This window comes from Populus alba, chromosome 8 (genome assembly GCF_005239225.2).
Source record: "Populus alba chromosome 8, ASM523922v2, whole genome shotgun sequence".
NCBI lineage: Eukaryota > Viridiplantae > Streptophyta > Magnoliopsida > Malpighiales > Salicaceae > Populus > Populus alba.
The window spans coordinates 7,587,736-7,853,547 of record NC_133291.1 but is presented as its reverse complement, the minus strand read 5'-3'; the positions used below and the strand labels follow the sequence as shown (position 1 = coordinate 7,853,547).

Sequence of the window (265,812 nt, the reverse complement as noted above, 5' to 3'; positions counted from 1 at the left end):
TAATTAAAAAATATAATTTATATCTCAAGTTAACATAAATTTTTTAATTGGATAAAAAAACCAAACTATATAATATAACAAAAACTGAAACTCCAAAAGCAATTTGATATGTTTTTTCAAAAGCCATGAAAAAACCCCAAATTGAAACTCAGGAAGAATCCTAATTTTTTCAATCATCCACTTGATTCTTCATGAATCCACATAAAATCTCTAAATGCTGGGTCGAAATCGAATCACCACCACTGTTCTGATGACATCAATGATGATTACGTTAGAGGTGATGCTGGAGTTTTCAAAGAATGCCAAGGCTGAGGAGAAGAAAATGAAGCCTAAGAAACCTTAAATTTGCTTTCCTTAGATGTCCTAGTTATTTTTGCTCGTCTTCTCATTTCACAGCTCATAAGCGAAAAGTATTCTACATCATCTAAAGTATTGGAGAATGTTGTATTACATATTTATAAAAAAAAACAAGAACATGTATAAATTAGGAATGCATTTCTTTGAGGAGAGTACATGCAGTGTATGCTAGTAATCTTGATTTGGGATTTCTATATATATGATTTAATAATCAGACTTTCTTTCAAGCATTTTGAACACAATCTCCCATCAATTAGTAAAAGATGACTAAAAGCTCATAGATCAGCTAATTGTCCTGAACCACTTTACTTCATCTCTTGCCTAGGACACCTGACCTTCTAAGAAGACAAGCATTAAAATCACGTCATCATGTACTCCAAGGACATTCATCCTCGTCAGCCTCGAAGAAGAGTTAATTTCATCTTCATTAAAGGGTCTTTAACCTCATCATCTCTAATTTGTAAAATACGTACAATTCCTATTTTTTACTAAATGGTTTTAGAAACTTATGCAAATGCTTTTATTAATTAAAAATATGGATTTTTTTTAATTGTATGTTTACTTTTTCTCTAGATTTCTAGAAAGTAAGAGAAATTCTAAAAATGTTTTTTTTTCTCAACTCTAAACTTAAAAAACAGGATTTACGTGTTTTGATTTAGTTAAAATTATAACTCAATTTCTTTATTATTTAAAAGCAAGCCAAAGGAAATCCAATTTTTTATTTTGAAACAATCATGTCTAGTAAACATGTTTTTCTATTATTTTATGAAGGTAATATTAAAGTAAATAAGAGGTGGAAATTAACTAGAAAAATTAAGATTTTCTAAAGTAAACATAACCTTAATCTTAAGGTTGTTTATAATATAATATTTGGTTGTATATATATGATACTTTTAATAAATCCTTAAATAAATGCTCGAGAAGCCATAAATGTTTTTTTAATATAAAATGTAGGAATGAGATATTTAATTTTTGAAATTCATAAGAACTAATTAACTAATGTCATTAAATTACAATGACACAATTATAATTAACTATACACTTGATTGTAACTATACTAGACTGAGCAATGATAATCTCGGAATGCTAAAACTGACTAAAAACAAATCCAGACCATTAAAAGAAAAAAAAAGGTGTTGAAAATGCCAGCACAAACAGATTTTTTACAAGTAATTCGATGGAAACTTTTTGTGATGGGAAAGCTGCTACGTAATACCAAAACACAAGTCAGCAGATGTGGGGGTTGAGGCATTGTTTCGTCGACCAGTGGCTCGCCCCCAATTGAAAACTTCAACTACCATATACACCAACAAACGTTATAGGTAATTCGTGTCTCAGCTGGCCATTTTTTCCTATAAATAGAACCTACAAATCTGACAAGAAATCATGAGCTTCTTACAATTCCATCTTAACCCTTAGGAAGTTCATCTTGTACATTGTCTTATGGAAATAGCCGAACTCGAAGAAGATGATAAAGGAACCAGCCCGCACTCTTTGAATGAGGTACGTACTTATACTCCATGAAAATTTCGATTTTTGTAGCTATTACCCATAGAGCTAGGGCAACTCATGAAGAAGTACGAGTATATATTAATTTGAAACAAAGCCAAATAATTCCATACCCTGATACATTATTGTTGTTTTTGTTACTGTTGTTTTAAGATGGATAAACCCAGAAAAAAAGAGCATAGTATATACCCGTAATTAAGTCGAATTATATATATATATATATGTTCTTACCGATGATTTTGTTTTAATTAACTTTTGACGATGGTTTGTAAGGCTGCTTGGTGATAAAGGTCACTTGCTTAAAAATCACCGAATCGATGAAAGTTTTGATCACGAATAATAATCACTCTCTTATTTCGTTTTCTGTTATGCAACACGTCGACCAGTTCTACTTGATTAATTCTGGCAGAATTGATACATAACATGCATGCACAAGAAAATGAGAAATACTGCGCTGAGCACTATATCTGGAACAACCTTTTCCAATGTATCAAAATATATAAAACGACAAGGTTTTAATTAATTCATCTTCCACCTCAACTTCACTTGTAACGGTGTGCATGGATCATGACTATATCTCTTAGACTTGGTCTAGTGGTTGTGCATGTACTCCATAATTCTTTTAAAAAAAAAAAATAAAGCATGTTTTAATCTTATAGATTACGTTTCTTTTTCTGTTATGCAGCTGGAGGTATCGCATTATATATTTTAAGATCATTTGAACCTCTCCGATTAAAAATATATACACACACACGCATCCTTCCATTATATGGCCTTTTCCAATATCCATTCCTGCATATTCTCTATATATTCCTTGATTTATCAGGAGAGAGAGAGAGAGTCTTTTTGTTTTTGTTTTCATGTCATCCTTAAATTCAGTGATGCATAGACCATATATATTCTTACGAATGCCGTCTATATATTTGCAGGAAAGAACTAAATAGGTTCCTTTGGAATCTTCATTTGAGCAAGATTTATAACTCTATTGTTTTACTGAGGACGCCACGGTCGAGCACTGAAAAGAAGCCTCGACCTCGAAACTTCATGGGAGGCTGTGTCGTGAGTTGGATTCCTTTATTAACTACAAGTTGACTGATTGTGTTTCTCTAGTGTCCATTTAAGAAGAAGAAGAAGAAAAAAAGGGACAATTTAGTTGCTGCTTTATTTCAATTTCCTCACTTTGTCACAAAACTGCCTTGAGGATAAAATGTTGAGCTGCTAGGCAGCAGGTGAGCAACCTGAAAACGCTACAATCTGGCAATGTACTCTGTATAAATAGCTAGTGTGCTAAGCAATATCAATAAAGAGATCTTCTTCCACATGTATCTGCTACACTCGAGTAATTGCTGGCAACATTGCATCTATCCAGGGATGCACCCCAGCTGTCAAAAATTGAATTTTTACTTGGAGTTCCCAACCACTAATATTTAGTGGAACTTAAGAATTAGAAAGGGACATATATTATATACATTTCATCCTTCTATTCTTGACATTTTCTTAATGAGGTCTCTCTATTCTTGTTTAAATTGATTGGGTCCCTTTACTGAAAAACATTAATTAATGAGGTCCTTCTATCATGGTTCCATCGAGTTTTCTTTTAAATATTGACACAGGTGATAAAAAATATATATATAGAATTTTACACTCAGAATCTTTAAAATAAGAAATTAATATCAATGGAAAGTATGAAAAATATTAGAAAAAAAATAAAAGCCTTTAGAAAAAAAGGAGTGTATTTTAAATATTTTAAAAAATATATAAACAATTTGAAAATATAAAAGTCGCCATTTTTAATAAATCAAAACTTTATATTTAAGAAACTTAAAAGCTACCCTTCATTGAAAATCTTTTAAAAAAATTGAAATAAATAAATAAGGGTGACTTAACATATTTTTATTTCTCTTTTTGTACAAAAGAATATCTGAAATACTCCATTTTTTTCTAACAGCTTCTAAATTTTATTTTTCCATTTCTCAATCTAACATTTTGTTTTTAAATTTTGGAGCTTGGTTTTCTTTCTAATATTTCTCAAAAAAGATTATTTTTTATTTTTATATTTCTCTTTTATTTTTCAAAATTTTATTGCAAAATGCTATCTTTTCTACGCATCTCCATATTTAACTAAAAATCTGAAAAGGTCATGATGAAGGGATCACATTAAAAAATTATGAGTAAAAGAACTCAATCAATTCAAAAAACAGTAAAAGGATCACATTAAGACAATTGAAGAAATAAAGGGACTAAACTCGCGGTTAGCCGGCGGTAAATATGTTTATCGATGGAGTACAGCTGTGAAAGTAAGCTAACCTATTGTTCACTAACGATCCATTTTCCATTCGATGCCCACAATTAAGGCCCGTAAGCTTCGAACCAAATAATATATAATGGGCCGAGGAGTTAATAAAGGCAGGCCCATATCATATTGACTGCCCAACTTTGATTATGCGTTCAATGGACTGGAGTGGCCACTTGATTTTAGATTTATTTATTTATTTATAGATTTGGAGTGGCCACTTCCCTAATATTTTCTAATCGTAAATTATGCTTGGACAAGTGTAACCAGACATTTATTTAGCTCACATCCTCTTTTCCAATTTTCACTCCACGTCACTCATTTGAAAATACAGTACAGAGTTTCTTTTTTAAATAAATTTTCACTTAAAATAAATTTTTATTTTTAACATCAACATATCAAAAATCATTAAAAAACACTTAAATTTTTTTTAATAACTTTTCAAATCAAACCATCAATAAATATAAATATAAATAAAAAGAAACACAGCTTCTTTTACATCTCGTGGTCCGTTCCATTTTTGTCCAAATACAATGTGCCTTCATCCCTAAGATTTCTTTCCTTTTCCTCTCTTCTTCGTTGACCAACATGTGTAGCAGATGGGTTATACGTGAATATCGTTTTGCAGCACTAAAACCATTGAATTTTGCATCATATAAAATTGAGAATTAATTTCCTTGGTTACCTAAATAAAATTCTGAGTATATATAGTGCTTGAGAGAGGGGATCATATTCCACTTATGAAGTCCTTGATTTGTGACATCATTTCCAATGTTCGAGTTTGTGAGAGCTGGGACTTGCTTAGAATCTGAAATGCATGCCCTACCCCTTTATGAACCACATGCTCCACCATTTTACCAGCTCTCTCCAAAGAAGCAACAAACTCCAAGCTCCTGTCTTTCAAGATATCCATCTCTGATATGCACACCATTATTGGAAATCTCAACAAATCCTCCAATTCCACGTCTAACCCCTTGGCTAGAGGGTTGCACCATGGATGGTCCCGGTTAGATCCATAAGGCAAAGCTAGTCGCCAATATGTATCAGAGGCTGCCAAGCTAAGCGCCGAGCGAGGTGATTGTACTTGATATTTTTCTGAACTAGTGCGTGCCTCTCCTCCGAAAAATGGCTGTATCAAGACAATGCCTCTGAGACTTAATGGCTTCATGGCTGCAGCGGCTTGTCCTGAATTAAAGGAACCGGGTCTCGTGATGACGTTATAGGCTATGTTGGCGCCAGCACTATCTCCAGTTAGAAAGATGTTAGAGAAATTGCACTGACTGGTCCACCAATTATCAGCACCAACACTTAGAGCTTGCTGTTCTAACCACATCAGAGCCTTTATTCCATCGTCATAGGCTGCCGGGAGAGGATTCTCAGGCGCTAAACGATAATTAACCGACACGATTATGGAACTGGTCTCAGCAGCTAGCCTTGCTAGGAAGTCATGGTAGCAACTCCAAGCAGCTGAGCCTACACAGAACCCACCTCCATGGAAATATACAAGTAAAGGCAGCTTACCATGGCATTTTATTGGGACATAAAAACGTGCCCAAATGTTTGTGAACTTGTCAATGACTACGTCCCGTGAAGTCACACCGAGCTCGTGAGGTAAATCACTTGTGACACACGGAACGATCTTTGGTCTCTCCACATGCTCATCTTTGTACACTTTGATTAGCCCATCAATTTCCTCGGTCACTGCTCCATGTTGGTGACAATCTTTATCGATTTGCAGGCTTAAATTTAAACCATCTTTAACATTTCTGGTTCCCATTAGAGGTGAGAAATCAAAATGAAGAGCAAAAGCCTAACGAATTTCAGTGGTTATACAAGTGCTCTGTCCCTGGCACTTCCTTGTGTGTGTGTGTCTATATATTAATAGATGAGGCAAAAAAGACAAGGGCTGAGTTATCCTGTTATTTCTAGGCAAGTGGGAATTGGAACTGGACACGTTCTTCACGGGATCCAGGTACGGGGTGGGTTGGGGACTGTGCTCTAAGGTTCCTCGTTCTCAGGTTAAGATTGAGCTCCTAATCTTAATTAATAAGTTTGATTACGTTAATCACAATATCATGTTGTCTTGCACCTTCGTATCAGTGATCATTTGGTGTGTATGGAAGCATAAGAAAATGCCATTTCATGCTGTGATATTACAATATTTATATTTATATTTTATAGTTATATAACACATGTTTTGTACATGAACACATCTAAACTTAAGGTTGTAAATGTCTATTGAACTATAAATAGTTCTCATCGCACGTGTACCAGACAAAATGTGATTTTAAACCAGAGTTGACCTAAAAATCAGCATGTGTTTATCATGGTAAGCGAAATAGAATAGTGGATGGAAGTTTGGGTATGCAAGCATTTTCACAAGGTTAGCACTTCGAAAGATCCCCTGGTGCGTGGCGTGACATTGTTGACGTTTTGAGAAACAAGGGCAAACTGGATGTGTAGTGTCATGACCATCAATAACTTCTGGCAGCCTTCATTAACAAAGAAATGTTTGGGACAAGTTTCTCATATAATTCCAACGCGGTTAGATAAGATTTTTTGAGAAAGCAACGAAGGCTATAAAAATAATACAATTTAAAAATTATTGCTATTGAAAATAGTGGTTCAACATGATCACCATTAGAAATAACAAAATCATATCTGTCTAGATTTAATTAACATTATAAAAGGTCAATTTAAAAAGAAAAATTGACAATACAACTCTAACCATACCTTAAAAGACCTCTAAACATTATTATAGTTTGTTAGGAGTTTTGTTCAAGATTAACTTAGAATTACTTACGATCTCATTTGGTGTTTTTTTAATGTGCTGTTAAAATTGTTTTGTCGAGATCATTTTAACAGTATTGGATGTGTAAAAAATAAAGTCCTGAGGTATCCCAGGTGACCTATACTTTCTTTTACCTTTTTAATTTTTTTATTTTTCTCTCATGTCATATCATATTATCCTTTCTTTTTTTCTTAACCGTTAAATTTGGAATCATATTTTTTTGATCATTGGGTATTCATAAAAGAATTTAAGTTGACTTTTTTTAAAAATTAATTAATTTGCAAAAAGAACATGCCTTGAAACATGTCTAAACAACCGCTATTTGAAATTACAGTTGTGTACAAAATTAATTTTTTTTTTTTTTTTTAAATGCAGTTGTGTTGGAACTATGCTATTTTTCAAATACTTTTTAGATCCATAATGCATTGCCACTCAAAATTAAGATATTGGATTGGAATTGTCAGCCATTTCATCAACTTTCAAGTTGAAAATATATATATAAAAAAAAATTATATTTTTTCTATATGAGATAATAAATTTTTTTAATTTAAATACTTCAACTTAAAAAAATGAGATAATATCTTTTCAAGTTAGAATAAAAAACTTTTTAAATTTCATTATTTACAATAAATATATATATAATATATATTCACATGAATTGTTTAATAACTTTTTATATATAAAATATTAAAATCTCATATTTTTTTTTTTTTATGTTAATCTATTTAACCTGAGTTCCAATCGTTTATCCGGTCTGCTCAAGCCAGTTTTAATAACTATAAAGAGGAGTATTCTGGTTTTTGTCGCCCACCGAAACAAGAGTAAGTGTCAGGTTTGGCCTTGGATGGGGAATGTCGACTATAAAGTTGCCTTTGAACCTAACTTTTTGAAAGAAGCCCCTCCCTCTTCTTAGGACGGCCACGGAACATGCTTTCATATTTCGGGCCCGTAACCATACTTATTTGGTCAAAGGCATTGGTTTGTCGATTTTTAAATCATTCACATTCAATGCATAATGCATAGGTTTGAGGGTAATATTGGACGAAAGCTTGGCACGCACAGGTGTAAACTGTTATTTATCAGCGCGTGTATTTGTTTTTTATAAAAACGTATTTTTTTATATTAATAACATGTTTTTTTAATAAAAAGATAGAAAATTTTAAAAAAATTTTAATCATTTGAAATAAGTGAAATAATATATTTCTTCAATATAAAATTTATTTTTTAATTGATACATTTTTTGTTTAAAGAAGAATATTTTTAATGACTAGTTTTTCTAATAAAACATTATAATGATTTAAAAGCGAGTTTTAATAAAATCACGTAAAAAATATATTAAAAACCATAAAGAAGAAATCTTCTTTTCATTAAATATTCATGAAAACATTCTTAACTTTTTCTTTTTTGAATATTTGATATATAATAATTAAAAAAAAATTATCAATATTACCATAAAAACTTATAATATTATTTAAAAATCATGGCATAATTGAATAATAATTTAAATATCATTATAACTGGAGTGCATTTTTAAATCAAAACCTAAAAAAAAATAACAAAAAAACTATATAAAAAGAGTTAATCAAATAAGCCTAAGAGGTTGGGCTTGTCTACTTGGTCTCATGATCTCATAGAAATAAGGTCATGCCATGTGGGCTTTTAAATTTAGATTTGTACTTGGTCCATAGAAATAAATCTCTTTTTTTTTACACTTTTTATTAGGCTTGGTCTTTAACATCTGAATTTAAATCAATTCCTTGTTTAGTTTAATTTCAAAAATGATTTGAATTAAATTTTGAATTATTAATTTTTAGATCAATCTATCAAATCATATACAAGTTTGAAATTATGAATTTTATTCAATAAATAACTTTATAAATATTTAATAAAGAACACGTGTTTTGGTGTGTACATATATAAAATAAATTTAACACAATAAAAACATTATAAATAGATATGGACGCCCATTTTTTATTCTAGTATTAGTAGAGTTAAAATTTGAGGTTATCATTTTTCAAACATAACATATGATATTGTCTATATTTACACCTAATAAAAACAATACGAATAAATACAGAGAACAAGTATTATAGAGTAGTAATCTAGTAAGATTATTGATATGTAAAATCACTAAAACCCTTTTAATTTACAATTAACCCAACAGTTAAAACTGGAGCATCCACGCCACTAAACTAGAGATGGTAAATGTAGATTATAAACTGACAATTCTCGCTTAAGACGACCAGGACGACGAACAACAGGATAAATAATTGAAAATTGACAGATTATTTCTAATTATGAAATTGTGTTTGTTTATATGTTTTTTAAAAAAATTAAATTTTTTATTTTAAATGAATTTTTTAAAAATATTTTAGATTGTTTTGATTTACTAATATTAAAAATTAAATAAAAAATTAAAAAATATTATTTTAATATATTTTCAAATAAAAAATTCCTAAAAAACCAACACAATCATCTTCCTAAAAAGACCTTTATGCCTTTTGATTTTTTAACCTCCCAAGTAACAACACGCGTCTAAGAATCATGGTCTGAACATATGACTGCTAAAGTACTACTAGCTGCCATGGTCACCAAGCCTTTCGATTTCTCAACTAAAAAAAAAAAAAAACCAGCCTTTTGATTCGTCACCAAAAGTCCTTTTGATTCCTCTAATCGAGTTTACATATCCCCTGATACTGGACCCCAGAGGCGTACACACTCATTCACATGGCCTACACTAACAGGGGTGTTAAAAATACCGGCTAATATTTGTATCATCTATTAAATTAAAATCAGATAATATAAATATTACAAAAAATAAAAAATCTAAAAATCAAATATCGCGGTTGAATAGTAAATAAAGATTTTTAAAACCCGGTCCTATACCGTTATATGCCCTGTTATTTTTTTTTTTGGCAATTGATTCTTCCATTCTAGATTTTGCTTGGCAGATGACGATGGAGAATTTCCCCCCATTCGAGGCTGGTAATATTCGAAGCAAACAGGAGTTGAGCAGCTTAACCAGCAGATTTCCTACAACATTGCATCCAGGAAGCTACTTCAACTGGTGGGAGAGGCAGAAAACTGATTCAGTACCACCTTGGCTGGAGAACTCATGGAGAAATGCGAACGTAAATGGGGTGTTCATCCCTCAAATTGTGATATCTAGAAGATACAAGCATGTTATGTCTTTTGCGTGATATATTCTAAAGTCTAAACAGCCAAGTGGATGGCCCTGTTTCAAAGTAATTCCTTTCTTCTCGAATAATGACTTTGTGTGGATTGAAAGAAGAATGAGCGACGGGAAGGGACAGTTATACAAAGCCAGTGGAGCACTGCAGATAGCTAAATTTGACTCTTTCAAAATCCTAATCATACTATGGATAGCAGTTTTGTGGTGGACTGTTATGTCTGAAGAATCAATAGCTGTAACAGTCGGTTAACCATAAGAGATGAGCTTTGCCAACATATGTGTGCAAATTGATAGAAAACTTGTGACAATGATGCCATGTGAATTCCTAACATTACCCCAGCTTCGCGGGCATCATACCCAAAAGATGGATTTCTGGCTGTCAATTATACAACAGAGTCTTCTATCAGTAGCTATATTTTATCGCTACAATGGCAATTCGCAACATTAGGTGACAATTTTGTCCATCATGGCTAGAAGGCTTGCCTAGTTACACATGTAAGATAAATCTACTCGCAACCACTCGACCTAATCAGTATTGTATGTACTTCTCAATACCGATACTTCTACATCAGGGGAAAAAAAAAAACAGAAAATTGTACTGACTTGGCACAACGTGCAAAACGCTTCCTCAACTTCACAGTCCAAACATATCCGATGGGCACACCACGTTGGAAGTGACATATAGCATGCTTTTTTACAGCACCATTGTGAACGGGTTTGTGTCAATCTCTGGGGCGTGCTAACCATAAAGAGCTGAGTGCCCGGAGACGTGAAGTGTAGTCACTGATAACAAGAAGGGCACGGGCAGCCTGACGAGTCGTCAAAATTCGATGCATTTGTTGCAAAGTTTGCTGTCTTAATAGGTCTGCCTAACAAAAATAACAAGGCATAACCACCCAAGTCAATATACAATGTTAGCAATGCCAAAGATTTTCAAGGGAGGGACAGGTACTCATAATTAGACTAGAAATTATATTACCTGGTGAAGGAAGTTCTCTAGTGTTGCGAGCTTCCCCATGGCAATTGCCATTTGGCCCATGTAGTCAGCAACATTTCCAGAGCCAGCAGGGCCCAGAGAGGTGGATGATAGTGTGTCTACGAGTGATTGTTGCAAAGCTTCCATTCCTTGAGACAAGGCATCTTCAGCTTGTTGGGATGATTGCTGCAGATTGCATATGCCCATCAACTGTTGATCTGTCAAGGGTTCAAGGTGGTTCCCGAGAATCTATATTACAATGATAAAGAAAATGCCATTAACTGAAACCATCAGCCATTTTCTTAGAAGAGGAAATAATGTGCATGACCAAAACCATCAATGGTCATCTACCTTGAGAAGTTCAGAAGATTTAAACCCACCCAACCACATGAAGCATCTTTCTGCAGGCGTCTTCCACATGCCTGAAAGCATATGAAATACATCTGCTTTTGCACCAATGCTCTTCAGTCGGAATATTTCATCATAGTGTGCCATTATACCATCAACAAGAAGCCGTAACTCGTCATCACTCATATGAGAATTCATGGCTGATCTTAGGTCGTTGATCAGTCGATGATGTTCATCCAGCCAGCGTGAATAGTCCAAGTCAAACGCAAAGGCCTCTAAAGTATAATAAATCACATGAATCAAAACCATCAGGCGATTAACTTGTAGGTTATGAAGTTCTTTCAAAAGTTGTATTTAATAGAATACAAAATAAAAGAACCAATACTATCAGCATATTAAATTAAAATTTAGACTATAAGGATTTTCCATGTGTTGCATCTAATAGTCCACAAAATAATCTTCGATCGAATACTCCACTGAATACCAAGAAAGATTACCAAAACGTGTAGGTGACCAGAAAATGGTTAGGACAGTATGAAAAACATAAAGGCAGGCCATTCTACTGTTCACAATGATCATTAACAGTGCTTTTACTTAGACTTCTATCCCATTCTATCGAGCCTTCATCTACAGTCACCTTGCTGAGCATTTCACTAACCAAATAAAAGAAATAGTCGATGCCATGAAAGCTTGTCCTAGCAGCAATTTTCTGCCAGTTCTCTACAGATTGTCTTCCACAAACCTCTTAAACTGAGTCCAGGATTCTAGGATACAGAAATTCTGGAACTCAGATTGAAAACACTACTCCTAAACTTCACAAATCAAACCTTCATGGAAACTGGTCAAGGTTAACCCGAACTTTCTCATCAAGTTTCCAACCTCTCACCCATCTTTAATGATTTCATCCTATATGACTCCATCGCTTAGCTCTTCACCAGAAACAATCAAAGAGATCAAGGAGAAACAATGTGACATGCTTAGTTTAATGATGTCATGTTTTAAGGTAGGCGTGACCTTAGAATTTACTGCTGGAATGATGTCACTTGGTCCGTAAAGTAACTTCTTCACAAGTAAAACGCAAAACTAACTTCAAACTACAAGATCCACGCATCCAGTGTCAATCGACATTAAATACAGCTGTTCAGAATATCAATAGTGTATTGAAGACAATTCAATACTGATGCTTTATGCATACACGAAAATCTAATTGACTTATAACTAATTTGTTAAACCATTTCACAATCTATTTAAAACCTTTGGAGGAATAGACACTCAGCTGTGCTTAACACTAGGACCTGAATCTATTATGGCATATCCAAAATCCCTTACCATTTCCAGCTATTGAATGGCCATGATCCCCAGAAAATCCAGATGCAATAAAAAATCCCTGCGGAAAAATTTGCAAAACACAGAATGAAAGAAACTTAGTCTTCTATGCAATCAAGTAGACAAGGCACACTTTCTAACATATTGCATTAGAGAATAAAAAAAAACTTCCTTGTACCTGCTGGCGTGCTCGTTGAAGCTCTTGCTCTAGTTGTGTAAGCCTGAGTCGACTACTCTCGAGCTGCTGGACATATGCCTATCCAAAACCAAAACCTATAAATGATCCAAATATGTTTCATTCATCAACTTAAGACATCGAAATTGATATAGCAAGCCAACTAGATGGCAATGCTAATTAATTTCAGGCACAAAACTAGATGTCTCCAAATCCCAGGGTAAACTGTTGTTCATGGCAGAAGAAATATGGAGAACTTTTAACCGATCCACAACAAGATATAATTTAAGGGACACCTTAATCACAATATGGACAGGTAAGATGGCATGGATGAACAGAAAAATCTTTCTAATAAAAACGCTCTCACACTAGCTTTTTTGGGTGTCTGGTCATATATTCACGAGTTTCAACCATGTTTTCCTACAAGGCGGAAACTCAAAGGGGAATTGAAAGATAGAGAACTAAGAGTTGGGAAAACCAGATTCTGAAAATAGATTAAGAATCCCAATCATCCATGTGAAGAAACAATATAACATAACTAGAAAAGACATTACTTTCTTCCTAAGCCGACTTTTCCTTGCAGCCTCACGGTTCTGAGCCAGCCTTCGAAGGGTCTGCAAGGAGTAAACAAAGAACTTGAAAACTTAACCATCAAAAATCATACTAAACAGCAACACAATTACTAAAGCAACATCATGTCAAAAACCTTTTGGTCACCAGGTTTTCCCTTTGATTGATCCACAGATTCTACAACCACAACTGTACCATGCTGAACTCCATAAAGCTACATAATTATAACAAACCACAATCAGAAGCTGACATCTATCGAAAAGTCAGGTAGAATGTAATTTACTAGTTACCAAATAATGTAGCTAGCCATGTCCAAATTGTTAACTGAGCATACAAAGTAACAATTTTAATGTTCAATGGAATTAACCACAAGAGGGGGCTCGATGGTAAAACTTAGGATCTTATATTCATGAGCTCTCAGCTTCAACACTCCTCAGCGCCCTCCTGTGGCCAACACAAGGGCAGAGGCCCACTTCCCCAGCTATCTAGTTTAGGTTTAGAGCAATATCAACCAAAGGTGGTTGAGGTACGGACTGGTTACTTGTTTATCAAAGCAAAAGAAATATGTTTGATATGATTGGAAAGTTCAAGCATCATGAGATAGTTAAACAGAATGTAAGTTAACCCTGCAGTAAAAATTAAAGTCACAATCACGAAGATCTAACTAAAGCATATTATTCTACAAAATCAAGCAAAAGTATAACACGAAATACGATGCAAGTACACAGTGTCCGATTCCTCAATTCCCAAGCAGACCCACCATTAAGCACCCACACAAAAGATTCCTATTGTAGCAAACCAAATAAATAAATAAAAACATAGCATAACATTAAGAGAAAAAAAAACAGTGCGTATTATCAGAGAAAGATGCACAAAAACCTGGTTTTTGTCATCAGCATCTACATCTGTTGAAGTGTCAGTCTGTTGGCTATTATCTGCCATCCCTGAGTCTCCCCAAGTCTCAATACTCTGCCAGTTTCCCAACGAGGAACCAAACCCTGTTCCCTTCTGGTACATGTATTGCCCTGTGTCCAAACACCCTGCTCCAGTAGTTGCTATCTCTACCGGCCCAATACTCTTAACAATTGTTGAAACAAAAACATGATACATCAGCAGCATTAGTCAATAAATACCAATAAGTCAGGTATTTAACAAAAGAAAGAGGCGGGTGAGGAAGGTGGAGATGTACCGTACCGTGTTCAAGGCATTAGCATAAGGTAAGTTATGGGACACAACAGTGACATTGCCTGATTTTAGACTGAACATGGAGCCTACGAAGTTGGTATTTTTTAAAAGAAAAAAAATCACTAGTTGTTACAGAAGCTGAATTCTATATGGACAAAGAACACATGCTTTTATAATTAATATACCAAGACAGCAAGAGAAAGAAAGAGAAGGTAATGGATACTTGAGCTTAAATCAACAGCATCGTCGTGAGGAAAAACAGGAGCTGGTTGATGAAGCTCTCCAAGATCCGCAAAACGCGTCTGGTTTCTGCTACTAATATCTTCTCCTCTGTTTTTTTTCCCACCCAACATAAAAACAAACAGAAAAGGAGAAACAAAACAACAAATGCATAAATAAACTTACGTATGATTATCTTTTACCACACAAATCATTCCTTAAAAACCCAGTAAGCAACAGAATACAAGACCTGAAAATAAGGAGATAAGAAGAAAGTGAGTACCGAGGAAGGAAGGAAGAGTGGCAGTACATTTCAGGGTGAGGAACAGAAGAACTAAGAGGAGCTGCTGCTTTGAAGCTTTGTATGCGTTGCTAACTTTTAATACTGCCACTCCAGATAAGTTTCTTTCCCTATTAAAGTACTGTGTAGCTATGAGAGTAAGAAAGCTAAAAGCAACTACTAGGTAAGGATCATAAAAAGGGTACTGTAAGGTTCGAGAATAGAGGGGGGGAAGAAGAAGGAAATGCTCAAGGAGAAAATCTTGTCGTGATCTTAATGAAGAGGACAGCGTATCAGTACGGCTCCTTTTCTTCTGAGTTTAGTAATAGAAAAAAAAAAAGGAAATACTAGTATTATCATGCTTTTGATTGTTGCCTTCTGACTTGGGATTTTAGTTTCCCAACACTCCCACCCATTTCTAAACCTTTCTCACTCGCCTTCAAGAGCACTTTCATATCACCGCCCCTAATATGAAAATATTTTAATTATATTCTGTAAAAATAGAAAAAATGAGTTTTAATATAAAGCTTGTCTTTTAAATTTATGTGCATGGTAAAAGAAAAGGGATATTTAAGAGAGAAAAAAATTGAGTAATTGCTAAGAATGGTGATTTGTTATATGTAAAAGACAAAGTACTTCGTAGGGCATCAAATTTGTTTGCGTACTTGGGTAATTTTAGAGTTTTAAGAATATAGGTGTTTTAGGGTTGATTGAAATTGTGATGAAGGAAAATTTTTAAAATATTTTTTTTCTTTAAAATATATTAAAATATTATTTTTACAGAAAAAAATAATTTAACATTTTTTAAAAATCAAAAATATTTTTACAAAATATATAAAAATAAAAACTAAGACTGTGCCAAACACAACATTGCATTTTATTACGAGATTATTGTCATGCACGATAAGAAAGGCGCGTGGGACTATAGAGTCCACTCCCCAAGACAAAAAAACGCCCTTCTTTCTCTTACCTCAGTTGATTCTTTGTTTGTTTTTGTTTCCACAACCTTTCTCACTCTAGACTGTCTCTTGCAACTTGCTGATCTTTCTTTGTTTCTCTCTCCACAGGTATCCTCTAGAACTAGTGCCAAGGCTCGATCCTCTCCCTCTCTCTAGATTAAAATCAGAGAAAACTTTTGCTAGGAAAGAGTGTCCTGCAACTCCAGAGATGATGTGATGGTGATGAGATGTGATGAAATGAAACCCTAAGAGAAAAACAAGAAACAGTAGTGATTCTTTATTATCCCACTGTTTTTATTTATTTTTAAGTAGTTTTAAACAAATTCCTCGTACTTCTGATTGTTAGATTTTAATTATTGCGTTATTTTTCCCGGTGAGAATATATTCGAGTATCTAGGTTCGAACTCATGTATCCCCCACACGCACACACCCAAAAAAACAAAAAACTCTTGTTTTTGGAATCTGGATGATAATGTAGGAAGCATATCTATCTTAATATTAATTCTTTAATTGAATAAGTAAATTATGAGGAATTTCTCAGTTTAATATTCATGGATGTTTTGGCCTGTTTTTGTTTCTGTAAACTGAGACTAGAATATCTCTCAGGTTGTGGGAGATCTACCATTTCATTTCTTATTTCGATGGTTAACGAGAAATCACACATCTCTTAATTATAACAATAGCAAGAACAATTCCTAAAATGGCAAGGAAAATAACAGAGCGGCATTGGACAGAATCTTTATATAATATTCAGATTTGTAAGGGTCAGGAGGGTTCATTTAAAAGAGTGCTTTGCTTGAAAGAAACAACTTGGGTTTGATTGCAAAGAAGCTAAGCTGCTACAATGGGGATGTGAGCTTGCTTTTCCTTTAGGCCACCGTGTCGCAGGAGCTCTGGATTGCATTTATCGATAAAAAGGGCAAAAAATATTATGACGCGTCTGATACGGCAATTCGTACATTTATAGTTGATGACGTGTCACTTTCCTTCTGGTTGTCTCTGACGTTTATGTGGGATTGGCTCCTTGTGTTTCTTCTGTCTCTAGCTTTGCTTATCCTGCCTCGATGATGTCACGTGAACTCTTTTGCAAGGCCCCCCCTCTCATCAGTTGATGATTTCTTAAAAACATGTATTTGTTTTGGCTCTTGAAGTTCGAGGTTTGTAGAAAAGGATTGCTCTTCTTCATTCGTCTTATAATTCGATCCAGGGAAGGCAAGAGGGAGCCTTGATCTGGTAGTATTGATGTTCACGTGTTCGTCTTGTAATAGAAGTTTGTTGATGATTGTTTCATAACCTCTGAGGAGACCAGGCCCACAAGAGATTAACTGTCTTTTTAAAAAAAAAAAAAAATTATAATGAATCATTGAGGTTTACAATGGTTTTAAAATATTTATACCACGATTCTAAGGTATTTTAAGATGAAAATGGCGTGCAGATTGGGTGCGTGGAGCCAAAACCAACACCTCTTGATTTTCCAACAGTAAAATGGAGAACGAAACGATCGCCTCTCTATTACATGTTTATTTTTATTTTCATTTATCAAAATCAAATATATTCATAAAATGCATTTAAACTAACAAGACACGTGATATTAATTACTATAGAACATATATTAAATTACAAAAATCTCGACATATATGTTAATTAATTACGATTTGGCTCGCCTAGATTTATTAAAATATTAGAAGTGATTTTATAAGACTATCCTAGTGCATTCCGAAAACAAAACAAAAATCATTCTAAAGCACATTGGTTGAGCCGAGACCGAGAGGGTTCCGTTAACGAACAACTGTCTAACATGTCTTGAAAACGACATAAACAACCAAAAATGCGCTTTCGAATATTGGATTGCATATCTTCAATTCTATACAAGAAAATATCAATGAGGAAATTGGTATTTTTAGCAATCTGCCAGCAAAATCAGATCAGGAAATGATGATGCAAGCGACCTCCACTTCTTGTATCCCATAAGCAATGCTTTGAAGAAATGGCGATTTACGTTAGTAAATGCCCACAGGAGAGCTTGCAGTTTATCTGCCCACCAAGTTTTTAACTCTAGAATATGAACAGATACCTAAAAAACAAAGAAATTATACCGTTCCTCGCTAGACAACCAATCCAGTTCCTCAAACCTAAAGAATCATTTAACTGTGACCACATGGGGAATCTACACAACTGTTTTCCTGCGATGCAGCTGAACGTCATTCCATGCACCAAAAATAAACAAAAAGAGAGAAGCTATGTCTGAATTAACGCAGCTTCCGAACAGATTTTTGACCTATGCTCTTCATTTCCGTGTAATCAATCAACGTCCCAAACTAAACTAAAAGCAAATTAAAAAACAAGGATCAATAAAATACAGCACAATGAATTACAGCGCCTATTCCGGGCAAAGTTTGTCAGACGGGGACGGTTTCCTGTACGCCAGCATTGAATCGATTGTGGGTCAATACTTCCCTTGCCCGGGAACTTCTATGTTGAAGACGCTGGTGTAGTGCCTCGGACAATTGGTTGAAGAATTCAGCATCCCATCTATGTATTAACAAGGGGTCTTCAGCATAACAGATATATATGGATGTCACGGCGCTTTCCACAGCCACCATAGCCAGTCCAACCTGGAGCAAACAATAGTTTTAACCTCCAACGGAAAAATATGGCATTTCACTACAGATGTACTTGCACTGTTGCACACCATCAAAATGAAACAAATGCCAGTCATGGAGGATTGAGAGCATGTTTAATGGTTCGTGATTCAGATTAAAAGCAATTCATTGTTGATCAACAGTGTTTTTGCAGAAGCACCACCACCCAGTGTTGCGGTTGACAAATGGTTGGCTTTCATTCACATGTTTCCAGCATAACATGGAACTGAAGCCAGCCTTTAATTGATGCAACCCAACAACCGCAGAGGAGTGTTTGCTGTGTAGCGATAATGGAAATTACTGTGTAATATATACATAATGAAATAAAAGAGGGGAAAGCTAGTGGGATACTACTTAAAATGTAGGTGCCACCTCCCCTCTACTTTTAATTCATTTGAGATTTTTTGGGTTTGACTTCCCCAAACTATATTTCATTCATAATCAAGTACTCCCATTAGTTTTTGCACAATTTCATCCATAAGTTAACGAATCCTGTATTTAAAAAGCATGGGCTTGCTAAGAAAATGCTATTTTATCCAATAAAGAATGAATAATAGCAAAAATACATATAATAAAGGGCAAAAATTCTGGTGTTGGCTTGACTTTCTCACATACAACAATTTGCTATCTTATAGACGGAACTCCACAAAAAACTAACAGAAAGAATTGGTTTCAAATGAAACATAATTCACAGAGATCAAATCTGAAATTGGATGTTAAGGAATTGATTCTCAAATGAGTTAAATTAGGGGAGGCGGCACCCATTTTGCCAAGCATGTGCTTATCTAGCTGAAATATCCACAAACTGACTAAACACTTTGCTTTATAAAAGAGATGAATGCTTGGTTTCATGAGAGAGAGAGAGAGAGAGAGAGAGAAGCTCTACATTGATACTTTCATGTGATGGAAACGTTTTACGATATCAAAATTGGAAAGAAATACATGTGCAAAATCAGTGATATACTCTAAGTAGAGGTGAACTAGATAGGACAAGTTGCCACATTATAATTCTGAAACCCAACTTCTTAAATAACCAAGAAGGTAAAAATCTCCCAACTCCACATCCATTAAACGACACAAGCAGTTTTAGATCATAAATAGGTTATCAATTCCAAAAGAGAAAAGTCACTGAAAGACGGAACTTACCAAGACCATTCCCATCAACATTGCAGTGGATCCCACCATGGTCACTCTATCATCATTCCATTTGATATGAGTCCAAACACCCGAGCAAGTTCCACTGATGAGCCCTCCCAAAATTGTTACCATCAGTAGAACTGCACCTGAACAATCATAGGCGACTAGTGCTTCAACTCCAGTTGATTGAAATAGTTCCCAGGCATCCCTAGCTGAACGGTTAAAACTTTTCCCATGAACAGCTATCTAGAGGGAGCACAACAAATACGTGAATTGTTGTATAAATATGCAAGAATTGGCTCGTGAATGATGACAAATCAACAAAGTTTTAATGAAAAAGGTAATAATAAAATTCCAGAAAAACAAAACGCTTTTATATTGAATGATGTGTCATCCAACACTGAAGCCATAAAAATAGAAACTTATGCCACCTTGAATGCTCAGGGCATGCTTGTAAGCAATGAAAATTTATCACATAAGTTTAGGACAATAAAACAGGACATAGATCAGTCATCGGTCAATCCGTAACACAACATGCCAGTCACCCTCCCTCCCCTCTAGACCAGAGAAGAAATGAAAGAAAAGGAATATGAAGGCCATCAAATGCCCTTGAAAGATAACAGGTCTGCATGTATGTTTAGTATTGTGGTGCAAGGTGCTTTTCGTTTGGAAATGCATCTAAAAAAAATTCAGATTTTTTTTTTTTTTCGATATCAACACATCAAAATCATCAGAAAACACTAAAAACAACATTAATTTGATGCTTTTTCAAACCAAATGCACTTTTGAAATGCATCCAAACACAGTTTCAAACAAAAAAATAAATGGTGCCTTCAACAGGTAAATAGAAGTAAAATTCATTGACCGAGACATCATGAATCCCACATGTTAAAAAGCAATCTACTGCTTCCTTACTATTTATCATCTTCCCAGACTTTTCTTCTATGACTTGCAATTGAAACTAGTTCTGAGATATTGACACAATTCCAATACAATGCTTACCCCTTTTATTTTCATGTACACCAAATCTATTCTGCTCCCGTGGGAAAATCAATTAGTGATGATATAACCATTGCTAGTCTCACCCAAACCAAGTAGGGTCTTATAAGGCTGTTCATGTAATATTTTCACGTGTCTCCATTCTCAACACTAAAACCTGCATAATAGCTTTTGGGTGGTCTAAGTCCTCCTTCACTTTCCACTACTTTCATCAATAAAACAAACTGCCAAAGTCCAAACAGCTAAAGCCTGCACTTTTTTTTTATTCCATTCACAGTGACTCTTCTTTTGACTTTTTGATGTGGTCTTCACTAATGAAGCCTTAAGCCTTCATTCAACAAGCACCAATTTTTTTTCTTTTTCTAGTGAAAATTCATGATTTCTTTATGATCACCAGGGAGGTCACCAAGATGCTCATCACGTCTAAATTTCCATACCCTGTCTACCCTCCTCTGAACAGCCTAATATTCCGCTCCAAAAACCATTATAGCAGAGATCTGGTACTAAACATTTTGATATTTGGTTTGGATGAAGGATTTTACTTGGAACTTTTATATTATTTCCTACTAGGATTTAGTTTTCAAGTTTGTTGGGCATAAAGCGGAAATCAATTAAGAATTTCATTTTATTTCCTATCTATTACTTCACTAAGATGTCTCAGTGTAATTCACCATCCTCTTTTAATAACTCATATCTCCTCTATCCTTCCTTGTCCCTGATCATTCTCTTTTAAAATTCATGACTTCAGCCTTCAGTTCCTGGTCCTAAAATTTCCAAGTAATTCTTTTTCTTCCATAGAGTATAATTTAGAGGCACCAATGTCGAAAAAATTCACTGGAACACAACTGAAAAAATTGAGAATGTTTCAGTTTTCAAAAAATTTCTCTGTGCTGGCAAAGGTCATGATTAATGTACCACAAGATCATCATAAATGAAAGGTTATGAAGAATAATAGACAGTTAATTTGATAATAAAATTATGTACAGGTGAAAAATCATTGGCAGAAAGTACCTGGACATATGCATACTTGTTGAAAAAGCGAACAAGAGTCTCTACAAGATGGAATAGAAAATCAACACAGCAAAGCAAGCACTCGTTCTTGCCTATCTTTGACCGCAATCCCCTGATCTAAAATGTACTTTGAAGTTAAAAAAATGGACAAACAGAAACAAGATCAACGTTGGAAACAAGCTAGTTAACCAGTTAGAGAAAAGAAAATGTTGGCGTCCCGACCTCCCACCGTAGTGTCCTAATTGCAGCAGTGAAGAGTGATCCATAACAAATGCTGCCAAAAGATTTCGTCACAGAATACCTAAGAGACTTCATCAAAGGGTTGGCAGGCATTGACGCTGCTTCTCGACCGCCATGGATAAGAACAAGGAACACCATCCCAGACACTATAACATGTACAGTATTACAGAGTACTGCACCCGTCCAAAATAAGCTCAGTGACAGAACCTGGGTGTGCAATTAACAAAATTAAAAAGATATACCTATAGATAAGGGATGTTTTAGTAGAACATTGTCGCAGTTCTCATCCCAGTAGCAGAAGATGGAATAAAGCGCAAAACTTGCCAGCTCACCACAAGAAGCCACCAGCGTCCACTGAGATTAATGGTTGAAGCCACAACACCAGCTGCTCCAAAAGACCACAATCCCATCCACAAAAGCATGACTAGCATGAATGCATATGAAACTCTCATGACTTCAGGAAGGCTCCATACCATTTTCACAGCTTTTTGAAGCACCAGCATGGTAAATGGGAGTCTGAAAATCAGCAAATGGTCAGAGGGAGATCTTGATATCCAATTTTTCAATTAGAAAAAGAACCCTTAAATGATACTAAATATTGCATCTACTTTGGCATTAAGGAAAAGTTCATGTACTGTATAACTGCACATACATAGTTTTCTAAATTGTCACTCCAGGACAGTCCTATCGGTTGTTTAATTACAAAATCACAAATTGAAAAGGAAATTGGGAGAAAAAAATTAAGAGAAACAACCTTAGTGAAACTCTATGTAAATATACAAGTTAAAAAGAGCACGAAAAAAAATAAAGAGCTTTGATTCTGGACACTTGTGATCCACGCCAACACGCTTGACTCCAGACACTTATGATCCACACCACCACCTAAGATGCATATGCTATAATCATTAAAACTACAATGCATGATATGGATGGTGAAGTATAAACTTGACACTGTAAATTGACATGTTCCAGACCTAAACTCTATCTTAGCTCTCACAGGATAAATTTAACAGAGGCTGACCAAAACTATTTTTCATATGGCTATGCTTCTTTTTACAGCCCAAGCCTCCTAGTAACCATTTTATGAGAATTGAAAACCAAAATATGTAGAGCTATGGATAAAAACTAAATGGAAAGGACGAAAAGAGTAAGTAAAATTTTAGCCTGTTTCGGCTATAAAATCATTCTTCTAGAGATCACACCTTCTAAAGCTATGGATAATCAACTGCATTTCAAATTTACTAAGGATTACAATAAAGTAAAATCTTTTGATCTGACTAAATTAGAAGATTTAAAGTTTTTCATATAATGATTCGCATGCAATGCGCATTATAAAAGACTAGTACAACAAAATGTTCAATCATAAAAAAGAGAGCACGGTGACCAGAAGTAAAAGGAACACTTCAAACTCAAACTTAAGTGCTCAACTTATAGGATGCACTCTCTCTTCTAGATTTTTTCAACCTTGTTCACTAAACTAATGAAATTGTGAGCCAGAAGAAACTCCTTTACAAGCACCAGACACTTGCCACAATTACATTTAAATGCAAAACCATACCATTTCAAGCTCGTACCTGTCTATAACAGATATGACATACAAAAACTGCAAAGCGGCGCCAGTTGCAAAAGTGACACCCCAAAAAATCTGCTCGCTCCAGAAACACAAAACACTAACCACGGCAAGATAAGTAGTCAAAATATGCACCGAGATCTTCATCATATGATTCGCCTGCGAACCAAGCAGCAACAACCAAGCCCACCCAAGTAGAGTCCCAACTCCACCACCAAGACCATACATTGGCCAATAATCCTCCGTAAGTCCATGACCATTTTCCACCGTGATGGTCGTGTTACTAGTGTATCTATCAAAATTAAATCTATCCGATTTCGTAAACCTATTGAGCCCAAGAACTGCAAGAGCAAGTGCTAATCCCATCAAATGAAATAAAAAGACTCCTAACCAGAAAATATCATGCCAGTGGCGTGGTATATCGGTCGCCAATGTTTGATCACCGCTCCCACTTCTTCGACTCCTCCCTACATTCTAAAACCACAATAAAACATAGAAAAAGAACTTCCGAATTCAGCATACTCAATCACTGCGACGGTAAAAATGATGATAAAAAAAATATATATATATTGTCCGGCAAGCAACTGTGAAATTAAATCAACGTAACAAGAAATATATATATATATATATATATATATATATATATATATATATTATATATATATATATATGTTCCTTAATCCAAACATTTGTGTCGGCATATACTAAAAATGACCACTAAACTGAAAAACTCCCGGTGTACAGATACGTGGCGGTCCCACGCTAGTGGTTATGGGACCCACACAAGTACAGAAATGACTCGAAACCAAAACATAAACATTGGAAGATTTCTAAATTTGAAATGAAAAAACATAAGAAACATCGAAGATCAGTTAAACATGAACTTTGAAATCACTGCCTCGTAATTTGAAATAAAAAAATTGAAAAGATTAGCGAATAATTAAACTGTTGTAGAGCGACTGGAAATTGAAGAGTTGGATAAAAGGAGAACCTGATCGATGGCAGCCATGGAGGCAGAATCAGAGGAGGAACTATGAGAGTCGTTCATGGGGGTTGCTGATAGAGAGATTGGTTTGAAGGAGGAATTGTATTAGTTGAATGATTAAAGCATTTTTAACTAGCGGTCAAATTGAATACAAAATTTTCAAAGTAAATGGAGAGAGAGAAACTGGAAACGTGAAGAAAGGGGGAGGGAAGGGTCAATGGAGAGGGTATGAGATTAAATAATGGCAGTGTGTTGATTTTGAGGAACGTTGCGCGAAAGGGAGGAGAAACTGAAACTCAACGGCTAGAGTGAGAGAAAGTTTTGAAGAGAGAGCAGAGATGTTGAAGTATAGCTTTGATTCGCCAACGTGGGCTTATTGTGTGTCGTGGACCGTCTTCCGAAAAGGAAATGAACTGCACTGTACTGCCGCCACGCGCTGTTCTTTTCTCTTTCTTTGTTTTTTTTTGAAAAAACTCTTTTCATTTTTAACCATGATTATACCATATGCTTACATGTCCAATCCGTTTTGCTTTATGGAGATAAGTCAAGAAAAATAATTGCGGTATGTTTGGAAGCTTGTTTTAACTTTGCTTTTTATAAGTTATTAAATTTTTTTATTTCAAATTATTGTTTATATTTTTAAATTATTTTGATATGTGGATATAAAAAAATTAAAATTATATATTATTTTTAATATATTTTTAACAAAAAATATCTTAAAAAACAAAACTCCACTACACTTCCTTTTACATATATTTCATCGCTTGTTCATAAACGATTTAAATAAAAAAAAATCAACTTTCATTTAATTTGTCTTGCCATTTACCTTAAAAAAATTCCTGTGTGTAGATTGATTAGATGATCAACGATATTTTAAATTTAATTTTAATTATGAAATGTGTAATTAAGTAGGGTGGAAAATCAATTTAAACTAGATCTTCTTTCAGGATTGGAATGCATCTTTGGTATCGGCTCCCTGTGTATTCGAATGGACAAATTTCATCGAATATTATTTCTAATGTTCGAAGTTCGAACTCGTAAAGTCGAGAGAGGGAATAAATTTCCTGGGTCACACTAAACTCGTCATTGAATTTTGAAATTAAAAAAACCATGAATTATACTCCTTTATTTACGTAAATGAAAAATAATTTCTAGATAAAATATTTGTGGCTATGTCTAGGATTCTATATTGAGATTAAACTATACATATCGTTTGGAATTTCTGTAATGCATCGGAATGAACGATCTGACCTTATCCTTTGTTTTAAAATGATTCGTGGTATGGTAGTAGTTCTGACCTTGTCGATAAAATCATCCAGACAAAACAATGACTGCACGACCATATAAATGGTGATGTCACGCACTATACATGGAACCAGTAAGATAAGACGCCGTGCTATGCCGCTGTCAGGTAAATGTTTTTTCAACATAAGAAATTATTCATGCCGACGACAATGTTTTTAAAAAAACAATAAAAGTTTTAGAATTAATTTATCGATTTAATAATTTTAATGAATATAATTAAAAAAATATTAACAATAAATAAAGTGAATATAAAAAACTGTCAATAAATAACTGTAAAAAAACAATTTGAAAAAAAGAAGAAAACAAACCAAACCATGTCCCTAGTCCAACGTTTAACATCCTCTTTCATCAAATAATTAGGTTATCTGAGATTCTCTTGCATCACTGACAGGATTACTTGCAATGAAACAAATCGATACTCACAGTATAACCATGGATCATAAGAGATGATTGGATGACAAAATCTAGGACTTCCTTTTCATAAAATCCTAGTCTACGAACACTTTTGATGGCCAGTACATAGCCAACAAGGGAAAAGAAAAGGAAAAAAGATTGATGCTCTGCAGGTGTCATGAACTCGTTGAACGCTCCCTTGTGATAGATGGAATTAAATTCACATCTTTCTCGGAAGTAATTGATTTGAAAATAAAAACTGCAGGTTCGCCCCATTCTGGAAATTTACGATTCTGCCTGCAGATTGTGGATTCTTCGTTTTTCCTTTTTTTATATAATTAATCTTTCATCCATATCCACGGGATTCTCCATTTTACCCGGTCCTCACCTGCCGCTTTACCGAGAGGGGCTTTTATTTAATTCAAAGAAAAGAAAAGCTATTATTTGATGCAACCATCCGAATTGATTAAAATCAATTAAAGATAATCACCTTGCTGTCACCAACAGAACCTCCATCTTTCAGCATTTTTGCCTCGTGTCATGAACTGGCTGATCTGTGCCAAGGACATTCAAAGGATGGACCAATCGGGCTAGGCAAGATTAATTAAATGTTTGTTTTCGCTGTGTTTGTTTTGAGTGATGAGATTTATTATTAAAAGAAAGAAAAAACAGTAGTAAAAACATAAATTTACTGTTTTTATTTTATATTTTTTACTGTGAAAAATTATACCCTGCAATAAAAAAAAAACAAAAAACAAAAACAAAGAATCCACGTTCGTGTATTCTTTACAGACAATTTGAATTGTAATGAAAGACCTGGTTAAGTTAAGCCTCAACTGTGCTGGGCTCGACAAGTCGATAAAGTGACAGCAAATTGCCAACTGACAACAAACCTAGCCCACTAAATTGTCTCGTTAGCATACTGCCTGGCAGCCGCTCCGAGTCAAGGCATGATAGGGGTAGTTATCATGTATCAATCGCGCGTGTTGGAGTATATTGCTGCATGATCATCAATTAACTTTTTTTTTAAAAAAAAAAACATAAATTAAAGAGTGTAAGCCTCATCTTCAGTGTTCTTAACGGTTAAAATCAAATGACTTATCCATGCTGGCTTTAGATTTGACTTGGCTAATAATTTTAAATTGAATATTTTTTAAAATATTTTTTATATTAAAATAATATTTTTTTAACTTTTTAAAAAAATATTTTTAAAATTAACACATTAAAATAATCTAAAAACATCAAAAAAATATTAATTTGAAGGAAAATAAAATAAAATTTTTTTAATTTAATTTAAAAATGTTTTTAAAACACAAAAACAAGTATAATTTTAGAAAAATATGATATTAAATTTATACAAACCATTGATATTAATTTGAATTTTCTTGTATAAAAAGACAATAATTAGTTTTTTTCTTAAATATATAATAACCCATTTATGAGGTAAAATTAACTCCTGATCATTGAAATTCAAAATCAATAATCCATATTTCAAACGTAACACCTTGACTTCAAAGTTTCTATATTTCAAAAGTACATGACGACATGACGGGAATCTTCAAGTGACAGCGTGTCCAACAACTCAGCAAACATATATTTCTTATTTTGTTTAAAGCTAAATCGTATATTTTGAATTAAAAGAGCATGCCTTGGAATATTATGGACTGGCTATATGTCAATACTGGTTGAACGGGCCCTGGTTCTTTCTAAGGACACCGATGAGATTCTGAGAAGAAATCCAGGTCTGCTCGGTCAACCATGCACGAAATGCTTCAAGCAATAAGACTTGAATAAACTTTAGCTGTGATCAACTCTTGATCTTGACATGAAAAGACTGGATCAACCGTCAAACTTGCCCTTTTCGTGAGGAAAAGAGTGTCATCTAATTACACGCAAGAAAAAACCTCCCATTCCCAAGGTCAAAGACTCAAAATTCTGTGTCATCCAAGGGACAAATACCATGGCGTGGACCGTTCCCCGCCCATGTAATACTCGTTACCAAGTAAAGGAGCACTGCAGCACTATACTATTTTTTGAAAAATTTTCAAAACTTTTTTTTTTTTTTTTGCTAAAATTGAGTGCGGTTTGTATTTTTTATATCGTTTTGATGTGCTGATATCAAAAATAATTTTTAAAAAATAAAAAAAATATTATTGGCATGTTTTTTTATACAAAAAACTATTTGAAAAGCAATCGCTACCACACTCTCAAACACCTTCGTATAAACAATCCCTGAAAGCTGAGAAGAAACGGAAACATCTCCTGCGCCAAAAGAAAAGGGCAAATACAAGTGGAACAACATCTTTCAATGAAACACATATCCCAGACCTAATTGTAAATTAAACAATCTTCTTGCAACACAATAAAAAAATATTCAGACTTTTTCAATATATTTTTTTATATGTAAACAAACCTAATTGTAAATTAAAAAGTGTGAGCATACATTTAATTAAGTAAATTAAGAATTATTTATGTCTATGAATAAATAAATAAATCGTTAATAATAATTAAAAACCATACTAAAAAATCAAGTTATTGATATAAATCAAAATATTTGATCCCGTAACACGGGTTATGTATTCATTTGTGTTTAATAATTTTATTTATAATAATCAATTTTTATTTAGTTAATTAATAATATAAATAGATACACACATACAAAAATAGTTGAATAAAATCAGATAACGAAAATATCATGCAAGGTTACATATATTAAAACAAAACACTATCATTTTTCATGAAAACCAAGTAAAACTAAACAATATTTAACCAAGGAAAAAATTAGAAAATTAAGAGATAGATTTAGATATAGATATTTGATATTGAAACAAGAATTATTATCTCTATTGTATTTATTAACTTTGTTTCTCGAAACTAATATTTTTTTTTCAATATATTTTTTTATATGTAAACAAACCTAATTGTAAATTAAAAGTGTGAGCATACATTTAATTAAGTGAATTAAGAATTATTTATGTCTATGAATAAATAAATAAATCGTTAATAATAATTAAAAACCATACTAAAAAATCAAGTTATTGATATAAATCAAAATATTTGATCCCGTGACACAGGTTATGTATTCATTTGTGTTTAATAATTTTATTTATAATAATAAATTTTTTATTTAGTTAATTAGTAATATAAATAGATACACACATACAAAAATGCTTGAATAAAATCAGATAACGAAAATATCATGCAAGGTTACATATATTAAAACAAAACACTATCATTTTTCATGAAAACCAAGTAAAACTAAACAATATTTAACCAAGGACAGAATTAGAAAATTAAGAGATAGATTTAGATATAGATATTTGATATTGAAACAATAGTTATTATCTCTATTGTATTTATTAACTTTGTTTCTCGAAACTAATATTTTATTTAATAAAACAATAATAAAAAGATACACATTTAAAAAATAATGAGAAGATTAAAGAAAAAAAATCATGGCTACACGATAAAAAACTCTTAATGTAAAAAAAAATATTGAGATAAAACTCATAACCCAAATAAAAATTATATTATATTACATTAAAAAAAAAACATCATAAAAATCTATTGAAATGAAAAGAAAAACAATAAAAAAATTAAAAATTAAAGAATAAATTATAAAAGTATAAAAGGATTGAAAAAAAAAAAAAAAAAAAGCATAGTTATCAAACCTGACCCAGAGATTGACTCGGTCAAGAGGTCGGGTTTCATGGGTTTCATGGATCAACCCAGGTCAACTCGGATTAACCCAGAAAAATTAAAAAATAATATTTCATATTTCATATAAAAAAATAAAAAAAATCAATGGAATATAAGCTATGCATATTGTAAATAATAAAGTTTAAAATAATATTTTTTAAAATTTTTTTATCACATATTGAAAAAATATTTTGTTATCCTTTTAAATTAAAGTATTTAAACCAAAAAAATAATCACACATTTAAAAAACATAAACTTTTTTACATTGAAAGTGTGAAAGAACTCTTATGTTTTAGCTTATTTCTTTTTATTATAAACTGTAAAATAAACTTTATGCATTTATAAATTTTTCAATAAAAAAACTAAAATAATTATTTTAATGGATTGAAATAAAAACCCTGCACGTAGCTTAGAAAATTAATCAAGTTATTGACTATAAATTCTACGGAATGGATGGGCGTATAAAAAAAGAAAATATATACACTTATTATATATATTTATTCATATTGCTTTGGACATGAATAATTAAAATAAACCATTACTATCTCTTCACTCCCCCCGCTCTCTCTCTCTATCTGAAAGGAAAAAAAAAAATCAGAGCTAAGCGACATAATTCATCTGTTTTTGAAAAAAAAATTTACAAGAAAAAATCAATTTGATTTGATTTCACTGATCAAATCTGGACCATCAAATCCCACCTTCACTAGCGATCGTCATGTCCTCAGCAACCACTGCTTGATGCCTTGATCCCTTCCTCTCCTTGCCTTCATTTCCCTCCTTCTCTTTTCTCCTTCTCTTGCCTTCTATGCAGATCACAGGGTAAATGGAAGATTTGATAGCTCAAACTGCTCTGTTTTGTTTCGTTTTGACTCAGATCTATTAGTTTTTGTGGGATTTAGATGTTAGGTTGATTGGTGTTCATGGATCGAGTTTTGATTTCGCAAATGGTAGTTTATGCGTTACAAATGCTAGGTCTTGTTCGGTTTATCCGGGTCATGGGTCAATTCATCGTATTGATTGGGTCTTTTTGGTTTTTTATATTTATAGGTTTTTTTTCTAGTCAGGATCGATCTAGTAACCGGATCGATTAATTCCCGAATCAATCTGCCAAACCAGTTCGGATTTAATAACTATATTAAAAAAAAAAAAAAGCTAAAACACACGAAACTTACCTATATAGCCAAGCACACTTATGATAACTTTTATTTTTTAAAGAGTTCGCCTCATTTGTTTTTAGAAAATAAATATGCAGGCAACGCTCACCTGCTTCCCTTCATAATCTAGCCATTAATAGTGGTTGAGAAATCTAGAAATGTTGATTTTTGAACTAGAAATATATTTTTCAACCTAAATTCAACTAAAAAATCTTAATAAATATCTATAGAACCACCCAGAACTAATATAACAACCCTAAAAACTTAAAAAATGGCTAAAAACACAAAATCGAAAAAAAAAATTACCTTTTCTTTAAGTAAAATTAAAGTTTTGAATGACGACAATTAAACTTTTTTTATCTCACGAAACCTATGACTACTAATAATAAAGAGTTTTATCATTGAATGGTTACTAAAATGACTACTTTTTCTTCCATTTTCATTCTCAATCACTTTATTATTTCTCTAATTTAGAGATTAAAATAACTACTTTAAAATTAAAATTTCAAACAAACCAAAATCTAACCCTTTTCATTTCATGAAACCTGTGAATATTGATAACAAAGAGTTTATCATTGAAATGTTATTAAACTAACTTTTTTTTCCTCCTATTTTCATTCTGAATCACTTTATCATTTCTCTAATTTAAAAATTAAAATATAAAGAAAATAATATTTTAGACAAAAAATAAAAATATTTAAAGGCTACAAGGACATTAAAAGAAAAAAATGAAAAGTACAAAGACAACAACAACTGATCTTCTTAATTTTAGACCAGCCATTAATTTTCTACTTGTCCTGCCCCTTTTGTTTCAAATCTGCCTCTCCTGAAATAATTTTTGATAAATTAGTTATTAATTTAATATATATATATATATATATATATATATATATATATATAAAAAACTAAATCCTGCGATTCTGTGAATTACTAGACTAACTACCCCATATATATGAACTTTTCCCTTATCTTCAAAGTGGTAAAACTTCGCTTTTCATTTCTTACTTAACATGAGTAAACTAAAACAGTTTTTTTTTTTTTAAAAAAAAAACTGAACGATAAAAACTGTTCAGCACATACATTATCATGACCACCTTCATTCAATTCAACCTTCCCTAGCGGTTAATTACATGGTTCCGCTTGACTCGGAACCCAACAAAAGGGTCCACGAGATCATAAACGACACGTGTTCCCCGCTGCTGGATGTTCCCAATAACGGACAAAGATCGTGAGCGTTTAGAAACGCATGGCGTTTTTGAAAAATTCATGTTTGTTTTTAAGTTTTAAAAATATTTTTAAAAAATTTTATTTTTTTAAATTTTTTTATTAACTATAAATTAATATATTTTTAGTATTTTTAAATTATTTTAATACATTAATATTAAAAATAATTTTTAAAAAATAAAAAAATACTATTAACATGTATTTTTATATAAAAAAATTATTTAAAAAGCAAAATTTTCTCATTAAAATTTTTAATTTTTATATATTTTAAAATTATTTTAATATAATAATTTTAAAAATTAAAAAATATAATTTAATATATTTTTAAATAAAAATATACTTTAAAAATCAATTCCAACTATAATCTTAATCAAACTCAACGCTGCAGAAGCAAAACAAAACGTTACTTCCGAGTCGAGCGGAACCATGTAATTTTTCGCTTGTAACGGTAACAACTTCCCATCAGGAAAGTGAAACGACACCGTTGGCACCTCCACATTTCCTCCAGAAGACAAATTATAACACTTGTCAAACAACGATATCCCGTTAGTTGACGGCTAGTCCTTCGTTCCCTTAGCAAATGCATCACTCAGGGAGCTATAAACGTCCGTTTGCAGCTGAGTAATGGCCGTTCCCGAGTCAACTATTACCCCTCCATTTCCTGATTCATAGATTTGAAACGCCAACTCGGGAATCGATACCAGCTCACTCAGTCCCGTTAATCCAACGTAATAAAAGTTATCGAGCTGGTGGTTCCTGATTAACGGAGCAGTGACGGTGTTGGGAGGGAGAGTTGAGTTAAACTCGAGAGTTGAAGCCGACTCGGAGCCACGATCCACGAGGCAATAAGAAAATGACGTCGTAATGATCTGAGAAGGGAAAGACAACGAGCCTCCTCCGAGTCCAAGCAAGCCAGCAGCTCCAATAAACAAACCTTCATTAATCATTATTATGTCCACAGCCGATACCCATATTATCAACTGAAGCCGAGCCGAGAGTGATAGTCCCAGTAACAAAATCACCAACGGTATAAGACCCATCCCCGTACGAAACCTCGTAGAGACACGTGTCGTTCCGGCATTCTGACACGTCGAGGGACCTGCATTGCTAGGTGTTGCAGGTTAAAGGAGAGAAGGAAGCCGGCGCAGGTGCGCACTGTACCTGGTTAACGTCACTGCCAGTGTCGAGTATAAGATAGGCTTGACTAGCTGGTTTTCCGATTCCAACTCGGGAGAAGTACTCACCACTTGTAGAGCCTTGACTCGTACCAGATATAACCGGGCTTTGTAGAGCCTCAGATTTGAATTCCGAATCAGTCTCAAGTGATTTAAGATCTGAAGTGGAAACAGAATTGATGGCTAGATCTAAACGAGTTAAGAGAGACTTGACTCGGGCTGAGTCACACTGGAGCCGAGATAAGGTTAGTGATTTGTAGTCAGTGTGCGTGGTTTTTGAAGGGAAGTTCTAGAATGCAGCTCTACCGTTAGTTCTGACGAGGTGGTTTCGTTCCCTTGTTGGTTAAACATTGACGTTTTAGTGTTAGAAGAGAAAATGTTTTTGGTTTTTTGGATGGAAGAAGCGACGTCAAGGACTGTCGTTTTGGAGGGCTGGTGTTAGAGTTCGAGAGGAGGAAACAAATGGAGAAATGAAAAGCAGGGAGAAGAGAGTGTAAATGAGAAGCCCCATTTTAGCCAATGAGAGAGAAAGGGAGGGCAAGACAGGGTGAAAGTGAGAGGAAGGGAATGCTTGTGCTTGTGTAATGTATAAAAGGGAAGTAGAAAGAGAGAAGTCCTGACTGAGTGGGGCTTTTAACAGCCTATTTGTTTATTATGCATTTTAAGAATTTTATTTTTTTAAAAATTAATTTTTTATATATTTTCAAATTTAATTTTTTATGTGTTAATGTTAAAAATAAATAAAAAAATTATTTTAATATATATTTTTTAAAATATTTTAAAAAATAATTAATACAACGTTATCAAGTTTGCTTTAAAGGATAAATTTTAAAGAATCTTTGTTGCATGTTATGTTGATCTTTGTGGGTTTAGTGAAAGAAACATGTCTTTAAATCCTGTCCGAGTGCGAGTGAGTTTTTAATTAATTAGTGTTGCATGATTAGTTATTGTCTGTGACTAATCTATATAATGATGGTGCTTTCTGTGGAGTCCACTCTTTCACTGCTAATGAGCTCTATGATTTCGAGCATATTTGAAACTTGAAAGTGTATATTAAAATAATATTTTTTATTTTTTAAAAGTTATTTTTAATATTAATATATTAAAATTATCTCAAAAAAATATTTAAAAAAATATTTTTTAAACACAAGAAGAATAAACAGAGCTTTTATTTGTTGGATCGGACTATTTGCTTCCTTGGTAGGACTATTAGCTGAAAGCTTTAATGCTAGAAGGGAAACGTTTTGGGCCCACGTTGTAACTTTTGTGGATCAAAAGATTGTCTTCAAGTCGTCTCTCTCCAAAAGCATGTCCTGAAGTTTTGCGCTACTTTAACATCATCATTACAAGCGTACCGGTGAGAGTAGGATGCATATCGGTTCAATCATTCTGTCTCACTTAATTATTCTTTAGTAAACTGCTGATGATTCGATGTTTGAAAGTAAATTGTTATTTTTAAAAAATATATTAAAATAATAATTTTTATTTTTTAAAAATAATCTTTTTATATTTCTTTTATTTTATTAAAAAAATTACCTTGATTTTTTTAACATTTAAAAAATGGTAATACTTTGTCTTCTTTTTTTTAAAAAAAAATATATATAATTTACATATAGCGCAAGATTTAAATTCTCATAAAAATATCTCTAGACTTTCTCGTTTCTTTCCTTTTCTCTCCTCCTGCCTCTTTCTCCTCTCTTTTTTTCTCTCTTAACCTTGGGCTGACCAAACAAAGGTGAATGCAGCCCCATCCATCTTCTCCTTTCTCTTTTTTCCTTTTTTTTAATTACCAAGACCATCAAACCCACATTGTTAAAATTAAAATCAAACCACAAACCCTCATTTAAAATTAAAATCTCTAATTTATTAATTAACTACTTTTTGGTGCCTCTTCTTCTTCATTTTTATATGTCATTTTTCTTTGGTTACCTAGTTCCGTGAGATTTAGATTTGAGGAGGGCCGGGCCCTGATGAGATAATTTTTTTTGTTGAAATTTTATAATTAAGTATAATTAAGTAAGAGGAAGTGTTAGACTTATTTTAAAAAAGTGCGCCTTTCTTTTTCTTTGAGGTTATTCTTAACGTACATGAAAAGAAAATAATATAAAAATATTATTTTGTGAAATAAAAAAAAAATCACCAATTTAATTTAATATAAATCATGCAACGATAAAAAAACAAAAACAAAAACAAAAACTATATAAAAAAAATTTCTATAAAAATATTAAAGCAAACCCATCAATTAATTTATCTTTTATCAAACAAAACAAGGTAATTTAAATTTTAAATCTATTTTTGTTTTGTTTTGAAATGTTTGTTAATAATTTGATGAGATTTTTTTAATAGTTCTACCATTTTTGCTCTTTTCCCCCCCTCAAATATGCTAATTCTACCAATTGTTTTTTAATTTTTGTTATAGTAATTTTTTTTCTAATTAATTATATATATTTTATTGTTTTATTTTGATTATAATTGAATTTTTTTTATGTTGTTTTTAGAAGAGCCACTAAAATTATTAATTTTTTCTTACAATATATATTTTGATTTTAGGTTGAACCATGAACAAAATAAGAAGAATTGATAAGATAATCGATGATTTTTTATTTATAAAAAGAACAACAAGCATAATTAAAATAAATATATAAGAATCATTTTTATTATTATTTTTTATTTCAAAGTTTATCAAACATAAATAATGCTTCACTTTAAATAATGTTTCTTATATACTTTGTATATTTATATTTAATAGGTATAATTACCAACAACATTAAAGTAATGAATGAACTATGAAGATGAAATTAAATTTATTGCTTTGACTCAATTTAGTATTTCTCCAAACCTTTTACCTTATACAAAGATCATTATATATAGTAAATTATTTAAATAAATTAAACTAAATTATGTAAGTTCTGATTTATAACTCATGTACAATAAATTACAACAAATATTATATCTTCTTATATTAATTCAGGCCCTCCTAAAAAATATTTCTAGCTAGCACCCCTTGGAATTGCAGTGTCTTGAATTGTCTATATGTCACTGGTTCAACAGCTAGTTAAAAGCATGATCGGGGAAGAAGCAGATGTAAAAATTATAATGATACTTTGGGTATTAAATCAATTATAATAACAAAACTATAATATTTCAGATTTCTTTTTTCAAGTATTATTAACTATATAAAAAAATAAGATATAAAGTGCAGTATTTAAAAATACGAAGATAAAGTATAATGTATTGAAATATATATAAAAAATAAGGGTGATTTTCTCATTTTTATATTATTACTTGCTTTGCTTAAGCTATACACAATATTCTCTAAAGTGATCACAAAATGACTTGGCTTAATTCACAGATTCACAATAATTCTTGCTGATTATAACACGATAATTCCCGAAAGTTATAACTACCTTTCAGGGGTAAAAAGAAAAGTTACGACAATCCAAATATAATAGTTAAGATTTATGACGATGTTAACATGAAATCAGTCTGTTTGCTGAATATGACAACACAAAGCAGAACAGGATTATGCTGGACTGTTCTATTTAAATAGTTGCTTGCTTAATATAACAACAGAGGCATATCACTAAAAAAGAAGTCTTGCAAACTCGATCAGATACATTTTGCCATTATTATGTGTAGAACCTATACGAGGAGGCATCGGTAACGATATTCCGGAACCCGCCAATGGTGGATGCCATCATGATGAACACTCCAACGAATATGCAGGCCTGAAAGAAAAAAATAGATACTGTTATTCATAAGTAATTCACTGGTCAAAATTGTTGCTTTAAATAGGAAAGGCATGGTCGTTAGATTTTTCTGTTTACCCAGTTTATAAACCATTTGGTACTGAATCTTTTAGGTTTCTTGATTATTAGCCACATTATGCAAGGGAGCTGCAAGAAAACCCAACATGGATCAATTAGCTTGATCGATCCAGTAAGTCATTTACCGACTACGTACTGTAGACACCATATGAGAGGCTTACGAAGTATGAAGTGGGGGCAAAACCAAACCCGCCAAAGAAACCAAGAAGATCTCCGAAGAATGGGAAGGTGACTCCAACGAAAAGGGTAAATGCTGCAAGGTTTCAGGGACATAAATAACTTGTAATTCAACAGTTAACAAGATTAAGAGTCGAGCAGCTGCAGACTTGATGTTAGAAGACGTTTAATGACGAAGAGAATAATCTCACCAACATAAGTAGAGCGAGTCACGAGCCTGAGTGCAAGTCCTGGTGGAAAACTGAATCTTTTCATCATCATCCTCTCTAGCATGTCAAAAACAGGCATAGCATAGACCTACAAAGGTTCCTGTTAGGTCCGGTAGAAAAAACATATGTATATGGCTAAATATTGCATGAATAATGTAGTCTCTTGTTATACCTGGTAGCTACCAATGACATGAACTACCACCATTAAATTAGCAGAGGCAATGAGCCACGCGGGTCTTCTCAGCTCCATAAGGACATTATCATCAACATCTTGTCCAAATGCCCAATACCCTATAAGGGCAACGGGGAAATAGCAAATTGCATTGATAAAGTAAGCACCCAGTGCACCTTTCCACATTGGGATTTTGGAAGGCTTCTCAGTAGTTGATGGGATTGTAGCCTGAATCTCAAGAACAACTGCATGGCCAGCGAACGCGAAAGAAATTTCTCCCAGTGCATTGAAGACACGAAACATGTAGTCAGCTGCGCTGGTGTTTTTGTAAGCATAGCTCACGTTATCAATCTGGCCATGAGCCAAGGAACCTGCCCAGGCTATGGTTGAATAACTGCAACCAGAAACTCATCAATGGAGTTAGACAACACTGCACGATGTTATATCAATCAGGCACCTTCTAGCTTTTGCATGGCTGAGCAGAAAATAAAACCGTCCAAATTCAACATAAGAATAACAGGAATGAAAAGGTATACAAAGTTAATGTCTTGATGTCTTTAAGCATGTTTGGGTTCACCTTTTGATTTGGAACGATTTATATTTACAAGGCTAAATCTTGAGTGACTTAGCCATTTATAACATTCACTTTAAAGTGTCTACTTCACTAAAATCATGATGAATTAGCTTGGCTCCCCTTTGCCATTTTTTAGTTTCACCAAAAGCATAAAGAAGCGGCCTCCAAGTCTAAAGTCTCATCCCATTTTCTTCCACAAGATTAATTTAACTTATCCCATAATGGCTGCGCGCCACTCATAGTGTAATGGGTGATCAGGATATATTCGGTCTAAGACAGTAACCCGAATCACCCTCGCAAAAGCAATAGCTTTTAAGCAACGACCCGTTTGGATGATAAAGACCGGGATTCTTTCTGCTAGTCATCGGTCCATAGTAAATCTGTAAACTCTGATACAATCGCGAGTGCTTTACGAGTTCCATAATACGATGCAAGTGGGTTTGATAAAGCATGACCAGAATCGCGTCACAATTGTTCAAACTTCGAAGTCATGTTTTGCGAGTAAACCATGCAAGGAATAATGGATCTCCTAGTCCTATCTTGTGTATGGTTTACAACGGAAGTGTATCAAAAGTTTTAATCTAAAAGAAACTAGAACAAAAATAATTTTTAATACGATTATTAAATACATCCCATTTTACGTACTTTTTTTTTAGTAGTTTGTTGGCTATAACCAACTAATTAAAATCGAGAACATATGCTCAAATTAGATCTAAAATATGTTCTTCAAGATAAAATTGCACCAAAATGTTCACCAAAAGACGACAGGGTGGGTTAGCATGGCTACTGTGCACCAAAATGTTCTATTAGTCGTGATAAAATTGCAGCTTGATGTCAAAGTACCTTACCAGGCATATTCTCATTTGGGACACAAACCACCACAACTAATCAAGTACTTAATCATAAGTAACTGGGCATAACGAGGTTAAAAGTATAAAACCAAGTACCTGAGTGACATGACTGCTGCAGCTAGGGAAACGCCAGCAACAGAATTGAAATTCGGAAGCTGAGACAAGAAGAAATGGATGCCACCGAAGATCAAAATCCAGTAAGACTGCCTTATTGGGGTGCAAGAGGCGCAAGTCATCTCCATGAACTTCTTTAAACTCTTTCCACCTGTAACCATGTACACGATATCACAACCAACTTGAACAATCAGCTGCTGAGGTAGGACAATCCATGGTCCCAATTTCTGGCCGAAAGCATGTCGACCTAGGTCGATGTAGCGATCAAACCGAGTCCCAGGAACACATTCATGGAGTTGGATCATTTGCCACATTGTGTTCAGAGTCATGCACCAAGACAACACCAGAACCGTTATCCCTGGACCCCTGAAGAGAATAAACTGTTATTTTCTAGTAGTTTTGGTCCTAATTCATTCACATCACATACATATAGAATACGAATTTGTTGAGCTGTGTTGCAGTGCTGACTAACATACCAGCCTAAGTAAGCCATGGCATAGGGCAGACTTAGAACACCTGCACCGATCATGGCTGTGACGGTGTGGAAAGTTGAGTACCACCATTTGGCTCGGCGAGCGGGATCGCCTTCGGTCCATTTGCCAATGGACTGGTCTTCCTGTTTAGATTTCAAGAATAGAAAAGAACAACGGTTACATTTGTTCGTAGCAATAGGCATGCAAGTATAAATGTAAAATTAACAAGGGTATAGCTGGCTAGCTGTGCTGCTCACCTTAGAAGGAGAAGTTGGAACCATTGTCACAGCCAAGGACAGGAACCCCTTCAGTGTGGGAGATGAGTGATCATAATCATCAGCTATATGTAGTTGTTTGGTGTCTCAGTTTTTTGTTTTCGGTTTTATATGATTAAAGCATTTTTATATCAGCTTATATTTCAATTAAAACAAAATTTTTTAGATGATTTTAAAAATACATCCCTTATCAATTTAGCGATCAGCATGTTAAACTCACAAAATATTGATTTTAAAATTTTAAAGTCATAATATTAAGAGATAGAGTAAATATTTTTAATCATCAAACTATAGGTTTGGAAAAGAATCTGTTTGTATATTTAAAGTGACGTTGGAGCCCACCACCTAATGATTAAAGTTTTAGTGCCATCTTCGAAAGTAACATGCCTCATTAACACATTGAGTTCGTAATCATGAAGAGACTTTTTTTTTTTTTTTTTTCCTGAGTACATCAAGTGCCGAAATGTATAGTATTGTAGTGAAGTTTATATATATATATATATATATATATATATATATATATACACATTAAAAAAATATTAATTTGATTTTTTTTCAAGCTAAATATATTTTTAAAATATATATACCTGTAGTTCCAAACACATTAGTACTCCAGAAATAAGAGAAGTTAATTATATTTGCACACACCAGTAACTTTTCTCATCTCTTTGAAAAGTTAATTATAAATTTTTGGTCCATCTCAAGGATTGTGGGATTTGTGGACTTGGAGCCAACAAGAGGAAGTTTTTGTTGGTTGGTAATTCAGATCTATCCAAAAATCACTGCCTTTGAAGCAGTTCTTTGTGAGAGGGCCATAGTTTCAGATGCAATGATTAAAGGGAGAGGGCTACTTGTTATGTAAAGGCGGTCCGGTATCATGTTCTTCCCCTGTGAACTGTCCCCGTTGGGGGTTAAGGAGTGTTTGACGTCGTCGTCAAAATATTATTTACTTAAAATTTTAAAAAAATATTTGTTTACATTTTTTTTATTATTTTAATATACTAATATCAATAATACAATTTTAAAAGTAAAAATTATTTTAATTTATTTTCAAGAAAAAACTATTTTAAAACCTAACATTTACCATTCTCAAATATATCTTTAGAGATTGAACAATACTTTGCATATTATTTATTAAGACTGATTTGTTTTTGCATCTTAAAAGAATATTTTAAAAATAAAAAAGTATTTTAAATTAATTTTTATTGGTGTGTTTTCAGATTATTTTAATATGATAATGTCATATTTAATTTTTTAAAAATAAAAAAATTATTTTAATATATTTTCAAGTAAAAAATACTTTAAAAAATAATAACTACCACATTTTTAAATACTTTCTTGAATTAAAAAAAATTAAGATGAAAGAACCCTTTATCTAAAGAAAGTGTTTTTTTCATTTGGGTCTTGTGTTTGTTGTTTTTTTTAGCAGAACACAGTAGAAATTAGTTCTCATCGGTTAACAATGGGCCTGAGGAGGAGTACAGATAAAGATTCTAATCACTAGCTAAGGCCCAAAGTGAATAGTTAACTGAACCCAATTAAAAGCCGATCATTAAAAGAGATATCGGCTATTACATTTCGAGTTATGTCATTGGTACTGTGATACTAAATTACTAATTATTTTATAAATTATTTTTTATTTAAAAATATATTAAGATTATATTTTTTAAAAAATAAATATTTTTAATATTAAAATGATTTATAAAACTTAAAAAAAAATAAAAAATATGATTTGACCGTAAAAACAACATTATCTCAATCCCTCATCATCAGCTACCTTTTATATTTCCTTTTGATTTTAGAGGAAACACAGCATGTCTTGAAACAGAATATTTATTATAATATCGAACAAGCCATTTAGCGGCTCACTCTGGAGCTTAGCCGGCGAGGTTTCTTTATTGTTCGGCAATATTTATTATTTAGCGATGGATGAGACAATATTTTGTGATTAAAAGTGACTCGGAGGTCCCTCTTCCATAATTTTTTTTTTTTTAGTTTAATGTGGGTGTTCGGGTCAGTTTACGAGCATCGACCTGAGTTTTAAAGTTAATGACCATATAAGTCTCTAGTGGCCATGATATAAGCAATCTAGAACTCAAACCTGAGATGATAGAAAAAATAAAATTTTCAATTTTAAGCTTGCCACCACCTAGAAGGTTCCTTTTCCATAAACATTAGGGGTTGGATTTTTCCAAGAAATCTCTGGTATAGGCTGCGGACACCACAAATACTGGAAACGATCAACGCTAGAGATGCTCTGTAATGGGCCTCGTCTCGTAGTACAAGGTAGAAATTTTAGGTTGCCGATCTATCTCGCTTGAAACTAATATTCCATGCCGAACCGATTTATTAGTTGACTATTTATTAACAAGACACCATGGAACAAGGTGAGCTTTTACTGTTTGTCAATTTTTCTTTATGTTCTGTACTTCCCATTTCTTTTGGCCTCGATTGCGACTGACAGCAACAAAATTAACGCGATGGAGAAAAATGTAATTGAAAACTCGATTAAATTAGCATATTACTGTTTGATTGGTCTGGTTTAAGGCTATGGACTGTTGATCCAATTGATTGTATAGGAATCAACTTGGACCGACTAAGAACTACTTTAATTATTGATTCAACCAGTTTTGGATAGATACAACTCATCATCATCAATGAATTATGAAATTAAAAAATAAATAATTTAAAAACATGACACAATAAAATGATTCTCTAATAGTTTTGGATATATCTTTCATTTTCATATTTCTATAATATAAAAATATGATTTTTTTCATTCCTGATTCTCTATCATTGTTTTAGGATCTTAACACAGTACTTGTTAGTGGAATTTTGAATGGTTGGAAATGAAAGATTTGTAAGCTAATACTTACGTCTCGTCAAATCTTGAAAGTTTAAAAACCTTTTATATATATATATTAAAAAAAATCAGCTCAATTTATACTTATATTTTATACAAAATCTTTATAATGTGTCCCAATAAAAATTAACTGCTGTTGATTTGTTTCTAAAAAAAAATTCTTGACACTAAATTATAATTTGTCTTAAAAATTTTTTGTTAGATATATTAGGTGGGCTTTGAGTTTTTTTAAGTAGAGATATTTTCATTATCTTGAATGAAAATATCTATCAGAATAATTAAAAATTATTATATATACCGAGAGTTGTACTCCTCCATCTCACAAAAACATGATACTTGTCTCGAAAATAATTCACGTGTCTCGTCTTTATATGAGAAGAAGGGATACAACTTTAAACGTGAGAAAATGATCTAGAGATGGAGACAAATTGAAAATAATTAAATTTTATAAAAATAAATTGAAAACTAAACTAAAATACGATGGCAGGTTGACTTAATTACTCGGAAAGTGAAACAAACTTTTAATTCGCAAACATCGTCGTAGCGTCTGCAATCATACTGCATCTGGCACTTGTTTTTTATAATTTAGAGAAGTTGATGGAAATGTTGACTTTTTATACATTGACAGCAAGAACATATTTATAATGTTGACTTTAAACATCTCTTTTGATTCTATTACAAACAGCCACTATATCTATTTGTCCGGACAATTATGCTTGTTTGGCTATATATATATATATAAAAAGAAGATGTTTTGTCGGGCTTTAGACTACAAGAACATATTTAATATTATCTTGCAATGATGATCGAGTCGTTAGATAACAATGCTCGATGAAAGTGATGTCCCTCAATCACGGGCATCGCAATATTTGTTAAGAGCTGTTATGGTACCTAAAATTCAGAAGGAACGATTGTGTGCTGTACCTATCAAATTTATTTGCCTCCTCCTGGGTTGATTTGATTGGATGATTGATCGAACTCGGGGAGGAACTTACTAGTTGGGTGTGATTCATTAGTTTTCTGACATGATAGAACATTCTGCCGACGAGGTAACGACCGTCGTGTCTTGGGTGCAATGACTATTTCACTTGAAATTACAAAAACTTACATGTTTTGTAAATTTTATGATTTTTGCCAGGTATAAGTTTTTTTTTTTTTATTATTCACAGCCAGTAGCTTTAAAATAGTTAATATATATAGATATTGAATTCAGTATCTTGATTATATTGTTTTATTGATACAGAGTGTATTTAAAAATATAATAACAGCTACAGTTTAATATATTTTTCGTGCATTAAAATAATAATAAAAATTAAAAAAATATAAATTCTTTAGAAATACAGTTTTAAACATGTTTTTATTCACATTTCCATACCTAAAAAATTAATTTTTAATATTTTAATATATGGTACAGCGATGAACAGTAGGTGTGTCTGGAACAATATACCTTGCTTTCATGGCCAAAAGTTGGTCACTGAATAAAATATTCGAATCGGGGGAACAAAGAAATAAAAAGACTTGAGGTTTTCACTATTAAGCTTTGCAGCCTCTCGGCATCAAATTACAATATAGTCCTTTAATTTTATAATTTTTGCATTTACTTGGTCATTATAGTTTTAGATATTTACATTTTTATCATAAATTTATTTTTATTATCTTCTAGTTTCTAAATATCAAAAGGGAAGAGACAAACTGGCAAAAAAAAAAAAAAAAAGGAGGGGAAGAGATCCTGTATATTGAGAGGGTAGAGAAAACCTTGTCTTAAAATAAAGAGACGAGGTAAATGTTTAAACTGACACCACACCAAAACAATTTTGGTCCTATCGGGTTCATCTTTAAAATGAAAGTTCAATGGAGATTATATTATCCTTTAATTATACAATAAAAGGTAGATTGATATTCATCAATTTTTTGTTTAGTTTGGTTTTGAATTTTGAAGTTTATCATAAGGTGTTTTGGAAGTAAAGATATATTTATTTGGGCTCATGTAATGTTTTAAGGGTATTTTTAGATGAAAAAATGTTTGAGATTTAGATTTTTTAGGTCCAAGTTACCTAGATCCCAAGTTTCAAGCATTAATTGTACATGGAGTTTGCTAACAGTTGACAATACGTTGTTCGGCCGAATTTTTTTAAAAAAATTAATGGCAAACCCATGCTTACAAGTGTGATCTTCGAACCATTTTTTTAAATTAATTCTCTGGTCTCATATGATGTTTTAATGGTATTTTTTTTATTTAATTGTTTTTTATAGTAATATTTTAAAAAAATATCCGGTCAATTAAACCATGTTTTTCAAGTAAGATCAGGTTTCCATGGTAACATAATTAACAATTATTTTATGAGCAATTATATATTAACATAATATGTATTTTTTTTTTAAATGCTCAAGATATTCAATGTGAATATAAATGTTTTTTTTTGTCAGCTTTCATGTTATTATAAATGTTTTATATTTTAAACTAAATTAACTCAAGTTTTTTTTTTCTTTTCAATTTCATCATTAAATGTTGAATTAATTGGGAATTGAGTTTCATAATTTATTTTAATTTTTTTTTTATAAAGTTATCTCAGTCTCATAATCAAGTTTTGACATGTTAATCTGAATTGACTTTTTTATTTTTTATTTAATTTCATTTATTAACATTTAATTGACTGAAAATTAAATTTCAACATGATTTTTTATTTTTCTTGTACGAGGTTATCATGGTATCATGACTTGAGACGTGAATTTTGCATGTTAACATGAGTTGACTCGGGTTGATATAATATATTGTCATTTCAATACTTTTTTAAAAAGATAGTCTTATTTTTTTTTTAGTAAAGTTATGTTTTTTTTTTTTCTAGTTGTTCAGATTGCTTTGAAATTTGTTAAGTCAACCAGGTCAAATTAAATTAACCTCTACTCAATTTATTATTTTTTAAAAAATAATCCAGGATAAATAATCTAATGGTAGTTAAAACTTCTCATGCCACATTCAATGTTATCACACGACTAGCAGGTGGCCTGATACGTGCACAATTTAATTGCCAAGAAAGGCATAATAAAGAAGTTTTGATAGCTATATAAACAAACCAAAAAAAATATTGATAAAGAGTTTGAGAAAGTTCTAAAACTGAAAATCACCTCGTAAATAACGAAAATACAAAAAAAGAAGAAGAAGACGAAGGAAGAGGAAGAAAAACACCGTTTAATCAATACAAAGATTCCAAAATGTTTCGGAAGCCAAGCGTCGTAGCGTACTTGTTATTGAACGTTATTATCGTTGAAGCCACGCCCTTATTTCCGCAACTATAAACTGCAACCCTAACATCCTGAAACAACAGATGTCTAGCGTGTGATGTCCCAAACCAAAAGCATCATTCCTTTTCAACAGGCACTGAACTTAAAGCTTTAAAGTCTTCTAGAAGGTGGTTGTATTTGTTTTTTAAAATAATATTTTTTAATTTTTTAAAAAATTATTTTTGATATTATTATATTAAATAATCTAAAAATATATAAAAAATATTAATTTAATTTTTTTTATATAAAAAAAAAACTTTTAAAACGTAAAAAGAAAGGATACTTTACTCAGAATTAACTCAATCAAACTCCAACACACGAAAAATACCTTACTCAGAATTAACCCAAACAAACTCCAACACACAAAGAATACCTTACACAGAATAAAAACCAAACAAACTCCAACACTCACTCTCACTCTGTGTTTGTCGAAAAGTTGCTTCGACTTGACAACTTCAACGAAGTCTCCGAAAGAAATTTCCCACAGCAGCTTAATTTTCTTTTTCTGACAGCATATCATCCTCTCTTTCAATGGAAAATATGACCTCAGTCGCTCAGGTAATTAGCTTGTCTAGTTAATCTCTCTTTATTTTGTTCTACTCTGGATTTAAAATTTGTTAATTACAGTGTTCCTTTTCCATTTGTTTTTTTTTTTCTCAATCAAGGGATTCACTAAGTCGCTTGCGATGACAGTGCTATCGGAGATCGGCGATAAGACTTTTTTCGCTGCCGCGGTTTAGTTTTTTTACTCTCTAAAGAATTTGGTTTATTGTTTAATTTAGTTGATTTATTGCTTAAATTAATTTTGGAACTGGATTTTGTTGAAGGATGTAAATTACGAATTTTTTTTTTCCTTTATGGTCAAATAGAATTGAGAGAGAAAGAGTGAGAGTGAGAGTGAGAGAGGAATTGATTAGTTTTTGGAAAAGTTTTATGAGTTGAATTTCATAATGCGTGGAAAGTTACAAAAAAAAGGCGAAGAATAGATACGACAATTTTAAACTTAACAAAGCGTTAAATTCTCTTATGGTTGATGGTTCGTGTTGCACACAGGGCCCTTAGGCAGGAATTGATTCTTGTTTTGTTGTTTAGATTATCATTACCATATCTTTCCCCTTCCTTTTTTGCTATACTTGCTTTATGGGATTTGGTGGATATTGTTTTCTCCAGAAAATACCTGCCTGGGTTGTATGGCCATGTTGAATTTGCTGAGACTGTATTTGTAAGATGGAGTAGTGGCAACTTATTTATGTTCGCTTCCGGTGACCCTCTTCTGTTGAAAAACCGATCAATATTGCATCTTTTGTTTTCTTCATAACTCTTGCCAATACCCTCTTACCTGCTTCTTCCTTGTCTCAGTTAAACTTGGTAACCTTTAGTAGCATTCAGCCATTGGGATGGTCTTTTCGCAGTTATGGTCATGGAATTTTGGAAAAGACAAAAAATGATGATGGTAGTAAAGAATTTTTTAAAATAATTAATGATTATGTGATCAGCTAACAAATGTCCAAACACATCGTGGATAAAAGCTTGCCTTTGCAACTAGTCATGATTGTGCTCTTTCGGGAGATCAAATATTAAAATGCATGCACAATGGTGGTACCAAAAGTAAAGTAACAGTCAATGTTAAATCAAATCCACTAGTTAGTTTTACTTTTATGCTGTTTAGATTAATTAATATATAGAACCAGGCATCATCTGTTCTGTATGCTTTCTCCAGAAAACCGTTTTGCATGGTCTTCTGATTAAAACTTGGAATTTCTACTACAATCCCCCTATAATTATTTATTCAGAATTCTCCTATTTTCTACATGTGCTTGCCTGACTTCTGCTTCTTGTTTCAAGATCTTGGCCATGCGTCACCCAAGAAGACTTGTTTTGTCAGGTTGCCTATCGGCTTTGATAGTAAGTGTTTTCTTGTGTTTTTGGTGCATGACTGTAGACTTGACAAAATTACCCTTTCTGAGCGCCAAATTGTTGATTATAATATTTTCTGATTTCTAGGTTATGACTATCCTTTCTGCTTCTGTTGGCTGGGCTGCTCCAAATCTGGTAAGCGGTCTACTGGAGGCCTATATAGTTTTGCGTGTCAGTAAATTTTGTGATTCTGCCTTTTTTGATGTTATGGTGGAGTAATTACATTTCTAGTAGATGCAATAAAACTTATTCGAGTAATTGATAGATTTTGCAAAACTGTCTTGTTACTTCCCTTTACTTTCGTCAATCAAGTTTTCTTCATTGTTTACCTATCTAGATCTCTCCTGCGTGGACTCATCACATATCAACAATATTGTTTTTTGGATTTGGGCTCTGGTCCTTGTGGGATGGATTCAATGACAAAGGGTATTGTTCCTGATCTTCTTGCTTTGTTAGCTTTCCTTTGCACTCTTCTCCTGGCATGACAGTTTGTTCTCATTGGAGTTTATTTCTGTTTTATCAAACAGGGAGGCTGAAGAATTGGCAGAAGTTGAAGCAAAATTGGTTTGTTTCTTCCCTGTAATAACATGTACATTCAAGTGGAATCATAGTTCACGTTGCCTTTATTTTATCATCAGGATGCTGATTGGAAAGCTAACACAGGAACGGCCAAAGCTGGTAGCAAGGTATAATAACCGCTGTATTTTCTGGAAATGCAACACTTTCTGCCTGCTTATTTGATCACGAAAGCATTTATTCTTCTGCATTAATCTTTCTCATTCTTCTCCTTTGTTGGGTTTAATCTTCTTCTTTTTTGGGTTGCCTCACTTTGAAAAGAATTTAGTCAAACAATCATTTTAGTCAAACAATCATTATACTTCTTTCCTCAAAAAATAAACAGAAAAATGTGCTGGCAGTAAGAGAATATAAGCCTTTTCCTGCGTTAGGTATATTATTTTATAAAAGCGGATTGGATTTATGTATATTTAGCTGGAGGATGTTTGATAACTTTTTTTCTCTAATTAATTTGAGTAATTGTCCATTGTGTGGCATCTCTAAACATGGACCACAGAGCTGCTTATATCCAAATTTCAAAGAATAGGTTAGCCAGGGCCAGGTTCATGATCTGTGCGCTCAGTCATTCTTACAAGAATGTAGCATGTCTAATGTACACATGCATTAACATTCAAATACTTGGATTTGTCATAGATGGATTCATTAACTGGACTTTTCCTGTATTTCTCGAGAAAAAAAACGCAATTATGGTTAAATTGGTTGTGCAAATGAGCAATCTAGTCTCATATTTGAATACCTTTAACTGTGTTTCCTGAATACGCTACGCTTGTTGGTTTTTATAGTTTAACTGTTTTATTCTTCCAGGACAGTGACGAATTGAAAAAGCAGAGGCGGACATTTCTTTCACAGTTCTTCTCACCTATACTCTTGAAAGTAATGCTTCTATATATTATATATATATGTTGAAGAATTAGATTTGGAACTCTGCATTAATACTGCTGGTCCAGGAAAAAAACCCTGATTTGACCTTGAGGCTGACCAGTTTTATCTTGCGTCTTCTGCAGGCATTTTCCATTACATTCTTTGGTGAATGGGGTGACAAGAGCCAGGTAAGGGTCACCTCTAGGACTCACACAGCCTCCTATTAATTTATCCTCGTGGTGATGGCCTTATTTTGCACTATGTATGGTTGCCATTTCAGATAGCCACCATTGGCTTGGCTGCTGATGAGAACCCGTTTGGTGTTGTTATGGGTGGAATTGTGTAAGTTATAGTGTTTTCTCCATGCATTCATTTGAGTCATGCTATGTTTTGTTTTCTTTGTTTGAACTTACTATATGTATCGCCATGGTTATTGTGTTTGATTGCTTTTCCTCTTCTTCAGAGGGCATGCACTGTGTACTACTGCCGCTGTCATTGGTGGAAAGACTTTGGCATCTCAAATATCCGAGAAAATAGTAATTAAAGCTCCTTGCACTTTTCTTCATGGCATATTTGGAATGTTTTTTCTACATTATGTAAGCCAGTCAATCTTTGATGTCAATGTTGTACCTTTTGCCATTCAGGTTGCGTTGTCAGGTGGAGCTCTTTTTATTGTTTTTGGAATCCAATCCTTCCTTTCAACAGTTGAGTAGACCCGTCATCTGACACGTAGTAAGTACTTATATTCATTATGATGTGGGGGAGTATAGGGGAACTAGGGTGCATGGGTGAGTGCTGTCAATTTATTATTGGAAAAAGAAAGGAAATGCTGGAAATATGTAGTCCAGCAGAATATTCAGAATTGGTTGAGCGTTAATAATTTCACTGGTGTGAGATAGCTACGGTTGAAGCGCAGTGATCATACATCTGTAATATTTATGTCTGTAATATATTATATGTCCATAATTTCTATTTAAATATATGTTAATATATAATATGTTAATATGTCATTTTTCATCTTTCTTGTACACGGTTATTAGAGGGGGAGTTTCCCTAATTTACCTATCTCAATAAAATACGTGATTGGATCGAAGAACGTTTCGAGATTCAGTCGATTGCAGATAATATAACTAGTATTTGTATCAATTCCTCCTCATGTCAACATATTTTATTGTTTAGGAGGACTTACGCTTACTTGTTTTTAAATACAAGTGTAAAATGCCCTCTACCGTGAGTTATTAACCCATTTTTAATACTGAAATGGGTTCTTTACAAGAAAGAAATACACATACAATTATACTCAATTCAATATAATTGATTGATCTTAAAAATGATTCTTTATAATTTCACTCATGAGGGGCTATTTCTTGGTTTTGTCCAGTCATTAATCACCCACTAACAGAGATGTGCAGGCCACTTGCTTGCTTGCGCATGCTCACTAATGCACACGCGCCATAATGAAGAAGACGGCAGCAAAACATAGATGCAAAAGTTGCCTTTCAGAACAGCATGCAAGAACTGGTTTATAAAAAAGATGGCTTTGTCATCAAATTGGCCGGATTTTTTTATTAATTAACAAATGGAACTCTTGAGAACAATGGCTGCAGGCGGCTACACATGCATGGTACTGGTTAGGCAAGATAGAGATTTGCATTTAAAATTGTGCCTATCAGGACTCTTAACACTGGTTATGTTTGACTGCTTGCATTCAGGCTGGTTAGGTGTATTGGTGACTTTCATACATTAAGAAGGTGATCATTCCCCGAAGGACGCAGCAAGATATGGTTATTTACAAGAGCAACTCTTCAACTCATAAATTTCTTGATTCAAAGAGCAGTAGCATGTTCGATTATCAAAACCAAGAGCGTGTTATATGCTATTTAAATGATATTCTGTTGGATCTTGATATATCTTAAATTGAATGAAGCATTCTGAGGCACCGAATTTGCCCTACACGCGGTTGATTTTATGCATGCAATTTGAAGGCTTCCTGTTGATTTGTGAAAGCAGATCATGTTGGGAAATTTTTTACACAACTAAGGATGATGATAACACAGCAACGAGCCTGTAGTTCGTGCTGTAACTAGTAGTGAAATAATGCCATGGCGATTGGGGCTGTGGTTTTCTTCCAGAAATCCAGGGTGTTCACTGATCAGATTTATCTGGGATTCCAAGGTGCCTTGATCGAAAGGTTCAGCCACATCACTGCCATGATGGCCATATTAATAAAGACTTTAGTTGGATTTTTGTGTGGAAAAATAAAAAATACAAAGGGATCCAAAAAAGGAATCAGGTGATTTATTGTGAATGCTCGTTTGGTAACAATCAGGTTATCAAATGAAACGAGTCATTACATCTTGAAAATAAAACATTACTGCTATAGTTAAACATACTTCGAGAAAATCAATGGTGATAAGCTTGGGGTTCGAGCGTGTTTGGCAGTGTGATAGCGGTTGCTTTTCAAATAGTTTTTCGTGCCGAAATACATGCCAATGATGTTTTTTCATTTTTTAAAAATCATTTTTGACATCAGCACATCAAAACGATCTAAAAAGTACAAACCGCACTCAATTTTAACAAAAAAAAAAATAAATTAAAATTTGATGAAACACCGTTTGAAACGCAATGTCAAACGGTGTCGAAATCTACGTTTAAGCACAATATCCTGTTTAGAAGATGAGTAACAATCACAGATTATAATCCACGTAACATTTGCAGACTCGTCCTTTTTTTTTAATTATTCAAAATTAGCAAATCCTGCCATTTGCATCTGACCATCGATGACCAAGACATAAAAACATGGGCACTGCTAGGTTATATACATCTTTTAACAGGAAAGCATAGTGATTTCATCAAAGACTGTCCTCAGCATCCATCACTTGCAGGTTCAATTGAACTCAGAAGTCCATTACCTCTCAGCTGCATGCAGTGCTCTTCAGCATCAGCCTGAGCGCAAATAATCACCACCGACAGGCCATTGTAGTGTGCTTCTTGCATTATATTAACAGCATTGTCAAGGGTCATCCCGGGGATAACTTTCATCAGAACTTGTACAACATATTCACGTTTATTGTAGTTGTCATTGTGCAACATCACTCGATACGGTGGTGCCATTTTCTTTGATTTCCTGAAGAAAATTCAAGGAGCAACGATATCACCCAGGTAAATGACAGTAGAACGTTAGATGGTACAAAAAAGAATTAAATCAACACCACTGTGTTCATTCGTGCGAAAAATGTTCAACAAAGAAATAACCCTGATTTATAATTAAACTTGGGATGACAAGAAGAAGAAGAAAGTTCTCCCTCCCAACTTCCGTCAATCTGAATCCGAACTACTATATGCTCATAAAAGGAAGCTAGAGTTGTTTGATTTAGATCTCATAAAATATAAAACAGCAAGAAAAGCGGTGCCGGCACGTACCTCAAATCAAACTCAGATTCGCGACCAGGAGTGGTTCTCTCGATAACCGGCTTCTCCAATAACCCTCCTCCTTTGCCTGAGCATGTTGTTGATATAGCCATGAGAATCCCACGGTTGGCACATGGTCCTCTACAAACAGAGTTCTTGTCTCCTGGTCAAGATTTTAACAAAATCATAAATACCGGTGACCAATTTTACGTGCTAATGACACCCATGACTCAACTCATACTCCGCTCAGTCTCCACGGGTAGAACATGAATTCAAAAAACCAGGATTTTAAATGTGGTCTTTTTACACCACCATGTCTTAATCCCCACCAAAACTAAGAAATTCGAGCATCCTCTCCTCCATGATTAATCAAGCAAAACATACAAGAAAGAGATAAAAAACAAAAAAAAAATCCAAAGCAAGAAAATACAACCACCCGCAACTTAGCAGCTACAGCATGATGCTTGTTTGTGTATAAATAAATAAATAAATAAAGTAGACAAAAGTAATAACTGATGGTCGTTATAAAATTGAATCAGACAAGAGAATTTAGAGAAATTGGGTAAAATAATAATAATAATTAAGGGAAGAAAGAGCAATAAGCACCGGGTTTAGGGTTAAAGACGTGATTAGGTGAGAGAGCTATTCTCCCACAAATTGCAGTCTCCATTGTCGCCGCCTTCGCTCTCCCTCCCCGAACTGAGAAATCGACACTGTTTTCTTTTTTTCTTTTTCCCTTTTCTTTCTTAAGAAAAAAAAATAGTAATTGTAAGAGATTTTTTTTCGTTTTTTAAAAAAAATGGAAAAAAACTGGTGGTTGAGTTGGGTTGTGACGTGGACAGACAAAACAAAACATATCAGGAAAAAAAAATAAAAACAAAAATAAAAGAAAAATTACATACGGAAACTATAACATGAAAACACGTCGTTTTGGCATCCTGATGACCGAAAGTTCTGGTACCAATATGTCAACATCTAAAAATAAAAAATTCTTCTGATATTTATTTCCAGATAACAACATGTTTTATTAAGGGATTTTTTTTTCCTGGGTTCTTTACCATTTCTTCCAGGATTCGCTGTTTAAAGTATTTTTTTCTCTCATGTTTTAATTGTTAGAATACCGTTTAACAGACCTATGCAATCTCTATTTTGTTCTTTATGGCTTTTTCCTAAATTTGAACCCCGAGGCTATAATCTGTGAAGTTAAAACCACTTACAGCCTGAGTAAGCACCACACCAGGGGCTGAGAAGTAAAATTTCTATGATATACGAGTGCTGTTGTAAAGAGAGAGGTCCAAAGCTGTTGTAGAGAGAGAGGTCCAAACAGTACTAACAATTAAATTCGGAAGTGTTTGTGACCATCCGACGAGGCATAATTCGCTTAACAATATGAAATAATAAGGAAGGTGAATAAACAAAACAGGAAATACGAGCTCCGAGTTAAGATCTTATATAGCAAGGATTACATTCTCGAATAGTAGAAATGACTGCAAAGAAACCTAAGAAAAGGCAACGCCTCTAGCACTGAAAAGTATCTCTAGCGCAAGTGTGAAAACTTGCATCATTACGTCAAGTGGAAGCTAAGCAAGTCTGACCACGAACATTATCAAGTAATTATTACAAGATATAAATGCGCAGAGCATCTATGTGAGTGTTAGAATCGTTCTCAATTACAAAGCTGCATTCTGCTCCCCACAGAATCGGAGTTCTTATTGACTCATAAAGCCTCCTCCAGACATGTTTGCTTGCCCTTGTGAAGAAACTTGTCCTTGAGAAACTAATTGTGAACGACCTGGACCTTGAACATAAGTTTGACCCATTCCTGTTCCAACCATTTGCTGCTGCTGCTGCTGCTGCATTTGCTGAAGCTGCTGCTGCTGCTGCTGCAAGTGCTGCTGCTGCTGCAATTGCTGCTGCTGCTGCTGCATTTGCTGCTGCTGCTGTTGCATTTGCTGCTGCTGCTGCTGCTGCTGCATTTGTGGAAGCTGCTGCTGTTGAAGCTGTGAAAGCTGCTGCTGCTGCAATTGAGGTAGCTGCTGTGGCTGCTGCTGTTGAAGCTGTGAGAGCTGCTGCTGTGGCTGCTGCTGTTGAAGCTGTGAGAGCTGCTGCTGCTGCTGTAGCTGTGAGAGCTGTTGCTGCTGTTGTAGTTGTGGAAGCTGCTGCTGATGTTGAAGCTGCTGTAGTTGTGGATGTTGTTGTTGTTGCATCTGTTGGTGATGCTGCTGTTGCATTTGTTGCTGCTGACTGGATATTTGTGGCTTAAACACAACCATATCCTGGTTCCACACAGTTTTCAACAATTTATAGTGCAAAGGATATGATAAGTAGTTCATTCGTCTCTTATTTTGATGGCTTAATCAAGTCTTCACAACAATTAAAAAGGAAAAAGCACATCGATGTGCAAGCCCTCAAAACAAAAGGAAACTTGGTTATGCTACTAATTTTCATAACTGATAGGTCTAAAACATCTTACCCCAGGAAAAAGCATCCCTATCAAGCGGCAAGCTTTGTCAGAAACAGAGAGTAGCAATGTCTGAGATGGTAACTGAATTACTGCACACTAGGAAAATGAAGAACAACAAATTCAACATCAGAAAAGCCTATCAAATAATAGACATATTTTCCACGACTAAAAGAGCATAATCCTGAGCTAATTAAATCTGCAGTAAAATAGTAATAAGAGAATTTGTACGGCTAGGATTTGAGCAATAACTGCCTGAGGGTCTTTTTCATTTCTCATTCTTTCTTTCCTCCTTTTTTTTTTTTTTTAAGAATTAGAGTCATCATCCTCTTAGATTCGTTTACATGAAAGTTTTAGAAGAGTTTACAAAACTTCATTGAAAGAGCTTCATAAGGGTTTCGATTATTTCAGACTTCAGACTAAGAAAAAAAGTTTAAATTATTTGAACATTAATAAACTGCAAAAACCCATGCCTATCAAACAACCACACTGGCAGGATTAAAGAACTTCCAAACATGTGTGACCGAGGGAAAAGGTCCATACACCCCTGCGATTCAATTTGTTCTACAGTAGCAACTTTCACCAATGGACATTTACTCATGATTGACCCTCAAAGTAGTGAGTGTTAAATCTCACTCAGTGAAGAGATCAGGTTGAGAACACTTCAATTATGTGAACTTCCTAAGCTTGACTTGATAGCCTCTGCGCAAACACTATCATACCCCTGATATGACTTAACAAAATCAGAGTGCCTAAGCAGACAACTTTAAAAGAACAAAATGAAAGGGGAGAAACGGGCAAGGGTAGAGGAATGAGGGAAGGTTGTTATCAACATTACATGAAGTATGGCATTGATGTGCTACTTGTTTCTCATTAACTAATTTGGCAACACTGCTTAACAAGGCAACTTCTGATTCTGCAATTCTACTCTCTTAACTTTCTTCTTAGAAATAAAATAATATACAGAGTGTCTCCATTATATTTTTATCTTCAGATCCAATTCACTTTAAATCAAGCAAATTTCAACCAGGAAAGTAATATGTAGTGAATTACGAGCATTAAGATCCATACAAAAACATCATATCACTGAAGTTAACACAGAATGCAGTAGGGATAACTGATGACTGGAATGAGAATTGACAGTGACGTTTCAAGAAAATATTAAATTGGAAAGCCTTAAGCTACTTTTTTTGTAAGCATCCAGAAAACTTACAAGCTTCTTCTCTTGGAGTTGTCCAAGAAATCCATGCTGATTCATAGCCCGAAATACTAGAAAATCAGCCTTTCCAACATATTGCCTTTATCAAATAAAGCAACAACAAAAAACACAAATATAACAAATTCAGGAAGATACGTGAGTGAACAAATAAATGCAAAACAGACATGCTGAAAATCTCAAATAAGCAGCAATTACTTGTTATTCATGTGATCCTGAGATATAAGCCGAACTATTTGCATTGTTGGCGGCCAGTTTGCTGCAAGCCTGAGAAGCACACGAAAAACTGAACCAGTTGAATTCATCTTGACAAATATGTGTGCTAACAGGGGAAACTAAAAATATTAAACAAAGAGAAAAAAAGATGAGAAGAGCCCACAAAAACACAAAAAAAGTCCAGCTCAAAAGTTCTGAAGTTGGAGTAGTCTTAAACAATCAAATGAAATCTAAAATATTTTGCCTGCTATAAGGGGTATTTGCAAATAAATAAAATGGTCATTTTTCATACAGTTTATCCAACTATAAATGTTACTTGGAATAGAGTTTTGATTTTCATATCAAAGCCTAATTCCCAGCCCTTGAGCAATCCATACCCTGATCAATGAGGCTGAGATTTCGGTAATTCTCAAAACTAAACCTGTCCCATTGCCATCAGTGTTTTTTAACCATGGTTGGATGATAAGATGGACAAAATACAAAGCTCTCTGAGGTAACAAAATAGAATAATGTCCTTTGAGAAACAAAATGATTAAATCCAGCCCTTTCCAAAACATTTGCCAGATGCAGAATAATCCCATTCCAATGATTGTGGGGGTTGATGTAATCATAAAACCTAAATCAACCAGCCTGCCCTTCATTTTTAAATTCAGCCCTAGGCAAAACAGTGCCTGACACTTGAGGGCATGGGTGCTGAAAACCCTAACGTATTAGAAACCTTTATGTTAGGACATATAGCTACTAGGAATGGGTATGAAGGACCATCTACCTCAAAGTAAAGCTCGCTGTTCCAAACTAATCATCTGATGACCATATGATGATTTTCTCGAATATAAACCTGTATTGAAGTATAGTCTCACCATGTTTTTGTAATTCTTTTTAGTCAGTTAATACAATTTTCTTTTATCTAAGAAATGTATTGTTGTCCCAACAATCTCCTGTCAAACAGTTAATCCTTGACTTGTATAGAGCCAACAAATATAAAATAAACACATCTTTTGGGACAACCAACGATAATCTAAAAATTTGTTCCCAGAAAATGTAAATTTATGATGTAAAAGACTTTAGGAAACATATAGTGTAGATTGGTTTTCAGCACAAACTATGTTACTATGCCTGAACTTACGTCTCAGAGGCTGAAGCACTTCTATAACCCTGTATCAAAATACAAGGTATAAGTTCCATGTGTAAAACTAAAACATGTCAAATGTACTAAGATTAATTACTATCAAAAGAAGACTGAAACAGCAGTTTGCATTGAGTGGAGATTTATGAGCCATTTCAAACATACTTCTAGTCTAGTGATAAAGACAGGCTGCCCTTGCCGTTGCCCGGACAAGTTTCCCTGTGTGCAGTTCAAATGTTCAAAATAAGTTAGTGAGTTCATAAAGACACATGTTCAACAGTTCCAGAAATCTACATTGATATTGAAAAAAACTTTTCAAGGGAGTTATACAATAATTAATGATAACAATAATAAATAAATAAATAAATAAATAAAAAGGAACTAAGCAAAATCAATCGATTACTTTAATCATCCAAAGGAGATTTTTGTTATTTAATTTTTACTATTCCATACATAAATGAATGCTCCCGCTTCATTTTGGATTATTTGACCTTTGTCTCATTACTACTCAGGGGTGTTAGCAAGCTATTATCAAGTCTAAAAAGATGAGACTCGGGTAGTTGTGATTCATTAGAAACTATCAATAGATTTTAATTTGAGGAGGTGTTCTGCAAGAAAGAATGTGCAAGTCTTCTCAACTGATGACAGAGGTTATATTATCCCCATCGATGGCATGGCACTATTTTTCAACTGGCTTTGGGGTATTAAGGTTAGGGTGATTTGACTTTTCAAAATCAATGAGTCGGCAAAAAGGGAAATGAAGAGTTTCAAGAGTTCTCCATATCCTAAAAGGATGATATAGTTTCATTTTTATTTCACACAGAACAAAAAGGAGTTAGGTCTCTAAAGATTTTTCACTCATACCAGGAAAAAAAAAGGAAAAAAGAAAAGATACAAAGGATGACATAAGTTGTCATCAGATTAGTGAGTTCTGAGCATAGGTTCCATCCCAACCCCACCCATGACCACCTGATTCAAGGATCATGACATATTTGCCCATCCTTTCATTATTTGGTGAAAATTGGTGAAAAATTGCTAGACGCCAATGCACATATTATGAACCAGGCATGCCAAAAGTCCATATGTTTAGTACAAACAACTTTTTGAAAAAAGGAAATAAAAATCTGTTCTTTACTTGAAAATGAAAGTGAAAATTTCCATCACTGGCTAGCAAATCGACTCTAATCTTGAACAATGCACACACACTTAGTTAACCCACAAAAGCAATCAGACTTACCTCCCAAACTTTGACATATTTCGATTGAGCTGGTTGCAAGCCCCCTGCTGTCTGTTGTGACAGTGGCAAATTAGCTGCTGAGTTATTGTTTGCACCAAGAGGCTGCATCCCAGATTGTACTTGTTGAGACATTCCTGGTGTAGGAATCATTGTGTTCGAACCAGAAGAGACACCTGAAGCACCCAGACCACTCATTGTGTTGGGGTTTGCACCCATTCCACTTTGTACCATTTGTGCTCCTGAACCACTCATTGTGTTTGGGTTTGCACCCAGACCACTCATTGCTGATTGGCTGATGCTAACACCTGCGTGAAGATTACCCATTGGTTGTGAAATCCCCCCAAGGTTTGAGTTTCCAGGCATGTTAGAGGTTGCGGAAGTGAATGAGCCCAGACCAGAGTTTGGTGTGATTTGTGTTGTCCCAGTAAGATTCCCTGAACCTGTTATTGAAGAAACACCTGGTTGCCCAGATGAAAATACAGTTTGAGCAGCAGGCACGGAAGACGTCATTCCACTTGAAATCATACTTGACATATGCATAGCCACAGAAGTTTGACTTATTGATGGGAGACCGATTGAAGTTCCTCCACTTAGGGCTGCAGAGTTCATCACTTGCCTTGCTTGAGAAAGATTGTTCAGAATGTTCACGTTAGCTGCAGCAGGAGGCGCAGAACGTGCAGACTGTGTCGTCACACTGACATTAGGTTTCAAGTCCTGTGCATTTTCACTGTTTGTTGCCATGTCTTGAGTAGTCGTAGATGGTGATGAAGTCTGCATGCTTGGAACTCCTTGAGATGAAGGGCGTGGAACAGAAGTAATATGGGGAAAAGCAGATCCATTTGCCATGGAAGTTATTGTACTTGGTTCCTGCGAATATAAAATCACAAAAGCTCTTAACTATGTCCATAATGCACAGAAGCAGTGCTATCATAGAAACAACTTTATTTCCTATTATTATGAGAACAAGAACAGAACTAAAGGATTCACTAGACTTACGACTTTCACAGTTGCAGTTGGAAGATTTCCAACTGAAATTGGCGGCCGATTTGTGATAGATCCATTCACTGAAGTTTTGAAAGAAAGTAAGTCTTCCACCAGGCAGAACATCAAAAAGATGAATTTAATGTTGGAAGTAAACTAAGCCTAAAACAAGAGGTCAATACCTAAATGCCTCCTGGAAACCTGACCAATTTTTTTTATGGTTTATCTTTAATTTCAAGTACAATAAAAGTCAACACATTAGCACTAAGATATCATCTTCCACAACAAACTTAAAGGAAACAGCAGATACAGATGCTTGAATCTTGCTGAAATCCTTAAGACCTGTGAAAGGAGGTGTACTTGAAGCCTCACATCACATCAATGTATCTGTAGATTTTTGCAGATGAAAATTATGAAGGATAACAAGCTAAGAGCTTCTACAACTGTACACTCTGTAGAAAATGTTGATTGATCCGGTTATTATGTCTCTCCCTCGTGCAAAAATCATGTTAGGTAATTTTCTTCAGAAGAGAGAGCCAGCAAGCAAAAGAAATTAACAAGCCGTGCCAAAATATCCAATCACACTCAACAATAAAGTAGATTAGATGGCTTGAACAACCTGAAGGAATTGAGGCTGGAGGTGGCCCAGTTACTGAAGTAACTGAAGCAATATCCACTTTAACAGGTGTTTGATTAGAAGGCAAACTTGTAGCTCCAGGACGACTTAATGCAGCACGAGCCTCCATAAAGTTCTCTGAGATCAGCACAAGAAAATGAGGATTTTTTATGTTGTCAACAGGTGGATCTGCTGCTCGGCTGTTGCGCTTCCCCTACATTGTAAAGTGGTGCATTAAGTAGCCTACTCCAGGCATATATCCATGATTTCCACGAATTTCAGAAGAACAAAATATGCTGCGCACTCGTATTTCAAACACTCTCACCCTCCCCACCCACACCCCCACATGATTTTATTTTTTTCCCTCTAAGCAAGAAGCACAGTGCCATATACAAATGCTTTTGCAAGCATCAACACAAGAAAAGAAAAGGAAACCAACTAAAAGTCTCATCCTTACTGCATTGTAGATTGATCTAAGTTTTGGAAGCTGTTTTGGACAGATGACTGAAAGAGAAACCGAGCACTGCAATGAAACTAGGAGTCAGTTTTCACATGGCCGGTAATGCTCATAAACAAGAGAACAATAGTAGATTAGGTAAGAAAACAACATCAATGTACCTGAGGAAATGATTTAGCAACTGTCTCTGCATCAGATAGACGACTTTCATTCTGTGCATCGATGTTTTCAGACTGCTCCAAATTTTGTATTTGTGGACGATAGACTGGAGTGGGCAACGGGTGAGGGTTACTTGCAGCAATAAGAATACAATTTCTTTGCCCATCTATATTTGGTTGAGTTTGGTTTCCATTTGGAGCAATAGGGAACATCTGAATAACACAAAAAGGCACAAGCCCAAGGAACAATTTCAAGAAACGTTTTTCCTTGGTGAGACTAACAAAATAAACAAGTCTTGAATCTAAACTTGTCACTGACTCCTTGCAAACCAACCCATGTGATGTTGCAGTTGAGGATTAACAGCAATAAGAAACAGAACTCTTGCAAGTTGCAACAACTATACAATATGTATCCAAGTATGTCATCAAATGCAACAGGCAGGAAACAAGCAAGGGTAACAATAGATGGTCAAGCATATCCTACTTTGCTTAAGAATCTGGCAAATGGTCATTTAGGAATATTCTTCACCAAGCAACAAGACATGCATATAGTTACTTGGTAGCTAAGTTTAAGAGTCATTGATGGGCACGGTTACCAACCTCCTTGCACGTTACAAGGGGCTCAAGACCTGCTTTTAAGCCCAGACAGGAACAAGACTTGGGTCAGGTCTGCCCCATTTCATAGACTAGCCATTGCCCAACGCAATAAAAAATCAGCCAGAGCCACAAATTTGGGTTTATAACCAATACTCTAAAGGCATAGGGACAAAGTATGACTGTCGTACTTCTTTAAACATTTGAATCAAGGAAGGGTACTTGTGAGATGATCTAGAGCAGAGCCTAGTGGTCCTCTTGGATCTTTTATAAAAACATTCCATTGAAGAGAGTATAAATCATATTACTGCCATTGAAGCTGGTTGTATATACACTAATCACCCTTTTGTTTCCTCTTTTTACAATAGCCACCGTTATTTCATGCTATCTGATTGCAAGGCAATCTTTTGATTTTAAATTTCATGGCCAGTGTCTGTAGGTGTGGTTACATGGGATGTTAGTTTGAAGGAGAAAAAAAACAATGGGATTTCTCCAAGCAAAAGAGCACCATATTAAACGAGATGATAGTTTGACTTGAAGATGCAACAACCAAAAGAAGTCAAAAAGGAAAACTGGTTGAGATCATGAAAACCATAAAAGTAAATCTTTTATAAAAAAAAATGGCAGCATAAGAATGAATAGTACAAGTAAAATAAGACAACATCCTCAAAATACAAAATGAAAATCAAGAAAAGAGCATTCCGATTCCATTAACAGTTACAAAGAGACTATTCTAAGAGTTCCTGCAGCTGTACCCCACAATATAAAAAAGCAGCGACTTGACAAATAATGAAAAAATGAAAATCAATAATGAAATTCTATTAGAAGGAAAAGAAAGAATAATTCAAGAGGGACAGAAGGATATCCCCCTCAAAAGGAAATAACAATAAGACAAGCATTCCAATTCCAATCCCATTAGATGTCATCTAGAGAAACTGCTCTAGGAGCCACTTCATCCATGTTCCATAATACATTGCAGCAATTAATTAACAGATGATATTTTCTTTTTCGAGAAAGAACTTGAAAAAATTGTAGATATAGCAAAACCATGTTTTTTTTCCCAGCCCTAGATATATTGATGAAAATTCTCAGCAAACCCAATCCATGTATATGCTTGTTAGATTGTTGGCCATGCATGACACTTCCCATCCATGTCAATCTCCCCACACCATGGCTTACATGTTTATTCATCGTTAGGTAAAATAGTAAATAACTCGAGTTTCTAATGAAAGGGACCTTAAGCTTCTTCCATGCTTTCCCTCTTAGAGGGAAGGAAAAGAAAAGCGGAATTGTTATAATGATAAGCTAATGTTCAGGGAAGACCATGATATACTACTAACCATTAACTAGAAACTGAAAATGTTAAACTCAATAACCTAAAAAAAATAGAATACAAGAACGGTGTACCATTAGAGCTTCAGAAAGCCCTTCTGCAATTGCAGCATCATTGAAACCGCCACCAGCAAAAGGAATGGCTGATAGCCACTGTAAGAAGATGTCAACATCTCTTGTCCAGCCACAACGTTGTACCAGGCAAGCTTCACAAGAAGGGTAGAAATGAAACGGATACTCTGTTAGTTTGCCAATTATAGTAGAATAGCAGAAGAAAATCATGTTTCAGAATTAATGCAGCCATGGTACAGACAAGAGACAATCCCTGTCATGCATATAGCGATATTAATACAATTCAAACTTTGAATATTTTGCAATAGATAACAGTAATACAAGAATCTCACTGGCTAGCTAAATTTCCCAAATTAAACACATCTCCAACAGTTTTTATGACTTTTTAGATATGGCATAAATGAAAATATAAATGTGTGTATTAAATTAAGGCAACAAGTAAAATTAAGTGCAGAGTGAAACTTGAAGGACGTTTGGTATACAAACAACAGGTACATGCATATGAATCTCTTCAGAAAGTGACTTTCAAGTTTCAACTGTAACTCCAGCTCACAGAATGAAATCAGTTTGCAGATTTCTAATTACTTCAAATTCAAATCAACAAACCCTCATGTGACCTTCAGCTAGCCAAAAAATCCTCATCGAAGATCGGAAGAAGATGCCAACAACAAAAAAAAAAAAACATAAAAATCACGTCTTGTCCCTCAAAAAAGTAGTCCAACATTAACATGTAATAACACATAGATCATGAAAAAATGCCACAAAATATGAATTAATCAAGCAAAACACATACCAGAATATGATCCATGAGAATTAAATGTGACAAGAGAGAGCTCAGCACTGGAAGTAGGGGGCTTCTATATTTGAACAAAAGAAATCACAGAATAAATGTCAATAAAATATGAAATTTACAGAAAAAAGAAAAAATAACCAAACAAGTACCAACAAGAAACACAAGTTCAAAGAAAGCATTCCCATTGCTCATAACGAAAAGTAACCTTCTAAAATGCATTCAAGACAAAGTAAGCGGAGCAAGATAACCAGATCTAAAACTAGAAAAACACCTTTTCTATCTTTCGGAATTGAATCAGTAAAAAAACTCGTAATATTCTTTCAATAATCTAACTATAATCCAGTTTTTACAGTCAATTTAATTATATGGCAAGCATTTATCACTATCCAAATTAATGCAGTTAAAATTTGACAATATAAGATTTTTACTTACTTGCCCTGACGTTTCATTACCACAATAACACCTGCACAGATTGATGAATCCATTGATTAAAAAAACCAAAAAGAAAACCCTGGTTCACAATTTCAAACTATTGTTTTCAATCAAAGTGCCTACATACCTGATAATCTTTTCAAGATAATCAGAAACGATGATCGACCAGAAAGGGCCCATGGCGGCCGTGCCTTCAACGGCCACGATCAGCTGTTTGTCCGCCATGCTGACGGTTGCGTATGAGAGAATCGGAGGTCAGGTCGTTTCCGTTACTTAGCTGACTGGAGACTAGGTTGAGTCATTAATGAATTGAAACGAGAAAATAATAATTAAAGACCTGGATTATTCATTAATAATTTGATTCATTGCTTGTTTTTTTTTTCTTTTTAATTTTTGGTTTCCCACCAATGATTTAAATAAAATTAGTATTTTGTTAGTTTGTTTTTGTATTTTAAAAATATTTATAAAAAAATGAATTTTTTTTATTATTTATTTTAAATTAATTATTTATTTTAAAATTGTTTTGATATATTAAAATAATTTTTAAAAAATAAAATTTATATATTATTTTCATATATTTTTAAATAAAAAATAGTTATAAAAAAACTGATATTATAACCCCAAGTATGATCGTGACTGCTGAAGTGGTGCCTGTGGTGATCTATTATACTTTTCGTGTATAGGAGAGACGATTGTATGCTAAAACAGAATACGACGTGGTTTTGGTTCTTGTTGTGTACAAGAAGCAGGGGTGATTACTATTTAAAAAAACATTATCCGAATTTTCCCAGTTTTTAAAGATTTTCAAAAAATAAAAAATTCGAGGAATTTTGAGAAAATAATTTTAAAGAAATTTTTATAGGAGGATAAAAAATCTCGGAATTCCCCAATTTTTTTTGAAATTCTTACATATAAAAAATAGTTTTTAATTCATGTATGTATTAATTAATTATTAATTATTAACCAAAAATAAAGAAGGAGAAGTTATTGTGCCCAAGACTAGTGACACTATTCATCAGAGTAGTGTTACGATGACTTTGCCGCTCAGAATAGCTAGGGTAGATTATTCTTTTTAATTTTTTAAAAACAGTTAAGTTACTTAAATGCTCCGGAACAATATCTCAATGCCCCTTACATGATGGGGTGACGTGTGAGCCGAACATACTTTTGGTCTGGCATTAATGGCCATTTTTTTTCTTCTTCATTCTATCATCCGCAAATAGTGCGCATGCACTTCAAAATTCCAAACCAACCATTTCAATTTTCTTTCCTCAACATTTGGTCATCGTCCTTTTAATTACTGTTTTTTATTTTAAATTTTTTAAAAAATTAATTTCATCTCTTTTATTTTTTTAATCTTTCAAATTTTATATTCATTCTATTGATTGTTGTTTATTTTATTTTGTATCAATTATTAAATTGTTTTTTATTTTTACAATTTCATCATTCTTTTAATTTTTTTCTTATTAAATTTAATCCTTGTTTTTTTAACTGTTATTTTCTTTACTCATACAAGTTTTTTAAATTGATATTTTTAAAATAGTTAGGAATGAAGCTTTTTAATTGAACCTAGATCAAATATTTCACAAGTTGCAAGTTTTAAAGATTCAACCAGGTTTACATGGATTGTTGATTTTTTTTTTCAAATGTTAATTTTTTTTTAATTCATCATTTAACATTTATTTAATTGCAGATTGAGTTTATTTTTTTAGTTGTTTCTTGTACAAGTTTTTATTGGTCTTGAAAATGACCCTCATTATCTTGGATCTTTTTATTTATTGTTATTTGTTGTTGTTTTTTTTTAATGATTCTTTAAATTGATATTATTTATTTATTCCATCCTTTAATTTTTGGAATAGTTTTTTTAAAACAATGTACAAGATTATAACTATTTTTCTATTCCCTCCCCTTGAATTTTTCAATATTTGATTTTAATCCACATTCTTTTAATTGCTATTTGTTCTATTTTATTAATTTTAAAATTTATTTTTTACATTTTCACTCATTTTCTATCAAATTTGATTTTCGTTCTTTTCATTGTTTTTTTTTCCATGAGCTTCTTGATTGAACCCAAGTTTGAGATTTTATGGGTTGCATGTTTTAATAATTATCTGAGGTTTGGAAGGTTTGGAAGGTTTGTCAGGGTTTGCTTGTTGTGCTTTTCTTTTTTAAGATCTTGTTTTTTAAGTTCCATAATTCAATGTTTATTAAACCAAAGACTGAGCTCCATTATTATTTTTATTTCCTACTTGTAATTTTTTACCTGAATTTTCTCAGGTTTACTTTGGCTAATAAATATTGAATTAGTTGGGAATTGAGATTATCGATCATGTCCGATCCTTGACTAAGTTTAGAAGGTTCTCCTAATTTACTTGGTTCATTTTTGTTTTTGTTTTCTTAAATTGATAATTTTCTAATCTCATCACTCAACATTTATATCATTAATGATCAAGTTATGTTTTTCTTATTTGTCTTCTATATGATTTTTTTGTCAGTTTTAAAGTGACCCAAATTGTCTTTGGTCTTTTTAATTCTCATTTTTTGTTGGGTTTACCTTGATAATTTTATTTTTTAATTTCATCATTTAATATTATATCTGTTAGACATTACTTTTTTTTTTGGTTCCATCCTTCAAAGATTAAGGTTTTTCTACACTAGACTTCGTGATTTTTTTATGATTTCCTTTCTATTTGTCTATTATGATCTCATCATTTGGATTGTAAGTTTGACGGTTTCGTTTGGGTTGGCTTTAATTTTTTTTTCAAGGTCACTCTTTTTTAATTTAATATTTTTTTGCATTCCATCATTTAGCATTGTGTTTTTTTAGAATTGAGTTGCGTTATGTTTTTCAATTTGCATTTTATTTAGTTATCTCGTTCATATAATTTGGATCGCAGAGTTTGATTTATTGAATGTTTTTTTGTTTTTTTTAATAACATTTCTTTTAATTTTATCATCCAATACTAGATTTGTTTGGGATTCAACCTTGGCTTTTTTTTTTTTTTCTTATCTCGCTCTTATGACATTACTTACATAGTTATCATACTTGATTAGGTTGACCCAAGTCACTTTTTACTTTTTTTTCCTTTGCATTAGATTGATTGAAATATTAACTTTGTTGTTTTTTTTAATTGTTATTTTGTTGCAAGTTCTCATGTTTTTTTTAACTTTTTTTTTTTAGAAATTGGTCTGCATGCTAGCTTTCTTTCTTGATTGGGTCTATACCCCTGGCCACCTTCCATGACAGCATTTGAATGGTACTGACATCCCCGACTTGATGAGGTGGTGTGTGTGCAACCATTCACGGTAGTTTGGCGCCCACAGCTATTTCTTCCCCCCTTCCTCTCTCCTCTCCCCACCTAGATTTTCATGCTAACCCCTCAAAAATTCAAGAACAACCCTTTAATTTGTTGGCTCTTCAGATTTGGTCAATTTGCTTTTTATTTTGATTTTTTTATATTGAACAATCTATAAAATTGGCACACCTTTTCAACTTCATCCCTCTTAGTTTTTTTTATTTAAAAAATCGATTCTCATTCTTTTAATTGGTATTTTTTTGTCTTGAGTCATCTTTTTAAATTGATTTTTTTTTGCGATTTCACCCTCATTTTTTTTCCCCGTCAAATTTAATCCTTATTCTTTTGATTGCTATTTTTTTGGCCTCAACAAGTTTTTACTTTTGATCATTTTTAAATTGGTTTTGTTTTATGATTTCACCCTCCTTTTTTTTTTTCCTATCAAATTTAATCTTTGTTCCTTTAATTGCCAAATTTTTTTGTTGCTTTGACAAGTTTTAAATTTTAAAATTTTAAATCAGCGCACAATAAACTTCTTGATTGAACTCGGATCTAGGGTTTCATGAGTTGCAAGTTTTTAAGATTTAACCAGATTTAGTATGTTTGCCCGAGTTTGTTTATTTTTTACAGATGTTTTTCAATTTCACTCCCTATAATTTTTTAAATATTTAAAATCTAGTCCTTATTCTTTTAATTTATATTTATTTCATGTGGGATTATTTTTAAATTTTTTCATTAAATTGCACTCTCCTTGGGTTTTTATATCATTTTTTATTAATATTGTTTTATTGATATCATCATTCGAAATTAAACTAGTTGAAAATTAGGTTTATTGATTGAATCCAGGCTAAAGATTTCACTTTATATGTTAACCCTCTATATTTATTTTCTATTTAACCCCTATAACTTTTTAATCTATAAATAATATATTACATTACAAATGATTTTCAATTTCACTCCCTTATGATTTTTTAATCTATAAATAATATATTACATTACAAATGATTTTCAATTTCATCTCCTATCATTTTTTAATTTTTTAAGTGTGGTCCCAATTCTTTTAATTATAATTTATTTTATTTAGAATTATTTTTTTTAAAAAAATTATATTCTCATTGGGTTTTTTTCTGATATTTTTTTTATTTTTCTTTTGTTACTTTTTTTTTTCAAGTTATTTAACTAATATTGTTTGATTTTTGTGGACGTGCAGGGAGCCACTGTACAGTATCCCTGTGACTGGTCTTCATTTTTGTGGATGCAAAGGTAAACAAAACTCCTCGACTTCCTCACCTTTTTAATACGAGTATAAGGTGAGAAGGATATTCCTTTTTGTTTAGTACTGGCTCAATTCCAAAGGTTGTCGGGTTGTTCGAACAAAGGTGTTCGTATAGTGTTCGATTGTTTACGGGCAATTCTTTCTCATTTAGATAATTAGATTAGAATTGTGAAGCGTTCATGACCTTTTAGCAGAGATTGGGTTTTTTAATATTAGTATATCAAAATAATTTAAAAATATTAAAAAATATATATTAATTTAAAATAAAAAATAAAAAAGTTAAAATGTAAAAATCAACAGGAGTATTAGAGATTGATTTTAAATTTGGAAGTGCAAACTGCAAAGCTGCTTTCGACTCTTTCTGACACAATCAGAGGCTGCAGAATAGTTTTATCCTGAGAGAAGGATCTGTAACTATTTTTTTAATATAAAATTGATATTTTTTATAATTTTAATTTATTAATATCAAAAGTAATTTTTTTTTAAATGTAGATGTAATTAAGCATTTTGAATCATTGTTGCTTTCTTAGCCAATCAGATCTGCCTTAATCAGAAAAGATGGGTTGTTGTTAACCACGTGGCGGAATCAAATCCATGCAAATGAGCAAAGTCGTTAGCCATTCATGACCAGAAGGAAGTTTAGTGGAAGAATTCGCGGGAAGAAACACCAGAGCAGAGAACAAAAAAACTAACCTAAACAACAGTCTTTACTCTGTCTTAATCTTGCTTCCTTAAATTCATTATCATCTCATGGCTGTTCTTGTTCAATACAGTTATTATTATTCTCTTCTCTATAATTCTTGTAGAAGAACAACCAGACCCTTTTCTCCTTTTAAGCTATCCTCACCCACCCGTCTTGATCTATCCTCATCTTACAATACTCCAATCAGCCACAGTTCAAGATCATTCAAGTTACCTAGAAACAGGTGTCATAAGGTTGTTGTCTCTGAAGAAGAGAGCACTGTTGGGTCCGCTTCTGCTGCCATTGACACTGATGTGTTTAGGCTCACTTACTTAGAGGTGATATTTTCGGTTTCTTCTTCATCTGGGCATCCCTTGCCTTATGCATGATTGATCTGTTTTCAGTTTTTTTTCCCCTCTTTAAAGTATCCATTTCGATCTTTTTAATTTTAGGGGAATAGCTGGTTGTGGGAGGTAGGCGGGGCTAATATTTTGGTTGACCCAATCTTGGTGGGTAACTTAGATTTTGGAATTCCCTGGCTTTATGATGCTGCCAAGAAGGTCCTTAAGAATTTCCAGGTACTGCTCCTTCTAATCTTTGAACTGTTATGTTAAGTGTTAACTGCCTGCTGAATTTTGACCCTATGCTCTTTGCCTTTTTTGTCGTTCAAGCATATACAAAGTCAATTTAATTTGTAGTCTGCTAGCTATTAAAGTGGGGCTACGCTCGGTAATGGCATTTTAAAATTATTTTCCTCTGTAATTTATTGTGGGAATGATTGTGATTGATGGAAATTGGTAATATAATGTCAATGAAGCTTAGTGATCTTCCTCAAGTGGATTGCCTGTTGATCACTCAAAGCCTCGATGACCATTGCCACTTAAAGACCCTAAAGCCACTTTCTGAATCATCTCCAAATCTCAGAGTCATTGCAACTCCAAATGCTAAGCCTTTGCTGGATCCCCTTTTTAGTAATGTAAGTTTTTCTCGATCGCAAATTTTATCTCTCATTTTTTGTTGCATTGACTAGATATGCTTATTTCTTGAGTAAATGCATTTTTTTTAAAATGGGACATGAACATTATCTACTGTTGGAAAGAGATATAAAAGACAGCATAATGGCTTTTAAACTTTAAAGCATCAATCTTGACTTCATTAGTATCTATCTAGTCACATTTTTTCCTCAGTAGGATTCTTCTATATAGTTCTTCTTTCTAAGCACATCATCACCCATGCCTCCACTCATGGGAGAAACTATGATCTTTCTGTCCTCGTAAGAAGTAATGTCACATTTCCAGAGCTTCAGAAATTGATTCAACAGGGTAATAAGCTTCTTTTACTCAATAAACTACTGGACTTGCTACAAGACAAGAGGAAGAGTCATGAAGTTACTCTAGTCATTCTCCCTTTGAAACGAAGTTCTTGGTTGTGCATGGTCTGTGTATCACAGGCCTGCTTGGGTAAGAGACTACATGAGTGGTTGCAATCATGCGTGTATGGGCGCATGCCTGTTAGTTAAGGCAGACTAAACACTTGCCGATAGCATGCAGTCACTTTTCTAGATTTGAGCCTGCGCCATTGTTAGATTGAAGCAGAGCATAATTTATGGCTTCGTTGTTACATTAAAAAGCTATGGCCATACCAGTATACCACATAAACATGATTTTGGATGGACTTACAAGGTTTGCCAGTGCATGTGTACTCTCTACTCTCCCCTTCCCAATGTAGATGTTGTGATGAACAATCCATGCACTGAAGTTACTTCAAAACAGTTTGAAGCTTTATGATTGGACATGCAATGCTATGATAAAAGATAAATTGTCATGTATTTTTCATGTAACGATGATTTAATACATCTCATTCAAATACAAACAAAGCCCTCAGATTCCTTTCAGGTCATTTATCTAGAACCTGGTGAGAGTTCTGAATTTGATGCCAGAAATGGCTCTAAAGTTGGAGTTAAAGCAACAGCAGGGCCAGTTCTAGGTCCTCCTTGGCAGCGCCCTGAGAATGGGTAAGATTTTCTGTGCTTGCAAAGTTGTAATAATTACGTGTGTTGCCTATGTTCAGTACCCATTCCAGTATTAAGTGACTATCTGGTTATGAACTCAGATACCTTATCAATTCTCCACGAGGTCAATTAACACTCTACTATGAGCCTCACTGTGTATATAACAAGGATTTTCTTGAGAAGGAGCATGCTGACATTGTTATCACACCAGTCATCAAACAGCTTCTGCCTAAATTTACTTTGGTTTCAGGACAAGAAGATGCAGTTAAACTTGCGAAGTTGCTGTGTGCCAAGTACTCAGCCTGTACCTTGTTTTTTACATATCTGTTGACGTACTTATTTATGGCTGCTATATATTTTTATTGACTTGTCCTTATTTTCTAGGTTTATTGTACCAATGAAAAATGGAGACCTCGATGGCAAAGGGTTTCTTGCCAGTATCATTCAGTCAGAGGGAACCGTAGAATCATTCAAGGTTTGCTATCTTTTTACCTACAGACTACATAAGTTCTCATAGAGTAAAATCAGTTTAGGGGTGAATGATTCTGGATAATGCAAAAACAATATGGGGTAACTCTGTCATGTTTTAACTATTATGTGCTGTATGAGATGAATTGCAAGGCTAGTGCTCCTAAATTGATGTAGTACAGCACAGGAGAGAATAGTAGATTATATAAGGGATATATATTGTTGGAATGCGATGCAAATATTGCTATTTTTCTCCTTTCCCTTATTCTCAACTGAGTACTGGAAGATAGGGAGCCTCTTCATGAATCCATTTTGTGATTTATCAAAAACAGCCTAATCATTGTGACAAAAGTTGATTGTTGTCACTTCCTTCAAGATTTAATCAAACTCTGCCCAAAAGCAGTACAATTTCATAGTAGGAAAAGCTGGAGAAGAAAAAGGAAAAATGAAAATCTGTTCAACCAATTTATTCGAGTCAAGTTTTATTTGAAAATGAAAGAATAATAAGTTTATAATTTGAAGAAAAAAACGGAAAGACAACTAAAAATATCTTACTTTTATGCACATCTGCAATATTACTTGATATATCGTAAAAATTACAAATCACTTGGTTGTATTTGTGCAAAGAATCTTGTCTAAGCTATGTCAAGTCCAACTGAGTGATGTCAAACTTCTGTGGTGGATATCCCTGTGTGGAAGGTATATGAGCTACATTGTAAATACATAGATGTCAGTATGAGGTTGTCATATTTGTGTGACTGGTGGTGACTTAAATTGATATCATCGTGTGCTGGGGTGCTAGCTAGCTGGGCTTTCAGGGACACTACGAGCGGATTTATTTGGTGAATAGTCAATATAGTTCTCTATCTGTTGAATTTTTCCTGCATCTAAAGCTGAACATTGAGACATCAAAATCTTCTATTTTTGTAGGAGCTTTTAGCGAAGGAATTACCAGATACTCAGGCACTTGAGCCTACCCCTGGTGTGCCGCTGGAAATTTCAGCACCTTGAAATTTTCAAGTTGCTCGTACGGATCATATTTTAGTAAACATACTGTTTCATCAAATATGTAAATTTCCATATCTCTTTTCTTTCTTTAGCTAGCTGATGACGTTGAAACGGATCATCTAGGACTAGTAAGGGTGAGGGGGTAAAAGACAACCAGAGTAAAGGGAATGATCTCTGTAACTTGAATTGGATTTTTCTTTGACCGTTGAAGTATTACGGACATTTTTGGCTCCCTTGTTATGTATTACGTGGGTCTTTTCTGAATATTATCTATAAAAATGAGTAGAAAATGACTTTGCAATTAATTCATTATTGCTGAAGATGCCTTCATTAATGTACAGTAGTGCAATGGGATTTAGATACTAATTAAAATGTAGTCTTGCATACTTGAGAAGTTTGCCAACCCAAGATGGTATAAAAACTGCCGTGGCAATTTTATATGGAAACTGGAAAATTTTGTTTCCGATTTGTGTCCGTGCGTACAGTGCACTCACTGGCGAGTTTCATCATGGTTTTGCACTTTCTTTGAAATTATACTGTCATGTATCTCATTAAAACGCAAGTAATTCTTCAATGATACGAAATATAATCGTTGAGTCTCATGTTTAAGAATATGACTGCTGTGTTAAAGCAATTTAATTTATTTTTTCTAATTAAAATGTCTAATAACTTGATATAGAAAAGTCAGGATTAGATAACTACTAATAGGTAATGTTTAATAAGTTAACGTGATAACTGTAATAATAGTAGATAATATCTGGTACGTCAGGTGATTGATAACTAGAAAACCATATGGAATCTTAAAAAAATCTCTAACAAGCGTTGAACTCTAGTTCATTAAAAATAAAAAATACATTCAGGCATGCTATCTCAACCTAAACATGATGGGTTCGGGGTGGTCTCTTGATCCCAAACATGTCAGGCTCGGGTATGTGCTCAAATTCAAGGGAGTGCTTGGGTGACCAACTGCCACGTCCATCCCCGTATGAATCATGCTACCATGCCCGAATTTATATTCCTTGAGTATTATATATATATATATATATATATATATTTGAATTTATTTTTTTTTTATTTGGAGTTTTAATTATATTTTATTTGGGTTCATCAATAATAAAATATGGAAATCGGTTACTTCTTGCAGGTGCACAGGTTCATGATGGAAACTAGTTTAGATGGCAAAGTTGTTCGTAAGTATTCGATAACTAGACTTGCGACCTGTAAAAAGATGACAAGTTATTATTTATTATAAAATTTTTTTAACAAAAAGCAGGATAGTTTTTTTTGTTAGACCATCCAATATCCGAACCACATAGGGCTGGGTAGGAGGACTACAGGGGCGGCAAAGCTCTATCGACCGAGTATTTAATGCAGCTGCATTTCCAAACCTTTAACAATTTCTCTTTGAAGGGATCACATGCTGTAATAAATGCTGGAAAGCAGACGGATTAAACCATTTGCAGGCTTCTTGGTTTTTTTTTTTATTTATTGACATAGGCATTTAAATTAATTTGTATGTAATTTGACTAATTATATATGTTTTGGAGTTAATGATTATATAACTCTTCAATAATTCTAAAATTTATAAAATAGTCTTTAAAAAAACAAATTTAAATTTTGATAAATTAAGCTATATCTCTTATAATTTTCAAATCATTTCTTCTTCGTACGTTGTCCGTCCTTGAACTCATATGGACAGGTCAATGCACCAAAACAGGTCTAAAAGGGAATGCCCACAAGCACAAGCACAAGCACGAACCCAGACTTGTCTTATACTGAAAGTAGCCTTTTCCATGGAGAGCCTTCATCAATTAAGATTTGAGGTGTTTTTTTCTGAAGTGGTCATGCAATAAAAGCATCAACATGCTGTGTTTACACACTCTCTCTCTCGGAATACACGGTAACACTTAAAGTATCAAAATTTATAAAAAGCATCATGCCTTTGACATGACAAAAAAAAAAAAATGATATTCTTCTGATTTTTCTGTTAGGCCATCGGAGTATTCAGAAGTCCCATCAGAATGACACTTCACCACGTAAACCAAGAAATGACTTTATTAGTTTTAAGTAGCTGCAGGAGTCATTTAGCCTTAAGATTCACTGAAGAGACACGTCTTCCGTAGTTTTTTTTTTTTTGCAATTTAGCACGTTGAGACAAAATATTGATATTTATGCCTCACAAGTTATATGTGTCGGTAACAACTCTGTTAAATTATAAAATGATATGACACAATTTATAATAATACAAAAAAACAGAGAAAAAAAAAATATAGAGACAAATTAAAACATTGATAATGATATCATTGCTATTGTCAAAAAAATTTAATGAGACACATTTAATAATACCAACATAGATTATCGATAGAGATTGGAGTGGATCATACAAATTGTTTAAAGATAACCAGTGCCTCACTTGTTTTTAGAAAGCTTGTATGACCCACCATGATCACAATTGATGAGCTTCTTTGATATTAATAAATTTATCTTATCAATATCTTTTTAATAGTATTTATGATTATATTATTGAAGTTTTTAATATGTTTTCCATATTTTTTTTATTATTTTCTCTCTCATATCTTCTCATTGAAAATTGTGAAGAGAAAAATGAAAGATATAGATAAATTTTAATGCACATCAAAGTTTTGATGGCAACACTATCAATATTATTAAAAAAAATTTGACATGATAGATTCAATAACATAAAAAAAAGATTATAAATGATGATTAAAGTAGATCACACGAGTTACTCAAAATACCTAGTGACCTGTTTACCTTTGAAAGGGCTTGTGCAGACCATTGTGATTACTGTTGGTGATTTTTATTTATGTTGTTAGATTTATCTTATCAAAATCTTTTTGATAATATTAATAGTGTTATCATTTAAATTTCAATATACATTCAAGATGTTTTTTTTTATGGTAAATTGTTACATGTCATTTTACAGTTTGAAAGTCTCTGATAACACATGTAACTAACTAATTATATATATTATTTTGCGACTTTTTAGATTGTATTATTTTTCTAAGTATATTTTTTTAAATATTTAGAATATATACGTGTTTATATATATATATATATATATATATAAACACTCCACGTCTGGTTGTTTTAATCACACCCACCCCCCTCTCTTCCTGTACTACAGGGTGTATTTTGCAAGTTCAACTCCAAGTCCCATGGATTCATGTCTCTGTTTTACAAGATAAAATACTAAAATACTAAAATATTACTCATCGATGAAAACCCTGTCAATTTAAACAGAGGACACTTTATACATATATGTATGCGATTTTTTGTAGACCAATAAAGAGATGTAAATGCCTATTTGGCATTGTGGTTTAAAAAAAATATTTTAAATTGTGGTTTTAAAAAATACATCTAAAAAAAATATATGTTTTGTAAAAAATTTTACAGAAGGATTTTTGTATGTAAAATAAAAAAAAAAAGTCTTCATTAATAAAAAATATATTATTTTTACAAAATCAAGATTTAAAATGCAATGGGGTTAATGTAATTTTATTTATTTATTGGTTGATAAAAAATATAAGTTACCACATCATTAAATCTACTTTGGACGACAAAATAAATACTGGAATTTTCTGAAAAAAAAATTAAATATTATTTTTTTATTTTTTTGAATTATTTTAATATATTTATATTCAAAATATATATTTTTAAAAAAACTAAAATCAATATATTTTCAAACACACGAGATGAGGTGTAAATGTATAGTTGGTTGGTCCCATGTGTACCAAGTACACCATCTTGACACGTAAAATATATTATAATTGGTATGGAATCATAGACAGGGTAAGATTTTTAGGTATGAGTGGATCTCACGAGGGCTGCGGTGTTGTTTAGAATTGCACTATAAATATCATTATAAACGGTGTTTAATAAAATTTATATTATTATATAAAATTATTTTTTTATATTTAATATTTTTTTTATTTTTTTTATAGTAAAAATAATGTTTTAAAAATAAAAAATATTATTTTAATATATTAAAAAAAACAAATATACCACGCCTTTAACACCTCGCTTGCCTGAAAATAATTTAAAACGCAGAGAGAATATACCGGGACACCAAGATAATGATTACTTACGATGCACATTTCAGGTTTATATTTTATATAAGAAAAAAGCTCCCAATCAAAGTCGGCAGATTAAAATTAAAATATGATACTATACGCGGTATATTCGGAGGTGGGCCATGGAATTGTACACATAGGGAGAGTATATTTATTTGTTCTGTTTTTTTTTTTTTTTTTTTTTTTTTTATTGCAAGGAACGTGTAGTGAGACAAATTATAGAAATTGCAGCGACTTCACACCCTTGTCCTCTGCTATGACGTGTTGGCTTGGCACAAAAACATAATATTCTTGCATATTCGGACCTGCATGCTCATTTTGGTATTTGAAGTATGCTTTCGTATCGTGATTGGCCATTTGTTTGGTACAATCGTTGTTTTAAAATTTATTTGATTGTGAAAAATATTTGCGGGGATAATATTTAATTTAAATTGATGTTTTCTCCATTTCTGTGATATCGTAGAGAGAACACAATTTCATATGTTATCAACATCTTTCTAAACCAAATACAAATTATTTTTTAGCTGCGAGGTTTTTTTTAAATGGGTGCCAATATCACCACCATACAAGCAAAATATTACTTAAAACATCACCAATATCATAATTTGTTTGAAATTATTTTTTATATTTTAAAATTATTTTGATATGTTAATATTAAAAATAAAATTAAAAAATATATATTATTTTAATGTATTTATAAATAAAAAATATTTTAAAAAACAATTATATATCACTGTAATAATAAACACTGCTGCCTTTATCGTGTAACATGTTGTCATTAGGACAGCTAGTGTACATCCCCGTCCAAAATGGCACATGGATCACCAACTATATTGGTGAATGCCCCCTGTAATTACTGGTTGCAATATTTTCTTCAATCAATGCAGAAACTACCAAAAACACGTTTATAAGTGGTGTCGTTGACCAAGCTTTATCAGAATTGATTCAATGAGACCACTGGGATCCACATCACTAGCTAGCTATCTCGGCAAGCAACGTCTTTTGTAAGGTTTGACGAATCCTTGCATCTCATGACCCTATAACTCTCCGCTCCTATATATATATATTATAGAACTCTAAAACGCGTGGGGAAAGTACTGTAGCTTTCCCACGCCTCCTGTGCATAAATTAATGAAAGATTTTTTTTTTTTTTTTTTTTTTACGCCTCACCTCACTTTACTCATTATATTATTATTACTCATTATATTATTATTATATTATATTAATATATTATTATTATATTATATTATATTATATTATTCCTCAGCATAAGTGAATGAAATTTTTTTTTTTTTTACGCCTCACTTTTTTTTTTTTTTTTTACGCCTCACCTCACTTTACTCATTATATTATATTAATATATTATTATTATATTATATTATATTATTCCTAAGCATAAGTGAATGAATTTTTTTTTTTTACGCCTCACTTTACTCATTATTAATATATTATTATTATATTATATTATATTATTTAACTGTTTATTTTTTTTTGTTTTTTATTTTTTTTTATTTTTTTTAATGAATTTTTTTTTTGATTTAGTTTGTTGGTATTAAATTTTTTCTATTTCATTATCAGACTTTCATAACATGTATCCTGGCTTGACGGGTTAACTTGGTTTGATGGGTTGACCCAATTAACTTCAGGTAAATGAATGAAAGATTTTTTTTTTTTTTTTACGCCTCACCTCACTCATTATATTATTATTATATTATATTAATATATTATTATATTATATATTATATTATTCCTAAGCATAAGTGAATGAATTTTTTTTTTTACGCCTCACTTTACTCATTATTAATATATATATTATTATATTATTTAATTGTCTTATTTTTTTTCGTTTTTTATTTTTTTTATTTTTTTAATGAATTTTTTTTGTTTGATTTAGTTTGTTGGTATTAAATTTTTTATATTTCATTATCAGACTTTCATAACATGTATCCTGGCTTGACGGGTTAACTTGGTTTGATGGGTTGACCCAATTAACTTTAGGTAAACCCGTTAATTTTTTTTTTATTTAGTTATCAAACTTTCATGATGCGAATTCCAGATTTGACGTGTTAATCCAGTTAATTCATTTTTTTTCTTTTTCTTCATTAGTTTTTTTTTTTCTGTTAGTTTTTTTTCTTCTTTTTAATCAATCTATTTAATTATCACACTTATATGACACGACCTTGCAGCCAGACCTACATCCAAGACTATTGGATCTGGTATTGCAGCCACCCCCACTTAAACTTGGATCATGCAAGTTTGATGTTATTATTAATATTATAAATATTATTTTTAGGTCAGGTGTTGCAGCCAAACTCAAGACACTGTAACACTGGACCGAGGAATATTGGATGTGGGTCTGGCTATAAGGTCGTGTCATAAAAGTGTGATAATTAAATAGATTAATTAAAAAAAACAAAGAAAAAAAATCAACTGAAAGAGAAAAACTAATGAAGAAAAAGAAAAAGAAATTAAATTAATTGGGTTAACCCTTTAAACCAGGTTATCCCGTAAAACCTGAGATTTGCGTCATGAAAGTTTGATAACTAAATAGAATTTAATTTTTTTAAATGAATTTTTTTGTTTGATTTAGTTTGTTAATGTTAAATTTTTTTATTTGGTTATCAGATTTTCATGATACGGATCTCGAGTTTGATGGGTTGACCTGATTTGACGAGTTATTTTTTTCATTTAGTTTAGTTTGTTAAAGTTAATTTTCTTTCTATTTAATTATCAGACTTTCATACTTTCATGATACGTGTCCTGAGCTTGACAGGTTAACTTGATTTGATGGGTTAACCCAATTAATTCTGGGTAAACCCGTTATTTTTTTTCTATTTAGTTATCAAACTTTTATTACGCGAATCTCAGGTTTTACGGGATAACCTGGTTTTAAAAGGTTAACCCAATTAATTCATTTTTTTTTTCTTTTTCTTCATTAGTTTTTTCCTTTTTTGTTGATTTTTTTTCTTTGTTTTTTTTTAATTAATTTATTTAATTATCACACTTTTATAACACGACCTTATAGCCAGACCCACATCCAAAATTCTTGAGTCCGGTGTTGCAATTAGGCTCACTTAAACTTGGGTCATGTAAGTGTAATTTTATTATTAATATTCTAAATATTACTTTTAGGTCAGGCGTTGCAGCCAAACCCAAGATTCTTGGGTATGGCCTTGCAAAAAAATCTAAGATTTTTTAAAATTTTTATTGTTTTTTTTTTATATTTTTATACAAAAAAAAAATGACCCGCAGCATAGCGCGGGTACCAAGGCTAGTAGAACTCTAAAACGCGTGGGGAAAACACTGTAGCTTCCCACGCCTACTGTGCATCAGTGAATTAAAGTCTTTTTTTTTTTTTTTTTTTTCTTTTAAGCCTCACTGTACTCATTTTTAATATATTATTATTATTATATTATATTATATTATATTATTCCTAAGCATCAGTAAAGTTTTTTTTTTTTTTCACGCCTCACTTTACTCATTATTAAATATATTATTATTATATTATATTATATTATTTAACTGTCTTATTTTTTTTTTGTTTTTAATTTTTTTTTATTTTTTAAATGAATTTTTTTGTTTGATTTAGTTTGTTGGTATTAAATTTTTTCTATTTAATTATCAGACTTTTCATAACATATATCCTGGCTTGACGGGTTAACTTGGTTTTGATGGGTTGACCCAATTAACTTTAGGTAAAACCCGTTAATTTTTTCATTTATTTAGTTATCAAACTTTCATGATGCGAATTCCAGATTTGACGGGTTAATCCAGTTAATTCATTTTTTTTCTTTTTTCTTCATTAGTTTTTTTTCTGTTAGTTTTTTTTTTTTAATCAATCTATTTAATTATCACACTTATATGACACGACCTTGCAGCCAGACCTACATCCGAGACTATTGGATCTGGTATTGCAGCCACCCCCACTTAAACTTGGGTCATGCAAGTTTGATGTTATTATTAATATTATAAATATTATTTTTAGGTCAGGTGTTGCAGCCAAACTCAAGACACTGTAACACTGGACCCAGAAATATTGGATGTGGGTCTGGCTATAAGGTCGTGTCATAAAAGTGTGATAATTAAATAGATTAATTAAAAAAAACAAAGAAAAAAAATCAACTGAAAGAGAAAAAACTAATGAAGAAAAAGAAAAAGAAATTAAATTAATTGGGTTAACCCTTTAAACCAGGTTATCCCGTAAAACCTGGGATTTGCGTCATGAAAGTTTGATAACTAAATAGAAATTTAATTTTTTTTAATGAATTTTTTTGTTTGATTTAGTTTGTTAATGTTAAATTTTTTTTTTGGTTATCAGATTTTCATGATACGGATCTCGAGTTTGATGGGTTGACCTGATTTGACGAGTTATTTTTTTCATTTAGTTTAGTTTGTTAAAGTTAATTTTCTTTCTATTTAATTATCAGACTTTCATACTTTCATGATACGTATCCTGAGCTTGACAGGTTAACTTGGTTTGATGGGTTAACCCAATTAATTCTGGGTAAAACCCGTCATTTTTTTTCTATTTAGTTATCAAACTTTTCATTACGCGAATCTCAGGTTTTACGGGATAACCTGGTTTAAAAGGTTAACCCAATTAATTCATTTTTTTTTTCTTTTTCTTCATTAGTTTTTTCCTTCATGTTGATTTTTTTTCTTTGTTTTTTTTTTAAATTAGTTTATTTAATTATCACACTTTTATAACACGACCTTATAGCCAGACCCACATCCCAAAATTCTTAAGTCCGGTGTTGCCAATTAAGCTCACTTAAACTTGGATCATGTAAGTTTAATTTATTATTAATATTATAAATATTACTTTTAGGTCAGGCATTGCAGCCAAACCCAAGATTCTTGGGTATGGCCTTACAAAAAACCCAAAATTTTTTAAATTTTTGTTGTTTTTTTTTATATTTTTATACAAAAAAATACCCGCGGCATAGCGCGGGTACCAAGGCTAGTATATATATATTTCTTGTGCCAATCCCCATTCAAGTAATGCTAGAAATCATTCCTCATCGACAGTCCCCTGCATCCATTGGTCCATGAACAAAATACACTAATTTTCGAGAGGGTCCAATTAAGACACTAGTTTTAGCAGTGAAGTTAGGGTTACTCTTTTCTTATACCTAAGATTTTTTAGCAACCTTCCAGTATCAACTCAATTGTCTTCAATTTTATTTTATTTTATTTTTTGGCTACAAAAACGATGCTCCAATCAAAATCTTTTGAAAGGAAAAGGTCACGGACGTGGCTGACTGCAAATTTGTTTCAAGAAAATTGCGGTTTTACAATAAAAAGTGGGGCCTCTATACATGGTAAACACATTATATTCAACATTTGAACATGTTTAGCACCTGCTTTCGTATGGTAAGGTAAGAGTTATTTAAATGCAGAAAGGTGCTTATCACATTCTCTCATTTTCACATTGTATCCCTTCAGTACGAAAGATCTGGGCGAAAAGATATCCGATATTGTGGGCAGTGCCGCTTTTTCTCGGTAATAATTGAGAAAGAACTGTGGCATCCGCGCTTGGACAGCAATTAGAGATATTATTGTTATTAGATCATGCCCACCTAGTTTTTATTGGTATTTCCTGGAATTCCATCTCCGAAAAATTAAAAAATTGAACAAATATCTTTAATTGTCTCTTTGATTGTTAATATACGGAGAGTGAGGAATTAATCTGTTGCTTAAATGGCCGTTGGTCAATGTTGATGGTGATATTGTTAGACGAAGGCCATTGCTTGGAAATTAATCAAGCATTTCCCTGAACTCCAATGATGTTTTCTTCGAAATCAAGCCGTTTCCAATAAAAGAATTGTAAGAAAAGGACCATTCGATTGCAAGCAAAGTGGCGAAAAAATGAAAAATAGATGCGCACTTGACCTTTCGTGTCCTAGATACACACGATGAATGACCTGCACCAGAACAACAGGAGTTCGTATGTTGGAATATATAGATTTGTGTCCGGTAAGCAGTTGATGCCTGCTGCATTGTCTTCTGATCTCTTACCAGTGTAATTTATTTGTCTGTCTTCAATCTTATGGAAACTAACCTCAATGGTCGTCGTAAAGTACATGGATCCTAATTCATCTTTTCAGCTGACGAGTTGCCAAAGAAAAAAATGGTAACGAGAAAATAACAAATCAGAAAACAAGAAAAACAAGTTGCACCCGAAGATTCAGAATGATGTCTATCACACATATAGCCTTTGATCTATAGTGTTGCTTACAAAAATTCTAAACCACTCTTATGCAATGGTAGTCAGAACACTGGGGATGTTGTTGTTGTATGTGTGGAGGAAGATGTAGCAGGGGAATTGTTAGAATGAGCACCCCCTTCACTATGACTGCCCCTTCCTTCTGATTGCAAGGGCTCAGATTGTACATGGTGTGGCTTTTGAGGGAATGCGGGTGGTGCTGCGGCTATTGGTTCATAGATTCCGTTGGCAGCGGAAATAGGGGGAGTTTCCGCTGTGCCGGTTGTGGCAGCCACTGCTGCATATTCGGGTGGTGGAACCCAGATACCACCAACAACTACAAATTGCGGTGCCTGTTGATTGCTGTTATTGTGGATAGTAGGGCTTGGTCTTGTTGTATGCAGACGGTATTTCTGAAACAAATGAAACATAAAACAGGATTAATGCTTTGCTTGATTTCACATACAAGACATGAACAGCTGAAATTTTTAGTTCCTTTGCTGGTTTTTTCCATCCACTACATGGCCGGCATAATATAAATTCTCGCCTTTTTTTTTTAAAAAAACCCAGCATATACTTCATTCTATTTCTGCGCATGAAGATCATTATCTTGAATCCGTTAGGCCAGATCTGTATTTTTCCAAATTCAGAATTCCTAAGCAAATAGTAGACAATCCTGTCTACGAACCCAACTACATGTTCATTAATTTTTCCACTGGCATTCAAGCAAGCTTTCTACCCAGCTTCAACTTTTTTCCAAGCAACGCGGGTTCAAATTATCAACCTGGTGGATTTTGATAACCATCTTCCATTTTCCTAATTGAAGATAAATTTTATGAATACCAGCGTATGTATAATCATAGATACCAACCTGTAAATGACTCTTGACTTCATCATTAGTAAGTCCATCCACCTTCATTAGCTCCCTAATTTGCTTTGGTGTTGCAGCTGCATTACATTAAATCACAACCACATATCAACACAAATTCAATTCACAGCAAAGGCACAACAAACCCATAACCTCCCCTAAAAAAGAATCACTCACTAACTCACCATGTGAACCACCAAGCTGTCGAAGAGCATGTAAGAACCTTCTATGCAGCTCAGGTGACCAGCACCTTCTTTGCTTTCTTTGATTCCCCCCATCTATGTCTTCCTTTTTATTGCTTCCACCACCAATCCCTCCTGTCGCAACAACCGCTGTTGAACTTGTTGTGGAAGCGGGCACTGAAGTTGGTGCCTTAGCAATTGCCTGATTACTAGTCTTCCCTATGCTTTTCTCCCTGTGGAAGGGCTGAAATGCACCTCCAGCCCCATTTCTTTTCACTTCTGTCACCGCTGCCTTTCTTGGCAGATCCTGCAAGAATCAAACACGCAAAGTAAAAACCATTGTTTTTTTGTCTCAATTTTCTCATTAACCCACAGAAGGGTTGGCCATTACAGTACCTGTTTTTGTGGTGGATCCGGGGAGTGATTCCACAACTGGACAGATCTAAGCCAATCAGATTTCTTCTTGTGATCATTGTTACTGCTGCTGATGCTAGTCTTGTTTCTCTTACTATTATTATGTGATTGCTGCTCTTGATGATCGTCATTTTCATTATCATTTTCATCATAAGAGCGAGTTCTCTTGATAGGAATAAATTCCTCTAAAACCGGCCCTTCACTTGATGTCTGCTCAGAGCATTCTGATTGTCCATGCATGTTATACTCCGTAGTTGTCCCTGATAACTCCCTCTTACATGCCTCAATCGCTGCAACAAACACTCAAACTTCAGAAATTCAATCTTTCCTTAGCTCGCCAAAAAAAGAGGTCCAAGATTTTTTCTTAAAAAAGGCACAAACCTTGAGTAACAAGCTCTAAACACAAGGGAAGCTCGCGTTCAAAGACTTGAATCTTGCGTCTTTCTTCTTCTAAAGCTTCTACATATTCACTACACCTTTGTATTTTCTTAGCAAAATCCATTCTTTTTTGTTCAAATAACTAACTATCCAGTCTCGAGAAGAGGTATTAATTTCCTTTTGACTTCTTGATGTTATTCTTGGTGGTGATGGTAGTAGAAGAAGCGAAGATAGATTATAAGTAGAAGCACAGGTGGGTGGATCTGGTTAGAAAGCATAGATAGATCCGAAAATACAATAAGAATATGGGATCTAAGTAGAATCACAAGATGGAATAAACTTGACAACCAAGCAAAAAAAAATACTACTTGTGTGATATATACACACACAGTAAAGCTAGCTAGCTAGCTTTACCTGAGAGAGAGGGGGGGGGGATACTGGTGAGACCTGTAAAAGAATAAGATAAATAAAAAGGGATATAGCCTCAGAAACTATGGCTGTAGTAAGAGAGAAGGGGAGAGGAGAGGAGAGGAGAAAAGCAAAAGCATGGCTTGGTTACGAAGGTATGAGATCGAAGTCGGGGCGTCGCGTACAGAAACGAATCTTGGATGTGCGGTGTATCCTTGTTTAGAGAGAGAAAGAAGAAGGTACGGGGTTGAATATTCGAGGGTGTGATTCCATTTTCGTCTCTCCGTTGTGGGCTGGCAATGATGTCAGCGTTTTGTCCTTTCATTATCTGGGCGAGTTGTATATTTTAAAAAACGTCTCGTTCAAATTCATATTAAAATTTTATAAATATTCAATAATCGAAAAATAAAATTTAATATCCAATAAACATGAAAAAAAGATAAACTGATGTAACATGAAAAAGAAGAATGAGAGAAAAAAAAAAGGTTATCATGATATATGTGTCAAAAATATTTTATCAGTTTGCTCCTGATGACCCATTTTTCTTTTTTCTTTTTTTCCTTTTTTGTTTCTCTTTGTTATCACATTATCTTATCTTCTCTTTTTTTTATTGGCGATTGAGTTTTTGAATCTCATCTTTTGACCTTATATTTTCAATAGAATTCTAAATTAATTTTTGTTTAGGTTAATTTAATTTGTGAAAAAACATATATTTTGAAACATAATTATACAACTATTATTAATAATAGTGGTTATGTACAAGAACAATATTCAGAAATATGAATGAGTTAAAAACTGTATTATTTTTTAAAATATTTTTCTAACCTATGTCGTTTTTTCAAGATTTTCACTGTTATTTTAAAAAAAAAATTATTATCTTCGAACATGATCAAAATAACTTTCTTTTCCTTGTTCTCACTCTTAGCCCCTGAAATTAGAATAATTATTTTTTACTTTCTAATTTTACTAGAGTTGTATGTTAGTTTTGATATTTTTAAAATTAAAAAAAATAAATGGCGGTAATTTTTATTGTTGCTTTAAAAAATCACTAGGTAAATTAGAGAACTGTCCAATATTGTTTGTAATCATCCTTCTAGCGTAAAAAAAAACAATGCTTAAGTGTTGCCTAGTGTTTTCAAAGAAACTGGGAGATAATTGATCCAATACAAGACAGGTCGACTTTTAACTTGAGATAAATCCAGTTAAAATAGGTAAAAAACTCATTGACTTTTTTTTTTAAAAAAAATGATATTATTTTAATTTTTTTATAAAACAAAAAATATTTGATTGACTTGGGTTCACTCAAGGTTAATTCACTCAACCCGTGACCTAATAGTTGTCCCAGATTAACTCTTGGGTAGAACATAGAAACAATGAAAAAAACAAAGGAGATCAAATCCTAATAAATCAAATGTCGAATAATGAAATAAAAAAAAAAAACTCAAGAATAAAAAAAATAGTAACTAGAGAATAAAGACCTCATTTTTTGAAAAAAAAAAAAATTAAGGGGACAAACTAAAATTTTGAATTGAAGGGCAAATTTGAAAAAACAAAAAGCATTAAATTAACAAATACAAATCCAAAATCCAAAATAAAAAATAAATAGAAATGAGGACTAAAATCATAAAAAAATAAGACCATGGATCTAAGGATGAAATATAGAAAACAAATTAATTTTTGATAAAAAGGCTAAAAATCAAAATTATAAATCAAAATATTCAGGGTCAAACCTTAAATTCATAAAATATTGAATTGAAGGGTACATTAAAAAGAAAAATTAAATTCACAAAAGAATCCACAACAAAAATAAAAATCAAGATAACGAGGACCAAATATTAAAAAAATAAAAATAGGATCATGGATCCAAGGATGAAATTGATAAAGAAACTAAAATTTGATAAAAAAACAAAGAATCCAAATTAAAAATCAAAACATCAAGAGTTAGACCTAAAACATCATAAAATAAAATGATAACTTTGATATAAAAATCAAATTTCAAACGATCAAATTGAAAAAAATTTTTGATACAATTAAAAAAATAAAGACCAAATATGATAAATTTTACAAATAACACGCTCACTCAACTGATTTTTTGCAAGGATTGCATATTTTTTAAAGTTGAAGAGAGAGAAAAAAGGGAGAGAAAAAAAATCGTTGAAGCTCCATCATATATGTAACGGCTACACGCATCAAACTACTATGAAGGAGATGGCAAGATGCATCAAAAGCTACCCTAAAATGTGGTGTTGGACCACTCGGATGCATTACACAAGCCATCAACATTTCATTTTTTAATAAAATTTATGCAAATATCAAATTTTCCCTGACTTCATACAATATTAATAGAAAAAACATAATAAAAAGGCAAAAAAAACCTCATATCTATAAATTACTTACTCTAATGGCACTTCTATAACTATACTATGCTAAGAAGAAGTAAAAAACCAAAAACAATTTTACTTTTACTGTTAATAAAATTAAAAATCTAATGATGTATTAGATATTATACCGTGTAGATCAAATATTAAAAGACTTATCTATCTCTATTTAATTTTGTAATAGAAAATATATATATCTCGTGAAAAATATTATATTACCTTTAAAAGAATGTTATAAGAGCTGAATTGTCAAGGGTAAAATGATAATTTACTATAAAAATTCATAATAAAATGTGAGTGTGTGTACCAGAACTATGAGTTCTTTTAGTTTTTGTTACGATAAATAGGCGGGATCTTGACATGGATTTTGTTTTATGTTCGTTCAAGCTATTGCTTATACCATGGAATATACCAAAGGTATCTATTTAAACCTTATCCACCGCATATCGTTATCACTAAAAATTATCTTTTGAGATATTGATTAAAAAAATTACAATTTTTTTTATATTTTTTTCAGACCGTTACCAAGAAGTCAAACGCACACTAAGGAGAAACAGAGATCTTGTGAGTTTGAACCTGAGCGTGAATTACGCACTGGACGATGCGGCGTGTGATTAGGTCTGAAGATAATGCATTTTACGTGATCCTTCTTGTTAACGTGGCTGGCTTCTCACGCCTTGTAAGGGCGGCCAATTCCCAATCCCCACGTCCCATTCATTCCGTCCCCCCACCACTCTTTCCTTGTTTTTGTGCCTTTCCTAATCATTATTTCCCCTACTCGCTATTCAAGCGCGTGACTCAATTTCTTAGATTCTTTCAAATTAAAAAGTCAAAGAATAATAAATTAATTCATATATTATTTCAAATAAAAAACAATAATATAAACATATATAAACCAAAATCTGATATAAAAAAAATTAAAAAAAATTCTTATTTTATAAGTTATTTCAAATAAAATAAAATAGTAATAAAAAAATAAGAACCCAAACTGATAGATAAAAAAAATAATAAGAGAAAAATAAATAACAATTAAAAAAATAAAAAATAAAGGTTGATATAAAAACAAAATTAAATCAAATTTTAATGGATGGAATTAAAAAAATCAAAACAAAATATATCGCTAATAAAAAAATTAATCACTAAATTTAATATAATTAAAAATAAACATGATTTTTTTTTTCACAACTTTTGAAAATTATATTCCTCCCAAATTACCTCGTTTGTTTCATAAAAATGATTTTTAGAAACTAATTTTTCAATATTTGTTTATCATTAAAAAAATTTATTCAATGAAAAATATTCTCTAATCAAAGAAAAATTGGCATGATTTATAAGAATTTTTATTTTATTTTTGAATGGAATGCATTTTTTAGAAGTTACGAAAAAATTCAAAAACTTCATGTATTTATTAATCATATCAAAATTGGTCCTTAATTTTTTGATTGATATGTATTTTGTTTTGGATTTTTTTTCAATTTTATTCCTTAGAATTTGATATGATTTTATTTTATATCAATTTTAGTACTCATTATTGTGATTTTATTTGTTTTTTTAATATTTTTTAATTGAATTTTTTTACCAATCACTTTCGGTCATATTTTTTTATTTTTATTTATTTTGAAAAAAAGAACAAATCAATTTTTTAACTTATTTTAAATAAAATAAGTTAAAAAATTTGATTTATTTTTCAATTTCACCCTCCTTCAACTTTTCATATGTTAGATTTGATTCTTATTTTTTAATAAACTTGAAAAAAATGTTAAAAATATTAATAAGTTATTTTTCTAAATTTATTTTTTATTTATAATTAAATATTAGAAAATATTTTTCATTTTATGATACTCCCAAACATAAAAACATAAGTCACTTTTTATATAAACTATTTCCCAACAAACAAGTAAGAGAAAATATATTTTTAAAAATTAAGTTAAATTTTTTTTGACTGAAAAATATTTTTGTGGATGAACTTTATTAATGATAAAAAAAAAAAAATTAGAAACTGATTTTTATAAATCATTTTTTTTCCATACAACAAAGAGTCCTAGGACCCATTTCACCATAATGGATGAAAGAATGCTATATTTTTTTAAATAGAAAGATAAAATATAAAAACTTTCATTCAAATGAAACAAAACCGGAGATTAAACCAGAAGAAAAAAAAAATCAGATCCAAAAACACATGAAATTAAATTTGAATTTATTAAAAAGAGCAAGGAAAGGGAAGAGAATTTAAAGGGCGGACGACGGTGAAAGATTCACCAGGCTACCATGATTTTTTCTTTAAAGAAACAAGATAAAGATGGCTAATTCATTATGTAAGAGTACATGGTTTCTTAATCTTCTTCAAGGCACCGATGCTTTTTAGGAAAATCATGGAAATTATTTCTCTCCATAATTGCCTAGCTCATCAATTTCAGATACAGATAGGTCCGTGTGATGTTCATACAAGTACTAGCTACAGGCCTTTTCTTTGAGCAAATGAAATTAACTCCGGCACCAATAGAAGTTCAGTTTGATATTTTCTGGTGGTCGAGATGTTCTAGGTGGGACTTGGGATAGATTTTTTTTGCCCTCATCACCTGAGATGTGAAAGATCAAGGAAACAAAAGAGAAAAGAAGCGATCGGTGCCTCTGGCAATGGATAATTCAACGGAGCACCAACACCGTGAGGGAGAAGAAGGGCTGAAGGGAAGAGGATTGGAAACAAGATCTAAAGTGGAAAAAATGTTGAACTCAAAAAAAAATGTGAAAGATCGCATTCATTGGGCGATGATTATCCATCCCTCCTTGCCCAAGACCATGTCCATCATCTCTTGACAAACGACAGTCAAGCCTGATCTCTAACCATCCATCGTTTTGAGTTCTTTTCCGCAGCAGACCATGCTTGATATCAAAGTTGAGAGTTTGATTTTGATTTTGAATTTCATCCACGCCACCTTCGATTTTGGAGCAATCATATGGAGCAGGGCAAGAAGATGCATTGGACGTCGAGAAGTATTCAAGTCTTGCTGGTTTTACCTTTTCACTTCTCACAAAGCCATTAGCAACATAATATGTTTGCAACCCCATGCAGTAACAGAAGCTTTCCAGAGACACTATGCCTTTCCAGTAAAAGTGTTGCCTTTATCGTGCTGCTATTCAGAGGACGCTGACTTCGAACACAAAGTCCAGTTTGAATCCAGAATTAGTAACATCTGCATGTTAACAATAAGGCATTCGCGATTTCTTCTCTATTTTGCTCCAAGGGATTAGAAAACTCAACATATTGTGAGGTTCCTTCGCGAGCATCGATTGCCTTAAACACTGGTTGGACATCATATTTAGACCTCACCTGTTCTGACTCAAACTGGAGATGGGTTATGTCAGATTTATCATGGCGAATACCAAGAAGACAGTACTTCAATTAGCTTTGGACATGAAAATTTGAAGGCCCTGTAAAGAATTATGCATTCGAGTTCCAGAGTCCCAAACAACATGATACTTAGCAGTGCCAGTTACCCCGTCATGATGTTGGAAAAGAACTAAATTCCCCATTGCAGTGTCATCTTGTGGCCAATTTTTCACATTGTGCTCTCTGGCAATAGGTATGCCACGAAGCCATCATTACCTCGACTGCACGAAGTGTTTGCTCTATACCAACGATTCAACAGCCTTAAAGAAAGGCCTTGAGATGTAATAGCCACTCCAATAGTCCAGTTGCCTTTGTCAGCATAAGTAAAAAGAAAGTCACCTGATAAAGATTGAAAAAACCTCCAATCTGATCAGAGCCAGCCTCTACAGGAAGTGAATAGTTTATCCTGTCAGCCTTTCCACGAAGAGTTCGGAAGTACTCATCCAAAGTACCAAAGTGTGCCTCTGCATTTAAACTGGGATTAGAGTTGATGTAATCAAAAATAAAACGTTAACCGGCGTAATTCTGAAACTGAGCCTCTGCTTCATCAATACTAATGTAACAGAAATCACCACCAAGAGGAACAAGGAGAGTATTAGTCCGGTACAGAGTTAATTTCTTCCTGTATTGATCCAGTAGCTTTATGTGCTCTCTCCTGGATATTTTCCACTGGTTGATTTCCCACTGGATGTTTGCCCCATGACAACAATTCATAATTAATGCCATGCCATTTCGAGCAAAATCAGTTTCACAACAAATAGCAGGCTCGGTCCACAAGTATGAGAAATATCACAGGAATAGAAGGGCATTATGTATATAAAAATACCAGTACTTCCCTCAGCATGCTCATTTGGATCTTCAAAGTCATCCCCACCAGGATCTACAATGTCTACTTGATCTCCATACTCCTCACATTCATCACCACCCACCATTGCTCATCATCTTGCGATTGAGAACAGAGCAAACTGAAACAATTCACCCTCCTAATTCCAGAGCGCTTGTGACAGACAGCAAATTATTTTACGTGGAAAAGAGCAAGTGCATCTCATCGTCCTGCAATCCCCTCCAATTAAAATAAATTGGTTCGCTTGCCAGCCCGACGATAAATGGTTGAAGGTAAAGTAATCGAGGTTTCTATAGTGGTGCTGCTGAAAGGAACTTTTCAAAAGTTCTCCAGCTTCCCTTTTCTACTGATTCGCGTGCAATCTAAATCAAGAAATTACACAGTAACATTTCTTCGTGCTTCGTTTCAAGTTATTGCACAACACTGGTTGCTCGTCAAGAGCCTCAAATCTTTGACGATCCTTGGATCACAAGATTTTGTAGCCCAGCTCTTGAAGCCTGATGGATGTGTTGGGCCCGATGGTAACGACGTTAAGCCCTAACTCTTTCCTATTCGCGAGGATGTTTTAAGCCCAGTTTTATTGCTTGACCTTGACAGAAAGTATTTTAGCAATGCTCTCAAGAAAAAAAAATATAAACAATCACGAGGGAGGATGTCGAACCTTGACATGGTCTGCAGCGACTCGAGATGAGTTCTTGCAATCCTTTCCTTTTTTATCAACATCAGCAGTAATAGAAATTAATAATGGACCGAACCACCAGTGCCATCGAATATTTTATATATATATATATATATAAAAAATGTTGATAACTGTAAATAAATCTAAATTGAGTGCCAAGACGAAGTAGCCCAAAATTAGGACTAAATTGTAGTTTATCCGTTTATTTGACGAAATGCTATGATTTCCGAGCACAGTTTGGTGACATTTTTCCAAAGGACATGTTAAGAGCATTCTTATAATTCTGAGTTTTATTTATCTTTATCTTTTCAATGAGAGATTATTGAAAGAAAAAAAAATGCAAGGCAAGTGGAAAAAAAAAGAGTCAAAATAACAAATGAATAAATAGAGCACAAAACTTCATGTAGGCTAAATTAAATTACCTATTACTTGATCAAGTTCATGTGCACAAAACTTCTATTGATTGATGCGTCATTAATATTAATTTAATTTAGTTAATTTTTAATAAAAAATAAATTATGTAGGTAAAATACTTCACCTTTTCATCTATTTTGATTGTGGACTTCAATGATGTTTTGGGTTAGGTTTTTTATGGTTTTTAGCTGCATGCTTTTGTGATTTTTTTTCTCGCCCCTTCATTTTTCTACTCTTAATCTTTGTTTTGATTTTTCTTGTTGCTTCCAATAATTTCTTAGAAAGTTAAATTTGGTCTTTGAAATGTCATTTTTACAAATAAGTCCTAATTGGAAGTGTTTGATCCTCAATACTTTCTGAGAGAAAAAACAGTAGCTGCCTTAAAACAATCTTGCAACCAAATCCTTGTATATCAAAAGGTTTTTTTAATAAATTAATAGGTACTGGTAACGAAAGGAGCTCTCTTAGAAGCAATATATATATAATATATATTGAGCATAATTTAATTAATATTTATCGGATAGATAAAAAACCGCTATGTATCTGGCACACCGCCAATCCTCTTACCGTGGCGATGCCACCCCTACCAACCCCTGATTGGTCCCGGATTGCAAGCCATCATGTGCATTAGAACCTGATGGCATCAAATGGGTGTAGCAGGTACCCAACGCGTGCTATTTGTTATCTTTACTTATTTTTTTATTTTGATTGTTAATATATTAAAAAATATATTTTAATATTAATATAAAAAAATATTAATTTAAAATAACGGCAACACTACAAAAAAAACAAACAACCCCCCCCCCCCCCAGATACATCGTTGAGAATTAATTTCTCCGGCGAGAAACAAACATTGACTGCAAAGAAAATGAGAAAAAAGAAAATTAAGCCTAAAAAATAAACCAAAATGGATCAATTAGTGAAGTTTTGGATAATCCCAAGAGGTTCCGTGGCCTTAGCAGCAGGAGCCGGTTCCACGCTTGGCGATGGGGTGACTGGCTGTCCCAGAAGTTCAGCTGGCAAATCAGGAATTCCCCTTCAAATAGAAAGTGTTAAAACAACTTGAAAAGGAAAACACAAGTTGCTGCAGCTTGACCTGTCCATACACACCCTCGAAGATCCCAGACCCACCAGTCACAGCTAGGTAGGTATCCTCATAGGTCAGGTATGCTCCTTGTACTGACATGTGACCATAATCACCAAAGTAGAAGCTGTATATTGCCTCATATCTATCACCTTTCTTTTCTGGCACATTTTGGATTATTACACAGAGACCAGAAGTTATACCTAGCCGTTTCTGTAAGTCTCCAGAGTAAAGCTTGTTGGTGAAAGGCACAAGGTCACCGAGAGAGTTTTGGGGTTTTTGACTCAGTTTTAAAAAGGCTGGGCTGCCTCTGTCTCGCTCGTTGATTTCATAAACATTCAGCTCTTGAACTTTAGCTAAAAAAGAGAAAATCACTTCATCAATCAAGTAATATAAACAAGATCATTGTTTTTAAAGCGAATCATATTGTTTAAGTAGTTTAACTTACTTGGTTTTGGAGATACTGGAGGGGACTTAGGCTTCTTGTTGAAGAAGAAAGCTCTGGTGGTGAAGTCCTTGGAGCTTCTTTTTGTTGAGAAATGATCTTGATCATGAGTTGCTTTGGAGAGTTTGAGGTGTTTAATTGCAAAGCCTTGTGAGTGAGTGAAACCCAATTGTTGTTGGGATTGGAAGAGAGATTGGGATCTTGGGTTTGTGAGTCCGAGAGAAGAGATTGGCTTGAGAGAGCTTGTAGAGGCCATTGATGATGCCGGTGACGATAGAAAGATAGATAGAGGAGAGAGTGCCGAGAATCAAGATAGGCAGCTCAAACCATGTAGAAATGGTACATTCTTTATATAGAGAGAAGATTTTTCAAATATTTCATGTTGAACACGTGGGGATTTTTTTTTTTTTTTTTTTTTTCGTGGAAAATGGAGAAGTGGAGCTGGGCCGCATGTGAACGGTCGTCATGTGGAAAGATCAAAATCATTTAATTAAATTTCGTGGAGGGGGCCTCTCATATGGCCTACGGTAGCAATAAACTTGCAAGCAGCTCATTTCTATGAACATAGTCGGTTGGTAGCTTGGACGGAGCTTCCTCTTCCCTCTACAAGAACAAGACAGTCGTTTAGTAATTCCATTAATGGCTTCAAAGAAACTAAAAACAATAATCAATTTCAGAACTTATAAATACCATTCCAGATGAGGTAACTAATGCCATCTTTAGTGCTTCATTTCCTCAAGAGAATGCCACTGGGATCCTTGGTTAGATAACACCCACTTGCAAAATGTTGCACGTCCACCCCATCAGTGCACAAGAAGAGCTAGGGTTAAATCGTTGACTATTCACCCACCCGGATTCAGGCATCACGGATTCCACACGAGGCAGGTAGGTGTTTCCAGGAAGTTACGGGTCAACACAATCGGACGGAGTAAAACACGTGAAAGAAGTCTCTATTCCATGTCCTAGTCAATTAAATAAAATAAACTCCACTCCCCTGTCCAAAAGAAAACAACTATCGTGCTTGTCTGTAGTAGAGACTAGTGCGCCGTCTCAGAGACTAATTTAGGTTCGAGAGAAATCAACATAGATAGATAGCATTGGCCCAGAACCAATTAAAATAAAAACACAGGAAAAAAAAAAAAAAAAAGAAACCATGCTTGTCTTGTGACACTTGTCATCGAAAAAATCTTCCTTGCCTTTTAATTTTATGGTTCGACCCTGAGGGCAAATCCTATATTCAGACAGTTTTAAGAATACATCTCCACCAGTTCCTTGCCACAATAATGACATCGGCAAATGCTGGTCGTCATTGAATCAATAGATTCGAATCTAACCAGCAAGCCCCATGATCAGATCAAATGGAGGGACGGCAGGCAACGAATGAAGTGAACTAAAGACGAGACCATATATCCTACTATAGTTTGAACTACAAAGAAAAGGTACACGAACTTAGAATCAGAATTACCTAAATCAATGATATAGTTGCCAAAAAAAGAAGAAGAGGTCATTCAAGAATAGTATAAGCATGTCTTAGGTATAGCAGAACTAGTCCAGCAGCCATTAATGGAAGTCTGGTTTCTTCTATCTACTTTCCTAATCCATAAACTATAACCTGACTCGCATTGTTTGCCTAGTCCTTGGGAATTGAACCTCTCAAATCAAGATTTGCTTCTTTACCAATCTAGAATGATTAAATTTCAAGCATTAGAGGAACCCACATGTATAAAACCAGAATTGGATCCTACAGTATCTACTTAAAAAAACGTGAGGAAAAGATATTGGGGCCAAAAATATAGTAAATTACAATGATTTAACACTTTGTCAAAATTTCCGCACCAGTTCTAGTAATTAAAATGGTATGCTCAAATTGTGCTGCAGGACTACCATCAGCTGTCAAAGTTGTCCAGTTGTCAGGCCACGTTATGCACTCAGTGCTTCCTATTGTAAGTATTGGTTCTGTAGAAAAAGGTTTAAAATGAGAGGCATAAAGGTGGTATGAAACAAAATAACAGTTGTTCAGCATTATACTTGTTTTTTTACCTCCTTCAATGAAAAGAAATGTATCTGATTAGCATGGACACAAGGAATTTATCTAATTATAGAACAGCGCAAGGTTTAATTAAAATGTCCTGACAATTTGATTTTGTTCACAAAATCACGGAAGATGCCAAATATACTCTATTTTCAGCTAGAAAACACTGATAAGGGTAGGATCGTGCAATGTGTACTGCTATATGATAATTGAGCGGTAGCTAGATTAGTAATGTCACTCTGGGTCCTCCTTGATGCAAACACAGCATGGTTCAGCGCAAGGAAATTGTGTACGACAAGTAAAAAGCATATTTGAAATGCACTGCAGAATATGTAGCAGATCAAACTAAAAGAAACAAGAAATAATAATGGATATGTGAAAAACTAAAGCAAGGATTACAGATTACAGTTGTCAAATAAAGGCAAACAACTCTGGAAATTTAGAAAATGAACTCACCAATGGTAAAAGTTTCACCTTCAACCATGATGCCAGGCCTGTCATTGCCTGACAGACAATTAGACAAAATTAGCGAATTTTTTAGGATGAATGTTCAACAGCATGTGAAAAAAGATTTTTAATGAAACTACACAAGGAAGCTTTGTAGACAAAAAAATTCAGTCAATCTTTGACTTGAACAAAGATGATGCATTTGAAGGCATTCCATTTGTTTATCCTTGAATAATAACAGGTCCATAAAAATATTTCCACTATTTTAAACATTGGAAAATTAAAATGGATTATCAGTAGGGAAAATGAAACAAAAAAGGGATAGGCCTCTTGAGTTATTAGTGCAAAGCACAGCGCAGAAGAAACAGACTGGACCATATACAAAATGTTTCAACTTCACCTCCTCGAAACTTAAAAAAAATGGACAAAAAAATCAAAACAGTAAAATATTTTTGTGAAGAGATACTTACGATTATGTAGTATTAATGGTTCAGAATGAAATACAGTCCCTACGCCATGTCCAACAAAACGCTCCACCACACCATAACCATATTTTTCAGCATGCTCACTGAGACAATCAACCAAGTGTGTAATGTTATAAAAAGTTTAAGTTGCCATCAAATAACAAATACACAAGAATGAAGTTTTTATCCTCACCACCTACGGACAAATCCATCAAGTTCAGGTGATATTTTAGCAAATACAATCATGAAAAATCCGTTACTATACAATTACCTATAGATAAAAATATAATTGATAAATGAAATGATCATACAGTAACTTCACAAGTTTTGTGCTTTTCATAAATTTTCCATAAATAAACCAATTACCATTGATCAGTCCACAACCAACCACAACACTTGGTAACAAATCATTCGATCTGGAGAAAGTAGGTTTAGGTAATCCAATTGCTTAACTCAATCTTATAAATTATCTAGGAAATGATAAACAAAAGAAATGATGACTAATTACTATGAAAAGCTGTCATCAAATGAATTGTAGCTCCATTGTGAATAGTTTGTCTCTAATCCACTTCTCTCTCCCTTTTATGTTTCAACTGGTTTTCCAAATTATACCTACTGTTATATCAGCTACTTGAGAGATATACTCTATCCAGTGGAATTTAAAAAAAAAATGATCCTCAAGTCTAGTTTGCTTTAAGGTAACAGAAACTTAGTTCTATTCTTTTTAAGCAAAAGAACTAGGTTCAACCTTGTCAAAAGAATTAGCTGAACTCAACCCTTCAAAAGAGGTTGCATTTGGTTGGAGATTTGTTATACATATCCAAGAATATGACTGCATTGAATTCCACTCATGTACTAGTAACTTTACTAGATAGATAAACATCAGAAATTTTCTGGGAAATAGGAAATGAAATAATATTGAAAAATTAAAAGTAATGAAAATAGTGCACAATAAATAACTAATAATCAATCAGGTTTAAAAAATGCTAATGACCTGTAAACTATTGCTATTTTATGTGAGTACCAAACTGTGAGAATGAATATCACACCATGATTCTAATATAGTAAGCCAGCACAGTAAAATTTTTCTCTTCCCATTCCAACCAAAAAGGTAAAACAGCCACAATACCTAATTCTCTTTCCGATTTTCTTGAAACTAGCACCATCTTTACATAGAGCTATCCCTCTTTCCAAACACTCCTCAGTCACCTGCAGACAGAGGTATAAATGAGGTCCATGCCTGAATACCATTTCTGGTGAATGCAAAACAGAAAAAAGGACTCAAATATCTATTATATCATCAATATAGAGGGATATGCAGGTTTCTTTGACAAAAATTGGCAAAGCAGGAATCAGTTGCCGAAGTACAACTTCATCAATTAATTAGAGATTGTTAAATAGTCATGGCTCCAATCTGCAAAGCTATCAACAAAGAGAAATAGCTGTTATTATTACTTGTACAAAATATAACTCACCTTCACGAGACGCATAAGAGCATCATTGACATTCCCACACAGAAATGTTTTTGAAGTGTCTCCATGATAGCCCTAGCAGGCAAAGGGAAACATATTATGTATAAGGAACCACCCAAGTTAATGATAAAAAGGTGAATCAGGAACTTACATTTAAGTAGACTGTCACATCAATATTTATTATGTCACCATCCTGCACAGAAAAAAATGTTCAGAAATGATCCACATGCATGTTAAACAAGCAGCAACAAACAGACCTGCAGCTGACGGGAGTCAGGTATTCCATGACACATGCACTCGTTAACTGATGTACACACACTCTTTGGGAATCCTCCATAACCAAGAGGTGAAGGATAAGCACCAGCATCAATGATCATCTGGTGCACTGCTTTGTCAATCTCATTTGTTGTCACTGATGGCTGATTGAGATAAAGAAACAAGTAAAGGCTGTATCAAAAGCATATAATCTTACAAATCTCTGGTATCAAATGCCACCAAGTATAAACATGCCCAAAGGGTAATACACACACACACACACATGATAAATAGGAAAAAAAAAAAAAACAAACAGAAAACATCCTCCTCCAAAATCATTAAAAAAAAAAAAAAACCAATTTCGTAAAGAAATGTCAGGGGAAAATGAGAGCTTTTATCTCCTTTTTCCAGTTCTATTCTACCTTAAGAGCATAATTTCAATGCACGAAAGTTGAAGAGAATTTCTGTTTACAGGAACATGAACACCTCAAAGGTGTTCAAGGGACAGCAAGTTGAAAGGTCAAAATACCGGCCTGTCCTTAATAAGATAACCACACAATAATATCATAGGATTAATATACATACCGGCCTGTCCTTAATAAGATAACCACACAAAATACTGGCCTGTCCTTAATAAGCTCAAATTTGGAAAGTGGCAGATTGCACAAGTGTTAGCATTCCTAAGCAGGCATAAAAGTCATTTGCAATGAATTCTGATCAAAGCATGCTCATGCATAACACCTAGATAACAAGTCAATTAACAACTGACCACGATGTCAAGCAAAGGCTTTGACTGTTTAATGACTGTTAAAGAGATTTGTTATCATTAATTGACGGATAAACATTTGTTTTCCAGAAAATTATTTAACCAACGTGACAAGCATGTGAAAACCAGAATCACCCCGCAGTTGACACAAACACTTCAGAAATGCTAAAAGATTGGAATTTGAAGTCAGGAAAATTAACTGAAATTCAAAAAAGTAAGACATGGGACATTTTGCTTAGCTAAAAATTCCAGCTTTGCATCGTTGAAAGTGTTCACTAGCATATACAATGGCTTCTATCCCGTGAGAAATTTTTTTAACGTTTGCTTGACTAACTATCAAAACATAGACTTAAACGTTACTAGATAAAGGACCAAAACCTTAACATAAAATACCAAATCATTCAAAGTCAACAAGAACAAAAAAGTATAGGCATCTAAACAGAACAAAAACATAAAACATAAGGGAGCTCCTACTTACCCTAACCAATTTGCCAGCATTATCCAAAACGCGAGCAGCAAGCTCGCAGGCTGCCCTCATTTTAACAATCCCTTCAGAGTCATGAATCTGATGCTCACTAGAAATATCTGGCAACTCATTTGAACCTAAATATGGAGGCTTTGGAATATTATCGGGCACTGGCAACCTTGGCGATACTCTCCCCCGCCTCAATGGTGGCCTTTTTCTAAACTTGACCGTCTTTTGAAGCTCCCGTTCTCTACAAAAATTAAAGAAAACGCAGCCAAACCAATCAAGAAAGTAAGCAAGTAACCATAACACAATCATCACTTCAAATTTCAAGAGGCGTACCTCCTGATTCTCATGGCCTCTTCTAGAGGTGAAACTCTCTTTGACAATACGACGAGTCGTTTACGATACTGTGCATTTTTTCCTGGATTTAGTAATTTGAAAGCATTTAGGAGGAGGACTACATTTTTGTGGAGTGAGTTTAGTAAAAAAGAGTCAAAAGTTTGCGACTTTTACCAGTTAGAGGAGAAAAGGAAACTGGGGTCACGCTGAAAAGAGCTGACTTTGACCATGATGATGATGATGAGGAGGAGGAGGAGGAGGAGGAGGAAAGTTGCAGAGGAGGGGGAGGGGAAGACATTGAAGCAGCAAAACCCATTTTTCTCTCCAGCGGACAACGAGAGTGGAAAGAAAGAAACGAGGATAAACCAGAGAGAGAGAGAGCGGGGCCGGTTAATGGACTAATGGGTCGGATGGTTCGGCATCTGACCCATTTTAATATGGTCTGGGCCAGTTGTGGGTCTTTGTTATAAGGCCAATATTGTGATATTTGGACACTCCTTGACCTTCAAAATGTGTGATGGCAAATGCATTGAAATTTCACTTGGGAGCACTTTGACACATCCGTTTTCTTCTTTTATTTTGCTGGTACAATTTCATGGTGTTCACTTTACTAACAACACTAGCCAGGCCAACAAAAGTGGAAGCATGCTTCTTCTTTTTTATCTGGGTTTGGCATGCAATACAAGAAATTTCTTGAACGAGTTTCTATGCTTCCGAGAATAGAAACACAAGTCAAGAAAACGAGCTTGTCCTTTAATGTTATTAGAGAATGTTCTAGGATGCTTTTAACAGCATAGCATCGAATTACCGAGAATGTTCTTTGGCTTTTAAGTTTTATGATGAAGTCCTGGGATGGTTCCAAGAACACAACGATATCACAATCAGATATTGATCGTAGAAATCAGTGCAGCTATATGCCCAAAAAAAACAACAACAGGAAGAAAGACCATTCCGAGATAAATCAAATTAGGATAACCAAACTTTTTTTTTTTCAATCGTGGCAACACCATATTGTGGAAAGACATGTTTCAACACCCATGTGTAAATTGGCCAAAAAGAAGTCGAATTTCTCAACTAGATTTGGTAGTGACAAGACGGTCTTGGGTGTTTGGCTCTGCATTTCCATACCTGAAAGAAAAGTAAAAGAAGAAAAATGAACAAGTTAGGCATGGGGTGGAAAATATATGGTTGTCCTCATAGCATATGGGGGAATGCCGCTTTGTCAAGTTGATTTACATGGCCGAGCCACCAAGCTCAGGGCAAATGGTAATAGACTTGCCCTGGCTTCCAAGTATACACACGGGAGATTCAGGGAAGGGAGACGTTAGGTTCAAGTCTCACTTCCAAATAATTTCTGAATTTTTAATTTTTGTATATACATGTATGACTAGATATGCAATCTCTTCTTTTAATATATATATATGGACCCTTGTTAATTCAGAGGTTAATTGCTAATTGCTCTATGCTATGTTGGATTCGGTGGATGGACTGACTTTTCTTCAACTCAGAAACTTCGAAGCATGCTACAGGGAGAATTCCGCAAAGTTGCGGGCAAGTCCAGCTCACATCTCTTTTTGTTTAGTCGGTCCAATATTTATATCCAATATTCATTTTAATTTCAAGTCTGATTACAATTTTATACGAGCTACTTTGACTGTTGATTTAGGAATCGATGTGATTTGGTACATTTAACTAGGATCTATGAGTATCTTGCTAATTATAAATTAAAAAAAAATGGATTATATCATAGAACTAATTAATTTGGCAAGAATTTGTAACCATATTCACATATTTTTGGAACGTGGCTAGGAAGAAAATGCTGGGAAAATTAACTGAGGAAACTGCAAACAGTTTATCATGCATCTCCTTAACAACTAGAAGACTTGGAATCAAATCTGTGAGTATCTGGAAACCCATAATTAAGTGATGGAAATGTCAATGATCTTGTGTGGTTTGGAGGGTGCCATGGATAACTGTACAGTGTCACGCTTATTTCTTTGAATCCCAGCTTTGACTACCATATTGTTCGTTGACAATAACTCATGGTTTGACATTTTTCCGTTAGATTAGCAACGTCAAAGCTCTTATTTAATTGGCAGTGACCTTTAGGCCACCGGGATAGGCCAGCATCGAGCGGATTTAGCTGCCATCTACCACCAGGGTTTAACGTGTAATGAGAAGATTAATTAATATGCCAAACATCGAGATTTGAAAAGAACTACAACTAGTTTGTTTACTGGAAGGAAAGAAAGAAAATTTGACTGTGAAATCAAGATTCAGCTGGTCCAGAAAACCTTCGTTATTTTATTTTTTTTTCCCTTTGATGAATAGGAAAACTCCATGAAAGGAGCGCTTCCTCAAGCTCCCGTGCACACTGGATAGGTGGGTCTCTCCAGGGTGTCTGTATCTGCATAGAAAGTAAAAGCAAAGTCTGTTCTTGTTAAATCAATTGTGTTTGAAAATATCCGATCCTGTCTTAAAATCCTGGAGATGTTTCTATTTCTATACATGTATAGTCATTCTGGAAGAAATATCTCAAGAACAGCACCGGCCTTCGAATTTCTCTGAAGACACATATTAATAACTATGTAAGAAGCTACATAGACCAAGGCCTAATGAGCTCGAAAGCAGCTTCAAATCATTTTTCAAACTTAATAACAATCACCTCAAAAAATAACTTTTCCTGTGGATTGCTTTCAAAAGCAAAAGGTTTTCCCACTTGCCAGCTGAGACCTTGTCCTTCCTGGGCAAATCAAAGATGAGCTGTCTTCTATTTGTGCCACAAATATCCATCATTTTCATGTGCCACAGAGGTAGGCTGGAAGTGTGTATGAACATGTAATGGGATTAGGGGCCAAGTTAAAACACTTTTAAATCGAGACAAGATTTTATAGTGATAATCAGCCAATTAGTATGAGCTTGTTTGAGGACAAAGGTGCCATCCATACCTAATCTCTCTCTCGTATCTCATCATGGAGCATGAGATTATTTTGTCAACACGGAAGATATGTTTTAGGCACCAGAAAAGCCAACAGAAGCCATAAGGCTACATAACAACATTGAAATATTAAAGAACAGTTCAAAAGGCGATGTGAACATAAACAAATTGACAGTCATCCATTTCTAGTTTTCTTTTTTCTTTCGTTATACTTTGTTGCACCTAATTTCAAGCTTTCTTCAGCCTTTTGTCTTGTAACAAAATAATATACAATTACCCTTTTGCGCAACTTGCAGCAGCTACACCACCACCTCATGAAACCCCACCCTCCCTACACCTTTTCCTAAAATTCACAAATTGCCAAGAAAAAAGCAGAGAAAAACATGGACAAAAACCAAAACACTGAAAACAAAATGTTACAAAGCTCCAATGATCCTTTGTTTCTTGCTATACTGATGATCTAACGACAAAAGCTCCATTTCTCTCACTGATCTCTTCCCATTGCACCCATTTTCCATCCCAGGTACGTTGAAGATGTTGACCCCGAACAACCTCACCATCTGAATCGGTTGAACCGGCTGGACCTGGTTGGACCCGCTTCTTGCTTTCCAATCAATGTAAAGCTGCTTATCTGGCCCTGTTGATCTTTGAAAGCAAACAATGTCACCAGCTTTCAAGCTCTTTTCTTTTACAAATCGGCTCCACCCCTTGGTCAAAACATAACTCTGGCTACTATTCCAATAAGAATAACGAAACCTCCACACTTTACCACTCATATCTTCCAGGTTAAGCAACACGCCCTTAGTGCTACAGCTTGATGTACCCTGCAAAGGAAAATGCTTTTCTGCATGTTGTTTGGGTATGACAAGCCGATTTAATTTCCCAACGTCACTTGGAGTCACAGCTTTCTCGAAAAGCTGTTCACGCGCTTTCAACACCCGGCCACAACCATGGTCATAACTATTACTCCCATAGTTTGCTGTATTCTTGTATTGCTTCCCATTTACCCCATTGTTACTCCTTTGGTTCCTTTTGCTTTGCTCTAGCTCATCGCTGTACGTGTGTTTCCTTAACATGTCAACGATTTCAGCTTTTGAATGAGTGGTCAGAAAAGCAGCCTCTATCTCATCATCTTCAGTTTCATTAACCTGTTTGAAGTTAGTCACGGCATCCCTTCCACGAAACCTCTGCGCAGCGGTATCATAGGCTCTCGCTGCTTCATCTTCTTCATTGAATGTCCCAAGCCACACACGCTGGTGCTTCTCGTAAATCTGTGCACCCCAGCGACCATTTGGTTGGGGGACAACCCCTTTGTATTTAGAGGAAGGGAGCTTTCTTGATTCAGCTTCGACACCTGATTCCAAATCAAGAATCACACTATTGCCGCTCCCAACACGGCAAAGTGACTCGGGTGGTGATTTTGTTGTGGTAGCTGGAGGTAGAGAAGGAGTGAGGGAGGTTGGTTTGATGGATATGGAGTTATTGGTACTACTAGTTGTGCTCTCATCTACGCAGCTTCCATCCATTTCCTTTTCTTTTGTTGTTGTAAAGAGAGAGGAGCAAGAGAGGAATAATGTGTTTTTGTTGACTCGAACTAGAGGTATGATTTGGGTTGTGTGTGAGGATTTGAGAATATATATAGAGAGAGGGTAGAGGTGTTGGGTAAAGTTTTGGGATTTTAATTTTAATTGTAATTTTAATTTTTGATTTTATGGGTTAAATTAAGAAATACGGGGTGGGGTGCACTGTGTAGTCTTGGGGAGAGATGGGACGTGGGTGAGGTGGGTCAACCCAAAGAGGAGATGGTAAGGAACTAGGAAGATTCATGGAGTTAGGGTCGTAGTGTGTGTAGGGTGGGGCCCTTGCCAACAAGTTGATGGGGTTCACATGATTGTGGACCGTGTTTTTAGTTAAGTTCATCCCCCCTGAGCCTTGCTGCTACTGCTGACTACCAAGCATGGTCTCCTCTTCCTTGTTTTAATTTGTTTCCTTCTCATCTACACTTGATAGTTCATATCTTATCCCATCCGTTTGCATTGCATTCTAAACGGGGCGGTCAAATCTTGATTTTTTATTTTTTAAAACTTAATTTTCTTTTAATAGTTTTTTTTTTTAATTAATGTCGGTATCTGGACCAACCAACATGTAGCTTAATTAATCTCACATGTCCTGAAATGACCAACTATACAAGCTTCCAGCAGTCCTGAAAGGACTTGAACTTGCGACTATTGGAAAGCAAACTCAAGGCTGACTTGAACTCTTTTAATGGTTTTGAATGGCCTTAATATGTGTTGATATTAAAAATTATTTTTAAAAAATATTATTTTAATATATTTTTAAATAAAAAAACACTTTAAAAAATATCTACCTCATAAGCCCTCCGCTCCTCCTGTACTTGCATCAAGATTAATACAACCATCTTCTGTATTATTTGTTGTTGCTCACCAGTTAGAATCCAGTCCAGATAAACATCGAGGAGGAGAAAGGGATAGGGATAGGGTTTCTGTTGGGTTTGGTTTTCTTCCCACTTGGATGATGGGCAGTGGACCTCGCCAAGATTAATACAACCATTGCTATTCGCTGGTTAGTAGCAGTAAGTTGATGGGGGTGGATAGACATGAGGGACAAAGGCTCACCCAACAAGAAATTCCTGTAAGAGGACACCTGGCTTCATTCGATTCGCCCTCCTACAACTTCGGTTTGTCTTATTGGCTAGGTTCACCTAAGTATCTCTCAAATCAAAAACCCCTCCCCTCATTAATATCATCATTCCATTATTTTGCCCAACCAACGCCTGACATTTCCTGTCACCAAGTGGCTTTCCTCTTGATTGTTTTTTACCCTTTCCTTGCTTGTTCATGCATTCAGCTCATGCCTCCATGTAACTAATAGCATGCAAGCCATCCCTTAATCCAGGCCATTGGATGGATCTAGATCCAATGGTCGCAGGTAGATTCAATCTCCTGAGGGCCCCGGCATTTATTTATTTATTTATTTATTTATTGTGGGCAAGTGAATCTGGTTCAGCACAATTTCTTTTTGCTCCCGTCCCATCGTATAATCAATAATGGAGATAAGCTAATAACACGAGAGGTGCAAGTGATGCTATAATATGGGTATTTTGTACGGACGAGCCTCGGTCTCCTGAAGGCCCACATGGCAAGTTGACGAAACCATCCTGGCTACGCTGCCTATGGTTTTGTGTCTGAGTGGGTCCCGATTTGAGATTCCACCTGATTTCCTCCATCCACTGATCAAAGGCTAATCAACAGGAAATCATGACAGTGCTAGTTTTAATCTTGATTTAACACTGTTCTGTATTATTACTTAAAAAAATGTTTTGAGAAAAATCTAAGGTACATGTACGGTATTCATGTGTGGTGATACGGGAAAGCTGTCTTTCTGTTTTGTTGCCTCTCCTTACAAGTGGGAACGAGTGAATACAATGCAGGGCTGTCCTTAGAGACAGAGAGAGGGCGTTATTATTGCAATGAACATGAATTATATGATTTACCACGCTAGCAAACTACATTTACTGGATTTATTTGGGGTCTATGTGGATGTTATGCCCTTTTCAGCATCTTTTTTTTTTTTCCTCACACACCTTGTGGAACAATCAGGGTACTGAACTAAGTACTAGTTTGGTATAGGGTAGTTTTCAAGAATTAAATTAATATTTTTTTTTGTATAATTTTGATTTATTTGTGTTAAAAATTAAAAATAAATATTATTTTAATATATTTTCAATTAAAACAAAGTGTTAAAAAACATTATATATTATAATAACAAAAACACACTTGTGAATAATTTAGTTATACAAATTCAAGAGTGCTATTTCTTTCCTTCTTTTTTCTTTCTGTTCTTCTTTATGCGGAGTTAATTATTGGAAAGTGATAAATTAAGAACTGGATATAGCTCAAAGAGAAGAAGACTATCCTTGTGGTGGTTAGTTGGCATGGCATGCCCGTGATGATATGCAATTATTTTGCTTTGTTTAGAAATTGTCAACACGACTAAACTAATTATCGAGACCGAGCAACTTAATAATAAATCAATCCATTCTCTGTACATCGTTCTGGACTCGATTTTTTTATAACTATATATATTGGAAGACGGGGACTGTTGGTCATGATCTTTCCAATTTAATTAAACATGTGATTCTAAACTAATTTCTTCCCATTTTCACCATGACTGTCATCGAATTGTCCGAAGAATTTTCCCTCGCGTGAAACACCAAATATTTCCCCGTCTTTTTGTAATCACTATAATTACGGACCCCTCGTCGACTATATATATATATATATATGAAATCATGTTTATATCTTAACATCACGTTGGAGATTATCTAGCAACCTAAATTAGATTGATGTGCCAACCTGCATGACCACATTGATGACGAGTAAGGTTAAATGCGTGAGCACACGTATAGATAGGACGTGACAATGAGGCCTCGATAATCATGTCAAGAACTTCAGTTAATATTGCTAATTTGTTTTTTAATTTACCGGATTAGGTTAGAGAGATCAATCAATGCTGTCTAGCTTCCTGGTATCATTCCACTAAACAATGTGGTAAATGGTTTAAAACACTCTTCAAGGTCTAATTGCAGCAAAGGTATGATTAGCACATCTTGATTATCGTGTTCCATGAATATATGCTTTCCTCTTCTTAATCATCATCAAATTCATCTGTTTGGTTACTTTAATTCAATAATGGGCGTGATTTGTCCATCATGATTTTTATCTCTTCAATAGTTGCCCGTGCTTATCCTTTTCACTTTCGATAAACGTTTTCTTTATTTCTTGATAAGAATATACATAGTTCGTGTTGCTTTCTTGATCAATCTACACTAAATTTTAACTTTTCTCATTAGAAACAAACGTAGCCTGTTCTTCTTAGAGATAACACTCTCATTTTTTTAACCCCAAAATGTGTATCACGCCCTTATCATCACAAAGGCAACCAAACAATATTTGATGATGACGGAGGAAATTTACTCAGGCGTCAGCAAATCCCAATTGGCTCAGTGCGTGGTATGCCTCAAAAGCAAAAGCATGTGCTCTTTTATTTATACAGCCTTTTCCAATAAAAAATTACGTTTGTGGTTATCTTAAATGAAACATAATACGTGTGTGTGTGTGTGAATGACATGTTATCACTTTCCCACTCCCTAGGGTTTGTTTCAGTTGGCGATGACTTAATATATGACTTAAGATGTCGACGCCACATCATTCCCACCGACGCCATGCCATGTCACGTTTATTGAATTCACATTGTAAATAAAGATGGTACACGTTGTGATGAAATCACAATACAGGGAATCTTTGATTTGGATGCATCCTTAATCTGCTTTAGGCGATTTAGATTAAGCTACTACTCCCTAATGATCATTAATTATGTTTTACCAGTACGTTCTTATTAATTAATGCCGAGGTGGGGGCAAACATGAATATATATGATGCCCACAAGGTTGAGTTTGCAAATATTTGATGACCCCACAGCATTAATTAGAAATTTGAGGCTATGGCTTTCGGTATGTCGGAAGAGGAAAGGATAATTGATCTCATTTTACGTTTTTTTTTTTTTTTGGATGTTGATAGGAAATTAAGTCGCCAATTTACTCTGATTTCAACAAAATAAATTACCATCAACAACAACAACGCCAGTACCAAAATGTCAAGCTAATTAACGAAGTATTAACCAGCTGATCAGTGCCCAAAAAAAAAAAGTATTAATGAGCTCTTGCATCACGAGAACCAAAACCTTAGCAGGCTGATGGCGAATGGCTAGACAATAGAGTGCTGGGTTATTCGCGTTAGTAAAGATTAATTTTATGTTGAATTTGGATCCATCGTTAGAAAGCAGTTGAATGTGTTACGGGGATGGTTGAAGAAATTTAGCTAAATTACCACATTCCTTTTTCTTTCTTTTTCATTCTCGTAACAATCACACTCTTCTATAAATAAAGATTTTTTATATACACTGCGTGATTGATGGATTTTTCAATTTAATTGTATATATTGAATCAATAAGTCAAAACTAGTGAAAGAACAGTGAAATACTTCACCCTGGAACTATATACACACTTGCACAACTTTTATCTATGCATAGCATGTCTGCAGTTTTTTTTTTTTGTTTTTTTTCCTCCTTTGATTTTAGACATGAGAAGCACTCAAAGTGAAGTTCTTGAATTGAATAGTTTTAGACCTTCGCTTCCTACTCTACTCGATGCTTAAAATCTGTCAGCGACACATTATTTTTATGTATTTTTTATATAAATATATATATTTAGAAGTAATGAAGTGTCGAGAGTTCCCTCTGCAAATGGATGCCTTGTATCAACACGAGCTGTTGGATCAATAGCCGAACTTGATCTAAGCTCTAAGAACTCGACAAGTTTGGATTTTTAGTGTTTAGACTATTAATTAGAGATAGCAGGATACATTGAACCACTTGCTATTTTTTATTCATTAATAAGACATGGGTTAAATTCATGGGAAAATAAAAGGAAGAATTTGAGATGAAGATCTTTTGTCCTGACACTGTGAGATTCTATTTTTAATTGAGTTGCTATTATATTGTACTAGATAATATTAATTAATTTGGCCGATTTTTTTTTTACCAGAGAGTGAAGATAATAATTCGAGAAATGGGAATATATAGAATCCAAAATATATTGCTCCGAAAATGCTATTTACAGGAAATTGGAAAGACGTGGCAAAGCTCTGAGATATTTTGTATTTCTGTTTGATGTTGTATTTTAAAGTGTATTTTATTTATAAATATATTAAAATAAAATATATTTTTTATTTTTTAAAAATTAATTTTAATACCAGCGCATCAAAATAATCTAATAATAATAATAAAAATATTAATTTAAAGTAAAAACTAAAAATACTAAATTTTTTAAAAAATATATTTTTAAAATATAAAAATATAGAGATATATTATATCCTCTTAATATCAGTAGTAATCATTATTTTTGTGTCTTTACTTTTATAAAAGGATAAAGATGATAAAGATGATAAAGAATGAGGGTGAAACAAGATGACTAGATGCATACGTGTCAGAGAGTATTTCCACATGGCGTAGAGCATAAACGGTGGGTCTGTGGTCCCGAAAAAGCAACCATCGAGAGAGTACTCAAAATCCCTGATCGCCTTTTGCCGTATGCATCTGATTAATCAAGCAGATTACATATATTATTATTATTTACCTGAATAAAAAAGGGTGAGTCACCACCGAGGAAAAGTTTCATATATATAATTAACTGGTAAGATTTGGAGATAATTTGGGGAAGAATAACCAAATAATTTCACTGGATTTCTTATAATAATATCCTTCAACTTGCTTTTGCTTACGTCAACATGCTCACACGCTTATATGTTGCAAAAACAAGAAAAACAACAGAAGTCACGGATAATGATTAACTAAGCAGATTAATACGGATTGATCATGATATTAACTACGATTTTTTTGTCTGTTGCTTTGATGCGCTACCGACGTGGACAATCCTCGTGATTTTCGTTTCCTCACTTTCGAACTCGTTCCAGTAACAATGATTGTTCACTGTGCTTTCTTTAAATTTTTTCTCATTTATTTTTTTTCTTAGATAAAAACTTTTCTAATTTTAGACTTCATATTTTTCATTTTTTTTGAAAAAAAAAGAGAGAGACGGTCGGTTTTGTTTCAAAAGACAAAAAAAACCAAATAATTTCATTTTAGCCTTTTTAAATGTGTTTGGAAATTTAATTACAAGTATTTTTAAAAATATTTTTTATTTATAAATATACTAAAAAAATTATATTTGATATCAGTATTCAAAATAATTTAAAAATACTAAAAAATATATTAATTTAAAATAAATAAAAAAATTTAAATTTTTTAAAAAAATACTTTAGCCCTCCAACCCACAATTTATACAAGACGAGATTACAATGGGCGTCAGATGTTTTTTTTTTCTTCTGTGAAGTGGTTTTTTTCCTCATAATAAGGCAACCATTTTCAAATCCTTAACTGCACCCATGGTCCAACATTAAAAGATTGGTCAGAATGGAATTACTCTGGTTCTAGAGTCCTCAAAGAAAGGTTCTGTCTCTGACTGCTTCAATTCTACTTTTAGAGAAGAAAACCAAACGACATCCACCTAGGCAGAAACAATCGCTTCAAAGTAAACCAAGAACGGGTACAGAAGCTAGGCTAGTAGGCTCCTGGCTCTTAAGTGGGGCAAGGCATGCAGCCCGCACCATGTAAACTCTAGAAGTTGCTTTTGTTGACTATCCATATCAAGTAACACATCAAGCAGCTAGCATCATTCCAGTGGTCATAAATGGGCCCACCACCTCCTGCATGCCACATAACTCTCTCCACTGGTGCAGATGGGGTGCGAGTCAGATCGAACCTTTCGAGGGTATCTGAGAGAGTGACAGTGCTGTTTTTTATTTTTTATTTTTTTAAGAATAGTATTAAAATAATATTTTTCTTATTTTTAAATCAAAATAAATAAAAATCTTATTTTAAAAAAGTTAACGAAATAATGATTCAACCGCAGCGGAAAACTATCCCTTGACAGGTAAGGAAGGGGTTTCTGAGAAGATAAGGCGCCATTCTGTGTTCTCTACCCACTATCTCATGTCTCTCCTGCTGGTTCCCAGTTTACATCAAATCAATTATTATCAAGCTGCTCCATTGAGTTATAGTGAGGGAGTGAATTCCTTATTCTTTGTACAGAAATAATAATAATAAAAAGTAAACTCCTTGTTCCCGAATAAAGAAAAATAAATTAAATATTGGAATAAAAATACTACTTTTGTGGCGAGAAAAGGAGGAAATTTTGAAGTCAAGGGTTATAGAGTTTGGACCAGTAAATTGTATTGATGAGGTGTCATTCAATTTGACCCGATCAACTCTTAAATTTCAATGGTTTCAACGACGGTCACAATCAAGCATTATTTTCTTCCATCTGGAGACTAGTGGGACTGGTCCGTTAAGTAACCATGCCTGGTTTCTCTTATTATCTCTCCGCAATCAATGTAATAGGGACGTCTTTTTATTGGCTTCAAGAAGGAGAAAATTTCAAAAGAAAACGAAAGGAGAATGGTTGAAAAATTCTATATTTTAGACTATTCTTTTATAAAATAAAAAAAAAAACCAATAAAAAAAAAATTATTTGTCGATTACAAATTAGGTCCCAAACAATCCTAATAATCTCTTTTATGTCCTTAAGAAATTGAGCCCTACTAATCCTTATTGGTTGTATGTGTTAGAAAGAAAAGCCAAAGCAGCTCAACCACCGCAGACGATCACTCCCTACAACATATACCAGCAACCACAGCTCCATCTGTTATCCCTCCCAAGATGTAGGAAGAATGCTTATGATTCAACTCAATGTAAGAGCAACATAGACTGCTGGATCTTTCGGTCTAATTTTAAACGCTAGCTTTAGGTTTTAAATTTTTTTTTTAATAATCACAAATTTAAATCCTTCAGACTACTAGAGACTTATATAATCATTAATTTCAAGGTACATAAAATTAATCGAGATGTACATTAATCGAGGTATAAGTTGATCTTTTGGTTTAATTCTAAACGATAGCTTAACTAGTCAAGTTTTAATTTTTTTTTAATAATCATTAATTTAAGTTCTTCAAATCACTAAAGACCTATATAATCATTAACTTCAAGTTTCATAAAATTAATCAAGATATACACAAACTAACCTGAACATCAACGTTAATAAAAAAAATTCTTTAGTACTTAATTAATAAACAAATCAGGTGAACATAATTGATGTAAAAAATGTTTAACAAATTACCCAGTAAATCACTCGCATAAAATCAAATGTGATGCTAATAGCTGTGATTTTCAATTCAATAATGGGCCGTCTTTATTTTATTTTATTAGTGGAAAAAATCAAGCGGACTCCAAGCTGGGTATAATGTTGCCGACATGGCACGCATCAACTAGATGTTTACGAAGTCAAAAATATAAACTTGTCCATTGGTGGTTGGCTGGCAATACCAATAGCTTCACGTAGCTAAAAAAAACGATGTTCTTGTTTTCTTCTCATTATAGTCAATCGTCATCTTCTTCCTGCTAGCAACTAGGAGTCCTAGTTGCCAATTTATACTATATAGTAATTGAAGATATTTCATTTAATATCTCAAGCTAAGTAATCTCAATATATTATAAAAACTCATTATTATTTACGTGCAAGCTCATTTGCACTTTCAACATCCATAGATCACTCAATCACATGAACAGTTCCCAGCGTGTAATAAGTAATTAATTAATAGATTGATATTTTAAAATTCAAATTAATATTCGCGTGTTTGTATTTGAATATCGTTAATGTATCCATTTTCCTCTACGGGGGAATTATTTAGCCAGGCAGGGGGCAGGGGATCATATGGGAGAGAAGACTTTTTCTTATGCGTATACCCAGGTCAACCAAGTCAACACCTTTTGTTTTCCTTGTAAATTCGCAGAAAACGCAGACCTCCATGCATGCGTTTACAATAGAAAAAATACATACACACAGACGCACTAATAACCAGTGGCTCCTTTGGATCTTAATTGCTGTGGATCTAGGAGAAGTCAAAAGATTATGGTGCTGTGTTTTACTTTTTAACCAAGGCCCTTGCGTGGTAAATGAAGGCTTTTCCTCAAGGATACAATCGATATATATACTATAGAAATATATTATATAATTAGAGATTGGGTCTTAATTTATCGAGAAAAGATAAAATGAACACATAGCCTTTAAAACAAAAATGCATGTACATTTCTTTTTTTCAGCTGGTACGCCTGGGAGGATGACCACGGGGAGGATAGGCAGTGTCTGTGTGGTGGGTGCTTCACTGTTTTGGGCCCATGGGCAAGCCGGTGCTTGAGGTGATCTTTCGAGAAAGTCTTTGTCATATTCTGTATTTTTTCAAACATTACAACAATTATCTCATTTAATACATCAAACGAAGAAAAAACAGATCCGAAATTAGCCTCTCCTTGTAATCTTTGAGAGGTGAGTAAAATAATATATGTCAAGGAGTGCTGCATGGGCCATGATTGTTTAATCCCACCGAGTCAGTGCATATGGCCTGTAATTAGAGAGATTAAACTAAGCAAGTGACCAATATTATGCCAAAGCACAGAGATTAGCTCAAGAGAAGATAAGGATTCAAAGCTTCTCGAATTGAACAGCTCTTTAGTGAGATACTAAAGGGGTCACTGGTCGAAGTTCCAGTGCTGAGATCACGATCCACCGGCGGAGCCTGCCCAGATACAGACACTGATAAAACAGGGAGGCAAGCTAGCCAATCAGTCCCAAGGAAACCCTGACCATGCACAGGTTTTAACCTAATATAATATTCAATATTGTATGGTTTTTAATTAAAGCAGCCACGTCTAATCTTAGATAATTAGTTCCCATAATTTGGATCTCGTGGTGTTTTTAAACTCTACGTGGCCTTACCTAACCCCCATACGTTACAGGTTAATTAAGTCACTTCGGATTTTCTGAGGACTTGCATATCGATATCACAACTCGCAGTTTGTCCGCCGGGAGTTAATCGGGCATGGTGTTTTACAAGGGTTTTTTTTTTTTTTTTTTTTTTTCTGGTGATATTTTTTAAATTTATTTCTCACCGCCTGATTTAATTAATATTCGAACTATAATAGTTGAGCAAGAATACTTTTTACCCGTCAAATTAAGCCCACGTATTCCTCTAGTTTTGTTTTAGTATATGGTCAAAACTCGAGGGATTTAATTATTTATTCAAGATTGCAGTTGAAAATGGAACCTCTCGCAGGATTAGTTAATAAATTAGTCGTCCTTCAATTATATTTTTTAATTATGAGTTCCAGTCAATGTTCAAAACCCAGTCTGGACTTAAGTGGAAAAATCACCCATCTCATCACGGAGGGGTCAGAGTCAGCATCGATATACACAGTACCCTTGCATTAGGATATACGCCACTAGGGCTTCATTTCACCGCGGTGCCAACTTAACGGGTAAAAAATAGTGAGAATAAAAGAGACGAAATGTAATAGAAGATAGATATAAAATTATATCGGGTAATTAAAATAATTGTTTTTTATCGTGTTTTGTTAGGGTAGAAGAGGCAAAATAACTATCACAGCACATGTTTTCAACTTACATGTTTTTAAAACAGTAATTATAATCACGGTTATTATATTATTATACAAATTAATAATAATTTAATAACCCTGATTACGTTTTACATGTTAAAGATAAAAAACAATACATATATCTTTATATATAGTTACGTTTCTTTGTGTTACCTGTTTTAGAAGTACATAAATTAATTCTAAAATTACTTTAATAATAAAATTATTTTTATATTTTTACCCCATCAATCAAATATTTTTTTTTTCTTACAATCACCGTGTTTTCCATCCTAATATAAATATCCTAAATCAACAAGTAACTTTATAAACTATAACCATTTAAATATACCTCACAATCATTTAGAGTGAACGGAAACTTTAATTAATAGTTTTGAAAGCATGATACTAATACTGTATAGTGATGATTACATTTTCGAAATCGTCATGGAAAATCATTTGAGATATTCTCAAAGATTTGATGTCGAATTCTACTAAAAAAAGGAAAAAGGTAACAACAGAAGAGGTTAGGTCCCCTTGCTGTAACTGCGCAGAAGTATAATCAGATTCTTTTTCAAAGAGCAGAAGCAGTCAAAAAACGACGACCGTGATGGAAGGTGAAGCAAGCACTAACGTGGGGTCCAAGTTTGAGATGATAACCTTCAAAGTCCAAAGTTAAGGTTTTTGACATTTAGGGCACAAACATATCATATGCGAAACCATCAGAGATTCCCTGAGTTTATTTATGAATTGGGACGTCCGGTTCTCAATGCGACAACACTCCTGCAAGCTCAACTACATATTTTCCTAAAACCGTGTTGAAGATGCATAATTGATGACAAAGAAATCTCAAGTTTGTGCTGTTACTTTGACCAGTAATATTATCGTTCCTAGGCCTACTCTACGTCTTCTTCATCATTCTCATATTTTCTTGAAGCATATTTATTTTTTATTTTAAAAATATATTTTTTTAATTAATTTTTTAAGTGTTTTTCGTATCGTTAAAATATACTACATGAAAAATAAAATTTTAAAAATAAAAAATAATAATATTTTAATATATTTTCAAATAAAAACAATTTAAAAAAATAACTATTAATAAAATACCAAACAAACTCTATATCTTACCGAAGCATTCTAATATACCTTCCATCCCTCTCTTTACAGCTACTTGCTAGTCATCAGCAAGTTAAATTTCATCATGCCTTCGTTTGCAAAAAAAAAAAAAAAAAAAAAAGATTAGGCCACCAATTAATTAATGGATTTTCAATCGGATCATTTTATTAGTTTAAGTTAACAAAATAGTCAAGTAATCATTTTAAAAACATGTGATCTCTCTTTACCCTCATTAAAAACTCATGAGTTAACTAAAATTTCTCACATGGAGAGATTTATTTATGTAAAGGTTTTGCAATTCTTCATATAGTTTGATATATCATGGGAGTTTCACGCGATGCAAAGTGAAGATCTTAGAAGATTCACAATTTTATTTGAATGGGAAAAGAAAAATCATGAGAGCTTCATGTGTCCATTTAAAAAATTTGTCGAATAAAAACGAAATTAAGGGAATCCGAATGAGAATTCATTGATATTTTAGAAATGTAACTGAGATGAAGAATAGGGACCTAATCGATCCTACCCTCAAAGGCTGGGGATTTCTGCGGGGTTTGCTCAAATACAAACTAGTATTATAGTGTTATATTTATAGATTATTTTGTATTGAGAATTAATTGAATTTACACTTGCTAGTATGAAGGAATGAGGCGTCTAGAGATCGATTTATATCGGACAATCCTTTATACAAACAGATTGAGCTTCAAAATTATACTTCATTGGTGATGATGTGATCTTTGATTATATGAAATCCAAGGTTCGACCAATGATATTCTCTGTAAGAACACAGATAAACAGTGCTGTCCGACATAGCCAGCTCTGCCCAGAAGTCAATAGAACGAAAATCATTTCGAGTGGACACAGCACAGCTGTCAGAAAATAGTAGCATTATGGAAAGTTTTTGCCTGAAGTCGAGCAAGAAGATCATCAATAAGCAAACACAACCCGTTTGAATGATGGAGAACTGAGCCATGGTGAACAATCTTTAGTTTAAATTTGTTGCAGAAATTACAGGAAGGAAATGTCAGTCCATGACAGATGAACATTGCTTAAGCTGAAAATAATTCCCGCAAGGAACTGGGAAAATAATCAACCAAAAAGTTATATCATACAATGCTACCAAATCTGGGACCACTGGGTATAAACGTGTAATGCCCTTATCATAAATTGAAGATCTACTCACAGCAACTTGTCATAAAACGCTGCGAAGCCGCTGTGATACACTAGGAAGGCTTATCCAGTTTGTTGTCAGTAAGAAGAAGAAAAAATCTCAGATACATTGCATTCTATAGACACTGACTTTTTTAGACCCCATCTTATTTCCATTGTTGAAAGATTCCAAACCCACGAAGTTTCCTTTGTGGAGCAGATGCGGCTCACCTCCTATTTGAGCACTTCGAACTAACTACATCCAGGGTCCCCTCTCTATGCTCTCTTAGTGAGCTGAAGAATATGAAGATCAATATTATCTTTTTTCAAAAGTCTGTTAATGTGGACCATAAGGTGATGGTAACCCTTTCGCATGTTGGCTCTCCATTTCAAGAAGCATCAAGGACTTCTGCCTCTGGTATCTGTTTCTCTTGGCAGCCATTGCTGGGAGAATACAATTGAATGAAATTAATCAAGATTCAATAACGAATGCATGATACCAAATGAAAAATTAGAGTGAGCACATATAGTTGTCACATAAACTGAAAGGTTCAAATTCTTTCATGGCGGCAACTACAGTGATGGAGACAAAACTTTTAGAAAGGTTGATGTCAGATAAGAGAACTGGACAAATGAAACTATGGAGAAAACACTCCTACTTTTTCACTTTTCTTTTTGGCTAGGAATAACACCATCGAATTTAAATAGTTAACTGAGGATGAGAAACCTTCCATAACGACAGCTGATATAGCCAAATTGAAGATGATGGAATTGTCGTTGCTACACACTATAGAAGTTTCATGTTGTGCTACTTTTCAAACAAGATCTATATGATCCAGTTAGGAGACCAGATCTCTTGGACAGACGACTTCCTTGGCTACTATGGAAGAAACTCTTTTGATGATGAGATGATATATCATTGGCATGATACCCAGTAGCAAATTCTAGGTGGTAAGTTACCCCTATCTTTGGCATGTTGTGAAGAATAGCCATTGAGGGATGAAAAGAAATATAAGGTGTATCCACATGATGTCAATGCGGTTAGCACTGGTTTTACAGCTCTAACTAAAACTCTGGGATCAAGGCATACACAAAAGTACAGACTACGATACCTACGAAGTACTAACATCATCTAGCAGCAGTTCAATGACTGAAAATATATCACAAGTGGCTACATGCAACGTTCAACTATACAAAGGTTTGTATTTCAAATGACATCTCATTCCCAAGTCCCAATCCTTGTTGAGCTACTCCTGCAGTTTATATGTTATATGGTGCTTCAAGAATAAATATAGTTTCAGACTTCAGATCCTAATTTAATCTAATGTAAAATTGTTTATTCTAAACTAGCATCTCCTAGTGATTAACACCAGAATTTTAGCATGTTGTATCAGGAATAGAGAATCCTAAATGATTAGTGGTTTCAAACTATTCTGCAATAAAAGGAAGTCAAAATAAGGTCCAAAGGTGGAATGCAGTCTCGAACTTGACTGGCCTCTAGAGGAGTGATATCTAATATGCTCTGTAATGCAAGCCTTAATTCAACAACACGTTGTGACAGATGACATATCAGACCATCTGATAGCCATGACATCATGAATGAGCGCAAATAAAGCTAGAAGTTGAACATTCTTGAGAAATACTTACACATTAGATCGTGAGGTGGAGCAAAGTCATAATCATTTCGACGCCTCCTGATGCAGATTATGTATCCCAATACAAGCACAGAAACAATTACCAGGCAGGATAAGCCTATCCCAATTTTACCACCAGTGGACAAGCGACCATTTTCCCAAAATAGGGAGCATTGTGGCAAAGATGGTACACCACACAAACCTTTGTTACCTGAGAGACTGTAAGAGAAAGTTTTCTTTCCTAGTGAGTTGTTAAATAGACATGTTAATTCAATAGGAAATAAGATTTAAAAAAAAAAATGACCAATGGCTTATATGTACCCTTAAAAGGTAAGAGGGGTGAGGCATTCATTCAATTCACATCGTAAGCAACATTAAACTCCAACAAAGAAAAAAGAAGGGAAAGAAAAGATATAGCAAAATTGGTATATTCCAGAAATTGTGTCCAACAGGGAGCCAAACATTCCACACAGCAAGTAAAGAGTTGTTTATTAGAATCTTTTGATGCTGCAAAAAGTAATCTGTACTGCATGCATTAATATGCAAATATTAATCACCATTGGCAAGTGCCGTATTTTTCAGTTTCCATAGCAGTACATTGGTTAGGAACCTAGTTTACTGATGAAAGATAAAAAAGCTGGTTGACAAAATTATCCTGAAGGTAGTGGTGTGTGCTTGCTAGAAAAAGTTGATAATCTGGTTGCCAAAGAAAACAAATTTAAGTAGCCACAAAGTTTCTAATAAATCAAAGAATATTTAATGACAGTTTTCAGGCTTAACCTCCCATTACAATTTGACAGTGGGCCAAAGGAAATGAAAAGATGTTCTGGTATATCAACAAAATCACAGGTTTGAACAGATTAAGAAACTTTTGTCCATTGTTGAGAACAAACAGCAACTTGAACTGAAATGGGGATCTCACATGAAAAAAAGGGAGTGGGTAGATAGGACTTCCCTTATTAACAGAAGACTAACTAAAAACCAGGGGTATACATTGCCTTTTCTATAATAGCAAGAGTGAAACTCATGCAGATACAACTTTTTGGGAAGGTATGGCTGAAAAAGGAAAGATGGTGCAACCATCAGACTAGTGGTTTAGGTTTGAAGAATATAGTGAATTGTTACATATTATGATTGTCCATCTTCTGAGATAATTAAATTAATTGGAAAATGATGAAATTATGATTTGCAAACCTTTAGTAAACAATAGGCACCTCTCTTGAAGATAGTCATTAACGTTTAACAATCCAATATCAAAGACAACTAAAAATCATGGACCAAAAGTATACACTTCACTATTTTGATAAATGTATTCCTCCGAGGAGCAAGGTCTTTCAGATTAAGTTAAATAGACTTAGAAGTCTTTCAGTTTTCATCCTCTAAAGGATTTGAGGTGAATATAGAATGATCGAAATATGTTGATGGATAAATAAATAAAAGTAGAATCAAGAGATTTAAAGTTAGCACATAGGCTTTAATGCAGGATGATAAATGCCAAATATTTTATAACTCGAAAATTGATACTATAATAAACTAAATAGAATTGTGAAAGCTAGAAATGAGACATACTCAATAGCTCCACCATGCACACCAATTGAATAAAGTTCCTCTGGTACTCGCCCTTCCAATAAGTTACCATTCAACAGCCTGGAATAAAGAGATGTTGAGGCAATACAATCATGGAACATAACTGGGCAATCAACATTAGAATTGTTAAATATTTGGACTTCTATTGCAAAATGTCACAGGTATTCAAGTAGCTAACATTTGGTGCTTTTTCAATGAATTTGCTTATCAAATAATAAAAAAGGGAATACAGTGTGGTACGTCTATCAACAAGCAGAGTTGCAAAAAAGAATATACTTTGGGAATGTTTGCAATGGATCTCATGAAGTGGTTCCAACAAGATCTGGTTTGTTCTGGGGAGAGGAGGGAGGTTTGTGAACAGGTGGACTTAATACTTCCTAAAAAATAAACAGAAAAAATTGAAAGAGCAACATGTATAGATGCAATCTAACTGGAAATGCAAATATGATTTTAATGGGTAGACATCAAACAACTATAGTGCTTCTGTCTTGTGTTGTTTCAGTGTTGACTTGATATCATAGGATTCTGACACCAGAGAAAATTTCAGCAATTTAAAGTTGTGACCACAAAACAACTGTGTCCTGGTTGGCCTTTCTGACAGAAAAATGTTCATTTTCCTTTTCAAATATAGAGAAATTGCAATCCATTAGATGTGATTATTCATTATAACAACGGAAAGAAAAGAAATCTAGTAATGAAATGTGACAGTATTGATTTCATTATAAGTTCCATGGCCTCCAGCCTCCAGGGACTGGTCAAGCAAAAGCAATACAATGAAAATTAAAGAGTACAATATGCAGAGAATGGTCCATCAGAAACGAATATGAATATTATCAGAAACAACTTAGGATTATATGAATGTTCAGTTAAGAAAAACAATACTTCCATAACCAGTTCTATAAGTAATTGCATGGTATTATATGCTGCTCGTGAGAACCATGTTACACTTCAGCTGAACAGTTTAACCACTTGCCTGTATTGGTGGAAACACTAACAGGACCTTGGTTCCTTCATCAACAAAGGCAATGTAGACAATCAACTAGAAGAGCCGTCAAACATAGAGATCAAATTCCTTTCTTTCTAGTTTACCCACTATGGTCTAAAAAACTAACACTCGATATATCCTCAACAACAGTTCAGTTATTTTTAACGTCATGACCATATGCTTCTAACAATGCAGCACACATTGTATTACCCCTATTGTTCGTGTGCAAGTGTAAATGCACATGAGCAATGGATTAACGAGGACAACTGATCCATGTCACCACCAATGTGTCGAATATTTATTTTGATGATGGTGAGGTTTTACATGTCACCTCTGGCATAAGCATTCAATGTCATATGTGTATAGCATTGTTTGAGTTTTCAATTTGTAGTTACACAAATTCCTAGCACGAAATTAGTTGTTGAACTTTAATTCAATACTAGTTCAAAGATAACTGAAAGACATAAAATTTTAATGATAAGTAGGATCCATTCTATATATATATATATATATATATATATATATGTGGTGTGGATGTTGATCAATCTCTTCTAAGTTGAAAAATCAAAACATTACATTTAAAATTGCAAGGTAAAATATCCATCCTCTATAATCAATTTCAAGTTCTTAACAAACTAAAGTAAACAGATCCCAACTCACATCTTGGTTAATTCCAAACAAAGTGGTATCATTGATCTAAACATGAGGTTGAATTAAATAAAATCCATGTAATAACCAATATTAAGTAAAATTATTTCAAGAAAACCAGACTACTTCAATTTCTGGCAGAATATACAATTAAAAGCATGAAAATGTTCTCCCTATTTGAATGCATGAAAATATGCTGACAGCACGGCATGCAAGATGGAAATGGGTAAAACTATCACATTTAAACTCCAGACTTAACAAATAAAAATCGAAATGGAGAATAACAACAAATTTTCGCTTTTAGATTCAAATATCAAACAAACCCCTACTCTGTGTGTGTGTGTGGGCGCATGTCTCCCTACATGTATGCTTCATAATATGCTAACAGCATGGCATGCAAGATGGAAATAGGCAAACACTACCACATTTAGACGCAGACTCAACAAATAAAATTTGAAATGGAGAAGAATAATAAATTTTTGCTTCTAGATCCAAATATCAGACTTGCAGTCTGTGCGCACTCGCACACGCAGATATTTATGTCAAATGCCTCCATTATTTATTAGCACAAACAAGCCACTTACACAAGCTGCAGATGAGTTGCCAAGGCTAAACTTTCTGGTAAAGGGCCCGAGAACTGATTGTTGGACAAATCCCTACAAAGTACAGATCAGAAGTGTTAAGAAATAACATAGTGGAATGCCAGAGTAAGTTTCTAGTGGTCGCAGGATCAGTTTCATGGTGTAGTTACAACATCACATTAGAATTTCAAAAGAAGGTGATGGAACATAATTTAATTCAGACTCGTAACTTCAGTCATGGGAGGCTAAAGTTTGTGCTACCCTATAAAGCAGACAGAACGAAGAAAGTGAACTAGCCAAGCAGATGAATGAATATTTTAAGACAAAGGGAGAAACAATGATAAACATCTAACAGAGTAGAAAAGTTTCCAAACTCAAAGAAGAGATAAACCATAGGGAAGTTTACACACAAGGAAAACTGGACTCAAACACCCATGTAAACCAGGAAAAAGGAACACTTTGAGCAGAAGAATGAAAGAACTAGATAGTATCAATGAGGCAGACTTCTTTCCATGGACGAACAAGTTCTAAAACATTGACTTCAATGATTGTGCATCCATGTCTTAGGGAGTGGAAGTCCTCCAGATGAGGTGGAAAAGAAAGTGTTCCCTCCTAGAGGGGTCTCAAAATCAAACATTCTTCAGCAGAGGGGATCGTATGATCTTCATGAAAAAACACATTAGGGACACGTGCCCTAAGTGAATTTCTCTCTACTTATCAAATAATCAACAACAACAAATCCTTAATCCCAAATTAATTTGGGGTCAGCTAGGTAACATATAAATAAATTAGTGGTACTCAATCATGAAAAACACTATAAAAGAAATTTTATCATAAATGAACCAGAGGTTTACACATTAAAAAGCAGGACCACAAAATATCAACTGTATAAAGCATATAAAATGCTGTAAAGAGACCAGAGGTTGCCATACACATTAAAAAGCAGGACCACAAGATACCAACTGTATAAAGCATATAAAATGCTGAACGACTTACAGCCGGACAAGAGATTGTTGACCTAATCCTGATGGTAGAGTTCCTCCCAAAGAATTAGAACTCAAATTCCTGCAGGTTTAAAAGATAATGATTAATTACGATTGAAAAAACAGCAAAATAAGCACAAGAGACTATGGAAGTGTAGGTCCAAGTTCAAAAAAATTCCTGCAGGTTTAAAAGATAATGATTAATTACGATTGAAAAAACAGCAAAATAAGCACAAGAAACTATGGAAGTGTAGGTCCAAGTTCAAAAAAATTCTTCATCCATGGTGTCACACTAAAATTTTTGAAGATTTAACTTTGAAGGCAAGGCAGGGGTCACGGAGTAAGCAATTCTCAAATGTAAGCTAAAGTATCTGAATCCAAAATCAATAATGTTTATCATGACAGAACACGTGAGCAACCATTAGATTCAACCATGTTAATACTTCAACTGACACTTAGATTATCAACTCAAGAAAAAGTGACATAAATTTGATGAACTCTGCAGAGCTAACAATAATGATGCTACATGTTGCATGTGAGATCAACTGGAAGACAACTAATTTGTATTTTGATCAATATGTAAGGATCCTTTTGCATTAATTAAAGCTTTTAAATGGAATTCACTTAGAAAAAATCCTATAATTAAATTTAGTTCCCTCAGAAGAAATCCAGTAATTTTGTGCAGTAAATCTTTTGATAGATCATACAAATTAAAACTAGCATCTTCACCAATAAAGAGCAGAATGATTATGGTTGAAAGAACAGGTGCAAAAGATGGAAACGAGTTGTTAGTGATCTCCAAGAAGACATGTCAATTTGAAAATTAAACCTAAAGCATCCAGCAGTGCAGTAGAACATTGAGAAAAGACACTCATTTCATACATTTATGTGCAACAAGCTAATATCTTCTGCATGATTTCAGCAAATAAAACATAAAACATCTGCAGCGCATAAAAAATCGGATGCTGATACTTACAGGCTCACCAAGTCCGACAAAAGAGTAATCTGCTCAGTTAAACTGCCTTTCAAGCCTTGACTTCCAAGATCACTGAACGAGATACCCAAGTAATTAATAACATGAGATTAAACTCGTCTTCTGAAACAAACAAATAAAATCTTTCCAATGCATCAAGGCTTGGACAAAAGAACGTGCAAATAATTCAATACACAACTGATTGCTTACATTTGTGATATCACAAGTGCAGTCTCGTCTTTGTTGCGATGGCATGTAACTCCTTCCCAAGCATCCCAGCTAGTAGGAGAACAAGGATCCCCATTCCATCCCATTCTATCAGGAACCCGTAACGACTCTTTCAACGCTCTCATTGCCACCACTACCAAAATAAGAACACATTCCCAGTTAATTTTCAATAAACAAAAATCATACTAATTTCCCATTCAAGAAACCAAAAACCCAACATCATATACCTTGCTCGGGCATGGTTGAGAGATCATTAGGAACCAAAGCATAAATCTCAATGCCACTAATTATCGGTGCGCCCACAACCGGCACAAACTTCAGAGTCAACACAGTACTGCTCAAATTATGCTCTGTGTATCTCCAACTATAAGCTGCAAAACTCCCAACTTCCTCGAAAACGTCGACCCTCTCCACAATCTTCTCATTCACCACCACATCAAACACTCTCTCCGATTTCTGCTTCACACTTGAATCAATCTCCGCGAAATGAAACCACAACAAATAATCCATTTTCGCATCGACTGACACTGCATACTCCAGTGTTCCATCTCCAGTTACCGCCGTTTGGTAAAGCTTCATCGGAAAATAATTAGGCGGCTGAATGGTGCCGGTTATGGTTTCTCGGGTGGAGATGGGGTGGATTATTTTTGTCGTGTTTGGAGTTTGGAATTCGGAGTCGGACTGCCATGTTCGGCCAAAATCATCTGTGTCGTTGCTAAACCCCGGACCCCACTGTGTGGACCCACAGGATAAACGGCCGTAATTAACGAGGGTGAATTTATCGCCGATTATTGACGAACCGTAAGATAAGGGATCGATTTGACGGATTTCGAGGGATCCAATGACAGGAGGGTCAGTGGCAATGCTGTAAAAACAAACATCCGCTTCACCGTCTTTAACAAACGCGAAGAGATCGGAGTACGCGCCGTCACGAGCGAGATTCTCAGGCCAAGGAGAACGCCAGGAGAAGACGAGAGTACCCTCGACAGATGCGTCGAATGAAGGAGGGTTAGATTTTCCGTCGTAGTTGTCGTATACAGTGAATGTACGGAAGTAGTAACGGCCGTTAGGGAGAGGGATAACGTAGCAGTTTTTTTTTCCGGAGGAGAGAGGGAAGAATCGGAGATTTTTTTCTTGAGGGTAGAGGAAGTGGAGTGGCTCTGACACTACAGAGGTAGCTCCGCCTGTGAAGTAACGGTCGGACAGCCATGTCGTGTTGAATGGATCGGTTGTGTTTGAAGAACCGCCACAGTCTATGAAGTATGAAGTATCTGTAGTAAAAAAAGAAGAAGAAGACGAAGAAATGCGGTTAGAAAACAGAAAGAGAGATAGTTAGATCGGTTATAGAGTGAGGGGAGGGGAATGAGTGCTTACTGCCAAAGTGGAGGGAGAGGGAAGGGGAGAGGAGGAGAGGGAGAGAGAAGAGGAAGAAGAGAACAGACATGGTGAGTGTGTGATTTGGATTTGGAATGATATTGTTTGTTTGTTAATGTTGTTTGTTGTTTGGACATGGAAGAGGGAAACAAGGCATATTTAACAGAGGAAAATAGTAAAAGGAATGGGGGGAGGCGAGATTAGCGGGGAGTTGAGTGGGGAAGGGAAGAGATTGAGCTGAATTTTGTATTTTCAAGATTTGGACTTGGAGGAGATGATGTTGTTAGGTATTCAAAGTCTTTTAATGGAATCAAAGTAAGTAGAAAAAGAAAAAATTGATCCCAAGGGAGTGAGTTTTGGTAAAGAAGAGTCAAAATTAGTTGGGAGAAGTCATGAGCAAGTTAAAAGCAGGTGATGGTATATTTAAAGACTTCTTCTCGTGAACATGTCGAACCCCACAGATGATGAACAGTGAAGGGAGGCCTTAGTGGTGCAGAACTTCTCGTTGAAAAGAGATCGTCGTCTGTCCTCTCGGAGATGGCCGGCAATTGATGAATTCAGGCTGAAACTGGATGCGGTGTAGTTAAGTAGGGATGACGGAGCTGAAGAAGAAAATCCGCGTCATCCATTGGTGAATAGAGATTATGGATCTTTGCTGTGAGTCATTGTTGTAACGCGTCCTCTCTAGACGTGGCCTCCATGCAAAAGAATAATAATAATAAAAAAAAAGCCTTTGCCCTTTTTCTTTTGGGAAAACAAAGTATATTGCGCGTGCAGATTCTTCTTCTTCTTCTTTTTCTCAGTTTTCATGGAATAGAAATGGTCCTGGAGACTAGTAATGACAAGTAGGATTTTGTGTTGTGGGATCAAAATGAAGACAGGAGCAAGAAGGATATGTATCGGTTGCCGGTTGGGGCCTGTTGGTCCGAATAATTAAGTTCTTCGTCTGCTATTTATTTATTTAACGCCCAAGTCGTCTCCTTTACTCAGCCACTCGACCCCTGTCCCCAGCACCAAGGCAATGGCACCTGATTATATTAACTGTTAGAGCATCTCCAGTAAAAATTATTATTTTGTTATATTGATAAAATAATATTTTAAATAATATAAATATAACTTTTTTATAATATCTATTTCAATGGAAAAAAAAAGTTATTTAAATAGTCAATTATATTGTAGTTAAAGAAACTAGTATTTTATTATTTCTTAATAAATTTAATGTTTTTTTCATGTGGCTGCATTTAATTGGTTTATTTTTTTAGTGACTTTATTTTATTAGTTTTGATTCTTTTAAGAGATATATAAGAATAGCATTTTTTAGGAGAGAAAAGATATTTTAACATTTTGTTTAGCTTTTTCTTTAGAGTATGCAAAATAAACATAAAAGAGTAAAATTAATATTTTTTTAATATTTAACTTTTCATTTGGCACACTCATTAGAGATGCTCTTAAGATTTGTAAAAATATACAGAAGTTTCCCGCGTCTTTGCATGGGATTTAAATTTTCAAAAAGTTATTGTGAGAAAATAGTTTTCTTAATTAATATGTTAATATTACATGGATGATCCATTTAAAATTAGATCTAAAGAGAAAAAAAATAATAGACTTGATTCAGACTATTGTTTTTCATATTAACATAAGCTCGCGCACCTAATGCTTGGCCAATAAAGAAAAGGCTCATGCAGGCTTGCACGTCTAGGCCTTTATTTTTTTTAAGCATTGTCCGTCTTATTCTTTGTAAAAAAATAGACAATGCATCGTCTATAATTATTCAAAATATGGCCATTGTGGTCGCTCAAAAAACAATACTCTTGTTTTTTCAACCCGAAAACTTATTATTTACCCTAAACACATGGAAAAATGCCATTGAAACCTTTTATAACTAATTCATGGCCTTAAAAAAAAGCAAAAAACCACCCTGAAACCCGTAATCAACCCACAAAGTCTTTTAGAGCTCGTGTATATATGTGTGTGTGTGTTCAGAGTAAGAAAACATTTAATCTTAACTTCTCTCGTTATTTGAAACTATTTGACACAAAAATCAACTATTTTAGTGATTGAAATCATTGTCATCGACAACTTTTTCTCTTTAAGTTGAAATTCGATGACTCCTTCTCTCTCCTTAAATAAAAAGGGACTAAAAAAAAATGAAATATGGTATCAAAACACAATGTTTAAAAATTACATGGACCAATTGCCTAGTAATTTAAAAAGAGGGGGGGGCTTTTGTGCAAAGTTGCCACCCATGTCATCTTTTTTTTTCCGACTTAAGTCATTTTTCTTTCAATTCAACCTTTACCGCCAGGAAAATACATAATTGGGCTCCAATTTAGGCTTAAAGGGCTCAACCATGCAAAAGATAAGTTTAAGAATAAAATTGAAATTTTTCAAAAATATCATTGTTTAAATCCACAGTGAAATATGAGAAGGGTAAAGAGTAAAATGAATACATTAAAAATACCACACGCTTTATAATTTCTTACTTGGTTGGTGCTCGCGCTATATTGTGGGTCTATATTATTTTTCTATTAAAATATACAAGCGTCCCTAACATATTTTTTTAAAAAAATTAGATAAATTCAATAACTCGAGTTATAGTCTCAACCACCTAAGTAAGCTGGTTTTATTCCAGTCGTATGAGAGGGAGAGGGGGGGGCAACGATAGCAAACAAGAAAACATGTATAGATATAAAAAAATAGATTAACGAGGACCAAAATAAATAAATAAAATAATATACTATTAATTTGAATTGAAAGGTGAAATTCAAAGTAATAATTTTTTTTATAAAAGAGTTAAGGAAAAAAGTAAGAAATCATAAAAGTATGGATTAAATTGAAAACACCAATACATGATAAAAAAAAAAAAAAACTTGAACATATAATTTTTTTCAACTTGTTGTTTTATATATAAAAAAATTATAAATGTAAATTGGAAAACTCATGCATGCATCAAATTAAATAAAATCATAGACCATAGTGTAAATAAATGAAAAAAAAAGTAATCAATGATAAATAAAAACATAATTTGAAAAACCAAGAGACCAATATATATCAAAATATTTAATATTGCAATACGGGTTATTTATCTTGTTGTGTTTAATGTATTTGTTTATGAAATCAACTTGTAATAGAGATTGACACACACATAAAATTTATTGAAAAAAAATATGAAAGGTTGCACGTATAAAAATACTATAAAAAATAAATATTTAATCTATATAAAACTTACAGAAAAAAAAAAAATAAAGATAGATCATACCAACCAATGCAAAGATCAAACATTCATAGTATAATTAAAAAACAATCTTTATTAAACAACGGTTACCCCTCTCCCCCGCCCAAAAAAAATCATAGAGAATGGATATTAATTAAAATATAAAATTTAAAAATACATATAAAGAATTCATCAATATGAAAAAAATCTACAAAAAAGTCATTGAGGCCAGGCACTAATAGGCCTGGTAAGCCACGCCCGACACCTAGCCCAATTAAGAAAAGGCCAAGTGCATGTTTTTCATTTTAATCTTTTTTTTTATAGCGACCAATCACCTAATAACTAAAATAGATGAGAAATTAAAATAAATTTTAATGTTGTCACCTAAGTTGCCGAATTTTTTTCACTCTAGTCCTGTTTATTTAAATTTAACCCTCCCTGTCATAAAAAACATGCAATAGATTCCTGATATGGGCTTAATTGTGTAAAGAAAATGTTTGAGGATCCAAATTAATTTCTTTAAAAAATACACTATTACATAATAAACACTTAAAATAACTATGGTGAATTCCCTACGTGTTTTAATTTTTGTTAATAATTTTTATACGTTAATTTTAAAGTTTGAAATTAAAATAATCAAGTAAGAAACGCAAATCTCCTACTTTGAGAGAGAGGTGGAGTGAAAACTGGCATTAAATCATGTTTTATCTTTGAAACAAGAGGGAAAAAAGAAGAACCGCCCTCTGTCCACAACTGGCGTGTAGCTGCGTGTGCAGCGGGTAAAAGAAGCCTCCTCCAGCGCAAGTGACAGCGTCACGGGCCCCTTTCGTATCCTGGAGCGTGCGTTTATTTATTCCATGTGCTCATAAATGACGATTCAATCGCTGGCTCCTTTGGTGGTGTGTTTTTATTACAATTTTTTCACTCGTCACATGCAACGTTCAATTGATTCTTCCTTTCTTCATCGGTAGTTGATCAAACACATCACTGAATAAATATGGAATAATTACCAAACATAAAGAGACAGACCAGTTAGAGTCAACTCGCTTATTTTTTAATTGATGTTTTAGCTTCAAGCCATGATTGATACAAAAAATAAATTATTGTCCCTAAGAATAGGCAAACATGCAAAATAATCACCAGACTTGTAATTTTATTCATTCTGAAACTCATTTGTTATAGAATATTGCAGGGGTGAGTTGTCATCTGTGGATTTGGACCATGCCCAGTCCGGTTTGACCTCGGGTAATTTAAGTGTTTCCAATAAAATCCACATCCAAGCCCCCGACCTAGATGTCATTTCCAGTTATATACATGAACAGATTTAACATGATCAATCAAGATTTTATTAAAATAAAAATATATGGGTATAGTTTTTCTGAATTGTCAAGGGTGTTAGGTTGTGAAGTTGGAATGTGTGGGCACCAGCATGCTTTAATGGAAGTGTGATGAGTTTGGACAAAGCCAAACCCAGCCTTGGTTGAACTGGACAATGTGCTCAAACCCATGCCGGGAACTAGCAGCGCAAATCCCATGTTTGGGTCTGGCAGACATATCATAAAATATATATTATTTTATGGCTTGTTATGTTTCCATCTCTTTACTATATAAAATAGTGAAATATAACTTAAAATATTACAAATATAAAATTACATTTCAATCTAAAAACAGAGAGAGGGTGGGTGGTAGGGGCCAAGGCCCTTGCAAGAAATTTTTTTCCAGCCCCTCCCTTCATAATATTAATATATTTAGCCTAAATAATAAAATAATTGATATTTTGGCCCCTTTTAATTCTTTTTTTCGGTTCCACCCTTGTCTCAATCCTTCCTTCCATAAAAAAACAAGATTTATTAGTTATAAATATACAGCAAGACTTTCAGAACAAAGATTTACAATCTTCATCTTTTATTGCATATATATTTATCAGAGTATCTCTCTTTAAAATATTATTATATTTTTTCTTGAAAAAAAATATTTATTTAAGTATTAAAGTGTCCTCGTCTCCACAAAAAAAATATTTGTATATGCTAGCTACAAGTTATACTAGCCTCCCAAGTATCAAGTACAATTTATTAATTATTTTGACTAAATAAATAAATAAAATTATTATAACCAGTTAATTAACCGATTATCTAATCTATAAATTTTATTTCTAAACTATTCAGATTAATTAAGACATCATCGTATGATTTTAGTTTTTTTCCTACTATAAAACTTTGGATGCTTACTGTTTTAATACATAAAACAAGTGCTTTATTGAAAAATCGATCTGCCGAATGAAGATTTATACAAGGTTGCTCCATAAATATGCTTAGCTTAACTATAATTACAGTGATTCTGCACTTGGCAAAGCTTGCTACATCCTAATTACCTCTATCTAGCTCTTATTCAAATTTGAATTAACTTGGAAAAAAGAAGAGACAAACTGTCTTCTCTAATAAAAAATCAATGTATACATTCGCCCGCTGCGAAATTACATTGAGTTCAAATAAATAATTACAATTTCCTTTTTATATGTCAACCACGGAAGTCGAGGCAAGTAACTTAAAAAAACATATGCTAGCAGCTGTTCCTAAAGTCCCAGCTATACAAATGTAACCAATTCAAATGTACAAACCACATGTGCGAACGAGGTTAATAAAGTTTATTTATTTATTTTTTTACCACTATAAATGGTATTAAATGAAGAATAATAGTAGCACAATGTTAAAAATAGGTTTCTCGCAGTTTAAATATTTTTCATTGCCCAGCTCCATCAACAAATTCAAAATGATGTAATTTTAGTTTATTATAATTCATATATATATATATAAAAAAAAAAAAACTGGAACTCGTGGTAGATCTATGAAGCAATTATTCAAAGAAACTGACTTGTGATTAAGCTCCATGGAATTGAACTCTAGGCAATGTCTAGTATTTATTGATATAGATTTTAATTTTTTATTTAATATTGTGGTCCAACAATAATTTTAAATACTTTTTTAGATTTAAATTAATTTTTTAATATTTTTTTTAAACATTTTTTTGTTTCAATATCACACATAAATTTTAAAAATTAACAAAATTATTTTAATATATTTTTAAATAAAAGATACTTTAAAAATCAATCTCTAACTAATTTGTGTTATTTTGCTTCTAATATTAAAACAATAAAACCAGCGCAACATTCCATACACGTTTATACAATCTATAATTACCTGTGGATCCCCATGGTAAATAAATTGATAGATTTAAAAATCTACACGGAATTACTTGTTATATGTCAACTAATATGTTTTTTTAACATGTTTCATTTTTCAATACATAAAGATATCGATGCATTGCATCTGTCTTATTATATCAAGATGACAATGATATTAATTAAACAACCCTGCATTTCTTTTTTTTTAATCAAATATCACATAATTATTTGAAAATATAATAGTAGTTATTGTTTAAAGAATTTTTTTGTTTAAAAATATATTAAATTTTTTTTTTTAATATCAACACATTAAAACAACATAAAAATATAAACAAAATAATTTAAAATTTTTAAAACCAAACTAAAAATTAATATTGATTCCACGGTTACGAAAAATATAAAAATAACGTAGTACTACCGAGAATGTACCAGTCACGCCATAAGGATTAAGCCCTTTTCATCATTTTTTTTTTTTTCTGTTTGAAAAAAACACCCAGAGTATCGAATTTAACATGGCGTGCATGATGGTTGAGCCAGATTGTTTTTGCAGTATAAGTGTGTTTTTTTTAAAAGTTGTTTTTTAATTTAAATTAATTTTTGATATTTTAAAATTATTTTGATGTAGTGATTTAAAAAAAATAAAAAAATTTATTTTAATATATTTTTAAATAAAAAACAACCACCTTTACATGTATCTTGAAAGGAGGCTGGATTGGGTTTTGGGATGATGCCTGAGGTCCCTCGATTCCCATTATTTTCAGCGCAACTAATTACGATTGACTAGCAATCTAGCTTTTCTATGGTATGGCTCACAGCTGACCAAATTGACGATCCAGATCTATTGCTAATTGATAAATGTAAAAAGTGCAGATCGAAGCGTGGAAACACTGAAATTTAAGAGTATGTGTGAATGGAGTTCAAGACTCGAAGCAGTCTGATTTTCAGCTCGCCATTTCACGTGCCCTAATTTAAGGCGGCAACATGGGCGTTTACGAGAGAAATCCTTGAGTTGAGGCGCCTCTTAAAGTGGCTACTAACGTTATCGTGGAAATTAAGAGGTGGAATTCAAAGCATTTCCAGAAGCCTACGACATTCACCAATGAATTGTCTACTCGTTGATATATATATATATATATATATATATATATATATATATATATATATATATAAAGTTGCTGCTCTTTTGGTTTTACACTTCTGAACCTAATTATAGAACCGGTCCAGGTTCACCATTCTCTTGATATCATAGGTTACTTCAAATCAAATTAATTTTTAACTCGAAAAAAAACAAATAAAAGTAAAAAGGGTTTTTTCATGAGCCAGTATTATCAGTTAAGAATGAATTGCTAATGTATGGAAAGGAAAGGATATTGATTAAAAGTGTTATTAGTGTCGAAAAACAAAATTATTCCAAAGTGTTATTTAGTTCGGAAGTATGAGAAAAACCGTTCATGTTGTGGTTTTCAGACCAATACCATCGCTGAATATATACTTAAAAAATATAATTGAAAAGAAAACGATCGACTTGAACTAACAAATAACTCCGGTCTAGGTTTTTTACTTTCTAAACTTTTAAATGTTTATTTATTATTAAAAAAATTGATAAATAAAAAACAGTTTACAATCAAATCCAAGAAAGATTTTGCCTAATTTAAAATTGTATATTTTTATTTTTTGATTATATTAAATTTAACATTTAATTTTTTGATTGTCATATATCTTTTTTTTGAATTATTTTTTTTCAATTTTATAGCTTAAAATTTGATTTAATTTGATTTTTATATCAACTTTAGTCTTTATTTTTTTTATCTAATTATTTTTTTAATTGAAATTTTTATATCTATTAAATTTTATCTTTATTCTTTTAATTTATATTTACTTTGTTTGGAATAATTTATGAAATTGATTTTTTTTTCAATTTCATTATCTTTTAAATTTTTTCACAAATCATTCTTTTTAAATATTAATAAATTATTTTTCAAATTATGTTTTATGAATTAGTTAAATATTAAAAAAATAATATTTTTTTAAATACACTTAAAAAAAAAAACTTTTCATAAAAAAAAACAAAGAATAAAATTATGCCCAGCACAGATAATGTAAGCATTTAGCCCCTCAACGAACCCTATATGCCTGTCAGTGTCGCGAAGCCCATCCGTGGATGAATGAAATTTCCAACCTGCATTGGATGCTAAAGTGGAAAATAGGAAAGTGGATAGGGAGATGGGACAGCCATGCACATATCATCAGCTTGCTTACCTGGCCAGTGGACCTACACCAGCACTGGAAGAAAAGGGCAGTACGGTAAAAGACCTATAGCCCAACTGGCAATAAGCAATGGCTACACTGCATTTCAAGATTCCAATGTAAGGGGTGACATGTCAGCAAGTTCTCCCTCATACATCCGCGCTAGATTGTGGTTTTTTTTTTTTTTTTTTTAAAAAAAAAAACTTAAAAAAATAAAATGAAGTTATAGATAATCATTTGATATTTTTTATTAAATTTTTAATCTAACTTTTTATCTATAAAATTAAACTCTATAAAAGTTATTTTAATATGATTTAATCGATTTGACGAGTTCAAAAACATTCCTCTTAATTAGTAAAAAAATAATAAAATTAAAGATATAATTGAAAAATTAATAATGAAATTGACCTAGAAAAAATCTTTTGACTCGATTTTTTATTTAAATTTAAATTATGTTGAGAGTTATTTTAACATGATAAAGTCAACTTAATTGCTTAAGAAACAACTTGATTGACTGTCAAATAAAAAATAATAATGAAATTTACATGGAAAAAAAGCATTTTGACTCAATTATTTGCTTGACTTGAGTTCAAAATTAAATTACATGGTAGTTGTTTTAGTGTAGTTTAGTGGACTTGTTCAATCTAAAAATAACTTAAATAATTGTTAAAAAAATCTAAAGATGAAATTTTTTTTTATATAAAACTGAAATAAAAAAAGGGGATGGAAGAAAAAATAGAAGAAGGCAATCGGAAAAAAAAAAGAGAAGGAAAAGGAAAGAAAGAGCTTCACTGATAACGGCCAGCGCTTGCTACATTTGCGTTTGCTTGTGGCGACTGATATACCATAAAAAAATTGATAGTTGAGTTTTTTGTAAGAAACGGCCAGCGCTTAGTTAAGAAATGGATGAAGTGGCTGGTACGAATCATTAAATGCATCACTGATAACGGTAAAGGTCGTGGCACTCACGACAACGATTCGTGCGATCAGCCATAGGTTATTAGCTTGGCATTAACAAGATCTTGGATAACGGACCGTCTAAGTTGACAAGATATACACAGCACAAATGGTGGTTAGATGTTTAGCTCGGGGGAAAGGGGTAGTAAAGTTGTGGAAAGATTCGGTAGTTTTAACTGGTTGAGGGAAGATTGTCCAGATCACGGGTGGTGAGTTGTCAAATACGAGACATGGCTAGGAATACGGGGACGTAGCCACCAGGTTCACGACCGAGAACATGGAGGAGATTGCCATAACACTTGCTAGAATGAGACCACTGAGTAAAAAATAATGAAGGAGAAACTGTTCTGACAACTTTACTGATCTGCAACTTCCACGAAAATGTCATTAAATAGGCTTGTAAGTCTCTACTGTGTAGCATGAAATTTTTTGTGCACAACACACACACACATATGCTTTACATGGCTTTGTTTGGTTGGTTGCGTTAATTCTGCTTGGTCACAGCAAATTAAAATAAAGGAGTGTTGTTGGATGAATGAAATACATCATGTAAATACAAGTGAAAAAGTGAGAAAAATCTTATTTAAATATATTTTAAAATAAAAAATATTTTTAAAAACAATTATTACTACACTCTTAAATAACTTTTAATTTAATGGGGCTGTACTCTCGAGAGCTGGAATTTCAAAGGAAATTTTTTTTTTCACTTGACACTTTGTTTTGATGATTTTAATTAACGTACGTTTTATGTGATCTGACTAAAGCTACAGTAACAATCAGCTTTCTCAAGAACTTTGATATATTATCCAATTTATGTATTTGCTTTTTATTAAAAACTAGCCCTATCTCTGCATATGCACCAAGGCTTCGTCTGGAAACAAAGGTTGCGTGCAACGTCGTTTCCAAACAGACACGCTGCCTTTAACAAAACTGATACACTTGGGATATCAATTTGAACAATCATTTACTACCGAGGACGACAATAAAATAAGTTCCGGGAAGGACATGGATATCTCATCCTTGCTGCATTTTTATCGGGTCTGGGAGTTTTATTTATTTATTATTATTATTATTATTATTATTATTGTCGACGAACACTATTTTGAACTGCTTATTCAAACAGAGGAGCAAGAACAGGTAACATTAAAAAAAAAGAACAATATAAATATTCATGCAGATATACATTGTTATTTTAATTTTGATAATTAATTAACACGTAAGACTTAAAATAGCTGCAATACAAATCCAATAATTAATCTATTCTAAAAATCTCTCTATCCAAAAAGTATTTTTAGAAAACAAGAATAGGCATGCATGGATTTTCATGAAAAACAATCCATATAATCGGACCAGAAAATGATAGCATATTTTCCAAGCAAAGAAGAAAGACAGGGACGAGGAAACAGTTTCTATGTCCACCCCTACTTCTATTTGGGATTTAAATTGCAAATCCAGCTCATTAATTTATCGTCCTAGCAGCATTGGATAATTGACCAAACAATCTTGCTCATATAAGCTAGAATCCAAAGCAATTAGATTCACGGGATCAAGTCAATAAACGAATGTTTCCATGGATCCAACAAAGTTTCCCTAATCTCAACAAAAAAGCTAATGGTGTAATCAAATCAAGTAGAAAGCTTCTCTGGCACGTTTCCTTTACTGGGAAACATTCAAACAAGAAGGATAATTAATAGCGAAAGATATATACCCCCTAAAAGCCTGGTGTTCAACGTTGATTACCATCTCATAAGCAGACACGATTCCGTGGATTAGGTTTGTTCTTACATGTCTCCATACAAAGCGTAGATTGACTACCCACCTACGACTTAGGTTCCGTCTGCATTGCGATGGTATGATTAAAGATGTTTTTAGATTTAAGTTATTTGATTTTTACTGTTTAAATGTATTTTTATTCTAAATTATGATAAAAGTTTAAATCTGAGAAAACTATAACTTATAATTTTTTTTCAAATTACAATCATAAAAACTATTAAAAAACCATAAAGCAAGTGAAATCAATGTCCAGTAAGATAACGTGAATTAATATTAAAATCAACAAACGGTCAATGATTTCAGTAATTTTCTTGATTAAAAAAAATTCAGTATAAGGTAGGTGCGATCACTAGCACAGGATGAAAACCCTTGTCCTTGGCCCTCAATTACAGACAAAAACAAAAGGGACTTTGCCAGCCTGGCTTTAACCCACACAGTATATTCCCACTCTCTCAAACAAAATCCCCAAACTACCCCCAGCCACCTATCTCCTCTTATCATCATCTCATGTCGCCACCATAGTCCACACACCTAGTTTCAAACACCATGTCAATCCTCTGCATTTTTCTCTTTCTAACCACCGTCGTCGTCTCCGTACAGGGCTTACCTAACGCAGAACTTCCTGCGTTTAGAGAAGCACCGGCATTTCGAAACGGCAGAGAATGTCCCAAAAAGACATGGCCTTCATCATTCAACAACCTCAACCGCCACCACCACGATCCTACTATAATTCACATCGCAATGACACTCGATGCCACCTACCTCCGTGGCTCCGTAGCCGGAGTCCTCTCCGTCCTCCAACACGCCGCCTGTCCTGAACACATAGTCTTCCACTTCATCGCCACTCACCGCAGAGCCGACCTCCGACGCACAATCACCTCCACATTCCCTTACCTAACCTTCCATCTCTACCATTTCAACACTGATCTGGTCAGAGGAAAAATCTCATCCTCCATTCGCCGAGCTCTGGATCAACCGTTGAATTACGCGCGAATCTACCTCGCCGACCTCTTACCGTTCACGGTGAGGAGAATCATCTACTTCGATTCTGATTTAATCGTGGTCGATGACGTGGCAAAATTATGGAACATCAATCTAGGTGCACACGTACTTGGCGCACCAGAATATTGCCATGTTAATTTTTCTCATTATTTTAACTCTCGGTTTTGGTCGAGTCCAGTGTATGCGACATCGTTTACGGGGAGGAAAGCGTGCTATTTTAACACGGGGGTGATGGTGATAGATTTGCGAAAATGGAGAGAAGGGAAATACACTGAAAAATTAGAGTACTGGATGAGAGTACAGAAGAAGAATAGGATTTACGAGTTGGGTTCATTGCCTCCTTTTTTGCTTGTTTTTGCCGGCGACGTGGAGGGTGTCGAGCATAGATGGAATCAACATGGGCTCGGGGGTGATAATCTTGAAGGGCTGTGCAGGGATTTGCATCCCGGTCCGGTAAGTTTGTTACATTGGAGTGGCAAGGGCAAGCCTTGGCTCAGGTTGAACTCTAAAAGACCGTGTCCGTTGGATGCTTTGTGGGCACCTTATGATCTTTATCGTCATCCCACCTTGTTTTGTGATAGCTAGCTAGGTTTGGTGCTGTGATCTAGATGCTAGGACACAGGTTGAAATGTGAGGATTTTTGTCGGGTCTTTCGTTGAGACCAATAAGGGGTTACGGCCGTTAAGAGAAATTTGTTAACGGCTGGATTTTGTGGAAAATGGAGCGTTCAATTACTTTGAAAACGCAGAGAAAAAGTGGGATCCTCGGTTGTTTGTCATGGTGATCCGATAAAGATGATGATTGGCTGCGTGGATAAAGGAAAAGCTAGGTGGTGGAGGGTTTTTTTTTTTTGAAGTGGGTTCTCTTTGAAGATCATGGAAAACCGCTTTCAAAGGGTTTTTGGTCTTGCTTGTTGTACAGTATAATAATAATATAAGGTGAAAGGGATATTGTTAAATACCAATAAGGGACTTCCACCTGCTACATTGTTTGATTAATGCTTGTCGTTGATCAAAAGTTGTTTTAGTGTTTGTTTGGTTGCTAGAAACTTTATTGAAATTATTTTTCAACATTAATAAAAAACTGAAAAATAAGTAAATAAAAAATATTTTTTAATTAACCTCTTAATAATGTCAATTTTTTAAAAAACATGTTTTAAATATTTTTATCACTCGCTATCAACTTGTTATTGTTAACCAAACATTATAATAACTACACTTTATCATAATTTATTTGAAGGATCTTTAAATATTTTCAAATATTTTTTTATGTTTAAAAATTTATTTTTAGCAGTAACATATTAAAAAATAATTTAAATAAAAAAATACATTCAAGATTTAGCAAAATTATAATTGTACTGTTGCCCTAATTATTATCTTATCATCGATTCTTCAAAACCTTTTGTCATTATTATTATTATCCTCGCCTATTATCTCCATTCTCCACCTTATCTTTATCATAGATAATGTATTTTTTCTCTATTTATAATCATTATTTAAAAACTATAATTAAAAATAATATATCTCACGGAGAAATATCAGGGTAATAAAAAAAAAACCGGAACCTTAAGTTTGTAATTAAGATGTAAAGTAAGCGCGGGTTCTTGAATTGTCGTACGTGGGTATTGGTTGCATTATTTTGGCCAAGAATCGCCGCTTGTTTGATTTAAAACCAGCTACTGGAACATTTTCTTCTCCTTCTTCGTTACTTTTGTTGATTTGCTAAATCAGGTCTTTCCAGTTCTTAGCTAGGGAAATAAAAGAAATCGAGCTCTCTTTTCCCTCCTGTTTGTCATTGATCTGGAGCTTTTCCTGTTTGTTTTAAAAAGTTAATATCGTGAAGCTATAGTTAATTTTTAAACAGCGATAAAGCTAAAGTTTTTTTTATTTTTTATTTTCAGAATGCAATAAATGTAAAGTTGAAACTAACATCCACACTCATTACACTTGCTAGAGAAGGAAAGAAAATAAAACAATGGAGTATAACTTCCACTCCTAGTGCAGGCAAGGCAATAGTAAATAGAGAAATGGGAAAAATAAAAAGAAAATATTTGAATTCACTTAGGTTGAATTTGAGGCTCATATAAGCTCTGCCTCGACCGTTGATGAATGCTGCCGCACACAGCTAGAGGGGACGTCGGAGCGGAAGATCTCACTGTATACGGAGCTGAACATGTTCGGGTGAAGAGGATTGAGCTCTGAAATGGCTATTGGTATGGATCATTATATAACAAGTTTAGTCGCTATTTAAGGTGTTACAACGGTTATTTTTTAAAATATTTTTTTATTTATAAATATATTAAAATAATATTTTTTATTTAAAAAAAAAACTTAAGTCTTAACTTACCTTTGTTAATATATTAATTCAAAGCAAAAAATTTTAGTACTTTTGAAATGCACTCCCAGCATCCTCATTCGATAAACCAAATATTAATAATGCATCAAACCGATTCTTGCTTTGGGCTTCGAACATGGGCCTAGGGTTCCATCGGTCACTGTGTACACCCAGGCTGTCTTTTTTCCTTGGGCTTTTTCTAGAAAACGTGTCTTGTTGACATCAAGCGTGCTCACTGTACAACATCATGTACGTGCCTCTTGGGGCAATTTCAATGGCGACAACCATTTGAAAATGTCAAATTGTCAATATAATATCTTGAACAGTGTAATTTTTTTTCCTTTTTCATGTTGTATTTCAATGAAAAATGACATTTTGACACGTCATGTTGTATTTTATATGGAGTGAAAAGAAGAGAGGGGGGGTTTAAAGAAAAAAAAACAATTAATATTTTCCCTTCATTTTAATTTCATGTTTTTTCTTTTAAGACAAAAAATAAAGTAGTCAATATATTAAAATAATAGCAAGGAGCTCTATTTAATTTTGTGTTTTAAAATTTTTTTTGAAAAAAAATGAAATTTTTATTTATTTTTTTTACTTTAAATTTATATATTTTTTATTATTTTAATGTGTTAGTTTTTAAAAATAAAAAATATTAATTTAATATATATTTATAAATAAAAACTATTTTAAAAAACAATCACATACATCTAAATATATAAATATAAATAGAAGCCCAGCCCAATCATGTTTACAGGTGTCTACGTGTCATCTGTGGTGTACGTTGCTTTTCTTCCTCTTCCATCCCCTCTACTGCTATCCACACAAAATACCTGCCATAACTGTCACTGTATAACCAAGCCAAAAATATCAAAGGAAAAAATGATGAAAAAAGAAAGAAAGAAAAACTAGAGGTCTAAACTCGAAGCGGATTCAAGAGAAACCAGTGACTTGACACTTGAAGCAGAGATTCAAGTAAAACCTTTTTTTCTGCAGTCATGGCCACTGTGGCATCAGGAGGTACAATACCTATCAAACTCCACAGCACTCACAGACCAAAACCCCTATCTCCATTTCTTGGAAGAAAACTCAATCTCAATCCCTCTTCAAGAACATCCATAGCCACCTTACACCCCAAAACACTTGCAGTTGTTGCATCATCAGGAGGTGAGTTCTTCGATGCAGTTCACAATCTCTTTTTGGGTGTGGGAGTAGGGCTACCATGTACAGTGATGGAGTGTGGTGATATAATATATAGAAGCACTTTGCCAAAGCCCAGTGGGTTGACGCTTACTGTTCCCGGCGCTGCTCTGGCTTTGGGTACCTTGTCTTACCTCTGGGCCACTCCCGGTGTGGCTCCTGGGTTCTTTGACATGTTTTTTCTTGCTTTTGTTGAGAGATTGTTTAGGCCCACTTTTAAGAAGGTTAGTGTAAGTTGTGATTGGTTTAACTGTTTCTCTTGGGTGGATTGTTTTTGTGGCTCTTGATTGCATATAACTTGTGGTTTATTGGGTTCGGTTTTTGGTTACAGGATGACTTTGTTTTGGGGAAGAAGTTGGGCGAGGGAGCTTTTGGAGTGGTTTATAGAGCTTCATTGACGAAGAAGCCTTCTTCCAAGGTATAAAATGTTTGATGAAATTATTTTATGTTGTCAGAGGCTTTCTTTGAATTGGTTCTTACAGAAATTGACTCTTGAATCAATTGCATCATTGTGTCTTTTTAGGTACATGACTAAAATTGAATTGGTTAGATATTTCACAGTTAATTCATGACATTAATTTTACCAATTGCTGCACTTTCTTTATTAGCTGTCCTGCTTAAGCTAATAGATTCATACGTTTAAACCCTCTTCAAACATCAGATGTTTTTGGAAGATATTCTCAGTGATCGTTTCATCTGATGACCGGATGATTAAAAAGGAAAACTAATCAATTAATTCTTTTGGTGTTTTCGATGTTCTGGTAATGATTTATGAGTGATGCACATGCTTCTTAGCTTTCATTGACTAAGAATGCCTTGAGGAACTAAATACTGCACATTAATTTGTGGTTTTTAGGTGCCTTATCAGAAGGAAGGCGACTTAGTATTGAAAAAGGCTACTGAATACGGGGCAGTGGAAATTTGGATGAATGAACGAGTTCGAAGAGCTTGTTCAAACAGCTGTGCTGATTTTGTGCATGGATTTCTTGAGGTGTTGATCTATAATGAATAGTACTACCATATAGATTAAGGGTATTTTTATCTCAAGAATTGAGAAAATCAATCTGATAGCTCACACCGTTTTGTATTTTGCTCCTTTTCTGGTGACTTGAATTGCTAAAATGGAACTAATCTCAGAATTCTTCAAAGAAAGGAGCTGAATATTGGCTCATATGGCGGTATGAAGGGGAGGCCACACTTTATGATTTGATGCAGAGCAAAGAGTTCCCCTACAATGTTGGTACATTCTCTCAGTTTCCTTTTTTATAATAAAACTCATTACTTAGATTCAATAACTTAAACATCTGAATCCCGTGTTTGAGAACTTTGTATAATCAATTAGCTTAAGTGAGAAGGTTGATCCTTCCTTCTGAGCAACAACTTTCAGTCTTTAATTGGTGATAAATATTAGGTTTTTCTATTGTTGATGTAGTATCACAACCGAATGGTCTAATTCATCTGTACTTCTCATTCTGAAATAGAAAATATGTTATTGTGTTTCTATTCCCATAGTTGGTTTGGACTTAATTGGTTCTATTAAAGTTGCTTCAAGATTAAACCTTGGTTTATTCAAATTACCAGTGCCGGTTTTAGTAATATTACCTAATGTTCAGGTAGAGAGAATGATAGTCAAAGAGGTACAGGACTTGCCTAGGGGGCTGGAGAGGGAAAACACAATCATTCAAACTATCATGAGACAACTTTTATTTGCACTGGATGGCCTTCACTCGACAGGAATTGTGCATAGGGATATTAAACCACAGAATATTATTTTCTCTGAAGGTAATGACATCGAGATTTCTTCTAAACATAAAAGTTAAAGTCAATCTAAGATCAAATTATTCATGTTTTCATGTAAAACTGGAGCAGGATCTCGTACGTTCAAGATCATTGATCTTGGAGCAGCAGCAGATTTGCGAGTGGGAATCAATTATATTCCAAAGGAATTTCTTTTGGACCCAAGGTACTTTCTTTCTTACAATGCAACAACAACTATAAGAGATTATGGTGACAGTTTTATTGAAGATAACTAACTATATGACAGGTTGAACCCCCAACTTCTTCACTAGTAACTGAAATTAGTACTGAGACTCGTGTGATGCAATCATTTAAGTTTGAATCATGCTTGTCATCGAGTTCATAGTTCTGGGATTTCATTCTTCAGATCTCCAAAAGGAGCTTTCCTTTTCTTAGCACGTTTATGTAGCATTTATCATGTTTATGTAGCATTTGAATTCCTTTATTTACTTTATGTCGATCACCATGGCACTTCACAAATAGGAAACAGGCATTGCTAACTAAAATTTTGACAATAAGATGCCCCTTCAATTTTACATCATTTTTTATATCCATGGCTGTAGTAGAGACACATACATTTTCTTTACTTGGTTTCTTTTTCCTAATTTCTTTCCCATTTATCATATTGTATTCACAATCCATCCCATCTCAGATATGCAGCGCCAGAGCAATATATCATGAGCACACAAACTCCATCTGCGCCCTCAGCTCCTGTGGCAACTGCACTTTCCCCAGTGCTTTGGCAGGTGCAAATACCAACCTCAATATCTCCTAGTATAATTATCATGAGCCTGGCATTCTCCCTCAACGAAATAATCTTCCTTCTGATGCTTTTGACAAACAGATGAACTTGCCAGATAGATTTGATATTTACAGCACTGGTTTAATCTTCCTGCAAATGGTGAGTGAAAATCACTGAGCAGCTATTGTTACCGTGTTTAAGCGCTGAATACTTTGTCTGCCATGCATCTGTTCACACTTTCAGACATTCTGTTGTGACTTTCATATAAGCAGTTCAAGAATGGACTAAAAATTATTAAATCCTTCTGCACATCAACAACAGCAGTGAGGAATCCTTTTCTTCAATGCTTGAGGGTGCTATCTACTCATTCATGCCCAGAAACATTTTGCAATAAGAGTACCAGTACCGTAAATAATGGGGAGTTGTGGAGGGGAGGGGGAATGAAATGCAGTAAATGCATTCAGGGAAATAAATTTTGCATTTAGGTTAGCATTTGCATTGATTTACCACTCAAATTATCAGATCAAGAAACTGTTTGAAATGTTCTGGTTTATAAATTAAGATTTTAGTTGCATTGAAGGTCAAATAAATTGATAAAAAGTACCACCAAATGAGTGATTAGGTCACATGCCATTTTCAATCGATCAAAGTCGAACGAAGTACTTGAAAATTCAAACATCCAGCTAGTCACACACTGGATATGAGAAACTTTCTTTAGGCATTATTAGCTCTTAAAATAGCAACGTGCTTCTTCATGTTGTTACCTGAGTCTAAACAGATTGCTAGTTTTGACTACTTATTTTGATGGAATTTTTTAGTTGTATTCAACTTTTAACACCTCTTCGTACAGGCTTTTTCAGGACTACGTTCTGATAGTGCACTCATACAGTTTAACCGTCAATTAAAACGATGCGATTATGACTTAAATGCATGGAGGAAAAGCGTAGAGCCACGTGCCAGCTCTGACCTTCGAAAGGGTTTTGAGTTATTGGATTTAGATGGTGGGATAGGATGGGAGCTTCTAACTTCAATGGTTCGATATAAAGCAGGACAAAGAATAAGTGCAAAGGGAGCTTTAGCTAACCCTTACTTCGATAGGGAAGGACTTTTAGTTTTGTCCCTCATGCAGAATCTCAGGCTGCAATTATTTCGAGCAACACAACAGGATTATGGAGAAGCTGCCGAGTGGATTATTCAGCTAATGGCAAAATCTGGAACAGAGAAGGAGGGTGGCTTCACAGAAGCTCAACTTCAAGAACTGACAGTCTGCTTTTGAACTATATTAAAAATTGTTTTTAACAACATCGTTCACAGAGGAATCTCTGACTGTTTCTGTTCTTTATGCTCAGGAAAGACGAGAGCCTAAAAAGAAGGCAAGCCCTCAAAGGAATGCTCTTGCGTCAGTACTTCGGCTCCAAAGGAAGATTATGAAAACATTGAACGAGAGCGTCGACGAGCTTAACAGACGAAGGAAGAGCCTATGGTGGAGCCGGTGGATCCCCAGAGAGGAATGAAAACTGTACATAGATGCATATATTTTAGTTTTTATGTAAATTTTGTAACTGCAGTATTACATCTGACTACTTTGGTGGAATAGAAAATCATGTGTGAAGATGAACTTAGCTGGAATCTTTTACCTGGAATCTTTTGACCGCACGTGTAAGCTCCTTCAGTAACGATAAACTTGTAGAAAAGCATCGATAAATGAAATGAAACTGCCATGAAGCATTCTAAAGTCTTCACGTTCTTGCGGAAGTAGTTGAATATTCAGACACGCTCTGGGCACGGCATTTGAGAAGTATTTTTCTGCAGAAAAACTGACTCATGATGCTTGCTTTTAAAGAAATGGCAAGTGAACGTGGGTTCTCGATATTGATGATTGCAGAGAAAAAGTAAAGAAACTGCAATTAAGCATCGGTATTTTCTCACCAGCTTTCAGCAGCTTCAGATCAGACTTGTGCCACTTCTAAAATAAGAAAATTATTGTTTTCGTGGAATTTTGAAAATTATTTTGTGTTAGGAATGGGTAGCACTCGCTCAGCTCCTAGTAAATTAAGAAAAATAAAATTAAAAGCTGCAAGTAACAAACAGTAAAAGTACTATTAAGCCTCTTAATTGGACACAAAGGCCTTACAGCAAAAGCAGTAAGTTCTCAAGCTGGCCTTGCTCTTTGCGTAGCTTGAAGACACGAAGGCCTTAGGCCACTGCAAAGAAGATTAGGGCCATGCTCATCCTCGATGAACAGAAGAACTGACTCTCTCAGGAGTCCCACCCAGCAACAGCACGGGTAAAAGAAAAGGAGAAACCGAGAGGAGAGAAGGTTCATAAATTTACTTCCTGATGGCATATTGCCACTGGCACATTGCTCCCGTTCTTTCCTCTAGAAACATCTTCCCTGGAATCACAAGCTGAATCATCTATCAACTTTAAAAGTAGACGATTTCACATTTGTTTTTCAGGTCTCATGCTTGCTGGCTGGATATTTTACATGAGATGAATGGGGTTCACAAACCATTTACCAGAAAATAAGTAAAAATCACAACCCAACTTCGAGTTAATTAATTAATACACTTAAAATCACTAAAATTATGAGAATTTATCAGCATGCGATATCTTTTAAATTAGTTAATTGAGTTGTTCGTATCCATATTATTCGAGAATAATCAACGATTCTACAATGTTAGCCTTTAACTTGTTCATTCTTCAAGCCATCTATATTTTCTATTTATGATCGCATACGTTTCTCTATCCCTGCGTGGTCATGGGACTGGGTAGCTAAGACTGGACAGCGGTAACCTGGCTGGCCTGAACAGTCAGCTAAGCAAGGACACAATCACATGTTAAATATCTGTTCGTGCATATATCATTGATTCAATAATTAATTAACTCGTAATTACATGATGGTTTTCTCGTAAACTTCCCGTTAAGCATGAAGCTTACGACAGAATTAGAATTGGTCGAAAAAAACACAACTGTTTGATCAAATTGAAGTGTATTAGTCCATGTTAAGTTATGGCCATTTGAATGATTAGTTGAAGGAATTCAAGGTGAGGAGAAATCAAGCACAGCAGCATGTGGGAAGAAAGTTGCTTCATAAACAAAAAAGCGTATCAAAGTAGAATAATTCACATGGTGGTCGAGCAAATATTAATTATAAACTATGGTTTCAAAGCTTATTGAACTAAGATAACAAATAATATTTATGTTGAGTCTATCACAGGCAATGTTATTGTAAATCACGAGACATTCACGTGCAAATCTGACCTTCTTGTTCAGTACAACAAGGCTGTTTTTATGTGTGTACAATACAACAAAACCCAGCATGAAACACCTCAAACAAGGCCTGTAACTCTTTGATTATAGTGCACTTAAAATATTTCAAATTTCACTGTTATTAGTTATCATCGTCTCTAATCTTTAGTTGAATCTGTGGTTTAAATGGTGGTTTTCATCACAAATCCTGGCATAGCACGCCATTGCTGATGTCATAATTACAACCTGTTATCTATTTAAAACTCATAATATTTTTGGTGCCTAATAATGCATGCATCAAGTATAGGGAAAAACAGGTAATGTATGAACATTGAATATTTTTGAGTCCATATAATCATCAAATGATGCCCATTCCTATTAACTAGCTAGTATTTTTAACTCAATATTTTTTTATGCTTGAAAGAACTCAAATCTATAATAGAATGATAATTTAAAATATTTAAGTTCAATCATGAGTTGAATTTAAAGAATTATAGGTCTAGTAAAATATCAAACTCAATGTATTTGAGTTTAGTGATGCGTTAAGTTCAAAAAACAATGGATCTGGTAAATTATCAGATTTAAAATACTCGGGCTTTGTTATATATTGAACCCAATAAACAATAAATTGAGCAAAATATTAGACCCAATATGCTTGGGATCAACTATGCGCTCAGCCTAAGGAATCATGGGTCTTGTAAAACACAAAATTTAATATACTTGGGTTCAGTCACGAGCTAAGCTTAATGAACTACGAGTCTGATAAAATACCAGATCCAATATACTTGGGTTAAGTTTTTCCATGCATTGAGCCCAAAAAACTATAAGTATAACAAAATATCAGACCCCATACACTTGAAATCAACCATGAGTTGAGCTTAATAAACCATGATTTGAAAAAATATTGGACTCAATATACTTGGGTTCAACCATGAGCTATGAGCTTGGTAAAATATTAAATATGATATACTTGATTTCAATCTTGAGCAGAGCCTAAAGAAATGTGAGTTTGGTAATTTGCTAGACCCAATATATTTGGGTTCAACTATGAGCCTGATAAGTTTTTAAACCCATCTTACCTAGGTTTCGCTCTCGGCCCAATTGATATGTTAGGACCATATGGTTTTATTTTAAAATTCTTAACATGACCTATTCATGTAAAAAATAATAATCTCTTTACACTTGTAGGTATATGAAATGTTTTTTAAGAGATTACCATATTTTCATCTTATTAATGATCTGTAAGAAATATTTGTTCCTCATTAATGATTTATAAGAATATTTCTTTATATCTCAGGAATATAATCAAGAAAAAATGAATCTCTGATCCTTCTACTCTACCAAAACAATAAGGTTTAAGGAATATAAATACTTCTTGAACCATTCAGATAAAAGTTTTACTTTTTCTTACTCTCAAAATATATATATCTTAATCCTTAAAGCATTAATCACTCAAAAACAAGAATTAACACTTTTGTTCTTGGAATTTTAAAGTTTTTTTTTTATTATTATTATTTTAAATTTATTGACTTTTATTATTAGAAGATCCTTTAAATCTCATCGATAGAGACTGTTTTGCAAGTACCAAGACATTTACCATCGATTTTGTACTCCCTCAACTAAGGAGAAGGAAATATATATCAACATGAAAATTTGATTAACTACTATTCAAATATCTAATAACCTAATTTATAAACATATTAGATTTTAGAACATTATCACCTATATATTATATATATTATATGGAGGTAGCTTCTTTTGATGGTCGAAATGTTAATACTTTGTCTACTAATGTGATGAGACAAAATTAACAACTGCAGTGTCCAATTAGACTCCGGAATCTCAAGATATTTGTAACATATGTAGTGAACCTATGATCATCCAAAACATAGAAACAACTAAAGTCATGTGTTATATATTCAAGGTAAGCACCACACATAGCATCAAAATATCTTGTCCGGGTTTTAAGAAAAGTGTGCAAGAACCAACAAATTTCTGATCATGAGCTCTTGAATCGATAGTGACAGCTTAAAATTGTTCAAATAGAGAGATTAGAGTATGAATATCATTGATTATTTATTAGAATGAGGGTTAATTAATGGAAGCTGGTGTCCCTTTGTGAAATGGGAGGAACACGAGACCAAGCAAGTTGCTGATTGCTTTTTGATCAAGTTTAATCTGCTCCTTAATTTAATCAATCACTCAATTGGGCTATGTGCTCTCACAGTTTTTTTTTTCTTCCAGGATTGGCAGTGTAAATACATGGTGGAATCTTGGTCATATAACCGTGAGATTTAACTTGTTGACTCACTCTTGTTTTCTTTTCTGGGAATTGGAGATTCTGGAGCTGTCTTTCTTGATTTTAATTCACTGCAAAAATGGTATCCTGTGATTTGGAGGGCCATTTCATCTCTCTTTCTATACGAGGACTTCTGGTATTTTTTTAGTTCTGAGGCAAAAATGGTATTTTTTTGTGTGTGTTCACTATTTGATTCAATGGTGATTCTATGGAGGTAAACTATCACATTAGGTCCCCTCTCTACCAAAAATCTCAATTAAACATTTTTTTTTCTGATGAAGAACCGTTTATTGCATGGAAAAAGAAGTGATCATGGATTATAAATATTAAAAACGGAACGCCCACCAAAGAATAATTGTATGGCATCCTCTCATGGGAATGGACGTACAGCCAAAAACCACGTACATTTAAAGTAAACAAATATCCGTCCCAAATCCAAAATCCTCTAAATTATGCAGCAAATGTCCAGAACTAACGTTTGGATAACACAAATAAAAATTAAATGTGCTAAATTATCCATGGATTGTGACAACACCATTGTATCATATGCGCTCACGCCCCACATGGAAGGATTTATATATTCGAAGAGAGTCAAAAGAATTATTAAGATGAGCTCACTATAGTCTTTAAACATGCTGAAAAGGCAATTAATATTGCTTTGATATGTAGGATTCAACTCCCTTGTATTGCCTGTTTAGTTGGATCCAACAAGAACACAAGCAATTTTAAAAAGAGAATTTAAGAAGTAGAATTTATTGTCAAATTATGATCCCATCATCATCTACAAATTGAGAGGCAGCCCATAAGCTAAGAAATTTGTCACCTTATTGAAGTAATGGCCGACCCACTGTGCTGGTGGGTGATGCCTATTTTCCTACACGAGAGGATATGGTATAGATTATAGAGTATGACGGGGCAAGAGAGGAGGAAGGAGATGGGGGGCTTGTTTGGATTCTTTTATCATTTTCCTTGGAGCGTTTGGGTATGGTGCCCTAGTGGGGTTGTGGGGGCTAGTTGGCATTGTCTGGTGGGTTTAGCGACACTGCACGCCCTTTCATGCCCCATCGTTGGCTCTTTACTAGACCAGTCTGAGCTAGGACCACACCCATCTTACTATATAAACAGCCTGCCCTTCTTGCACTTCCATTTCAAGCAAACTCACAAACTTGTAGCTCAAAAATCATTTTCCATTCAATTCAACCAGTGACCCCCCCTCCCTCCAGAAAAATAATAAAAAAATCACTAAAGATGAAGATGAACAGTGCTCGCATGGGGAGCTCAAAGAGAAGGATTTCAAGCAAAGGGCTAGGAGCTGTCCTTAGAGAACAAAGGGCTAGGCTTTACATAATAAGGAGATGTGTGGTCATGTTAATATGCTGGCATGATTAACACGTACCATGATCTCCTGTTAGCCATAGTTACGGCGGGGATAAGTAATCTTCCCCTTTTTTTCTTCTTGGTGGAGTGTACATAGCTGCGGCAGGGCTGGAAATTATTATGGGAGAGTTTTTTTTTTTTTTCTTAGCAAATTTTGTTATGGCTTGGCCTTGTGGGGCTTCGATAATCAATGTATACACCGGATAGTATGAATCAAAGCTTCGATATTATCTAACAAATCATTGCAATTGTTGATGCTCTCCCTGTTCCTTTTAGTTTTCAAGCTTTGTATTATTCTTTTTCCTCAGGGTCACAAGTGCGCATGGCGATCAATATTTGAGCGTTGCCTTGTGATTTAGTGGTCTAGCTAACCCTTCACTCCCTACCTCTTCTTCTTTATTTCCCTTTTAATTTGTTTTGGCATGAATGAATGCTTTACTTCAGACATCTATTGCATCTAGATTTTACTTTCTTTGATTGACCCTGTTCGATGCCTCTAGCCATCTCAATTTGGTTGAGACGTCATTTCACTAGACTGTTCATAGTCAAAGCGATATTACTATCTTCATGTTCAATAGGGAGGAAAAAAAAACCCTTCAATATCTTCTTTTCACCTGAATCTCTCGAGGCATGTACAGATTCATGTAAAAAGAGTTGCTATAGATCTATGTGTTATCTCTGCAGGAGGAGAGGTGGGGAGGTCCTCTCTTTTCCTGCCTTGAACATTTTAAGTTTCTATATTTGATAGAATTAGGCAGCTACTGCTAGGATTGCTGATTAATTAAGATCAAGATAAAGTTCAGAATGCGGAGGAAGGAAAATTGATGCATCTCGAAGCTGTATTCTTTTGTCCCGAGTCTCTAAATATGGAAATCGATCCCATAACTAGAACTCCATTGCAGTAAAACGAAGAGGGCGTGGAGATTAGAAGGAGATAATATTCAACCGTAAGATACCAATGTGAGCTTTTCATTGTTTTACAGCCATGATAGTAATCATCATGGATGTATTCAAACTCAATTATGTGTCAACTCTACTTGGTACAGTTAAAGAGAATAAATTATTCGAAGTATTTTGAACTGTCAATTTACACTTTTTTTTCGTTGTTTCTTGTTTTTTAGGATGAATTTGAGAGCTAATCTTGCTCGCTACAGAAGCACAAAAAAGTAGCAACTCTTTTTGTAGATTTGGATGACCGGCTAAGGTGAAGGTGGGTTTGGGTGGAGGCGGCCGTATAATGGACCGTGAGGAAGATGTAGGTCCATTAATCATTTGAAGTGAGGATTAGCTGTGATGATATTGCAGAAGCCCTTACTGTTTAATCATCATGGTATCTCCCACCTATCTCTAAGACACGTCCAAAAAGGCGTCAAATTAAACACAGAAAATGGCTTATCATTGATGCTTTCCAAATCCCGTGTCCATCGATGTCGAGGCAGTATTTCACGAGTACATTAGATCTCCCTGGTTTTCCTTGAGAAACAACCCATCCCTTCAGCTGTCCGCTTAGATTGAGAGTTTTGATGGCTAATAGCAACTAATTTTCATATAATTAGTCGGTAAATGCATGGTCTGTTCACCAGTCCCTTTCTTGCTAGCTCTTTCAAAAAAGAAGATGAGAACAGTAATTGTCTTCCTTGAGCCTTTTGTTGTGGTGGCTTTGTGGTCAAAACTCATTTTGTGGGCCTCGTGAATTATTGGGTTACAGCCCATATTCACGTGTGACACGTGTACGGTAAAAGATGAGTGCTGCGTCTAACAGCACCCCCATTTTTGTTTCTTCTACTGTATTGTGCCTGTGAACAAAACAGATCGGTAACTTCTTCCAACATGCGTGCATATTATACTCTGAGGCCATCTGCACATCAAGACTGTAACTTCTTCCATCCGAGGATAACACGTGTCAAGATCGGTCCATACCTTTTTCTTCTTCCTTTTTTATATCTTGTGATGATGAATTTGATTGTGACATTCCAGTTTCCAGAATCTAAGCTTTTTATCCTAGGGATTGTAAATCTCTAATGTTGACTGAAAGAAGTGATATATGGGATTGTTTTACGCTTCTCTTTCCGTTTTGGATTCGCTTTTTGTTAAATGTGAGAAGATGCGGATTTTATTATGCCTTGTTGTTTTCGGAAAATAAATTCTGAAAAGTATTTTTCTTCTGGTAAATATACAAAAAGTTAATTAAAAAAAATTGAATTTTAGTTAGTGAAAAGATTAACCTTCACATCAAGAAAGTGTTTTTTTATATATATATATATATATAAAAAACACTTTCTTTTCTTTACTAAAAAAAACATAACAACATCTCACATGGTCATTTACTGAATTTGACACTTGTACAAAACCGAGAACCTTGTCAAGATAAAATCAGTAATTTCATGTTCATCGATAAGTACACACAAATAAATATTGCAGCCCATCATTTAACCAAATATACAAATTGAAGTTATTAATACCATAAACTAATTTGGCTTTCTTCATATTAAAAAAAAATATATTTTAAACTTTTAAAATTAAAAAATATATATATTAATAGGTTTTACTTCAGAAATATTTCACAAGGTTATATCTCTAAAATATGATATGACATATATAATTATGTTTTATAAAATAAGCTATATATAAATATAAGATATAATAAAAAAATTCATTATTATACTTTTTAGATTTCATTATTTTTATTGTAAGTGATTAAATATTTTATATAAATTAGATAAACTTGAAAAAAAATTTAATTTATCAATAAATTATTTTTCAGTTTATTTTCCATAACATAACCAAACATTGAAAATTGTTTTCTAATTTATTTTCCATAACATTACTAAGCATAAAAAAATAATTTACTTTTCAGAAATTTATTTTCCAAAGAAACCACTTTTCAAAAGGAAATAATTTTCAGGCAAACAAACGGAGTCTTAGTCCTAATATCTTAAATCTGAATAAAAAATAATTTGATTTTAGAATAAACAAGAATTTTAATTTCAAAATAATCGAGCACTTGAGATAAATCTTAACATTATCAAACTCTTTATACTTCAATAGTCAAATATCAAATATTTAATGATGTAAAAAAAACCCTATTTAAATTTAAAAATTTAAATTATCAAGTAAAGTCCCGCAGTATTATAAATTTACTGTATAACAAAAACATATACTACCTACTTGCCTACTCCCTGACTAGATGACCAGGCATAGAGTTTTAAATTGAATATTAAATTCATCCCATAACAAGTATGATAATTTAATTTGATACAGGTTCAAACTGATATAAATTGATAATTTTTTGAAATAATTATTTTATTTAATGAGTAATAAATAAAACAAAAATATTCATCAAATATAGCCCGAAACCCAACTCAAACATAAGCTAATACACACATGCTATTATTTGATTTTATATTGAATAAAAAATTATAGTGATCATGAATGTGAAAAATAAGATAAATAAGATTAGAGATTGAAATTTATTACTTGATATATAACAAATAGGATATATAAATATAAAAAAACTGACCCTTGAATACACATTGTAAACCCTATTATTCTAAAGCATCAAAAGGTAGATTTTTTTAAAAAAAATAAGAAAAATTGAGACAAGGATACTACACCGTTCCCCAACATGTTGAAATTGCTTTCCTGTACTTTGAGCTAGAAAAATGAGAGACACCAATGGACTAATTAAACTACTGCCTCTTAAAAAGAAAGTCTTGAATCTTGATACCACAAAAGTCAAAACGACGTTGCATAACAGTGCCTCCACCGCTGCACTGAAATCAAGAAATTGAGGACTAATGATTAGAGGTTTAATGCATGCAAATGTGGTTTTGATTTCAATTCCCATCACTTTGAGTCTGCGGTTTTTATTTTTTTAAAAAAAAAATTGAATTCCTAATATTTCTGGTCAAATGACAAAGTTAAAATCTTGAAAGCACAAAACTGAGATCGCAAGGCACATCACCACGAACATGAGTGCCATCAAAACATTAAAACTTAAAACGCCATTTAAGCAGTAAAAAAGCAGAAGTAAAAGACCGGATTTACTGCTGAAGATGGAGGTGCATAATCCAATTGTATGGAGAAGCTGCAGACGATAATGGTTTCTGACATCCACAAATATGGCAATAAGGGGAGACATATTGTCTGCATACGACTGTTTGCAGAGGGGAGTTCAAATGTACACCTGTTGCAAGATGTTGATGATGGCAGTAATTTCCAACGCACGTGCCTCCCTCCCTTCCTTTAAAGGTGGTGAATCAACAAACATGTTTTCTGTAGTATCTACCAGCTAGTAGTGGGATTTCTTTTTAAAAAAACAGCATACTTTTGTAAAAGTTTTTATAAAATTTTGAACATTGAATCTTTATAAATCTCATTTCTTAAACATTAAATTTTTATAAAATTTTGGATTAATGTTCTATATATGTTAATTAAAATGAAAAAACATGATTTCTTTTCTTAACAACCATAGCGGTCGGTAGTTTTTAACTACTATTCTCGTCGACTGTCGTTTTCGATCTATGTTATTTTTCTCGACGGAAATGTGTTAAAATTCTAAAATACTCGTAGTAGGAGCTAGTGGGTCAGTAATGTCAGGTGAACAGAAGCTGAGTTTTGCAAACTTAATATTCTGCTGTCGGCCACATAAGAAGGTGCCACCTCTCGCTCTGTCCTGTCTAAGCAAATAGAGAAGGAGATGATGACCGGAGGTGATTGTCAAAACAGCAGCTTTTATGAAGCCCACGTGCACCTCCTCATCTTAAACCCCACCATGTCCGATTCCTTTTCAATCAGCAGTCAGCAAATTAAATAAAGAAAAAAAAGCTTAGCAAGGCCAGGACCAGGCACGGGGACCCCCGATTTTTCTCTGTTATCAATAATTCTTCGCTTGAATGTTGCCTCTGTGCGTGTGCGCGCGTGTGTGTAATGGGCCATCTCAAAATTAGGTTTTGAAACTTTTCAAACAGCGTCTCGAGGTGCTTCAACTCAGTTACAAAGTCCCCATCGTGGATTTTGCAGGCAACTAAAGCTTGTTGAGGGTATTAAACCATTTCCCCCCTCTTCGTTCTTTAATGGTTTATGCAGGTTAATTTTGTAAGACAGCAAATTAAGCATTCTCCATCATGTTGTTTTGAATGTCCATGCGCTTATGAAGTCATTTTTGTTCAGAAACAACATAATCAGAAGATAATCAATATGTAGCTTGACAGGCGAGGAAGAAGAAGAAGCCTAGCCTTCTGGAAGGATTGGTTAAAATTAAAACATGCATGGGCTATAATCTAATGCTATAAATTTACACACAGTTCATTACCAATGACCAAACATTTGTTTTTGGGCTAAATTGATTAATGGGCAAGCGGCGAGTCATTGCTTGCTGTGGCTCATGGGAAGGAGCATGCCTGTCGTCCGCTCGTGGAGTTTTGTTAGTAGATGGCAAGGGCTTTGCCGCCAAGTAGAGGACGAATGGTCCTCTACAAGGAAAAAAGTAGTTGCTCATCAGACGACAGGCCATTTAAAATTCACTGACATGTTTCTTGCAAAGAGGTGACAACTGACAAGCAAATTTACAAGCAGGCAAGAAACTGTTAGCCCCGCCATCTGAGGCGTTTGATAGTAGACGGCCGCTCGTTTAGAAAACAGGTGAACTATTTCTGTGTAATCATCTGAAAAACAAGGTTTAAGGCCTTGCTGCCTGTCTAATTACAGCAAGGATGGTTTGGTTTCTAAGTGAGATTATGCTTCTACTATCAGGTATTGGGGAATGACTATGAGTTATCAACCCGATTTGATCAACGTGGTCTCATAATTTTATTATATAAGAAAGACCTGATCATTTATTTAAGACTAAATGAAGAACACGCAGCATTATGGTTCTAGCAGATACTGAGCACTTGGCTGGTCGGTAGTTGGGTCTGGTCATTAGAATCATTGTCTCTGTTAAGAATGTTTTTATACCAATCGAAGGTTGAGCAACTAAAACCCATGTTTTCCCGAAGGTGGAAAGGTCTTGGCAACTAAAAGAGTTCATTAATTGACTTAAGAGAGTCAGCCCATGATTAGTACACCAACTAGCATTTATCAAGGATTAGCTCCACTTTATCTAAATTATACGAACCTGATTAACTGTTATATGATCCAAAACCTGATAGCTAGTATGCCCTTTAATGAGTATTAAGTGATTAGTGTCTTAATAAAATCATGTCGGTGATGGTTCTTACTACCTAAACATGAGAGAGACTTGGAGTTCTGAACAACTTCATGATATCATCCTGTTGCTTCAATTTTGTAATGCAGTTGGAACCAGATGCATGAACATGCAAGGTACAGACATGGTCCTAGACGAAATAATTGGCATTCTTTTTTTGTTAGAGCCCAAACTGGCCAGGGTGTAGAGGTCCTATCTGTCTGTTTCTTTAATTGCTTGATGGCACCAAAAGCGAGAGTAGCCCTAACCCTAGTATTGGACCCTGAGAACAACACCAATACCCAGCTTCTCTTGCTTTTTTCACGAGCAGGTTAGGCTTCGACACTGAAGGGGCCGGTGCCCTACTTAAAGCAGCTAGAACAGTTCCCTCACAACATGCTGCCAGCCAAAGCATTTACTAGGATGGGTCTTATTCGAGCTTCCCCACAAGCAATCATGCTGCCCATGTACAAAACAACTGTGCCGGTTACCTCTGAACAGATGATAAGGTTTGACCCGGTGGTCTTTTTCAAGCCAGCCTGGTTCAATCTGGTAATGCTTTAACAAGTTCATGAATGTTTCGTGGTACTCCAACCTATGTCACTCACTTTCACTCGTTAAATCCATCTCCTTTGTGTTTTCCTCGGTGTTGACATACAATGAAACCCTCCAATAATTTTATGTTCCACTCGTTTTCGACTGAGCTTCTTAAAAGCTCAAAACAGGTGGTCATTGACAAACTAACTTGCACAAAAATCCCATGTCCGGCTGCCCAACACCCGTCCAATACCAGAAAACTTTTGAGTTTTGAATCACTAGTCTTGATTGGACTAGGTTGACCAATTTCCCTTCAGACAATAGCACACAGGGGCTGCTACTAATAACTGCATACACCGAGAGATTCCAACCCCTCAGTGCAAGCTGGGTTTGTGGTCTTTCACTTTCTGAGTGACCTTTTAGTTCTATCCCAGGTTAATAGAAGCAACTAATCATGAACTTACGCAACACTGTCTTCGGCACCGTACTTTTAGAACGTGCAAGGAGTCAAAACCACTATCTAGAATGAAACCCATGCAAAGGTCAACAATGGTGCATGTAGATCACCTTTTGATGGTTTAAGTTTCTGACATGTATTTGAATTCATTAGCATCAAGACTTGGAGCTAGATTCGGTAACAGAAATGCTAGACTTTTACTCTGACGTTCTTAAGAAGAGAGAAACGGACGACAACTTTGATCCATCCCATAGCAATGTGTAGTTAAAAATACAGCATAGGTTATAATAATAGTAACTTCGCCAACATGAACGACATTGAAGTTATCCAGCAAAATATTATAGTTTCAAAACGCATCCACGCGGAGTTAAAAGTTGAAGAGTGAAAAAAAGTCAAACATAAAGATGATCCCCCTTCCACGATCAGGATTGAAATTGCACGACCATGTCTAGTCAGCCACCCTGCCTTCACCCCATGCCATAAAGCTATCCTGGGATCCAAATTCCTTCAAAATGCAGTTAAGGACAGCATTAGCATTAACAAAAAATTCTGAAGCAATAACAAGATGTACTGTATAAGACAGATGGCACAGAAAATGTTGGAGATGACAACATACAAGCTGGCTTAGTCTGAATTCTGGAGGTGTATCAAGTTCTATGTTTGCTGGATCAAGTTCCAGATTCTGGCAGTCCTCTAGATCTTTCTTTAAGTGCTCTGCCCCCAAACGAGCATAATCAGAAAGACCAGATTTGCCACTCGCTCCAGTCCCATGTCCACCCCTGCTTGGGGATTGGCTCTGAAGAAACTCATCGCACAAAGATAGCCCTTCCACAAGTTGTTGTGAATCCAACAGCTGTTGTGACTCACTGTCCCACCATTTTGTCCCTTCCTCGGCACAGTTATCATTATCACCTACCATTTGATCAACGTGATTTTCCATCCCTGGTTGGTCGTTGTAACAGGGGCTTTCATGTTGAAGATTAGCCTCTTCTAAATTTTCAACCTCGGGATGCTAAGGAGAAACCACAAGGGGCGCATGTCAGAATCTCCTTATCTCATGAGCAATTTAGTGTAAGGAAATTAAATTCCTGTAGTTGCAAATAGCTTATAGAAAACCAACCAAGTCTATCAGTCACAGGACACCATTTTTCTCTGAATACTGCTTCATGTCACAAATTTGACGACACAATCTCATGAGTACAGAAATGGCAGGTTTTGTAATTTAATTCAACTTACTCTTTATTCAGGGAGTCAAGTCATGTATTTTTGCCTATCTGAAATTTGTCCTTTTCCTATTTCTTTGGAGATAATTAGTATCACAGAGGATGAGGAAGCTAAACAAGCCAAAGGACAATCAACTGGCACAATTTAATCATGCAACTAACTTTATTACAGGCAAAATGCAGTCTTACAAAGAACAAGCACCCAAAATTTGAATTCCTTGAGACTGCATTTCTAAAGGATGAAAAACAAAATGCAGACTATAGAGGTTATGCTCCAAAATTTGACAAATTCGAGCTTTTTCATGGCAAAGAAACAAACAATGATGCTCTTTAAGACACAATCAAAAGGAGAAAATTTTACCTGAGCATAGGGTTCTGTGCAAACATTAGTAGATTCCTTTCCCAGGTCAAAATCTTGGCATCGCCTTTCAGCACGAGGTGGGTCAGGAGTTACAGACTTGGGAGTGACTGGATCTACTTTTGCAACCACTGCATTAGCAATTTCAGATAAATCTTCTTCAGTTTTTTCTCCCTTGTTCGCTGCTTGTTGCTGATAAAATACTTTGGAAACTACATACTCTCCATCCCTCTCATCCTCCCCTGTTCCCAGGTGATATTGATGCATCACCCAATTAGTTTTCTCAGCTTTACCTCCTCTGACAGTACTTGTGTAAAGAACCATAATCTTTTTACACCCTTTCTGAACCCCATCCAAGATCACTGGTTTGGTCCTGCCAGTCTTGTGCCAGCGGACATCACCAAAATCATCACCTTGAATCTTTCGACGCTTTCGAGTTCCAGTATTGTATGCTTTGATTGCTCTATGAAAGAAGTGGGATATACTGCCATCTTGCTTAACACCTAAAAAACTTAGATTTTGAGAACTAAAACTAAAGACTTTAAGAATCAAAGTTGAAAATCAAGCTGACTCCATACCAACCTGGTAGATTCTTAGGATGGGTATAGCAGATTCCATCATCATTTTCAACAGTTGGAATGAACTCTTTAATAAAAGGATGAGGTTTTATGCCTCCATTGCCAGCTTTTGCAAGTAAATGCCAAATAATTTCTTGATCAGAAGGATCGAATTTCACCCCTCTGGGTAATCCAGGCCACTCTTGAACAACCTGTAGACATTCAGTCATTCTAAATGTTTAGAAATGCTTCAGGGTAGTTTGTCAAAAATTAACTTGGTGAAAAAAAAAGTTAGCAAAGAAGGATCATTCTGGCTACTTGCCATAATAAATAGCACCAAGGAACAAATGGGGCAAAAAATGGAGAACAATAGACAGAGCATACACATACATTCACACAAGAAACATCATGGATGGAGAACGATAGACAGAGCATACACATTCATATAAGAAACATCATGGATTCAGTTTAGCTTTACAAACCCAATCTGAGCCCCCTGTACTATTCCATTCATTTAATCGCAGAATCACACAACCGTAAATCTTGAACCATGATCCACCTATTTCTCCCAATCTATTTATTCAGAAAACTTATTCTTTTCATGCCTGTATAAAAGTTAAAAGTCCCGTGAAAATTTAAACCCCGATGCATCATTAATAATTTACAATGATCATATTGCCATACAGGGGTGCATGTTATAGCTTTTTTGGTGGATGGCTGCAGCTAATGGTGTTGCATTGATACCACTATGGAGAAGAAGAAAGTCCTTGTATCATTTCAAATTTATAATCCAATAACAAGGGCTATGCATCCCCCAAAAGTAATATCAATTTCTTGAGATTTAATGCTTTCATACACATGCACAAACATCAGAGAAACTTTAGTTGCTAAGTACGCAGACACCAATAAATACATTTACTTTATAACATTGCAAAAAATTATATCCAAACACATAAAATATGAATCAGATATAGCAGATCAGTTTGGCTTCTGTAATCATAACGGGGAAAAGGTTGAAAAATATCAGTTATGAGGGAAGTATAACAGTAAGCAATTTTTCTTTGAGAATTTCGAACGTTTACCTCTCCCACTTTATTCATATGTTTTACTTATGATCAAATAAAATACAAGTTGAACACCTAAAATAGGAGAATGTCAAGTCCCTCTACAATAAACATGTATGTGTCAAACAACTTCATTGAGACAACAAAACTTAACAAATCATTACAGAAGGATCACAATAAATAATAAATTAGAAAATTGATGGGTACTGCATGATACATTGTGTCTGCATGTAAAGAAAATAATGTCTTCAGCTACATTTAGATATAGAGATACATGACTTAAAAGATATTAGAAGAAATGAATTGTAAGCTATTGAGATCCTCAAGAATTTCATAAAACTTAAAATGTTTCCATATGTAGCATGTGCCATATTAGAGACCAACTTTGCATAAACTTTCAGTAAATATTTCACCTTATTAGAATCAATATCCAAAAAAAAAGACATGCTTTTAATGATAAAATTCAATACATTATCATTAGAGAACCATTATGAGGTTTGAGAGTGGTTAGGAACATACATCACTGTTGTCAATAACATGGTGGCAATTTGGACAAGTTTTACAAGGATCACTCTTCCACGCAACTCTTTCATGGTTACTTGCGCTAGAAGCATTCTTGATTTTTGTTGCGAATCTATTACCATCCACCAGCCATGGCCTGCATACATTTAAAGAAAAGGAATCAAAACCATAATCTGGGGCTACGACACTGACTAAACACAAGTACTGAAACAATCTCAGAAACAGACAAAATTGAAAAGAAAAAACAAGACTTAGGGCCTCAAAAATACATGCCAGTAGGGGTGTTAAAAAAAACTGAACAACCAATTAAACCAAAAAAACCAAACCGATAGAAAAAACTGAATAAACCGATTAAAAAATAAAAAAACCACCCGGTCCGGTTCTGTTCCGGTTTAAAAAAGCTTAAACCAATTGAACCGGACCAAACCGAACCGGTTTCAAAAAAAGCTATAAAAAGAACCATCCATAACCCTAAATCACTTTCCCCCTTTTCAACCGCCACCCCCTCTCTCCCTTCCCCTTCCCAACCCCATGTGGAAGACTTTGATTGCTAGTTCCTTTTCTTGAATTTCTAAGTGGTTGTTGTGATTAATAGCTCAGATTGATATTTGACGTCAAATTTTTCTTTGATTTAGCTCAGTGATGAGAAGATTAGCTTATCTAAATATCACGGTCCGGTTTTTCTGGTTTTTTATGCTTAAAAAATGACCCGAACCAATCAAAACCGGTTCGGTTTGAACCGGTCCTCGGTTCGGTCAAGGTAATATTAATAAGAAATACTATTTTCCGGTTCGGTTGAATTTTTGGGTTAAACCGAGACCGAACCGGACCGTGAACACCCCTACATGTCAGTTAGGACCGGTACCCCCTTGCAATCAGGATGATGCAGAAACATGTACTGAAATATGTCATAGTGAATCACATTTTAACACACCTCCCATTGATAACTAAATGGCTAATAACAAGTCACAAGCTTAAAAAGAATATGATCTCTACAATCTTATCACAACCTACTTTAAATGTATGAAGTTCCCTAAACGAAAACTAAAATGGTGTGAATACGGGACACGGTTCGAAATCTACAAAACTACATGGCTGTACTAACCGCATGGAAATGTTTGTTTGAAGAATAAAAGAGCCATGAATTTTTATCTCCATGGATCTAATCAAAACTCTATAAAATCCATGTTTCAAGGACATAGGATTAAAATCAAGGATATCACAACCATGAGTTCTTCATCTTATAAAATAACATCAAATATCTGTGTTGAAAATCGCTCTTAATGACACAAGCAATTTGCCATACCACGTGCTTTAACAATATCAAGATGAATATATCAAGAAAATTTGATATGGTGACATCATCAGGTCACCATTTGTGCATGTAATGCCACAAGTACACTTTCTGCCAAAAATTAAGAAATTATGGTTAAAAGAATAAAAAAAATTCTCTTTCCCACTTCATTTAAAAAAAAAAAATTAATGAGTTTTCCATAACCCCACCATCAATGGACAACAACAAACATACAATAATAATCACAATTAACTAAAAGCATGATCATTATATACACTACCATTTACAATTAAATTGCATTCACCCACAATGCAAGCACCGATAAGAACCAACAGTTAAAAAATAAATAAAACTTTCCTTTTGAACCTCTATATCAAATTAAACTGATTACCAAGTTAAGATTACCTCAATAAGGTGTAATATTCAGTATCACCTCCCAAAAACTTCAAGCTTAGAAACAAAGCAACAAAATTGACATCACACCACACACAAAGACCTATATTAACAAGAACCCAGATGATCTTTTATACCAAACAACCGATCGACATAAAAAATCACTGCAGAACTTCCATTAACCCATAACTAGTTAAAACCAGCCCAAGTTAGAAACAGGTAGTAATACAAGATTATGCATCTACAATGTGATTCTTGAATTTAAAAAGGGAAAAAGGAACTTACCCAGCCATGAGAAAGTAGTAAAAGATTGATCAAATAATCAAAAGAGATTCAGAACCATAAAGGGATGGTCTTTCTCTGTTCTGCTTCGCTTCTCTCTCTCGGAAAGAAAAGGAGGTTATTTGGAGGTACTGTTTCTTACCATTAATGTCCCCCCCCTAAATTGGTGGTTTGGTCATTTTAATGATAAATTTGGTGTGGTTTGAAATTTGAAACCGTGTTTTCTGACTGTTGTGTTATGTTCGATGTTAGTGAAGAGGAGGGAATTAGTAATAGAAACATTACTTCCTGGAAAGTGGGGCTGACTGCTGCTTGCTGCAGCAAAGCTGTACGTACGCTTACTCATACATTTACCGGTTTGCCTGATTGAAAGTGCACTTTGACTACCATTTTTAGCAAGACATTTAAAATTTTATTTATTCGAATGCAAGTTAAATAACTTCCAACTAATTCCAAACGATTGCCATTCAGAAGGAGGTTTGGAAAGAATATTTGGGATCGTGGTTGATCGTGATTTAATTTATTTTTTTTAGTTTTAAATTATTTATATATATATATATTTAGATTATTTTGATGTGTTAATGTTTTAAAATAAAAAGATATATTATTCCAATTTATTTTCAGATAAAAATTCTTTGAAAAATAATATTTATTATATCACATGGCGGTATTTATTTTTATGATGTCACTGTATTTTTGAAAAAAATAATATTTTTTATCGTTTTGGTGTATTTAGATGAAAAATAAGTATTGTTTTAATATATTTTAAAAAATAATCATTAATATAATATTAAAATATTACCATTCAGACAACAGTTGTTGGGATCTAGAGGCAAGGTAGACCGAGGAAAAGATTACCATACAAATGGCTACTCCTAAATGTAAGCTCTACATTCTATATGTTTTTATTAAGCATTCATGCGGTATGTTACAGTTCTTTAATAAAGTATATTTTATTTAAAAATATATTAAAATAATTATTTTTTATTTTTAATACTAACGTATAAAAATAATTTTAAAATATAAAAAAATATAATTTAAAATAAAAAAATAATTTTTTTAGAATAAACATGGTCACATCGTGAAAAGAAACACACCCAAAGACAACGATTTTTTATGCAAAAACGCTATACAGTTCTAGTGTGAGGAATATGTATGGTCTACGTATCAGTATGTATAAAATAGGAGTTTCTGTACGGTTTTCCTGTATGAGATCGTATACATGCTCTCAATAAATCAGAAATTTTTGCACTTCCTACACCTTCCGTGTTTGTATATTTTCCACTTTTAAGAAGTTTTAACATTCTTTGTCGTCATCAAATACCATGCTAGTTCATTTATATAAATTTGTTAAAATCTATAACGTCTTTTATACATAGAAATGTCTTGTTTGTTTGTTAAAAAGTAATTTTTTTTGAAGTAAATTTTTGAAAAGTAAATTATTTTTTAATATTTGATAATATAATGAAAAATAAGTTAGAAAACAATTTTCATTGTTTGGTTATATTATTAAAAATAAGCTGGAAAAATAATGTATTAATGTTTTTTTTTTCAAGTTTATTAAAATAATAAAGAACAAATCTTACAAATTAAAAAGTTGAATGGGAATGAAATTAAAAAAATATATATAATTTTATAAATTATCTCAAATAAAATAAATAATAATAAAAAAATAGAGATCAAATCTAAAAAATTAAAATATGAAGAAATTAAAATAATAATAATTAATAATTAATAAATTATTTCAAATAAAATAAGTAACAATCAAAAGAATGAAGATCAAATTTAATAGATAAAAAATTTCAATTAAAAAATAATAAGGAAAAAGCAAATAATAATTATAAAAATTAAATTCTAAGGGATGAAATTGAAAAATAAATATTCAATATATATATATATATATATATTCAAAAGTTTGAGGACTAAATTTGATATAATTAATAAATAATATGAAATTTCTAATTTTTTCACAATTTCTAGAAAATATTTTTCACCCAAAATAAAAAAAAAATACTTTTTTGGAAAATCAAGTCAAAATTTTCTTTAATAGAAAAATGTTTTTCATTGAACAAAAAATATATATTAATCAATTTTTTTAATAACAAATAAATATAAAAAAAAATTTAAATTTTTTTTTTTAAAAATTAATTTTCAAAAAACAAACACAGCAAATTATGTTTTCACGATGCCCAGTTACGTATAAGAGAATGCATGGAATAGTAAATAAATGATAACAGTCCAACGATAGCATAGATAAGCTGATCGTTTTAATATCCGAAAGCATGGCATTAAAATAACATTACGAGAATTTAGACACAATTAATATCATTTTTAAATAATAAAAAAATCAGAATTTTGAGCATTCCTGTTAAAGAAAATACACTAATGATTCAGGTTATAGTTTTAAAATTCGGCCTGACAGGTCAATCTAGAACCCGACCAATCCGAGGATAGAACCAAGATAGGTTAAAGAAAAAATTAAAAAAAAAAAAACCGGTGGAGCAAACAAGATCTGATAAAAACTCCGAGTGCAACTTATTGATTTTTTTTTATATCAAAATAATTTTATTTTAATTTTTTTTAAAAAAAATTAACCTAATCATCCAGTTAAAATTCAAAATTAAGGTCTTAAACCAGGTAAACTCTAAAAACTATAATTCAAGCGGTAAGAAAAATAATAAGATATTTGTAGCAAGATTTTCACTCGTCAGGTACAATGTGTTACAGTCACACTCAAATTCCAAAGTTCCCTTTCTATGCATTGTATGTAGATTGATATATTTCCTAATAATAAATTGTTATATAGTAGCACTCAGTAAAATATTCTTAATCGTTGAGACTTCAGGATTCATTTGAAATATCTTCGGTCAGAAAATAAGAAAGTTGTCTTCTGGGTCATGGAAATCAAACCACAATCACTGCGTGACTTAAAGTTATATAAAATAAAGTTGGTTTTGTAGACATTGACTATGAAGAAATATATATATATATATATATATATATATATATATATATATATATATATATATATATATATATATCTGAGACTGGGTTGGACACTATTACCGAAAATGAACTAAACTAGACAAATACATGCGCATGTCTTTTGTTACCCCCTAGATTAAAAAAAATCAATTAAATTCCTGCATGTCCCTAAATTCATTTTAATAAAATTGGTCAAATCCTAGTCTAAAAAATATAAAAATAATATGAAAAACTATAAAATTCTCTCTCTCTCTCTCTGTTAATAATATGAAAAATATAGATATAAGCTATATATATTTTAAATAATAAAATTAAAAAAAATTATTTTAAAAGATTGTTTTATCCTATATTAAAAATATATTATCTTATCATTTTAATTTGAAGTATTTAGACCAAAAAGATTTTTTATTTCATATTAAAAAAACATAATTTTTTTTTATTTTGAGCATATAATATATATATTAAAGAGCTTCAAATTCTATATTGATAAAATAAAATATTATTCTTAGTATTAATAAAATGAACTTTAAAATATATTAATAACCAACTGAAAAAATATAAAAAAAGATGGGTCTCTAGCTAGGAGAAAAATACATTTGAAAAAATAAAAAGATTTCTATCGGGTTTTGCAGGGTCACCCAAATTCCAGTTTGACTTGGTGGATCAAATGGTTTTCTCCAGGGCCAATTACTAGCCCAAGTTTTTAATGAAATAAACTTGACCGAGGCTTCGAGTTTCGGGTTATCTCATCAGGCCGAGTCTAATAACTATTCTATGAGCTTCAATGCTATGGTTTCAATTATAGTTTTGAAATCCGACTTGGCCCGGCATATTGACCCAAGACTCGACCAACTCGAGGCTAGAATTAGGCCAGGTTGAAGAAAAAATAGGGGAAGAAAAAATACGGTGTGACCCCCCTGACTTTGTGGGTTGACCCGGCTATAAACCCGTTGACTTTTATTTTTTTTATTTTTTTTACTAAAACGATATCGTTTTGATTTAAAAAAAATAATAATAATCTGGCCAATCCAGTGACCTGGTCAAAATCTCGATCTTGGACCGGACCGGGTCTTGAAACCATAATTTCAACATTACAATAATCTTATACTTTTGGTAGTATCATTGGTTTTAAACAATAGTTATCGTACATCTCACGTGTTGAGAAACAAAAACAGAGAATAACAAGAATATCTTATTCTATATAACCTTAAAGCAATTCACTAATAATGGACAGTCATTACTTAGTGTTTGTTTGGAAACAAGTTTCCACTTGAAGTATAACCTGCATTTTATAGTGAAAAACATTATTCTAAAAACTTCACTATCAAAACTGAGATTGCATCGCAGTCCGCAGGTGCAACCTAAAAAACAGGTGGGTCAACTGCTTCACCGGTGATGGTACAAAAAAAAAAAAAGAAGCAAACTCAAGTGTATTTTTAGCACTCCATCAAGGCTTGATGGAAGCTTCATCGTTTAATGCTTGATGAAAGCTCCATCAACAAAATTTATGTGCACATTCCTATATACATAAAAAAGAGGCAATGTGTAAAGCAGAGAGAGAGAGAGAGAGAGAGAGAGAGAGAGAGAAAACATGTATTGGAATGCTTGTTCCCTTCATTAACTTGTATCTTAGCATTCTTATAATATTCTCTACAGCTCTTTTAACAAACACTAATCACTCGTCTTATTTTGCTCAAGAGCTTGATAAGAAGCAACAAATTCAGATGCTAGAGCTCTTAAACTCCTTTTATATATTACAATTTTGTTTAGTATCACGCTTCAATTGTGTTTTTGAAGATTTTTATTTTTTATATCAAAGTGTTTATTAATTATTTTGATGTATTAATATTAAAAACAATAATAATAAAATATTATTTTAATATATTCTCAAGCAAAACATATTTTGAAAATTAACACCACTACACTTCCAAACCAAAATTATTTTAATCCATTACATTGTTAAGAGCAATCATATAATAAATTAGTTACAGTTTTTTTTTATTATTGTTTATATAGAATACAAAAATAAACTTTTTAACACAAGGAATAAGTTGCCTCTACCATCAACATGGAATATTTAAATACATTAACTGCCTCTATTGCCGATGTAGTTGAATGGCGTTATGTGAAGACAAGTACTTAACCCATATTTTTTTTATTAAGATCATTTTTTTTTATATCTATGAACTAAAAAACCATAAAATAGAATTGAAACTTCAAAATCTATGCATAGAATTATAAAAAGTTGTCCAGAGATAAAAAATCACAGATCATGTTAAGAAATGAATTTGCAATTCCATTAAATAAATAAAAAAAGGGATGGAGATGTGTTGGAAGAATTCCTTTATCGTCATTCAAATTAAACCCAGCAAGATTGTATTCATCCATGGTTTAGTCTAGTCCCAATAAACACCTATCGTGGAAAGTGGCCATCCAGTCATCCACGGTGACTAGTCGTTGAGCTTCAAATCTAAGAAACGTTTTTGAAATTATTGGCCTATCGTCAATGGCGTGAGCTATGTGATTTTTTTGAAATTATTAGCCTTTAACTGTAGTTTGATGTGCCGTTCAGAGACCAAATTCAAGAATTGGACGGGGGACAGGTAGTAGGTGGCCATACGATGTTGTTATCTAGTAGCACTTCCTCGTCAAGGATTCCTCCCTGTTTCTTTTTATATTTTAAAAACTTTTTTTTAAAAAAAATTTAGTTTAATTAATTTATTTTTATTTTAAATTAATTTAATTATCTAGCAGCACTTTCTCGTAAAGGATTTCTCCCTGTTTGTTTTTATATTAAAAAAAATTAATTTAATTTAATTTAATTATCTAGCAGCACTTCCTCGTCAAGGATTCCTTGCTGGTTGTTTTTATATTTTAAAAAATTAATTTAATTTAATTTTGTTTTTATTTTAAATGAATTTAATTTAATTATCTAGCAGCACTTCCTCGTCAAGCTTGAAGTACGAACTCCTAATCAAGTAGCTGGCTTCTTTTGACAGCTCAGCACAATAAAAAGGATCTTATCAATTTCGTATACTCCACGAATCACGCGTGGCTGATCTATCCTCACCAACCATCTTCGCTCTCTATACGTGGTGGTCCATAAATAAAGGTCCGGGTAGACATCTGTAAGGAGATGAAAGCTTAATTATTTGATTATAATTTACTTCTTTGCGATTTCTAGAATCCTAACATGCGTTCTAAAATTTAAGGTATTCAGAAATAAAATTAATATGTCAGTTATTTGATTGAATTTTTAGTTTTAACAATTTAATTCATTCTATATATATATATATATATATATATATATATATATTGATTTGATATAAAAAAATCTAAAGTGTTAATAACGGATAATAAGTGATGTCTAGCAAGTCGGATAACTGGTAATTGGTATCTGCAAAAAATCCTATTCGATAAACATGAACTCTTCAATGATATAGTTAGTAACTTTATAGAAGAAAGAAAGTGCAATAATATTCTACAAAGAGATGTTCTGAAAATACATATGCATTAGAGAATGAAGAGATTCTGAAACTTTATTCTAAATGATTCATGATGTATTTATAACTCATAATCCTTTTTTTTTTTTCATGGAGATGAGGAGTTGGAGTGTAATTTCATCATTAAACTTGGAGGTTTAATGTTCCCTATAGTTTTTTAACTATATTTTTTGTAAAAGAAAAAAGGAGAAAATAAAAAAACAAACACAGAATGGATATACCAGTTATCTCATTCCTAGAAAAAAACACGCCTCTCAAACTAATTTACCCATGCGCTTAATTCCTGTTTCCAACCAAATCGTCTCTCTCGTCATCATGTTCTTTCAACAACATTAATCTTTGCATTAGAATCATTTCTAACATTCTCATGTGAGATTCCAGCATCTCTCTTAACTAGATTCAAAACTCAAAACTTCTCATTGGTTGCAGTTAAAACCTCATCCAACTTTCTCATCCACATTTTTTCCCTGACGAGAAGAAAACTTATTTCCCTAGGTAGAAAATGACGAATCTCAATGAGTAGTTGAAGGAGAACTGCTTTTGGGCAGGTATTTCAATTTTCTAATTGATTTCGTGCAAGGAAATCCCTTTAAAGAAACGAAGAAAGAAAAGACTTCAAAGGAAGCAGAGGAAAATTGAAATCTCAATCATTGAAATTAAGGAAGTCGTTCGTGTTTCGAGAAAAAGAAGAGAAAAGAAAGAAACGTAGAAACCTAACGATGATAAGCTGAGGCCATCTGTGATCTGACAGAAGCAAATGTCATAGATGCTCTCATCCAACCATCGAAATTGTTTTAGGGGTATTTAGTAGGAGTACTTGAGCTAACCAGGTTCATATCATTTTAGTTTTTGTCACGCTGGTATCTGATAATTGATTTCAAAGAAGTTTGCTGAAGAGAGACGAAAGGGAAGCAACGGACGCTAGAGATAACGAGATAATTTCATTTTTGGTATGGACTCCTGTAAAAACACTAAAACTGTTCAGTGTTTTACTTTACAGTTTACAGTGAAATGATGAGCAATTTATTTATTTATTTATTATTTTTTATGTCTTTAAGGTTTTTTTCTCTCTTTTTTTGTGTGTTTTTTTAATGATTTTTTTAAAATTTAGTTTGTTAATGTTAATTTTTTTATTTAGTTATCAGACTTTCATAACATGGATCCCGGATTTAACAGGTTAACCTGATTTGACGAGTGAACCTGGAATTTTATTTTTGCTTTTTTTTAATTAATTTTTTTTTTATTTTAGTTTGTTAATGTTAAATTTTTTTTTATTTAATTATTAGACTTTCATAACACGTATCTCCGGCTTGACGGGTTAACCCAGTTAATTTTGGGTTAACCCGTCAATTTTTTTTTCTATTTAATTATCAAACTTTTATGATGCGAATCCCAGATTTGACGAGTTAACCTGATTTGAAGGGTTAACCCAGTTAATTCAATTTTTTTTTCTTTTTCTTCATTAGTTTTTTCTTCCTATTGTTTTTTTTTTTCTTTTTAATTAATCTATTTAATTATCAAATTTTTATAACACAACCTTGCAACTAAACCTGCATCCAAGGCTCTTAGATCCGGTGTTGCAGCCAGACTCACTTAAACTTGAGTAATGTAACTTTAATATTATTATTACTATTATAAATATTACTCTCGGGTCAATCATTGCAGCTAGACCCAAGGCTCTTGGGTATATCTTTGCATAAAGACCTAACACTCTTAAATCTTAGCCTTTTTTATATTTTTTATGAAAAAAAAATTAACCCGTGACCTATGTCTTTTTTTTTCCCTTTTCTTTTTCTTTTTCAGCTTTTTATCGTGGACTGCACAATGCAATCCACAATGAAAAAGCTGATGTATTTAGTTTTTTTTTTTTTTTGTCTTCTTTCATTATTTTTTAATTATTTTTTTTTAAATTTTAGTTTGTTGGTATTAAATTTTTTTCTATTTAGTTATCAAACTTTCATGATACGGATCTCAAGTTTGACAGGTTAACCTAGTTGATTCAAACTTTTTTCTTTTTCTTTATTAGTTTTTTTCTTCCCGTGGGTTTTTTTCTCTTTGTTTTTTCCTTTTTAATTAATCTTTTTTTTTTAAATTTAGTTCATTGATATTAATTTTTTTTCTATTTAGTTATCACACTTTCATGACACGAATCCCAAGTTTGACAAGTTAACCTAGTTAATTCAGATTTTTTTCCTTTTTCATTATTAGTTTTTTTCTTTCCAATTTTATCTTTTAATATTGTATGCAGTTCACAATGAAAAGTTCGATGCCTTTAGTTTTTTTTTTTTTTCTTCTTTTCTTTTTATGCCTTTCACGATGGACTACATAGTGTAGTCCACGGTGAAAAGGCATGTGCCTTCTTTTTTTTTTTAATTAATTTGTTGATATTAATTTTTTTTATTTAGTTATCAGACTTTCATGACACGGATCCCAGGTTTGACAGGTTAATACAGTTAATTTAGATTTTTTTTTCTTTTTTTTCATTAGTTTTTTTCTTCTTATAAGTTTTTTTTCTTTTTAATTGATATTTTTTTTATTTAATTTCGTTCATCAATATTAATTTTTTTATTTAATTATTGGTTGATGCCTTTAGTTTTTTTCTTTTTGCTTTTTTGCTGTTTTTATATAAACTGATGCTTTTTGTTTGTTTTTTTTTTTAAAATTAATTTTGGGTTAACCCGTCAATTTTTAGTTTGTTAATGTTTAATTTTTTTTAATTTACTTATCAAACTTTCATGACATAGATCCTGGAATTTGACAGGTGAGCCTGGTTAATTATGGGTAACCCGTCAATTTTTTTTTTCTATTTAGTTATCAAACTTTCACGACACGAATCCAAGATTTGATGGGTTAACCCAGTTAATTCAGATTTTTTTCTTTTTCTTCATTAGTTTTTTTTTTCTTCCTATCACACTTTTATGATACGACCTTACAGTTAGACCCACATCCAAGACTATTGGGTTTGGTATTGCAGCCAGATTCACTTAAACTTGGGTCATGTAAGTTTAATGTTATTATTAATATTATAAATATTACTTTTGGATCAGGTGTCGTAACCACACCCAAGATATTTTGGTATAGATTCACAAAAACATTTAACACTTTTAAATTTTAATTTTTTTTATATGAAAAAAAATAATATGTAGCATCACGCGGGCCATGTAAGTAGTGACAATCTAAGGGATGTTTAGATACCAGGGCCGAAACATCGATCGGACTGCGTTAGCCGATCAACGACTGCAGTGCAAGTGCCTTCCAGCCCCAGCCACCTGGTGCTAGATTAGCACATAAAAAAAAACTCTTAAGAGGACGCCAGTCAATGATCGCAAACCCATTAATTACTTGAATTTTAATCAAAACTCGATAAAAAAAGAAAGCTTGCAATTTGGGCATGTAACCTCTGATTCTTTCTGATAAGGAATCTGATTGTTTCCTTGATTTTAGATGATTTGTTATTGTATGAATATCTTGGAGGATACATATTTGTTACTTTTATTTGTTTACAGGATCCGCCAAATAATGAGGATTCATTACCTCAAGATTATTGAGGGATTTCAGCCACACTTTACACAGATTCTTAAACCTTGTTTCTTTCTAAACTAGGCTGTCATTGATCGCATGGAAGCACCAACTTATAGGTGACTTTGGGGTTGGAGTCGTCCTGCACGAGTTTAGCTACCCGTCAGTGTTAAGAAGAGAGCTAGGTGACGAAGCTAAGAGTCAGCCATGCTTCAAGAGCACTAATGGGCTTGATCTGGTGAGATGCGTATCACTTCATAAGAAGTTGTTAGGCCAGTTTGGACTGTTGAAGGGCAGCTGAATCAAAACTGCTAGGACCGTCATTAATTAATTAATTAATTAATATTCCCGTAAACATTCCCTATATAAATGTATCGTAGTAAGTGCACGATTATATCTCGAAATTGTCTATCCTTTTGTTCTTCTCAAAAACTGTGGCAATTTCTTTCTTTATTGTTTGCACACAAGTCCATTTTAAGCCCTCCTGTTTCATGTTTATTAAATCCGGACGACATTAAAGCAAGAAACTATTTATATAGTTGCAAGCATGACTGTTTCAGCTTCTATCCCCACAGCGAAGAGTCGAGTACTCATAGCCGGAGCAACTGGTTTTATCGGTCAATTCGTGGCCAAAGCTAGCCTAGACGCCGGTCGACCAACCTATGCTCTTGTCCGCCCTGGTCTTGCTGGCTGCCCTTCCAAGTCCAGAGTTCTCAAATCTCTTCATGACAAAGGGGCCATAATCTTACACGTATGTCTCATAAGATTACTACAAAGTGAAATATTATATTTTCTATAACCATTCAACTCCCCCCTCTAATTATTTCGGGTGCTCTTTCGATCATATGTAGGGGTTGATTACTGACAGGGAAAACATGGAGAAAATACTTAAAGATCATGAGATTGACATTGTAATATCAGCAGTTGGGGGTGGAAATGTGTTAGACCAAGTTGCCCTGGTAGAGGCTATCAAAGCTGTCGGAACCGTTAAGGTAGTAATAATATTTAAGCTTGTTAAGATTCTCATTTTATATGTATAGAAATAATTTCGAGTGAGGAAAATATAAGAAATCAAATTCATTAACAAAGTGGGTGTTTGCTTATGTTGCAGAGATTTTTGCCATCAGAATTTGGGCATGATGTAGTGAGGGCTGATCCTGTGGAGCCAGGGCTGCAGATGTACGAAGACAAGCGTGTAATCAGACGGCTGATTGAGGAGTATAGGATACCCTACAACTATATTTGTTGCAATTCAATTGCTTCTTGGCCTTACTACGATAACAAGCACCCTGCTGACGTTCTGCCTCCTTTGGATCACTTCAAAATATACGGTGATGGCACCGTTAAGGGTACGCCTCTCCTGTCTGCAACACCTTTCTTCTTCCTTTTCTTCTCCCGGCTAAACAGAGTATCTGTAATGGTGGTAAATATTTTTTTTTAAAGTGATTTTTATGTGGAAATATACACACCTACTAACTACATTAAACCTAAGGCATAATTCTAATGTTTTTTTTTTTCTTTTTGTCGTAATGATATAATTTGAAAAAGGGTTTATAATGGGGAAAAATATAATAAAAATTGAAGTGAATTTCATGAAAGAAAAAAAATACAGGGGACTTGTGCTCAGAAATGAAATGGCTCCCTCTATCATGATCCATGCAGCTTACTTTGTTGCTGGCACTGACATTGGGAAATTTACAATGAAAATTGTGGATGATGTGAGAGCTATCAACAAATCAGTTCATTTTCGACCATCCAGCAATTTCTATAACATGAATGAGCTTGCATCTCTGTGGGAAAAGAAAATCGGAAGAACCCTCCCCAGAGTTACAATCACTGAAGAAGACCTACTTGCTATTGCCGCAGGTCTTCCTTCTAATTCTGGTTTCTCTCTATGACATATTAATGTTTAGTTTTAAAACATATAAAACATTGCAAGTTGTTTTTGTTTTCCCCGTTCGACAGAGAATAACATACCAGAAAGCATAGTTGCATCATTCACACATGATATATTCATCAAGGGATGTCAGTCTAGTTTTTCAATCAATGGCCCTGATGATGTGGAGGTTGGCACTCTGTATCCCGATGAAGCTTTTCGTACCTTGGATGAATGTTTCGATGATTTTGCTCTCGAGTTGAAGGACAATAATAAGGATCTAGGCAGCAACGGAAATGCTGCTCCAAATCATGTGGTGGAGTCGCTGGCTCTGTCAGCACCCTGTGCTTTGTTGGTGTGACAAAAATAATCATTGCCCCTCTGTTTCTTGGACGAGTGCTTGAATAATGTTGCTAGGCAGCACCATTTTGCTTGTACGATTCACTCCGATTCCCGTGATCTCTTTTTCTTGGACGAGTGCTAGAATAATGTTGCTAGGCAACACCATTTGCTTGTACGATTCACTCGGATTCCAAGGATTTGTTGAAACAGTAATGGATTTTTATTTATATTCATTTTGCAGTGAATTTGTCATTGAAAGATGCCTGCATTACCATGCTCTGTGATTTTCCTGTTTTTTGGTAGCAGCAACTGTGAAACCCGATTCCAATATTGAAAAAGAACTTGGATTATCGAGTCAATTAATCTTGCTTTTCTAGCCCATGAGTTGATGATTAGGACCTGACTCAAACCTGCAGGCAAAAATCGGATTATTAGGAGAAATTAGTAGAAGACAGAAAAACCCAGACCAAATTAGTCCCGATAAGAATAAAGGAAAACTCCAAGGACTTTTAAGAAAATACAAATAATATTGCCTCCCTCTCCCAAGACGAAGAAAACCAGCGACCTGTGAGTTCCTCATAAACAAAGAAACCCTTTGCCTATGGGTTTTAAATCCGTATGTGAAGTCATGCAAGAATGCCAAGATGGGTCTCTCGAGATCCATTGGTGCCAGCAACTTCTCTTGCAAAAAGCTTTCAGACATCCATGCCTTTGCAGAGATCCCTCTGGCAGTGCATCAAGTAAGTTTGCAATCGAACTTTTGGGTTTATAAATAACCAATTCACTTCCGTTGAAGTTTCAGGAAATGAAATATGCACAGAAAAGTGAAAATATTGGGAACTAATTGAAAGGTAGAGGCCAAATCATTATTGCAAAAAAAAAAAAAAAAAAAACCTAGGGCACCCCGCAAGGCCAATGGAGCCCTCCTGACAGCTTATGCTCCTTTGAGGAAGCAACAGAGTTATGGAGAATGGAGCACCACTGAAAGGGATTGCAACTGCTAAAGGAAATTGCGTGGCTCAGGCGCTCTCTTTTCTTAATATTTACTAGTTACTCTACCTGTAAAATTGGATGAATATATACAAAATACAAGAACAAGACTGAATTGATTGGGTTTAAAAACAATTGTGCCTTAGGCGGGCCTTTGAGGAAGGGGTGTGTGTGATGGTGAAAAGTTTCAACAAAGGAAGGATATGAAGAATAACCTTAGAGAGATTCAACTGACACTTAGCAAGGAAGAATCCTGATTTCGGTGATGATTGTCAATTGGGTCTTGTTTGGAAGCTCAAGTAGAAAAGAATCAAAGCAAGCAAACTAGAACCGACATCTAAGACATTAAAAATCTTTATTTTTTTACCAAGTAAAATACTTTGAATCCTGAATTTTTTGGGTTAACCTACCAAAGCAAGCCCTATTTTACAACTACGTGCAAAAATACAAACCGATATGAATTGAAGTCTCCTTGTAACCCCCCCGCCTCCACTAAAACAAGCATCCAGGTAGTGTAGAAGTGGAATATGCAGTTGAGATTTAATCGCAGGGCCATTCATCTGGCAGAAAACTTGAAAGATCAAGAATTGATAACACGGACGACGCTCATGATCACCCAAGCTTTCTTGATTTACTTCTACTGACGATTTTCAGTTGGAGATGTTACAACTTGAGTAATTACATGTATTCAGTGTTACGGCATCCCTTTGGACAAACATATATCGCACCAACAAACATGAAAAAAAACCTAAAAGAAGAGGTACTTTCATAATTCATCAAATTCTGTCGAGGTATATTTACAGTTCCTGGAAAATGGTACAAAACTACTGTAAAATTTGAATTGAGGACACCACAATTGTAGCTTCCAGTGCGTGCTTCATCTAAAATCACAAGCAGCAAGGGAGCCTTCACTAATACACATCTTATGGATACAGCTGGAACTACACATCATATACCGGCAACCGCTCTTCAATGGGGACACGGCAGATTGGACACTTTTTACACTTCTCGCAGCAAGTGCTGAATGCAAATTGAAGAAGATAATAACAAAAGGAATCAACACATTTAAACAGATAATTTCTACTTAATGTGAACATGGGAAAGTTACGGGGAAAGCAGATTTTTTTTTATTTTTTAACAAGCAATGCTTCTTGTACTTGTACATGACATGAACAACCATTATGAAGGCAATGGGGTTAAGCGACAAGCTAGCTTTGTTCCTTGCGGCTAAGTTCCATCATCAATGAAAAGCTTCTCTCACCAATCTTACTTCTTTTTTTATTTTTCATTCAAAGGTGTGTACTGTTCACAGCATCAACAAATAACAATAAAAGAAAAGTGGATCCACATACCTGCAGAGGGCATGATGCCTGCATGGAAGCAGGACCACATTAATTTGTCCTTCAAAACATATTCTACATAGGATTTTGTCCTGATAGATACATCAAATCAGCACAGTGAGAACCAAAATAAACATTGAGAACATGACTGGTATCACAAAGATTAAAAAGAACATAAAAGACAACAAGGTTGTTCCCAGAAACTATTACATTTTGAAGCCTTTCATACTCCTCCTGGCTAAATTTTGTAATTTCTGTCTGATCAATGAGCAAACCATGTAATCTCCGAATCTGATATGAAAGAATTGAAGAGCTAATGTTGTATTTTTTATTAAGAGAAGGCATAGTTCAGCAAAATAACAGTCTGGATTGATACAAATAAATCAAAAACTTGAGCCTTACTGAAAGGGCAAAACAACTGTTTGTACCTCATCAACAAGTTCAGTTTTGGGCTTCTTCTTCACAATTTCTGCTGAAAAAGTGTTGTAGCTGAGTAATAAGAGCAGAAGGAAATATTAGAAACGATACAACTTAGTATAACTTCTGTGATCTAAAAAGAAATTATGCACAGTATGTACACTGCTCTAAATTATTCATCAACTGGAAGCACAAATTATGTTTAGGAACTTTATGGCAAGGCAGCTTCTCTTGCAAGCAAAGGCACTGCCTTCATTTTGGATGCCAGTCAAGAGTGGCCAACACTTAGTTAGGTGTGACCTAAATAGTGGCCACTCATGGCTGACATTGGGTCGAGTCCATGTCAATTTTCCATAGACAGCACTTGAGACTGAGACTGAGTTTCAGTTGACAACCGGTTGAATTTGATTGAATAGGAAGAATGCCTTCAAAACTTTTGCAAAGGGCATTGTAGAATTTGCCAGCATGGCCAATGCACTCATGGATTCAAGTCAGAAGTGCAGATGCAGTTGCGCAGGTGTTACACAATAGTCACAAACAACACATGGTTGCTGGGCTTGGGAAGTTGGGAAGTGACAATACCTGCTCGCTTCATTGCAGCCATGATGGTTGGGTCTAGAAGGGATACTCTAAATGGCCCTAGAATCCCAGAGCCACCCAATCCAACATAATTGCATATAGATAATAACACAATTGCAAATGAAATTTCTCCCAATTCTTTTTGCATATTTCAGCACCGTATCTTCCAGTATCTCGAGATGTGTGTATGTTTGAGTGATACAAAGTGTATGTGTATATGATGCAACTCTGAATATGTTAAATGGAGTTTTAATAAATTCATCTCGAGACAGAGGTAAAAGGAAGGTGAAGGCAATACTGGAAATACATATCCTTGGAACCTTCAGAGAATATTATGCCTCTGGATAGAGAAAATGAAACTAAAAAAATCCAACAGAAAGGCATTGAATTTTTTAGCATAGAAAACATACCCTGAACCTCCAGCACAATAAAGTCGAGCCCGCTCTTCACTACTACCCTCATCAATTGACCACCACCCCAGCAACCTGTCAACAGGACCGAACCATAAGAAATAATTACCGCTTCATAGTCCTAGCATTTCATTGCAGGTGGTTACTGGTTTAGCAGGGTCATTCAAATTTTATATTTACCAAGAAAAACCTTTACCTGGATCCACGGTACAAAAATTCAAAATAATCATGAGCTTTTGAAGTGACAGCAAAGTATCTACCAGAACCAACTCCAATACTTAGTAAAAGGACGATCTTCTCCACCAATCTATATGCAGCAAACAAAACCCCAGCTCCTTGAATCAACAAAAGCGGAGCAAAAAGAATCAGAAATGGAATATGTTCAGCACCAGGTGGAGATCCCTGAAATTGATGGGAATAAAAAGGAAAGGTAAGTTTTACTATGAAACTAACTTGGGAAAATTTGAAAACAATCATCGCAAGGAATTGCCAACACCTATGATACCTCCAAGCGCATGAAAAGCATGATCTGGAAACCAATGAAAGGAATTTTCATAAAGTGTCCACCAATCTCCTGAGGGTTGCATATTCCACTGCTCTGATGCTCATCTTCATCTGATACCATCAAGCCTCTATTCCAGTCAACATATCTACTTGTTGATGATGAACTGGGTCCTCCATTACGGGAATGCCTATGAATTACTGGATTATACCACTTTGTGCAAACTAGAAAGGCAAAGCACTCTGCAATTCTGTCAGGGGAGTAATTTGATTATTTCAGCATGCACTGACATGAAAAATCAAAACCAACTTAAGTTTCTGTTAACAGAAAGGGATGATACCCATAATTTATAAACAAGTCCCACCAACCAAGAACTACCAAATCACCTGCAAGTAGCACTCGTAATTAGAGAAAAACCAAAGACAACACAGCATGATAGTTGTTAAATGCTAATGACCAAGGATATATTTTCCATATGGTGAATAGGCACCTAAGTACACACTGCCTTTTCTCTCTCTAAGAAAAATAATTCTTGAAATGGAGGAAATGGGAACAAAACAGCGAGACCAATTCCAAGTCCGAAATTAAAAATGTCCTGGGTTTCACACCCAAATCCAGGCCATGTCATGTAGTGTTAGACAAGGGTGTCTTGAGCTAATAGTGAATAGTCTAAAAAACACAGTTTGGAAAGATTACAGAAAACTAGGTTGAAAGGTGTTGATTTTTCCAGTCACTCGGCACATAAAATAATTTTTTGATGGACAATAAACAACTCACCACATAACTTGAGAAGAGTGAATATGGTTGCAGCAATGAAGAAGACCATGGATATTGCAACCCAGAAGTGCTAGAAACCAAAAGATAACAAACATGTCATCAGACATTCTGAGGGAAAATCAGTAACTGAAAATTCCCAAACACAAGCACAATAAATATTCAAAAGCAAAAAACCTTCATCATATCTACCACAATATTTGACCAGGGAAGCATTCAATAACATCTACCTTATGCGAGCATTTGAGGAAACAAAAGATATTAGGTGCTTTGGTCCCTTGTCTGTTTAAATCAAATTAAGATTCTGCTTGTTGCACCTTTAATAACTAGAACCTGAACAACAATGTCATTTATTGCACCTTTACAGTCATCATTTTCTTAAAACAGCAAACTGTACACACCCTAACTGGATAAGCAGCTGCCCAGCAATGGCTAATCAATCACCATTATATGCTACATAGATCCTAAAATGATTTGTAAATTCAAAAAGAACCCTAAACTTACAGGAAGAGTCTCCCATATTGCTTCATCGCTCATGCTTTCTTCATCTCCAGGCATTAAAGCTCTACACATCCTAGAATAGAAAATTGTAGAAAAAGAAATACATCAAAAAATTGCTTGCCAAGGAATACTTGTGTGTGTGCACGGACACACTAAAACTACAACTTGAAGCAACGTTATAATTTGATCCTAGAACCAACCCCTCCCATGTACCACAAAAGCTAGAATGTCTAAAACCTACCCATCATGCTCCAATTAAACATGGATTTGCAATCTGATTTTTCAGGCAATAGTATTTTGGATAACCAAAAACCAGCAACATCAAAGTTCTTTTACTGGTCTTGAAGCAGGGGCAAAGTTGGGATTGAAAGATGTGAGGTGGCAAAGAAAAAGTTTCCAAGCAATGTGGGGTGTAAAATCTAAAAAGAAGAGGATAGATTTAAGCTAATAAAATTAAAAAACATTAAAATGAATATTTTGAAAATTTTAAAGGGAGCAGGTGCCCCCTTGTCCTCTATGTAACTCTGCCCCTGTTTTGAAGCATTCACAACTAACTGGATCAAGGAAGAATTTTTGGCCCAAAAGTTCAGAGCACAAATTTATAGTTCTAACCCGAAAGGGAAAGAAAAAAATAGAAGAAGAGGGTGAGATAGTTGCTTGTCAATGCTAATTTTCTTGAGCATGTTCATATAAATGTCTTGAAACTTGATTTCTACACGAATATGAAGTGAAAACAAGTCTTCTCATCAAAGCTTAACAGTGAAGCCAGCTAGTAGCACTGCACATACGCATTCTTTTATACACATTAGCGTACATTCACCTTCTCCTACCGTAGGGAATCCATAATAAGATCAAGCAACAGACTGTCCTGCTGCATCCAATCACACAAATAAATACATGCGTACACCAAATGAGACAAAGCCCAAAAACCAAACACCAACTACCTGCCCTGTGAATGCTAGCATACCCCCTCTAAGTGCATGCCACCTATGACTATTGCCATCATCCCATATTCAGGCCAGGTGGCATATTCCTAAGCCAGCATTGCAAACTAAATGTGACAATGAACCACATCTCAATATATTCTGCATATGAAGGCAAGCAGAAAGGGAAGCAATGGAAGATGTGCGTTTGGGATATTCCTAGGTTGCTGAAGGAAAGACTTCTTAAAAATCATTTACTCTGCATTTGAACTAGCAATTAATCACAGAATTTGTACTTTCAATGATTTGTGCCATAAATACGTCCATAATAGACCTTGCAAGACTGGTGGAGCCAAAATTACAGAATATAACATTTTTATGCATTAGCAGAATGATCCAAATAAGTACTCAGGTAAAAAAAAAAAACAGAGAAAGTAGAGACTGAAAGATAGATTACCTGATGTTATCAATCAAAATTGCTGTTTCAAATGCTAACAATGGCAGAAAGACAATCTTCAAATTTACAACTGCAATGCATTCAGAACACAAATCAAAATAATTAACTAGGTCCGGGCACTTTGAAGAAGTATTCTAACCCATGAACGCTGATAAACCTCAACCGAGGTTCATCAGATGCATAATGCAAATAAAAGATTGATGCAACAACATATCTGAATAAATGCTGGAAATCTAATAGTGTCAAAGATGACTATGTGATTAAGAATGCTTCCTTTTTACCATAAATGCTCTCGAGATGTATACAGAGTAGAATTTCAAAAGCGACAAGCAATGGCGTCGCCATGACAGCATGACATGGTGCCCACTGTCCATGAGAAAGAAGATTTTAGCACTTTTAACTACTGGTTGGTAAATCATATTCGAATTCCCCTGGGGAATCCTGTAACAAATTGTCACACAATAAATATAGCTCAAATAAGTTAAAAATATCCCATACATGGCGATCATGGGGCATTGACGGAGCAGGTAAGGAAAACCGACCACGTGCAACAACTGCATGAAATAGCCACAGAGGTACAAATACAATCCTGCACAATATAACAAAATCCCAAGACTACTGAATAGCTTATAAGGAAAAGAAAATAAATCATTACAGGTCAGATGCGATGCAGGGTATAGCTACGAAATCCATGCACTTGAACATGGATATCATCCAAATTCCATACGGTTACAACTGAAAATATTTTGTGGGAGATATTACATTTTCTTGTCCTCGGTGCTGTTACAATACATGCCTGCGTACTTGCATTTAAAGAATCAAAATATATAGATCTCAGGAAGTTGTAAATAATAGAATACTTGGCAATAAAACTTAAGAATGAAATTGAACATTGCTGCTCACACTTTTTAAGCACATGTCGGACCATCTTATAGGTAGCATTTGGTATTTGTTCCAAGACAAACAACAACAACAAAAAAGAAAAGAAAAGAAAGGAAAAGGAATATAGGACTAAGGCGGAGTTGTGTTTGGTAATCTGTAGAAGATAGAGTAAGCGTCTTTGTATCATATTTGGTTGATGGTGTACAAGACAATATAAAATGCAAAAAAAAATAATCTTTTACCCTTATATTAATTTTTCTTTATATAATACATTTGAAACACTAGATATTTATTTACATTTCATTATTATGTATCATTTACTTATTTAATAATTTATTAATAGTAATATTCTTTTCATTTCACATCATGCTAAAAATAAATTATTAATTTTATAATTTTTTATTTAAATTTTGAAAAAAATATTAATTCAATAAAATATTTATTTATTACTTATTTTTACTTTTAATGTAACTTTATAAAAAAAAAATCATTTATCTGATAAATGTCTCATAAATTGTAATTTTCTTTGGTTAATGTTAATTTATTTTTTTATTGGTATGTGTTAGGAATTATTTATAATCTATTTTAGCTAGTTAATTTTATTCAATTTTCATTTGATTGAATGATAAATAAAGTTGTATGATAAAAATAAAGTTTTATTTGATGATAACATTGGCTGGAATTGTGACCGGATTCCATCCTATCAAAATTTTCTCTCTTTACTTTCTATTCCTTTCTATTCTCTCTCTCTTCTTAATATTTTTCTTATTTTTTATTTTTATTTTTTTTTCAAATTCAATGGTGGAAATTAAATGTTGCAAAATTAACGGTCCACATCTTAAGTTGGGGATAGAGATGAGAATTTTCAAATGTTTTCAAGGATATTTATAGGGAAAAAACGTTACTTCTATCCTTCTTTAGGGACAAAAATCGGCTCAATTTCTATTTCGAAGACGAAGATGAAAATGAGTTTTTGTTCTGTCTCTACAGCCAAATAGGTTTTTATTCTAGTTGTCTCCGTCCCTTCTGTTATGTTAAAATAAACAAAGGCTTTCAAAGGTTCCAGAACTGGAAACCACAATCGTATTTCAAATTAAAAAACATTAGCAGAAGCACCATATAGCCTGCTAGGTTTCACATGGAAAATTGAAGTTTAAGTTCTAAAGGAGAAACCACTACCACTATGGTTCTCAAGGTGATTACAGCTAGCGAGTAGCATTGCCTGGCGTTAATTTCATCTTTTCACTAAATTGAACAAAATACTGTTTATCCATAAATGGCAATAGCTAAATTGTTGCCACATAAATCCAGTTTACAAGCACAGCATAATCCACACTACACCAAGCACATACATACAAGGCAAAAATTATGCAAGCAACTGAAAACTAACTGTGAAAGCAGGACTTCATCAACATTACAAGATGTACCATTCAATGCATGTATTCATTTGAACAGACAATAAAACGGCCAAAAACCCAAAGATTTTCACAAAGTATTAATCTCAATCAAGCACTCTAAAAAGCCCCCTTTCCACAGTGATTAAACCCGAGATGTTAAAAGAATCACAAATTCACAAAATAGGTCATCAAGAATTCCCAGAAAACACTAAAGTTTAGAGTTTCTCAAGATATTCACTTTCTCAGCAGCCAAACACACAGAGAGAGAAAATATTAAAAAAAGGGTTACTAAAGAGGAAAAAAAAAACTGACCACCAGTAGTAAGAAACAGCACGGTCTAGCTTGAAAGAAAGCAAAAGCGTGAATGAGAAAAGCAAGGCATGAGCTATAAGGCCCTGTGATGACTTGGCGACTCTCCTCCAGCTCATCACCACTCTTCTTTGAACCAACAGGGAAGGAATTTATAAGGCAAGTTCCAATTTCCGGAGAATTGACTCCCTTTCTATTTCGGATTTAGCTTGTTTGTGTTTTCGGGAGAGGAAACTGTGAGCGAGAGAAAAGAATTCGGAATTACAGAGTGAATGAATCATGAATGGCATCGAAACAGAGACATTTTTGTCGTCATGGCTTCACTTTCACGGCAAAACAAGGTGAAAGAGACATCTTTATATTGACGGAAATAGACATGGTTTTTTGGTTTAATTACAGGTCTGTTGTCCGTATTAGTGGGAGAGTGGTCGGGGTAGTTTGGTAACGAGTGATAGGAGAAAAGGGTAAAGAAGACAAAGTCGTTGGTTGGATTGAAAATAACCATTGCAACTCGAAAAGTTTCTGAAGTGTATTGGCAAATGGATAATTTCCCGTTTCATCTTCCGTCGTACCAGGATAATGAAGATATATATATATATATATATATATATAAAAGTCATACAAGGTAGCTGGTGATGGGAAGGGATCATCAATTTGATGATTTATTAATGGGAAGGGAATCATTGTGTGGAGTAAGGTGTAGGTGAAAAGGTGTAAGGCACCATCACAAGTGCTTGATTGAACGCGATGATGTGAGAGATGAACATCTTTGATTGCTTTCAACTCCATAATGATTGCTCGATCGGTTAATGACTTTGCTTTCCATCCTATCATTCTGAATTTGATTCGAGCTGTGTGTGTTTGTGATTGTGAAATATAGTTTACCATTTAATATCTAGCCCGGATGAGATTTGAAATTAAACCAACGGATGAATTGATTTCATCAAATTCTATCAATCCCATCTAACCCGATCGAATAAACTACGAAATGTAATAAATAAATAAAAATCATATTTTTTTAATTTTTATTAAAAAATAAAAATAAAATAAATGTTAACTTAATGATTCAATAACTTGTTATTTTAATGGTCGGATCCCAAATCAATAACCATGTATATAAACTAGTCATGACCATTAAAAAAATCAGGGAAAGTCTTGAATTTCACTCTCCAAGATCGTAATTTCATTTTTTTTCTAGTCAATGGGTCAATAATTCACTGCCATTAATGAATATTCAGTAATGAAAAGCAAGAAACATGGCAGTAGATTACTTTCAGAGTTTCATTTGCAGGGTTTTGGTAAGGAAATTTAATTTTGGTTGACAGTTTAATTAATTCTAGCAGCGTTGAACAAATTCCTACACGATGCTTAACTTGAAACGTTTGGTTTAATGTTGAAATGCAGCGTCCTCGACACATCGAGGGGAGTTTCTTTGGCCGCGGACTCTGTAAGATTCTCACTGCTAGGAAACCCGAAGGCCAAAGGGAAAAAAGAAAAGATCACACACAAACACAAGCTTTTAAATGATTTTACCAAGTCTACATCACTGACATAAAAAAAAAAAAAAAATCTTCACCATTACGTTGTGTTGGATTTGAAGTTAAAATTTGAAGGTTTAATAACTGCTAATGCATTAAAATGCAAGAAAAAAAATGAAATGTTAAGGATATTTGCTTAGTGTGGAAGAATTAAGTTTAATGATGAGATGCAATAAATTTCAAAACAAAAATAAAATTTAATAAAGTTGAAAAATAATAGATAATCATATAATGATGGGACGTATTATTATTTTTAGAATTAAAAATATTTCAGACAACATTTTATTTTCTTGATATCTTGTTAACCTATCCTTAATTAGGTTAACATCTCATCATTAGGATGATACAAAATACCAAACATAAATAAAATAAAAGAAATGTTAATTCATTAACAGTGCCAGTTAGAAATTGGATAGTGGTTTTTTTTTTAATTTGTTTTAAATACATTAAAATAATATATATATATGTTTTTATTAACATTAACACATCAAAATAATAATAAATCATAAAAAAAATAAATTTTAAACAAAAAAATGGTTTTAAAATGTTTAAAAACATTATTTCTACCAAAAAAACAAACATGAACTTGGAGAATACAAAAACAAACATGAAGCTAATCTAAAAGCAGATAAAGTTTGAACTTGGAGAATACAAAACATGCTAAACAGTCAATATTAGCTAGTGCACAGAATAAGAATACACGTGACTTGGATAATAACCATGAAAATTTGGAACTTCTCAGATGAAGAAAAACATCAGTACTTCTTCATCACTTATTTTACACTCGTCTTGTTTATATATAAATAGTTTACATCCTCATACACGTACAATGACATCGACATAGTTACCTGACCTTCGGCAACTAGCCTCTTCCTTCTTTCATATCCTTGGCCACAACTATAGCGAAATACTCCCGTGGAGCCAGGCAGGAAGTTTCTTAGCTATAGCAATTAGGAAGACGTCCTGGGTTGCCAAAGTCTGCATACGTTTCATGTGATGAACTTGAATACATAACTTATTTGTTTTTATATAGAAAGATAAGAACGTTGGTTTTGCGTGGATCCTGTAATGCTACAGTAACATTATAAGATACAATCTACATGAATTTATGATCTACATGCGTTGTAGTAAACACATCAATATAACACACTACCATGCTAACAAGCTTGCAGATGAAATAAATTGATGGTTTATAAGTTAATTATCTAGCCACCCACGTATTGATGATCAATACAGATTATCTTTTATAAAAGTGATCTACAATAATATTATATCATTTTTTATCCAATGTTATCTGATTGTTGTCAAGAATCATCTTATAATTAGTCATATCCAATTTACTCTTCACGCGAACGAAAAAAAGATGGACTGAAATTACATTTATAAAATTTGAAGATTAAGGAGAACAGTCCCTTTGGAGATGTGGCCACACTTGCTTCTCTTTTAGTTTTAAAAACGGATGGGAATGGAAGAAGATTAAACCCTGAAATCGATAAGTCCACAAAACCAAATCAGATGCTGTTGTGTGGTCGAATGAAGTTCAATTCTTGACTGAGAAATGATTTTGTTGAAGATTTTTGGTGCTTTTGAGGTATGTTTTCCTCATCACTTTCTCCCTTTTAAGTTTTTTTTGTTATGGTCCGTACGTGTGTTGTAGATTTCAGACAACGTTAAGTGTTATCCAGGGTTTGTTGTTCAAGAATAATGTTGTGTAGTGGATTGTTGACGGTCCTTGTTCTTCTTCTTCTGTTTTTGCTGCTTCACCTAATTTAAAATAATTTGATATATTTTTTACACGATAGAGGATGGATTCAAAGATTGTATGTATTGGGTTTTCTTTATGGTTGGAGATTTGAGGTTACCACATCTTCTATCAATGAACGACTTTAGATTTCAATGTATCAAACTTTAAGGAAACTTGGGTATTTTAAGTTTTCGGATGAATTTAAAAAGTCAGGTATCAACAATGTTGGATTCATGCGATATTTGATACTTAGGAAATCCTCTAAATCTGGGCTTCGTTTGTTATCGGATGATGACTGTTTTTATGAAGTCATGAAACACTCGAGGGTGTATGGACTGGTTCATATATATGCAGAGCTTGTCCCTCTACTTGTCAATGACTTAGATGGGTCTAATGATTTCCCCAACAGGGAAAAGGGTCAGTTTGGACAGAATGGTGGTGTTGGTCTTAATGAAGGTATAGGTGAGACTTTTAGTGAGGGTTTTGAGTATGCTGAAGACTGTGAAGTGTCCAATGCTACCGAGGGTATGGATGCGTCTGTCTTGAGGAATGTGTGGAACTATCTGATGCTGGTGCATGATGAGGAGATTTTAGTCAATGTGCGTCATCTTCCACTGCATCCTGTTGTTCAATCGAGTTTGTGCAGCAGAGCCATTCATCAGATGATGATGATGATGCAGATGTTGGTAAAGAGGGTAAAGTGCCAGGATATGAGATTGACCACTCAGCATCATCTGACCCAGGCAACTATGATAGTTCTGACAGTGAAGCAGAAGATACAGGTATCAAAAGGAGCAGGAGGTCAATTACATATGATCCTGATAATCCAAAATGGCTTGTCGGTATGGTTTTTAACAATGCTGAACAATTCAGATATGTTGTGAGAAAATTTATTGTTACAAAAGGATATGATTTAAGATTTCGAAAGAATGATTCAGAGGAAGTTAGAGCGTCATGCTTTATGCAAGTAAAAATCAAGAAGAAGTTTTCCAGATCAAAACCTATAAGCCAAAACATAAATGTTTCAAGATGAGCCATAGGATGACGGTGACAACAAAAATATTAGCTGAACATTTCAGAGAAATAGTGCTATCTCGGATTTCAATAACAGCTAAAAAGTTGAAAGAATTAGGGGGTCTATTTGGTAGTGTAGTGAAGTGTGATTGAAACTACGTTTTCCAACCACAGTTTCAAAAGTGTTTGGTTAAGTAACATATATCACAGTTTTGCATGAATCCTACTGAAAACTCGATCTTGAAATCTCTCAAACCTACCTTTTCAAACTGCAATCATAATGCCAAACACACACATAGTAAAAACTCAGCTAAATGTCTGTTCCTCAACGAGTATGTTGAATAGGGTTAAAGATAAGATAATAGATGAGGAGCATGGTGGTTTAAGAAATGAGCATGGTTTATTGTATGGATATGCTAAAGAGTTAGAGATGACTAATCCTGGGACAACTACTGATGTGAAAGTTGATAATACTAATTTGAAGAAAAGGCCAATATTCGCATGAGTTTTATACTTGTTCTGAAGGATGTAAGCAAGGGTGGGAGGCTGGCTGCAGACCTGTCATTGGTCCTGATGGATGTTTCTTGAAGCATTTTTTGTAAAGGACAACTGTTATATGCCATTGGGAGAGATGGGAATAATCAAATGTTCCCCATTTCTTGGGGTGTTGTGGAATTGGAGAGTGCAGTTACTTGGAAATGGTTTTTGGATCATTTGATGGCAGATCCTAATGTTGCAATGGAGGTTAAGGGCTCACAATCTTCCCTGACATGAAAAAAGGTGATTTACTTCGCATTATTATTTGGAATCTAAGTTATTATTATGTGACTTTTTATTAATGTTCTTTGGTCTTTTGCAGGGTCTTCCATCAGCTGTTCATGAAGCACTCCCAAATGTTGAACACAGACATTGCGCCAGACAAGTATATGCTGCCTAGCAGAAAAAAATGGAAAGGAAATGAGAGGAAGTTTCAGTTCTGGGCATGTGTTAGAGCAACATCTGTAAACAATTAAAAAGAGTTTGAAGAACTTGATAAAACGGGTCATGTAATAGTGCAAGATGTCTTAAGAGTACGGAGAGCAGAGCTTTTTCAAGCCTTTTTTTTCAGCACAGTTCCACATTGTGATGATGTCGGCAATAACATTATGAAAGCTTTTAATGGATGGATTCTTGATGCAAGGGCCAAACTAACTGTAAGAATGCTAGAAGAAATCACAGTTACGATCATGAATAGGATACTTGTGAAGAGGAACTGTGCATTGAAGTGGAAAACACCAATTGCTCCAGAAGTGTTTAAGATATTTGGAAAAAACAGAGTAGAAGCAGGTGATTGGGCTCTTGAATACAATGGACATGATGGATACGACATTATCAAAGGTGACATGAAGCATGTTGTTGGCCTTAGAAACAAAACTTGCATGTGTAGAGCTTGGATCTTGCAGGCATTCCATGCCCTTATGCAATCACTGCAATGTACATGGAGATGTGGTCCCTGAAACTCAAATAGCACTTTGGTATCATAGTGAAACATATCTAAGTACATATTCCTTCTCTTTAAAACCTGTTAGAGGTCAGACTTTTTGATCTCCCACTGAAAATGCCCCTCCAGAAATTAAGAAGAAGCCTGGATGCAGAGAAGAAATAGAAGACAAGACAAAGAGGAGCCAAGGAAGAAAGGAAAGTTGTCTAGTAAGGGTGGCTACAAGACACGCAAGAATTGCGGTGAAGTTGGGCATAACAAGAGGAGTTGTAAACAACCTAAAAGAAGTCGCCAGGTGTTATGTGCAGCTACTGGCCTTGATTTTGAGTTATCTATTTTATAAGTTGACTAATTATTTTGTCTTTGGTAGGAAACTAACAGAGATAGTGGTGCAACCAGCAGTAATAAACAAAGGTCTGAAACTCCTATGAATGTTTTTAAACTCAAGCACACAATCTGACGTGAATATAATTGGAAATAAAAGTGAAGAAGAGCAAAAATTCTCTATGCATCAAGTTGACCAAGAAAATGTTAAAGGTAAAAGGAAAGAAGAGGTCATTGACAATCAAACAAGACAGGAGAACGTTAAGGGAGGAAAAAGGGTAGGGCCCCTGATGTTACACCACAATTATCTAAAATGCAGAAATTGAACGGGCATGGAGTTTATGTTAGCACCAGAATGCTGCGCGCATTGTTAATGTAAGTCCATTAGCTTAAACTCATGAAATAACTTATTAGAATAACTATTTCATAACTAACTCTTGTTTTGCAATGCCACTATTCATTTCCAAATAGGATTCTAATACCAGGACCTTTAAAAATGAAAAATGCTGATACCGGTTCAACAGTCAATCAAGCTTCTACAGCTGCAAAACTGAATCAGCCAGCACAAGTTTCAACTATGCATAAAGCTTCACAGAATGCAAGCTGTAACTAAGCATCAACTACCAAAAAGGTTCAATCTTATTTGCAAGGTGTAGCTGACCATGGATTCCAGTTATGATCCTTGTTTTTGATAGACATGAATGTTATATTTTGTGGGTATTGTCCTCTGATGATATGCCTGGTATTATCATCTCATCTACATTATACTGCCATGAAAACTTTAGATTGTTTCGGGTGCGAAACAGAAGCTTAAATTATTCTTTGTGGGTTGTTATGCTGTGACTTGTTGGATTTTGTACCTGATTACCAGTTTGTGCCTTGCTGCTGTGGTTTTTTTTTTTTTTTTGTCTAACTGTAATTTACTTGATAATTGAAGTTTTTGTCACCTGATTTTTTGTATTTAAATGTTCTTGCCAATATTATCACGTACAGAAACTTTTAAGAAATTTGACATTCTTTCCAACCAGTTCAGTTCCCACTGGTGAAATCTAGAATTCATTGGGGATTTGCAAAGCGTCCGTTACATCCAAGTCAAGCTAGGCAAGGGTTCTGGTGGAGATGCAAAGCCAATGAATGTTGTTTTCAGCTTCCACATACCCATCAATCCTTGCGTTTGGAAAAGCATTACGTCTTCTGTTCATGGTAGGAAAAGCTAATTGTGTATCTGTACCATTTACTGCTGAGGGTGACTTGGTTACAAGGAACAGTGGATTTGACGGGACCCTTTTCTACAATTTAATGACTTGATTTTGAAACACAGATGCTCTTCTTGCATCAGGTTACAAAGGTATCAATTGATTTGCAAATCATTGAAATTCATTGCTTCTCGAAATTGACAAAGATGCTTCACGTCCACGATTGCACATAAGAACTCCTGTCCTGTCCTGTCCTTTCTCTCGCACCCATCACCAGAACCGACATTCCGCGATGAAGATGATGGGGTTAGTAGATCATTAAATATATATCATGTTGCCTCAACTCAATTGGTTTTCCTTGTTGATTTGGGGATTTTTATCACTTGCTTCTTTTGATCTCAAAGTTTTGGAATTAGGGATTTTGCTTCTCAAAGATCCTTTCCCCTCCGTTTTTACAACTAATGGGGTTTTTTTTTTTTTTGGAGTTTTTTAGTAGTTATTATTCATAGTAAATTTTGTTTATAAATGTAATAAAATATTTTTTTATTTTTTAATATTTATTTTTAACATTAATATATCAAAAGAATTAGAATATATATATAAAAAATTCAATAAATTTTTATTTAAACCACACTTCCAAACAAGGGTTAAAAAAAAAGCAAGGGTGTTATATGTATATACACCATAGGAGATAAATTATGAGATCTCTTCATTTTAGAGTTATTTTATTTCATATATTAATCAAATGTAATTATCTTAAAATATATATTAAATGCTTTTTTTAATAAAACATTTGGAAAATAGAAAATTTAGTAATTGAAGAATTTTGACAAGTACAAGGATAAAATAATAAATTAAGTGCATATACATATCATAATTTTACTTTCGAAATAGAAGGACAGTCAATTTTATGATAACCTGACTATAATTTAATCAAATTAGAGTTTCTTTGTCAATGCAAACATGCCATTTGGTTGACATAACCAGCTCTCGATCACCTTCGTTAAACCAAGTGATACAAGAGCTGTTTGTTTAGTTTTTCATCTCTTGCTCATATTCTTACTTTAGATTATTACTTAATTAACTCGTAACCAACCATCAACAGGCCTATTAGCTCAGTTGGTTAGAGCGTCGTGCTAATAACGCGAAGGTCGCAGGTTCGAAACCTGCATGGGCCATGACTTTTTAAATAGAAATGTTTTGTTACTGGGCTAGTTCTGTAGTTTCTCTAACATAACAGGGCCCAAATCCAACCATCTTGTTTTAGTTGCGCCACATTGATGAAAATTTAAATAGATAAAACATGAGCAACATAGACGCTCCCCTCTCTCTCAGAAAAAAATCAACCGTCTCCCTCGTATATCTCTTAAAAAATTTGTTAATCACTTAGATTATGCCTTTAAAACAAAAATCGAATTCATCATAATTTTTAAGTATCATTTAATGTTTTTAGGTTAAAATTCCGCTGTTTTTTTTGTTCTCACCAGCTCTACAGCCAATACCCTAATCATTCTTATAGTCCTATAAATAATGTAAACATACTTCATTTTTATTAATTTGTATTTGGTTTGGATGAAATTAAATAATTGTTTAAGTTGAAATTAGGATTTATGGAGAATTTAAAAATTTATTGAAATTAGTGATAAATTAGTTAAAAAATACATTCAATTAGAATTTATTTGAATATACATTGAACATGAAAAAAAATTGAATTAATGGTGAATTAATTATTTCAATTTATTATATGTTCCGTTTAATTTAGGTTAAGTTGTTGAATTAAAGATTTTGTGCATATTATTAGAATTTACTAATGATTTAGTTAAATATGCATAAATGTTTATGTAATAGAGCATAAATATTTGTTGAATTATAACGAGTTACATATTTCACTAAATTGTTAATAAGTTGATGAATCAAGTATTTTCTTTAAATTAAATTAATTTTGTTATAAATCTGCATTTGATTTAATGCAATTGAACATGAAAATTAATTGATAATTTATCATGAATTATATTTAATTTTTTTGTTAAATTTGCATTCACATTAAATTTTAAAAATTTAATTGATTTTATTATGAATTTTGTCAATTAAAATTGAGGAAATGTAATATAAGAATCCTGGGTTGAAGAAAAAGAAGAGCAAAAGGGTGCCACTTCCCTAAAATTATTAATATCATGATGTGTCATGTTTATAAAATCCAAATCATTATCGTGAAAGTAAAATAATAATGATTTATAATTGTTAAAAAAAGTCAATTAAAAGCACATCAACTTATAGAAATGAAATCGTCATTATTAACACTAAGTCATGATATTGGATTTTATAGATATATATAATAAAACACACAACAAGGTAACCTGGGAGGAATCCAACAAATTATTAAAATTTCCATGGTAATTTTCCACAATCCATTCCATAACTATTAATTTTTTTATTAAGCAACTAGTTTAGTTATTAAAAACATGGCTAAGCAGGAGAGAAAAAAAAAAATTAACATCAGATAACTTAAAATACAAAATATAATTAATCAAGCAAACTAACTCATTAAAAATAAATAAATCAAGCAAGTGTAAATCTACGAAAGAAATCTATAATGATGCAACTAAATTCATTTCTTCCTGACCAAATAATCCGCTATATAATTTCTTTCTTTATGAATATATGTGTAGAATTCACGAGAGAAAATTAAGGTTTTGCATTATTCGACAAATTAACCATCGACCATTGCAACTCGTATATGTCTTTAATGAACTTGATAACTAAACGACATCAATTCTAGTTGAAACGAAAACAAGTAGCACAAGAAAGAAGGAAGTCAAACACAACAAGTACGTATTACTAATAAGTGCATGCACATCCCCTGAGTGGCTAAATTGGTCCCTTAACTTATTTTGTGCCCCACAGAACATGAATGCAGCATTAGGGTTTTTCTTTTCTTTTCCTTTTCTTGTTACCCTTGAGAAATTAAAACAAGACCGGGAGATGAGTACTGAAGCAGCATTGTACCGCCAGGAAGAAGAAGGCGGCGGCGGGGGTGGCCGTCAGTAGGGACGGAGCACATGACGGGAACAACATCGTCACCATGCATCATACATGATGAATCCATAAATTCCACCAAACTCACGACAGAGAGAGAATAAATATATAAAAGGTTAATACTTAGTTAGCAAGCTAAAAAACAGCCAAGGATCTTTTTCGTAGGAAGAGAAACCTTATATTAAAACCCATGGTAGAAAATATTTGTGGGCTAGCTTCCTCTTTGATCCTGATTAATTTGAAGACAACTTAATACATTCATCCTCTTTGTTGTCTAGTGCTTGCCCCTCTCCTCCCTGTTTCTAGCTACCCACCCACCCCTTTTCTCTCTCTGCACTAACATCCGACAACAAAATGGGAAGGTAACCCCACCAGGCACCAGCCCGCAAGATATCCATTCTCTCTTCTCTACGTACACCATATTATGTAGCGATGTAAGTCCGAAAATACACACCAATATACCATCATTGCCTCTTTGTTCACCGGTAAAAACTACACAAAACACACCAAAAAAGACACACCCACAAGCAAAAAAAAAAAAAAAAAGCCAGGAAAGGTACTCATGGTCTCTTAGTAAAATTATAGAGACCTGTGTTGTTGTTGAAGGATATTGATATTGGTTTTTTGTCTCTTGACACTAACTGAAGAAGACTCGTCACCACCTGTCTTCTCCATAACCGATTTCAGTGCTTCTTGAATTGAGCTTATAGAATATTGCAGTGGTTGCTGTTGCTGTTGATGATCATTGCTATCACTTGATGAATCTTCTTCACCAGCAATGAACAAAACATTCTTTACACGTCCACCAAGTGTCGTGATCTCAGCTTTTAATGTTCTTAAACGCAAAGCTTTCAAGGTTTTTATTAGGTCAGGCAAGAGATCAGACCTATCTTCGCAGCAAAGTGATGCTTTGAGCACAAACTTACCATCTTCATCAGCTGTATCCACTGTCAGCTCATCCATTTCTGTTGGTACTGGACTTGTCTCGGCTATCAAAGAAGTCTGGCGTTTTAACTCTTTAACATGTTGGATCACTTCTGCTAGCAGTGAAGCTTTGTCTGTCTGGGCCACAAACAAGGGAAACGAATCAGTTTCATGCACGTTAAAGTTTGTACTTTACTCATAAAAAAAATCAATTAAAAGAAAAGGAATCAAGCTACAATGATCATTTTGTAGGTTGAAGGGCAAGCAAACATAAATTATTACATGTAAAAATTAACAGTCTTTCGGTGTTTGAAAAGAAGAGATACTTTGGGGATATGAAGTTTTTATTCGTTCTTTTGATGCATGTTTCAGGCAGGCATGAAAGTAGGTTTCACTAATGGTAGGGTTTTGAAAGAGGATTAGAGCACGGGGTATCTATAAGTGACTGACAAGAATGCTAGTTTTGTCTGTCTTTATATCTTTTCACCCTCCACTTAATTGCTTTGTCTGGTAACCGGCAAGAAATTTCCATGGAAGCTTTTCAACATCTCTTTGGTTCCTCTTTATCATATCAATATAGCGACATTAACGCTTATTCCCTTTTAGTTTTTCTTTTCTTTCCTCGGAACTAGCACAAGTCCCAGAAGGAGAATACACCAAAAGAAAAGAAGAAACAATAGGACGTAACAGTATTCAAAGGATGAAAACAAACGGATAAGCTAACCAAGAAAAAAATGTAACTGCCTTTCTTATATCTAAAAAGTGAATATATTATGTTTTGGTGGCATCTATATTATCAGACCAGCCATCTAACTAGAATCTTCAGCAAGATTGACAGACATCTTTAAAAGAAAAAACTACTTGTTTTACCACAAAACAAAATGACACTACATAATTATGCATTTTTTAATACATAAAAGAAGAGCATGCTGTTTTATTTAAGGGTTTGATATTTCATTTGTTAATTTAACACTTCTGTGTAGGTTTTCAAAATTTGGTGATGATATACTATGATACTTACTTTGGTCGTGCTGGGTAGTAAACTACGTAGCTTGGCAAGGTGGTTGTTGATTCTCTCTCTTCTCCTCCTCTCAGCCTCACTGTGACTCTTAGAAGCAGCAAGAGCCTTAGCATCCATGATTTCTTGAGCAGTCATCCTGCTCAACTCAGCTTGCAACCCGAAAGGAGCTGAACCGGGTTGAACCACTGGTCCAAGAGTTTCAGATATAATCCTAAGATGATCACTTGATGTACCATCATAAGCAAACTGAAGGGAAGGAGATCTTCTATTGAATAAACCCCCATATGAGGAAGGTATTGGAGGAGGGATAAGAAAGGGGTCGTGGTCACGAACTGGGTGATTTGAAGTGAAGTGATCTGAGTTAAAAGAGTGGGCTGGAGGGAGAGGCCATGGTAAGATCGGTGAAACTTCAGGGAAAATCAATCCTGATCCTCTTGCTCCTCCATAGATATCACTGCTTTGTTGTTGGTGGTGCTGTTGCATTTGTTGGTGGTATTGAAAAAGTAGCTGCTCTTGGTAGTTTTGGAGGTTATGGATTGTTTGCTCTTCTTGGTCTTCTTCTTTAAGTCCACACATATCTCTCTCTGTCACTCTACAGAAAAAAAAAAAAAAAAAAAAAGATGGAAAATCTATTGCTATGAAATTGTAATCATATTGATCACTTCATATGAAAGGGGGGGGGGGGGAGGTGGTGAGTACTGAGTTTTACTTTTCAATTGGGAGAAGAAGCAAAAAGAGAACACAAGGAGATAGAGACAGACCTTAATTCCTTTGATATGTTATTATGTACTGATATGGATATATGGAATTTTCAGTACTCTAGACTCTTTTATCTTTGGTGGTGGCGGTGGCGGAGATGGTAAGGGAAAAGCCGAAGAAAGAAAGCAAGTTTCAGGCTTCTCTCTCTCTATATATATCAAAATGAATGACTCTCAATATCTCTTTCACTTGGGTAGGTTTTCTTTTGGATGGAACAGCCTTTGTGGAAAGGGTGTGGTGATGACCCTTTTTATTCTAACTTCAACTATATAAGCTTTCCTTTTTCTTTGGTGTTTTGTTGGTATCTTTTTGGTTCCTTTGTTGTTTTATGCTCTCCTTCTGTGCTGATCTGCACCTCTTTCTCTCTCCCACCACTCTAAATATATAGACTCTGTGAGCACTGCTAAGTCTCCTTCCCTTCTTCTTACGGCATTCTCCATCCATCCCTGTAGCCATCTGGGGTGGGAATATCTTTATTTATTTTATACACACAATGTAATATATATATATATATATATATATATATATAGCCACGGCCCATGTAAAATATCATTATTTTGTTGCTTTGTGATTGGTTCAAACTGTATAATTACACTCTGTGCAAGTGCAGTTAATTAGAGAGAGTGACTGAGTGAGTGGGGGGGAGATGGGAAACACAAAAACAAACACAGTGGTTAACACAGATTGTCGACCGACCAAAGACCGAAAAGGCTGATAGTTTTTTTTTTTGATAAGCAAAAAGGCTGATAGTATCATCATGATAAAAGGCTTAGCTATATATATGTGTATAAACCCTGTGCTCTTCATTTTTTTTTCTTTCTTTTTTTGGCAATAAAACTTTATTAATTAGTAGTACTACTGATTAGGAGTAGTAATTTTTTGAGGCTAGCTCATGACTTTATAACTTTGATTAATTACCTCGACCAGTCAAGCCCCCCACGTTCTTCCATATTTCCACGCCACCCTTTCTGCTTCCCCAAGACCACGTAATCATTGTGTCTTCGAACACACTCCATCTCTTTCCTTCTCTGTCTAGCTAGGTTTGCTCTCCACTCCATAAGGTTCTTGGTTTCATCAGTTACATGTATTCATAGCTGTTATCGGTCCTTTTGAAATTTAGAGGAGCCCTTTTCAGTTTTGGTAGGTGTAGGAGAATATTAGGGTACCTGTATAGTTTGATAGTGATAAATGGGGCCGGGTCAGGGTGGCTCCTTTTCGCTGGGGCATTTTGGAAAAGAAAGTTGCTATGTGCTTCAGTTCTCTTCCTACGGTCCTTGAGTGGCTGCAGCTGCGTTTCCTTTTCATATGTGTGTGTGTGTGTGTGTGTCAGCTTGTGTAATGTATCCACATCGCTGTGTTTTGTTTGAGGAAAAATTCGGAGCACCCTTTATAATTAAGATTACAAGGATTTCAGTTCTTATAAGATAATAATACTAATTGGACTAATGATTTATCTAGGTTTCATTTATCTAGAGTCCATTACAGGGAATCTTAGGTCTAAGGTTTGCTATATTATATACTCTAGTTGGTTAAAAGATTTTGTTTGGCGTTGTTGAGCTTCTCATGAGTTCATGGTTTGATTTCTTTACTATATTTTTGGAGGTATATTGCTTGAGTGAGTGCGATATATCATCACTGTCCATTGTCCAACATTAATCCCATATTTATGTCTCAAATGAGATTTGTTTAATTGGAGTACAAATGAAACTGTGTTAGTTGTTGCTGGTGGTAACATTTCTCAATTATAACTTTCAAACGCCAGAAGCACGATGGAATAATAGATGTTTCTAATCACTTTTTAAATGCGTGGGCACGCCAATCTAGATCAGCTTCTAATCACTCACTGCTGTCTCTTTATCCTATGCCACGAGCTCCAATTTTTTGCTGCCACTGGCTTCAAGCTGGTTGGGCCTAAAGAGGTTCAATCCTTCTGTTGAACCATTATGGGTTCACGTTAAAAAGAGCGAGAACGAAAACACAAAATATAATGTAATGTTTCTGTGCACTCGACCTGCAAGGTCGGGGTAATTACACAGTCAAATAAGCAGCCTGGGTCTCCAAAAAGGAACACAAAAACCATATATACAGGTAACCAGCCTTTCATCTCCCTTTTCAACACAAATAGTCTAGAGCAGGATACCGAGGAAGAGATTTGTTTTCTTCTCAACTGTTATATTCTAAATCGGCTTCTTTTTAATAACAGTTAAAAGAACATATATATTAAAAAAAACGAATAAATCCCATCACAGACCAGCCATCAGCAAGCCCTTTCCTAATGCCTCCTTTTGGTTAATTGCTTTATCTTCATTCCCTAGCTACTTCTTAGGTACGGAAGAAAACACTCTTTACCTCTTCAGGCCTGTCACTAGCGGCCAGTAGCCACTACTTTCTTCCATATTGTGTTACTATTTGCTAGGGAAAGGAAAACTCAGAGAAGGGCTTTAGTATTTTTTGGATCCAATGTAGTCACGCATGGTTGCTCTGGTCCCCATTTCTTTTATATACTTTTCATCTTTTGTAATATCACACATTTTTTATAATGTGGTGTTTTTTTAAGTAGCTTATTCAAACTTCCGATGATAGCTGCACCACCCACTAACATAACCCACGAGACATCCCTTTTTGTGGGGTTATGATGACATCAATCCCACCCTATCATGACGTTTGTTCCTCAAGACATTAGGGCTCATGCTTCTCCTCCATCTTTGCCTTGGCGTAGAAGGGCCTTTTGGCTTGTGTTGATGAGTGTGTTTGAATTCAATCGCATTTGGCATCAATGATTCATCAATCTCTTATCATATCATGCCAAGTCGCAAACCAAAACAAGAGGAGGAAAAATCGAATCCTTAGTTATAAGATCATTTTAGGTTTCAGATCATCTTATTTTAAAATGTTATTTTCCAGTATAAATATTTATTTAAAAGGATCAAAGGCATTCTTGCAATTAGTAAAATATCAGACTTAGATAACATGAATTTGGCTTTTTTTAAGATTTAACATCATTAAATTTAGCTAAACATTCAATCCAAACAAATTATTAGACTCAATATATTTAAATTCAATAATGCGTTGAACTCAAGTAGATATTATCAATCCATTTGTATCCATCCTAAAGTCTCATCTTGCCAAGGCTTGCTTCTTTGGCATTGGAAAAATTGAAAAGGATAGGAAACATCTTCCAAACTACCATTGTCAATCCAAGCATTAAGCTAAAATTAGATCATTTTCTCATTACCAACTAATACTACATATTGATGATTAGCAATATCATGCAGCTTATTACCTTTAGTTAACAATTCACAACAATATACTTCCAACCCTTGAAATAGTATTACTTATCTTGCGGTATAAGTCTGAAGCATTTGAGATTATAAATGTTTTTTTTTATTATATTCTTCTACATACTAGACTCTTCTGAATCAAACCTTCATAATCATCTGAACAATAAAGCTTTGTTTTTATTCTTTAGAGATCCATTCCCAAGATCACCAGCAATTTTAGGACGAGCAATTATCAATCATCTAACATTATACAACTTATTACCTTCCTCCTTCCATTACCAGAAGAAGGGTCGCAATTTCTTTTCAATTGCTGCTGCTACCATAGCAAGCATAACGAACAAAGACAAATAGTAAATGGACAAGTTACTTAGGACTGATTTAATTAAGCACAACTTGCCCCAAATGGATAAAAATCTACCCTTCCACGAAGCCAATTTAGAGTTGAATTTATGGAATATAGGTTTCCACATCGATGTTCTACATGAGCGCGCATGCACCAATAGGAAGGCTTCGATATTTGAAAAGAAGATCTTCCTGCTTGCATCGAAGAATTCCAGTTGCGTAATCACAAATCTGATTTTGTTTTTAAAACCAATAATGCTACTTTTAAAGAAGTTAGTTTTCAGACCTAATACTAATTCAAAGCATAAAAAGATGCGATTTATATTAACTTTAATATTGTAATAAAAATATATGATTAAATTAATCCTGCGTAGTGGACATATGGTATTATAGAGAATTATATATTAATTAATGAAATTGTATACTATTTAGAACTGACATAAGTACATATCAATTTCAACCCAAACTCAATTTTTCTATATTTAATATTTGATATACTTAAAACTCATTTATGCAGTATATGTCATTTGTCAATTAAATAGATAATATGTAATTGGCATGTAAGATAGATGATGTAGAGCCATGAAGCACACCTGGCTGATGAGCCATGAGGCCCATAACCCATGGAATAGAAAGGTGCGAGCTCGACTCTAATATTATGGTATCAAAACCTAAACGTCTAGTTTATGTTCTTATTAATATAACAGGGGTGTCGAAGATCCTCTCCATAATTTACACTAAACATATTATTCAACTAGTTTTTACCTACCACTACATTAGAATAAATGAAATCAAAGTATTTGCTAGATTCTTTCCGCGGCCTAAGCCAGGTTATATTTATATGACACTAATCATATGCACCTCGATTATACCAACTTTTGTGGACCGTTGCTCGTAACAAGTTGGGATGTCAAGAATCACAGCAATAATTGAATGCTCAGGTTCATTAACAAGCTATAATGTCCTTGAATATTCCTTATGATCCAAGACGTGTGGTCCGTCAAATGTTTTTAAATAATTTAAATATGGGACATACACTAATCCTCCTGCTAAATATTTTTTTTTTATTGGGAAAATAAAATAAAAGGGCTGAAAAACTTAATATTTTTTAATTCCCGTTTTCATTACAGTTAGCTCCAGGTTTTGACTGTGCTCGGTTCAATTAATTTGGATAGGATATAATTATACAAGACGACGTTGATAGATTAATAGAGTTAATTAAGAAATTATTTTTTATTGAAGAGAAACCCTAGGTTTCAGGACGAAATTAAACAGTTGGACAAGCCCCAGCTTGCTCTTTAGAGGTTCCCAACTAATTTATGGTTCGAACTGAGAATATTGTATGAGCTCCGACAGCAAGTTAACAGTATACAGTTTGTCCCGCAATCTTACTGATGAAATTAAAGTCCTGTAACTTTTGCGGCACCAAGCATGGCTAAGATACGTAAAATCTTTAGTACATAATAATGCTCTCCAACTCTTAGAGACGGGTTTTCTTTTTATTTTAGAATCATTACACACATGGTTGGTTTACGCCTTGTTCTAGCTACTGTACTCACTTTTACACCCCAACTGGCCCGTTAATTTCCCTCTCTCAACTCTCCATCTATCAAACCAGTTTCCCAGTACAAAACTTTTTGTAATGCACAGGACAAACGGGCACTCATGGCTTCCACTAAAGGGTTAAATGGATTCTCACCAAGCTTATCGGGGTCTTCAAAAGGTTATGTACTTATGTATTTATAGTTGCATTTGAAGCCACGATATCAGGTAGATTCATGAAATCGAACCCGGGAAATCTCACCTTTTTTATTCAGGTTTACTTCAGTTTTTATTTTATTTTTTGCTGATTCGTTTTGTTTCCACTCGCTTGAAACAGCTAGCGGTAACATGACAAGCAAGGTTACCAGCGCTTTGCTAGATAATCAGACGTTCCAAAAAGCACTTTCATGCACGTAAGTATATGTCTGTACAATTGCATACACATGACTCAGAAAGGTTCAATAAGAGTGATTAGAGCAGGAAACACGATGAAGTGACTCAAAGCCTGGTTCCTTGCTGCTAAAAAAATCAGCTTTCAAATTTATCAGTAAACTTTTCCATAAAGTTTACTGCCACGAACCTACGCTACTGTAACATTATGCGAGCCTCAACTAGAGAAGTCTTGTTGCATCCAAAAACAAAAAACAAGTCTTGACTCCCAATCCACCAACTTGGAATTTGAGAACAGTAAAAGAACCGTTACCAAACAATTACACAGAGATTTTCATCCTCTTCTTGTTTTTTTATGAAAAAGGAAAGAAGAGAAAAGAAAGAAACCGGCGAGAATGTCAATTTAAATCAAGCCTAACAAGACATGAAAGAAGAGTACTAGTGGTAGTGGACCTAGACTAGGAATCACAATGCATGCCACTAGCTAGTAACTATTAAATCTTTATGTCCTTGAAATTAAAAAGTAGAAAAGGATCAAAATAGTCTACATGACTAACAAGTTTTGGAGACGGTCAAAAAAAAAAAAAAAAGAGTTTCTGGCTTTAAGCCAGGAAGATCTTTCCATGGGACCAAATAGAATCTAATTAAAGCATTCCCTCAAGATCTCACAAAATTCAAACTTCTCTAGCATGCCTTAGTAACACAAGCTTCTTCTTCTTCTTCTTCTTCGTCTTCTTTTTGACAATAATCGAGTGATAACACAAGTTGCCCTAATCATGGATGAACAAGGTATATTTCGCTGTCTGGTAGGAGATATATTACGAGTCCCTTTTCTCTTCCAGAGTCAAAAATAACACCCGTATTTTCAAGGAATTGTGTCCCCAAAGCGGGACAGTGCACTCAATTATACCTTTCACCCCCATACGTCTCTTTCACTTGCAAGTACAGAGAATGGTCTGATTATCATTTTTCCAAAGCCGAAAGGTAAGCTGACCAGTCCCACTAAATCATATGAGATCAAACCGAAGAAGCTTAATCAAAGCAAGATGTAGCTAATTGGAATATGGGAATCAAACTAGTTATTAATAATAAGCAGGCAGAAGACCATATATATATATATGTTGACTGAAACGAATTCTCTCATGTGTTGGGAAAGCGTTTTAAACCTTTCCCATTGATTGCTGAATGACAATTAATATTTAAGTAATTGAGTAATCATTCCATTATCATCTTCACCGTTGAACTTTCTCAATATTAATGAGATTAATTAGCTGGACCCAACACTGATTTAAAATAAAGGGAACTGGAAAACTACTGTGTAACCTTTTTGTTAGGCGTGGCTTTATTCAAAATTTATTTTTTTATTTTAAATTATTTTTTATATTTTTATATTATTTTAGTTTACTATTGTTAAAATAAAAATTTAAAAAATATAATTTCAAGTGAAAAATATTTTTAAAAAATAATTACTACCATTAAACCAAACATGCTCTTGGACCGGTGACCTTGAATACCTGAATTATAAGGATCACACTTAACATATTTCTTTCTTTTTTTTCTTATTTATTTTTTAAATTTATATAATCTTTTTATTGGATAAACTAATTACAAGTTCGCATGCTGGATATGTCTTGTTAAGGCCTTTTATCCTTGATCCTTTTTTCTCATAGATGAGTGATAAAAAAAAAAAAGTGTGGTGCGTGTAATACCATGTTAGAAAGACTCTCTGACTTTTTTTTTTTAGTGTAAGCAAAGCTGTTTCTGCGTAAATCTTTTAGTAACATGCTTATATAACAAGACACGAGTTATATTTCCATGGAAAAGCTCTGAGTCTAACTTGCAAACACACAAAATTATAATCGTTCCAGATTTATTTATATTATTTAGGAAAGAGAATATTAAAAATGCTATTGTTTTAATTAGGTTTAATTATTATTCAGAAAGTAAAAAAGAAAAGAAGAAAAATATATCTTTTCTATTAAATCCTAGTGCTATTTTAAAATAAAATAAAATAAAATGTAAATGGAAATGTAAATTTTAGTTTCAACTGTTATGAAAAACAAAGAAAGTGAAAAATAAAACGTAGCCGAAACCGAAATCCAAAACCGGCCCAATAGACAGCATAGGCCAGCGGGCCAGCCTAGTCCAGGTCCGGTCCCATAAACGACGTGTCGTTCAAGTCCATCCCTATTAGCTCCTGGGAGTTGAATGATATAGCATCCCTCCATATCAGTCATTTCACAGCCCAAAACCCATAAACAATAAACCAATAACATAAAAAAAAATCAGATTTTCATATAAAATACTTTGTTGCTTCTTCAAGTTTCATACCACCTCGAATATTAAAACTATACATCCCCGCTAAGAAAAAAGCATTAAAAAAATAATCAATAAATATTCACTTTAGTAATGATTTGTTTAAAAATGTGTTAAAAATAATTTTTTTTAAAAAATATATTAAAAATAATATTTTTTAAAATTTTATTTTTGAAATTAGTAAATATAAAAAAAATAAATTAAGATTAAAAAAATAATAATAAAAAACACAATTGTATGCAATAACTAAATCTCCGTCTTCACTCGTCTAATTCTCACTTAATTTTCTTTAAGTTCTCTTTGTTTTCTATGAAAATCAAATTAAATCCCCAATCCTCTAAATTTTTTTTTTATCTTTGGGCTTTGATTGACATAACTGATTGAAGATTCTGAACGTGACTCAAAAGTCGCGGAAGGTACGGATCTCGTTAATTTCTCTCACCCTCATCCTCTTTCTCTTCAATTTTATTTTTTTGACGAGCACTCAAACTACTTGCTGCAATGAACTGGATTCTTTTGAACCGGTGTAGTGCTTAGCACAAGGTAGTTATCCAGGATTTAGAAACAATCATGGCCAAGTAAGAAGTGGAACAAGCATCTGCTGCGTTTAGGATCACACTGGAAGGAGACCGTATACCTGCTCTGCTCCTCGCTTCTCAGTCAGGCATTAAGTATTAACTGATTGATTTTGCCATGTTATACATTGCTTGTAGTGATAATATTATTGGTTTTTTTGGCAAGCTTGTGATTTCCATTGTGAAAAGCACTTCATGGGTAAGATGAGATTGAATAGAGCTACAAGAGTAATTTGGATAATACGTCATCTTTCAATTAGGAAACAAGCTGACAAATATTAAAATTATAACCTGATTGAAGGTGTTTTCATTTTTTATGAAGAAATTTTGTTATTATCTTGGTCAGTTCTTTGGTAAGCTGATTTGTTTAGAATTATCCTATCAGGGGTTAGTTTTCATTTATTGAAACACGTTTAGTTACTGTGAAAAGTTTTCATGTTTATGAAGGGGTGAAACACTAAATGTTTGACAATGGATTAAAATTCTCAGATTTCTAACTTCGTCTTCGAATGTAGAATACTTGGTGCTCATTTTTAATCTCAATTAAGAGGAAGAGCTACAGAAGTGGGCTAGGAATGTATTTTCAATTGCAATGTTTATGCTTTCTGTCCTTGAAATTCCGTAGTTTATTAAGAAAATTGATGCTCTAAATCTCATTTATATTCTGTAGCTTGTAATTTGTGTTGATATCTTCAGAGCGAGAGTTAGTTGAGTTTGATGGTTTGTACCATCAAAGCAACTGGGTTTTGAGAAAATAGGAAAGTCCAGCTCGTAGGACCTTGCCATTCTCACATCAGGTGCAGTTAGGTTCTGCAGTTAATTTATTTCCCTTCCAACTTTCCTTGACTGATGCATGAACTACTATGTTTTTTTTAATCAATTCTTTTTATGATTTACAGGGTACCACTGAAACCAACCTTGAGAAGATGGGATTAGAAATGCTTCATTCATGTAAACAGGTAAGATAGACTACACTATACATGTTAGTTTTCTATACAGGAAATAACTTCATATAGATCCCTGATGTAATGATGTGTATTTCAAGTCTCTGAATTTGCCATTTAGATTTATGAGGGAGCTTATTATTCTACGGCTAATCACTAATGATCAATGGATATGCTCTTAAGGTAGTACTGCAATGTAGTTGGATTGAAGCATGTGAATTTGCTAGGTACTTGTATTTAAAAAAAAAAGTAAGCACAGATACACATTTGTCAATTGATATTAAGTCTTTACTTGAACATGTCAAATACGGGGTGATCCTGCTATCAAAGCATGCACACCAACCATTTGCTTTCAACTAATTTATCCTACTGACATATCTTGAGATTTTGGAACTAAACAATCACCTAGTCATATGCCATGTTAAGCAACATCCATCTTTACATTTCTTCAGAAAATTTATTTAGGCATCATCATGAACATGTACTAAAATTCATCTTTTAAAAATAGTAATAACATTTTCCTTAATTGCAGGTTTGGTTGCGTAACATTGGATTTGGAATTCTGGTTATGAAGTGGAGAAGGTCTGTGATGTTTCCAGCGGAGATCTGGCCTGTAGCATGTGAGACTTTCCTCTGTTCTTGTGTGTGTCTGTATTAAATTGTGTGAATTTAATTTATATTTTTTTTACTGTTTTTCAATAATTTTAATATATAAAAAATAATTATTTAATGTATTTTTAAATAAAAAATATTCTTTATCACAGTAACAAACAATCACACAGCCTACAATGCAGCGGCAGCAAAATACTTTTTTTAAGATGAGTTATTGTTTTTTAATTCATGTTTGTAATTGTTTTTTAAAATATTTTTAATTTGAAAATATATCAGAATAATATTTTATTTTATTTTTTTAAAATTTATTTTTTATATCAATATATCAAAATAAAAAAAAATTAGAGAAAACAATTTTTTAAAAACAAAAATAAATAGATTGATATACTCATTGAATGGTGTCTTTATTCGGTTCTTCTTTTATAGTGCCGTAACCGAACAATATATTTTTTTTAAAAAAATAAAATGGACTGGTCGGAATTGTTAATATTTACAATCCTTTATTCGGATCGATTTTCTTTCTTTGTTTTGTCTTTCCTTTTATTTGTTTTTTAGGCGATGATGCGGGGGCCCAAATCCACGTTGCTTTCCTATGGAAATGGCCTTTGCCTTTGTACTGCATATGGGCTAAATTTCTAACAGAATATATAAAATCCTCGTGCAGACAGTTTTTGGACCCAACATATTTCTTAAGTTTTAATTTGTTGGGCTTCAGTAATTAGTTTAAGGCTTCTAAAATGGGCTTCACTTGTTTTATGATTAGCTCTCAAGCATTATGTCACGTATTCGCTTGAAAGAAAAGAGTCACAAAATGGTCACGACAGGAACCACTAACAAAACATAATGTCATGGGTTCATCGCGTGACATTCACGGCATTAAAAAGAACAACCGTACACATAGAAGATAAGATATAGTCTCCACGCCCCATGCAATGGCCCATCTCCACCGAGAAACAATGTAGTTGGAATTAAACGATGGGAGAGAGAGAGAGAGAGAGGGGAGCAGCCATGGCAGCTAAAACGAGTACAGAACCAGCTGTCAAGATGGGGGCATCACTCCGGCTTCAGTAATTCCTCTCACATGATATCTATGGAGTCCCGGATCCTGCTCCCGTTGTCCGTCCTCTCTCGACTCTCTCGTCTTTATTAGCCCCCCGTCGCCCGTCCTCTCTCAACTCTCTCTTCTTTATTAGCCCCCCGTCGCCCGTATTAGCCCCCCGTTTCTCCTGAAATGCAATAACTCTGTGCCGTGGATGTTAGATTTATGAAGCTAACTCTCCAGGACGCAGACTCCTTGCATTGATCAAACTAAATAATAACCAAATCAAATCCAATCAACCTGAAACAAGTCATGTCTATCTCTGGAATCCCGACTGGACTGCGTTTAGAAATGCTTTCAGACAAAAAAAATATGTATGTTTTTTTAGGTGTTATTTATGGTTTTAATGTATTTATATGAAATTTAAAAAAAAAAAATTAATAAAATATATTTTTAATTGAAAAGTATCCTACCGTATATATTACCAAAACACTTCATCTTCATAATGTTTACTTGTTGATCCTATCAAGTAGAGAAAATCACATTAAAGGGGAGTTTCAACCTAGAAAAGAAAGAAACATCTGCGTTTTACGTTTATAGTTGGGACAATGCCAGTATTAATTACAAACAAGTATAAGAAATGGGGATGTCTCCTCACATGCCGTTTGAGTTTTAGAGGTATTAGAGTATGATAATAGTTATTTTTAAAAAAAAAATTATTAAAAAAATATATTTTTTATTTTTTAAATTTATTTTTAATATAAACATATTAAAACAATCTAAAAATATAAAAAAAAATTAACCATTATTTATACTGCAATCCCACACTAAAATTCATAATTTTCAAAAAGACCTGGGTTCTGTTGACCGGGTCACCGGGTTTAACCAGGTCGCCTAAAATTTTTTTTTAAAATCAAAATGATGTCATTTTAATAATAATAAAAAAAAAGCCAACGGGTTGCAACTGTGTTTTTTACTAGGTCTTACCGGGTCAACCCACCAAGTCAATCGGGTTTTTTTTTTTTATTTTTTTTTATCCTGGCCCGGTTTTAGTCCCGGGTCAACCAGATTGGATTGGTTTTAAAACTATGCTAAAATCTGAAGGATTTTTTTTTTTAAAAAAAAAAAAAAAAAAACTTAATTCCGTTATTGTGGCAAAAAATCTTTATGATTCAAACTATTTTCTATACAAGTTAATGCAATTTCTAATAACTGGCTCTATGATTGTAATCCGAACAGTACGGAAGCTACTGAACTAATTAATGTCGAGTAAATTTAACCCGTCACAAGATAGTATCTTTGCAAGCCGACTGCTTTACGCTTGTTGATTAGTCAGTGGCTATTTCTAATGAAATGCATCCTATCTATTCACAAGAAAAATATTTTAATTTAAAATTATCCTTAACTTAATTGTATATTAATAGAGATTAATTTCTTAAAACAATATTAAATGCACATTCTTTTAAATATACCTGGTATATTACAAAAAAAATGAATTCAAAAAATTAAACAGGGATGGGAGCCAATCTACTTGACCACCAAATTTACTTCTCGTAATTATTATTAAAAAAAACATGTACTTGCTTGCCCAGTATTATGAAATATTGCTAACAGTCCAGTAAAAAAAAAAAAAAGGAATATACCTTTTACTTCACACTTGACAGTTTGATGTTAAAAAAAAAAAAAAAAAGGTTCAGTTCAAAAACGGATCTCTGAAGAGCAAGCCTCCCCTGCAATCATGAGCATCTACTGAATTTTCATTTTGGATTATCTGAGATTGTTGTACATAATATTTTTAAAAATATGTTTAAACAAGTACCGGAAAATATCATCATTTCACGCGATTATTCAACTGTGAAACTTTCTTGTAGCCCAGCAGTACATATACTAAATATAAACATCTTGCATGTTATTTAATAACTAGATTCTTGGCCCGTATCATCCCTTGAAATTGTATCATTTCTTTATAACCTTAAAAACATTATGAAGATATTAAGAAGTAAAGAACTCTGTATACTAGATAAAGAAGCTTAATCTCCAATTTATAAGTTGATGGATTATTGCGAACTTTTTTGAAAGTCAAGTGCAAAAATTAAAAAAAAAAAAAAAAAAAAAAAAGGAAAAGCTAAGTGGCACCCAATCAAATGGAATTACTCAACACTTGGGAGGTTAGTCTCGCTTTGATGGTTTTAATAACACCTATAAAATTTTTTTATTTAATTCATATAAATATTTAAATCAGTTTATACACGTTTTGATTAATACCAATAAATTTACAAAGACTTTTTTTTACCACTATAAGTTGGTGCACTTGTTGCTTGAAAGTAATGGGAAAAGGTACTTGCTGGCATGTTTAACATTCTTGTCAACTATTTTTTTATATTTTTTATATTTATTAAAATGTTAAATTGACACTCATACCACCAGATTATTAAAAAAAAAAAAAATGAAAGTGCAAATAAACCCCTGGAGACAAGCTAGAGAAGTGTTGATTTTAATGGCAAGTTGGCAACACATTCATTAAACTTTGTTATGAAAAAATAAATTGTGAAAACGCTAATGAATTTAAGTTAAATATTATTTATACTTTAAAGGACAATTAAGTATTTATACTATGCATGAAAATATAAAAAAATCAACTTATTCTCAGTTAATCCTATGATGAATTGTGAATCTTGTGAAAATATCCTATTACCCCTAATAAAATTTTAATTTTTTTTAGAATAAAAAAATAATAATTTTACTTTTTCAATCCAAAATGAAACATGGTATTTCTACCGTAATAATTTATCAGAAGTATTGCACGTGAGAAGATAAAATTATCATCCTTCTTTTTCTTAAAAAGTCTGTTATAATGCATAAATTTTGGTAATAGGACAACATGAGTAGTCGTGAAATCATTTTATTTGTCATTGCAGTAACATTCCAATATTCAAAACATAGTCGTTTTAAATTCCTCGAAACTCACCACCCACCCCCACCACCAAATCAAATCCTCTTTTAAGAGCCTGTTTGGCTATGTATTTACAGCAAAGTTTTTATTTAATCGTGATTTCATCTTCTTTTGTTACAAAACATAACTTAATTTTTATGTATGAACCCCATTATTAAATGCATTCAAAACTTAGTTTTGTAGAAGCTATTTTGACATGCTTTTCACAATACTACGTTTCTACTCTGTTTATTTTTTAAAAAGGAGGCCGCAAGATAAAAAAAAAATAAACGCAAAAATAAAGGAAAAAAAAAAAGGATCGTTGTCCATTAGTGGAGAGCAGGTCCCTTTCACCACTAGCCTTTGTCGTTTCCATTGTCACGTTGCTCTTCCCCTTCCCCTTCTCCTTCGTTGTGTTTCGCATTCTCCATTGTTCTGTAACATGAATAATGGAGAGTGAATTAATTCACTATCCATTATTCACATGCAACATGAACAGGGGAGCGTGACCGACCTTCAGTATTTCCATCGTTCCTCAGTCCATCACCATTGCAGTGCTCTTCCCCTTCCTCCCCTCCTTCTCCTTCGTTTGGACTACTCTCCACAATTCACGTTGCATGTGAACAATGGAGAGTGACAACATGAACATTAGAGAGTAACCGGCCTCCGGCATTTCAACCATCTCTCAGTCCATAACCATCGCACTGCTCATCCCCTTCCCCTTCTCTTTCTCCTTCATTTGGGTTGCTCTCCACTATTCATGTTGCGCATGAACAGTGTAGAGTGTATCCATTGTTCATGGCCAGACTAGTCTAACCCAAACCTAAATGTGTGGGACCGGTCTGACCTGGTAAAATAAAAAAATTTAAAAAACTTTTCTTGGATATTGTGTTTTATTAAAAAAACTAGTGTTTAATATTAATCAATGGCACTACATGAATTATATTAGAAGGAGATCGCATGATAACATAGCATTTGCGGAATATTTTTTATTATTCCATTAAACTCTTTGTAATTCCATCACGTATGAAATTTATCAGACAAGGACTACAATTGATGACATAGCATTTGTGAAATTTGATTGTAATTTCAATTTTATTCTGATGATATTTTACTTGATGTTGTGGTATTCTTAGGAAGACATGAAAACTATAGTCCTTGTGAGATAGATTTTGTACGTGATGGAATTACAGATAGTTTAATGAAATAATAAAAAAAATATTTTATATAAAATATTGTTTATTTCATGACGCAACAGCAATAGTTAAATCTATAATATTGAAATTAAAAATCATATTAGTTATTTTATAACCTCAATTTTAAAAACATTTTTAACCAAACACATTCAACAACTTTTTATTCAACTTTAATTTTAACCAAACATATATTTTAATAACCTAACTTCAACTAAAATTACTTTTTATAAAACAATTTTTTTCAAACTAAGAAAATTTATTTTAAGTAAATAAAAAGATAACAAATTTTTTTTTTTTTAAATATAAAAATAATCAAGCTTTTAGATAGTATTTTTATTCATTTCTTGGAATCTCTCGTATACTTGCAAATCAATCTTATTAATTTTTTACTTATGCTCTCAGATAGTCTCTTTATTTATTTTTTGGAATCTCTCGTATACATGCAAATCAATCTTATTAGTTTTTTACTTATTTTCTTTACTTTAGTTTTAAGCTCTGCTTGTCTGTAATTGATTCTTGAAAAGAGGCTATCCTTTCACCTGTAGACACTGTTACTTGTATCTGTATCTAATATTCTCTAGGTTATCTCATTTTGTATTTTAAAAATACTTTTAATTTATATTAATTTTTTAATATATTCAAATTATTTAAAAATATTAAAGTTAAAAATAAAATTTTTAAAATAACGCAGGCACTTCTTAAAAACAACTGCATTATATGAAAAATCTTTTTTTTTTTCACCACTAGCCTGTCTTCGTAAAGGAGGAAACATTGACAACCCATTTTAAATAGACAAAAATAAAAATAAAAATAAAAACGATAATTAATATTAGGGGGTAGTATTTAACGACAGTTGATGACAAATTTCTCTGAAAAAGAAAAAGGAAAGGGAAAAATTACGAAACGAAAATGACCCCGTTTCGCATCACGAGACAGCACAACCGCGACGTGAAAAACCAAGTCGAGATTTGCCCCTATCAAACTCCAACAAAAATCCTTGTTGCATCAGATTCCCAATCACCGAAAACCCACCACTCTCCACCTCAACGGGTTGAATCGCCAAACACTTGATTCCCTCGCTTATATCTATAAAATAATTCCTTGGCGGCGGCGAATACAACGACTCACCACCGAGTTCCAAACTCAGTCTTGGAAATCTCGGTCTTGACACGCCCGTCACGTTCACACAAAGATCAAAACCACTCTGAGTGGACACACCCCCTGGAGTTGGACTCGGTAGCTTCACTTCACGCTTAAACGCCGATAATATCTCACGGTAAGCTGGCTCTGTTATGAAAGTTAACGTCGTCCCTGAGTCAATAACTGTCCCGCCGTTACCTAACTCGTCGAGTGACCACACAGAAGGGTCAATAGGTAGTTTTACACCGTCAACAAACACTCCTTTAATGGCAATGTAGTAAAAGGTGGGGGCATCAGGGTTAATTAACAACGGCGTGTAGCTCATCATGCTTTTATTATCCTTCTTAGTGGAAACGATGTCGCCGATCATGAGATAGCTGGTTGGAGGAGGCGAGAGAGTATAATCCATGAGGCAATAAGAGAAGCTGCGACCAAATCGACGGCCCAACTGAGAAGCAAACGAGATGGGCCCGCGGCCTAAGCCCATTACGCCACTGGCCCCATTGAAACTCGACCCGATGAGACTCGGACCCGAGACATGAAACCCGCACCCGAATGCGATGCTCTTCAGCTTCATTTCTCTACCGGAGCTTGTATTTAAGGTCGTGGTTTCTTTGGAAAAGAACCCAGAAGTTTTGGACCCATCAGAGTAGACGTACTCGTATCTACAGGTGCTGTGAAGGCGAGTGTGGTTGCAGGGATTGGGGTTAGGTTGAGGGACGAGCTGACACAGTGAGCTGAAACAGTGAGTTGGGGAGAAGGTGGTTGAATGGCGAGCGAGGAATGTGGATCCGGGTGGGTGCATGGAGCAGTTAGTCTTGCAAGCAGAGCATCTAACCCAAGTGAGGTCGCTCCCCGTATCTGCAACGAGGAGGAGGGTTTGAGGTGGGGAGCCAAGGCGGATGGAGACAAAGTATTGGCCAGAGCCGGAGGAAGCTCCGGATATCAAGGGGGATTTGGAGGAGGTTGGACGGTGGCTTTGGTGGCGGTGGTGGCTGTGATGGAGAAGAGAGAGACGTTGGATGTCTGAAGAGAGGGATTGGAATGGGGTAGGAAATGGTGTTTTGTGGAGTAATGGGAGTTTAAGGTATTCCGTCGTGGAGGCGGAGAGATCCACGAAGGCGAGTAAAAGGAGGTGGAAGAGGAGGGAGAGAGGCACCATTGTGCTGTGTAGCTCTGTGTGTGTGTTGTGTCCGTGAGAGAGAGGAAAGCAGACGCGTTGTTTGGATTTAAATGACCGTACCATAATTAAACTGGTGCCTGTTGCTGCTGCTGCTTGTTTTTTTTTAACAGCTGCAGCTTTTATGGCACTGGGAATTGTTGGCTGTAACTCGATCCCTGTAGTTGTCTTGGAGTGATTAATTAGTTTGGATAGTATCACAAACAATTTAACAGTATCTTAATCAGCTTTTATCACCCTCCATGCAGTAATTTCTCCTCAAAATTCCTTCTTCCTTGAACGAATTTTTCTCTCTTTCCACTACTCTTTTCGTTATTACATTTTTCATAAAAAAACAAAGTCGTTGTTTATATGTGCACAAGAGTGCTGTTGAGGCACTGCATCTAACAACATCAACATAGTTTTTATGATTAATGGGCAGGCTTCTATACTGAGAAGTAATAAGACTTTGCATAAACAACAAGTTTTTGATAAATATTTTAATAAAATTGACAAAGAGACTGAACAGAAACAGATTCAAAACAAAGAAGTTGATTATTCGGTCTATGAAACTACGAGGACTAATCGATTACTTCTGTTAATTACAGGGACTAGAGCTATAATTCAACTCCAACGTAAAGGGGGACACATAAGAGTGGAAAAGGGGGAGTTCGTGGGAGGAAGAGCGACAGTAGTTTGGGGCTGGTGGGGATGCCTTTTATTTCTTGGCATTTACGCTCGTGACATTTTGTGGGATTAAACTGGTTAGGAAGCAAAACCTTTAGATTTGGCATCCAATGATGTCCCTAGCCATCTAGCCAGCCTATAGGAAGTCGCCACATGGAAAACCCAGCTGGACTGTCTTTTTGTGATCATTTGTTGGGGGCAGAGCAGGGAATGATGGGTGTGGTGGCATTTACGGAATTTCTGGGGGGAGACTGACCATTGCAGAATACACATGCATTCCATAAAAGCTGCACCTTTCTTGGTTTCTTTCTTTGGCGAGGCCTCAGCAAATGATTTCACTTGTTCACATCATGTTTTAACAGTGTGTACATGTAATTGTTCCTTTTATCCTATGTAAAATTGTTTTTTTTTTTCCTGCAATTTTTTATATTTAAAAATCATTTTAATATATCAATATCCAAAAAATAAAATTTAAAAAACTCATCCCCTCCAAACATGCCGCGAAAACAAACTAATGTTGCAAAATAAAGGAAGGGATCTTGGGCTTTAGTGACACTTCATATAGGGGCCCAGTTATTCAACCTCACGCTAAGAACGAGCCCAGTAGCCTAGCCCAATAAGGAAACCAACCTCTTAGCTACATACAATCCAGGGCCCCGTTTTCATTTCCTTCGTCTTGTTTTTTCCCCAGCATTAACGATATCTGCAAACCAACTAAATTATTCCTCTGAAGTTTTAAATATAACCTTCACAAATACATTTACAAGCAAGGATTTTCTTGGATTTTCAGTATTTGAACTCTAAATAATATATATATATATATATATATATTAGCATGCAGGTAATGTCGGCCCCACAATTTTCAGTACTTCGCTTTTGACGTTTTATAGACTTTTATTGCAATATTCAGATTCCCATACGAAGGAATCAGCATGCAGGTAGGTTGAATAAATGCTGATACATCTATAAAGAATCTTAGATAGATTGATTTGTTTGTTAAGTACAGATTTACCCCTCCCTCCCTCTCTCTCTCTAAGTATGTGGAGCACACGAGAGAAGCACGTGAGTAGAGAGACAAGTCCAATTGCCTGTGTCTACCTTGGCGGAACATTGCAGGGAATAAATCTCTATATATCTCTAGACTAGGAAAATGATGGTGAAGTAACATGAACACTGCCCGCGAGCGCCCATATCTATGTTACTTAAATTTCAATATTATCTTCTGTAATGTTTTCGCGACTCTTTGTACTCTCAAGTCTCGAGCTGAATAATCAGTGGATCATAATTGATTTTGTATAGATAAATATGCTTTCAAGATGATACATGTAAGACGATTTCTCACGTCAAAACAAAATAATACTTTTCAAAGGTAAAAAAGAGAAGAAACGAAAGATTACCAAATAGAAAAACATTAAATCAAGAAAAAAGGAGGAGGCTTCGCCATGTTTTTGGGCCGTTATGGTAGTGCAATCCATGCACACGAACCACCAACCACCGCAGCAACTCTCAGTCAAACCTCATCAAATAGGCGTTTGCGAGGCTAGAGTGGATGCTGCTATGACAAGAAAGAAGAATGGATAGAAGCGGTGTGTGTATTTGCCACTTTTGAAAACCAGGTGCAAGGTGCTTGACGAGAGGAAGAGTGCTGAGTCTCCTTCTTGGTCACTAAAAATACTATTCTGAGGATATTGGAAGACGGGAAAGACCGTGAGCTGGCTGGAAAGACCCAAAAACCGCATCCTGAATTCTCATCTTACTTGAGGAAAACTACCGGAGCCTCTATCCGGCCAGAACTAACCATGTAATTTTATGGGAGATCACATGGTCAACTCTGATAGATCGGAGCAGAGAAGGAATCAATCGAACTCTGTTGATGATCTCAAGATCAACAACAACAGAGTGATGGTTTTGCGGCGAGGGGAGCCCAGACAGACCCTAAAATCAGGATCAAGGATACGAGGTTTGGGCTTCAATTGTTGCTCTGGGTTGACAGCATACATCAAACTCACCCAGCAGTCAGCTCAATGGACCGCTCTATCATTCTTCTTGCAATTTCTGATTCTAAAGAATCTGCTTTGGCAGCTGATCTTGTTGAGCGGGATTGAAAGTATGATCATATATAGTTTTATTAAAATTAATTGTTATTAAGGTAAGGGAATATTTTTCAATCGGTAAAAACGTCAACTCGATCTAAGCCCGTCATCATAGAATCATCTCACTAACATTTTTGTGCTAATTTAATTAATCCTTGTAATGTCTAATTGCATCAAGACACTTCATCAAGTCTCCCTTCCCTAGCTAGAGAATATTATTCTAGATTGACTTCAATTCGTGATGTTAGAAATATTTTTTTTATCACCTTAATGAAATCCCATTTTTGTCAACTAAAAAAAATGTTTAACCAATTATCGTTGAATTAAAAGTTGAAACATGTAAAAGGCAAACCATGAATGTTTCTTAAAAGCTATCTCAATTAAAAAATTTAAACTAATAAATGAGTCAGAATTGATTTTTTATATCAAATCTTCAACATGTTTCATCAAATAAATATATTTAAAGCTTATTTGAGCCTATCACTATAATTTTGTGCCAAAATTTAATTTAATAAGAGAAAATAAATGTGATAGATTTTGGACTTCTAACAGGTTAAAAAACAATTTACCAAAAACAAATTATTGAATAGGCTTTCAATCTTATGTAAAGGGGGTTATTGTTTTTGTGGTGCAGTCTTGTTTTTTTTTAAAAATATTTTTTTCTGTTTTAAAATTTTATTTTATTTTATTGTGTTGATATTAAAAATAAATTTTAAAAATAAAAAATTATTATTTTAATATATTTTAAATAAAAAAACTTAAAAAAAAAATCATTATCTCATTAAAAAACATTAACTAAATCTTTTCAAAGGTCAAGATAATTGTGGATTAGCATGCTGCAAATAAATTCATGGAAATACTCACAAAAGATCCATATATTCTTTTAGGTAAAAAAAAAAAAACATATTCAATAATACAAGGCAATAAGAGATATGAAAATAATATTTAGCCCGTTTATTTGTTGGAAAATAGTTCTTTTTAAAAAGTGTTTTTTTTTTTGGAAAATAGATTCATAAAAAAATAAATTATTTTTCAATATTTGGTATTATCATGAAAAATTAATTGAAAAATATTTTCTAGTGTTTAGCTATAATATAAAAAATGAGCTAGAAAATATCTTTTTAATTTTTTATTTAATTTTTTAAGTTAAATTAATAAAAAACAAATCTTACAAACTAAAAAGTTAAATGAGAATAAAATTGAAAAACAAATATAATTTCATAACTTATCTCAAATAAAATAAATAATTAATAATCAAAATAATGAATATCAACTCTAATAGATAAAAAATTTAAAAAATAATAACATTTAAAAAATAATTATTATAATTTCATAAATTATTTCAAATAAAACAAATAACAATAAAAATAATGAGGACCAAATCTGATAGATAAAAATTTCAATTAAAAAAAATGATCATAAAAAAAATCATAAAAATAAGAAGCAAAATTGATATAAAATTAAACAAATCAAATTCAAAGAGATGAAATTAAAATAAAGATTCAAAATAAAATATATAACAATTAAAAGTTTAAGGATCAAATTTGATATAGTTAACAAATAAAATGACATTTTAAATTTTTTTATAACTTTTAAAAAGTATTTTCCGTCTAAAATAAAAGAAAAATATTTTTCTGAAAATCAACTTAATTAATTTTTTTAATGAAAAAAAATATAATAATAATTTTAAAAAAACTGCAAACAAGCGTGCCCTGGTCGCCCAGTCAAGGGAAATTTTCCTACCCATGGCTGTAAAAGCAAGATGGCTCAATTTTACATGGCCCTCACTCTGCCGCTCCACTGATACAATTACTTGTCCTTGTTTCCCCTCTTTCTCTAGCTAGGTTTCCTAGAGGTGGCCATGTCTCCTCTGATCTAAACCTCATAAGCTCCTCAAAAGACCCTCTTCCACTTTCTCTGAGCAAGAATAGGCAGAGAAAACTTTCACCTGTACCCACGTGAATTGTTGCCAACGAATGAGGACTAACTCTTCAATTTTGTACTCTTTATCACTATCAAAGCTAGCTCCTCTTCCCTGCAACACGTTCGTGTACCTGCAGCAACAATCACAATTCACAAATTGCACTACAGTTCATTATGCCTGAAAGAGATGAAGATAAGGCTTTTATCACTAATAAATAGAGGTTCCTAGGGCTGATTTTTCTTCGATCTTGCACCAATAGAAACACCAAAAACACTCCAAAAATAGCTCCTGAAAAGCAACGGTGTTTCAGCTATGTTTTCTTCAAGTAGCAGTTTCAATCCTTTTGATCAATACGCTAACCATACCATGATTGCAAGCACAGAAAACCCTAGCTCGATAGAATCTTGTTCTCAAACATTCTTCCAGCACTTCCCCGATCCCTTTCTTGATGTTGGTGATTTTCTGGTAGGTGAACTCTTATCACAGCAGCAGCTGGAGGAGGAGGAAGTTTTGGGATCTAATACTGCGTTAGCAGTTGAGGCTCATGATCCGCAGACTATCCTTACAGCATCAAACGAGGAAACAAAAATCAACAATAAAAAGAAGAAAAGTAATGTTGATACTTCAAAGCAGCCAATTCGTCAAAGGCGAACCGGGAAGGACAGGCACAGCAAGATCCATACTGCTCAAGGGCCTAGAGATCGAAGGATGAGGTTATCCCTTCAAATTTCCAGAAAGTTCTTTGATCTCCAAGACATGCTCGGCTTCGATAAAGCAAGCAAAACTATTGAGTGGCTCTTCACAAAATCGAAGGCCGGGATCAAGGAGCTTACAGATAGTGTTCCAGGAGGGAGAAGATGTAGCATTTGTGCTGACGGCAAGAGTGTTTGTTCCACTCCAGAGAGTGAGGTTGTTTCAGGCATCAAGCTGACACCTGAGACTAACGGGGACAAGAGAGGGACGAAGGCAAAGAATGACTCATTAGTGAGCAATCCTAAAGAGAAAAGGAGCAAGAAAGTGCACAAACCAGTCTTTAATCTTGTTGACAGAGATTCTAGGGAGAAGGCGAGAGCAAGGGCGAGGGAGAGGACAAGAGAGAGAATGAAGAACCAAGGCATAGACACGTCAAGTGATCGGTCCTCTCAGGCAAACCCTAACAAATTGGAAAAGTTTGAGTCTTCTAGCCCCCTCGAATATGGTGAAAATTTGGCTCCTGTAAACCAAGAAATGAGTTCCCCATTGAAGGTTGGTGATGTAAGAGAATCCAGCAATCATGATTTCCTACCACATCAAATGGATTATGTCAGCATCACTGGGAATTTCTTTTGGATCACAAATTCACCAAGATCATCTTCGATTTCCGATTTCTCTGAGAGTGTTGCGCTTCCAGGTGGGACAAACTGCAAGTATGAGTTTCTTCCTTTGAATTCTGACATGACAAATGATGGAATCCAGTATAAATATAATGCTCTGACGAACATGAAGCTACCACCATTAAACGGCGCCCATGAAGAAAGCCCTAATTCAATTTTTATGAACATGCCAAATCCCAATGATCAAAACTCCATTTCAATTCTCATGACCACCACCACAAACGGCAATGCAAACCAGTCCTCCTCAAATTCCTTTTTTGCCGAAGACCACTTTGACTGCTTATATTGAATTAAGTGCCTAAAATCTTGTGTTTGTTGAGCTCATGTCCAGGGAGTATTTTTCTTAACGGTGGAAGGAGAAAGAAAAGATATATAATTTCTTTCAGAGATTGTAAGCATTTCTACCTATTGGATTGATATGTGTCAGTCTTCGCATTCTAATTCGTTTGCAATGTGTGTGTATTTTGAGTCTATTTTTATTGTATTGACTTGTATCTTGTTAATCTTCCTGCAATGTGATGGTTCTCGATCTAAAACAGCTATTAAACAGTAGTAGATGAGTTGAGCATAGCTGAACAACTAATAGCTCGAATGAGAGAAAATAAACGAGGCTACAAGATGGAAGTTCAGCCCTTAGAATACATGATGCTTTTGGGGGATCTGTATCAGCATAATTACATTTGTTCGTGGGGAGAGAACAATATTTACTGAGAGTTGGCAACCCATATACTGCTTTTCTCTTCCACAAAAGTTTAAATGATCACCTCGAAGTTATGTAGTTGAAGACAAATCGCAGCTGCAATGAGACAAAAAAACCAGGGAGATTTTGAATAAGCATGGATATAATTTTCAGGCATTTAATTTTCATTCTATATAAACATCTCTCATCTATGGTGAAACAATCTTCCAACAAGAATTCCCACATATTTGAACTTACATAGCTGGGCTAAAAATAGCGTACAAAAATATTGTCCAATTTGGAACAGATGGCAAAAAATTATCCTCCAAAAAGAAAAGAAAAAACCTATCAGCTAAATTAATTAACTGGAGAATTTGACAATGCCAAGATTTCCCACTAAATTAGAAACATTGCCTATTTATTAATATATTTTTTATATGCAAGCTAGTTAATGAACAAGGCAGCGTTTATTCTTTTATTGAAATGAAGAGGGAACATATGGTGGTATCCAAAAAAGCTTTTTGGAGAGCAGCTCGCAGGTAAAAAAACCTAAGTACTGGAGTTGATTTCAGAATTCTACAATTTGGTGATCACAACAAATTTCCAGGAAGCATTATCGGCTGAAGCCAATGGTTTCAGATAAAGATATATCTATCTATTTCTTTCATTTCTTTCTTTCCAAATCTCATTTTTTCTCAGCAAGTTAGCCTCCAGTCACCAGTTTCAATTCCATGACCACTGTGACAGAAAGAGGTAAAATGTATAAACTACGAAGAAACAAATAATGAATGCCGTATCAAAATCAGTTTCCTTGGGGTTGAATGTTAAAAGAAACCAATCTTAGAATGTCCATTGCTAAAAGAAAAGATCTATACGGCTATTTGCTCTGGTGTCGATTACTGTAAGTAGAAATCACATTACCTTTCTATCGGAATATTCTTGCTTATAGCAACTACTTAATGAAAGGTCTAAGCAATCGGAGCGCGCGCGCGCGCACTCATCTTCAGCAAAAGTACAATTGTAGACCATCAATGGTCATGCTAGATGAGCTTGGAATGCCATGATATAAACTGGGTGCAACAAATAATGAGTTTATAGATCTATCTATATATATATAGAGTGCAATCACTGCATGAAAGTATAGTAGACCTCCACATCCTCCTATAAAATGATACTATATATATCTATATATAGATGTTCGGACTAATAATAACCATCATAATTCGTGCTTCAATAGATGCTCAATCCAGGAGATAAAAGGCAGCTGATGAATGATAAACGAAGCTACTATCATATTTAAAGCATTAAGTACAACTGAGGAAGACTGTCCAAGACAAGCAACAATGCTCGAGTAACTCAAGTAGTCATCATAGATAGAACCATCATTTTGGCAGTGAAATGTATTCCTTTAGTAGTCAACACACAAACCTAATCAACCCAAATCCACTTAACTTAAGCGATGTATATATTTAGGCTACGAACGTGGTGAAACTTCAATGTATAATTTTCACTTTGGTTAGTAACGGGTTCACCTTGATCTTTTGATTGTAATTAAGCCCCTGCAATAATAAATTCCTGAGAAAAACAAAAAGAAAGAAACCTCCTGATACTGTTATATTAAATTGGATGTGAATGATACGCTAGTAAAAGTCAACAGTAATCAATGACAGTACCTGGCATATCACTGTTCGGAGTTTTTTTTTAATAAGGGTTGGTTGTTTGCTTGTTTTGGCTCGGTTGCGTGATCTTATGGCAGTGTTAGGTGCACTGCTTACAGTCGATGTAACATTTGGTCTTAAGCGTCAGTGCTGTGCAACAACCGTATTGCTGTTCAATGACAGAGTTGTGATTGTGCAAGTTCTTTTCCTTTTCTTTTTGGTCGGACGGTGAATAAGCCAAAAAAAAGTATGGAGACTAGACTACGAATGGAGAGATTTAAAAAGACGATCTCTGCCATTTTCGATTTTGGAGCCGTGCTGTGTAAAGGTGATGGCTCGGAGTTTATAAGTCTATGCAGTGTCTGCTGTACACTGATCCGGTGGCCTATGCACATCTATATATCTTTATGGTATCTGGTAAGCTGTATCAATTACCAGATCTTGAAGGGAATAAGAAGACACAGCATTGCTGCTTGACCCAAAATCTTCATTGGTTAATACATAGGCTATTGCACTGGGAGAGTAGTATGTATGTAATCAGATGATAGAAGGAAATCATCATCCCTCTTATGCTTTGTTCAATTCTTTAATTAGAGGGGAAATGGAAGAAATTCTACAGAAGTATGGGCCCGGCATGTAGTAATAAGAACGGTATAAATGGCCCCGTGCATCTTGATCGCCTGGATTTTTCGTTTCCTAAATTCTTTTAGGTTTGGACTTTCCCTCAAATCAGGGAAAAGTACCCGCATATTTCCACTGTGATCCCTCTCTTTTGATTTTGACATGACCTACCTAAATTCTCCAGAGCTGCTTTTTGTTTGAAATAGACGCTGAACAAAAACAGGCGACAACGAAGGCTTCAAAACATATTGAGGAGAGGAGATGAACCATTAGGACATTCTCTTTCTTTCCGATTCTGTTAGTGATTAGTGATCCCGCAAATACAGCAAGATTCTTCGAGGACATTGATTGCCCTACCCTTTCTGAAATGAACAGGACGATGGCCTCAAAACGCAAAGAATCATTTCATAAAGGATGACAAGATAGAAAGGCAACAAAAGTAAACTCCAAGCTACTTGATCGAAAAAGAGGTGCGAGAGAGGGAAGAGGGAACAAACAGATATCTTTGGTAATAGCCATTTCATTTCTTTATTGAAACAATAGCATACAAAACTGGTTGCACATCCAATATAATAATTTCGTGTGGATCCCCTAGACTCGGGGGGCGGTGAGGGGGAAAAAACCAAACCAAGCAGTAAATTTGTATGTACAGAGATCCAGAGCCATTTACACTAGGCAAAGGATGGAAAGAACATACTAGAAAAATTCCACACAACATGATCCAAGGCCTTAGGATAAAGAACACTGGCTCTTTCATAACATCCGCGAACCATACCTAAACACGTCTGGCATTCATGGAATTCTGCTTGCGCTTGCTGCAAGAAACCGTAGCCTGTGACCATGATGATGGCTTGAAACCCCCCGTCAGCAAATTAGTGGCCGCAGCAGCACTAATTTTCCTTCTCTTGGATTCTAGCTCCAAACGTTTCTTATTGGACATTGAAGAACCAGATGACCCAGGAAATATTGAAGCAGCACTGATCAATGCTCGCTTATCCTTCCTATTTTTGTCAAACTTGGAAGAGAACTTTACATGAGCTGCAGAGACAGCATCTTCTTCAGTTGCTGGAAGCAAGCGTATGCCAAGACCCATTTTCCTGGAAGTGGACTCTTCTTCAGCAACTCTTTTCTTATGACTTCTCATTCGGGCACGAAGAGCCTTGTTGAGGGCATAGTCATCTGAATGCCTGGCATCGGATACTCGCTGAAGGCGGACTAGAACAGGCTCAGCTTCTTTCTTCTTCTGCAAATCCTCTTCCTGATGTTCAAGACGGTAAAATGGATCTGAAAGCTTGCCTTTCTCTGGAAAACAAAGAATCAGGTCAAAATGTTGGATCAAGAAGACAGAAAATTATGTCTTTGCATGACCAAGAAGAAATGACTGTCTTTGCCTCTACTTAACCAAGAGAGAGTGACACAGAGTAGTAATCTGCAGGACATACAAGTGTAGTGTTGTAAATTCATCAGAGTTAATGCCAACCTTCATCTGCAGGGAGTGCTAATGTTTCTGCATCCTCAACATCAAACTCCTCATTTTTTCGTTGAGCCCCACTAATAATCACATACTCGCAATTTTTTGGATCTGTCTGGATAACAATTTCATGTTTGCAGCATGCAGATTTCATGGTGAAGCTCCATATCTGAAGAAAGCAGGAACAAGGTCAACCAACAAAAGAAATTTGCATCAGCAAAAATACAGCAATAATACATAGAAATGCTATGAATAATCGCACACAAAATCTCCAGTTGACTAGCAGCTCACAAAAGTAATTGACAGATGAACTCTTATGTGGACTAAAAACATCTATAAACAAGACATCATGCCAGTAGGACTCAGTATGCTATCTGTATGCAGCACAAGCACATGTGCACGGGTTCACACGCAAGAAATGCACTGTTTTAAAACGAACTGCCATGGAATACAGTTGTTTGATGCTAGGAGATGTCATTTCTTTCATAGACTAAAATCAAATACCAGCAAGACTACCATACCAGCAGACACTGTATGTGCGCGCGCGCATGTGTACACTTGGATGTAAAAACATGTGAGCGCATATGCGTGCAAGTGTGGATATGTTTCCATCATGCAGATAACAGAATGCGCTACTTTGTTGTATTCTAGTTTTCTATACAAAAATTTCAGAAGCATTTGGAACCAGTTGTCAGAGTTACCTTTGTAGAATAATAATTTCCCACTTGCTTTTTCTCTGCATTGAAACGAACACCCTTTGCAATCATAGAATTGCAACCACCACACCATATATTGAAGGGCATTTCGAACCTGAAAAGCATGAAAATTACGTCATACAATTATAGGAAGTGGAAATTGGGCAGCTGGTTAAGAAACAATTGAAGTACCTCTTCTAGGCTTATCATCTACAAAACGATCAATTGGTGATCAGCGATTAAAAACTGTCGAAAGGGAACCTCAGTGATAGTTTCTGGTTTTTAATAGCAAAGAATGATATGTTTTCCTTTTGCCCTCATTTTCATTGTCTCATCATGAACGCAAAACAAACACTACCATTTATTACTTTTCACAGTTATCAAATAAGTATTTCATGTGAAACATTGTCAAACTTTCATCAAGTGAAAAAAATTTAAACTAAAAATTTTCTTATTGTGATAACATCACGAAAAAAGGAATCTTTCAATGAAGATTATCCATTAACCTGAAATGCTCTAAATCCAAGCTTTCCTCAATTATTCAGTTAACCCCATAGATTTGTTGCCAGAACAGAGAAACAACTACCACATTTAGCAAGCACATTCTCCAATTTCCAGTCAAATTACTTCTTTTACGGATGGAATTCTTTTCACATATTTCATACTCAGTTTAGCAGGTGGTTATTCAAGAAAAATAAATTATCCTTTGATCTAAAGAGCTAAATTCTACAACACAAACAAAGTAATAAATGCCAGTGCTAACCCATCCGTCAGAAACTTCCCTCTATGCAATAGATACAAAAACTTGAGACACGGCCATAATTCATACCTTATTATCAAAATACCCTGGTCTAATTTTCTTGCTCTCTCCCTCAATGCATGTTGCCCATGGAATTTGTTCAAACCACCCTGAAAGTAAACAAAAAAAAGTGTCAGAATCCCTTTTTTCTCAGAAATCAACTACATCACAATAAGATAGTGCCCGATTTCGTTACCTTTTTCGGGGACCATTCCGGCGGGTAGTAAAAATTATCGGCTCTAGCTGCTGCAAGAGAAGACTGAAAATACATCGTCATAAAACATGTTAGAATCGTTAAAAAAGAAATCAAGCTCATTGAGAATTTCAATTAAAGATCGTGAAAGTTTCTTCATTTACGACAATTGAATAGGAATCGAAACCCTAACATGGAAGATCTAATCATTAACAAAGAAACCCTATTTTTTTCATGATTAGAGAGAGAGAGAGAGAGAGATTAGCGTACCATTTTTTTTTTTTAATTCCGGGTATAGAAATCAAGATCGATTTGTCTAGCTTTCTTATTAGGGATTTGATTTTGGTAAAGGATAAAAGGACCCGATCATTCACGTGAAAACGCGGTCGTTTATTACCTTTTACGTCATCCATAATGAAATATCTAGAGCTACAGAGCTACAGAGCTACAGTTGAATTACCCCTCTACCCTTCATCCTTCGATTTTTAAAACTTTACTTTTGAGGTAGAATGATATTCAAACACAATTTATTTTTTATTTTTTATTTATTTTGGATAACACTGTCTTTTAATTTTTTAATAATGATCCAATTATTATATATTTTTTTAGAGAATAAACAATCAGAATTTTTGATGCAGGGATTGTATGATAATTTTATTTTTATCATAAACAATTAAATTATACAAATATTCTTACTGTGTAAATTTGTTAGTTTTAGTTTCATGGACTTGATTTTCATTTCCTAATTAATTTTGTGTTATTGTTATTTAGTTTTATAAGCATTTTTTTATATATAATTTTATGAACAATTGAGTTCTTTTGTTACCTTTGCTATTAATTATTTTTTAGCTTTGACTTTAAGTCGTGGTTGTAATTTCATAATTTTTTTTTTTGTTATTGTTGTTTAGTTGTAGGGGTATTTTTGGTTTTGTGCACATAAAAAATATTGAGCATACGTTAACGCGTTAGTCGCTCCGCCGCTTTCAAGCGACGCGTGCGGCTGACAATAGTGGTTAGAATCAATATTCCACCACATCATTTGATGTGTCTTAACGTCCACTTCCTTCTTCGATGACGTGTATATAGTAGTGAGCTTTAGTTTGACGCTAATTGGCTTTTCTTCCTTTTGCTTTCTTTTCTTTATCTTTTTCTTTGGATTGCGTGTTGACCATGCAAAAAATTATACTAGCCCTTTAATTTTATTTTTTTTATTCAGTATTTCTTCTTTTATTTGCAATTTTTTTATTTACATCAATTGTTTCGGATTGGATTTTATTCTTGATTTCGTCATATATTGTTTGATTTTGTTAGTATTTTTTATCAAATTTGATCATCATTCTTCTAATTGCTATTTTTTTCAATCATTTTCTTGATTTATTTGTTTTTCTTCAATTTCATCTTTGAACATTTATTTTTATTGAATTTTTATGTCAAGTTTGATGCCAATTCTTTTAATTGTTATTTTTTAAATCATTTTCTTAATTAATTTGTTTTTTTTCAATTCCATCCCTAAATATTTAATTTCATTTAAAATTTTCCTTTAACATTTAATTTTAGTTGTTTTTTGTGTTGAATTTAGTCATGATTCATTTAATTGCTACTTGTTTTGCTTTGCATTGTTTTTTTATTTACTTTTTTTCCATTAATTTCATCTCTCAATATTTGTCTGGTTAAGAATCTTACTTCTTTGTTTTTAATATTTGCCTTTAATAGAGTCATCATAATCTCATGACCCTAGTCATAGATCTGAAAGATTAGCAGATGTTAACTTTGATATTTTTTTAAAGCACTTTATTCAAATATATTTTTTACTAGTATTTTTTTTGTTTTGCTATTTATGGGATCGTTCCAATTTTATATCCTAAGTTATGTATTTAATTTGCTCACCTTGGTTGGCTGCTGGGTTCACTCAAGTTTTTTTATTTTTTTTATATGTTTCTATCATATTGGCAGGTATCCATTCTTTATATTTTTATTCTGATGTGTTTTTCCTTTCATAATATTTTTTATGGTGTAGATTTATTCAGCCATTTTTGTATGTGGTTATTATTTAGGCCATGAATTTTTATGGTGAATTTATCTTTTTTTATTTAAATAAAATATTTTAGTAAACATAGTCGAGTAAATATTTCATCTTTACAGTTTCTTTCTTGGTTATTGTCAATGACTTTTGTTCATTTACATTAATGGTTGTTGATTTACTTAGTTAGATGATTGCATGGACTTTTTTAATGACACTTTTAATTTTTCAAGTAAAAAAACACATTAAAGCATTCTGAATATCTAATATATTTTTTTTTAAATCATAACATGTATGTCAAATTCATGATTTTAATGCCTTTTAGTTTTTCCTCTTTCTTTTACACTTTTTTTCTGAAAAAAAAATTATTTTCTTTATTCTTTACACTTTTGTTTTTGAAAATTATTCTACATGTATTAAAAAAATAATGTTTTATTGTAGCAATTGCAACATTATTTTATTTTTTTAGCTATGTTAGAAATTAGCTTGAGACCTTACATATTTTTATTAATTCATATGATCTTTATTATTTTTTATTATATGTAAGCGTCGATTTTATGATTCATAATTATATTTTTTACTTAAAGTAAAAAAAATATATTAATAATACATACACATTAATTCTTTTGTGTTTAGAAAAAAATTATTCAGCATGTAGTTAGACGAATTGAATAAACGCATTAATACTTTGCCTTTTGTATTTATTGACACAAATAGTTCTCATGGTTTTTTTTATTGATAATTATAATTTTTTTAAAAAATAAATTTTGAAAAACTTGCATATTTATTTTTTGTAAAAAACATTTATTCAATTTTTGACAAAACACGAGTTAGATAATTAGTTTATTCTACATTCTGTTAGGTTTATATACAGTTATGAATCCTACTTCTAGATTTTTACAGGACCGGTTAAACCCATAAAAGCCCATTAACTTTGAAAAATGGGTTGGGCTATAGTTGAGCTTTTTTTATTTTATTTTAGAAATTGCAGGTGGTTTTTTTTTTTTTTTTTTATTATGAGGTAAGGAGGTTGATATTCATTTTAGATTAGATAGCTCCTCTATAAATTTTACAAGGTGAAAACTTAGAAAAGAAAATGTAATTGGGTTGACAAATTGATGGACAACCTTCCACGTACTATGTCAACCCACCTAATATTGGATCTCACTCAAACCATTCCCTGTGTGTGTAAATATATGTTTTGAAGTTTTTAGTGAAAAAGATTATTAGCTACTTAATTTTTTTTATTTATTTATGGAAAAGAGGATTTCACATATAATTATTATAGCGGATCCGAATTTAAATTACATAAGGAAGCAGTGTCCAATGAGCAATTTGGTGAATTTACGCTATACATTATAAACATCATGAAATTAACATCGATTTCACTTCAAATAGTTCAGTAGTAATTTTCTATGATACGTCTTTGGATGTGATTCCAAAATATTTCTGAAGAAAGATAGAAATTAGTTAGTGAAATTTTTCAAAAATTGTGTTCAGATTCACTTTGGTAGTTAATTATTCTTGAAAGAAAAAAAAAATAGAAATAGAAATAGAAATCTTCACCTTAATTTCAGGATAAAATAAAATAAAATAAATATCAACGTTCTTTTGTCATAACTAAGTATCAACATTGAAAAGCATTAAAGTTACCACATATACAAGTTCATATGTCAGACATTGCTTGAATCAGGTTCTATTGTGTGGTTTCCCAAACAAAAATCACCTTCCTCTCTCGTTGCCGGTGATTTTACTTAATACTAAAATGATATTTGACAATTTTTCCAAGCTGAAATGATTCGGAATGGAGTATTTTAACCTAGCTATCCATGCTTTAAACTCTCAAGAAATTATTCTTGCTGTAAATTCTCAAGAAATCTCAGCCTTGCAGTAATTAAGTAGCTTGCTTTGATTCTTCCTAAATTTTCTAAATTAAAATCTTGAGATTAGCATCAATATCTAAATACATTTAGAGGACGTGGGAGGTAAGTTTTTAAATCGTCTAAAAAACCATTTATATAGTTTTAATTGGCACTCAAACTATAAGAAGATATTTTTACCACGGAAACAAAATATATATATGCTAAAATTAAAAAAGATGTAAAATGACCTTTATATTACCCATATAAAAATCTTCAGAGAATATATAATCATCTAAGTTCACTATTCAGCTGTACATAAGTTTAATTTTTTACATATCAATGAGTTAATTTCACTTGTGCTATGTCGATAATCAATAATATATTACGGCAGGTAGCAATTGGCAAGAACACCAAATATGCTCTGATTAACTTTAAAGAAGAGAGTATTGTCTTGAGCTTGCACTAATTAACAAAAACACCCTACTAGTTATATCTTGATTAATTTTTTCGCAGCCACAAGATGAATGATGCAACATCAGCTAGAAACACAAAGGACGTCCCTGGCATATTATTTTGTTTTGTAGAGTATATAATTGATTTCCAAACTCTTATATACACACACACACTGTAAGAATTATTATTTTTGGATTTTTGAGAGAGAGAGAGAGGTCGTAAATTCATGAATTTGAACAAAACACTGTTGGATACAGTTCCGATATGTGTTGCTTTGTCCCTTACTTGTAGCAAACAGTGGCCACATTGCTTTGGTCATGGAAAATGTGGATTGCATATTCCCCACCCTTTTATTTAGTTGCAATTCACTCAAAGCTCGTATGGATCTTCTCTTCCACACAAGCACGCTTCCAGAGAGAGAGAGAGAGAGTGGAAGGTGAGAAAAAGTAAAGAGGTGATTTATACATAATATATATATACATGGCAGCTCAATATTTATTTTTAAGGAATTAAAAGACAAACGTAATCAAACGTAATATAATTCGAGGTTTGACAATTGTAATTATAATGACTCCCGTTTTGTTGCTTGATTTCTAAGGAACTCTCATTGGGAAAAGGTTCTGCCCCCTCTCCTTTCTCTTTCAGCATTAAATTAACTAGCATAAAAAGGTGCTCGCAAATCCCACATGAATGGTGAAAAATTAAATGAGCTCACGCAAACATTTCAATCCTCTCCCACACTGCTACATTAGACTCAAAGTGCCGAACTTGAAGAATTTCCTCGTCCTGCTACTAAAAGTTCCCTCCTTTAGCTAGCTCCTCATTTTCTTGCTCCATGCTTCCTCTTCAAACCCTTCTTCTCCTACTCTTCCTCCATGGCCTTGAAAATTTCTCACTTTCCATGTGCCCTTCTTTGCCTCTACCTTCTCTTGCTAGCATTTCATGAGTTGCGTAATTTCAAGTCCAAGATCAACAGCAACAAAGATCAAATCAACAACATAAGCAGTTCATCAATCTCTCATCACCCTTTCCACAATAGAAAAGTTCTTGTTAGCAAATTCGACTTCACCCCATTCCAAAAACATCATCAGCAACAACATGAAAACCCTTTGCCTGATGAAGAGGTGCATAAGAAAGCAGCTCGAAGTGAGATTGATCCGCGTTATGGTGTCGAAAAGCGCCTTGTCCCTACCGGTCCCAACCCGTTGCACCATTGATGATTTCTTTTCTTGCTCGATCAATACTAGTCTTGATGATTGCTCAGGTGAATGAGAAAAAGAAATGATGGTTAGTGAGAGCTTTCATAATTACTTTGTATGATGTAATTACTCAGTATAATTTTTGCTTCTTCACCTATTCTTCTCTTCACTCATGAAGCCATAAAATCTCAGATTTTATAGATCATGGTGTATGATATTGTGAGTTTGAGCTGGTACATGTATATATCAAGACATTATCATTATATCACCAGAGAGAAAGGTAATACAGAGATTTTGTAGGTTTAAGTTCATGATTACAACGATGATGCTTTGATTCGATAAAAGTCACAACTAATTATTATTTCTAATAGTTTAGTTTATGAGATATCAAGGAAACATGAGTAGCTGTGACGGCACGGCAAGGGAGAAGGAGATATTAATCTAAAGTCCGACACCAAATAATAATGATAGTACTATTTTATAATTGGGGTTGGTAATTTGCTTCCAAGCCTTTTCCTTTCTTTGAAGATTAAGAAAAGCTCACACTTCAATAAATAAATAAATAAACTACAGTCCATGCCCAGGGTGGTCTCGTGCTTTTGCTAATTGTTTGGTTTTTTTTTTCCTTTTTCCCTTGTGAATTGTGTATAGTACTTTAATTAACTGTTAAATCCCAATCGATCAATTTGTGTTCTTTATCTTTTCTCTTTTCTTTTCTTTTTCTTTTTACTTAGAGAAGCTGGAGCCCAAATAATTGGAAAACGTTCAAGCAATACATTCCGGTTGCTCTATTTCCATTTGCTGGAAGTTAATCACGGCAAAAAGTGGAAATTTAGAGTAAAAATGTCTCATGACTTTTCTCCTGCTCGCATGTGTTTTATGTTCCCGAGGCCTGTGAATGGAGGAAGAGGAACCATCTTGTCTGCTTGCTTGCTGGGGATCAGTCCTGGAGTGTAATTTGCAAATGGAGAGCATTAATCCTGCTGGCAATTATAGATAATTCCAAAATTGAAAAACATATTGTATTTCTAACATGATTTGATAATTGAAAAGGACTTGCAGATAAAGATATCCTCTAGAAAAATCATCTCTGTAACCCTTGGTTTTTCGTTTCTTTTTCCTTTTGAATATAAACTAAAATATTACACAGAAAAAATCTTTTTTATAGCCCCTGGTTTTTCTTTTCTTTTGAATATAAAATAAAACACACCAACCTCCGAGTATTGGCCGGGTCGATTGTAAATTAAATTATCTGCATGTTGATGGTCACTAAACTTGCATAAACATCTCCTATATAAAAATGGGTAGCAGTCTTCTCCGAGCAGCACTTGTGTGCTTTAATTTCTTTCTGGGTATATATATCTATAGGCATCATGTGCATATATGTTCTTCATTAATATTACGATCTATTCCCTAATATTGTCCTATTAAGCTGGACATAGTTACACCCATGTAAAGCTTAATTTTTCACAATGCGAGAATTTCTGCAAAAATGATTTGGATTTTCCACATCCATGGAAGTATTACCAAATGAACACCAATATTATTATAAATTGAGCAAGAACGGGAGGATTTATTAAATGTGTACTTTGACGACGTCGTAGCCATGTACACGGTTATTCATAGTTATTTGATTCAAGGGCGTACGTACTTGTGTTGGATCAGGTATACCAATCCCATTGTCGGCTTAACTCCATTTGTGGAATCCAAAACTCGTATACAAACGAATCCTTATATCAAACCCTCTCGAATACAGAAACAGGCATGCATACAACTCAGCCCACGTTACTTGCCGGAAATTGCACACTCGGTATTTTAAACGAAATGGGAGAGATTGATTCAGCTTTTATGGAAATTGATTTTGTTTCAAGCCCTCACCCCTCGATCGCTCCTCCCAGGACCAAGAAAAAAAAAATGTGAGTGTGATGGAGAAAATTATATTTTTCGTACATACAATTCTGAAGAATTACTTTCAGCTTTGTTATTTGATAAACAAAATCAATTTTAGAGGATTGACTTAGTTATTGAGAAGTTATGGTTCCTATTTTATTATTTTTTTTTTGCATTTCTTATTGTTCAAACTTTGTAGCAAACATGGGAAGTAAATAAGATTCTTTTAATGTGAATAGCCTATCTTTTATAGAATTGAAGAGATGAACTTATATAATTGACTTAGATGTGGAAGGATGATTCATGAATACTCTTAGTTTTTTATATATAACTTATATAAAAAACTTAACATTTTAAAAAGCTTAACTTATACAGTACACGGGAAACTTAACCGATATGTGGAGCAATGACTGCAACCTGCTTTTGTACCGCTGGTCTACGCAGCAAAGAACCAAAACCAAAAAAGGGAACTCCACAGCATCAACCAACGGCCATGCGTGGATATTGATTGATATTATCCAGCAAAACCAAATCCATTGGTGATCATCTAGACATTGAACTTGACAATTGTAATCTTGAGCACTTCAACTTAATTATGAGGACTTGTAACAACATCACTTAGCCATGGAAATTGATTGACTGCTTACCAAAATCCACTAGCTAGCAGATTGGCAGAATCTAAACTATATATATATACGGGTTTCGTTTATGTATATAACATGAGGAATCTCTTGCATTCTTTTTAGAAACATAATCATCATATTCATTGAATTCAAATTAAATAGACATATACTTGATATACAATGAAAATGATAGCAACTTAACTCAATATTATTGTATTTCTCCCACTTATTTTCAAATTAAAATATGATCGATTATGTTTTTAAAATAACGTGAAAGGATTTAAAAATTTGTATAGATATTACATGTCCCATATTTTCAAATTAAATTGCATTCATTTGAAGCGAAGTAAGATTTTGGCTTTCAGATTTGCAACACACAATCGTAAGAATAATTTACCCTCCTTGATTCTTGACCCCTCATCCAACTCCACACCCCTCCCCCTCAAAGGCTGCAAGAGGAGGGGGGGCTGTCGTTTTACAGCAGATACGGATAAAGGATTGGCCGACTAAAATCTTGATCAATTTGGTTATACAATAATGCGTTTAAACATTGCAGTGCTGATTTGTTATATTTTTCCTCTGACAACACAATGCGTTCACACATGTCGACAGGACAGGAACTGTTAGGGTACAGAATCCAGGGCCATTGTCAACCAAGTGGTCGTCTCTGTTAATATACAGGTAATTCACGTAATAATACTAGCTAGTGTCCTGAAAAGTTGAGGGACAATTATAAGATTGTCAATTATCTAATGATAGCATTAATGGAATGATAGGGTACCTAATTAATTAATGAAAAGATGATTGAAACTAGAAAAGAAATTCTAAAACACCTACTTGAACAATATCGGATATTACTTGGGAGTAAAATATTATCCGTCCTGTCATGTCCATTTCGAAAATATACATGGATTATTGAGATAACATGAATCGAACCGGTGGGTTTTCAAAAAAACAACAATCAAGTAATTGAATATTATTTGGAAATTTAAGTGGGTTTTCTTTTCCTTTTTTTCTGTTTTTTTTATAGATAAATATCATTAGCTACACATAAATTAGATGCCACACTAGCTAGCTAGAGGCAAATCGAATCATCATTAAAACCATGTCTTAATTGAAATAGACATAAAGCAGAAGCACAGGTTGAAAACGATATCACTTCATATAACAGATAGTTAACCCACAGGTTTTGTTTTGTTAAGCACGAAGTTGATGGTGCACTAACCCGATAGCATCAATAGATAGAAACAAGCTGTCCACACATAACATTCATCTAGAAACTTGAAACATTAAAGATTTATTTTGGAGATACGTATGTTGCTATATATATTTTCATGACTTCCTTAATCATGTGCACGGATACTGTCCATATGTATATACATGTAGATTATGTTGTAGGATATATATAAATGTATGGAGCACCACATCTGATATCTATCAAAGGAGAAGAGTGCTGATCGTACGTGACATCGTGTGAGCCATATAGGTGGTAAATTAAGTACTTGAGGGAACTGAAATTATACAACAAGGAGACGATCAGTCAATGATGAAATTATATATCTGAACGATCGGCTTTTCTCGATTCTTTTGACCTCTTAGTACGTATAGTTGGAGCAAGAAAGATGGAAGAGATGGAACGATCAGATTTGATTTGTTCTCAAATAACCATGGGTTATTGAGATAATTTTAATCAGTGTGCCAAACACTCCCGTCAACACACGTAAACAGACCTTTGTACATTTACCTTCCACAGGCTAATCATATATACAAGTTTACTTAATTCACCTCTCTCTATGTATATGGCCATCATCATCACCAACGAGAACCTGCAACAAATCTAGCTAGCTAGCTAGCTGCAGCCATTTTTATTGTGGTACGTCTACTCATAGCCCATGTCGGTCATCGCATATGTAGAAAGGTCCATACCATTTGCAACCGGCCGGCTTCTTTATTTCAGTTTCTGTTCTTGTGGCACTGGGTGCCAAACATAACATGGGCCGCACCAAACGAAAGCGTGCGTACTCAGGTGCTGCAACAAGCAATTCCAAATGTCGAGGAACTAATAAATCACCGTTGGCGTCACAGAAGAATTAGTAACAAGGCAATTCCACTCATGCACAAGAAAAAAGCTGGTGACGATGATCAAGACATCGAGGCACCAGAAATTGTAACTAAAGAGGAAGGCACTGGGGGATTTGGAAAAGTTTTTTCCCATACTAGATTAGTGGGAATTTTCGCAATCTATAACAGTTCAAAAAATATATTCTCAAATTAACACAGTACTTACAGCACTCGCAAAGGTCATATATGTGCGAGTCAATACCCCTCTAAACATTTAAATATACCAAAGTCAATACTTATGAATATTCAAATGGTCATAAAAAAATATAAATAATTCAATAGTTAGAATAAGAGTTGTGATGACATACAAACAAAAAGAAATAAATAAATATTAAAAATATATCGAAACTTCAATGATAATACTTTCAGTATCATTGAAAAAATATTTACAGGACAAATTCACACACTATAAAAAAAAACCAGTTTTACAGTTGATGATGATACGCCAGCAAGTTAGATATCAAGTACGGCAAAAATAATCTTGATGGGAGAGAATATGATGGTCATGCGAATCAACTTTCTCGGATGCCAAGGTCACCTGGATCCAGTCCCTCGCAGGGTTTTTCAATATATAGAATGTATATGCTTGGTGATCTGAATAAGAAGGGGATTTTGAGATGGTGAAGGTTAGCTTGGTGACAGATCTAGCCAGATATTGTTTTCGGTCAGTGGAGGGCGGGGGATGTCTCTGTCGAGTCTAAATTGTCACCGGCCCCTCGCAACCTCTCCTCGGCGATCACAGAAGGAGACGCAATGGATTTTTGGAGCCTTGAGGGAATGATGCTGTGGTCTCTTAGTTGAGATCGCCTGCCAAAAACCTTCGCCTGAGATGGACAAAACAGCCAAGTTAAAAAGGACGAAAGATCATGAAATGCACGCACGCCCAGTAAGTTTCCTTTACCATCCTTTTATTGAGTATTGGACTGGATATTTTTGTATTCTTTGTTTGTTCACCGGGTACTGTCCTCTGGTCATCGTGCTTGTAATGTGTGGGCTTACTCCATTTTTCACTTAATACTAAATTATTCCACTGATTATATATATATATATATATATATATATATATATATATATATATATATATATATATATATAAAGAAAACATTATTATTCTGGTATTGTTTTTATAATTACCCTTGTATTTTAAAAAACTTATAGTTTATATTTTTTATGAATTAAAATAGACTAAATGATATAATGATCTAGTATATCCTGGGTTACATGCATAACAAAGTTTGAGATATTAATTATAATAAAAAGTAAATATAGAAAAAACTAAACTATAAGATGGTCATTGTATTTAAAAAAAAAAAAAAAATTCTTTGCCCCCTCTATTTAAGTAGCGCTGAAGAAAACTGAAATGTTTTGCGGTTGTTTTGGATGCGTGCATATTGGGTATTCACACCAAAGAATTTTACTCGGAGCATTTAAAAATGTTAATGTCCTAGATTGATAGTTTCAAATATACAAGAGTGTTTAGAAACGTAATTATATTTATATTTTTAAAAAATATAATTTTTATTAAAATTAAATTTTTATATATTTTGAATCGTTTTAATATGTTAATCTTAAAAAATAATTTTTAAAAAATAAAAAAAATATTATTTTAATACATATCAATACAAAAAATACTTTAAAAAATAATTATAATTATATTTTTAAATATTCTTGAAAAGAAGTTTAGTGAGATGCTTTTTAAAAAAAAAACAAAAATAGACATAATTTCCAATTGAACATTAGATGAAGTTAAAATTTAATCAGTGCATTGTACAAGCCTAGTGCACTATAGGATCAACCTACTACCACTAGTCGGGGGTCGAGATTAATAAGCTCAAATCAAGCATAGAAGTTGCAATTTTAGAATTTTTTTAATTAGTTATTTTTCAGATTCTTCTTCTAGTTAGGTTTCAAAATACTATTTGAATTGAGGTTTTATTAATTAGGCCAGTTTTAGCTGCTATTTTAAATAGTTTTGTTTGTTATTTTTCTTAAGAGTCAAAGATCAATATTTACATTTAGATCAGATTTTTTTTCAATAATTTAGCTGTAATTTTAGAATTTGAGAAGCTATAATTCTTTTTTTTTCCCCTACAATAAACGCACTCAGAACCACAATTAAGTTGGTGAGAGGGCTTAATTAGGGGACAAATCTTGGTTCATGATTGTCTTAAAGCATCCAATGAGGCTGTTGATTGTTGAATGGACTTTTTTGTGTGTGCTTTTTGGGTCTAATATAGCAGTAATCCTTGGGACAAATGAATGCCAAGACAGGGATGATTGGCTTTTAACCTTGTTCCATGTCTAATATAGCAGTAATCCTTGGGACAAATGAATGCCAAGACAGGGATGATTGGCTCTTAACCTTGTACCATGTCTAATATAGCAGTGATCCCCTGGACAATTCTTTACCATTTGTAGAGTCATGAGAGGCCTAACAGTACAATCAATGTCCCCCGCCCCCTTCTAACGAAATAAAATATAGCCACCAACTCTTCTCTGGCGTAAAAATAAATCAGTCTGATTATCCAATATCATGTCACTTTAACAATTTTGATGATACATGCAAAAATAATGTATATATTTCTATAAATATCCTAAATATTTATATTAAATATCTTAAATATTTACATTTAAAAAATCTATATAAATAAAACGTATCTCTTTATATAAAAAACTTGCGAGAGCTCATTTCTTTTAATAATATATGGTTAAAAAAAATATAAATTTGATATAAGATCCAAATAAACAAGGTTTAAAATACATTTAAATCTAAAGAATTTTTATTCTTCTTGTTACTTAAATAAATACTATAATAATTCAAATTTCAGAGTTTTTTTTTTATATATAAATAAATGTTGTCGCAGCCATTAGTGTTATTAGCCTTTAAAAATCACCCTAATCTTTCTACTAACGATTTTTCCACCTCATTAATTTTCTTTTTAAACTTCATATACCGTGAGTATAATAACCTTGATAGCCTAACAAGTGGGCTTGACTAAATTATTCTTTTTGAGGTTATGTTATCGATGTAGGGTACTTGGACAAATCTACGTGGATAAACTCAATGACAGGACTCAAGAAATCAACACATTAGTTACATTTTAACGAAAATGGTTTTTTAAAAAAATATTTTTAATTTTTTTAATTTAAATTTTTTTAAAAATAGTTTTTAATGTGTTAACATTAAAAATAATTTTTTAAAAATAAAAAAATATATTATTTTAATATATTTTTAAGTAAAAAATAATTTCTATTATACTTCAAAACACGTTATAAATTGTAATTTCATAACATGGTAATAAATGATATTTCATGAAAAAATTATTTTTATTTTTTATTATTTTGATATTTTGATGTAAATTTTTTTGAAAAAAAATATTTTAATATATTTTTAAATAAAAATAATAATTATTATAATATCAAATGCTAATTAAATTTGACTGCTAGTAAACTACTTGGTATTTTTTAAAAAGGAAGGAAAGCATTACATAGATACTAATTTATTCAATACTGTTATTTTGCATTTTATTTATTTAAATCGAGACATATATACTAATTTAAAATCATATATTAAATTTAATATAACTTTCATTTATTGTCTTCATTTTTTTAAAATTACTGAAATCATAATTTTTATGTGATTACTAATTAATACACATTACTTAATTTAAGTGGACATAATTAAAAATGATGGAAAATCCTAAAATACCAGAGTTGTTTCCTGAGTAGATGAGTGAAATTACTTGGCGAATGTTTTTTTTTTTTTTTTCCGCAAAAGAAAACAAAATGCAAAGAGCAACGGCCAACGGTACCTTACAATCAGGCAATTAACCAGTCAGGGGAACTAATTGATTAATCGATTAACTAATTAACCACCAAACCCAAGAGGCCAAGAGGCCAGCTCCACACCGAGCCTGACCCATTCTCTATCGACCCACTGAAACTTACACAATCGATTTGCAAAAGATGGCTTCTTTTTCTTCCTCTCCTTCGCGACTCGCAAACCCAGATTCTGGTTTCTCTCTTTTTAAACGTAGTAGTAAAATCAAGATGCTTAGAAGAACAACAGTCAACAGCTGCAGCTCTTTCCATTACTGCTGCTTCTTTGAATGATGATGATAATCAACATTCTTCAACGAAGTTGCTTACTTTTTTAGGCAAAGGTGGCTCTGGCAAGACCACTTCTGCAGTTTTCGCTGCCCAGGTTCTTCTTTCAATGAATTCCTGTTACCCAACCTAAGAAATGATGTCAATTTGTTTCTGTCTTTTTTGTTGTATTCAACCATTTATGTTTACAGTTACATAGTGTTCATCACGGGCTAGAGGTCTGAAATTTAAAGACATTTATTGATAAAGGAAGGACATTGTGATGGAACTATGGCCTTATGATCTTTGTTCGGAGTTTTTAATAATCTATCAAAGAGACAATATATTTATGATTTTAAACTGTCTGAACCAAATGCCTACTCATGAGACTGGAATGTAATGAGATTGAATCGAAGTAGCCAGTAGATGAATGACATATAGGAGACTTTTTAAGGAAAATAAACCTTTTTTCCATATGGAAGTTCCTTTTGGCCACTGTTTACTTTTGAAGGTTATGTTAATCAACGACAACTTAGATTGATGATAGTTAATACATCATTTTGCTTCTTAATCGTTTAGGCTGGAGAAGAACGGTAAGCATCTATATTTTCCTTTTCAAATTCTAATTAGTATTAATTATTAAGGAATTAACGACGAGCTTTACTCTCATTAATTGCATTATAATGGGAATGTAGAAATTTAAACATTGGTTATTTATTTTGCATTTTTTGTTGATTTTATATGTAACTCGTGCAAGTTATGGTGGTATCTTAATTTTTTTTTGTTTTGTTGTGCCAATTTTCTCTCGGCGTTGTGCAATTTTCCGGGCTTCGGACGTGCTTTGTGATGCAGACCCAAGATCCCTCTGCTGAATATCTACTTAACTGTAAAACTGGAACTTCTCCTACCAAGTGCAATGGCAACCTTTCGGCTGTTAGGTTGGAAACCACTAAAAGTTTGATTTTTCACTTCTTTTTTTTTTGTTTTATGTAACTTAAATTTTTTTCATGTAAATGCTCTGGGCACATTCTGAATTGCTCATGATATCTGCAGGTGCTTCTTGAGCCTCTTGGTTGGCTGAAGCAAGCTGATTCTAGTCTTAAGATGACTCAAGGAGTTCTTGAAGGGTTAGGTATCTAATAGCTCTCTGTGTATGCTTGTGTTGTATCATAGTGATCAAATAGTGCACTTCCCATTGAATGTTTTGTATCTTACATCATAATATGAAAGTTGGTCGGAGAAGAGTTTGGTGTGCTTCCTGCAATGGATTATATTTCTGCACTATATGTACTTGCAAGGATTTTAGGACAAATAAATGCTAACCAGTCCAACGAAGATAATTTTGAAATAATAATATATGATGGAGCCAGCTCTGATGAAACCCTGCGAATGATAGGAGCAGCCAGTAAAGCGAGGTTAACTGAATTCCTAACCTCTTCTTCCTCCTCTTCCCTCCCCACCCCCCAACTCTATCTCTCTCAAGCTGTCTGTATTCAACAACATAACTGGACGCAGATTGTATTTGAAATATCTGAGGAACTTTGCCGAGAAGACTGATCTTGGAAGATTGGCTGGTCCTTCACTCCTGAGACTTGTTGATGAAGCATTGAGTTTAAGTGACAGCAAATACAATTTGAACGGAAAAATGAGTACTGAAATGTGGGACAGTTTGGAAAGGATATTGGAGGTAAAGGTGATTGCTTCTGAAAAATGAGTAAAGCGAGGTAAAGTCTGATAGGATTTTTTTTGTTTATTATACTGCAACAAGTATCTTCTGCCTTATCTGAACCATCTATGTTTGGCTGATATCTTGTAATGGACCCTAACATTCCAACATCTGTAAGTTCTGCATTACGTTATTGGGGCTGTACCCTACGAGCTGGTGTGCAAGTTTCTGGTGCTATTGGAATTTGTTCTTCACATTTGAATGAAGAATCATTGGAAGGAGCCAAGAAAAACTTTTCACCCTTGCCTTTTGCCGTATCGTAGTTTGGAAGGTCTTTTTGTAATCTTTTATCGCAGCTCAGAAGGTGTTTTCTACAATGGCAGTTCTTTTAGGCCTTGATATTAGATAAAAAAGATACGCACATGCCTGGGAAAATCATTCCAAGGGAGACACAAGTAGCTTAATGCACTTCCACAAATAGTAGGTTATTCTGGCTTTCAAGTCATTGTAAAGAGGATACTGAAAATGAACTCCTAGGAAGGGTTGATCTCTTAGTTTCTTTTCTTTTCTTTTCTTTTTTTCAAAAAAATCCCATCTTTGATTAACCATCAATTTAACTCTGCAAATTTATGAGTGATAATAATCTGAAATTAGTTTTGTAAATTGAATTTATATCAGTTCTGAGATTGTAGTTAGCAAATTTGATTGGCGCCTTGAATAAAAGTCACGAGCCTTTAAAGGTCTAAGAAGATCCTTTTTTGTACATTTCAAATTAATGCGCAAGTAGCGAGAAGCATGAATTCATTGTTTCAAGGCGACAATTTTCCTCAACTCACTGCTTTAGGCATCACCAGCACTGTATCCTGTATTTTTGGTGGGATACTGCAGATGGATCTTTGTGCTGCCTTTTTGTCTAGTGCAGTTTCTCTAGTAAAATCGAAGTCATTTTTTATGCTTTTGTGATAAATGCAGTGTAGGGGAGGATCTGAATTGGTGGCTGAAGCAGGGGACCAGAGACGTGTAATCTGTTTCGCGACAAAAATTCAAGGTAAGGTAGGAGGAGCAAAGTTCGTTGACAGAAGTCTCGTAATCACAGTGCGAAGGTGGGACTTCAATGGCTACCAGTTATTATTTGCTTTCTTTCATTCTTGTCTGCCCAAGATTGAAGCTGATCTTCTATAATATAAAAGAAAGAAGGTAGCGTCTGATGCTGGTTGTTGGTTCGTCGTCATTTACCCTCAGAATAAATCTGATTATTTCTCTTTACCTAACAACCATTGCACATTGTGTCCCGTGACCTCATGAAAATGTGCATCAATAGTTTTAGGAGCAGCGTTTTTTAATTTTAAAAATAGCTTTTTTATTTTTTTTTAGTTTTAAAAATGTTTTTGGAAACAATTAGTTTTTATGTTTTTATATAATTTTAAATTATTTTAATATATTGATATCAAAAATAAATTTTAAAATATATTATTTCAAAATTTAACAAATTGAGTCGACTGGGAAACCATTAGCAAATACTACTCCCTTACTTCTTGACTGAACATCGAACCAGACAAGTCTAATTCCCAGGATAACTTCTGATGCTCTTTTATATTTCAAGTTTCAAGTTTCTGTAACAAGGTGAGGTTGAAACTGTGATAATTGACAATGTTTTGAACAATCACAAAATCCTTGTTTACAGGATTCCAGCTATTCAGTCCCATGTCGACTTTATAGCATCTCATCAACGCTATGCTACCTGAAATCCATTTTCTTCTTGCATTTGTGTTACCCAAACTAAGCACGCATAAGCAAACAGGGAACCAAAGGACAAGAAAATGTATAAATATTTCCTTGTATAAATTAACTTTCCCTTTGTTGGCTCAAACTGGATTGATTTTATCTACAATATCCAATCTATATGATGTTCCATGAAGACATGAAATGAGAGGACGCAATATACAACAGAAAGACTTGAGGGAAAAATTATGATCCTCCCGTCTTATTCTCTTCTCCCATTTGTGAACTTACACGGCTCCTCAGCTCTTCAAAAGCTTTCATGCTCTCTGCATCGAAGCCTCCAGCAAACTGGAAATAGGTCCACATCAAGAGACAAATTGATAATTTGTTTCAAAGTTTCAAGGTTAACTTGTAATTAGATTCTATGGAAATATAGACACCAGAGAGAATTTGCAACTACCCTGGCAGTACCATAAAGTGTTCGTCCAATCACCATCTTGATGATTTGCACTTGAGTGTTCAAATTTAACATCATGGAGATAAAATATACCTGATGAACACGAAAAGCGAAACGAACCCCTTGCAGTACCCAAAACTCTCTGTTTGGTTCTTTTTCAGGTCCGCTCATTGCATCAAGTTCTGATGCAACACGCTTCATGTACTTTCTTGCCAACTGCACTGATGAGAGCTTGATCTGCAACAAGAAAGATGTTATAAGACCAACTTTTATTTTTGAAATAATGGAAGTTTTTCCCTTGAATGATCTGCATTTTTTAAGATACGTCTTGCAAACATGAATTATTCTTGTATCATGACTAAATTTTGTATCCATTGCTAAAAAGATAAAGCTGTCTTCAAGGTCATTTAACCAAGACAAAATGTGGGGTAAATGCATCTTGATGAATCATAGGCATGGAAGAATTTCTCATGACCTTGTTCATCATATCTATCCACTGATAAATATGCTATAACTGGTTAGATATGAAATTATTGATAAAATGGTACATTCCATGAGCCAAAGATGGAAATCCAAACAAAGGTTTCAGAACTAATTCCATATATGAAAATGAATCAAAATTATGTCCTCACGTTTTAAGCATACCTTGCCAACAACTCCTGAATCTAATAACCAATTAGCTGGGATCCCCAACTCCTTGTATCGTGAAACAGCCATGTCCCTCGTACGTAATAGAGCATATACACTGTTTTCCACTCTGGCAAAAAGTAGAAGAAAAATAAGACAGAAAATCAAGCAATTTGAAATAATAAACTATGTCGCAACAGTTCATTATGTTAGAAGGTATCAGGCCAACACTATAATTCCTAGGAGACTACAATTAGAGTTAAGAATTTGAAACTCCATACACAATATAGTAGTAAGTAGTAAGTTTCACTTCTCCCCAGAGTGCTATAATCTATTGAATTAACAAGCATGGGAAGAAGATTGTACATACTTTTCGAGCAATTTGAACATCCTTTTTAAAGCAGCTTCACATGGGAGGATGGGATCATCAGCAAAAGAGGTTACTTGCTTCTCCAATTTCATGAGATCCTGGTACTCAAAAGCTGCTTCTCTCAATGCATCAGCTTTACTTTCAGGCCAGTCGAAGTGCTTGAGAACTGCTCGTTCATCAACCTAAAGAAATAAAAAAAGAAGTTATGTTCAGAGTCTCAGAAAATAACCTAGCAGCCAAGGAAAAATCACGTTTGAAATTATATGTCAGGTGAAGTTTCTCTCTATGCTTCTACTGTGCCAGTTGAAGCACTGAAGGAAACAAAAAGTTCATAGATTTTCTGGAGATTAAGTTATTGGCTGAAGTACAATTCTAAGTGGGGCAATAATATTGAAAGTTATATGATGAAGGTGTCGGCATGATGATCTGATTGTGGCATGCATATATGTTCCATATTTCCTGAAAATATCTTTGCCCTTGAGCTAAATGAGATACCTCTTCCCTTTTTTATCTTAAGCAGTCATTAGCTCTAATATATAACAACCAAATCTTTGGCATTAGGAAGTAAGGACATACCAAGAAAGATAATTCCTCATCGAGCCAGTTTACAAAGGCCACCAAGTCATCTATGTTGGAGAAGGAAGCTGCTCGAACTTCAGTTGCCAATGACTGGACGAAATCACCTTGAGTTTCAACATCAGCTTTTACCTGGATCCAGCACATGCAATTTCACACTATCGATCAGAGCAGTGAAGCTATTTTACGAGCAGAATAAGAAGGTAAATGAAAGTACAGGCAAATATTTAACGCACAGCCAACAGGAAGGATGATCTGTTCTCGATTTCCCCAATCATGTTGCTGCGAGCATCTGTTATATTAGATGTTGAAGAAATCAAAGATAATGTATCCTTCTTTGCCTCACGTTTCATCAAAGTCTGATAAAACTCAACTAGTTCCGGAGCCCGGTGAACTTTATCACCACTTCCTGCTCCTTTTGGCAAGCTTCCAGGAGTAGGGGGTGGATGAGGCAGTCCTCCAGGCAGTAGAGGCGGCGGCGGTGCACCTGGAGGAGGTGGTGGTGGAGGTGGCACTCTGCCTGAAGGATTAAAATTTGTAGCAACTGGAACGCCAGCAGATGGTTTTGGAGGAGGCCGAGGCACCTTAGGAGGCCTCTTCTCAATGTGGGCAAGTTTCATCTTGCTTATTATCTGAGAATCAACATCCTTACCATCATTAGATTGGTAATTTGACCCACCAGAGGCAACTGGTTTCTCTTTTAATTGGGAAAGTTCTACTGGCAAAGTTACAGGTTTATCTCTCTTCCCCTTTGTTCCAAAATCAAAATTTGAACTGTCACCAAACCTTGCTGCTCTCGCTTGTTCTGCCTTTTCCTTGACATGCTTCTCCCTTTCTAACGCCAACTTGTGTCTATCTTTATACGCAGGATACTTTCCATCTAAAACTCCTCCCACTGATTTAGACATTACTTGGAAAGATGAAGCGACAGAATTTAGTGAGTCACCAGGAGAGTCAGAAGCATCCTGCTCCATCTTCCCAAACGAAGTGATGGCTACAGTATCACCTGCATTCCTTAGCATCAAGGTTTCCAATGGACCCCTTGGTCGGTGGCCCATGCTAGTCCTGCTTGGAGATCCTCCCGAGAAGGATCTGGATGGCAATGAAAAGGAACTTGAATCATCTTTGCTTCTGCCCCATTTCTTCAGTTTTTTAATTAAACTAGGTTTTTTACTGAAACTGTATCTGCTAAAGGAACTGTCAATGGAAGTATTGTCAAAGTCCTCACTTCCAGGAGAAGACGGGTGAGAATAGTTGCTTTCAAGATCTGTGTCTCCTTGTCCTTGTTCTGACCCAGCATATTCTAACAATAGTTGTTTAGCCCTCTCCTGGGACTTGGGGCTCAGACTTTTATTGAGATCACGAGCTGAAACTTTTCCTGAAGGTGAGTGGTAGTTCCGGAGCTCATACCTCAAGCATGCATTGACCCAACGAAGATACACTAGCTCTTCAACTTCACTAAACCTGTTCAGTTGAAGTCCTTCCACTTGTTTTAGCAGGTCTTCTTTTGTGTGCCTTAAATTGTTGGCCTCCTCTCTTACCTTCGCAACCATTTCTATCTGCAACACCAATAGACAAATCACAACAAGAACAAATTAAATGATTGCATACACAAACTCACATGACATGTTATGATACAAAAGAAAAATTTAACCATTCCTCCCTACTTATTTTGTTGAACTATATTATAATTAAGAATTTATTAGATATCTGTAAGTCTGTATGTACTTAGTCCTATTTAACATCTCAATCTTGCTGAAACTAGGTATACTTCACTGTGCAACAGCTACTATAGAAAAAGGTGTAAACTACAAAGGCAAGCATGTCTGATTGTTCCTTAATTCTCCAAAGTAATTTTGCACCTGCTGAACTCATTCTTGAAAGGAAACATGTTGCATTGATGACAGTATATCTCTCATAATAAATGAAAGAGCTGCAATCTGAATTTAAATATTATGCCACCAATCACCATCTAAATAGGCTGAGGAAAAAAGAAAGAAACCTCGGGAATGTGCCTAACATCTTGGGCGAAAACCATGTTTCTTACCTCTGTCATATTGGAGAGGGACGCTACTTTAGCTTCAGCAGCACCCAGCTTAATAGTCAACTCTCTCTTTTCATGCTGAAGTTCTTTGTTCTTCCTCTTAAGTTCCACAACTTCAACCTCCAACTCTTTCGCAGCTTTCAGCCTCTTTTCAGCCTCTGCATCTTTTTTCATGGCTTCTTGTTCTCTCGACTGAAGACCAGAAACCTGTTGTTTGAGCAATAATAACTGGCCCTTTGTCTGGTTAGCATTAAGCTGAATTTGCCTCTGCAGCTCCTTTATCTTGTTCCTTGACGGTTCCAATTCCTTCTTGGCTGAAGCTCCCAGCAAAATCTCTTCTTGAAGCTTCTTCCTCTCAGCTTGCAGGGAGTTGATGGTAATATTAAGCGTGTCAATCTCAACTGTCTTAATTTTGAGCTGCCTTTGTAATTCGACAATGTCTGATTCCTGCTCCTTCAGCCCATAGTACTCGAGCAATTCATCTTCAAGCTTCACCTCTCTCTCCTCCAATTCTTTTACTAGGTTGCGCAAGCATTCCAGTTCACTTGCATTGTTTTCCATCTCAGTTTCATAAATCATGTCTTTCTCTGCCTTGTCAAACTTTTCCCCATGTAATGGATGATCCATTTCCCCAGACAAAAGATCTTCAAATTGAGGTAAAATATCCCCGTCTTCCATACTAGGTGAAGTACCTTGAGCCCGGTCAAAAATGCTACTAATCAATTTAACCTCTTCTTCTTCTTCTTCTTCCACCTGCAATGTATATTTCACATTAATTCAAAATAAATGATGAAAACAGTACCTCACATATGTGGTCGTGATTGAGATACAAAATTGATGTTACTGTATATACTTACATCTTTCTCTTTGAAGCTATCATCAGCATGTGTAAAATGCTGTTTGTCATCTTCTTTGACTTGATGTTGCTTAAAGCTTGCTTCACCATTTTCTGAGTTTCAATTCGACCAGAGGAACCAAAAAATGGCAAGAAGCACATAAGCATAACAGCACAGCAAACAAGACTTTTAAGAAAGTTTGCGATCTACATAAACTATTTATAGGATGCTCTCGCTGCTTCTGATAAAATATGTAGTCATGAATATATCTTGTAGAATTTGTTACCTGAACGCTTAGCTGAAGAGTCTGATGACTTTGCAGTTTTTACATTAAGCTGTTTAACTGTAAAGGCTGCAATTGAAGCAGCAACCAAGAAGCCTAACCTGACTATCATGTAGGTATTATTAGTAGCAGAATCCTAACCTTCCACTCATCTATAGAAATAAACCAATCCCAAAACAACTCTCCACCCATGTCTCCTTATCTCCATAACTGAAAATTCAAGCCATCATGGCCCTGGAAATGCACCAAGAGCTATCCAGAATCTGTAACAGCCAATTGAGCTTAATAAGAAATACCAAAGCCTGTATAAAACCTAGATTAGAAAACCTATAATCATATGCAAATTCAATGACTTCATCTATTAGTTTCTAGGAAAGTCTGCGTTATCATCTTAACAGGTTTACAGACCTCTCAAGAACGACTTGCTTATCCACGAAGAATTCCTGGTAGCAGAATTCCAACCGTCTTGCTAAGAGCTACAGAAACCACCAAAATAACCAGTGGCCAGTTTGCTCCAGAAGGTTGTTTACAAATTGCAAAAATTTGGTAGATATATCATCTTACCATTTTGTTTCATAGGAATGTATAGAGTTAAAGAAAACCAGAAAGCAACCTGAAAGAGAAAAGATACTGTAATTTTTAAGCAACAACTTAAGCACCTCTGGTGTCTATTTTCATACCCGTGTATCCCAAGTAACTGTTGAGCAAGTAAAAATAAAAAGTTATACTTAAGAGTGGACTGTCTGGTCTTTTATTTTATGCCTCCTAAAGTCCTAATAAATGATTCTGTTGGCTGTTAATAGTAGCTAATGCTTAGGTGTCCCACTGGAACCCTATCTAGCAGATAAATATTAATCTCTAGTTGATCAGATCTCAAAGATCAAACTATTAGTAGACTTTAGATATCTGATTGACCTTAACCTTTTTCTGGGTATTCATTTTCATTGGAAGAGTGGCCACAGCTTAACTGGTGTGATTTAAGAAAGATGGGTCCTCCCCAGATAATGCCATGCTTCCTAGCAATTGGATCATTTGTTGGCAGAAAGTAAAATTTTGATTTAAGGAAAGGGATCAAGATGAAAGGAAAATAGAAAAGTGGGTTTGTGGAGGCAAGTAAGGCTGTAAGGCTGAAATTTAATTCCCGGCTGTTTGCTTAATGGACAGGAGCATGTGTAAGAAGAAAGCCAAGCATATAAAAAAGTTAGGAGGCGAACTTTTTGGTGATTGATTGCTCATTTCACATGATTGCCCTTTTTGGCTTTTGTCTAGAATTTCTCATCTCTAACTTGAGAATTTGGGTTTATTTGGTGAAATTCATGTGTTCGTCAGACCTTCTTCTATCTTTTGGATTTTTAGGATGGCATATTTGAAGGAAACTCCTAAGATATGATAAGGTCACATAATAACATCATGATAAAACAATCTTTGCTTTCTCATCATCTTGACAAAATAATCTATACGCATTCTTCAAATCCAACAAAACATGAGTTAATCTATCACGAGAGTGCGCTGGAAAATTCAGAAGCAGACAGAAACACTAGCACCCCTCAATATATATTGTAGGCCGAGGAGTTTATTTGTGTAAACTGCTCAAAAAAATAAATCAACGAAGCGAAACAAAAACACACGAATTAAGATCCTTTTCTGGGTCTTGAAAAATGAGTGGTTACCTCTGGTTACACTTGCACAGTAGCAGCCAAATTATATCGTCCAAAACCAATTCAGTGACTATGGGCTCTCATTATTTTTGTTTCTCTTTTAGCGCTCTGCTGAAATTATAGCTAATTAATCATAAGCATATGGGTCGTTTCAGGCACCACATACCAGAACATTAGGTAGTCTGTTCCTAACACGAACAAAAGCAAAGATTGTCCTCAACTTTTCAAAAAATCAGCAAGGACTGACCCATTTGCTGATATGACAACAAACTACATTTACAGACGAAAAAACAAAATTTATGGCAAGATAAAAGAAGGCATACCAGGTATGTGTCGTGAAGAAATACTGGAGCCAAAGCATGTCTGAATACTGAAGGGTTGAGCATGAGCGAAGCTCCATTTGAACCTCAAATCTTGGCTTATGATGGAAGCACTATTTGATAGACAAGGGAAAGTGGGGTAGATAGCTTGCAGCGCCAACTCAAGTGCCTGGGCGGCAATGACTTTTTTGAAAGCTTTGGGCTCAGTAAGTCACACAAAAGCACTCATTCTTCCCAAATTACTGGTTTGCCCTAACTTGATGCGTTAATCACTTGAGCTTTATGTAGCGGTTTGCCCTCACTCTCCTTCTCAGTGAGCATGCTTGGGATAAATTGACTAGTACGTGAAGCCTTGCACAACCAGAGCACTAAGTAAGCTCTGATCCTGATGTTTACTTTCTTCATGTAATTATAGCATTTGCATAAAGGAGTGCTTAATCTTATGGCTTAATCTTCAACTCAAAGATTTCGTTTGAAATTTTCTATGGCACATTACTAATTGTAACATGGAGGTCAGGACCGACAACTAGAGATGTAACATGAAAACTTGTTTCTCAAAAATCTTCAGATGAACATCGTGGACGAAAACAAAACCTTCTGTTTCGATTGGTATTCCAAACATCAAATCAAGAATACATTCATTCATCAAGAACAGTCAATGAATGGACAAAGTAGAAACAGAGCCTGTCCCAGCATAAATGATGACTATATTACAAATAAGGACAGAAACCAAAATCCCCCACATCACAGTTCACCAATCCAATTTCACATCCACGGTATCTTTTATAGCCATCCATGGGGAAAAGAGGCGGCAGTTATTGGATAGTTCTGCTCAAGCGTTGTTATAATCAGGCTTGATTGTCCCATTTCCACCTTCGCCTAGCTCGGCCTTGGCTTTTCCTTGCCTCATCTTCCACCCAAGACCTGCAGTAATTGCTTCAGTAATTACTAATTAGAAATAGAGAACCATTAAAAAATATCAGAATTTTAACATTTACTTCTCCTTGAATAATAAGGTTCCAGCAGTATAAATGAAGTAGGATAATGCCTCAGCTTCAAATAAAACTGATTGTCCACTCTCTTTTTTTTCTTTTTTATATATCAAACTGATTGTCCACTCTAGAGCAGAATACATGCTCAGAAGGTATGGAAAGTCAAGTGAATTGCCATATTAAATTCAAAGTAGATCTATGAACTTTGCTAATTAGACAGTATACTCTAGAGCATGCTCTATTTTGAACATAGAGTGAAGCACTCAGAGCAAAACAACAAGACAAAGCATCTACCTTCTAAATCCATGCAGCGCTCTCAACACTCACAATACCAAAAAAAAAAAAAGTTCATATAGTGCTAATTATGCTATCCCAAAATATATCAATTGATTCAATTAAGAAAATTGTAGTTCATGAAATATTGCATCAGATCCAAAATGTAACGGACATCAGATAAGGTCAGGAACTGATGATTGTTTGAAATGGTAGAGAACAAGTTATGTATGTTTACGAGTAACATCAATAGATTTTCTAGACATCTACTTCTAGCTCTGCATGACATGATAGGAAGCAGGATTCCAATTTATCATAGATGCCATTACTTCTCACACTAACAGAGCAAATTCTAAATTGAAAAAAACCAAATTGATAATATACAATGATAGCTTTGATTCATCCATTTGTAGAGAAACTAGTTCTACATTAAAAATATCAACTATAAATCAAGTAAATACCACAGGTTCAGCAAATTATTATGAAAGCCATGGAACAAGTTAGTAAAAAGTTGATCCAGACAAAGACTCTGAATTGTAATCCTTACCTGAGGATTCAAAGAGCTTCAATTTCAGCTTTCCAGTATAGATATTGTATCAAGCATCCTTCCCTGCTTCAATTGTAATTCACTAAGGAATTCCTGCAGATTACACTGCTTGGCCACATACACAGACCTCTCAGATGCAAGCCTTTCTGACACCCCATCAACCTTTTCCTTGAGACGGAGCAGTAGTTGCCTTTGACAATCCATAGCAGCCTTCTCCTTCAAATACTCCTCGTAAGTTTTCACCTGTACAATTTTCTCCTCTTCCAAATCATTAAAATGGCAATATAATGCTTCTCAACCTCAAGACCTTGAATTTTTTCTTCATTCATCTTCTCATTCCAAAACCTTTTTATATCTCCTCTCAAGAAATTCATTCCTAATTTCTTCCATTGAAGCTTCCCTTAATAACTTCTCAGCTTCCAGCCTCACTATTTCATTGTAAACTATATCAGACATCCTGCCACTTGTCAGAGCAACTGCCGCCTGTGCCTTTGTTAGAGGTTTATTTGGCTAAAACCGCCTGCTCTGTCCTGTGCAAATTTAACCATGGAATCATAATCTTCATATGCAATTCTATGACATGAACATTTCCTTTGAAATTGCTCGACTCCCAATCCCACAAGATTGGCACAGGCCTAATATTTCATTTTCTGCATGGTGGCAGCATTCTAAAACTCACAATGCAACCCTAAGGCCCCTTTTGGCCTAATTGTCGTTTCTTGTTTTTTCTAAAAAAAATGAAAGCTAAAAAAATAACTGGCACTCACAGAAATAAGATATCAGCAGAAGCTTTACTAATGCAGATTGCTCTTTCTCAAGCAGCGAGGGAAAAAAAAAACACCAGAGTGAGAGAGAGAGAGAAGAACCTGATTGATTGAATATATTAAGATTATGATTTGCTTATATTAAGCTTTACTAAAATGAGAAGTTAATAGTATTGAATAATAATATAGATTATAGGATAATTATGCTGTTGCCGTTGCTCTTCCCTCGGTTGCATTGTGGGCGGGCACTTGTTCATCCACATTGCCAAATGGTGTTATTGTAATTAAGGAATTGCTTGATGGTTTTTTCTCAGTGGCCTCGACTTAAGGGTGATTCAATTGACAGGGAGATTAAAAAAAATAAAAAATAAAAAGACAATTAATTTTTTTTTACCCGTGCTATATTTGTTGTTTGCCTAAGCATGGAACACCGTCCATTCATTAAGTAAAGGAGTTTAAGTGACAAAATATAAATGAGCGACAAACAGTGAGGTAGGAAAAAACAAAGTATACGACCCACTGAACTCTCCTTCAAAGGGACCCCGTCCCAACTGCTTGAACCTGTAGTCTTGTACTAGGAGGAAGAGGCCATTAATGGTCTGCACAGAGACTTCTCAGCCAGGGTCAGAGTTGGCTTATCATTGGCTTAGAAGACCTTTTGCAATAAACGTTTTCAGTAACCTCATCAACATGCTCTTATTTTTCAGATTCATTTAACCTTCCAACAAACACACCAAAATGGCTGGCCAGCAAAGATTCTCCGCTAAACAGACCAAAGTCACTCTTGAAAGAATCATTCTACAACAATAACACTTGTCTGTAATTACACAGAAGGATATTGCATATGATACTCTTGTGTTCTAAAAGCATCACCTTTAGCACTCATAGGTGTAACTATTGCAAGTATTACACAACCACCAAGAACAACAACCAGCATACCCAGGGAATTCACCAAATATGCCTCAGTGGAGTAGGGCGATGTTATGTTGTGGACTTGCAAGAATGTAGCTTTCTCTAGAATTCCTGTGGCAGTAGTAGCAACAGCAAGTGCATATATATAAATCCCCAAGAAAACATGCCAGGGAAGTAGAGCAGCTCTACTGTTTATTGAACCACCAGGATACCAAAACGTGTAAAAGCCAGCAGCCCACTGTACGGAGACAAGCAAAATCATAAGAAGTTAAAATATATATATATATATATGTCCGGGGTTCTTGACACTCAACAAGAAGAACCAAAAAAAGGCACTGGATAACCTTCCAAGGCATGCTATCTGCACAAATGGTTGTGCTACTATATATAACTGGTCCAGCATGACCCATGAAGCTATTCAAAAACAAAGAGGGAGGGGAGAGAGAGAGCAAACCTGAGTACCAAAGAGGAATAAACAAGTTAAGCCCAGCCATGAATGCAGAGTGTAGAAATGATCAACACCCTTCTCACTGTGGAACTTATAAGCAGCCCAGACTCCTATTATGCTTAAACAAAATGCCATAGATTGCATTGTCAGATGCACTATCTTTCTGAAACTTTTAGTTCCTGATACAGTCTTGTAAGCTAGCATCGCTGCACCAAGCAACCCATGTTACATTTCTCCAACTGCCTATTTTTCCACATTCAAGCAAACAATTCTTACCATTTCTAACTTCTAGAACACCTAAAATCTATCAGCATTTGTTTACGTTCAACAACAACGACAACGATTCAACATAGCCTTATCCCTTCACTAGTTGGGTCCGCATACAGATCCTTTCGCGCCATTCCGTGAGATCCATAAAGAAAGGAGAACATATTCATCCAAATCAAGCTATTTCTACATTAAATATTAACAAGCTATGGAATTGAAATAATTATTCTCAGTAAAAAAAAAAAGTAAATGAGTAAAAGGAATTACCTTCACCATTCAAGAGAACAAGACCAATCACCAGAAGAACAGGATGCACCTGTGAGGAGCAAGGCTATTAGAATACCAAAATTAAGAAGACAATAGCTGATTGAGAGTAGAATTTTAGGGTTTTTTTTACATTGAAGATGAGGCTTTTGTTATCAGATGAAAGAGCCAAGCCTCCTCTGAAATGGAAGGTCCAAATTAGAACGAAGGCAGCCACCAACACTCCGATTACTCTCACCATCATAGTTATAGTCGGAAATCTAATCACCGGAACATCCATTTTTTCTGCAGTCACTCTTTTCGATCATCCAGATTCATAGGAATGGCGGCCCGCTCCATTTTTATCTCGATAGCAGCCAGCTGGATTTACTTCTAAGTCCTTAGTGGGCGGGCGGGCGGGCGACTTGACCGTGTAGGGATCTCTTACCAAACCCATCGCTTGGTTGCCGTTTCACTAAACGAAGACTTTTCCTTTCCTACAAGTACAGAAGGGGATGTTTAAGATAGTAGCAGTGAAAAGTAGTTTTTATTTTTAAATATATTAAAATAATTTATTTATTTAAAAAAAAATTTTAATATTAATACATTAAAAAAATATTAAAAAATAATCTTAAATAAAAATGTATATTTTAAATTTTAGAAAAACTCCAGTTGAAATGCTATGTATATTTGAGATCATTTGAAAATCCGGACTAACATGTTTTTTTTAAAAAAAATTTAAAAAAAAAATTGTTAGAAATTAATATTTTTTTATGTTTTATAACGTTTTAATGTGCTGATCTCAAAAATAATTTTAAAAAAATAAAAATATATTATTTTAATTATTTTAGAAATAAAAAATATTTTAAAAAACAATCACAACCACACTAACAAAATAGAACTTTTCCATCTAATGCGAAAATAATTAAATAACTTTTGTATTGTTCAATTTGTCTTATAACTGAGTCCATCTGATAATCTTTTGTTTGTGAAATGTTGAGATGGAATATATCTTTCCGTTAGTTTTCGTTACCAACTTGACGGTTGAGTATGATGAAAAGATCGGTTAATTATTTTCAAGACTAAAAGGATTGAATGTTTTAAGTAGTAGAAATACAAGGACTGGTTTGTAATTTACTCCAGTATATAAATAATAATCAGCTAAGAGAGAACAAATTGCAATTTTTTGTTCTCGAGTAAATTTTTCTTTCCACGTGCTGCTAAGATGTCAAAATTCAGTAAACATGTAAATAAACGTTCAAATAAAGCCAAAGTAGTGCTTGATGAGTCTAATTAACAAATAATAATAAAATGAAAAACTAACGTCAACTAAAATGTGCTCAGAAGATTATCAGATGGAAGTTAGGTTGGTATTGATGGAAGTTAAGTTTTATTTATACGGTAGACATTTAACAGCAACTAATGTGTGCTCGGAACTTTTCTGTTATTATATGGTGTAACAAAATGCCATTTATATGAAGATTTTAAAATTGACTTTGTACTCTTATTTGTAAATGGTAAGTTTAGAATCAGAGAAAATCATGCTGTAAATAATATAATTTAATATATTTTGAGAAATTATCTTATAAGATTTTTTATTTCACGTTGAAAAGATAACATTTTCTTATTTTTAAATTAAAATATTTAAAACCTATTAAATTTTTAATTTCAAATTAAAAAAACAAGATTTTTTTCCCAATATTTATATAGTAATTTATGATAAACTTGCGCATAAAAGATGATAAACCTGGTAATCAAATGGAAAGGATGATAAACTTGCGCATAAAAAATTGGGTTAAGCAAGAGGAAAACTTAAATTCACTTTCCTACGCAAGACAATGTGTCTATACTTTCTAAACCTTTTAATCTCCAATAATAATTTATTTTTTGACCCTTAAACCAAAACCACAGTTTTTTAAGCTCCTACAAATTATTTTCCTAATAGCTATATTTTTTCAATAGATATTTATTTTCTTTAACAGTTTTTTTTATTTTATTCTGTATCCTTTAATATCGTGTTATTTTAAAAATCAACTCTATGATTTATTTTTTTTTTTGACAAACATTTTTTTATCTTTTGGTTATGTTATCACATTTTCTTTTAAAATTTGAATCTATTTATTATCATTGCTTTTTTTATCGTATAATAAAATTAATATAATTTTTTTTTCATTAAAACACCCTTGCAGGAACCGAGCATTATTTTATTTTTTTTTACACGGGTATCCAGACCAGCTTGCGCGCACCACGACTAATCTCATTTTTCAGCATTATTTTTTTTATGTTGCAAAGAAATCAGCTTCACCACGGGCCACCTATCCAGTTTGTCCTCCATTGAAAGGATGTTACTCATTTATTTATTTTAAGCTCAGCACACACAAGGCTTTTAATATTCTCTTTACTCCACTTTTGCTAACTTAAACACTGAAAATATCCCAAAATACCTTCGTTGTTTTGCCAGACTTAATCGAACCACCCTCCCCGTAGAATCCAGTCCATTTGAGCCTCGTGGGACGCCTAATCTTTCGTGGAGGTTTTACAACCCCATCCCTTGTTAGTCAACAAAAGTTAAAGGATTAGGTCATAGACTGTCAGGGAAGAAGGATGAAGTCATAATTCGAAACTCGTAAACTGAGAATAATTTACTCTTTGCTAAAACCAAAATCTAGCAGTTCAGATAGGGCATTTCTGCACTCTATTCCTACAGATCTCTCCCTTTAACCGTCTTCTATCACATGATTTAAATCAAGTGCTCAAATTGTTTCACTCTATTCCAGCAAAAAAGCAAAACAAAAAATCAGAAAATTGATGCAAGACATTATCCTCACAATTATTAAAAACATGCTCTTAATCTGCTGTATATACATAATACATCACAAAGCACACAGCATATGATCATGTCATCAATTTCTTTGATTCAGAATACGTAAGTTCACTTCGAAAACTTTGATACCTGGGAGAGACCGCAGCTAGTATTATAATACCACTCAGTAAAGCCAAGCTCAGTCCTAAACTGTTAACAACCATGGATTCTGGAGTGTGTTTCGACACGTCTTTCTTTGTTTGCAAGAAAGTAATCTTTTCCAGCAGTCCTGTCTCTGCTGTTGCCACGGCTAACCCATACGTGTAGAGGCCAAGAAAGATGTGCCATGGTAACACTGTTATCCTCGCTGTCCGCATTTCCCCTCGATGCCAAAAGCTCACGAAACCCATCAACCACTGCACGTTGAAACGAGCAGAGAATGTTTATTTCACGATATATAGCCAACTTCCTTTTTACATGGACACAAGCCTTGCAGCCCACGGTCAATAGTCAGATAGCCAGCTAACTAATGGTTTTTCCAATGCCTGCAAAGGGGTCCTCAATGGTTCCATCGACGGCATTTTTTAAGAAATGGAGACGGCAATGACAAACAATCCCTAATCAATTGTTCTTAAGAATCATTGATCTATTTTTTTGATGCATTATTAATATTTTCTGGGAAAAAACTGGTCAAAACTTGAAACAGTTTCCCCAAATTTCAATCCACTTTCAGGTCATGACCTCTGATTTTAACGAAAATTAGGAAAAAGTTAAAAGATCAAAAGAAAAACCCACATGCACTAATTTGTTTTTGTTTGCTGTCTTGCTGGGACCATTAAATAAACAAACCTAGAAAGTAAACTAATTGAGCTGCCTTGTCGTCCATAATTATTAAAGTAGTCTTTGAGATTGTGATATTAACTGTTTTTTATATGAAAATATATTAAAATAATATATTTTTTTATTTTTTAAAATTTATTTTTGACATAATTACATTAAAATATTTTAAAATTATATATAAAAAAATAAATTAAAACAAAAAAAGTTCTAACATTTTTTTAAAAAAAATTATGAACCAAAAACAAACACAGCCTAAGTCCCTCCCACCTAGCCCTGAAGCATAAAAAGACGATGACCCGACACGTGCCTCTCCCTGAAAAAGCATCCAAATCCAGAAAGGAATTAAACAATGCTTTGTCGTTGGTTAGTAAAAATTAACTATGGTGGTTATATCTAGACTGATAAATAATTGAATCATCAATAATATAGTTGTGTTGCCTTCTCCATTTGAACTAAGAGAATGTACACGTAAGGGTCCACAGTGACCTGGCATTATCTAGGATGTTTCTTGAAAATGATAGCCATGCCCCACCACAATGATAGCCATTTCCAAATGAACAAGAAAGCAAAAAAAAAAAAAAACTAATGATCGATCTGCAATGCTAACCCAGTAAATATAAATAAACGGCAAACTATAGTAAATACGAGTAAAATAAAACCAGGAGTGAAGAAAACCTGAGCTCCAAACAAGGAAATGCAGATTAAACCCATCCAAGAATGCAAACTGAAGAAATTTGCCACAATCCCGTCGTTACCATGAAACTTTGTCCAGATCCCAAAAATCCCACAAGCCAGAGCCAGTCCTTGAAGACACAAATGCACTGATTTCTTGAAACCCCTTGAACCAGGCAACCATTTATGTACCAAAATTGCTGAGATCGCCAAAACAAAGAAGAAGAAAACGGAAACAACAAGAGCAAGCTAATTAAGCTACTATCCATAAGTGCATTTCTTGGGTTAATTGATGCCAAAATTACCTTCTCCACTGATGAGAATGAAACCAATCACCATTAGCAAGGGATGGAGAACCTGTAAAAAAAGGAAAAGAAAGAGAACCATACAATTTAAGTTCAAGAAATGCAGGTTTTTCTTCTTTTTGTTTTTTTCTGGTTTTAATAAATGTGAGACAGGGGAAAGAGAGGGAAGTACATACAGCGTAAATGAGGTCTTCTTGAGAGGTAGATTGGGGCAGAAAGCTAGACTTGAAAACAAGAGCCCAAGAAATGACTAAAGCTGCTGCTAAAAGACCTGAGATTCTTGCAAAGAGGAGAAGTGGGGCTAGTGAAGGAGAGACCTGGGCTGCCATTTTTGAACATTCAGTATCACGAGTCTCTGCCGACGCTCGATGTACCAGATCTATAGGGTTACTGACATGCCTTTTTTACTTCTTTTTTAGGAAAGGCCAAAGGTATGTCTTGCTTGGATTCCCCTCCTGTTTTTAACAAAATTTGGACATGATATTAGAGAGAGAGAGAGAGAGAGAGAGAGAGATTTGTTACTATGTTATATGTTATGTTGCAATTACTTTTGAAAATAATTTTTATTTATAAATATATTAAAATAATATTTTTTTTAATATCAGCAAATCAAAATCAAAATGATTTAAAAATAAAATAAATAATAATTTTAAAAAAATTATTTTAAAAAAAATTATTTTTAAAATCCAAAAGCAAACATTCTCTAAATTTGCTACTCTAAGTCACATTTCCCTATACATTGTAGGAATATTATTGCTAATTCTATTTTTTTTTATCTTTTAAATTTAATTATTATTCTTTTAATTAATATTTTTTTTATGTTTTTTTTTATTTTCAAATTTCATTCTCCTTGGGTTTTTTTTCTGTTAGATTCAACCCCAATTTTTTTTTGCTCTTGCAAGCTTTTTTTAATAATGTTTTTCATCGATTTCACATTTTAAAATTAAATTAATTGATAATTGAGTTTTTTAATTTAATTTAAAACTAAGATTTTATGAGTTGTGATTTTTAAAGATTAGATAAGTGTAAGAGGTTTGTCCTTTTTTTATCCTTTAGGGAAGGTTGTTTTGTTATTTTTTATGGTTTGTTTTTTATTGAGTTGCCCCATGCTCTTTTTTTATTTAGTTTAACCCCCTTTTATTTTTATATATATAATTTATCAAATTATAAATGTTTTCAATTTCAATCCCTAAGATGTTTAAATATATCAA

General features: G+C 33.9%; 24 protein-coding genes, 3 long non-coding RNA genes, 1 other non-coding gene and 3 pseudogenes across 38 annotated transcripts; 11 read left to right on the top strand and 20 right to left on the bottom strand.

Annotated features, from left to right (window-relative positions):
• Window positions 1–4,629: 4,629 nt before the first annotated feature.
• Window positions 4,630–6,240, bottom strand: LOC118039949 (probable carboxylesterase 6). The gene has a single exon (XM_035046797.2). The coding sequence runs from the start codon at window positions 5,934–5,936 to the stop codon at window positions 4,887–4,889; it is 1,050 nt and encodes a 349-aa protein (XP_034902688.1). The 5' UTR covers window positions 5,937–6,240; the 3' UTR covers window positions 4,630–4,886.
• Window positions 6,241–10,484: 4,244 nt separating this feature from the next.
• Window positions 10,485–15,526, bottom strand: LOC118039950 (transcription factor TGA2.2). 2 transcript variants are annotated; one of them, XM_035046798.2, is made up of 11 exons: window positions 15,226–15,526; window positions 14,947–15,053; window positions 14,733–14,809; window positions 14,418–14,615; window positions 13,675–13,752; window positions 13,523–13,582; window positions 12,972–13,049; window positions 12,797–12,854; window positions 11,471–11,742; window positions 11,123–11,368; window positions 10,485–11,012 (listed from the first exon to the last, which is right to left on the bottom strand). In XM_035046798.2, the coding sequence occupies exons 1-11, from the start codon at window positions 15,252–15,254 to the stop codon at window positions 10,866–10,868; spliced, it is 1,350 nt and encodes a 449-aa protein (XP_034902689.1). In that variant the 5' UTR covers window positions 15,255–15,526; the 3' UTR covers window positions 10,485–10,865. The 2 variants fall into 2 exon arrangements, with proteins under 2 accessions (XP_034902689.1, XP_073266877.1); XM_073410776.1 differs by having other exon boundaries at window positions 15,253–15,526.
• Window positions 15,527–18,256: 2,730 nt separating this feature from the next.
• On the bottom strand, window positions 18,257–25,117 carry LOC118039951 (uncharacterized). 2 transcript variants are annotated; one of them, XM_035046801.2, is made up of 7 exons: window positions 24,772–25,117; window positions 23,785–24,254; window positions 22,543–22,726; window positions 22,193–22,417; window positions 21,971–22,087; window positions 19,970–20,206; window positions 18,257–18,796 (listed from the first exon to the last, which is right to left on the bottom strand). In XM_035046801.2, exons 1-7 carry the CDS (start codon window positions 24,826–24,828, stop codon window positions 18,581–18,583), a joined length of 1,506 nt encoding a protein of 501 aa, XP_034902692.1. In that variant the 5' UTR covers window positions 24,829–25,117; the 3' UTR covers window positions 18,257–18,580. The 2 variants fall into 2 exon arrangements, with proteins under 2 accessions (XP_034902692.1, XP_073266784.1); XM_073410683.1 differs by lacking the exon at window positions 24,772–25,117 and having other exon boundaries at window positions 23,785–24,087; window positions 24,172–24,251.
• A 7,267-nt stretch (window positions 25,118–32,384) lies between these two features.
• LOC118039953 (protein ASPARTIC PROTEASE IN GUARD CELL 1-like) lies at window positions 32,385–34,226 on the bottom strand (annotated as a pseudogene).
• Window positions 34,227–37,144: 2,918 nt separating this feature from the next.
• Window positions 37,145–40,479, bottom strand: LOC118039954 (lysine histidine transporter-like 6). The gene is made up of 8 exons (XM_035046802.2): window positions 40,370–40,479; window positions 40,116–40,255; window positions 39,622–40,005; window positions 38,101–38,494; window positions 37,911–38,016; window positions 37,704–37,795; window positions 37,543–37,611; window positions 37,145–37,443 (listed from the first exon to the last, which is right to left on the bottom strand). The coding sequence occupies exons 1-8, from the start codon at window positions 40,391–40,393 to the stop codon at window positions 37,345–37,347; spliced, it is 1,308 nt and encodes a 435-aa protein (XP_034902693.1). The 5' UTR covers window positions 40,394–40,479; the 3' UTR covers window positions 37,145–37,344.
• A 6,358-nt stretch (window positions 40,480–46,837) lies between these two features.
• LOC118039955 (GDT1-like protein 4) lies at window positions 46,838–50,889 on the top strand. The gene is made up of 12 exons (XM_035046803.2): window positions 46,838–47,090; window positions 47,198–47,266; window positions 48,378–48,437; window positions 48,537–48,584; window positions 48,787–48,875; window positions 48,977–49,013; window positions 49,088–49,135; window positions 49,830–49,898; window positions 50,030–50,074; window positions 50,167–50,228; window positions 50,350–50,422; window positions 50,531–50,889. The coding sequence occupies exons 1-12, from the start codon at window positions 47,064–47,066 to the stop codon at window positions 50,597–50,599; spliced, it is 696 nt and encodes a 231-aa protein (XP_034902694.1). The 5' UTR covers window positions 46,838–47,063; the 3' UTR covers window positions 50,600–50,889.
• A 1,577-nt stretch (window positions 50,890–52,466) lies between these two features.
• On the bottom strand, window positions 52,467–54,063 carry LOC118039956 (ATP-dependent Clp protease adapter protein CLPS1, chloroplastic). Its single transcript, XM_035046805.2, has 3 exons — window positions 53,904–54,063; window positions 53,310–53,460; window positions 52,467–53,013 (listed from the first exon to the last, which is right to left on the bottom strand). Exons 1-3 carry the CDS (start codon window positions 53,965–53,967, stop codon window positions 52,752–52,754), a joined length of 477 nt encoding a protein of 158 aa, XP_034902696.1. The 5' UTR covers window positions 53,968–54,063; the 3' UTR covers window positions 52,467–52,751.
• A 624-nt stretch (window positions 54,064–54,687) lies between these two features.
• LOC118039957 (mediator of RNA polymerase II transcription subunit 25) lies at window positions 54,688–65,364 on the bottom strand. Of its 2 annotated transcripts, XM_073411176.1 has the most exons (15): window positions 65,116–65,362; window positions 64,989–65,019; window positions 64,557–64,620; window positions 63,767–63,897; window positions 61,769–61,978; window positions 61,608–61,673; window positions 61,154–61,364; window positions 60,550–60,617; window positions 59,554–60,420; window positions 58,482–58,535; window positions 58,317–58,345; window positions 57,173–57,241; window positions 56,972–57,056; window positions 55,771–55,857; window positions 54,688–55,573 (listed from the first exon to the last, which is right to left on the bottom strand). In XM_073411176.1, exons 1-15 carry the CDS (start codon window positions 65,211–65,213, stop codon window positions 55,007–55,009), a joined length of 2,637 nt encoding a protein of 878 aa, XP_073267277.1. In that variant the 5' UTR covers window positions 65,214–65,362; the 3' UTR covers window positions 54,688–55,006. The 2 variants fall into 2 exon arrangements, with proteins under 2 accessions (XP_073267277.1, XP_073267278.1); XM_073411177.1 differs by lacking the exon at window positions 58,482–58,535 and having other exon boundaries at window positions 65,116–65,364.
• A 4,774-nt stretch (window positions 65,365–70,138) lies between these two features.
• LOC118039958 (uncharacterized) lies at window positions 70,139–73,961 on the top strand. 2 transcript variants are annotated; one of them, XM_073410701.1, is made up of 7 exons: window positions 70,139–70,580; window positions 70,695–70,820; window positions 71,060–71,218; window positions 72,120–72,256; window positions 72,355–72,546; window positions 72,638–72,728; window positions 73,652–73,961. In XM_073410701.1, exons 1-7 carry the CDS (start codon window positions 70,311–70,313, stop codon window positions 73,730–73,732), a joined length of 1,056 nt encoding a protein of 351 aa, XP_073266802.1. In that variant the 5' UTR covers window positions 70,139–70,310; the 3' UTR covers window positions 73,733–73,961. The 2 variants fall into 2 exon arrangements, with proteins under 2 accessions (XP_073266802.1, XP_034902698.1); XM_035046807.2 differs by having other exon boundaries at window positions 70,145–70,580; window positions 72,138–72,256.
• Window positions 73,962–83,970: 10,009 nt separating this feature from the next.
• Window positions 83,971–86,513, bottom strand: LOC118039959 (transcription factor HHO2). The gene is made up of 5 exons (XM_035046808.2): window positions 85,871–86,513; window positions 85,472–85,779; window positions 85,079–85,382; window positions 84,897–84,973; window positions 83,971–84,438 (listed from the first exon to the last, which is right to left on the bottom strand). Exons 1-5 carry the CDS (start codon window positions 85,989–85,991, stop codon window positions 84,091–84,093), a joined length of 1,158 nt encoding a protein of 385 aa, XP_034902699.1. The 5' UTR covers window positions 85,992–86,513; the 3' UTR covers window positions 83,971–84,090.
• A 4,275-nt stretch (window positions 86,514–90,788) lies between these two features.
• Window positions 90,789–92,976, bottom strand: LOC118040042 (alpha-mannosidase 2-like; annotated as a pseudogene).
• A 1,901-nt stretch (window positions 92,977–94,877) lies between these two features.
• Window positions 94,878–97,017, bottom strand: LOC118039961 (allene oxide cyclase, chloroplastic-like; annotated as a pseudogene).
• A 137-nt stretch (window positions 97,018–97,154) lies between these two features.
• On the bottom strand, window positions 97,155–102,157 carry LOC118039960 (methionine aminopeptidase 1B, chloroplastic). Of its 2 annotated transcripts, none has more exons than XM_035046809.2 (10): window positions 101,929–102,153; window positions 101,755–101,836; window positions 101,425–101,662; window positions 100,183–100,344; window positions 100,077–100,118; window positions 99,929–100,000; window positions 99,583–99,662; window positions 98,460–98,557; window positions 97,999–98,046; window positions 97,155–97,466 (listed from the first exon to the last, which is right to left on the bottom strand). In XM_035046809.2, the coding sequence occupies exons 1-10, from the start codon at window positions 102,068–102,070 to the stop codon at window positions 97,321–97,323; spliced, it is 1,110 nt and encodes a 369-aa protein (XP_034902700.1). In that variant the 5' UTR covers window positions 102,071–102,153; the 3' UTR covers window positions 97,155–97,320. The 2 variants fall into 2 exon arrangements, with proteins under 2 accessions (XP_034902700.1, XP_034902701.1); XM_035046810.2 differs by lacking the exon at window positions 97,155–97,466 and adding an exon at window positions 97,502–97,863 and having other exon boundaries at window positions 101,929–102,157.
• Window positions 102,158–104,846: 2,689 nt separating this feature from the next.
• Window positions 104,847–106,310, bottom strand: LOC118039962 (AP2/ERF and B3 domain-containing transcription repressor TEM1). The gene has a single exon (XM_035046812.2). The coding sequence runs from the start codon at window positions 106,216–106,218 to the stop codon at window positions 105,109–105,111; it is 1,110 nt and encodes a 369-aa protein (XP_034902703.1). The 5' UTR covers window positions 106,219–106,310; the 3' UTR covers window positions 104,847–105,108.
• A 12,590-nt stretch (window positions 106,311–118,900) lies between these two features.
• Window positions 118,901–128,867, bottom strand: LOC118039963 (receptor-like protein 4). Its single transcript, XM_035046813.2, has 9 exons — window positions 128,071–128,867; window positions 126,924–127,967; window positions 126,679–126,829; window positions 126,472–126,543; window positions 125,509–125,577; window positions 124,516–124,587; window positions 122,281–122,358; window positions 120,725–120,930; window positions 118,901–119,521 (listed from the first exon to the last, which is right to left on the bottom strand). Exons 1-9 carry the CDS (start codon window positions 128,138–128,140, stop codon window positions 119,415–119,417), a joined length of 1,869 nt encoding a protein of 622 aa, XP_034902704.1. The 5' UTR covers window positions 128,141–128,867; the 3' UTR covers window positions 118,901–119,414.
• Window positions 128,868–139,931: 11,064 nt separating this feature from the next.
• On the top strand, window positions 139,932–141,470 carry LOC118039964 (probable galacturonosyltransferase-like 3). Its single transcript, XM_035046814.2, has one exon. The coding sequence runs from the start codon at window positions 139,989–139,991 to the stop codon at window positions 141,027–141,029; it is 1,041 nt and encodes a 346-aa protein (XP_034902705.1). The 5' UTR covers window positions 139,932–139,988; the 3' UTR covers window positions 141,030–141,470.
• A 2,119-nt stretch (window positions 141,471–143,589) lies between these two features.
• Window positions 143,590–148,146, top strand: LOC118039965 (serine/threonine-protein kinase STN7, chloroplastic). The gene is made up of 10 exons (XM_035046815.2): window positions 143,590–144,202; window positions 144,310–144,396; window positions 144,835–144,969; window positions 145,116–145,214; window positions 145,592–145,760; window positions 145,848–145,941; window positions 146,428–146,521; window positions 146,620–146,676; window positions 147,368–147,781; window positions 147,867–148,146. The coding sequence occupies exons 1-10, from the start codon at window positions 143,777–143,779 to the stop codon at window positions 148,029–148,031; spliced, it is 1,740 nt and encodes a 579-aa protein (XP_034902706.1). The 5' UTR covers window positions 143,590–143,776; the 3' UTR covers window positions 148,032–148,146.
• Window positions 148,147–153,088: 4,942 nt separating this feature from the next.
• On the top strand, window positions 153,089–153,700 carry LOC118039966 (small polypeptide DEVIL 4). Its single transcript, XM_035046816.2, has one exon. The coding sequence runs from the start codon at window positions 153,317–153,319 to the stop codon at window positions 153,455–153,457; it is 141 nt and encodes a 46-aa protein (XP_034902707.1). The 5' UTR covers window positions 153,089–153,316; the 3' UTR covers window positions 153,458–153,700.
• Window positions 153,701–160,804: 7,104 nt separating this feature from the next.
• LOC118039967 (SUPPRESSOR OF GAMMA RESPONSE 1) lies at window positions 160,805–166,623 on the bottom strand. The gene is made up of 6 exons (XM_035046817.2): window positions 166,323–166,623; window positions 164,348–164,486; window positions 162,790–162,976; window positions 162,211–162,710; window positions 161,243–161,638; window positions 160,805–161,131 (listed from the first exon to the last, which is right to left on the bottom strand). Exons 1-6 carry the CDS (start codon window positions 166,328–166,330, stop codon window positions 161,075–161,077), a joined length of 1,287 nt encoding a protein of 428 aa, XP_034902708.1. The 5' UTR covers window positions 166,331–166,623; the 3' UTR covers window positions 160,805–161,074.
• A 10,086-nt stretch (window positions 166,624–176,709) lies between these two features.
• Window positions 176,710–178,777, top strand: LOC118039969 (leucoanthocyanidin reductase). The gene is made up of 5 exons (XM_035046820.2): window positions 176,710–177,077; window positions 177,178–177,318; window positions 177,438–177,675; window positions 177,989–178,192; window positions 178,292–178,777. The coding sequence occupies exons 1-5, from the start codon at window positions 176,874–176,876 to the stop codon at window positions 178,561–178,563; spliced, it is 1,059 nt and encodes a 352-aa protein (XP_034902711.1). The 5' UTR covers window positions 176,710–176,873; the 3' UTR covers window positions 178,564–178,777.
• Window positions 178,778–180,271: 1,494 nt separating this feature from the next.
• On the bottom strand, window positions 180,272–188,577 carry LOC118039968 (uncharacterized). The gene is made up of 14 exons (XM_035046819.2): window positions 188,029–188,577; window positions 185,936–186,026; window positions 185,719–185,803; window positions 185,438–185,507; window positions 184,061–184,130; window positions 183,560–183,629; window positions 183,123–183,168; window positions 182,786–183,032; window positions 182,477–182,682; window positions 182,281–182,355; window positions 181,303–181,363; window positions 181,085–181,165; window positions 180,887–180,966; window positions 180,272–180,554 (listed from the first exon to the last, which is right to left on the bottom strand). Exons 1-14 carry the CDS (start codon window positions 188,142–188,144, stop codon window positions 180,476–180,478), a joined length of 1,377 nt encoding a protein of 458 aa, XP_034902710.1. The 5' UTR covers window positions 188,145–188,577; the 3' UTR covers window positions 180,272–180,475.
• Window positions 188,578–193,819: 5,242 nt separating this feature from the next.
• LOC140955857 (uncharacterized) lies at window positions 193,820–195,764 on the top strand. The gene is made up of 3 exons (XR_012170515.1): window positions 193,820–194,500; window positions 194,597–195,328; window positions 195,465–195,764. It is a non-coding gene; the product is annotated as an uncharacterized lncRNA (long non-coding RNA).
• Window positions 195,765–196,425: 661 nt separating this feature from the next.
• Window positions 196,426–196,499, top strand: TRNAI-AAU (transfer RNA isoleucine (anticodon AAU)). The gene has a single exon. It is a non-coding gene; the product is annotated as a tRNA-Ile (tRNA).
• A 1,952-nt stretch (window positions 196,500–198,451) lies between these two features.
• On the bottom strand, window positions 198,452–201,427 carry LOC118039972 (transcription factor bHLH30). Of its 2 annotated transcripts, XM_035046822.2 has the most exons (3): window positions 201,064–201,427; window positions 200,303–200,894; window positions 198,452–199,419 (listed from the first exon to the last, which is right to left on the bottom strand). In XM_035046822.2, the coding sequence occupies exons 2-3, from the start codon at window positions 200,876–200,878 to the stop codon at window positions 198,937–198,939; spliced, it is 1,059 nt and encodes a 352-aa protein (XP_034902713.1). In that variant the 5' UTR covers window positions 200,879–200,894; window positions 201,064–201,427; the 3' UTR covers window positions 198,452–198,936. The 2 variants fall into 2 exon arrangements, with proteins under 2 accessions (XP_034902713.1, XP_034902714.1); XM_035046823.2 differs by having other exon boundaries at window positions 200,303–201,427.
• Window positions 201,428–209,177: 7,750 nt separating this feature from the next.
• LOC118039973 (uncharacterized) lies at window positions 209,178–211,225 on the top strand. Of its 3 annotated transcripts, XR_012170487.1 has the most exons (5): window positions 209,178–209,348; window positions 209,463–209,596; window positions 210,023–210,304; window positions 210,407–210,466; window positions 210,984–211,225. It is a non-coding gene; the product is annotated as an uncharacterized lncRNA (long non-coding RNA). The 3 variants fall into 3 exon arrangements; XR_012170488.1 differs by having other exon boundaries at window positions 209,178–209,596; window positions 210,178–210,304; XR_004685997.2 differs by having other exon boundaries at window positions 209,178–209,596.
• A 5,806-nt stretch (window positions 211,226–217,031) lies between these two features.
• On the bottom strand, window positions 217,032–218,720 carry LOC118039974 (aspartyl protease family protein 2). Its single transcript, XM_035046825.2, has one exon. The coding sequence runs from the start codon at window positions 218,614–218,616 to the stop codon at window positions 217,156–217,158; it is 1,461 nt and encodes a 486-aa protein (XP_034902716.1). The 5' UTR covers window positions 218,617–218,720; the 3' UTR covers window positions 217,032–217,155.
• Window positions 218,721–223,064: 4,344 nt separating this feature from the next.
• LOC118039975 (uncharacterized) lies at window positions 223,065–225,109 on the top strand. Its single transcript, XM_035046826.2, has one exon. The coding sequence runs from the start codon at window positions 223,546–223,548 to the stop codon at window positions 224,893–224,895; it is 1,350 nt and encodes a 449-aa protein (XP_034902717.1). The 5' UTR covers window positions 223,065–223,545; the 3' UTR covers window positions 224,896–225,109.
• A 2,957-nt stretch (window positions 225,110–228,066) lies between these two features.
• LOC118039976 (uncharacterized) lies at window positions 228,067–231,079 on the bottom strand. The gene is made up of 6 exons (XM_035046827.2): window positions 230,993–231,079; window positions 230,726–230,788; window positions 230,560–230,639; window positions 229,737–229,845; window positions 229,045–229,204; window positions 228,067–228,866 (listed from the first exon to the last, which is right to left on the bottom strand). The coding sequence occupies exons 1-6, from the start codon at window positions 230,993–230,995 to the stop codon at window positions 228,340–228,342; spliced, it is 942 nt and encodes a 313-aa protein (XP_034902718.1). The 5' UTR covers window positions 230,996–231,079; the 3' UTR covers window positions 228,067–228,339.
• Window positions 231,080–244,398: 13,319 nt separating this feature from the next.
• On the top strand, window positions 244,399–246,316 carry LOC140955858 (uncharacterized). Its single transcript, XR_012170526.1, has 2 exons — window positions 244,399–245,914; window positions 246,030–246,316. It is a non-coding gene; the product is annotated as an uncharacterized lncRNA (long non-coding RNA).
• A 910-nt stretch (window positions 246,317–247,226) lies between these two features.
• Window positions 247,227–258,642, bottom strand: LOC118039977 (protein CHUP1, chloroplastic). Of its 3 annotated transcripts, XM_035046831.2 has the most exons (13): window positions 257,348–258,642; window positions 255,539–256,459; window positions 254,122–254,170; window positions 253,966–254,033; window positions 253,561–253,820; window positions 253,296–253,387; window positions 252,442–253,191; window positions 250,631–251,953; window positions 250,395–250,526; window positions 249,819–250,000; window positions 249,467–249,578; window positions 248,915–249,058; window positions 247,227–248,712 (listed from the first exon to the last, which is right to left on the bottom strand). In XM_035046831.2, exons 5-13 carry the CDS (start codon window positions 253,667–253,669, stop codon window positions 248,611–248,613), a joined length of 2,946 nt encoding a protein of 981 aa, XP_034902722.1. In that variant the 5' UTR covers window positions 253,670–253,820; window positions 253,966–254,033; window positions 254,122–254,170; window positions 255,539–256,459; window positions 257,348–258,642; the 3' UTR covers window positions 247,227–248,610. The 3 variants fall into 3 exon arrangements, with proteins under 3 accessions (XP_034902722.1, XP_073266991.1, XP_034902723.1); XM_073410890.1 differs by having other exon boundaries at window positions 253,966–254,170; window positions 255,539–256,471; XM_035046832.2 differs by lacking the exons at window positions 253,966–254,033; window positions 254,122–254,170.
• A 225-nt stretch (window positions 258,643–258,867) lies between these two features.
• Window positions 258,868–265,109, bottom strand: LOC118040043 (uncharacterized). Its single transcript, XM_073410898.1, has 10 exons — window positions 264,778–265,109; window positions 264,602–264,653; window positions 264,300–264,496; window positions 262,935–263,200; window positions 262,405–262,531; window positions 260,430–260,478; window positions 260,136–260,308; window positions 260,006–260,054; window positions 259,478–259,677; window positions 258,868–259,261 (listed from the first exon to the last, which is right to left on the bottom strand). The coding sequence occupies exons 1-10, from the start codon at window positions 264,928–264,930 to the stop codon at window positions 258,935–258,937; spliced, it is 1,593 nt and encodes a 530-aa protein (XP_073266999.1). The 5' UTR covers window positions 264,931–265,109; the 3' UTR covers window positions 258,868–258,934.
• Window positions 265,110–265,812: the final 703 nt, after the last annotated feature.

Bases quoted from the DNA above. Each gene is read 5' to 3' on its own strand.
- LOC118039963 (XM_035046813.2), bottom strand. From the start codon at position 128,140: ATGTCTGTTCTCTTCTTCCTCTTCTCTCTCCCTCTCCTCCTCTCCCCT. The intron at 126,544-126,678 runs GTAAGCAATCAG...TATCTCGTTCAG, and splicing joins GCACTTGTGATATCACAAAT to TGATCTTGGAAGTCAAGGCT. The intron at 125,578-126,471 runs GTAAGTATCAGC...TTAAACCTGCAG, and splicing joins TTGTCGGACTTGGTGAGCCT to GAATTTGAGTTCTAATTCTT.
- LOC118039950 (XM_035046798.2), bottom strand. From the start codon at position 15,254: ATGTACTGCCACTCTTCCTTCCTTCCTCG. The intron at 15,054-15,225 runs GTACTCACTTTC...GAAAAAAAACAG, and splicing joins CACTCTTCCTTCCTTCCTCG to AGGAGAAGATATTAGTAGCA. The intron at 11,013-11,122 runs GTAATATAATTT...TATTTTTGTTAG, and splicing joins TAGAGAACTTCCTTCACCAG to GCAGACCTATTAAGACAGCA.
- LOC118039957 (XM_073411176.1), bottom strand. From the start codon at position 65,213: ATGGCGGACAAACAGCTGATCGTGGCCGTTGAAGGCACGGCCGCCATG. The intron at 58,346-58,481 runs GTATGTTTGAAA...ATTTTGATACAG, and splicing joins TCTTTATCACTAGACTAGAA to GGTTATAGAAGTGCTTCAGC. The intron at 57,057-57,172 runs GTAATTGCTGCT...TATTTGATAAAG, and splicing joins CAGGATCACATGAATAACAA to GCAATATGTTGGAAAGGCTG.
- LOC118039966 (XM_035046816.2), top strand. From the start codon at position 153,317: ATGAAGATGAACAGTGCTCGCATGGGGAGCTCAAAGAGAAGGATTTCA.
- LOC118039965 (XM_035046815.2), top strand. From the start codon at position 143,777: ATGGCCACTGTGGCATCAGGAGGTACAATACCTATCAAACTCCACAGC. The intron at 145,215-145,591 runs GTTGGTACATTC...CCTAATGTTCAG, and splicing joins GCAAAGAGTTCCCCTACAAT to GTAGAGAGAATGATAGTCAA. The intron at 147,782-147,866 runs GTCTGCTTTTGA...CTTTATGCTCAG, and splicing joins CTCAACTTCAAGAACTGACA to GAAAGACGAGAGCCTAAAAA.
- LOC118039962 (XM_035046812.2), bottom strand. From the start codon at position 106,218: ATGGATGGAAGCTGCGTAGATGAGAGCACAACTAGTAGTACCAATAAC.
- LOC118039959 (XM_035046808.2), bottom strand. From the start codon at position 85,991: ATGGATTTTGCTAAGAAAATACAAAGGTGTAGTGAATATGTAGAAGCT. The intron at 85,383-85,471 runs GTACTGTAATGG...TGATTCTTGCAG, and splicing joins CGGATCCACCACAAAAACAG to GATCTGCCAAGAAAGGCAGC. The intron at 84,974-85,078 runs GTGAGTTAGTGA...AATGTAATGCAG, and splicing joins ACAGCTTGGTGGTTCACATG to CTGCAACACCAAAGCAAATT.
- LOC118039976 (XM_035046827.2), bottom strand. The intron at 229,846-230,559 runs GTATGAATTATG...CATGCTTTTCAG, and splicing joins CAGGGTATTTTGATAATAAG to GTTCGAAATGCCCTTCAATA. The intron at 228,867-229,044 runs GTTGGCATTAAC...TTTGTTTTCCAG, and splicing joins AGCACTCCCTGCAGATGAAG to AGAAAGGCAAGCTTTCAGAT.
- LOC118039972 (XM_035046823.2), bottom strand. From the start codon at position 200,878: ATGTGTGGACTTAAAGAAGAAGACCAAGAAGAGCAAACAATCCATAAC. The intron at 199,420-200,302 runs GTAAGTATCATA...TTTGTGGCCCAG, and splicing joins TACTACCCAGCACGACCAAA to ACAGACAAAGCTTCACTGCT.
- LOC118039969 (XM_035046820.2), top strand. From the start codon at position 176,874: ATGACTGTTTCAGCTTCTATCCCCACAGCGAAGAGTCGAGTACTCATA. The intron at 177,078-177,177 runs GTATGTCTCATA...GATCATATGTAG, and splicing joins AAGGGGCCATAATCTTACAC to GGGTTGATTACTGACAGGGA. The intron at 177,319-177,437 runs GTAGTAATAATA...CTTATGTTGCAG, and splicing joins AAGCTGTCGGAACCGTTAAG to AGATTTTTGCCATCAGAATT.
- LOC118040043 (XM_073410898.1), bottom strand. From the start codon at position 264,930: ATGGCAGCCCAGGTCTCTCCTTCACTAGCCCCACTTCTCCTCTTTGCA. The intron at 260,479-262,404 runs GTTTAAGTTAGC...CTGTACTTGTAG, and splicing joins TATTTTGGGATATTTTCAGT to GAAAGGAAAAGTCTTCGTTT. The intron at 260,309-260,429 runs GTAAGAGATCCC...ATGAATCTGGAT, and splicing joins GCAACCAAGCGATGGGTTTG to GATCGAAAAGAGTGACTGCA.
- LOC118039958 (XM_073410701.1), top strand. From the start codon at position 70,311: ATGGCTGTTCTTGTTCAATACAGTTATTATTATTCTCTTCTCTATAAT. The intron at 70,581-70,694 runs GTGATATTTTCG...TTTTAATTTTAG, and splicing joins TTAGGCTCACTTACTTAGAG to GGGAATAGCTGGTTGTGGGA. The intron at 70,821-71,059 runs GTACTGCTCCTT...ATGTCAATGAAG, and splicing joins AGGTCCTTAAGAATTTCCAG to CTTAGTGATCTTCCTCAAGT.
- LOC118039956 (XM_035046805.2), bottom strand. From the start codon at position 53,967: ATGGAGACTGCAATTTGTGGGAGAATAGCTCTCTCACCTAATCACGTC. The intron at 53,461-53,903 runs GTGCTTATTGCT...AATCTTGACCAG, and splicing joins CGTCTTTAACCCTAAACCCG to GAGACAAGAACTCTGTTTGT. The intron at 53,014-53,309 runs GTACGTGCCGGC...AATTTTCTTCAG, and splicing joins GAATCTGAGTTTGATTTGAG to GAAATCAAAGAAAATGGCAC.
- LOC118039949 (XM_035046797.2), bottom strand. From the start codon at position 5,936: ATGGGAACCAGAAATGTTAAAGATGGTTTAAATTTAAGCCTGCAAATC.
- LOC118039951 (XM_035046801.2), bottom strand. From the start codon at position 24,828: ATGAACGACTCTCATAGTTCCTCCTCTGATTCTGCCTCCATGGCTGCC. The intron at 22,727-23,784 runs GTACGAGCTTGA...GCTGATTTTCAG, and splicing joins GTCATATCTGTTATAGACAG to ACTCCCATTTACCATGCTGG. The intron at 20,207-21,970 runs GTACTTTCTGCC...TGCTCCCTCTAG, and splicing joins ACAAGTATGCATATGTCCAG to ATAGCTGTTCATGGGAAAAG.
- LOC118039977 (XM_073410890.1), bottom strand. From the start codon at position 253,669: ATGATAGTCAGGTTAGGCTTCTTGGTTGCTGCTTCAATTGCAGCCTTT. The intron at 251,954-252,441 runs GTAAGAAACATG...TTGGTGTTGCAG, and splicing joins CCCTCTCCAATATGACAGAG to ATAGAAATGGTTGCGAAGGT. The intron at 250,527-250,630 runs GTGCGTTAAATA...TGCTGGATCCAG, and splicing joins GATCATCCTTCCTGTTGGCT to GTAAAAGCTGATGTTGAAAC.
- LOC118039960 (XM_035046809.2), bottom strand. From the start codon at position 102,070: ATGGGTTTTGCTGCTTCAATGTCTTCCCCTCCCCCTCCTCTGCAACTT. The intron at 101,663-101,754 runs GTACGCCTCTTG...TAATTTTTGTAG, and splicing joins GAGGCCATGAGAATCAGGAG to AGAACGGGAGCTTCAAAAGA. The intron at 98,558-99,582 runs GTATTGTGGCTG...TGATTGTCTCAG, and splicing joins AAAATCGGAAAGAGAATTAG to TGAGCATGCTGAAAAATATG.
- LOC118039967 (XM_035046817.2), bottom strand. The intron at 162,977-164,347 runs GTATGTTCCTAA...GAATGTCTACAG, and splicing joins ATGTTATTGACAACAGTGAT to GTTGTTCAAGAGTGGCCTGG. The intron at 161,639-162,210 runs GTAAAATTTTCT...GTTTCTCCTTAG, and splicing joins GCACAGAACCCTATGCTCAG to CATCCCGAGGTTGAAAATTT.
- LOC118039954 (XM_035046802.2), bottom strand. From the start codon at position 40,393: ATGGTTCCAACTTCTCCTTCTAAG. The intron at 38,495-39,621 runs GTACTTGGTTTT...TTCTGGTTGCAG, and splicing joins GCAGCAGTCATGTCACTCAG to TTATTCAACCATAGCCTGGG. The intron at 37,612-37,703 runs GTAAGCCTCTCA...GTTTTCTTGCAG, and splicing joins TTGCCCCCACTTCATACTTC to CTCCCTTGCATAATGTGGCT.
- LOC118039974 (XM_035046825.2), bottom strand. From the start codon at position 218,616: ATGGTACGGTCATTTAAATCCAAACAACGCGTCTGCTTTCCTCTCTCT.
- LOC118039968 (XM_035046819.2), bottom strand. From the start codon at position 188,144: ATGAGCTGGAGGAGAGTCGCCAAGTCATCACAGGGCCTTATAGCTCAT. The intron at 182,683-182,785 runs GTATCATAGGTG...CATCAATTTCAG, and splicing joins TGCTTTTCATGCGCTTGGAG to GGATCTCCACCTGGTGCTGA. The intron at 182,356-182,476 runs GTAAAGGTTTTT...TCCTGTTGACAG, and splicing joins TTTTTGTACCGTGGATCCAG to GTTGCTGGGGTGGTGGTCAA.
- LOC118039975 (XM_035046826.2), top strand. From the start codon at position 223,546: ATGTTTTCTTCAAGTAGCAGTTTCAATCCTTTTGATCAATACGCTAAC.
- LOC118039964 (XM_035046814.2), top strand. From the start codon at position 139,989: ATGTCAATCCTCTGCATTTTTCTCTTTCTAACCACCGTCGTCGTCTCC.
- LOC118039955 (XM_035046803.2), top strand. From the start codon at position 47,064: ATGGAAAATATGACCTCAGTCGCTCAG. The intron at 48,876-48,976 runs GTATTGTTCCTG...TTTATCAAACAG, and splicing joins GATGGATTCAATGACAAAGG to GGAGGCTGAAGAATTGGCAG. The intron at 50,075-50,166 runs GTAAGGGTCACC...TTGCCATTTCAG, and splicing joins AATGGGGTGACAAGAGCCAG to ATAGCCACCATTGGCTTGGC.